At 46.9% G+C, this 241,203-nt stretch overlaps 1 protein-coding gene across 1 annotated transcript; it reads left to right on the forward strand.

Annotated features, from left to right (window-relative positions):
• The first annotated feature begins 26,440 nt into the window (after positions 1–26,440).
• On the forward strand, positions 26,441–175,823 carry LOC144606567 (hepatocyte nuclear factor 1-beta-like). Its single transcript, XM_078422826.1, has 10 exons — positions 26,441–26,452; positions 35,190–35,539; positions 40,241–40,440; positions 50,688–50,955; positions 58,716–58,945; positions 129,808–129,968; positions 132,617–132,758; positions 135,959–136,153; positions 144,185–144,303; positions 174,514–175,823. Exons 1-10 carry the CDS (start codon positions 26,441–26,443, stop codon positions 174,532–174,534), a joined length of 1,698 nt encoding a protein of 565 aa, XP_078278952.1. The 3' UTR covers positions 174,535–175,823.
• The last annotated feature ends 65,380 nt before the right edge of the window (positions 175,824–241,203 follow it).

Genomic DNA, 241,203 nt, shown 5'->3' on the forward strand with positions numbered 1-241,203 from the left:
TGAAATCTTCCCCCCCCCCCCCTCACCTTAAACCTTTGTCCCCTGGCTCTCGATTCTCCTACTCTGGGCAAAACAGTGTCTGTGTTTATCCGATCTATTCCTCTCATGATTTTTTACACATCTGTAAGATCACCCCTCATCCTTCTGTGCTCCAAGGAGTAGAGTCCCAGCCTACCCAACCTCTCCCTGTAGCTCAGGCCCTTGAGTCCTGGCAACATCCTTGTAAATCTTCTCTGCACCCTTTCCAGCTTGACAACATCGTTCCATGAACATGATGACCAAAACTGAACACAGTACTGTATATGTGGCCTTGCCAACGTCTATTACAACTGTCACATGACCTCCCAACCTCTACTCTCATAGTGCTATATTTTGGAACTTGTTTCTTTGCCTTGTTCAGTCTGATCATAAGGTCATAAGGTCATGAAGAATAGGAGTAAAATTAGGCCATTCGGCCCATCATCTACTCCGCCATTCAATCATGGCTGATCTATCTTTCCCTCTCACCCCATTCTCCTGCCTTCTCCCCATAACCTCTGACACCCATATTAATCAAGAATCTATTTATCTCTGCCTTAAAAATATCCACTGACTTGGCCTCCACAGCTGTCTGTGGCAAAGAATTCCACAGATTCACCACCCTCTGACAAAAGAAGTTTCTCCTCATCTCCTTCCTGTTTTCTTGTTGTATCCTTATTGTTTTGATGTGGTTATGCGTTATTCTTAATTGTTAACTGTATGTTTGTGTTGTCATTTGTGAGCGGAGCACCAAGGCACATTCCTTGTATATGCACATACTTGGCCAATAAACTTATTCATTCATTCATTCATTACAGTCTGGACACGTGGCTTTTGAGTCCAGAGCCGATGTCTCAATGAAAAACGAATGTGGTTCCAATACACTCGACCCTCCCCAGCACTCCCTCTCCCCTGTGTCCCACCTGCACTCGCCCCTGTTCCTCCCAGTCCCTCCCACCTACATTCCTTCCTCTAGCTTCACCATTTGCAACTCTTCGATCCCTTTGTCTCACACCTTTTGTATTTGCATAGGTTCATAGGTCAGTAAGTTATAGGAGCAGAATTAAGCAGTTTGGCCCATCGAGTCTACTCTGCCATTCAATCATGGCTGATCTATCTTTCCCTCTCAACCCCATTCTCCTGCCTTCTCCCCATAAACCCTGACACTTGTACTAATCAAGAATCTGAATCTCTCCATTGACGGCCTCCAGAGCCTTCTGTGGCAACGAATTGCACAGAATCACCACCCTCTGCCTCAAGAAATTCCTCCTCATATCCAAATAAATGTTACGTCCTTTTATTCTGAGGCTATGACTCTCTCAATAATGGAAACATCCTCTCCACATCCACTGTATCCAAGCCTTTCATTATTCTGTACGTTTCAACGAGGTCCCCCCTCATTTTTCTAAACTCCAGCGAGTACAGGCCCAGTGCCGACAAACGCTCATCATAGGTTAACCTACTCACTCCTGGGATCATTCTCGTAAACCTCCTCTGGACCCTCTCCAGAGCCAGCACATCCTTCCTCAGAAATGGTGCCCAAAATTGCTCACAATATTCCAAATGCGGCCTGACCAGCGCCTTATAGAGCCTCAGCATTACATCCCTGTTTTTGTATACAAGCACTCTTGAAATAACTGTGTTGCCTTCCTCACGACCGAACGACTTGCAAACGAACGTTTTGGGAATCCTGCACCCACACTCCCAAGTCCCTTCGCTCCTCCCATTTCTGAATTCTCTCCCCATTTAGAAAATAGTCTCCAGCGTTATTCCTACTGTGTGTACTGGGCCGTTCTCTGACAGTGTTGTCAGTGTGTTTTCACTTGATATTCACGTACATATCTGAACAGCACTGAGCGTTCCTGTACATTAAACCACATGCCTGTTCTGCTGGCAGTTCAACAGTTTGCTGAACTTCATGCCCAATGTTGATGCCTCTCTCCATCCTCCCTCTCCCCCCCTGTCCTCATCTCAAACCGCCCACAAGCCATCCAGCGCAAGGTGGCGCAGCGGTAGAGTTGCTGCCTCACAGCACCAGAGTCCCAGGTTCGATCGTGACTACGAGCGCTGCCTGTACAGAGTTTGCACGTTGTCCCTGCGACCCACGTGGGTTTTCTCCGATTTCCTCCCGCGCTCCAAAGAATTACTGGTTTGTCGGCTAATTGGCTTCGGTAAAATTGTAAATTAGTTTATTGTAAAATTGTAAAATTGTCCCGGGATAGTGTTAGTGCAGGAATCGCTGGTTGGCACGGACTCGGTGGGCGGAAGGGCCTGCTTTCCTGCTTTATCTCTAAACTAAACTAAATGATACTAAAATTGCAAGTTAATAGTAGACTGCACTGAGACAGTATACAAAGAGACGCCATGTTCCTGGCACCAATAAAGTTCCAAAGTTCTTAAGAATGCAGTGTACAAATTCATGAGAGGAATAGATCGGGTAGACGCCCAGAGCCGCTTGCCCAGAGTAGGGGAATCGAGAACCCAAGGACATAGGTTTAAGGGTGAGGGGGAAAACATTCAATAGGAACCTGAAGGGTAACTTCCCATACAGAGGGTGGTGGGTGTATGGAATGAGCTGCCGGAGGAGGTAGTTGAGGCAGGTATTGTCACGATGTCTAAGAAACATTTAGACAGGCACATGGATAGGACAGGTTTAGATGGATATGGGTCAAATGCAGGCAGGTGGGACTAGTGTAGACGGGGGATCTAGGTCGGCATGTTTGGGATGGGCCGAAGGGCCTGTTTCCGTGCTGTATGACTCTGTGACTATATGAATACACACAAACATCAGACACAAACACATTTAACGGCAGAACAAACTGCTCTTGACTCCCTCACTGAAGTTACAGGAGGGAAAAGGCCGGCACGTTGGAGAGAGGGGCGGCACGGTGGCGCAGCGGTAGAGTTGCTGCTAACAGCGCTAGAGACCCAGGTTCCATCCTGACTACGGGTGCTGTCTCTACGACGTTTGTACATTTTACCCGTTACCTGCATGGGTTTTCTCCAGGTGCTCCGGTTTCCTCCTACGCTCTAAAGATGTGCAGGTTTGTAGGCTAATTGGCTTCGGTGAAATTGTAAATTGCCCCTGGTGATGTAGGCTAGTGTTAGTGTATGGGGATCGCTGGTCGGAACGGACTCGGTGGACCGAAGGGCCTGTTTCCGTGCTGTATCTCTAAACTAAACTAAACTAAACAATGGCATTCTAGCAACCTGCACCTGCTGTACGTTAATTCCCAGCTGTTACCAGGCAACTGAACCATCGTATCAACAACTGGAGAGTGGTCTTGAGCTACCATCTACCTCATTGGAGACCCTCGGACTATCTTTAATCGAACTTTACTGGACTTTATCTTGCGCTAAGCGTTATTCCCTTTATCCTGTGTCTGTGTACTGTGGACATGATTGTAATCACGGATAGTCTTTCCGCTGTCTGGATAGCATGCAACAAAACATTGTGCATCCTCTTTCTCCGCAGATACTGCCTGACACGCTGAGTTACTCCAGCACTTTGTGTCTATCTTTGGGACTGATGTGCTAAACGTTGTTCCCTTTATCCTGTATCTGTACACTGTGGACGGCTCGATTGCAATCATGCATAATCTTTCCGCTGTCTGGATAGTATGCAACAGAAAAACCTTCCACTGCACCTCAGTGCACGTGACAATAAACTAAGCTAAATATCATCTGTGCAGTTTAAGCTGCTTCGAGAATCGCAAGATGCCATTGTCTATTATGAGGACTTTAGTATTCACCGAAGAAGGGTCTCGGCCCGAAACGTCACCCATTCCTTCTCTCCAGAGATGTTGCCTGACCCGCTGAGTTACTCCAGCATTTTGTGATACTTTCGATTTGTACCAGCATCTGCAGTTATTTTCCTACACAACTTTAGTATTCACTCTCTCTAAGGTTAGTGTTTGTCACCTGCAGCTCACAATAGGCATTAACTACTGTTCATTATAGCAAGGGTGGGGGTGGGGGTGGGGGGGGGGGGGGGGGGGGGGGAAGCTGTTTAAGATTCCTCAATGTCTTTTCAAGCCGTTGGACTATTTTACTCACTGCCACATTTTTTAATGGGTGTTTCATCCATTGTGTATTTTGTAGTCATAGCTTTAGATTTCATGGTTTTTTTTGCTTTAGATTTTTAGACTTCAGACTTTAGAGATACAGCGTGGAAACAGGCCCTTCGGCCCACCGAGTCCCTGCTGACCATTGATCACCCTGTACACTAGCACTATCCTACACACTAGGGACAAGTTACAAATTTACCGAAGCCAATTAACCCACAAAACTGTAGGAAACATAAACTGCACATGCCGGTTTAAATCGAAGGAAGACACAAAATGCTGGAGTAACTTAACTGATCAGTCTGAAGAAGGGTCTCGACCCGAAATGTCACCCATTCTTTCTCTTCAGAGATGCTGCCTGACCTGCTAAGTTACTCCAGCACTTTGTGTCTACCTGTATGTCTTTGGAGTGTGGGAGGAAAGAAGTCATAGAACTCAGAATTAAAGGACGTTCCTTTAGGAAGATGAGCAGAAATTTCTTTATTCAGAGGGTGGTGAATCTGTGGAATTCTTTGCCACAGAAGGCTGTGGAGGCCAAGTCAATAGATATTTTTAAGGCAGAGATTGATAGATTCTTGATCAGTACAGGTGTCAGGGGTTATGGAGAGACAACAGGAGAATGGGGCTAGGAGGGAAAGATAGATCAGCCATGAGTGAATGGTGGAGTAGACTTGATGTGCCGAATGGCCTTATTCTGCTCAGATCACTTATGACCTTATGACCTTAAACCAGATTACCTGGAGGAAAGCCGCAACACGCTCTGTTGGGTATATCAAGCAACTATCAGGCCCCACTCCACCGATGGAGAGCAGGGCAGGGCCCAGCATGTCACAGGTACCGTTGCACCCTTCCTCTCTGCTAGGGTTGCCACTTTCTCACTCCCAAATAAGGGACAAAAGGTGACATCACCGCCCTGTGACCCACGTGACCTCACCCAGCCAGCGGCCACGTGCTCCCCCTCCACCAATGGTGGCCACCCGGGCCGGGAGGCGGGTTCCCACACAACCTCTGTTAGGCGGCGCCTGGGCCTCTGGGCCTACACAGTCCGGGCCTACACTGTCTGGGCCTACACCGGCCCCCGGCCTACAGTGTCCGGGCCTACTGTGTCTGGGCCTACAGTGTCCGGGCCCATAGTGTCCGGGCCTTCAGTGTTCGGGCCTACAGTGTCGGGGCCTACAGTGTCCGGGCCTACAGTGTCGGAGCCTGCAGTGTCCGGGCCCACAGTGTTGGGGCCTACAGTGTCCGGGCCCACAGTGTTGGGGCCTACAGAGTCTGGGCCCACAGTGTCCGGACCTACAGTGTCGGGGCCTACAGCGCCCCCCGGGCCTAATACGGGACAAGGGCGGTCCCGTAAGGGACAAACAAATTTAGCCCAATATACAGGATGCCCCGGCTAATATGGGACAGTTGGCAACTCTACTCTCTGCTAACATAGCACAGCACATACAGAATTGGAACAGGCTCTTCGGCCCACACTGTCTGTGCTGAACACGATGCCAATACCAAACGTTATCTGCCTGCACATAATCCATATCCCTCCATTCCCTGCATATCCATGTGCCTTTCTAAAAAGACTCTTAAAATGCCATTATCAAATCTTCCTCCACCACCCCCGGCAGCACTTTCCATGCACTGACCACCCTCTGTGTAGAAAAACTTGCCCGCACATCTCCTTTAAACGTTGCCTCTCTCATCTTCAAGCTATGCCCCTTAGTATTTGATTTTTCCATCCTGGGAGAAAGGTTCTGACTGTTTACCTTATCGATGCCTCTCATCATTTTATGTACTTCTATCAGGTCACTCTGCAAACTCTGACGTTCCAGAGAAAACAATGCAGGTCTGTCCCTGTAACTGATACCCGCTAATCCAGGCAGCATTCTGGTAAACCTCCTCCTTACCGTCTCCAAAGCCTCCACACCCTTCCTGTAATGGGGGCAAACAGAACTGCACGCAATACTCCAAATGCAGCCTGACCAAAGTCCCAGAAAAGCTGCATCCTGATTTCCTGACTCTTTAGTGTTATTTCGTTTTAGTTTCAGAGAGACAGCACGGAAACAGGCCCTTCGGCCCACCGAGTCCGCACTAACCAGCGATCCCCGCACATTAACATCATCCTACACACACTAGGAACAATTTGCACATTTACCAAGCCAATTAAGCTAAAACATGTACGTCTTGTACATGTACATGTGTGAAGAAACCGTAGATCTCGGAGAAAACCCACGCAGGTCACGGGGAGAACGTACAAACTCCGTACAGACAGCACCCGTAGTCAGGATCGAACCCGGGTCTCCGGCGCATCTAGCGCAGTAAGGCAGCAACTCTACTGCGGACCAACATGACGCCCTTATATTCTATGCCCCAACCTGTGAAGTCAAGTATGCTGCATGCTTGGAATGATAGACACAGTGTGCTGGAGTAACTCAGCGGGTCAGGCAGCATCTTTGGGGATCATGGATGGGTGACGTTTCGTGTTGGAACCCTTCTTCAGACCATATGCTTGTTCATCCTGATAAAGTTAAATAACTGCTAGTCAAGAAGCCAGAAGAGACATGTTTAGATTAGTTTTGTTTAGTTCAGTTTAGTTTCATTTAGATTAAGTTAGTTGTTAGTTGTTAATTAAGTTTAGCTAGTTTAGATTAGTTTAGTTTGGTTTAGTTTAGTTTAGTTTAGTTGAGATTAGTTTAGTTTAGTTTAGTTTAGATTAGATTGGATAAGTTTAGTTTAATTTAGTTTAGTTTAGTTTAATTTAATTTAGTTTAGTTTCGTTTCACTGGGTTGTCTAAATTTATACTAATTAGCTAATTAATTTATTGCATCGTATGGGAGGCGCATTCCCAATCTCACTGTACCCCTGTACAATGACAATAAAGATATATTGTATTGTATAGTTTAGTTTAGTTTAGTTTAGTTTAGTTTAGTTTAGTTTAGTTTAGTTTAGTTTAGTTTAGTTTAGTTTAGTTTAGTTTAGTTTAGTGTACCACAATCCTACCCCACTAAGGACAATTTAAGTTTTTTTTATACCAAGCCAATTAACCTACAAACCTGCATGTCTTTGGAGTGTGGGAAAAAAACAAAGATCTCGAAGAAAACCCACTCAGTCACGGGGAGAACGTGCAAACTCCGTACAGACAGCCCCCGTAGTCGGGATCGAACCCGGGTCTCCGACGCTGTAAGGCATTAGTTCTACCACTGCGCTGCCCCAAACTATGGTCAGGGAAAGGCGATACAAAGTTTCCTATCAAACTACTGTAAATGCTTATTGCTTACGTTTATACATGAAGATGCATTTATCCATGATACAGATTCTTGTGCATTAAGATTGCACCGGATTGTGCAGGACCTGTAGTCTGTGTGCACTAGGGTTGCCAACTTCCTCACTCCCAAATAAGGGACAAAGGGTGACGTCACCGCCCGGGCAGCCGCCATTGGTGGAGTGGGAGCACGTAGCCGCTAGCTGGGTGAGGCCACGTGGGGCGTGGGGCGGTGAACTAATCTAAACAGCACTAGTTGCCTTTGTCCCTTATTTGGGAGTGAGGAAGTTGGCAATCCTACTAATTCGGGACAAGGGCGTTCCCGTACGGGATAAACTAATTTAGCCCAAAATACGGGATGTCCCGGCTAATACGGGACAGTTGGCAACCCTAGTGGGCACCCACGTTAACCAACCTGTCCACCTGTATAGGCTCCATTACAGCCTCCTTTATTTCTTCATTTATCAATGTAAACTTTTATTTCCTTTCCTCTTTTATGCTTCTACAGACTCACCTTAAATGCACCTTCACTCTTTGCTTCTACCCCACCAAGTGGGAGCAAGTTACACATTCTTACAAAAACCCCCCACAGTTTTCTTAGTTTAGTTTAGTTTAGTTTAGAGTAACTCAGCGGGTCAGGTAACATCTCTGGAGAACATGGATAGATGTGTGGGCGGTCACGGTGGCGCAGCGGTAGAGTTGCTGCCTTACAGCGCTTGTAGCGCCAGAGACCCGGGTTCCATCCCGACTACGGGTGCTGTCTGTATGGGGGTTTGTACGTTCTCCCCGTGACCTGCGTGGGTTTTCTCCAGGTGCTCCGGTTTCCTCCCACACTCCAAATACATACTCCATTCTCCAGGTTGATTGGCATAAATGTAAATTGTCCCTCGTGTGTGTAGGATAGTGTTGGGATCGCTGGTCGGTGTGGACCCGACGGGTCGAAGGGCCTGTTTCTGTGCTGTATCTCTAAACTAAACTAAAAGTGACATTTTGGGTCTCCTCACCGTTTCTTGCAAGTGACCAAGATAATATCACCACAGCCAAATCTGTGATTAGTTGCCAATTATTATTAGTCAACAGTGGTTAATGATGGACTCACTTATTTGTTCTGACTTGAAAATTATAAATTTGCGAATTTGTGTGAGTGTGAAACAAAATTATACTTTACTGCCATTAAATAGAAAAAGTATGCAATACCAGAAATTCCACAAGACAGAACAAAATGGCAGCATGCAAGGTTTCTTAATCACGGTGGCACAGCGGTAGAGTTGTTGCCTCACAGCGCCAGAGACCCGGGTTCAATCTGACTTTGGGCACTGTGTGTACGGAGCTGGAACGTTCTCCCCAGGGCTGCGTGGGTTTTCTCCGGGTGCCCTGGTTTCTTCCCACACTCCAAAAACATGCAGGTTTGCAGGCTGAAGATGGAAACAAAATGTTGGAGTAACTCAGCGGGCCAGGCAGCATCTCTGGAGAGATGGAATGGGTGATGTTTTGGATCGAGACCCTTCTTCGAACTTAGGTTCAGGGGAGAGGGAAACAAAGAGATATGGAAGGGTAAGGTGGGGAAACGAGACATCATAGGGGGCAATGATCAAGGAAAATGTGGAATGGAACATTGTTGGCTGAGAGGAAGTTGACAACGAGGCATACAATCATTAAAATTGAATCAGGGAGACAGTGAAACTAGTCGGAGAGCTGGGATGGAGGAGGGATGGAGAGAGAGGGAACGCAAGGGTAACTTGAAGTTGGAGAAATCAATATTCATACCGCTGGGGTGTAAGCTGCCCAAGCGAAATATGAGGTGCTGTTCCTCCAATTTGCGCTGGGCCTCACCCTGACAATGGAGGAGGCCCAGGACAGAAAGGTCAGAGAGATCAGTATGGGAATGGGAGGGGGAATTAAAATGTTTGTGGGCTAATTGGCTTCGGTAAAGATAGTAAGTTGTCCCTCCCGGATAGTGATAGTGTCTACAGGCATCGCTGGTCGGCGTGGATTCAGTGGGTTTTCCACTCTGCATCTCTAAACTAAACTAAACTAAACTAAACTAAACTAAACTAAACTAAACTAAACTAAACTAAACTAAACTAAACTAAACTAAACTAAACTCGGTCTCCTCGGCAGAAGTCGAACTATCTGTCCGTGGGAGACGCTTGGGGGAAGAGAGAAGAAATGTTCTTGCCTTCCATCACAGTGAAGGGGGTGTCTGGAGGAGTCACTGTGATGGATGTTTGTGTTACAATTGTGTGTCTTGTGTCTTTTACTCTGTACTGTTGTGGCTGCGTGGCAAATAATTCTCGTTCAATTCATTTTGAATGACAATAAAGGTAATTCAGATTCAGATTCAGAACTAAACTAAACTAAGAGGACCTTGGATCAGTGCATGCACTTGAAGGAAAGGCGTCTACTAGACCAGGAAGTGGCGCTTGGTTTGTGGAGTCATAAAATCAAAAAAAGTATTTTTGTGGCTGGAACTATCAGGAGTGGGTAATAAAGACTTTTTATACGAGAACATTGTGAAGACTTATTTGATGTGTTTGGCTACAAGACAGTTTGGGTAATGCCAGGAAAAGGTTAATTTTCACTCTCCGCAGACTCCTCTTTGGGTAAGTGAGACTGTCTTTGAGGTGGTGAGGTTAATTTTTAGTGAACTGTTCTGGACAACCGCCTAGCCTGTCTCCATTTCCAGCAAGGGCAAGACCCGACGATGTACTTCAGCTCATCTTGGTTGCAAGCCAAATCGGCTGGGTGGTAGAGTGATGAGAACGAGCAGCAGGGGTTCGAGAGATTCAGCATGGAACAGCACCTTCGGCCCATCGAGCCCGTGCCAGCCATTTGCACTAATCCTGCACTGATCTAATTACCACCTGTGCCACGGTGTTGTGGACAGGGGGGATGTAATGCTGAGACTCTGTAAGGCGCTGGTCAGGCCGCATTTGGAGAACTGTGGGCAAATTTGGGCCCCATATCTGAGGAAGGATGTGCTGGCTCTGGAGAGGGTCTCGAGGAGGTTTACAAGAATGAGTGGGTTAGCATATGATGAGCGTTTGACAGCACTGGGCCTGTACTCACTGGAGTTGAGGGGGGACCTCATTGAAACTTACAGAATAATGAAAGGCATAGATAGAGTGGATGTGGAGAGCATGTTCCCACTGATGGGAGAGTCTAGGACCAGAGGGCACAGCCTCAGAATTAAAGGGCGCTCTTTTAGAAAGGAGGTGAGGAGGAACTTCATTAGTCAGAGTGTAGTTAATCCGTGGAACTCATTGCCACAGAGGGCTGTGGAGGCCAAGTCAGTGGATAGTTTTAAGGCAGAGACAGACAAATTCTTGATTAGAACGGGTGTCAAGGGTTATGGGGCAAAGGCAGGAAAATGGGATTAGAAGGCAGAGATCAGGCATGATTGAATGGCGGAGTGGACTCGATGGGCCAAATGGCCTAATTCTATTCCTATAACTTGTGAAATTGTGAACTTGTGATAAATTGAGATGAGAGGGAGGGTTTTGACCTGAAATGTCACCTATTCCTTTTCTCCAGAGATGCTGTTGGACCCGCTAAGTTACTCCAGCTTTATGTGTCTATGTTCTATAATCTGAGATGATCTTGACTGCATCAGACTGTCTGATTGGTTGAGCGGAGACCTGAAAGACGTTTATACAATTATGAGAGGTAGATTTTTTAAAGGTTTTTTTTCCCAAAAATACAGCATGGAAGTAGGCCATTCAGCCCACCGTGTCCATACCGACCATCCATCCCACCCACACTGGTTCTATCCTACACACTAGCCAGAACTTCTAGAAGCCAATTAGCTTACAAACCTGCACGTCTTTGGAGTGTGGGAGGAAACCGGAGCACCCGGAGGAAACCCACGCTGCCTCGGGGAGAACGTGCAAACCCCCGGTGGATGGCACCCATAGTCAGGATCGAACCCGGGCCTCGGGCACTGTGAGGCAGCAACACTACCGCTGCGCCACCGTGCCACCACCCTTTAGAGATGCATTGTGGAAACAGGTCCTAGGGCTCGCCGAATCTGCACTGACCACTACACTAATCTGGTGCTAATCTAATCGAATTGTATTTTCTCCACATTACACCCCCCTACCGATAAGGGGCAATTTACTGAATTAACATGCACGTCTTTGAGATGTGGGAAGAAACCAGAGCACTGGGAGGAAACCCACACGGTCACAGCGAGAACGTGCAAACTCCACAAAGACAGCACCTGTGGTCAGAATTGAACTTGGTTCCCTGGCGCTGGGAGTCAGTGGCTCTACCAATGGGCCACTGTGCTGCTATAACTCGAGATGATCTCGACTGCATCAGTCTGCTCCATCCAAGACTGCAAGAAATTGCAGAGAATTGTAGACGCAGCCCAGACCATCACACAAACCAACCTCCCTTCCATTGACTCCATCTACACCTCACGCTGCCTCGGCAAGGCCAGCAGCATCATCAAGGACCAGTCTCACCCCGGTCACTCCCTCTTCTCCCCTCTCCCATCAGGCAAGAGGTACAGAAGTGTGAAAACGCACACCTCCAGATTCAGGGACAGTTTCTTCCCGGTCATTATCAGGCAACTGACACACCATATCATCAACTACAGAGCGGCCCTGAGCTACCATCTACCTTCACTGGAGATCCCTGGACTACCTTTAAGTGGACTTTACTGGACATTATCTTGCACTAAACGTTATTCCCTTTATCATGTACCTGTACACTGTGGACGGCTTGATTGTTATCATGTATTGTCTTTCTGCTGACTGGTTAGCACGCAACAAAAGCTTTTTGCTGTACCTCGCTCGGTACATATGACAATAAACTAAATTAAACTAAACTAAATTACACTAAACATCCAGTTCGACGCAAAATGCTGGAGTAACTCAGCGGGACAGGCAACATCTCTGGAGGGAAGGAATGGGTGACGTTTCGGGTTGGGACCGATCTTCATTCTCGACGAGAAACGTAATTCTCGACCTTCTCTCCAGAGATGCTGCCTGTCCCGCTGAGTTACTCCAGCATTTTGTGTCTATCTTCAGTTTAAACCAGCATCTGCAGTTCCTTCCTACACAAAACGCCCAGTTAATCGTAGTGTAGGAAAAAAAACTGCAGATGCTGGTCCAAATTGAAGGTAGGCACAAAATGCTGGAGTAACTCAGCGGGTCAGGCAGCATCTCGGGAGAGAAGGGATGGGTGGCGTTTCGTGTCGAGACCCGCTGAGTTACTCCAGCATTTTGTGTCTACGACCAGCTAATCATATTGGGTTATTTGCACAATGTCCACTTATAGCTCAGGCCCTGGCAACATCTTGGTGAATCTCCTCTGTACCCTCTCCAACACTATCGCACCTGTAGTGTGGTGACCTGAAATGCACGCACTGCTCCAGCTAGGATCTGGTCAATGTTTTATAAATGTGTAGGTAAAAAAACTGCAGATGCTGGTTTAAATCGAAGGTAGACACAAAATGCTGGAGTAACTCAGCGGGTCAGGCAGCATCTCTGGAGAGAAGGTATGGGTGACGTTTCGGGGTGGGACGTGGGTCCCACCCTCTTCCCTGACATCAGTCTGAAGAAGGGTCTCGACCCAAAACGTCACCCATTCCTTCTCTCCCGAGATGCTGCCTGACCTGCTGAGTTACTCCAGCATTTTGTGTCTACCAATGTTTTATAAAGTTGGAGCACAGACTCCTTGCACTTGTGCTAATTGCTGCAAATAATGAAGACCAATATCCCACACGCCTTCTTAACCATATCAATCATAAGCTAGAGAGAGCACACAGAGATTTACGATGATATTGTCAGGGCTGAAGGACTTGTGTAGGAAGGAACGGCAGATGCTGCTTTATAACAAAGATCGACACAAAATGCTGGAGTAACTCAGTGGGACTCGGAAGAAGGTCTGAAGAAGGGTCTCAACCCGAAACTTCGCCCATTCCTTCTATCCAGAGATGTTGCCTGTCCCACTGAGTTACTCCAGCTTTTTGTGCCTATCAAGGGTGTGAGCTACAGGCAAGGACTTTTTTATTCCTTGGAGCAGGAGGTTGAGGGGTGATCTGATAGAGGTGTACGTATCATGAGGGGAATAGATCGGGTGAATGCATGGAGTCTTTTACCTAGAGTAGGGGAATCAAGAACCAGAGGACACAGGTTTAAGGTGAGAGGGGAATGATTTAATAGGAATCTGCGGGACACCTTTTTCCACTTAGAGGGTGGTGGGTACATGGAGCGAGCTGCCGGATGAGGTAGTTGAGGCTGGAATTATAACAAAATTTAAAGGACCGTTCGAGGGATATGATTCAAACATGGACAAGTGGGACTAGCATAGATTTTTAGGTTTAGATTTAGATTTAGATTTAGAGATACAGCGCGGAAACAGGCCCTTCGGCCCACGGAGTACGCGCTGCCCAGCGATCCCCGCACATTAACACTATCCTACACACACCAGGGCCAATTTTTTACATTTGCCTAGGTAATTAACCTACATACCTGTACGTCTTTGGAGTGTGGGAGGAAACCGAAGATCTCGGAGAAAACCCACGTAGATCACGGGGAGAACGTACAAACTCCGTACAGACGGCGCCCGTAGTCAGGATCGAATCTGAGTCTCCGGCGCTGAATTCGCTGTAAGGCAGCAACTCTACCGCTGCGCCACCGTGCCGCCTAGATGGGGCATCTTGGTCGGCGGGATAGTAAACTTTGGAGAGTTTGAAGGAGAGTCCCGACCTGAAGCGTCACCCATCCTTTTTCTCTGGAGATGCTGCCTGACCCGTTGAGTTACTCCAGCACTTTGTGGCTATCCAATGTTAGAAAGATGTGGGCCAAACACAGGCAAATGGGTCTAGCTTAGATGTTCCTTTGCCCACTGAGTTTAGGATGGTGGAAGGGGACAAAGGGGAGAGGGGAGTGGTGTCAGAGTGCGGTGAATCTATGGAATTCTTTGCCACAGAAGGCTGCGGAGGCTAAGTCAGTGGATATATTTAAGGCAGAGATAGATAGATTCTTGATTAGTACGAGTGTCAGGGGTAATGGGGAGAAGGCAGGAGAATGGGGTTAGGAGGAGAGAATGGCGGAGTGGACTTGACGGGCCGAATGGCCTAATTCTGCTCTTCTCACTTATGACCTTATGAGTGGGAGAAATAGATGTACATCCATATGGAGCACAAGGAAGAGAAGGGGAGGGAGGTGTGTAGGATGGGGTGATGTTTGTAGGTTAGTTACCTCAAATTGGAGAATTCAATGTTCATACCACTGGGTTGTTAGCTCCCCCAAGCGAAACACGAGGTGCTGTTCCTCCAGTTTGCTCATGGCCTTACTCTGGCAGTGGAGGAGGCCCAGGGCAGAAAGGTCAGTGTGGGATGGGAAGGGGAGTTAAAATGGTTAAATCAAAGTTTCTTCATCAGAACTAGGACAGAGCTGTCCCCACAGACTTGCTGCTTATCAGGCGACTGGACCACCCCACCGAACAACTAGGGAGCGCTCCCGAGCTACAATCCACCTCATTGGAGACCCTCGGACTATCTTTGATCGGACTTTACTGGACTTTATCTTGCCCTAACCGTAGACTTTTACGCAGAGTAGTGGAATGAAGAGCCAGAGGACATAGGTTTAAAGTGAGAGGGGAAAGATTTAATGGAAACCTGAGGGGCAACTTTTTCACACTGAAGGTGATGGGTGTATAGAACAAGCTGCCAGAGGAGGTGGTTGAGGTAGGGACCACACATAACAACATTTAAAAGACATTTGGACAGGTGCATGGATAGGAAGGATTTAGAGAGATGTGGACAATGCAGGCCAGTGGGTCTAGTGTAGATGGGCATTTTGGTTGGCATGGGTCAATAGGCAGTCAGGGGTTATTGGGAGAAGACAGGGGAATGGGATCTGTAGACTGTGGGGGGCTCGATTGTAATCATGTATTGTCTTTCCCCTGCCCAGTTAGCAGGCAACAAAAGCTTTTCACTGTACCTCGATACACGTGACAATAAACTAAACTGAAACTAAACTCAAACTCAAGACTGCTCGAACTGCTGAATGATATTTCACTTTGCCAGAACCAGCAGTGGTATTTTTTAAATTTTCTATTGAATGCTCATCAGACCTATGTCCACCCACAATCCTCCTTCGAAGATTTTTTGACTTCACAGCGCAGAAACAGTCCCTTGGTTCACCGAGTCCGCGCCGATCAGCGATCCCCCACGCCCTAACACACGAGGGACAATTTACAATTTTACCCTAGCCTATTTATAAGAAATATTATTTTGAATTAAATTATATTTACAGGAAATTTATATTTACAGGAGTCGCTGCCTCAAAATAGTAGAATGGTCAGAGACCCGCACCACCCTGACCCACACCACCCTGACCCACACACTCACTGACCCACACTTTCACTGACCCACACCACCCTGACCCACACCACCCTGACCCACACCACCCTGACCCACACCACCCTGGCCACACTCTCACTGTAACAAGAGGAGTTGAGTATAGGAGCAAAGAGGTCCTTCTACAGTTGTACCGGGCCCTGGTGAGACCGCACCTGGAGTACTGTGTGCAGTTTTGGTCTCCAAATTTGAGGAAGGATATTCTTGCTATGGAGGGCGTGCAGCGTAGGTTCACTAGGTTAATTCCCGGAATGGCGGGACTGTCGTATGTTGAAAGGCTGGAGCGATTGGGCTTGTATACACTGGAATTTAGAAGGATGAGGGGGGATCTTATTGAAACATATAAGATAATTAGGGGATTGGACACATTAGAGGCAGGAAACATGTTCCCAATGTTGGGGGAGTCCAGAACAAGGGGCCACAGTTTAAGAATAAGGGGTAGGCCATTTAGAACGGAGATGAGGAAGAACTTTTTCAGTCAGAGAGTGGTGAAGGTGTGGAATTCTCTGCCTCAGAAGGCAGTGGAGGCCAGTTCGTTGGATGCTTTCAAGAGAGAGCTGGATAGAGCTCTTAAGGATAGCGGAGTGAGGGGGTATGGGGAGAAGGCAGGAACGGGGTACTGATTGAGAGTGATCAGCCATGATCGCATTGAATGGCAGTGCTGGCTCGAAGGGCTGAATGGCCTACTCCTGCACCTATTGTCTATTGTCTATTGTCTATTGACCCACACCACCCTAGCCACACTCTCACTGACCCACACCACCCTGGCCACACTCTCACTGACCCACACCACCCTGGCCACACTCTCACTGACCCGCACCACCCCGGCCACACACTCACTGACCTACACACTCACAGACCCACACTCTCACTGACCCACACCACCCTGACCCACACCACCCTGGCCACACTCTCACTGACCCACACCACCCTGACCCACACCACCATGGCCACACTCTCACTGACCCACACCACCCTGGCCACACACTCACTGACCCACACTCTCACTGACCCACACCACCCTGACCCACACCACCCCGACCACACTCTCACTGACCCACACTCTCACTGACCCACACCACCCTGACCCACACCACCCTGGCCACACACTCACTGACCCACACCACCCTGGCCACACTCTCACTGACCCACACCACCCTGACCCACACCACCCTGGCCACACTCTCACTGACCCACCCCACCCCGGCCACACGGACCCACACTCTCATTGACCCACACCACCCTGGCCACACTCTCACTGACCCACACACTCACTGACCCACACTCTCACTGACCCACACCACCCTGACCCACACCACCCTGACCCACACCACCCTGACCCACACCACCCTGGCCACACTCTCACTGACCCACACCACCCTGGCCACACACTCACTGACCCACACTACCCTGGCCACACACTCACTGACCCACACCACCCTGGCCACACTCTCATTCCACTCCTGCCATCGGGAAGAAGGTACAGGAGCCTGAAAAATAACGTCCAGGTTCAGGAACAGATTCTTCCCTACAGCCATCAGCCTATTAAACACTACAACCTCAAATAAGCTCTGAACTACATAGACTTTGGGGGCGTTGATTTTGTCTTTTTGCACTATCATTGTTTGTTTGTTTGTTTTATGTGTATGTATGTATATGTATACATACATACATATATATATAAATGTATACACACACACACATACATATATTCTGTTGTGCTGCTGCTGGTAAGAATGTCATTGTTCTGTTTGACAATATAAAACTCTCTCTCTCTCTCTCTCTCTCTCTCTCTCTCTCTCTCTCTCTCTCTCTCTCTCTCTCTCTCTCTCTCTCTCTCTCTCTCCCTCTCTCCCTCTCTCTCCCTCTCTCTCTCTCCCTCTCTCTCTCTCTCTCTCCCTCTCTACCTCTCTCTCAATTAACCTACAAACCTGGAAGTTTTTGGAGTGTGGGAGGAAACCAGAGCACCCGGAGAAAAACCCATGCCATGGGGAGAATGTGTAAACTCCGTACAGACAGCACCTGTAGTCAGGATGGAACCCGGGTCTCTGGCGCTGTGAGGCAGCAACTCTACCGCTGTGCCACCGTGCCGCCCAATTGTCAGCTGGTAGCTTGCTTTCACATCCCTCCTCGCCTGGGAATTGTTCTGGTTTGGTCATTGGTTCAAACCTCAGTCGTAAGTTCATAAGTTCATAGGTGATAAGAACAGAATTAGACCATTCGGCCCATCAGGTCAACTCCGCCATTCAATCATGGCTGATTTATCTCTCCCTCCTAACCCCATTCTCCTGCCTTCTCCCCGTAACTCCTGACACTCGTACCAATCAAGAATCTATCAATCTCTGCCTTAAAAATATCCATTGACTTGGCCTCCACAGCCGTCTGTGCCAATTAATCCACAGATTCACCAACCACTGAACCTCAGTCCCCACTCATGTTCGACTTACTCTCCATTTTAATTTCTGAGTCACTGCTGTCTGCCTCCTCTCTGCCCCTCTGTGCCACTGTCGGTCTGGGTACCAGCTATTTCCTTTCTTGCCCCATTCTTTCCCTTCCCCTCCCCCATTCTCTCCGTGCCACTTCCCTGTAAATATAATATGCATAAATGATGTGATTCCTAAAAGACAATGGCTCCACCTCTAATTATATTACTCTGCTCCTTCAAATCAGTCCCCTACTGCCATTAATCCGATCACCAAAGTGCAGGCAGCAAAATCAATCAGTTTGAAATGATGGATTACATCATTCAATTATTTGTGGACTCCTATTGTTCAACAGGTATTGAGATTGAGATTAGTTTATTGTTCTATACACCAAGGTACAATGAAAGTCCTTGTTCACATGACGCACAAAGTAGCTCCCTCACAGCGCCAGAGACCCAGGTTTGATCCTGACTACGGGCGCTGTCTGTACAGAGTTTGTACCTTCTCCCCGTGACCGCGTGGGTTTTCCCCGGGTGCTCCGGTTTCCTCCCACACTCCAAAGACGTGCAGGTTTGCAGGTTTGCAGGTTAATTGGCTTTGTTAAAATTGTAAATTGTCCCGAGTGTGTGGGATAGTGCCTCAGCTTCCTCTCTAGTCTGTCTCAGACCCACATCACATTATGTATCTCACTCAAGTCTTGCTTTCCCTCTCTCTCCCCTTCCCAGTTCTCCCACCAGTCTTACTGTCTCCGACTACATTCTATCTCTGTCTGGCCAACTCCCCTGACATCCGCCAGAAGAGGGGTCTCGACCCGAAACGCCACCCATTTCTTCTCTCCAGAGATGCTGACTGACCCGCTTTTTGTGTCTAGCTTCAATTTAAACCAGCATCTGCAGCTCTTTCGTACTCACTCAAGTCTTCCCTTGGAGGGTCTGAGTGATACTGAGCAGAAACAGCCCCTTCAGCCCAACTCGAGCACATTGACCAAGATGCCCCATCGAACGTAATCCCATTTGCCCATCTTTGGTCTACATCCCTCTGAATCTTTCCAACCCCTGTACTTGGCCAATATCTTTTAAAATGTTGTTATTTTATCCCCCTCAACTACCTCCTTGGCAGCTCGTTCAGTACACCCACCACCTTCTGTGTGAAAGGTTGCCCATCACGTTCCTGTGAGATCTTTCCCTTCTCACAAACCTATGCCTTCCAGTTCTTGATTCCTCTACCCTGGATAAAAGACTGTGCTTTCACCCTGTCAATTCCACTCATGGTTTTGTACACCTCTGTAAGATTACCCCTCATCCACCTGCGCTCCAAGGAATAAATTCCCAGCCTGCCCAACCTCACCCTGTAGCTCAGGCCCTTGAGTCCTGGCAACATCCTGGTAAATCTTCTCTGCACTCTTTCCAGCTTAATGGCATCCTTCCTATAGCAGGGTGACAAAAACTGAACACAATACTCGAAATGTGGCCTCACCAACGTCTTGTACAACTGTACAATCCCAGCTGTAAAATCCCAACTTCTACACACAATGCCCTGACCAATGAAGGCCAATGTCCTGAAATTCTTCTCGACCACCCTATCTGCCTGTGACTCCACTTTCAAGGAATGATGTACCTGCACTCCTAGATCCCTGTACTCCTCAACACTCTCCAGAGGCTGACCATTCACTGTGAAGGTCCTGCCTTGCTTATATTTTCCAGTATGCAACACCTCGCACTGATCTGCATTAAACTGATTGAGAATGATCAGCCATGATCACATTGAATGGCGGTGCTGGTTCGAAGGGCCGAATGGCCTACTCCTGCACCTATTGTCTATTGTCTATTGTCTGCAAACTCCATGAACTGTTCCTCAGCCCACTTGCCCAGCTGGTCAAGATCCTGCAGCAGTGTCAACTACAAACTTATTGCCTTCAGAATTCTCATCTAATTTGTTGATATAAACCCGGGTGGCGCCTGCAATGGCTGCCTCGCCAACAGCCAGTCTGTTCCTTCCTTCTTTTGTTGTTTGTTTGTATGTTAAATGTATGTTTTTAGTGTTCTTTAGCTTGTTTTATGTGGGGGGTGGGGGGGGGTTTGGGGGGAAAGTTTTCTAATCTCTTACCTCGACGGAGATGCGATTTATTCCGTATCGTATCTCCGTCCGCACTGCGGCCCAACATCGAGGAGTTGGCGGCCTCTGCTGTAGACCGATTTCGGGGAGCTCCACTACGGGAGCCTGTGGACCTACCATCATGGAGCCCGCGATCCCTGTCGGGATCGACTTTGGAGCTCCAACCGTGGGAGCCTGCGGACTTTAACATCGTGAAACTCATGGTCTCTGGTCAGAGACTTGACTTCGGGAACTCCAAGCCGCGGCTTTGATCGCCCCGACGCGGGAGAATAAAGAGGAAGAGGATAAGACTTTATTGCCTTCCATCACAGTGAGGAATGTGGGGAATCCACTGTGGTGGATGTTTATGTAACTTTTATGTAGTTGTGTGTCTTGTTGCTTTTTTTGTATGGCTGTAATGGAAGTTTGAATATCACTGTACCTTAATTGGTGCACGTGACAATAAACTGACCTTGAAACCTTGACCTTGAGACAGCAATGGGCCCAGCACCGATCCCTAAAATTAGACCCAACCCGTCCAATCTTGTCTCACAGACAGGATTCGTTCGACTTTAGACTTTAGTGATACAGCACGGTAACAGGCCCTTCGGCCCACCGAGTCTGTGCTGACCAGTGATCCCCGTACACTAACACTATCCTACACACTGGGACAATTTACAATTTTACCAAGCCAATTAACCTACAAACCTGTACATCTTTGGAGTGTGGGAGGAAACTGGAGCACCCGGAAAAAACCCATGCAAATCATGAGGAGAACGTACAACCTCCACACAGACAGCACCCGTAGTGAGGATTGAACCCCGGGTCTCTGGCGCTGTGAAGCAGCACCTCTACCGCTGCACCACCGAGCTGCCCACAGGGAAAACTCACAGTGCAACCAACGACACAATTTAGTTCTGTTTAGTTTAATTTAGTTTAGTTTATTATGCACCGAGGTACAGTGAAAAACTTTTTTGTTGTATGCTATCCAGTGAGTGGAAAGACTGTACATGATTACAATCAAGTACATTAGTCCCAAAGATAGACACAAAGTGCTGGAGTAACTCAGCATGTCAGGTAGCATCTCTGGAGCAAAAAGCCGGGTGACGTTTTGTTGCCTGCTAACCAGTCAGTGGAAAGATTATACATGTTTACAATAGAGCCTTCCACAGTGTACAGAACCATGATGAAGAGAATGACGTTTAGTGCAAGGTAGCGTCCAGTAAAGTCCGATTATTGATCGTGCGAGAGTCTCCAGTGAGGGAGATAGTAGCTCAGGACCACTCTCCAGTTGTTGGTCGGATGATTCAGACGCCTGATAACAGCCGGGATGAAACTGCGTCATAGTTGCTGAGGTTAGTGTTGTGTCGTGTTCAAGGGCCTATTGGTTGCTGGGAAGAAACTTTTGGTCATGGTTTTCAGGCTCCTGCACCTTCTTCCCAATGGTAGTGGTGAATCGAGAGCATGGCCAGGGTGGCATGGGTCTTTGAAGCCTCCTGTAGATCCCTTCGATGGTGGGGAGGTCAGTGCCATCAGCGATGCGGTGTCTACCAACCTCTGTCATCTCCATTGTTGCTGGGCGCTCGAGTTGCCAAACCAGGCTGTGGTGCAAACAGACTGTATACCCTCTGGCATGCAATGATTCAAGGCAACATAGAAACATAGAAAATAGGTGCAGGAGGAGCCCATTTGGCCCTTCGAGCCAGAACCACCATGCATTGTGATCATGGCTAATCATTCTCAATCAGTACCCCATACCTGCCTTCTCCCCATATCCCTTGATTCCGCTAGCCCCTAGAGCTCTATCTAACTCCCTCTTAAATTCATCCAGTGATTGGTCTGCTGTCGCATACGGCGGCAGACAGTAGATTGGACTATTCCATCTGCACCTCAAAGAACAAGACAGGCACCACATGAATCTAACTCACCCAAATTAGGTTTGAAGCCAACTTTTCTCAATGAATGCCAAGCTGTTTTAAGCCACTCAGCTATCAACTTACAGTTTATTTTAGGCTTATTCTGTTGTAATCCAACTGAAGTCACTCAGATGTGGGGAACAACTGTTGCATTTACAAAAAGAATAGGAGGTAATTGTCTCTGTAGCATGTCTTGGCACCAGAAATATTTTAATGTGAGAACAGGTGGATGGAATAACGATGCTTTAAGTCTTTGACCATATCCTCAAAGAACCGAATCATGATGATGAGGCTAACAAAGCTAAACACAGGTCCCGGCTTCCTCTGATAGACACAAAGTGCTGGAATAACGCAGCAGGTGAGGCAGCATCTTTACTTTAGTTTAGAGATACAGCACGGAAACAGGCCCTTTAGCCCACTGGGTCTGCACCGACCAGCGATCCCCACATATTAGCACCGTCCTACATACACAAGGGACAATTTACATTTATACCACGCCAAATGACCTATAATCCTGTGCGTCTTTGGAGTGTGGGAGGAAACCGGAGCACCTGGAGAAAACCCACGCGGGTCACGGGGAAAACGTACAAACTCCACATAGACAAACTCCACATCGGAGTCGGGATGGAACCCGGGTCTCTGGCGCTGTCAGGCGGCAACTCTACCGCCGTGCCACCGTGCCGCTCCAGAGAAAACGGATGGGTGGCGTTTCGGGTCGGGACCCTTCTTCAGACTCTCCGGAGAAACTATCCTTATTCTCCAGATGACCTGAAACGTCACCCATCCTTTTTCTCCAGAGATGCTGCCTGACCCATTGAGTTACTCCAGCAGTTTGTGGCTATCTTCGGTATAAACCAGCATCTGCTCCTGAGTTCCTCCCCCTGAGTATTGAGTGCAAAATTATTGATATTCTTTTAATGTGTAATAGGAAATAAGTGAGAAGTCATGTCAAGCATGTTTGCAACCCCATACTGAACTCACTATGGTTTATATGTTTATGACTCCAACACCCTGCTCTCCACTTTGATTGATTGAAAGATACAGCATGGAAACAGGCCCTTCGGCCCACTAAGTCCATGCCCACCATCGATCACCCTTTCACACTAGTTCTACGTTATCCCACTTTCTCATCCACTCCATACACACTAGGGGGCAATTTACAGAGGGACAATTAACTCACAAACCCGCAAGTCTTTGAGGGGCTGTGGGAGGAAACCGGAGCACCCGGAGGAAACCCACGCGGTCACATGGAGAACGTGCAAACTCCACACTGGCAGCACCCGAGGTCAGGATTGAACCTAAGACTCTGGCACTGTGTGGCAGTAGCTCTACCACTGCGCCACCGTGCCGCCTGGAAAGAATAACCTTACGAAATAACTCTATCATTCCAATATATAGTTTAGTTTAGAGATACAGCGTGGAAACCGGCCTTTCGGCCCACCGAGTCCACGGCGATCAGTGATCCCCGCACACTAACGACACACACTATACACACACCAGGGACAATTTACAATGTTACCAAGCCAATTAACCAACAAACCTGTACGTCTTTGGAGTGTGGGAGGAAATTGGAGCACCCGGAGAAAACCCACGTGGTCACGGGGAGAACGTACAAACTCCGTACAGACAGCACCCGTGGTCAGGATGGAACCCGGGTCTCTGGTGCTGTGAGGCAGCAACTCTACCACTGCGCCACCGTGCCATCCTTGCTGATCAGTGTCGATGACAGCCCTTAAAAGGGTCTCTCCAGAGCGTCACCACACACAGGTGGCTTGTTTGACAATGCAGCATGTACAGGATGGAGACTAAATACAGGGATTAGGCCTCAGATGCCCCTGAGATGGGGGTGGAAGTCCTGGTGCAAGCCGCTGAAGAAGGAAGGGTCCTGGCTTGTGTAAGATTGCCTGACCTGCCGCTCACCTCAGGAAACCTGCGTAGTCACAGGAAGAACCAGTCTCACCCCAGTCACTCCCTCTTCTCTCCTCTCCCATCAGCCAACTGTTCAGTGCAGTTCAGTTCAGTTCAGTCCAGTTTAGTTTAGTTTAGTTTATTGCCACGTGTACCGAGTGCAATTTGCACATTCTCCCTGGGACCGTGTGGGTTTCCTCCAGGTGCTCCAGTTTCCTCCCTTATCCCAAAGGGATTTGTAGGTTAAACTGCCTGTAAATTGCCCTTTGTGTGTTGGGAATGGATGAGAAAGTGGGCTAACATCTAGTTTAGTTTGCTATTGTCACGTGTACCAAGGTTCAGTGAGAAGCTTTTGTTGCGTGCTAACCGGTCAGCGGAAAGACTGTACATGATTACAATCAAGTCGTCCACAGTGTACAGATACAGGAAAAGGGAATAAAGTTTAGCACAAGATAAAGGCCAGTAAAGTCCGATTAAAGATAGTCCGAGGGTCTCCACTGAGGTAGATAGTAGCTCAGGACCATTCTCTAGTTGGTGAGAGGATGGTTCAGTTGCCTGATAACAGCTGGGAAAAAACTGTCCCTGAATCTGGAGGTGTATGATTTCACACTCCTGTACCTCTTGTCTGGTGGGAGAGGGGAGAAGAGGGAGTGACTGGGGTGAGACTGGTCCTTGATGATACTGCTGGCCTTGCCGAGGCAACGTGAGGTGTAGATGGAGTCAATGGAAGGTACAGAGGTACAACGCACACCTCCCGATTCAGGGACAGTTTCTTCACAGCTGTTATCAGGCAACTGAACCATCCTATCACCAGTTAGAGTGCAGCCCTAACCACCCATCTACCTGATTGGCGACATTTGAACTATCTTTAATTGGACTTTATCTTGCAGTAACTTATGTACTGTTTATCCTATATCTGTACACTGTGGCAGCTTGATTGTAATCATGTGAAGTCTTTTTGTTGAATTGATAACATGCAACAAAATGAGAGGATTTTCACAGTATGGTACATGTGACAACACTAAACTAAACTAAAGTACCAGACCCGGGAATTACAGAAGGACTAGTCGATGCAGACAGAGGGTGGGGCAGGGGGAGGTGGAAGATGTGACTAGTGGTGGGATCACTTTGGTGAATGTAGAACAGGCCCTTCGGCCCACAACGTCTGTGCTGAACATGATACCAAGACCAACTCTGATCTACACGGTGCATACCCCATATCCCTCCATTCCCTGCATATGTAAAGGCCTGTTCAAAAGTCCCTTAAACGCCACTATCGTATCTGCCTCCACCACCACCCCCGGCAGCACGATCCAGGCACCCACCAGCCTCTGTGTAAATAACTTGACCCCCACATCCCCGTTAAACTTTGCCCCTCTCACCATAAAGCTCTGCCCTCTAGTATGTGATATTCTCACCGTGGGATAAAGGTTCTGACTGTCTACCCTATCTACACCGCTCAAACGTTTCAGCCACTTCTGTCGGGTCTCCCGCAACCTCCGGCATTCTAGAGAAAACATTCCAAGTCTGTCCAACCTCTCCCTGAAACTGATACCCATTAATCCAGGCAGCATCCTGCTAAACCACCTCTTCACCCTCTCCAAAGCCTTGCGTTTGGAGATTGTAATGGCGCTCTTTAGATGTGCTGGGCAAATTGGTTTTATCTGCAGTTAGCAGAGTGAACAGTATTGAGCATCTTTACCAGCTGAAATCTTATAGAGGTGGACAAAATCATGAGAGGAATAGATCAGGTGGATGCACAGTCTCGTGCCCCAAGTAGGGGAATGAAGGACCCGAGGACTATTGCAACTTCTAAGAAATGTTTCTAAGAAACATTTGGGTACATGGATACGACAGGTTTAGAGGGATGTGGGACAAATGCAGGCAGGTGGGACTACTGTAGCTGGAACATGTTGGCCAGATGTGTAGGAAAGTATTACAGATGTCGGTTTAAATCTAAGCTAGACACAAAATGCTGGAGTCACTCAGTGGGACAAGCAGCATCTCTGGAAAGAAGGAATGCGTGATGTTTCGGGTGGACACCCCTCTTCAGACTGATGTCAGGGGAGTGGGCGGTACAGAGATAAAATGTAGTCGGAGACAGTAAGACTGGTGGGAGAACTGGGATGGGGAGGGGATGGAGAGAGAGGGAAAGCAAGGGTTACTTGAAGTTAGAGAAGTCAATGTTCATACAGCTGGGGTGTAAACTGCAAAAGCGAAATATGAGGTGCTGTTCCTCCAATTTGCGCTGGGCCTCACTCTGACAATGGAGGATGCCCAGGACAGAAAGGTCAGATTGGGAATGGGAGGGGAGTTGAAGTGCTGAGCCACCGGGAGATCAGGAAGGTTAAGGCGTTGCTGGGCCTCACACCCACGGGATCCCGACTACATGTTTGCCAGTGTCGGCGTTGGGCCGAAGGGCCTGTTTCCACGTTGCATGACTCTATGACTCTAAATGTTTAGACTATCCAGAGCTTTCTCACGCCGACTCCAGCGGGTTGAGCGGGCTAGAAGACGGGTCGGCAACCGTGTCCTTCCTTCTTGGGGTTTACCTTCATTGCCCTGAGACCACAAACCGTGCTCTACATTTTAGCGTGTGTATTCTCCTGAACTTAGTGGCAATGTCCTGATTCCAACCCCGTGGGAATTTCAGGAAATTTGGATTTTTGTACGCTCTCCCCGTGACCGCGTGGGTCTTCTCCGGGTGCTCCGGGCGTGCAGGTTTGCGGGTTAATTGGCTTCGGTAAAATTTGTAAATTGTTCCAAGTGTGCAGGATAGTGTTCGTGTGGGTGCAGATTCGGTGGATCCATTTCCGCACTGCATCTCTAAACTAAACTAAACTAAACTAGTCAGTGTGTAGGAAGGAACTGCAGGTGCTGATTTACACCGAAGATAGACACAAAATGCTGGAGTAACTCAGCGGATCAGGCAGCATCTCTGGAGAGAAGGAATAGGTGACGTTTCGGGTCGGGACTCTTGTGAAGTTTGAGTGAGTTTATTCCTAAACTTATCTTAGTCATAGTGCCAAATAACACGGAAAGAGGCCCTTCGGCCCAACATGCCCATGCTGACCCAAGGCCCCGTCTACACTAGTCCCACCTGCCCGCGTTTGACCCACATCCCTCTCAACCTTTCGTTTGAAGCGAGTCCTCGTTAATTCACGTCGATTTCAACGGTCTTTGAAAATTGGGACTTTAAATGTACTGTCAAAGTACTCAGGGGGATGTTGGTGGAGATTTTTCCCCGTGATGTGCGAAAACAGTATGAAACCGGTGAGAATTATCAAAGTTAAGAAATCAGCTCAACAAAGCTCAACAGACGGGATGTGGGGGCCTTCTTACGTCGAATTTCAATCTTTAGGAATAGCCGTGCCAATGTGGGCGAATCGATGTGTTTCCTCGTCTCTCGCCGGCACCAGGAGGTAGAGACAGATTTAACAAAACGATTGGAAGCACAGCCTTGAACTCTTTGTTGCAATTACGAGACTAACTTCCCTTTCGAATGGAGTTCTTTGTAATATACTGAGTTCCTTTATAAGACACAGTATGCTTTTATAAGTATTGAGCCCTACAACAAAAGTTTAACAAATTTAATGTAGAATTATCATTCGAAGTTGAAATGTGTATATGGTCTGAAGAAGGGTCTCGACCTGAAACGTCACCCATTCCTTCTCTCCTGAGATGCTGCCTGACCTGCTGAGTTACTCCAGCATTTTGTGCCTACCTTCGGTTTAAAGCAACATCTGGAGTTCCTTCCTACACATATTTGTATGTCATGTCTACTGTTCCCATATAACTTCACATCTCCACATGACCAGGTTATATACCTGGACGAATTAATTACGTTCTGGCCTCCCCATCTGCTCTGTGTTCATCGTCATCCCTTGCAAAGCCGGGGAGACAGTGAGAGAGGCCCTTTTAATGGGGACGACCCTTCAATAAACTCACCCGAGATCAGTCAGTAATTATGAGGCTAAAGCGGCCGTAAAAGCGAAATCCCAGCGTCTATTTGCAAAACCTAATCTATCAACTCCTCCCAAATTCAACGCCTGTTTCATTTTGTGACAACATATATATATATATATATATATATAGTCACAAAATATATAAAAGTCTTTAAACTGTTCTACTTCATAAACTAATTGGTTTCGTGATTTAGCCCCTTGATGAAATGCATTCGGATGAATTGCCGCGACATTTAGACAAATGTAAATTCACATTTTTCATCAATAAATTTCAGACTTTTAATTTTTTTTATAACTTAACACGCAGTTATTTTTGTCATTCACTATTATCGGTTGTTTATTTACACACAGACACACACACGTATTTACTGATTCAGTATATATTCATTAATTATTCAGTAAATATTATTTATATTCAGACCATTTATTCAGTAGATATAGTCTGAATATAAAAAATGTACTTTACTGAATAGATAGTCTGATATATATATACACACACTAAAAAAATATATGGAGTAACTCAGCGGGTCAGGCAGCATCTTAGGAGAAAAGGAATAGTGGACGCATTGGTGATCATTTTCCAATGTTCTATAGATTCAGGATCAGTTCCTGTCGATTGGAGGGTAGCTAATGTTATCCCACTTTTTAAGAAAGGAGGGAGAGAGAAAACGGGAAATTATAGACCAGTTAGTCTGACATCGGTGGTGGGGAAGATGCTGGAGTCAATTATAAAAGACGAAATTGCGGAGCATTTGGATAGCAGTAACAGGATCGTTCCGAGTCAGCATGGATTTACGAAGGGGAAATCATGCTTGACTAATCTTCTGGAATTTTTTGAGGATGTAACTAGGAAAATTGTCAGGGGAGAGCCGGTGGATGTGGTGTACCTTGACTTTCAGAAAGCCTTCGACAAGGTCCCACATAGGAGATTAGTGGGCAAAATTAGAGCACATGGTATTGGGGGTAGGGTACTGACATGGATAGAAAATTGGTTGAAAGACAGAAAGCAAAGAGTGGGGATAAATGGGTCCCTTTCAGAATGGCAGGCAGTGACTAGTGGGGTACCGTAAGGCTCGGTGCTGGGACCGCAGCTATTTACAATATACATTAATGACTTGGATGGAGGGATTAAAAGTACCATTAGCAAATTTGCAGATGATACAAAGCTGGGTGGTAGTGTGAACTGTGAGGAAGATGCTATGAGGTTGCAGGGTGACTTGGACAGGTTGTGTGAGTGGGCGGATGTATGGCAGATGCAGTTTAATGTGGATAAGTGTGAGGTTATCCACTTTGGTGGTAAGAATAAGAAGGCAGATTATTATCTGAATGGTGCCAAGTTAGGAAAAGGGGACGTACAACGAGATATGGGTGTCCGAGTGCATCAGTCACTGAAAGGAAGCATGCAGGTACAGCAGGCAGTGAAGAAAGCCAATGGAATGTTGGCCTTCATAACAAGAGGAGTTGAGTATAGGAGCAAAGAGGTCCTTCTGCAGTTGTACAGGGCCCTAGTGAGACCGCACCTGGAGTACTGTGTGCAGTTTTGGTCTCCAAATTTGAGGAAGGATATTCTTGCTATTGAGGGAGTGCAGCGTAGGTTTACTAGGTTAATTCCCGGAATGGCGGGACTGTCATATGTTGAAAGACTGGAGCGACTAGGTTTGTATAGACTGGAATTTAGAAGGATGAGAGGGGATCTTATCGAAACATGTAAGATTATTAAGGGGTTGGACACGTTAGAGGCAGGAAAAATGTTCCCAATGTTGGGGGAGTCCAGAACCAGGGGCCACAGTTTAAGAATAAGGGGTAGGCTATTTAGAACGGAGATGAGGAAAAACTTTTTCAGTCAGAGAGTTGTAAATCTGTGGAATTCTCTGCCTCAGAAGGTAGTGGAGGCCAGTTCTCTGAATGCTTTCAAGAGAGGGTTAGATATAGCTCTTAAGGATAGCGGAGTCCGGGGGTATGGGGAGAATGCAGGAACGGGGTACGGATTGAGACTGATCAGCCATGATCACATTGAATGGCGGTGCTGGCTCGAAGGGCCGAATGGCCTCCTCCTGCACCTATTGTCTATTGTCTATTGTGACGTTTGGGGTCGGGACCTTTCTTGGACTGAGTGTCAGGGGAGAGGGAAACGAAAGGATGTGGTAAGGTACAAAGAACAAATGAATGAAAGGCGTGCAAAAGGAGAAATCCTATTGATCTTTTGGTAGACACACAATGCTGGAGTAACTCAGCGGGTCAGGCAGCATCTCTGGAGAGAAGGAATGGGTGACGTTTCGGGACGGGACGTCCCTTCCCCTGACATCAGTCTGAAGAAGGGTCTCGACCCGAAACGAAATGCTGCCTGACCCACTGAGTTACTCCAGCATTTTGTGTCTACCTATGATTTCAACCAGCATCTGCAGGTTTCTTTCCCTACTGATGTTTTGTTGTTGTTTAACACGGTGTTTACAGGGTATCACGTTTACGTATCTGTTGTGTATACGACTGTGATTGTTCCGTTTCGGGACCTATGACAATAACACACTCTTGTTATTCCAACCCGCCGCGGGGCTTGGAAAATGTTGGTAAACTTTCGTTCATTCCGCTTACTTCCAGATGCGAAAATAAAGGGCTACTTAATACAAGAAAAAGCATTGGAAGGGTAATTGGTATCGATGAGATAATCGGCTGGAATGACCTCTGTTGTTCTGCGCATGTAGCAGGGCTATCTTGGAAAGTTACAAGATTGTCGAAAGCGATAACTATTGCCGTGACAATGGGCCCCAGTCAGAATCCCCCCTCTCTCCCGAGATGGATCACATATGTTGTAACTGAATTATTCATCAGGGGAGGGGGCGGGGGGGGGGGGGGGGGGCAAAAACTTCGTTTAAAGGCAAAGTCTCGACATTGCTCGGCTGAGTTATCAAAAAGGCTAGTTCTGTGGAAAATTGGTTTACTGCGACAGGCACGGATCAGTGCCTGCGAGAAACATTGATGTCATTTATTTTCGTTGAGTTCTTTCCTCTGCTGTCACTTTCCCCGTCCCTGCTCTGGCAAGGTGCTGGTGAATTGTTGGTGAAGTTTACACAAGGTTTGTAACCTTAGCTGAACAGGGGGGGAAAACTAACGTAGGGTATTTATAGTGGCAACCCTTTCCTCGAAATCCACTTGGCTTATCATCCAATGTTTTTAAATTTAAGGATATCAACTTATTTCAATCGAGTGCAGTAATGGTGTCAGCTGAACTATAATCCGGCGTAATGGTCGCATTAGGTTTGTATTTCTATTTAATGATAGTCACACAATCTAAACAGAAATACACAAGTGACTAATCCTGTTTGATGTACTTCGCGCTTTTAACAGGCATGTGCAGGAAGATCTGAAGAAGGGTCTCGACTCGAAACGAAGAATAAATAGGAATCTTCAGATAAGAATAGACATATACACTTAAACGTCAGACTCAAAATGCTGGAGTAACTCAGCGGGACAGGCAGCATCTCTGGAGAGAGGGAATGGGTGACGTTTCTGGTCGAGTCACTTCTTCACACCTGGTCCGTTTCTTCAGAGATGCTTCCTGATCCGCTGAGTTACTCCAACGTTTTGTGTCTATCTTCGGTGTAAATTAGCATCTGCAGTTCCTTCCGTTTGGAAGGTTGAAACGGACCCGAAATGTCCCAGTGTGGGGGTGGTTTCTGCACCCCAAAACTAAAGCAAACTACAAGCTTGACTTCTGTAGGGTGACAGAATACACATTGGGAGGAAGGAACTCTTCTCCTCTCAGGACCCATGAAGAAGACACGCTCCAACTCTAGAGTGTCAGAGTTCGGTCGTTCTAGTGGGACAGAATGGGCCTCTTACATATCACAACCATCTAGGAGTGTCGAGTTAGCACGTTAAGACCAGGGGATAAATACGAATCTTCAGATCAGAATAGACAACGTTAGACACAAAATGCTGGAGTAACTCAACGGCTCAGGCAGCATCTCTGGAGAAAATGAATAAACGACGTTTCGGGTCGAGACCCTTCTTCGCACCTGGTCCTCCTCTCCAGAGATGGTGGCTGCCCGCTAAATTACTCCAGCGTGTTGTGTCTATCTTGTGTCTAAACCAGCATCTGCAGTTCCACCCCACACATTAATCCGCCTGTCCTCTCATCAAAGAACGTCCTTTTATCAATAAAAAAATCACAAGGCAGTTTATTTTGTCTGTAATGTATGTTTATTCCTTCGTGTGCCGAGGACTTTCCCCATGTCTTTGTACAACGTTGCTACAGAAGGGGCCATTTTAGTGTCAATAAAAGGCGAGGTTCCACCTGTGCCGGGGAGGATTGTGTACACAAAAATATTGATTTATCCGCAAATGTCAGTGATCTGTTTCCACCCATTGATTTCTTCCTGTGTTGTATTGTATTTTTTTAAATATTGCAGAGGATTTTCTTGTGTGGAATTCCTAAAAAAAAAATAACGTTCAGAACTTTATATAAAAGTTCCATTCTTTCATGTATCCCTATTGCGTTGAGCAACCGACTCAAAATATATTATCCAATTGTTAATTTCTGAAACGACTGTTCATTGTTTCAATTTCAGATCCGACAAAATTAAATAAACAACACATATTTAATTTTCTTTTTTAAAAAAAATTGACCGCCGGCCGCTTGTTCGAATCTATTACGAATTGGCACCGATCTTCCAATGTTAACAGTCCAGAAAGTTATTCGAAAATGCTTGTAGAACCAATTTCAAGAAAGAGAATCTGATAATTGTTACCAATTCATATATGTTTTTTTAAAAGCTTGTGGGAAATTAAAGAGGCCGCGTTCAAACGATGCGTTTCAGGCGAAACTGAAGTTCTGAACGCGCTGGTTTTCATTGAAACCCGTGCTTTGTATATAATAATGGGCTCTCGACAGATACGGGGGTGAAGTAACGGAGAGAGACAAAATCATTAACTGAAAACAAACAGGGCTCCTGAATAACTTCAGTGTAGCTCAACGGTTAAGGGAAATACGAGGCATTGTGATTTGCATCATTCGGGGTCGCTTGTTCAATCTGGAGAGAGAGAAAAGGCCAGTATATTTATTTCCCCTCAGTAATTAGTTGCAGAGGTCTGTGTCCGTTCCCAACAGAGGTTTCCAAATATCCACTCATGTGTAAACCATCTACCGTTTTATTTTTGTTTTTCAATAACCCCCGATGAAAGATGTATTTTAACCAGCTAGATCTTGATTGTATTTATAATTTATAAGCCCAGCATCAAAGATTATTGATAAGTAAGGAAAGTCTACTGCAGCGCCTATATCCAGCTGTATACTTGGACAGCGGCCTATCTATCTCTCTGTGTTTTCAGGTGAGCGAGTATGTCAGAGTTGGGACTGTAAAAAGTGAAACGTAACATTGCTTCGGTTTTTAAAGCGCCCGCGAATGAATTGATGCTGTGATTAAAGTTGCGCACCTTTTCTACTAAGAAGGCAATGCTGTCCTCAACAAGGGGGCACGGCGTCCGCGGGGTGGGGTGGGGGTCCGGTTGTCTTACAGTCTCTGCGAGCATTGTTTGGACCTGGAAAGGGGAACGCGAATGGGGCCGGCGAAAAGTGGCGCTCCTAATAAAAAAAACCCACACACAGCCCTTTTCCATCGAAACGAATTATAAGGCGGCTGTCTGAAGGAGCAATAAAACTGGAGTAAAAGTCTCACACAAACCGCCGCGGCCCACCGGGACATCAGAGCCCTCCTGAAGGGGTATTGTTTCAGGGTATCATTACTCCGAAAAAAAAAGAGCGAACACGAAATCCAGGACACAATATATTGTAGTGCAGGTTATTAAAGCGAGGGAGCATTCTGCCTTCGATTCGTAGTTTGATTTCTGTATCTTCTATAGACTCAACGTGGACTGATACAAACGGAGTTAATGCAAACGAAATTTAACGCGTTTCCAATTTGTTGCGTTCACTCGTCTTAGTCTGGTTCACCAGCGCGAATGTTGTTTGGGTATCTAGTTCATCAACCTTTCAGTCTCATGGTGGCTGTACGTGTTTTAACCAACGCTGAGATTTGCGAGTTCACATTGCTTGAAATGTTCCTTCATTTCATGATTTCGGTGCCAATTTCTGTCACGTTTTGGGAGCTGAGGCGACCAGAACAGAACACGACGTTCCCCCCTTTGTCTCCAGTCGCACTTTAAACCCAGCCCTGTATATTTTGCCTGGATTTATTGTAACGAGCCCGGGGAGTGAGTTGGACGGATTCATTATTTTGTTCGGAAACGAGGAAATTCCTTTTTTGGAAAAAAAACCCCCAACTCTGCTCAAAACACCATAAATTAAATTCGCCTAACTCCAATATTACTGGGTCCAATCGTAATAAATACACTGAATAATTCAATGTCTCTTTCCCTTAAGAACCCAGCACTAAAAAGGCCAGTTCCCAGTCTCAACCCTGTTGCACTGAAGTGCTTATTTTAAATTCACACATTCAGAGTTACAATTACCAGTCTCCTGTAATTGCAATGTACATTGAACGCTGGGCAGTTTTAAATCAATACTGCGCTATAAGCGTTTATTTTCCTTTAAATTCATACTTGATTTCTGTCTCCTAGCTAAGTCCTGCTTTAGTTTAAGTGTAAACTCCACTGAAAACGCTCGGTATCAATAGATTTTTTTCCAACGACTTCTCTTTCAATATCACGGCTCTGTCTTTTTGTTTTACGCTTAGAAAATGACCAGAGTAATTTGTTCGCCTCCTGCGTTGGCGGACTCTGGACTTTATTCTGACTCGGTCCAAAGTTCAGAGTTTTGTAGGTACTAATCGATAAATAGCGGCCAATAAAATGCGCCTGTGTGAAATGTAAACAGTACGAGCCGGGCTGACATCGGCGCCGCTCTTGTCCTTGCCTTGCCCAGCCCAGCCCAGTCCAGCCCAGCCCAGCCTCCTCGTCAGCCTCGCTGTATTTGCATACTGCTAAGCCTTTTTTTCCCTCACTAAGACTTCCCGCCGATTTGCATATTCTTATATTCTCTCCCCAAAGAATGATGATGGCAGTTTGGAGCTAAACACTCCTCCACGCAGCGGCCTCTCTGGATTTTTCTCTTTTTCTCCAAAAATATTTGTTGATGTTCGGGGAACAAGAGGTCGCAAAGGATCCCATTGGTCTGCGCGCAAATATCTCTTCTAAAAAGTCTGATTTATTTAAAAGATGGTGTCGAAATTGACATCTCTCCAGCAGGAGCTTTTGAGCGCTTTGCTCAGCTCCGGTGTCTCCAAAGATGTTCTGATCCAGGCGCTGGAAGACCTAGAGCCCTCGCCAAGTTTCGAGGTGAAGTTGGAGAACTTGCCCGCGTCCCCTCTCAAGATCAACGGGCCGGGCTCGGAGACGAAAGCCGTGTTCCACACGCTGACCAACGGCCACGGCAAAGGCAAGCTGTCCGGCGACGAGGGCTCGGAAGACGGCGAGGAGTACGACACACCTCAGATCCTCAAAGAGCTGGAGTCGCTGAACACGGAGGAAGCGGCGGAACAGAGAGCCGAGGTGGACAGAATGCTAAGGTAACAACAACTCGCCTCACAAACTCTTTGGGGGGTTTTCCCCCTTTCAAATAATATAATTTACCACAAACGCACTATCTGAGCGCTCATTTAAAAATCAATGCCAGTTTCTCCACAGTTGTCTAAATAGGGTTATTTAGTTTCAAAGCAAAAGAATAAGCTGAGGGGAATCAGGGAAGAGTTGTGTAAATATTAACGACACGTCCTATTGGGCTTAAATCAGGCACAACTGTAAACGTGTACCTCAACTGTAAACGTGTACCTCAACTGTAAAGGCGTACTCCAGCACTTTGTGCCCTTTCCCCTGTTTCTAAGGCCGGGGTAAGGGCCATTTCTGCCATCCCTTTACAGGGCCGAGTATCCGGCGTTGTTACAGCAGGTTGTCAGTTTCACGCTGTTGTTTTGTTAGTTTCATGCGGTCGAACCGAGTTCAATTTGTCCAGAGTTGTCAGGATCACTGGCGCGAAGCAAGTCTGCAAACGGGGTCGAAAGTCTAAAATAATGACAATTTTAAACATACCGAGGGACCGTTTTCCTACCACGAAAAAAACAAGAAACAAACAAAAATGTCCCCCTTACAGAGCACGAATAATAAACTAAACCCTTCGCCCCAAAACAATTGTTGGTGACCCGCTCCACTGTTACTGTCAATAGACCATTACTGCCCATGTGAACGTGAAGTAATATTTAATAAAATATACACGTACGCTGTGACATTCAGCAAAATTAATTCACGCAGAAATTCAGGGCTGGACGCGACTAATTTTTTTAACATCTAAAAAAAAACGGAGCAGTTAAACCAGAGTAAAGGAAATATCGACCATATGAAAAATTGTTCCTCTGTGTGTGAAACACGCCGAGTTGTTGCGAGTATCGCATTATCAGCAAAACGATTTCATCCCCAGCCGCTCGTTCGCGTCACTTGGGGCTATTTCCCCCATGGTTTCGCCGTAGGTTTCGACTTAGATTTTTAAGGATAGAGGAGGGGGACCCCCGTCAGAACCGGCCGAGTGTTAAACCCGTGAAAGGCGACTAAATAACATCAAACTATCCGCAGCACCGCTCCGGCTGTCAGCCGCCAGCCGCGACTATGTACTCTTTCGTTAAAACCCACCGTGCGCCCCAATGTACAGGGAATTAATAATTGGCCATTAGAAATCATTGTTGATGTTGTGCTTGTAGTAATTTAAATAAAATATTTCGATTTTCATGGAGCATCGAGTAAAAAATATATATAGATGGATAAAAATACTATATATCATATGTGTATGTATGTGCATATATGTATATGTTTATATATACGTGCGCGCGTGTATACATGTGTTTATATATATGGTGTATATGTGTGTGTGTTTATATATATATATGTGTGTGTGTGTGCATGTGTTAATACGTACATTGTGTATCTCCACTGTTACTCCAGCGTTTTGTATCTTTTGTGTATAAATGATATTTATATATGTGCGTGTGGGCGTATATATATATATATATATATATATTCATATGTATGTGTAACTGTGTCTGTGTGTGTTTGCATATTTGTTGTGCATGTAGAAAATACGTCAAAGTCACATAGATGCATTGAAACGTCCTTTTGTAAACGATCCCTTTCTGTTTGGGCGAGAGACGAGAAAGGGCTGTAGGGCTTTTAATCGTCTGGTCGCAGTTTGTAAATATAAATATGGTCCAAGATTGTCGGACACGTGCAGCTGACGTTTCTGCCGAGCGCTATTAATTTAGTATAAATCATCAACCCCGAATGTACAGAAAAGTGGAACACACTTTGATTAGGTGAATGGGTAACCTGGTTACTCATTGCCGAGGCGAGTTGTAAAGAGAGTTGAACATAGACGCGCGTATTATCCTGAACAAACACATCTTGTTTGGGTTTGCAGCCCTTGAGAACTTACAAAATATCATTTGAACATTGTCATGGTCGACCAGCCTTGAATGTAATATTTTAATCTGTGTAAACCTGGATTAAGCCACATGGGTATCGGGAGATATTCAGCGTTGGTGACAGGACACATTGCAGCCCACTGATAATTGAGATCCCAACACAACTTTCCACAGTGCCAGTTCCCTGTTAATTTACACAGCATTTCTAATCGGAAATACGGGCGTGTCCTCATTTCATAACCGTATTTTCCACCTGAACCAAATATTTTGTCTTTGTCCCGCTGATTGATAATATATTTAATACCCATATTATTTGTGTTCGTTTTTTTAGCGGCTCCACGTCTGGGCTAAAACAAAAACCTGTTGCAAAACACGCGAACCCAGTCGCCTACATTTTATGTCGCTTTTAACGACGAGGATGATTTTTCTAATCCACCTTTTAACACGCGCTTTGGAAGTTTTTTTCTAAAACATCAAAGCAAACGTTGACTTCCCCGCGGTTCGATTTGGTTAATTTAAGGAAAAATAAATTCAACGAACGACATAGTCTAAATAAGCAGGAAAATCGTTTATAAATATAGACGACACGCCGTGTATTTATATATGTGTGTGTATATGTGAATACACAGAGAGAGAGAGCGAGAGAGAGAGAGAGAGAGAGAGAGAGAGAACGAAAGTTATAGAAAAAGATTATCGAGAAAGAGGGATGTATATATATATTTATAAATATATGTGAGTGTGTGTGAGAGAGTGAGATAGTGTGTGGGTGTGCGAGTGTGTGTGCGGGTGTGTGAGTGTGTGAGGGAGAGTGAGATAGTGTGTGTGTGTATGGGTGTGTGTGTGTCCGGGGTGTGTGTTTGTGTGTATATGTGTGTTACGCGTGCTGAAAATGCATGTCAAAGCCGCATAGAAACATTGAAACGCATTTTTTTAAACTGTCCCTTGCGATAGATTAACTAATCCCTTTTAAACAAGTTGTGACCGCTTGATTCGAAATCCGGAGATTTCCGTTTGAGATTTTACTAATTTCAGCCCGGCAACGCAACTCTTTTCATCGTTTAATTTTTTTCCAATGGCTTTCCATTAGAGATATCTTAGACGGTGGAGAGACAGACGGTGGTCATTTTAATAGCGCAGTCCCAGCCGAGTGGAGGGTGAAGGGGAGGGGGGGGGGGGGGGGGTGTAGATAGATACTTGCCTCCAGAGGGTATTCCACAGTGTTCCCCTTGAACGGGGGGCTACTGGAGTTGTGGGCGGAGATGATTAAATAAATGCATCACATTGTTAAAGGTTTGGTCGTGTGCAGTTTACCTGGGGCCGCCGAGCTGGGCGTGGAATGGCGGGCTGTTGAGATGCAGCGGGATCTTGGCTTGAACCGGAACCCCTTGGGTAGACACCAACAAACTAAAGCCACACACAAATTGCAACAATGGGCACTAACCCGCTCTTGGATAAACCACAACCTACAGCAAATAACTGGCCACGATTTCATCGAACCCTATCCCCCAATCTGTGCTAAAGGAATATTATTAAACAGTGCAGAGACGACTAATTTGGATGTGGATGGCCTGCGCTATAGGGGAGGTTGGGCAGACAAGGGCTTTATTCCTGGGAGCGCAGGAGGTGATCTTACGGAGGTGTACAAAATCACGAGGTGGCAGATAGAGCGACGCACAAAGTCTTTTACTCAGAGCAGGGCAGTCAAGAACCAGGGGACATAGGTTTAAGGTGAGAGGGGACATGTTTGAGAGGAATCTGAGGGGCAACTTTTTCACACAGAGGGTGGTGGGTGGATGGAACGAGCTGCTAGAGAAGGTAGTTGAGACGGGGACTATGACACCATTTAAAAGACACTTGGACATGTACATGGGTAGGAAAGGTTTAGAGCGATGTGGGGCAAACGCGCTTAGATGGGGCATCTTGGGCGAGTTGGGCCGAAGGACCTGTATCCGTGCTGTGTGATTCCATGAGTTCATATCCCCAGCCCCTTAAATGCCAAAGTTATTGAGGTGAAGATATTTCCAGAATGTGCGAGACTGTACATTTTGACTGTCTGAAGAAGGGTCTCGACCCGAAACGTCACCTGTTGCTTTTCTCCACAGATGCTGCCCGACTCGCTGGGTTACTCCAGCCTTTAGTGTCTGTCTGCGGTTTAAACCAGCATCTGCAGTTCCATCTTACACTGTACATTTTTAATACCGTGTTGGATGAAAAATTCATCGAAATCGATCGCCTGATTTCCCTTCTGTATCAACCTATAACTGGAGACCAGGCTAACAGGGGGAGTCGTCAAACGCCTTGCATCCTAACGGCAGTAATGTCGGCGAACCCCGTCCTGTCCATATCAAGCACAGCTCTCAGGCGGGAATCTCCATCACGAAAGAAGTTTGTTTCTGTGCTTGGTAGACACTAAATGCTGGAGTAACTCAGCGGGACAGGCAGCATCTCTGGAGAGAAGGAACAGGTAGACGTTTGGGGTCGAGACCCTTCTTCAGATTAGCATGTGTAGGAAGGAACTGCAGGTGCTGGATTAAACCCAAGATAGGCACAAAATGCTGGAGTAACTCAGCGGGTCTGGAGAGAAGGAATGGGTGGCGTCTCGGGTCGAGACCCTTCTTGGTATTCGGTGGATGCGAGTGAGTTGGTGCAAAGCCGGCTCGTTAAGACTCAGTGATGTGCAACTTTGGCGTGCGGTCAGTCTGTTTGTTGATGGGGTCTGTTTGTTGATGGAGGTGTTGATGGAGTCTGTTTGTTGATGGAGGTGCTGGTGTAGTAATGTAACGGCTTGTGGGATCTCTGCAGGGAAGACCCGTGGCGGGCAGCGAAGATGATAAAAGGTTACATGCAGCAACACAACATCCCGCAGCGGGAAGTGGTGGACGTGACCGGCCTCAATCAGAGCCATCTCTCGCAGCACCTCAACAAGGGAACCCCGATGAAGAACCAGAAGCGGGCGGCCCTGTACACCTGGTACATCAGGAAACAGCAGGAGATCCAGAGACGTAAGTGTCCTCATGCCCTCTCTATCTAACATCACACCCTGTGTGAGTTTATACATCCCCCGCTTCATTATAAGAGTTGAAAGATTTGCATTTTTTCCCCATGTTCATGTCAGAAGTGATAGAAGCAGAATTAGGCCATTCGGCCCATCGGGTCCACTCCGCCATTCAATCATGGCTGATCTATCTCTCTCCCTCCTAACCCCATTCTCCCGCCCCCGCCCCCCCCATAACCCCTGACACCCGTTTTTAAGCGCCTTTAAACAAAATTGAATTGAAAGATACAGAATGGACATAGGCCCTTCGGCCCGCCCAAAGCAGGATAGCAGCGGAAACAGAAGCGAGGTTGAGCCGAAATGTAATTTAGACTGGGATTTGGAATTACATTAGAAGTACAGCGCGGAAACAGGCCCTTCGGCCCACCCAGAGTAGGATAGCAGCGGAACTAGAAGCGGGGTTGAGTGGAGATATGGTTTAAATAAGGATTTTGAATTAAATTGAAAGTGCGGCAGAGAAGCAGAGCCCGAGTCCACGCCGACCATCGATCACACTGGCTATGTGTTAAACCCACTCTCTCATCCATTCCCTGCACACGAAGGGCAATTAAAAACCTACAAACCCTTTGGGGATGAGGGAGGAAACCGGAGCACCCGGAGAAAACCCTGTCGGGTCACAGGGAGAGTGTACAAACACGCACCGACAGGACCCGAGGTCAGGATCGAACCCGGGTCTCTGGCGCTGCAAAGCAGCAACTCCACCGCTGCGCCGTCCCTGAAAGAAATGTTCACGCAATGCAGTAGTTTAGCTGGATGCGGGCAAGACCATGGCGCACATTGCATGGGCAAGTATTGGCTCAGATAATAGTTGCCATCGGTCTCCCGACGTTCGTTGGGCGATATTTGGCATCTTTCATCACTGCCCCAGCCAGGCGGGACTGAGTTTCCCGTTTTGTCTGACAAGGCGTCCCCTTTAAAGTGCCAGGAGAACAACATTACATACACGGTGGCCAGCGGCAGAGTTGCTGCCTCGCAGCGCCACAGACCCGGGTTCCATCCGGACTGTCTGTCCGGAGTTGGTACGTTCTCCCCGTGACCCGCGTGGGGTTTTCTCCGGATGTTCCGGTTTCCTCACATATCCTAAAGACCTACAAGTTTGTAGGTTAATTGGCTTTGGTAAAAATTGTATTCTGAAGGACAGTGCTAGTGTACTGGGTGACTTGTGACCGCGTGGGGTTTCTCCGGGTGCTCCGGGTTCCACGCACACCCCAAAGACATCTTGGCTTGTAGGTTAATTGTGTCTGTAAATCGTCCGGAGTGTGTAGGAAAGAACTTCTTGGTTGTCAGAGGTTACGGGGAGAAGGCAGGAGAATGGGGTTAGGAGGGAGAGATAGATCAGCCATGATTGAATGGCGGAGTAGACGATGGGCTGAATGGCCTAATTCTGCTCCTATCACTTATGAACTGGTAGTGATTGCTGTTCGAGGTGGATTCGGTGGGCTGAAGGGCCTGTTTCCATGCTGTGTCTTTTAATTTAGTTCAAAATAAAGGTTTGATTTCCTGAATACAGAAATACATTGCTCCATTCATTCAAAAACAATTATTCTTATTGCCCCGAAGATAGACACAAAATGCTGGCGTAACTCAGCGGGTCAGACTGCATCTCAGACTCAGCATCTGCAGAAGGGATCCCACTGGAAAAGTCAACTATTCCTCTTCTCCACAGATGCTGCCTGACCCACTGAGTTACTCCAGCATTTATCATATCATATATATACAGCCGGAAACAGGCCTTTTTCGGCCCACCAAGTCCGTGCCGCCCAGCGATCCCCGTACATTAACACTATCCTACACCCACTAGGGACAATTTTTTACATTTACCCAGCCAATTAACCTACATACCTGTACGTCTTTGGATTTGTGTCTATCTCTGGAATAAATAAGCACCTGCGGTTCTTTTTTACTAAAGGTTGTTGCAACGTCTGATCATTGCACCCACCATTTCCTCTTTCCACCACCCCACCCCACCTGCCCACGGTGGTGCAGCGGTAGAGTTGCTGCCTTACAGTGCTTGCAGCACTGGAGACCCGGGTTCGATCCCGACTACAGGTGCAGTCTGTATGGAGTTTCTACATTCTCCCCGTGACCTGTGTGCTTTTCTCCCGCGATCTTCGGTTTCCCCCCACACTCCAAAGATGTACATTTTTTGTAGGTAAATTGGCTTGGTGTCAATGTAAATTGTCCCTAGTTTGTGTATGGTAGTGTTAAAAGTGTGCGGGGATCGCTGGTCGGTGCGGACTCGGTGGGCCGAAGGGGCTGTTTTCTGCACTGTATCTCTAAACTGCACTAAAAAAAGAAACACACTGCAATGCACAGGTTAATGGTCGTTAGACATTAAAAAAGCTCACCCCTTTCCCAATGAAATACTGTAAGGGCGATTCTTTGGTGTAAACCAGCATCTGCAGTTCCTTGCTACACACCTTCTCATTTACCCCTGTTTGTTTTCGAGATGGGTGGAATGCCCCGTTTTGGCTGATGCCAGTAAACATGCGCATTTGCCATGTTGAATTGTTGCCTTGTATGAAAGAACATGCATAGAAACATAGAAACATAGAATATAGGTGCAGGAGTAGGCCATTCGGCCCTTCGAGTCTGCACCGCCATTCAATATGATCATCGCTGATCATCCAGCTCAGTAACCTGTACCTGCCTTCTCTCCATACCCCCGATCCCTTTAGCCACAAGGGCCACATCTAACTCCCTCTTAAATATAGCCAATGAACTGGCTTCAACTACCTTCTGTGGCAGAGAATTCCACAGACTCACCACTCTCTGTGTGAAGAAATGTTTTCTCATCTCGGTCCTAAAAGACTTCCCCCTTATCCGTAAGTTGTGACCCCTGGTTCTGGACTTCCCCAACATCGGGAACAATCTTCCCGCATCTAGCCTCTCCAACCCCTTAAGAATTTTATATGTTTCTATAAGATCCCCCCTCAGTCTTCTAAATTCCAGCGAGTATAAGCCTAGTCTATATGCAGCACATGGTCAACCAAGTCTTCCGCCCAACAATCCTACCCCTCCCTCCCAGATTACAGAGATGTCCCTCCTTCCACCACACTCTTCAAACTCCCAACTTCAGAAACACCTCCAGTTTCCTATCCATGTTCCCCAGAGATGCAGCCTGACCCGCTGAGTTGCTACAGTACTTTGTGTTGGTTTGCTCAAGTTTCCAGCACCAACAGTTTTTTGTGTCTCCAGTTTTCATACATACATATGTGAATACACTGGTCATAGAGTCATACAGTGATGTGGCACAGAAACAGGCCCTTCAGGCCAACGTGCCTCAGCCAACCAAGATGCCCCATCTACACTAATCCCGCCAACCCACGTTCATAAGTTCATAAGTCATAGGAGCAGGAGTGGGCCATTTGGCCCATCAAGTATACCCCGCTATTCAATCATGGCTTTCCTCTCAACCCCATTCTCTTGCCTTCTCCCCATAACCCTTGACGCCCTTACTAATGAAGTATCTGTCAATCTCTGCCTTAAAAATGCCCAATAACTTGGCCTCCACAGCCGTCTGTGGCAATTAATTCCTCTGACTCACCACCCTCTGACTAGAATTCCTCCTCATCTCCTAGAACATAGAATACAGAAGAGTCGAGCACAAGGCCAGGCTCTCCCGCCCACAATGAACATGATGCCAAGACCAGCTACCTGTGCATAACCCATATCCCTCCATTCATTGCATATCCATGTGCTTATCCACAAGCTTCTTAAACACCACCACCATAGCTGCCTCCACCACCATCCCTGGCAGCACATTCCAGGTACTCACCACCCCTGTGTAAAAGTGGAGTCCCACGCATTTCCTTTAAAAGGAGTTTCCTCTCACACAGTGGCACAGCGGTAGAGTTGCTGCCTCACAGCGCCGGAGATCCGGGTTCGATCCTGACTACGGGCGCTGTCTGTACGGAGATTGTACTTTCTTCCCATGACCTGCGTGGGTTTATTCTTGGAGCTCCGGTTTCATCCCTCACTCCAAAGACATACAGGTTTGTAGGCCGATTGGCTTGGCAAAATTGTAAATTGCCCCTAGTGTGCGTAGGATAGTGTTAGTGTGCGGGGATCGTTGGTCGGCGCAGACTCGTTGGGCCGCAGGGCCAGTTTCCGCGCTGTATCTCTAAAGTAACCCATTGCCCGGATGGGGGAAAGGGACATTAGTTTCATAAAAAGCTGCGGATATCCGAGATCTGGGTGTTCCGGGAGTGTTTAGCAATGCAGAGTGTGATTGACTGGGGAATTGATCCTAGATTGAGTCATAAAGCAAGAAACCCTGAATCATTTAGGAGCCAAATTGCAATGGGGAGGGAATGTTGAGTAGCTTTACGGCCTTGCTCATTTGTAATTGTCCGGCAAACTATTCCGCACCATACTCTTTCCATACTCCGGCTTCCAAATAATAACACAGGGAATATTACAAAGACCATTTGAAAGTCCATAAAGCTGGGAGAAAGAGATAGATAGTAGTTCAGCACTTCTCTCTGGTTGTGGTAGGATGGTTCAAAGCTGTAATCTATAGTGGGCTTGATAGAGATGCACTGTGGCGATACAATAGATTCACTGATAATCTATCATGTGGAAAATGGAACAGCCTCTCACAAACATTCTGGGTCTGCGATGCACATTGGAATAAACAAAATAGCTCCAATATCACAGAACAAATTGATCATTGATCCACATAATTGGTTTACCACGACGCTAATTTAGATGAGTTTAGTTTAGTTTAGAGATACAGCGCGGAAACAGGCCCTTTGGCCCACCGAGTCCGCGCCGACCAGCGATCCCCGCACACTAACACTATCAAACACACAGTCTGAAGAAGGGTCTCGACCCGAAACGTCACCCATTCCTTCTCTCCCGAGATGCTGCCTGACCTGCTGAGTTACTCCAGCATTTTGTGAATAAATCGATTTGTACCAGCATCTGCAGTTATTTTCTTATACTATCAAACACACGCTGGGGACAGTTTACAAATTTACCAAAGCCAAATAACCTACAAACCTGCACGTCTTTGGAGAGTGGGAGGAAACCGGAGCACCCGGAGAAAACCCACGCAGGTCACAGAGAGAATGTACAAACTCCATACATTCAGCACCTTATCAGGATCGAACCCGGGTCCCTTGCGCTGTGCACTATTTATTGAATAGTGCCCTATCATTTGCCCTACAAATGCCCTATCATTTATTGATATGATATCACAGCTAGTCTGTGTAGGAAGGAACTGTGTAGGAAGGCACTGCAGATGCTGGTTTACACTGAAGATAGGCACAAAATGTTGGAGTAACTCAGCAGGTGAGGCAGCATCTCTGAAGGAAAAGAATAGTTGATGTTTCAGGTCATAACCCTTCTTCCAACACAAAGTGCTGGAATAACTCAGCGGGTCAGGCAGCATCTCTGAAGAAAAAGAATAGGTGATGTTTTGGGTCAGAACCTGGAACTTGGGTCTTCCTGTTTCCTCATTTGAACGTACGTCACAGTTTGTGTTAACGAGGTACAGAGCAGAAACAGCACATCACAATACTTCACTGTTTTCACCTCTATAAATGCTGAGAATAAAACAAAGTGTTTTTCAAACAAAGTTCAGTTTAGGTACAGTGAAAAGCATTTGTTGCGTGCTAACCAGTCAGCAGAAAGACAATACATGATTACAATTGAGCCATTTACTGTGTATCGATACATGATAAGGGAATAATGTTTAATACAAGTTAAAGTCCAATCAAGGATAGTTCGAGTCACCAAAGAGATAGATAGTAGTTCAGCACTGCTCTCTGGTTGTGCTAGGATGATTCAAAGGGTTCAAACGTCTTTTATTGTCACGCGTACCAATTAAGGTACAGTGATATGTGAATTACCATACAACCATACAAAAAAAAAGCACCAAGACACACAACTACATAAAGGTTAACATAAACATGCACCACAGCGGATTCCCCCGATTCAAAGCAATAATCTGGAGTGGACTTGATAGAGACACACTGTGGCGATACAATAGACTCACTACTAATCTATTATGTGGAAAATGGAATAGCCTATAAGAAAAACTCTGGGTCTGTAATGCACATTGGAATAAACAAAATAGCTCCAATATCACAGAACAAAAACATTTAGATGCATACCCTTTAACGGTAGAACACCCGATAAATGCCCTACCATTTATTGAAATGATATCACAGACAGTCTGTGCAGGAAGGAACTGCAGATGTTGGTTTACACTGAAGATTGATACAAAATGTTGGGTGTAACTCAGCAGGTCAGGCAGCATCTCTGAAGAAAAGGTATAGGTGACGTTTTGGGTTCAGTTTAGTTTATTGTCTTCTAATACCTTCTAATCCTATGCTGAGAGAAAGGACAATACGTATAGAAGGGAATATAAAATGTGGCATAAAATGTGACCTTACTTCCAGCATGTGGAATATCGTAGATAGGAGGTTTAGTGAGACAGGGGCAGCAGAGATTGCCTGTTCCTCCTCCTAATAAGGATTAATAAACCAAGCTTAATGTTACAGAATATTAGAGAGGCACACACCATAGATAGACACAAAAAGCTGGAGTAACACAACAGGTCAGGCAGAATCTCTGGAGAAAAGTAATAGGTGACATTTTGGGTCGAGGCCAGACCTCCTTTCCCCTGACTCTCTGTCTGAAGAAGAGTCTCGACCCGAAACGTCACCTATTCCTTTTCACCAGAGATGCTGCCTGACCCGCTGAGTTACACCAGCTTTTTGTGTCTATCTTCGGTGTAAACCAGCATCTGCAGTTCCTTCCGACACATATCACCTGGATGTTAGGATGATGCAATAGAAAAGAGGTAGTTACATTGGAACAAGATGATTATCGATATCACCTCATTTTCCAGAGTCATCCTTCTGTATAAAACACATGCCCTTCTTGACCGATTCATCCTTGTGTTCCAAGTGCATCTTAAACAATTTGGGCGGCACGGTGGCACAGCGGTAGAGTCCTGACTACGGGTGCTGTCTGTACGGAGTTTGTACCTTCTCCCCGTGACCTGCGTGGGTTTTCCCCAGGTGCTCCGGTTTCTACCACACACCAAAGACGTGTAGGCTTGTAGGTTAATTGGCTTGGGTAAAATTGTAAATTGTCCCTCGTGTGTGTAGGATAGTGTTAGTGTGCGGGGATCACTGGTTGGTGTGGACTGGGTGGGCCGAAGGGCCTGTTTCTGTATCTGCAAACTAAACTACACTAATCTAAGCATAAGCATTATACAATATTATTGTATCCAACATTGAGAACGTTATTGTCACTTCTCACCCCAGAGCTGAATGTTTACTGCGAGGTGTATCTTCTTCCAAACATAAACTAAATTGGCAAACCTTTACAAGAATAAATAAATACCAGGTCAACATTCACTATTATCCTTAATTGGTTTTGTAAATTTTAAGCATTCACATGCAGCACAGCATTTTCTTGGTTATCATTAACAATAGATTTTTTTTAAAAAAAGCCAAAGATTAATTCAGGGTAATATCCCAATATTAGATCTTTTCAAGGATTCCAGGTAAAATATGATTAATAGCAGTTGAATAAATAAGCTACTTGTTCATTTCTGCAAGCTGTCAGCTTCCCATTTGAAGAGTAAAGTTGTTGTAATTCAAATACTGAATAAAATACTGAAACAGAGATGACATTTTGAAATGTGTTGTTCTGTGTACAGTATATTCAATGACCTATGAACAGACTGTTATCCAAAGAGTCAACTGTTTTGGGTTTACCAGTAATCTTTAGGTTTATGCCAATCCTATAATTAAACATTCACAATACATCAGCAAATAATAATATATTTAAACAGCAAAATTAGAATAAATCCATGTATAGTCTTTCCGCTGACTGGATAGCATGCAACAAATAGCTTTTAACTGTACCTCGGTACACATGACAACAAACTAAACAAAAACTTTAACTAAAATTAATGAATTATTCTACTATCTTAATTACTCCATTAGATTGACCTTTTTCTCCTCAAAACATGCATGTACATTTTTAAAATTCTAGAACATTTTCATCAAAGTTTAGTTTCTGGTAACAGTTAGCCATCAGGGCCACATCGTTGCATTGACAGGCAATTCTAGGAGTAAAGGTCCTGATCTATGTTGTTACCTGATGCACCGTTCCATTTACCTTACTTCATATTTTCCATTCCGATTGATCTCCGGGAGTCGATAAATGATGATGCGCCATTTCCTTGTTTTACAATAAAATAGATTTGACATTAGTTGCCATTACCGAGATCCATATTCGTAATGGTCGCATGGCACAAGGAAACTGATGGGACTTTAACCCATTAAGCAGAGAAATGTTATCTTCCAGCTTTTGAAAATACACGCGACCTTTAGGTGGTAAATAATGTGAAGAGGAACGAGCTATCTGCCAAACAAATCCTTTTCTAAATAGATTTGAGAAACGTTCTCCGATTTTTGAAATGGCAGAGTCAAGAGTGTTTTATTGCCATATGTCCCAAAATGGAACAATGAATTTTTTACTCTGACTTTACATCATTTGCTTGTGAAATATTATTCAAACAATGTGCTGAAAACTAATTGAAGTGTTCTTCTGAGCGAGGTTTAGACAAAGTCCGATTAAAATCATCTCCTCTCGCACTGATAACGCATAGTTTACTGTGCACAAAGAAAACTCCTTTCTGCCCACTATTTTAAGGACTTTATTTTTGTAAATAAACCTTGAGATAAAGAGGGCGGGCCTTGTAGATTTATTAACTTATTCTTGAATAAGATCAATTTAAAGGCTCGTTGGCCAACAGTTGTATGCCTCCGCTTGGTATTCACAACAGAATCCAAACATTTATCACTTACAAATGATCACTTCATTAATATTTTACTGCAGATGACTTCCTGTCACAACACCATTGATTCCTGTTGGATTTTGTAGAATTACATCCATTCAATGTATCGATAGTGGATAAAATGTTTCCATCTGTGGGGGAGTTGAGAATTAATGGTCATTAATCAGTCATTGGGGTAATCACGAAGGCGAGAGTAACTGAATTACTTGGTGGTTTGAATGTGGAGATTTAAGACATGGAGTAGTTGTGACAATAGATGCCCATAGAGTCAGAGTCATAGAGACATACAGCATGGAAACAGGTCCTTCGGCCCAACTTGTTCATGCCGACCAACATGCCTCATATACGCTAGTCCCACCTGCCCGTGTTTGGCCCATACCCCTCTAAACCTTTCCTATCTATGTTCCTGTCCTGAGTGTCTTTTAAATGCTGTTATAGGACCTGGCTCAACTACCTCCTCTGGCAGCTCGTTCCATACATCCACAATCCTCTGATTTCAAGAAGTATAGATGGGGCAATTAAATAAGGGAGGGAGGAATAGGAGGGTGTACAAATGATTATATTGTGGGACAGGGCCCATGTGGAGTTGCAGCCATTACCACATTTTCTGTGCTGCAGATTCTTGGTATTTTAAGGAATCTTTATTCAGCCGAAAAACATATCAACTCTTAGCAATAGAAAATATGCAAGTACTCATATGTCATTGAGTTCAATGTTTCCTTTGCTTCCCCTTCACAGAAGCTGCCTGACCTGCTGGATATTTGAACCATTTTAGTTTAGTTTCGTTTAGTTTAGTTAAGTTAAGTTAATTTTAGTTAGGTTTAGCTTAATTTATTTTAATCACATACACTGAGGTACAGTGAAAAGCTTTTGTTGCGTGCTATCCAGTCAGCAGAAAGACTGTATATGATTACAGTCAATCCGTCCATAGTATCGATACAGGGTAAAGGGAATAACGCTTAGTGCAAGATAAAGTCCAGCAAAGTCTGATTAAAGATAGTCCGAGGGTCCCCAACAAGATACTTGATAGTTCAAGACCGCTCTCTAGCTGTTGATAGGACGGTTCAGTTGCCTGATAACATTTTTCCATCACTGACAGAATATACTTTTGTCTGACAGTGTTTGAAATGATACTTTTTTCCACGCTACATTTGAAGTCTCGCAATATTCGATTAACAAACTCCTTAGCAATAGAAACCAAATGCCATGTTATCAGATTGAAAATTTCATTCCGTTGGTTTTGTGAATAAGATTTAATTGTGACTACTTTTGTGAGCGTGTTGTGATTTTTTTTTGCTTGTTGAAGAAAATTGTAAATCCGATCTTTTTGTTATGTATAGGCTGGGTCAAGTCTACCATTTCTCTTTCAGAATTCAACCAGACTATCCAGAATACTGGAAACAATATGACAGACAAAAGCAGGCCAGATCAGCTGCTGTTTCTCTTTCCAGAGTTCAATCAGCAAGACCAGGCCTCGGGGCAGGCTGAGGAGGTTGGAACTGAACCTGCCAACAAGAAGATGCGTCGCAACAGGTTTAAATGGGGACCAGCATCCCAACAAATTTTATACCAGGCTTATGAAAGGCAGAAGAATCCCAGCAAGGAGGAGCGTGAGGCCTTAGTGGAGGAGTGCAACAGGTAAGATGGCGACTGGGCAGCACAGTGGCGCAGCGGTAGAGTTACTGCCTTACAGCGCCAGGGTTTCATTCTGACTACGGGTTTCCGACCCGAAAAGTCACCTATTCTCTTTCCTCACACATGCTGACTGACCCGCCTAGTTACTCCAGCATTTTGTGTTGAAGAAGGGTTCCATAGGTTCATAAGCGATAGGAGCAGAATTAGGCCATTCAGCCCAAAGGGGTCTACTCTGCCATTCGATCATGGCTGATCTATCTCTCCCTCCTAACCCCATTCTCCTGCCTTTTCCCCATAACCTCTGACACCCGTTCTCAACACAAATCATCACCTATTCTTTTTCTTCAGAGATGCTGCCTGAGCCGCTGAGTTGCTCCAGCATTTTGTGTCCATCTTCAGTATTCGCCAGCATCTGCAGTTCCTTCCTACATAGACTGGCTGTGATATAATTTCATTAAATGATAGGGCATTTTAGGGCAAATGATATGGCCCTATTCAATAAATGGTAGGTCGGAACAGTGGTGCAGTGGTAGAGTTGCTGCCTTACAGTGCCAGAGACCCAGGTTCAATCCTGACTATGGGTGCTGCACGGAGTTTGTACGTTCTACCTGTGACCTGATGTGTTTTCTCTGGGAGCTCTGGTTTCCTCCCACATCCCAAAGACGTGCAGCATTGCAGATTAATTTGGCTTCAGTAAATTGTCCCTAATGTGTGAGGATACATCTAGTATATGGGGTTTGGTGGTCAGTGCGGACTTGGTGGGCCGAAGGGTCTATTTCCACTATTTTAAACTAAATTGAACTGCAAAACATAAATGGAGAGTGCTCCTTAGGAGGTAAATGTAGAGCCTAATGTGGCAGGATCAGAGTTTGAAACCTTGATTATTATTAGTATAGATATATAGTCATACAGTGTGGAAACAAGCCCCATGGCCCAACTCCTGCATGCTGATCCAGATGCCCCATCTACGCTAGTCCCACCTTGTTCTATACCTGGTTGTCCTAATCCTTTCCTATCTTTTAACCTGTCCAAACATCTTTTCACTGTTGTCATAGTCCCTGCCTCAGCTACCTCCGCAGGCAGCTCGTTCCATATACCCACCACCCTCTGAGTGAAAATGTTGCCACTCAGGTTCCTGTTAAATCTTTCCCTTCTCATCTTAAACCTACGCCCTCTGGTTCTTGATTCTCCTAATCTGGATAAAAGACTTTGTGTATTCACCTACAGTATCTATTCCCCTCATGAATTTATACATCTCCATAAGATTACCCCTAAGCCTCTTGCGCTCCAAGGAATGAAGTCCTAGCTTGCTTTAACATATACGATGAAACCAACATTCTTATTGAACTTAATGTGTTGTTTGTATCATTCAATTCTCCAGAGACAATGTACCTTTAGATTTTAGACTTTAGAGATACAGCTTGGAAACAGGCCCTTCGGCCCACCGAGTCTGTGCCAACCAGCGATCACCCCGTACACTAACACTATCCCACATGCTGGGGACAATTTACAATTTGCTGAATCCAATGAATTTACAAACCTGTACGTATTTGGAGTATGGGAGGAAACCAGAGCACCCAGAGGAAACTCACGCGGTCACGGGGAGAACGTGTAAACACCGTACAGACAGCACCTGTAGTCAGGATGGAACCCGGGTCTCTGGCGCTGTAAGGCAGCAACTCTACCGCTGCGCCACTGTGCCAACTGATGTTGTCCTCTAGTCTCCACTTTGACCAGCCCTGAGCCTGTTTAGCTGGGTTCCCACAGGGTGCAAAGTCAGGAAATTTGATTCAACGCCTGAATGTCAGGTAGATGTTAACCTGAGCAAGTGTGATCTGTTGCACTTTGGGAACTTGAATGCAAGGGGATAATAAACAGTTAATGGCAATGCCCTTAACAGCATTAATATACGGAGGGATCTTGAGGTCCATGTCCATAACTACCTGATAGTGGCACCACAAGTAGATAGACTGTAAAAGGGCATATGGTATGATTGCTTTCATAGGTGGGGCATCGAGTATACGAGTTTAAGGTTAAGGTTTATTATTGTCACGTGTACAGAGGTACAGTGAAAAGCTATCTTTTGCAATCCGACCAGACGATATTCTGCATAAATACAATCAAGTCAAACCTAAGTACAAAAGGTAGAGCAAAGGGGAAGATGCAGAGTGCAGAATTTAGTTCTCAGCATCAGTTCCATAGACAGAGTCCAATGTCCGCAATGGGGTGGAGGTGAATGGTATAGTATTCTAGCTTATGGAAGTCTGAGAACAGGGGGGAAGAAGCTATTCCTCAGTCTGGTGGTGCGCGCTTTCAAGATTCTGTCAGGAAGTCATGATGCAGCTTGATTGGACTTTGGTTCGGCCGCTTATTCTGGTCACCCCAAAACAGGAAGGATGTGGAGGCTTTGGAAAGGGTGCAGAGGAGGTTTATCAGGACGATGTCTGGATTAGAGGGTCTTATTATAAGGAGAGGTTGCATAGACTTGGATTGTTTCCACTGGAACGTCGGAGTTTAAGAGAAGACCTAGAGTCATAAAGTCATAGTGATAGGGTGTGGAAACAGGCCCTTCGACCCAACTTGCCCACACCGGCCAACATGTCCCAGCTGCACGAGTCCCACCTGCCACCATTTGGCCCATATCCCTCCAAACCTGTCCTATCTATGTACATGCCTAGAACCTGTCTGATAGAAATATATAAATTATAAGAGGTATAGATAGGGTAGATTATCGGAACCCCTTTCCAAGAGTGGGAATGTCAAATAGAGTCCACAGAAAGCTGTGGAGGCCGTCAATGGATATATTTAAGGCAGAGATAGATAGATTCTTGATTATGATCTATCTCTCCCTTCCTAACCCCATTCTCCTGCCTTCTCCCCATAACCTCTGACACCCGTACTAATCAAGAATCTGTCTATCTCTGCCTTGTATATATCAATTGACGTTGCCTCCACAGCCTTGTGTGGTCTCTAATCTTTGACATTCCCACCCTGGGAAAGGGGTTCTGGCAGTCTACCCTACCTAATGCTAATGTTAAAGCAACATTAGAGCACAGGTCCACCACTGATTTTCCGGCACCCTTGGTTCCAGAGCCTTGCCAGATTATCCATTCCGCCGGACCAATGGAGGCCACATAATAATGAGACACCAAGACACCTCTGAACCATGAATTACAACCCTCCCGTGTCTCTAAAGCACCATGGACTGCCGGAAACCAAAAAAGCAAATATTAAATGTAAACTAAATGTGCTCATGCATGATGCATGGTTTGGGAACAGCTCCATCCAAGACCACAAGAAATTGCAGCGAATTGTGGATGCAGCCCAGACCATCACACAACACAAACCAACCTCCTCCCTTCTATTGACTCCATTTATACCTCGCGCTGCCTCGGCAGGACCAGCAGCATCATCAAGGACGACTCGCACCCTGGCCACTCCCTCTTCTCCCCTCGCCCATCAGGCAAAAGGCATAGAAGGATGAAAACACACACCTCCAGATTCTGGGACAGTTTCTTCCCAGCTGTTATCAGGCAACTGAACCATCCCACCACAACCAGAGAGCAATCCTGAACTACTGTCTACCTCTTTGGTGACCCTCAGACTCTTTGATTGGACTTTGCTGGCTTTACCTTGCACAACATTTTTCCCTTATAATGAAAGAAACAAAATGCTGGAGTTACTCAGCGGGACAGGCAGCCTTTCTGGAGAAAAGGAATGGGTGACGTTCTTCAGGTGATAGGGTCTCGACCCGAAACGTCATGCATTCCTTCTCTCCAGAGATGCTGCCTGCCCCGCTGAGTTACTCCAGCATTTTGTGTCTATCTTTGGTTTAAACCAGCATCTGCAGTTCCTTGCTACACATTCCCTTATCATGTATCTGTACACTGTAAGTGGCTCGATTGAATGAATGAATGAATAAGTTTATTGGCCAAGTATGCATATACAAGAAATGTGCCTTGGTCACGTGACAATAAACTAAACTAAACCAACTGACACCACAACTGTCACCTGGACCTTGCTCAGACGTCATAGCTCGGGTTAAATCTAAGCAAAATGAGCAAAGAATTGCATAAAACCGAGGGATCACCACCAACAACTGCAGATGTAAACCAATAACTATTTTGGGATGGAGGGACTGACCCGAAAGAGTTTGCACCAAATGCAACGCCATCTGTGGCCGCCCCCTGAATTTCAGGTGCCCTCTCGTAATTCTGTCCGGATTAAAGGAGGTGCCAGAAAATCGGTGGAGGACCTGTATTTAGTTCCAATCGTTTGGATTACTTTCAAAGTCAACAATGACAATATTGGGAAAATAGGGAGAAACATTCAATGAAGATAGACACAAAATGCTGGAGTAACTCAGTGGGTCAGGCAACATCTCTGGAGAGAGGGAATGGGTGTCGTTTCTGGTCGAGACCCTTCTTCAGACTGAGGTCAGGGAGACTAGAGGTATGGAAGGGTAAGGTGTGAAAACGACAGATCAGTGCAGGCGATGATGAGGAAATGTAGAATGGTTCATTGTTAGCCGAGGGGAAGATGACAAGGAGGCATACAATTAGCATGATTAATCACCCCAAGATTCAATGTCGTGATAAATCATTCAGTATCTGCTTGTTGGTTTTCCTGACCAGACCAGCTGACAAATGTATTAACAGCGAGCATGTTATTGTTTTCAACAGAATTGCCTCAAATGGAAAATGTGCCCTTTGTTTGCTTATTTTTCAATAGAGTCAATCAGCTTGGATACAGGCCATTCGGCCTAACTTGCCCATGCTGACCAACATATCCCCTCTACACTAGTCCCACCTGCCTGCGTTTGGCTTATATCCCGCCAAACCCATCCTATCCATGTACCTGTCCAAATGTTTTTTAAACTCTGTGACAGTACCCGGCTCAACTACTTCCTCCAGCAGCTCATTCTGTACACATGTCACTTTTTGAGAATGGGGTTTAGAGGGAAATATAGATCAGCCGTGATTGAATACCGGAGTGGACTTGATGGGCTGAATGGCTTAATTCTGCTCCTAGAACTTGTGAACATGAACTTTGTGTAAAAAATGGTGCCCCTCAGGTTCTTACTAAATCGTCCCCCCTCTCTGCAAACCTATTTCAAGCTTGGAAATTTGTAACAGGTATAGGTAAATGTCGTTAAACCTTGAGAAAGGAAATCCCAATGAGTTTCTTTTGAATACTTACAAATACCAAGTATTCTTATTGTCCTTTCCAAACATGATCACTTCTAGTGTGTCTGTGACTTCACCCCTCTCTTGTGGCACTGTCTGGTGAAGTTACGATTCAAGGCCTTTGCCTTCTGGAGTGCTAACTATGGCCGCACAGTGGCGCAGTGGATAGAGCTGTTACCTCACAGCGTCAGAGACCCGGCTTCAATCCTGACCTCGGGTGCTGTCTGCTCAGAGCTTGCATGTTCTCCCAGTGACCTGCGTGGGTTTCCTCCGGGTGCTTAGATTTCCTCCCACACTCCAAAGATGTGCGGGTTTGCAGGTTAATTGGCCTCTGTGAAGTTGCCCCTCCTGTGTAGGGAGTGGATGAGAAAGTGGGATAACATAGAATTATTGTGAATGGGTGGTCGATGGTCGGCGTGGACTCAGTGGGGCATAGTGCCTATTTTCTATGCTGTGACTTTAGACTTTAGAGATACAATGTGGAAACAGGCCCTTCGGCCCACCGAGTCCGCGCCAACCATCAATCACCCCGTACACTAGCCCTATCCTACACACGAGAGGAACTTTAGAAGCCAATTAACCTACAAACCTCTTTGTCTTTGGAGTGTGGTAGGAAACCGGAGCATCCAGAGAAACTCCACGCAGTCACAGGGAGAACGAACAAACTCTGTACAGGCAGCACCCGTAATCAGGATCGAACCTGGATCTCTAGTGCTCTACTGCTGCACCACCGTGTCACCTCACTAAACTAAACTAAACCAAACCAAACCAACCCAAACCAAACCAAACCAAACCAAACCAAACCAAACCAAACCAAACTTAACTTAACTTAACTAATCTAATCTAAACTAAACTAAACTAAACTAAAATAAACTGCTCCCGATGTGGACAAACAAGACTGTGTTTACCTCTCCTGCAATCCCAGCCTTCACTTGTCCACCCGTTCACTTTAAAGGATTAGCAACCAGTTGTGGAAAATCACTGTCAATCTTACTGGCCCATGTCCCTCAAAATCTTTCCTATCCATGTACCTGTCCAAGTGCCTGTCAAAGTGCGTTATAGTACCTGCCTCAACTCCTCTGGCAACCCGTTCCATATACCCACCACCCTTTGTGTGATAAAGTTGACCCTCAGGTTCTTGATGAATCTTGGCCGTCTTTGAAGAGTTTGCAATGCAGCAAAATACAAATGGGTATCAAGTGGCAAAAGAAATGGGCATTTGATAAGCCTTTAGGATAGGCACACGGATACGCAGGGAATGGAGGGATGTGGATCATGTGCAAGAAGGGTCCTGAGCTTAAAACGTCACCCCATCAGAGATGCAGCCTGACCCACTGAGTTACTCCAGCACATTGTGTCCATCTTTGGTATAAACCAGCATCTGCACTTCTATGTATCACTGGAGTTTAGAAGGATGAGAGGGGATCTTATAGAGATGTATAAAATTCTGAAAGGACTGGGCGAGCTAGATGCAGGAAAAATGTTCCCAATGTTGGGGAGTCCAGAACCAGGTGCCACAGTCTAAGAATAAAGGGGAGGCCATTTAAAACTGATGTGAGAAAAAACTTTTTCACGCAGAGAGTTGTGAATTTGTGGAATTCTCTGCCACAGAAGGCAGTGGAGGCCAATTCACTGGATGAATTTAAAAGAAAGTTAGATAGAGCTCTAGGGGCTAGTGGAATCAAGAGATAGGGGGAGAAGGCAGGCACATTTTGTGGATGATCAGCCATGATCACAATGAATGGCGGTGCTGGCTTGAAGGGTCAAATAGCCTCCTCGTGCACCTATTTTCTATGTTTCTATGTTTAGATAATTGATTGACTTTGCATCATGTTCGGCACAGACATTGTGGGCCGAAGGGCCTGTTCTTGTGCCGTACTGTTCAATATAGTCCTTCTTTCTCAGTTTCATATTATAGATTTCAAAAATATCTTGTTTGCATAATCAGTGATCACAATTTTTTTGGATAGAGTAAAAGTCTTATAAGTCTTATATCCAAAAACTGGCAAAGCCCTCTTGTGGTTTTATCCATATTTAAGTATCATTTTATACATAAGTAATCAGACAAAATTTTACATGAATAAAATAGAATAAATGACATTAAAAGAAAACATTAATTTTAATATAAAATTGCATTCACATACACGAGGTTATATTATACAATATTAAGAACAAATATATTAATATACAATATTAATTGTATATTATGGGTGGCACGGTGGTGCAGCGGTAGAGTTGCTGCCTTACAGCACCGGAGATCCGGGTTCGATCCTGGCAATGGGTGCTGTGTGTACGGAGTTTGTACGTTCTCCCCGTGACCTGCGTGGGTTTTCTCAGGGAGCTCCGGTTTCCTCCCACACTCCAAAGACGTACAGGTTGGTAGGTTAATTGGCTTCACTAAAAATTATAAATTGTCCCTAGTGTGCGTAGGATAGTGCCAGTGTGCGGGGATTGCTGGTTAGCGCAGACCAGGTGGGCATGCTTCCCTACTGTATTTCTAAACTATACTAAACTGATATATAGCACAATATTACTGCATACAACATTAAGAGCGTTCGTGTGACTTCTCACCCCCAGAGCTGAATGTATACAGCGTGGCGTATCTCCTTCCAAAGCGCAGGGACTGGGATCCAATCTGGTTACGGAAGTGAGAGTGTACAACTGGTTTGCCAACCGAAGAAAGGAGGAAGCGTTCCGGCAGAAGCTGGCGATGGACGCGTACAGTGTTCAGACGCACAGCATGAACCCGCTGCTCTCCCACAGCTCTCCACATCACCCGCCCAACTCCTCTCCCTCAAGTAAGCACGGTAAGACAATGCTCCTTCTTCCATTCCGGTCTGCTTAGTAATCCCGGGAAGATCTTAACAATGGGTCGTCAGAGTTGACCAGCGGATTTTTTTAGTTTAGAAATACAACGCAGAAACAGGCCCTTCGGCCCACCGAGTCCGCCCCGACCAGCGATCCCCACATATTAACACTACCCGACATACCACTAGGGACAATTTACATACCGAGCCAATGAACCTACAAACCTGTACGTCTTTGGAGTGTGGGAGGAAACCGAAGATCTCGGAGAAAACCCACGCCGTCACGGGGGGAATGTACAAACTCCGTACAGGCAGTACCTGTAGTCGGGATCGAACCCGGGTCTCTGGCGCTGTAAGCGCTGTAAGGCAGCAACTCTACCGCTGTGCCACCGTGCCGCCCACAAATGCAGGTGTGGTCACTTGACAAGATGGGTTTACAGAGAACCCTCAATGGGGAAGGAAGGATGGAGAGGCAGAGAGGTTTAGTGTGGTAATGTCAAAGCTTACAGCCTTGGCACGGCTATCGATGGTGGAACAATGTGCACCCGGGTAGCGTGGGCAGGTGCAGGAGAAGAGGTGTAAGGCTGGCAGAAAATGAATAGGAAGATTGTTTACTTTAGTTTAGTTTAGAGATACATGGAAACAGGCCCTTCGGCCCACTGAGTCCACACGGACCAACGATCACCCGTTCACACTAGCTCTATGTTATCCCACTGCGCATCCACTCCCTCCACACTTGGGACAATTTACAGAGGGCCGATTAACCCACAAACCCGCACCTCTTTGGGATGTGGGAGGAAACCGGAGCATCCGGAGGAAACCCACTCAGTCACAAGGAGAAGGTAGAATGTGCTGCAGGGGGTGGTGGTGGAGACAGATACAAAGGTGGCATATAAGGGACGTTTGAATAGGCACATGGATATGTAGGGAGTTGAAGGATATGGGTTATGTGCAGGTGGATAAATGATGGCCTTGGCATCGTGTGGGCACAGACATTGTGGACCAATGGGCTGTACTGTTCTACCTTCTACGTTCGAATGGCATTTATACAAGGAAGGCTTTGTGGAGTTCTGCTTATTTTTGATTACTTTGCAGCAAAATTAGTCACAAATTCAACCGATGAAATGAAGTGCTTTGACAATGTACATTGTGCAGGAAGATTTGAGGTGACAGGGGCCAAAGCTACAGGAGATGTGGGGGGCAAGTTTTTTACACTGCGGGTGGTGGGTGCCTGGGACGAGCTGCCGGGGGTGGTGGTGGAGGCAGATACGATAGTGGTGTTTAAGTGACTTTTGGATGGGCACATGGATATGCAGGGAATGGAGGGATATGGATCACATGCAGGCAGGTAAGAGTTGGTCTCGGCATCGTGTTTGACACAGACATTGTGGGCCGAAGGACCTGATCTTGTGCTGTACTGTTCTACTTCTACGAGGAGTCAGTGTATCTTTAAAGCTATAATCACATGATTGTGCAATTAAAAATGCTATGAAGATTGGGTCTCTGATTCTTAAATGGATTCTTAAATAGAATATACCTTAAAATAATAATATTCCACAATGTCTATTAACCCACTAACCTTGGAGATAGCACCGAAAGCAATGCAATGTCAAATCCAAATCCATCAATGGAACTCTGGATATAGGCGCAAGATGCTGGAGTAACTCAGCAGGACAAGCAGCATCTCTGGAGAGAAGGAATGGGCGACGTTTCAGGTCGAGACTCTTCTTTTAACTCTGGCCTCGAGTTTAGTTTAGTTTAGTTTAGTTTAGTTTAGTTTAGTTTAGAGTTACAGTGTGGAAACAGGTCCGTCGGCCCACCGAGTCACCCCGTTCACTAGCACTATTCTACACGCGAGGGACAATTTTTACAATTTTACGGAAGGCAATTAACCTACAAACCTTTACATCTTTGGAGTGTGGGAGCAAACCGGATGGAGCACCTGGGGAAACCCCACACGGTCACGGGGAGAACGTACAAACTCCGTACAGACAGCACCCATAGTCAGGATCGAACCCGGGTCTCTGGCGATGTAAGGCAGCAACTCTACCGCTGCATCACTGTGCTGCCCTATTCTATTACCAGGGGGATGTTAGCTCTCATGTTCAATTCCTCCTAACCTTTATTGCTTCTAGACGGATAGAAAATACTTCTATTTCTCTCAAGTCACTCACAATCACACCATTCCCCAAGTCCCGTTAAACCGTTGAGGGGAAACTCAGCAGCTAACTTGTTAAACTTCTTAAACGTTGCAACATTTCACAGTCACATTTGATCAGAAAATCTATTTTCTTTTAGTTTGTTTTCGAGATTCAACATGGAAACAGGCTCTTTGGCCCACCGAGTCCATGTACTCCATTGAGCACCTGTTCACACTAACAAAAGTGGTAAAAAACACTAATAAAAATAAAAATAAAGTACCATACCATACCACACTAGTTCTATGTTATCCCACTTTCTCATCTACTCCCTACACACAATTTACAGAGGCCAACCATCCTCAGTGGGACAGGCAGCATCTCTGGACAGAAGGAATGGGTGACATTTCAGGTCGAGACCCTTCTTTTAACTCTGGACTCGAGTTTAGTTTAGTTTTTGGGATGTGGGAGGAAAACGGAGCACCCGGAGGAAATCCCCCCTTGCGGTCACAGGGAGAACGTGCAAACTCCACTCAGACAGCATCCGTGGTCAGGATCGAACTCGGGTGCCTGGCGCTATGAGGCAGCAGCTCTACCAGCTGCCCCACTGTGCCGCCCCACACATTTCTTTATGAATATTGTTATGTACAAAACAAATAGTAGAGACGAAGAAATGAAATGTACACATAATCCTCCGAAGTTTTTGCCACCTCCAACGGGATCCCAACACTAGTGACATCTTCCCATCTCCACTCCTTTCCGCCTTCCGCAAAGACCGTTCCCTCCGCAACTCCCTGGTTAACTCATCCGTTCCCACTCAAACCACCCCCTCCCCAGGTACCTTCCCCTGTAACCTACACCTGTCCCTACACCTCCTCCCTCGACTCGGTCCAGGGACCCTGACAGTCCTTTCAGATTAGGCAGAGATTCACTTGCTCCTCCTCCAACCTCATTCACCGTATCTGTTGTTGGAGATGTGAACTCTTATAAATCGGCGAGTCCAAACGCAGATTGGGCGATCATTTCGCTGAACACCTTCGCTCAGTCCGCCTGAACCTACCTGATCTCCCTTCCCATTCCCATACAGACCTTTCTGTCCTCGGTCTCCTCCATTGTCAGAGTGAGGCTAAACGCAAATTGGAGGAACAGCACCTCAGATTTCGCTCGGGCAGCTTACAGCCCAGTGGTATGAATATTGATTTCTCTAACTTCAGGTAGCCCCGGCATTCCCTCTCTCTCTATCCCTCCCCCACCCAAGTCACACTGGCTTCTCATTTTCACCCAACAAACAGCAAACAATGGCCTGTTTCTTTTATCATCGTAACGTTTTTGCATATCCTTCATTCATTGTTCTTTATCTCTCCACATCATCGTCCATATCTCTCGTTTCCCGAACTAGTCTGAAGAAGGGTTTCGACCCAAAATGTCACTCATTCCATCTCTCCAGAGATGCTGCCTGTCCTGCTGAGTTACTCCAGCTTTTTGTGTCTATCTTCAAATGAAACATACTGATGTCTTTCAAAGTACAAAACGGATTGAAGTGTTAATGTTTGAGATGTCAATGTGAAATGTGTGGCAATGGGAGACGGGACTCAAGGTTGTTCCAGTCTCCAACACAAGGAACTTCAGGTGCTAGTTTATTAAAAGAAACGCACAAAATGCTGGAGTAATTCAGTGGGTCAGGCAGCACCTGTGGAGAACATGTATCAGTGATGTTTCGAGTCTGAACCCTTCTTCAGACTAATTGTGGTTGGGAAGAAAGCTGGAAGAGAAACCAACCTTTAGTCTTACGGTAAGGAGATAGTTAGAAACAAGGAACTGCAGATGCTGGTTTTCACAAAGTGCTGGGGTAACTTAGTGCCTCAGGCAGCATCTCTGGTGTACATGTTAGAGTCATGGGGTCATACAGCATGGAAACAGGCACTTCGGCCCAACTTGCCCACACCGCCCAACATGCTTCATCTACACTGGTCCCACCTGGATGCGTTTGGCCCATATCACTTCATAACCTGTCCAATCCATGTAACTGTCTAAATGTTTCTTAAACGTTGTGATAGTCTCTGCCTCGACTACCTCCTCAACAGCTCGTTCGAGACGCCCACCGCCGTTTTTATGTAAAAAAAGTTACCCCTCAGTTTTCTATCAAATCTTTTCCCCCTCATCTTAACCTATGTACCCGGTTCTCAATTCCCCTACTCTGGGCAATAGACTGTGCATCTACCCAATGTATTCTTTGTTTGTATTTTTATTGATTCTATAAAAAGAAAATTATACCCTCAATGTTTGGTGCAGTGGTAGAGTTGCTGCCTTGCAGCAGTTATAGCCAGAGACCCAGGTTCGATCCTGACTATGGGCGTTGTCCGTACGGAGTTTGTACGTTCTCCCCGAGACCTGCATGGGTTTTCTCCGAGATCTCCGGTTTCCTCCCACACTCCAAAGACATGCAGGTTTGTAGGTTGATTGGCTTGGTATCGATGTAAATTGTCACTAGTGTGTGTAGGATAGCGTTAATGTATGGGGATTGCTGGTCAGCGCGACTCGATGGGCCGAAGGGACTGTTTCCGTGCTGTATCTCTAAACTAAACTAAATATACAGGTGCTTCGCTTTGTTTTGCACTTTGACTCAATATTTCCAGCCATTGAAATATAAACTGAACAGTTAAGGAGGAAGGGAAATGACTTATTGTTAAACTAGAAGGCTTTTGGTACATTGGCCTTCATCAGTCTGGGTATTGAGTATAGAAGTGACATTGTGTTACAGTTGTACAAGATGTTAGTGAGGCCACATTTGGTGTTTAGTTTTCGTCACGCTGCTAGAGGACGAATGTTGTTAAGATGGAAAGAGTGCAGAGAAGATTTAAGGGGACATTGCCACGACTTGAGGGTCTGAACGATAGGGGGAGATTGGGCAGGCTATGACTTTATTCCGTGGAGCACAGGAGGATGAGTGGTGATCTTATCGAGGTGTATAATATCATGAGGGGAATAGATAAAGTGAATGCACAGTCCTTTACCAAGGGTAGGAGAATCAAGAACCAGAGGACATATTTTTGAGTGAGAGGGGCAAGATTTAATGAATGAATTAATTCATGAATAAGTTTATTGGCCAAGTAGCATATACAAGGAATGTGCCTTGGTGCTCCGCTCACAAATGACAACACAAACATACAGTTAACAATTAAGAATAAAGCATAAACACATCAAAACAATAAGGATACAACATTACGGTCTAAACATGCGGGTGAAAATAAACCAGAGCAAAAAAGAGACTACAGACTTTGGTTATTGAGTGTAGAACCATCACACGTGGAAAAAAAGCTGTTTTTATGTCTGGCTGTGGCTGCTTTGACAGTCTGGAGTTGCCGACTCCAGTCTGTCAAATATGAACGCAGGAGGCTCAGGGGTGATCTTATAGAGGTGTATAAAAAGATGAGGAGAATAGATGGGGTGAATTTATATTATTGTGCATTTGTCTATGTGCCTGCAATGCTGTTGCAAGCAAGATAAGATTGGGAATCAAAAATAAGAGGACATAGGGGCAAGATTTAGTGGGAACCTGAGGGGCAACCTTTTCACTCAGACGGTGCTGGGTGTATGGAACATGCTGCCAGTTAGTTGAGGCTGGGACTATAACATTTGGACATGTACATGGATAGGAAGTGTATAGAAAGATATGGGGCAAACATGGGAAAATGGGACTAGTGTAGATAGGGCACCTTGGTCGGTATGGACGTGTTGGGCATGTTTCCATGCTGTACAATATGGCTCCAGCTTCTTAGAATTGAAGAGAGCGCTCTGAATTGAGGAATGCTCCCTGGATGAATGAGACAGTAAATGATGTGGTATTGTTACATCGATATTGTTGAATGGTTTTAATGGTGCCAAGGTCCGAGCTGAGCAATTAGTTCCAACAAGGCTGCAGCTGGAGGATGCTGCAAGTGATGCCATGCTTCCTGGGGTTGAATTTGCTCCTGAGTGTGTCGGAATCTATTGGGTAGTTAACCAGTGGAACTCATTGCCACAGGGCTGTGGAGTAGGATCACCAACTGTCCCATATTAGCCGGGACAAAATTGGTTTGTCCCGTACGGGAACGCCCTTGTCTCGTATTAGGCCCGGGGGACGTTGTAGGCCTGGACGCTGTAGGCCCTGGCACTGTAGGCCCCGACTTTGTAGGTCCCGACAGTTTAGGTCCCGAGGCCTGGGCGTTGCCTAATGGAGGTTACGTAGCAACCCGCCTCCCGGGCCGGGCGGCCGCCATTGGTGGAGCGGGAGCACGTGGCCGCTGGCTGGGTGAGGTCAGGTGTGGCACGGGGCAGTGACATCACCTTGTCCCGTATTTGGGAGTGAGGAAGTTGGCAACCCTACTGTGGAGGCCAAGTCAGTGGATATTTTTAAGGCAGAGCTAGACAAACTCTTGATTGGAATGGGTGTCAAGGGTTATGGGGAGAAGGCAGGAAAATGGGATTATGGGGCAGAGATCAGCCATGATTGAATGGCAGAGTGGACTCGATGGGCCGAATGGCCCAATTCTACTTCTATAACGTGAACATAGAACGTAGAACAGTACAACATAGGGACAGGCCCTTTGGTCCACAATGTCTGTGGCGAACACGATGCCAAGACCATTATTTATCTACCTGCACATAACCCATATCCTTCAACTCCCTACATATCCATGTGCCTATCTCTTATATGCCACCATTGTATCTGTCTCCACCACCACCCCCTGCAGCACATTCCACCTTCTCCCTGTGATTGAGTGGGTTTCATCCGGATGCTCCGGTTTCCTGCCACATCCCAAGGCGGTGCCGGTTTGTAGGTTAATTGGCTTATGTTAAAGGGTTATGGGGAGAAGGCAGGAAAAGGAGGCAGAGGTCAGCCATGATTAGGAGGCAGAGGTCAGCCATGATTGAATGGCGTAGTAGACTCGATGGGCTGAATGGCCTAATTCTAATCCTATCACATGATCAGAGAACATGGATAGATGACGTTTCAAGACCTTCACTTATGACAAGGTGGAGACATTAACCAGGCTATCAGCTTGGTGAGAGCAGAGAAAATGCCTGAACAAGCAAACATTTTAGGGCGGCATGGTGGCACAGCGGTAGAGTGGCTGCCTTACAGCACCAGACACCAGGGTCCGATCCTGGCCACGGGTGCTGTTTGGTTTATATTAGTTTAGTTTAGAGATACAGTGCGGCAAAAGGCCCTTCGGCCCACCGAGTACGCGCCGATCAGCTTTCACCCTATACATGAGCACTATCCTACACACAAGGGACAATTTATAATTTTTACTGAAGCCAATTAACCTACAAACCTGTATGTCTTTGGAGTGTAGGTAGAAACCGGAGCACCCGGGGAAAACCCACACAGTCACTGAGACACAGACCGCACCCGTGGTCTCTGGCGCTGTAAGGCAACAAATCTACCGCTGCGCCACTGTGCCGTCTGTTGGGAGTTTGTACATTCTCCCCGTGACCGTGTGGGCTTTCTCCAAGTGCTCTGATTTCCTCCCACACTCCAAAGACGTACAGGTTTGTAGGTTAATTGGCTTCAGTAAAAATTATAAATTGTCCCTAGTGCATAGGATAGTGCTACTGTACAGGGTGATCACCGGTCGGCGTGGACTCAGTGGGCCAAAGGGCCTGTTTCCGTAATGTGCCTCTAAAGTCTAAAGCAAACTATGAGCTAAGGCCAGGGAGCTGGAGGTAGTGGGTGCTGTGGCCCAGAGCTCAAATGTGATTAATGGCCTTCAGAACAGAGCACCAAATGTCTGCTGGTGCCCACCGTATGGTAACTCAGCATGAATGGCCATTTCTGAAAGAATGGATTAGTTTGGTTCAGTTTAGTTTAGTTTATTGTCACGTGTACCGAATTACAGTGAAAAGCTTTGTTGCATGCTAACCAGTCAGTGGAAAGACTATACATCATTACAATTGAGCTGTCCACCGTACAGATACATGATAGCGAGAATAATGTTTAGTACAAGAAAAAGTCCAGTTAAAGATAGTCCGAGGGCCTCCAAAGAGGTAGATAGTAGCTCAGGACTGCTCTCTAGTTGTTGATAGGTTGGTTTAGTTGCCTGATAACAGCCGGGATGATACTGTTCCTGAATCTGGAGGTGTGCGTCTTCACCCTTCTTGCCTAATGGGAGAGGGAAGAAGAGGGAGTAACTGGGATGCGACTCGTCCTTGATTATGCTGGTGGCCTTGCCGAGGCAGCGTGAAGTGTAGATGGAATCAATGGAAGGTAGTAGGAAGGAACTGCAGATGCTGGTTTACACCGAAGATAGACTCAAAATGCTAGAGTAACGCAGTGAGTCAGGCAGTATCTCTGGAAAAAAGGAATAGGTGATGTTTCGGGTCGTAGAGTTTCAATCACCTATTCCTTCTCTCCAGAGATGCTGCCTGATCCACTGAGTTACTCCAGCATTTTGTATCTATCTGCAATGGAAGGGAGGATGGTTTGTGTGATGGTCTGGGTTACATCCCACAATTCTCTGCCCATTTCTTGCGGGGAGTAAAGGGAGGTTGGGCGGGGGGGGAGGGTTAAACTCAATTGCAAAACTAGATTAGAAAAGAGAAATAGAATGTAAAATGAAGACAGCATTGACAAACCAGCGTGGTGTCGAAGCTAATCGAGTGATAATGGCAGGTATCATTGTGAAGCTGGAGTGATTGGAGGACAATGCCATATTGTTCTTGTACCTGCAATCTGCAAACTAAAAGCCAGCAAGTCACTGATCCACACAAAGGAACCTGGCCAGCAGTGGGGTCATGGGGAGGTCGCTGTCCTGAGTATGAAGGAGGGTGGGGAGAAGAGGAGGCGGGGTTAGGGCGAGGAGGAGGTGGGTGGGGGGAGGGGGAGGAGGTGGGTGGGGGGAGGAGGTGGGTGGGGGGAGGAGGTGGGTGGGGAGAGGAGGTGGGTGGGGAGAGGAGGTGGGTGGGGAAGAAGAGGAGGTGGGTGGGGAGAGGGGGGGTGGGGAGAAGAGGAGGTGGGTGGGGGTGAGGTAGGGTTGCCCACTTCCTCACTCCCAAATAAGGGACAAAGGGTGATGTCACCGCCTCGAGCCCCAGGTGACCTCACCCAGCCAGCGGCCACGTGCCCCCGCTCCACCAATGGCGGCCGCCCGGGCCCGGGAAGAGGCGGGTTGCTACGCAACCTCCGTTAGGCGAGCACACACTCCGTTAGCCTTACACTGTCCCGGCCGGCTCTGAGTCTGTCCACACCAGGTCCCATCTCAGCTCCTGCCAGAGACAGACCCAGTGGTTCTGATCCTGTCCGAACAAGGTCACATCCAAGCAAAGCTCAACCCAAGTGTAGGGTTGCCAACTTCCTCACTCCCAAATAAGGGACAAAGGGTGTTGTCACTGCCCCACGTGACCTCACCCAGCCGCGGCCATGTGCTCCCGCTCCACCAATGGCGGCCGCCCGGACCGGGAGGTGGGTTGCTAAGCAACCTCCGTCAGGCGGTGCCCGGGTCTACACTGTCCGGGACTACAGCGGCCCCTGGGCTACAGTGTCCCAGCCTACAATGTCCGGGTCTACACTGTCTAGGCATATAAAAACTAATCGTGTTGATGCAAGTGTTGATGCACGGTAGCGCAGCGGTAGAGTTGCTGCTTTAGAGCGAATGCAGCACCGGAGACTCAGGTTCGATCCTGACTACGGGTGCTGCACTGTAAGGAGTTTGTACGTTCTCCCCGTGACCTGCGTGGGTTTTCTCCGAGATCTTCGGTTTCCTCCCACACTCCAAAGACGTACAGGTATGTAGGTTAATTGGCTGGGTAAAATGTAAAAATTGTCCCTAGTGGGTGTAGGATAGTGTTAATGTACGGGGATCGTTGGGCGGCACGGACTTGGTGGGCCGAAAAGGCCTGTTTCCGGCTGTATATATATGATGATGATGATGATGATGATGATATCATTGGGGTTATCAAATGGGCACCTCCTTTCACTGGTGTTTTGTTGAGTTAGGCTCAGGACACCTCAGGATAGGGTTGTCAACTGTTCTGTATTAGCCGGGACATCCTGTATTTTGGGCTAAATTTGTTTATCCCGTATTAGGCCCGGGCCCGACCCTTGTCCAGTATTAGGCCCGGGCGGCGCTGTAGGCCTGGACACAGTAGGCCCGGACATTTTAGGCGGACAGTGTAGACCGGGACAATATAGGCCCGGACACTATAGGCCGGACAGTGTAGGCCCGGACAGTGCAGGCCCGGACACTGTAGGTGGACAGTGTAGGCCCGGACAGTGTAGGCCGGGACACTGTAGGCCCACAGGCCGCCTAACGGAGGTTGCGTAGCAACCCACCTCCCTGGGCGGCCGCCATTGGTGGGGAGCGGGAGCACGTGGCCGCTGGGTGAGGTCATGCGGGGCGCGGGGCGGCGACGTCACCCGTTACCCCTCATTTGGGAGTGAGGACGTTGGCACCCCGGGACACGGGCGGTCAAACTAAGGTTGGCTTGTCCCCACCCACCCATTTCCCTACCCCCCACCACCCCACCCTCCTCCCCACCACCCCACCCTCCTCACCCGACAGCGTCCCGCCGCCCGTTGACGAGACGCGCCATTGCCGGCGGCGCCCACACTCGCGGCCCAGGCCCATCCACGCAGCAGCGTGCGGCCGCCGTCGCCACGGCGACCCGGCCATTAGTGCACGCTTTAATTGAAAATGAAGCCAAGCTCTTTGAATGAGCTGCCATGCCCTTTGAAGTCGCCCACCCCACCAGTGTGTACTCAAGTCACTGCGTGGCGTCCTTTGTTTTTTAAATATTTTTATATATATATATATATATAGTAGGGACGGCACTTGTGGAACCGAGGGCCCTGTCCATTCATCTTCATTCCGCCAGGCGGTTTAGGGCTCCCCTTTACATCCCATCCCGCGCCCCAGACTCAGTCAGCGGGGGCTGTGGGCTCAGACTATGGGTCTCGGCGACAGCCCCCGCCCGCTCTCTCTGTCTCTGTGGTCTCCCCACGCCGGCCACGAATCACGGTGCTTCCTTGATGTGGGCTGTGAATTGGGACAGGGGTCTTGAAAGGTCAGACGTGTCGGTGGCGAAATTTGCCGGGGTGGGGGGGAGCTGCTGCTGATATTGATTAGGTCTCGGAAAAGGAGGAAATTAGCTGAGGAAATGAATAATGCAGGACCAGGGGAGTGCATGCAGAAGTCAGTGAACTCTCCTCGACTTAACCTTTCCCTGGTGCACAGGTACAGGGCATCTTCACGTTCTCAAGCTTCAGTGACTTCACACTAACGAACTAACCGTCGAAATTCGCAAACTCTGCACATCGGCAGAGTAAGAAATGATCCCTCATCTTTCTTACATCCTGGCAGATCAGAGATTTTCTTTGGCAATTAGCAATAGGCTTTGGATCATTTAACTTACACACAGGTTGTCTGGTGGAAGTGGTTAATAGTCGCTGGTGGGAGAGGTTTTGAATCAGTTAGCACACGACTGTTCCTCAGCTTTGAGAATGTAGTAATACTCGCAGACTAATCTACGCATGGTAAGTCAAGAGTCGAGTGCTTCATTGTCATTGTGTCCAAGATAGAACAATGAAATTCTTACTTGCAGCAACACAACAGAATATGTAAACATAGTACACTATAAACAATATAATGAACAAGAAAAAAGTTCAGTGTGTGTATATACATATATATATATATATATATTTACACATACCCACATATACACATATGTACAGATCATATATGTGTCGGAAAAAAACTGCAGATGCTGGTTTAACCCGCTGAGTTACTCCAGCATTTTGGGTATACCTATAGATATATATATATATATATATGTACAAACATATGTACACAAAAACAAACAAACAATAGTGCAATAATAACAATAATAATAGTCTAAGTAGTTCAGAGCTCATTTGAGGTTGGAGTGTTTAATAGGCAGTTGTAGGGGGCCCTAAATTGTCCCCAGTGTGTAGGATAGTGTTAGTGTATGGGGATCGCTGGTAGGCGCAGACTCGGTGGGCCGGAGGGCCTGTTTCCATGCTGTATTTCTAAAGTAAAGTTTTTTAAAAATCCTCAGATTAAAGTTCTAGCCTGCCCAACCTCACCCTTTAGCTCAGCCCTTCGAGTCTTGGCAAAACCTTGTAAATTATGTCTGCGCTCTTTCCAGCTTAATGGTATGGATATACGGAATGGTACCAGGACCGCGTGTGTTGTGTTCCAGGCTAGGTCTAGCCACTAGCAACTTTTCTCACATGAGGATCGCAGATGAGAACATGCACTCGTGTTTTGTACACCAGTTAAAGTAACAATTTAAATTTCATAAATTACAAATTAGTAATTACTCTTGGTATTCAAATGATGAGAAGAAATTTCACCACAATTTAGTTTAGTTTAGTGATACAGCCCAGAAGCAGGCCCTTTGTGCCCATAGAATCCGTGCCAACCAGCGATCCCCGCACATTAACACTATCCTATGCACACTGGGGACAATTTCCAATTTTACCAAGCCAGTTAGCCTACAAACCTGTATGTATTTGGAGTGTGGGAGGAAACCGGAGCACCCGGTGAAAACCCAGGCAGGTCACGGGGAGAACGAACAAACTCTGTACAGGAAGCACCCTTGGTAAGGATCTAACCCGGGTATCTGGTGCTGTAAGGCAGCAACTCTAGCGCTGCGCCAGTGTGTCACACTTGTCTTAACACTTCAAAATACTTTTGCAGCATGAGCCCACAAAGTGTAGAGTGAAAACATTCAGAGTGTACCTCAGCATGGAAAGGTTCATTGATCAAACGGTCCAAGTTGAGCAGAGATTGCTGCTGCAGAAAGGAGATGCAAGTTTAACCACTTGCCTCAGAATAAAGATTAAACGAGAACAGTCTTCACCGTTGACTATTTTTTATGGCTGTGAGGTCAATCAATTAATGCAAAAAAGCAAGATGGTAGCACGGTGGCGCAGTGGTAGAGTTGCTGCCTTACAGCACCAGAGACCTGGATTCGATCTTGACTACGGGTCTGTCTGTACAGAGTTTGCACGTTCTCCCCGTGACCGCGTGGGTTTTCTCCGATATCTGGTTTCCTCCGCCAATCCAAAGACGTACAGGTTTATAGGCTAATTGGCTTAGTATAAATGTAAATTGTCCCTAGTGTGTGCAGGATAGTGTTAGTGTGCAGGGATTGCTGGTCTGCGCGGATTGGGTGGGCCAAAGGACCTGTTTCTGCGCTGTATCTCTGAAACAGATTCCTGTGATGGGCACTTTTCTAAAGCGCAAAAACTGTAAGGTTTAGTTTAGTTAAGAGATACAGTGCGGAAACGGGCCCTTCGGCCCACCGAGTCCACGCCAACCAGCAATATCCGTACACTAACACTAGGGACAATTTACAATTTTTACCAAAGCCAATTAACCTACAAACTTCTATATCTTTGGAATGTGTGAGGTAACTGGAGCACCCAGAGAAAACCCACATCCCAAAGGCGTACAGATTGGTAGGTTAATCAACCTCTGTAAATTGCTCCTAATGTTTAGGGAGTGGATGAGAAAGAGCTATAACATAGAACTAGTGTGAACGGATGATTGATGGTCGGCGTCGACTCGGTGGGCCGAAGGGCCTGTTTCCACGCTCCATGCGGTCATAGGGAGAACGCACAAATCCATATAGACGGCACCCGTAGTCAGGATCGAACCCAAGTTTCTGGTGCTGTAAGGCAGCAGTCCTACCGCGGAGTCATTGTCCCGCCTTTAAATGAGAGAGGAGAGGAAATTAATGCAGGAGTTGTGATTAGTGACACCGAGGGCTGGATATAACCCTAAGGAAATGAGCTCACTGGGCATACACTGCCCTTATTTCATTAACCCCCTTCCCCCCGGCATTTTAATTTGTCCGTGAGTGACCCAGGGTTTCAGTGTCGGATCATTCTCGTGACTTCCCAGCTCCTCATCACGTAAAAACCACGGGTTATCTCAAATCACTCAGTCACCTTACATCCCAGAACTTGTACCAGTGGCTCCACAAATCCATGGAGATCCTATTTCCCAGTAAACTGCCCTCAAAACTCAGGAACTGCACTCCCAATCCCGCCACTATTTCTTATTTGTGGGTTTATTCTGTTTAAATTTAAATCGCTGGTTTGGAGTGGCCTATTTTAATCTCTTGTTATTCGAGAGTCAAGAGTGTTTTATTGCCGTATGTCCCAAACAGAACAATGGTATTCTTACTTGCAGCAGCACAACAGAATATGTAAACATAGTGCTCTGTAAACAATACAACAAACAAATAAAAAAGTTCAGTATATTTATAAATATATATGAATGCACACACATATTATGTATATATAACACACACAGACGCACATACATATATTTATATATATATATATTTATATATATATATATATATATATATATATACATATGCACACGCACATACAAACAAACAAACAATATTTGTCTTAAACTAATGTCATTAAATTGATGTCGAGAAATTAAAGTGTGCCAAGATGAATATGCATCTAAAGTTTAAGAGGGGTAGCTCTGAGAAAATGAGAGGATTGATTGATTGAAAGGTGCAGCATGGAAAAAGGCCCTTCAGCCCACTGAGTCCACACTGACCATCGATCACCTGTTTACGCTAGTTCTATGTTGTCCCACTTTCTCGTCCACTCCCTACACACTTGAAGCAATTTACAGAGGTCTATTAACCTACAAACCCACACGTCTTTGGGATGTTGGAGGAAACCAGAGCACCCAGAGGAAACCCATGCGGTCACAGGTAGAACGTGCAAACTCCACACAGACCAACTGCCGTCATGATCGAACCCGGGTCTCTGGTGCTGTAAGGCAGCAGGTCTGGCGCTGCGCCACTGTGCCCCAGAAATACTTTGCAGTTTGGTGAAACTTATCATTCATTCCTTGGTTTAGTTAGTATTTTGATGATGCATTAAAGGATTTGTTTTTAAAATGGCTAATTTTCCTCCCTGAGATGACTAGTTTATTTTAGTTTATTGTCACGTGTACCAAGGTACAGTGAAATATTCTTGCTCTGGGCTAACCAGTCAGCGGAATGACAATACATAATTACAATCGAGCCATCCACAGTGTACATGATGAAGGGAATAATGTTTAGTGCAAGATAAAGTCCTGTAAAGTCTGGTTAAAGATAGTCCAAGACTATCTCACGGATCTGCCAATGTATGGAGGAGACATGTCTCAAGCTGTACAAATGATGTAACTTATCCCATCCTGTCTGAATAATGGTCCTGAGCTGAAACGTCGCCCATCCATGTTCTCCAGAGATGCTGCCTGACCTGCTGAGTTACTCCAGCACTTTGCGTCTTTTTCAGTTCAACCTGTTGGGGCTTTTAGCTGAAGTTCTATAGCTCCCAATAGATCTAGAGATTGATTATCAAAGGGATTTATATTTTAGTTTAGTTTAGTTTAGAGATAACAGACCCTTCGGCCCACCGAGCCCATGCCAACCAAAGATCACCTGTACACTATTCTAAAACGTACAAGGTTGGTGGACACTTTAATTCTCCTCCCAGTCCCATACAGACCTTTCTGTCCTCGGACTCCTCCATTGTCAGAGTGAGGCTAAACGCAAATTGGAGGAACAGCATCTCATATTTCGCTTGGGCAGCTTACAGCCCAGTGGTATGAATATTGATTTCTCTCACTTCAGATAGCCCCGGCATTCCCTCTTTCCCAATCCCTCCCCCACCCAAGTTAAACTAGCTTCTCGTTTTCACCCAACAAACAGCTAACAATGGCCTGTTGCCTTTATCATCGTTACTTTTTTGCATATCTTTTATTCATTGTTCTTTATCTCTACATCATCGTCTATATCTCTCTTTTCCCTTATCCCCAACTAGTCTGAAGAAGGGCCTCGACCCGTGCTTTCAGCATGTCCAGAGATGCTGCCTGTCCCGCTGAGTTACTACAGCTTTTTGTGTCTACCTGTACACTATTTCTATATTGCCCCAGTTTCTCATGCTACACACTGGGGGGCAATTTACAGAAGGCAATTAGCCTATAAACCTGTAGGTCTTTGGAATGTGGGAAGAAATCGAGCACCCAGAGAAAACCCACGGGGAGAACGTGCAAATTCCACACAGACAGCACCCGTGGTCAGGATGGAACCCGTGTTTCTGGCGCTGTGAGACAGCAACTCTACCTCTGCCCCACTAGTCCTTTCGTCATTAATAATCATTCTTTTGACTTTAACATTTTGAACAGAATCTCACTGCACTTAACTTGGTGATGCATTGGTAGGCAGTCTGAAGAAGGGTCTTGACCCGAAATGTCACCTATTCCTCTTCTCCAGAGATGCTGCCCGTCCCGCTGAGTTACTCCAGCTTTTTGTGTCTCTCTTTAGCGATGCATGCAATGGGCATCCAGTTGAACAAAGTCTGACCATTTGTTCAGAGCAAGTTAATCGGTATATTTCTTCCTCTGCTGCTTTTTATTTTGTGAATTGCTTAAGGTTGGGTACTTGATTTAATTTGTTCCCAGCTCTAGTCCTTCATTCCTATCACAAAGCCGACTAATCAGTGTTATTTGTGCACAGGGACACATTCTCAGAGCCTTCGTTGACACAGGCCTGTTTTATCTCTCTTTAAATAGCTGCCTCTCATGCATGGAGCCAGCAGATCCCAGCCCTAAAACAAAACCCAATGCATTTCTCTTGCATGTTTGGGGCGGCACAGCTGCGCAGCTGGTAGAGCTGCTATCTCTCAGCATCAGAGACCTGGGTTCGATCCTGACCTCGGGTGCTGTCTGTGCAGACTTTGCACATTCCCCTGAGACCTCGTGGGTTTTCTCCGGGTACTCTGGTTTTCATGTTCATAAGTGAAGCAGAATTAGGCCACTTGGCCCATCGGATCACTGCCATTCATTCATGGCTGATCTATCTCTCCTTCCTAACTCCATTCTCCTGCCTTCTCCCCATAACCCCTGACACCCGTACTAATCAAGAATCTATCTCTGGGTTAAAAGTATCCATTAACGGCCTCCACAGCCTTCTGTGGCAATGAATTCACGACCCTCTGACTAAAGAAATTCCTCCTCATCTTCCTAAAGGAACGTCCTTTCATCCCACATCCCAAAGATGTGTGGGTTTGAAGGTTAATTGACCTCTGTAAATTGCCCCTAGTTTGTAGGGAGTGGATGAGAGAGAACTCGTGTGAATTGGTGATCGATGGTCGGCGTGGACTCGGTGGGCCGCAAGGGCCTGTTTCCATGCTGTATCTCTAAACTAAACTAAATTGTGGGGAAATGTTGCTCATCGTCTGAATTCCAAGATTAATTACCAATTTGTCATTCGCGAAATTTAGATTGTTACTGTAACTGGTTATTATCAATGTATAAGAAGGAACTGCAGATGCTGGTTTACACCGAAGATAGACACTGAGTGCTGGAGTAACGCAGTGGGTCAGGCAGCATCTGTTATAGAAAAGGGACAGGTGAAGTTCCAGGTCTTGACCTAAAATGTCATTATTATTATTATTATTCAATTGCTCCAGAGATGCTGCCTGACCCGCTGAGTTACTCCAGCATTTTGGGTCTATCTTTGGTCATTATCAATCATGGAATTTGATGGTTGGTTAGAAACGGTTGTTGGTTTGTTTGCACCAATGTTACTCGGTTTTAGGTCACTCTATAGTGACGAGTACAAAAATCTCAGCAAGTATCGTGATCGATAGTCGATGGTCGGTGTGGACTTGATGGGCTGAAGTGCCTGTTTCAGTGCTGGACATCTAAACTAAACAAAACTGCAATTCCTTGCATTTACAGACAGTGCTACCTCAGGTTGGCAGTAAGCGTGAACTCCACTAGTGAGTTCATCTTTCAAATTGTCAATGATTCAATGCAAGACATTTGAACATGTCTGCTTAGTTTGATTTAGTTTAGAGATAAACATGGAAACAGGCCTTTCTACCCACACATTCCATGCTGTCCATCAATCACCTGTTCACACTAGTTCTCCAACTTTCTCATCCACTCCCTACATACTGGGGGCAATTAGCCTATAAACCTGCATGTCTTTGGGATGTGGGAGGGAACCCGAGCACCCGGAGGAAACCCATGTGTACATGCACTCCTAGATCCGTCTGCTTTACAACTATCCCCAGAGCCATACCATTCACTGTGTATTTATGGCTGGGGATTGTTGTAAAACCAATGGATCTAGGAGTGCAGGTACACAGTTCCTTGAAAGTGGCATCACAGATAGATAGGGTGGTCAATACATCACTGGTAGATAGGGTGGCAGCACAGTGGCACTGTGATAGGGTTGCTGCCACACAGTGCCAAAGACACGTTGGTTAGATCCTGACTATGGGTGCTGTCTGTACAGAGTTTGTACGTTCTCCCTGTAGGTTTTCCCCGGGTGCTCCGATTTCCTCCCACACTCCAACGACGTACAGGTTTGAGGTTTAATTGGCCTCTGTAAAATGGAAATTGCTAGTGTACTGGGTGATCGCTGGTCGGTGCGAACACGGTAGGCCGAAGGGCAGGGTATCATTGTATCTCTAAAATCTAAAGCAAAGTCTAAAATGGCTTTCGGCACATTAACCTTCATCAGTCAGAATATTGAGAATAGCAGTTGAGAGGTCATGTTACAGGTGTATAAGACATTGGTGAGGCCACATTTAGAGGATTATGTTCAATTTTGGTCACCATGTTACAGGAGAGATGTTAATCAGGATAGGGTGCAGAGAAGATTGACAAGGATGTGACGTTTAGTTTAGCAGGGCTCGAGGGCCTGTGCTATAGGGAGAGGTTGAGCTGGCTAGGTCTTTATTCCTTGGAGCTCACGAGGATGAGAGGTGATCTTATAGAGGTCATGTACCATGTACCAATTTAGTTCGGGTGTCAGGGTTATGGGGAAAAGGCAGGAGAATTGGGGTTAGGAGGGAGAGATAGATCAACCATGATTGGATGACGGAGTAGACTTGACGGAGTAGAAAGGCCTAATTCTGCTCCTATCACTTATGAACTTTTGAACGTATGGGAGGAATAGATTGGGTAAATGCTCGCAAGTATTTTGCCCAGAGCAGGGGAATTGAGAACCTGAGGATATAGGTTTGAGGTGAGGGGGGAAAAGATTTAATAGGAACCTGAGAGGTAACTTTTTTACACAAAGGATGGTGGGTGTATGGAACGAGCTGCCGGAGGAGGTAGTTGAGGCAGGGACTATCATAACATTTCGGAAACATTTGGACAGGTACATGGATAGGATAGGTTTTGAGGGCTTTGGGCCAAGTGCAGACAAGCGCAGACTCGTGCAGATGGGGCATGCTGGTTGTTGTGGGCGTTGGGCCGAAGGGCCTGTTTCTATGCTGTATGACTCTGATCCCATGACCTTGCACCTGATAAACCCTCTCCCACTGTAACTACGATGGATTTAATCGATGTTATTGTCCAACAATCATTTACATTGCAAATTTACAATTTGACAAGAAGTGGAAGTTTCAAATGACATGCAAATAACACAGCAAATTGGAAAGTTAAAGCTAATCAGAGAGAAAAAAGAATGATATGTATTTAGTTTAACTGATGTGGCTAATGTGGAACATAAAACTGTACAACTGGGCAAGCTCGTTTGTCCACAATATCTGTGCCAAACATCATGCCAAGATAAGAAATCTCATCTTCCTGCAGATGATTAATATCCCTCCCAGCATCTCCCTTCTTCAGGCTATTAAACACTACAACCTCAAATAAGCTCTGAACTACATAGGCTATTATTGCTATTATTGTACTATTATTGGTTTTTTTTGTGTGTACGTATGTGTGTGGGTGTATGTGTGTGTATATATATATATATATATATATATATATATGATCTATAACTATGTGTATTTGTGAGTATATGTATATATACACATACTGAACTTTTTTTCTCTCATATTGTTTAGAGTGTACTGTGTTTACATATTCTGTTGTGCTTCTACAAGTAAGAATTTCATTGTTCTATCCGGGAATGAATAAGTTTATTGGCCAAGTATGTGCATATACAAGGAATGTGCCTTGGTGCTCCGCTCACAAATGACAATATAAACACACAGTTAACAATTAAGAATAAAGCATAAACACATCAAAACAATAAGGATACACCATTACAGTCTAAATAAGTGGGTGAAAATAAACCAGAGCAAAAAAGAGACTACAGACTTTGGTTATTGAGTAGAACTATCACTCGTGGAAAATAGCTGTTTTTATGTCTGGCTGTGGCTGCTTTGACAGTCTGGAGTCGCCTTCCAGAGGGTAGTGCTTCAAAGAGTTTGTGGCCAGGGTGAGAGATGATCTTGCCCGCTCGCTTCCTGGCCCTTGCAGTGTACAGTTCGTCAATGGGGGGAAGGTTGCAGCCAACAACCTTCTCAGCTGTGCGAACGATCCGTTGCAGCCTCTGGATGTCGTGCTTAGTGGCTGAGCCAAACCAGACTGTGATGGAGAAGGTGAGGACGGACTCAATGATAGCAGTATAAAATTTTACCATCATTGCCTGTGGCAGATTGTGTTTCTTCATTTGCCACAGGAAGTACATCCTCTGTTGGGCCTTTTTGACTGTGGAGTCGATGGAGACCATTTAAGGTCTCTGGAGATGATGGTTCCAAGGAACTTAAATGACTCCACAGATGTGACTATGGTGTTGATGGTGACTGAGGGGGAGGGGAGGGGGATCTCTTCAAAAGTCTACAATTAGTTCCACTGTCTTGAGGGATTTGGGCTCCAGGTTGTTACGATGGCACCAGGACGCCAGCTATGTCACTTCCCATCTGTAGGCAGATTCCTCCCCATCCTGGATCAGTCCAATCAGGGTTGTGTCATCCACAAACTTGAGGAGCTTGACAGAGGAGTCTGTGGAGGTGCAGTAGTTGGTGTAGAGAGAGTAAAGGAGATGGGAGAGTACGCAGCCTTGCGGTGCTCCTATGCTGAGGGTCTGCGGCTCCGAGATGTGCTTTCCCAGCCTCACATGCTGCTTCCTGTCCGTTATGACTATCCATGTGCCTTTCTAAAAGCCTCTTAAATGCCACTATTGTACCTGCCTCTAACACCACCCTGGCAGCATGTTCCAGGCACTTGCCACCCCCTGTGGGATACTTTTGCCCCACGCATCCTTCAACTTTGCCTCCTCACCTTGTCACCCCACCTCTAGTCTGTGACATTTCCACCCTGGGAAAAAGGTTCTGACCGTCTACGCTCTCTGTGCTTCTCATAATTTTATATATTTCTGATTTTTTAAATAATAATCAGAAGTGAAAAATAGTACAATATTATCTGTGGAATTCTCTGCCACAGAAGGCAGTGGAACCAGTTCACTGGATGTGTTCAAGAGAGAGTTGGATACAGCTCTTCGGGCTAACGGAATCACGGGATATGGGGAGAAAGCAGGAACTGGGTGCCAATTCTGGATGATCAGCCATGATCATATTGAATGGCGGTGCTGGCTTGAAGGGCAGAATGGCCTACTCCTGCACCTATTTTCTATGTTTCTGGCCCTTGAGGTCTCCCCTCAACCTCCGGCGTTCCAGAACCTCTAACACCCCCTAATCCAGGCATTATTCTGGTAAACATCTTCTGCACCCTTTCCAAAGCCTTCACCTCCTTCCTGTTATAGGGGCGACCAGAACTGCACACAATACTCCAAATGCGGCCTGAACAAAGTTCTATAAAGCTGCATCATGACTTCCTGACTCTTATACTCGACGTCCTGACCAATGACAGCAGGTATACCATACTTCTTTACCACTCTATCTACTTGTGTTGCCACTTTCAAGAAAATATTGCCTTGGACGGAATCAGAACCTGAGGGGCAACTTTTTCGCACAGAAAGTGGTGGGTATGTGGAATGAGGTAGTTGAGGCAGGTACTATAACAACATTTAAAAGATGGTTTTGCAAAAGGGGCGCTTCTGATGTGAGTATTAAGAAGTACAGGTAACATGTTAGTACAGATTGTGGAGAAAGCTTACGCTCCAAGACGATGTTGTTGATTTACCGGATGAAGTGGTGCTGCCACTGTCAGGGAGTAGGATTTGGGTGGCACGGTGGCACAGCGGTAGAGTTGCTGCCTCACAGCGTCAGACACCCGGGTTCAAGCCTGACCACAGGTGCTGTCTGTACAGAGTTTGTACGTTCTCCCTGTGACCACATTGGTTTTCTCCCAGTGCTCCAGTTGGCTTCAGTAAAGATTGTATATTGTCCCTAGTGTGTAGGATGGATAGAGTACAGGGATCGCTGGTCGTGTGGACTAGGTGGATCGAAGGGCTGGTTCCCGCCCTGTATCTAAACTAAACTAAACTAAATAAATCTTATCTTACTCAATTATTTTTCCTCAAATGCGTATCCAAGTCCTTTTTATTAACAGTAAGTAGGTTGCTTCTTCCATAATGATGGTGATAAGATATTTTGATACCTCCTCATATTCCCACAGAGACATCCTATTCTTTCCAACATATTTCTAGTGTTTGTAACTCCACAAACTTCACTGGGGGTTCATTCTTCAATCCATGTGAGAATAAGAATTACCTGATGTTTGTTCTAAAATGACCATTTATGAATTTGAAGCTGATGCTCACAGTACCAGAGACTCATTTTCCATCCTGACCTCGGGTATTCTCCCTGTGGCCAAGTGGAGTTTCTACGGGTGCTCCGGTTTCCTCCCACATCCCAAAGACCTGTGGGTTTGTAGTTTATTTAGTTTAGTTTAGTTCAGCGTTACAGCGCAGAAACAGGTCCTTCGGCCCACTGCGTCCGTGCTGACCAGCGATCCCCGCATATTAACACTATCCTACACCCACTAAGGACAATTTTTACATTTACCAAGCCAATTAGCCTACATATGTACCTCTTTGGAGTGTGAGAGGAAACCGAAAATCTCGGAGAAAACCCACGCAGGTCATGGGGAGAACGTACAGGCAGCACCCTTGGTCGGGATTGAACCCGGGTCTCCGGAGCTGTATTCACTGTAAGGCAGCAACTCTACCGCTGCGCCACCGTGGCCGCCCAATATTTGGTCCTCTGTATATTGTCTCTAATGTGTAGGATAGAACTAGGGGTTGGGTGATCGCTGGTCGACGTGGACTCGGCGGGCCATAGGGCCTGTCTCCACACTGTATCTCTATACTGAACTAAACTAAACTAAACTGAACTTTCTGCAATACCTCAGCATTATATTACTTTTATTTTACACATTTTTGTGCAAGCAGAGGGAAAACTGTTGTGGAAAATGGTGGATGGGGTACAGGTACCTTCGATCCTGGTTAGGCTTGATCTGGGTGGCCTGGAAATCGAGCTGGTATTTCTTGACACCTATTAACCAGTTCATTTTTTCTCTCAAGTATTGGTAAGAGCGGCATGGTGGCGCAGCGGTAGAGTTGTTGCCTTACAGTGCTTACAGCGCCAGAGACCCGGGATCCATCCCGACTGTGGGCACTGTCTACGGACTTTGTACGTTCTCCCCGTGACCTGCGTGGGTTTTCTCTGAGATCTCCGGATTCCTCCCACACTCCAATGACGTTCAGGTTTGGAGGTTAATTGGCTTGTAATAAATGTAAAATTATCCCTAGTGTGTGTGTAGGATAGTGTTAATGTGCAGGGATCACTGGGCTGTGCGGACTTGGTGACTGAATATAACCTGTTTCTATGCTGCATCTCTAAGCTAATCTAAACTAAACTAAACTATCTTAACAGCAACGTGTAAGTATTGTTGACAACGATAAGACACAGTATTTGGTAGGGAATATTGCATCTCTGCCTTGTTGCTGTTTTGGAAAGTTAATTGGTCTCTGCTAACTTTGTTCAGTTCCTTCACTTTAAGCTGCTAAAATGGCAGTCAGTGGGTGAAGAAGTCACTCCATTTGCACGGTATCATACATTTCACCTCTCTCTAATCTACTTGGGTTGGAGGCACCAGTCCAGTTCAGTTTAGTTTATTATCACATGTGTCGAGTGGGAGCCGGGTGGGAGCCGGGTTCGCCAGAGACCCGGGTTCGATCCTGATTACGGGTGCTGTCTGTACGGAGTTTGTACATTCTCCCTGTGACCTGCATTGGTTTCCTCCCACATCCCAAAGACGTACAGGTTTGTAGGTTGGTCGGCCCTCTTGTAAGTTGCCCTAATATGTAGGGAGCGAATGAGGAAGTGGGATAACATGGAACGAGTATGATTGTATGGTCGGTGGCTCTATAAATTGTCCCTTGTGTGTACAGGTGATCGCTAGTCAGCGTGGACCCAGTGGGCCGAAGGGCCTGTTTCCACATTGTATCTAAATTCAACTAAACTAAATTAAATTTGTCCATCCACCAAGAGAAATTTCAGGAAAGCACGGATAGCATTCCTGCAGTGATGTCCCACAAAGTTGGGTCTGTGGAACGAGCTGCCAGAGGGGGTAGATGAGGCAGCTACACACGAGTGGAGTACAGCAAACAAGCAGAAGGGCAGGACAAAGTTATCCTCTTCCCATCTACAGCAACCTCCCACCCCAACTCCTCAGGACCCTGGCCTTCTAAATCTCTCAGTGTGAGGTAGTCGGTGTGGGCATGTTGGGCCGGAGGGCCTGTTTCCACGCTGTATGACTATAACTCTATGACAGCCTAATGAAGGAAGACTTTCTCAGTTCTTCTCAGATTTCTCTCCAGAGGATGGTGTTTTGTGGCAGAGTAGACGTTTGCCTTTGAGCAACTGATGGAGCATGAATGAGGAGAAGGCATTGATGGTCAGTGTGGACTCGCTGTATCTCTGAACTCTGTCATTAGGAATTATTGTAAGACGAACTGCAGATGCTGGTTCACACCAAAGGTAGACATAAAATGTTGGAGTAACTCAGCGGGTCGGGCAGCATCTCTGGAGAAAAGGAATAGGTGACGTTTTGGGTCGAGACCCTTTGTCAGACAGTCTGATGACCCGAAATGTCACCTATTCACTTTCTCCAGAGATGCTGCCTGGTTTGTTAGGAATTAGCAACGAAATGGGATTTTTCATTAAAACGAATAATGTTTGGAATGTAAAAAATATTTGATAATTAAACATTTAAAATCATTGAAAAAATGTTTGGGAACTTTTGCTGAATATTGCATATTGCATATTGCTGGTTCACCACTAACCTTCCTCTGCAATAGCTTATTAAACCATTCAGTTCAAGAGCAATTAGAGGTAAATAGATTGGGTAGACACACAGAGTCTCGTGCCGAGAGTAGGGGGATTGGGAACCAGAGGACATAGGTATAAGGTGAGGGGGGAATGATTTAGTAGTTACTCCAGCATTTTGTGTCTATCTTCCATGTTAACCAGCACCTGCAGTTCATTCCTACACACTGTACACGGTCAAAATAGACAGCTATCAAAGCAAGGAGCGAGAGTGGGATACAGGTGTTGTGGTAAATTCTGAGCGTACTTCCTCAAAGTCATGGAAGATTTACCTGTAAAATTAGAAGTTAAGATATGTAAAATTCAAAGTTCAGTTGGTCAATCCCAGCTTTTGTTTTGTTATCTACACCCGTGAGCCAGAAATTTGAATAGATCAGTTTAACAGTGGAGTGGATGTGCATTACTGTAAGAGGAAACTGGTTAGAAACAATGCATTATAAAATGGTGCAAAGCCACAGCATTTACAACTTGAAAGAAAACCAAAGGGTTATGTAAACTATCTCAAAGTTGAGCCTGATGTTTATATTTTATTTACATATTTTTTCCAATTGGATCAAGTTTGTAAATGGAAGGTTTAATCTTAGACAAGAGTTTCATGTTAGGCAGAATGTAAATTTCTCAGACTTCATGCCAGGAGACTTGTCAACTGTTGTTACAGGGAGGTTGTCACATGCCAGTTATTTTAGTTTTAGAGAAACAGCGCAGAAACAGGCCCTTCGGCCCACCGAGTCCGCTCCGACCAGCGATCCCTGCACACTAGCACAATCCCACACACCAGGGACAATTTACAATTTTACCTCAACCAATTGACCTCCAAACCTGTATGTCTTTGGAATGTGTGCAGAAAACCCACGCAGGTCATGGGGAGAACGTACAAACTCCGTACAGGCAAGCACCCGTGGTCAAAATTGAACCTGGGTCTCTGGCGCTGTGAGGCAGCAATTCTACCGCTATGCCACCGTACAGTTGGCTGTCATGTTTCCTACTGTGATCATATTTCACAGGTAGGCAGGCTGGTCAAGAAGGTGTTCGATACTCTAGCCTTCATCGGTCAAGGTATTGAATGTAGAAGTTGGGACATTATTTTACAGCTGTATAACACGTTGGTGAGGCCGCATTTGGACTCTCGTGTGCCTCGTCCCCAGCCAACAATGGACCATTGTGGGCTCTACCGTTCCTGAGTCATTGATGCAGGCTGTGCTTTGTTCTGTACCTTCCCATACCTCTAGTTTTCCCCTCCCTGACTCTCAGTCTGATGAAAGATTTCGACCACCGATTCCTTTTCTCTATTGTGTTCAGTTCTGGCCACCCTGTTATAGGAAAGATGCCGTTAAGCTGGAAAGAGGGCAGAGAAGATTTATGAGCATGTTGCCAGGACTGGATAACCTGAGCTATAGGGAGAGGTAAGGGCAGGCTAGGACTTTATTCCTTGGAGCGCAGGAGGCTGAGAGGTGATCTCATAGAGGTGTGTAAAGGGGGGATAGATGGGGTGAAATTGTCTTTTACAATTTGAAATCAGGACCAGAGGACATAGATTTGAGGTGTGAGGGGCAAGATTTAATAGGAACCTGAGGGGCAACCTTTTTACACAAAGGGCTGTAGGTCTATGGAATGAGCTGCCGGGGGAGGAAGTTGAGGCAGGTACGATCACAACGTTTAAAAAACATTTGGACAGGTACATGAATAGGATAGGTTTGGAAGGATATGGGCCAAGCGCAGGCAGTGTGGATGAGGCATGTTGGTCAGCATGGGCAAGTTGGGCTGAAGGGCCCGTTTCCATGCTGTATGACTCTATGGCTCTATGACTATGATATGGGCCAAACGAGGACATGTGGGACTAGTGTGGATGGGGCACGTTGGACAGCACGGGCAAGTTGGGCCAAAGGGCCTGTTTCCCTGCTGTATGACTGTATGAAGCACAGACTTGCACATCCCTGAGTAATCAGCAGTCATTCAATTTATCGTTGCTTCTGCCACCTCTTTGGATTTGCTGTTCGCCCTGTTCATCTTGGTCTTTCCCTGGAATTTTGGAAATGTTTCCCTTTCAAGGCCCTTGGGTGCAATTTATCTCGGCTACATTGACTGCGACTTACAATTGCACACTCCAAATTCATCCGTGCTTCCTCTGTTTTGTAACATATTTATCGGCATTTTTACGCTGTTATGGGTTCAGTGTCTGAAAGGTACTGAGGGATTTGAGACCCTCATAGGCATGTGTGGTGCAGCGGTATAGTTGCTGTTTTACAGCACCAGAGATCCGGATTTGATTCTGACTATAGGTGCTGTATGTACGGAATTTGTACATTCTCCCCGTGGCCTGCGAGGGTTTTCATATAACAACTACAGCATGGAAACAGGCCTGTCCGGCCCTACCAGTCCACGCCGACCATTCTCCCTGACCTAGTCTCATCTACCTGCACTCAGACCATAACCCTCTAATCCCCTCTTATCCATATACCTATCCAATTTACTCTTAAATAATAAAATCGAGCCAGCCTCCACCACTTCCACCGGAAGCCCATTCCATACAGCCACAACCCTCTGAGTAAAGAAGTTCCCCCTCATGTTACCCCTAAACCTTTGTCCCTCAATTCTGAAGCTATGTCCCCTTGTTGGAATCTTCCCCACTCTCAAAGGGAAAAGCCTACCCACGTCAACTCTGTCCGTCCCTCTCAAAATTTTAAAAACCTCTATCAAGTCCCCCCTCAACCTTCTACGCTCCAAAGAATAAAGACCCAACCTGTTCAACCTCTCTCTGTAGCCTAAGTGCTGAAACCCAGGCAACATTCTAGTAAATCTCCTCTGTACCCTCTCCATTTTGTCGACATCCTTCCTATAATTTGGCGACCAGAACTGCACACCATACTCCAGATTCGGCCTCACCAATGCCCTGTACAATTTTAACATTACATCCCAACTTCTATACTCGATGCTCTGATTTATAAAGGCAAGCATACCAAACGCCTTCTTCACCACCCTATCCACATGAGATTCCACCTTCAGGGAACAATGCACAGTTATTCCCAGATCCCTCTGTTCCACTGCATTCCTCAATTCCCTACCATTTACCCTGAACGTCCTATTTTGATTTGTCCTACCAAAATGCAGCACCTCACACTTATCAGCATTAAACTCCATCTGCCATCTTTCAGCCCACCCTTCCAAAAGGCCCAAGTCTCTCTGTAGACTTTGAAAATCTACCTCACTATCAACTGCTCCACCTATCTTAGTATCATCTGCATATTTACTAATCCAATTTGCCACACCATCATCCAGATCATTAATGTAAATGACAAACAACAGTGGACCCAACACAGATCCTTGGGGTATTCCACTAGACACTGGCCTCCAACCTGACATACAATTGTCAACCGTTACCCTCTGGTATCTCCCATTCAGCCATTGTTGAATCCATCTTGCAACCTCACTATTAATACCCAACGATTTAACCTTCTTAATCAACCTTCCATGTGGAACCTTGTCTCTGAGATTCTCTGAGATCTACGGTTTCCTCCCACACTAAAAGGTTTGTAAGCTAATTGGCTTGGTACAAATGTAAATTGTCCCTAGTGTGTGTGAATGTGCGGGGATCGCTGGTCGGTGCGGACACGGTGAGCCGAAGGTCATAAAGGTCATGTATTAGAAGCAGAATTCGTCCATTCGGCCCATCAAGTCTACTCCGCCATTCAATCAGGGCTGATCTATCTCCCTCCTAACCCCATTCTCCTGCCTTCTCCCCATAACCTCTGACACCTGTACTGATCAAGAATCTATCTATCTATGCCCTAAATATCCATTGACTTGGCCTCCACAGCCTTCTGTGGAAAAGAATTCCACAGGAAACATCCTCTCCACATCCACTCTATCCAAGCTTTTCACTATTGTGGGCTCCACGTTTCAGTGAGGTCCCCCCTCATTCTTCTAACTAAAGCGAGTACAGGCCCAGTGCCATCAAACACTCATCACAAGTTAACCCACTCAGGGGCTTTTTCCACGCCGTATCACTAAATTAAACTAAATTCTAGATGACATTAATAATTCCATTTGGTGTTGAAAAACCTCCAAGCACCAGGTTTTTCAGTGCGCTGGTTAAAACAGACGTTAATTTTCCCCACCCTGTCTTCAAAGCAGCGATCAAATGCTTTAATATGTAGACACACGGAACTTCAAAGGTTGGTTTACAAAAAAAGACACACAGTGCTGGAGTAACTCAGTGGGTTAAGCAGCATCTCTGGAGAACAAGGGTCGGACTGAATAGATTGAACCAACCCGAATCATCGCCTATCCATTTCCTCCAGAGATGCTGTCTGACCCGCTGAGTTTTTAGTTTTTAGTTTTGGAGATACAGCGCGGAAACAGACCCTCCAGCCCACCGAGTACGCACCGACCTGCGATCCCCGCACATTAACACTACCCTACACACACGCGGGACAATTTACATTTATACCAAGCCAATTAACCTACAAGCCTGTACGTCTTTGGAGTGTGGGATTAAACCGGAGATCTTGCAGAAAACCCACGCAGGTCACAGGGAGAACGTACAAACTGCTCACAGACAGCACCCGTAGTCAGGATCCAACCCGGGTCTCTGGCACTGCAAGGCATTAACTCTACCGCTAACCCGTAAAATTGCACCAGAATTTTAGTTTAGTTCGGGGTTTGAATAACGTTTTATCGTATCGTATTGTGTTACGATCAGGCTGGCGCTTCCAATGGCGATTCAATTCGGAACTTTTCTACCCTCGAGTGTCACAATTTGCAAGCCTTATAATATTTTGTTATTTTTGGGGTTCATACCTATCTTTTCATCCCTGGCCTTTGTCCACTCTGGCAGTGGAGGAAGCCCAGAACAGAAAGGTCAGCATGGGAATGTGAAGGGGAGTTAAAATGGTGAGCAACCAGTAGATTCAGCAGGCCTTGGCGGACCGAGCGCAAGTGTTCGGCAAATCGCTCGCCGAATCTACGCTTGGTCTCACCAATGTACAGGCCACATTGGAAATACCGGAGATAGACACAAACTATTGGTCAGGCAGCATCTCTGGAGAAAAGGAATATGTGACGTTTTGAATCGAGACCCTTCTTCAGACGGAGAGTCAGGGGAGAGGTATGAAAATGTTCAGGACAAATCAGAGCCGGCACCGATGACTCAGGAAAGGTGGAGCCCACAATGGTCCATTGTTGCCTGTGGAAGAGGTGATAATGAAGGGATGTATGGATGTGAACAGTGGAACTGGCAGGACGACTAGGGTGGTGGAGAGGTGGAGAGAGAGGGAATGCAAGGGTCACTTGAAATTAGAGAAATCAATATTCATACTGCTGGAAATATTGGATGCAGTAGATGAGGTTAGAAAAGGTGCACGTGAACCTCGGTCTCACCTGGAAGGAACGCTGAGGTCCCTGGATGGAGTCGAGGGAGAAGGTGTAGGGACAGGTGTTGCATCTCCTGTGGTTGCAGGGGAAAGTACATGTGGTGGGGGTGGTTTGGGTGTAGGGTTGCCAACTGTCCCTTATTGACCGGGACATCCCGTATATTGGGCTAAATTGGTTTGTCCCATACGGGACCGCCCTTGTCCCGTATCAGGCCCGGGGGCCCTGTAGGCCCGTACACTGTGGGCCCGGACACTAGGCCCGGACAGCGTAGATCCAGTGGCCTGGGCGCCACCTTACCGTAGCGGGGGCCCGGGCGGTCGCCATTGGTGGAGCGGGAGCACGTGGCCGCTGGCTGGGTGAGGTCACGTGGGGCGTGGGGCGGTGCCGTCACCTTGTCCCTTATTTGGGAGTGAGATAGTCGGCACCCCTATTTGGCTGGGTAGGGATGAGTGAACCAAGGATTAGTAGAGGGAGCATCTCTGTAGAGGTGGGGATGGTGTGATGTAACTGGTGTTGGGATCACGCTGGAGGTGGCGGAAATGTCGGAGGATGATGTGTTGGATGCGGAGGCTGGTGGGGTGAAAGACAGGGGAACTCTGTCCTTGTTGTGTCTAAGTGGTAGGAGAGCGACAGCAGAACTATGAGACAAAGAGGAGATGTGGGCGAGTGATACATCTATTACAGCAGGGTGAGGGTGGGGGGGGGGGTTAAACCGCGTTCACTAAAAAATTAGGACATCTCGGATGTTCTCAAATGGAAAGCCACCATCTTGGGAGCAGATGAGGCGGAGACGGAGAAATTGATGGTGGGGAATAGTATATTTGCAAAAGACAGGGTGGACGGAAGTGTAGTCCAGGTTACTGTGGGTGTCAACCTGCATATCAAAAAAAAAACCTTGCCTGTTTTCATCTAATACCGGCCATGCTCTGTTCTGGCCCTCTTATCTCCCAGTTTTCTTTCCCCCCCCCCCTCTAAAATCAGTCTGAAGAAGGGTTCCAACCTGAAACATTGCCCATCCATGTTTTCCAGCTGCCTGAACTGCTCAGTTACTCCAACATTTTAGTTTAGTTTAGTTCAGAGATACAGCACGGAAACAGGCCCCTTTGGCCCACCGGGTCCGCGCCGACCAGCGATCCCCGCACATTAACACTGTCCTATACCCACTAGGGACAATTTTTACATTTACCAAGCCAATTAACCTACATACTTGTATGTCTTTGGAGTGTGGGAGGAAACCGAAGATCTCAGAGAAAACCCACGCAGGTCACGGGGAGAACGTACAAACTCCGTACAGACAGCACCAATAGTCGAGATCGAACCCGGGTCTCCGGCGCTGTATTTGCTGTAAGGCAGCAACTCTACCGCTGCGCCACCGTGCCGCCCAACTGGGAGTCGGTGAGATTGTAGTAGACGTCAGTTGATAGTCTGTCCACTGTGATGGAGACAGAGAGATCAAGAAAAGGTAGAGGGGTGTTAGAGAGTCTAGATGAATTAGAGCACAGGTTGAAACTTTGTGGTGAAGGTAATGAAGTCCATGCATTCTGCACGGGTGCAGGAGGCAGCCCCGATGCAGTCTTCGATGTAGCAGAGATAGAGTTGTGGAATGGGGCCGGTGTACGCCTGGAACAAAGACTGTTCAACCCAACCAGCAAAATGACAGGCATAGATGGGGTCCATGTGTGTGCCCATGGCTACACCTTTAACTTGGAGAAAGTGAGAGGAGTCAAAAGAGAAGTTGTTGAGAGTGAGGACAAGTTCTGCCAGGCGGAGGAGAGTGTTAGTGGAGGGAAGTGACTTGATCTCTGATCGAGGAAGAAATGAAGGACCTTGAGATCTTCCAGGTCTGGAGATGTAGGAGATGTAGAGGGATTGGATGCCCATGGCAAAGATGAGCGAATGGGAGCCTAGAAATTGAACATTATTAACGAGTTGAAAGGAATGTGAGGTGTCTCGGATGTAGGTTGGAAGGAACTGGACATTGGAAAGAACTGGGCAGAGGATAGAATAAAGGTAAATGCAGATTTACATTTAATTGCAGATGCTGGTTTATACCAAAGATAGACACAAAGTGTCAAAGGAAAGGAATAGACGACGTTTCAGGTCGGAACTGGTCTGAAGTTCTGACCCAAAATCTTGGCTATTTCTTCCTTTAGAGATGCTGCCTGGCTCGCTGAGTTACTCCAGCGCTCTGCGTCTATAAAGCTATGTGGAAATGTGGGGCAAGTAGAAACAGTGTGTGTGTCAGAGCTGGCAGTGGTGGAGAGGCCCCCCTGATAGAGTATATAAAAGTGTGCGAGGCATGGATAGGGCAGACAGTCAGAACCTTTTTCCCAGGCTGTCAGGGGTGGTGGTGGAGGCAGATAAGGCAGTGGCGTTTATGAGCCATTTGGGTAGGAACAGGGGCATGCATGGAATATGGAGGGAGAAAGATTACATGCAGGCAATATCAGTTGTCCCTAGGGTTGTAAACCGTCCCGTATTAGCCGGGACATTGCAAACTTTGGGCTAAAATGGTTTGTCCCGCTCTTGTCCCATATTAGAGCCGAGGGCAGCTGTTGGCCAGGACAGAGTAGGCTAATGGAGTGTGTTCGCCTAACGGAAGTTGTGTAGCAACCCGCCTACCGGCCCGGGCGGCTGCCATTGGTGGAGCGGGAGCACGTGGCCACTGGCTGGGCGAGGTCACGTGGGAGGCGGGGCGGTGACGTCACCTTGTCCCGCATTTGGGAGTGAGATAGTTGGCACCCCTAGTGGCCCCACCTGCTTTCCTCCCCTCTTCCCCGATAGCCAGTTGCTGAGATGAGCAGCTTCTGGCATTCTCAGGTAAATAAGGTGAGAGGAGCACCGTTTAAAGGCGAGGTGGGGGGCACGTTTTTTACACAGAGGGTGGTGAGTGCGTGGAACACGCTGCCGGGGATGGTGCTGGAGGCAGATACGACAGTGGCATTTTAGAGAATCTTATCTGCCTGCACGTAACCCTCATCCCTCCATTCCCTGCATATCCGGGTGCATTTAAGAGACTTTTAGATTTAAGGCACATGGATATGCAGGGAATGGATGATGTGCAGGCAGATAAGATGGTCTTTGCATCAGGTTCGGCACAGACATTCTGGGCCGAAGGGCCTGTTCTTATGCTGTACTGTTCTGTAGAAACACACCCATTAGCGCACTGAGTCCTCCCTGTCCATCCATCACATATTCTATTTTATCTCACTTTTACTCCCACTTTTGCCTGTTCCTATACTGTACCGTTCTATGTTCCATTTTGATTTTAAGGTAGTTCACACGAAAGTGATGATTCCTTGCAGGGTATTGCGATCAATGCCGTGGGGAGAGCGATGTCTTTCAGATGAACCATCTTAGGTCGTGCAGAATTAGAGCTACTGCCTTACAGCGCCAGAGACCCGGGTTCGATCCTGACTACGGGTGCAGCCTGTACGGAGTTTGTACATTCTCCCTATGACCTGTGTGGGTTTTCTCCGGGTGCTCCAGTTTCTTCCCATAACTCCAAAGACATACAGGTTTGTATGTGGTGCGTGTTAAATGTGCGGGGATCGCTGGTCAGCGCGGACTCGGTGGGCCGAAGGGCCTGTTTCCGCGCTGTATCTCTGAACTAAACTAAACTCAATACGGACACAAAAGTGCTGGAGTAACTCAGCGAGACAGGCAGGATCTCTGGAGAGAAGGAATGGGTGACGTTTCCGGTCGAGGGTCTCGACCCAAAACATCACCCATTCCTTCTTTCCAGAGATGCTGCCTGTCCTGCTGAGTTACTCCAGCACTTTCTCCCGCACTTTGTTTCTGTCTTCGGTTTAAACCAGCATCTGCAGTTACTTCCTAAACAAAACTCAGACGCCGTTGCTGGCAATATAAACATGAGACCAATTGTCCGAGCTTTGACAATGCCACTATCTGTGAGCACACTGACCCTCGCATGGATATCTCTGCTAATGCAATGGAGTGCTGATTGTAAGTGAAGTGAAGCATGGAGGGGAATGTATTATCTGCTTGTTGCAAGCCTCGGTGGCATGGGTATCCCACCACTCCCAGGGGATGTCACAACACTGCCTTGTTTGCGTCGTCCTTTACATCAGGCAGATTTAAAAAAAATACTGATGAACTTATTTTTAAACAAATTGAATTATCATCTCGAGTCCCTGATAAGTGGAGCCGGTCTTCAGCTCACACTGCCCTTTGAGCCACTTCTGATCAAGAAGCCTGTTTGCACCATTCCCGCAGATCTTTTGCCCACTTTGACCCTTCCCCCATCAGACTTGTCCTGAGTCTTGCATAGACACTGGGCCAGTGGTCGCTGGAGTTTGGAAGGATGGGGGGGGGGGGGGTACCTCATTGAAACTCACCGAATAGTGCCAGGTCTAGATAGATAGGGTGGATGTGGAGAAGATGTTTCCACTCATAGAAACATAGAAAATAGGTGCAGGAGTAGGCCATTCTGCCCTCGAGCCAGCACCGATAGGTTATCCACTTTGGTGGTAAGAATAGGAAGACAGAGTATTATCTGAATAGTGTCAAGTTAGGAACAGGGGACGTACAACGAGATCTGGGTGTCCTAGTGCATCAGTCACTGAAAGGAAGCATGCAGGTACAGCAGGCAGTGAAGAAAGCCAATGGAATGTTGGCCTTCATAACAAGAGGAGTTGAGTATTGGAGCAAAGAGGTCCTTCTGCAGTTGTACAGGGCCCTAGTGAGACCGCACCTAGAATACTGTGTGCAGTTTTGGTCTCCAAATTTGAGGAAGGATATTCTTGTTATTAAGGGCGTGCAGCGTAGGTTTACTAGGTTCATTCCCGGAATGGCGGGACTTTCATATGTTGAAAGACTGGAGCGACTGGAATTTATACACTGGAATTTAGAAGGATGAGAGGAGATCTTATCGAAGACCAGTTAGTCTGACATCAGTGGTGGGGAAGATTATAGACCAGTTAGTCTGACATCAGTGGTGGGGAAGATGCTGGAGTCAATTATAAAAGACGAAATTGCGGAGCATTTGGATCGCAGTAACAGGTTCGTTCCGAGTCAGCATGGATTTACGAAGGGGAAATCGTGCTTGACTAATCTACTGGAATTTTTTGAGGATGTAACTAGGAAAATTGACGGGAGAGCCGGTGGATGTGGTGTACCTCGACTTTCAGAAAGCCTTCGACAAGGTCCCACATAGGAGATTGGTGGGCAAAATTAGAGCACATGGTATTGGAGGTAGGGTACTGACATGGATAGAAAGTTGGTTGACAGACAGAAAGCAAAGAGTGGGGATAAATGGGTCCCTTTCAGAATGGCAGGCAGTGACTAGTGGGGTACCGCAAGGCTCGGTGTTGGGACCGCAGCTATTTACAATAGGTGGCAGTGTGAACTGTGAGGAAGGTGCTATGAGGTTGCAGGGTGACTTGGACAGGTTGTGTGAGTGGGCGGATGCATGGCAGATGCACTTTAATGTGGATAAGTGTGAGGTGATCCACTTTGGTGGTAAGAATAGGAAGGCAGATTATTATTTGAATGGTGTCAAGTTAGGAAAAGGGGACGTACAACGTGATCTGGGTGTCTTAGTGCATCAGTCACTGAAAGGAAGCATGCAGGTACAGCAGGCAGTGAAGAAAGCCAATGGAATGTTGGCCTTCATAACAAGAGGAGTTGAGTATAGGAGCAAAGAGGTCCTTCTGTAGTTGTACAGGGCCCTAGTGAGACCGCACCTGGAGTACTGTGTGCAGTTTTGTTCTCCAAATTTGAGGAAGGATATTCTTGCCATTGAGGGCGTGCAGCGTAGGTTTACTACGTTAATTCCCGGAATGGCGGGACTGTCATATGTTGAAAGACTGGAGCGACTAGGTTTGTATACACTGGAATTTAGAAGGATGAGAGGGATCTTATCGAAACGTATAAGATTATTAAGGGGTTGGACATGTTAGAGGCAGGAAACATGTTCCCAATGTTGGGGGAGTCCAGAACCAGGGGCCACAGTTTAAGAATAAGGGGTAGGCCATTTAGAACAGGGATGAGAAAAAACTTTTTTAGTCAGAGAGTTGTGAATCTGTGGAATTCTCTGCCTCAGAGGGCAGTGGAGGCCAATTCTCTGAATACATTCAAGAGAGAGCTAGATAGAGCTCTTAAAGATAGCGGAGTCAGGGGGTATGGGGAGAAAGCAGGAACGGGGTACTGATTGAGAATGATCAGCCATGATCACATTGAATGGCGCGGTGCTGGCTCGAAGGGCCGAATGGCCTACTCCTGCACCTATTGTCTATTGTCTATTGAAACGGATAAGATTATTAAGGGGTTGGACAAGTTAGAGGCAGGAAACATGTTCCCAATGTTCGGGGAGTCCAGAACAAGGGGCCACAGTTTAAGAATAAGGGGTAGGCCATTTAGAACTGAGATGAGGAAAAACTTTTTCAGTCAGAGAGTTGTGAATCTGTGGAATTCTCTGCCTCAGAAGGCAGTGGAGGCCAATTCTCTGAATGCATTCAAGAGAGAGCTGGATAGAGCTCTTAAGGATAGCGGAGTCAGGGGGTATAGGGAGAAGGCAGGAACGGGGTGCTGATTGAGAATGATCAGCCATGATCACATTGAATGGCGGTGCTGGCTGGAAGGGCCGAATGGCCTCCTCCTGCACCTATTGTCTATTGTCTAATATGATCATGGCTGATCATCCAAAATAAGTACCCCGTTCCTGCTTTCTCCACATATCCCTTGATTCCCTTAGCCCTAAGAGTTAAATCTAACTTGAAAACTTTTGAAAACTATCTTGAGAGCACCAGTAAATGGGAAATTAGGGGAGGGCACCAGTAAAGGGGAATTAGGGGAGGGCACCAGCAAATGGGGAATTAGGGGAGGGCACCAGTAAATGGGGAATTAGGGGAGAGCACCTGGAGATACAACCAGGTCAAACAAGTATTATAGTTAGAGCAAGGGGAAGATCGAAATATAGAAAATTTCGGCCCTTCGGCCGTTCGGCCCTTCAAGCCACTTTACTGTTTTAAATGTTTCTGATTGGAGACATTTAAACCTCAAGAATTTTAAAACCTTGAAGCCTGTGATTGCCATGAAGCTGGCAGTGAGGGGCTTGTTGATTATCACAGGCTTTTTGTGGGCAGGGCTTGTTCTGGCTCATCTACTTCCGTCCATTATGTCACAAGGCTCTTGGTGGAAATATAGCATGTAAATTTAGCAATGCTGGTTTACCAATAGAGAATGCGGGTTGAACAACTATTGTTCTCTATTCATTATAGACAATAGACAATAGGTGCAGGAGGAGGCCATAACGTGTCCAACCCCTTAATAATCTTATACGTTTCGATAAGATCTCTCATCCTTCTAAATTCCAGTGTATACAAGCCTAGTCGCTCCAGTCTTTCAACATACGACAGTCCCGCCATTCCGGGATTTAACCTAGTAAACCTACGCTGCACGCACTCTCTGCATTCTCTGCATTCATTTTGAGTGAGCCCTGCTGATGACATTGGAACTGTCCAAGATGGCAAATGGGGGTGAGTCTGGGACCAGAGGGCACAGGCTCAGAATAAAAGGACGTACCTTTAGAAAGGAGATGAGGAGGAATTTCCTTAGTCAGAGGGTGGTGAATCTGTGGAATTCATTGCCACAGGCGGCTGTGGAGGCCAAGTCAATGGATATTGTTAAGGCAGAGGTTGACAGATTCTTGAGTAGTACGGATGTCAGGGGTTACAGGGAGAAGGCAGGAGAATAGGGTTAAGAGGGAGAGATAGATCAGCCATGATTGAATGGCAAAGTGGATTAGATGGGCCAAATTGCCTGCTCCTAGAATTTATGAACATGACACAAAATGCTGGAGTAACTCAGCTGTTCAGGCAGCATCTCGGGAGAAAATGAACAGGTGGCGTTTGGCGTTGAGACCATCCTTCTCGGGTCTTGCTCTTCTCTGTCACAGAGTCATGCAGCCTGTCAACAAGGCCTTCGGCCCAACTAGTCCATGCCGACCAAGATGCCCCATCTACACCAGTCCGCCCGCCTGCGTTTGGCCCAGACCCCTCTAAAGTCCCTTTCCATGTTCCTGCCCAGTCTGAAGAAACGTCACCTATTCCTTTTCTCCAGAGATGCTGCCTGAGTTACTCCAGCACTTTGTGTCTATCTTCGGTATAAGCCAGCACCTGCGGTTCCTTTCTACACCATTGTTGCACTGTCTGATTCCTGCACTGGATGTGGTGAACCTGCAGCCTATATTGGGCCTGGCATTTGCTGTGTCTTGGATAAACATGGAATTATGTCCACAAACCTAATTGAATGGGTGGTTGTGGAGGCAAAGTCAGTGGTCATATTATGGCAGAGATAGATAGATTCTTGATTAGTACGGGTGTCAGAGGTTATGGGGAGAAGGCAGGAGAATGGGGTTAGGAAGGGGAGATAGATCAGCCATGGTTGAATGGCGGAGTAGACTTGATGGGCCGAATGGCCTAATTCTACTCTTTTCACTTATGACCTTAGGATAAATCGCCTCTCGGCCTCCAGTGCTCCAAGGAATAAAGCCCCAGCCTGCCCAACCTCAGGTCCTGGCAACATCCTTGCAAATCATCTGTGCACTCTTTGCAGTTTAATAACAATAGCATGGAAACATTCCCAGCTCCACCTGCCTGGAGGAGTGGCATTCCCAGCTCCAGCAACCCTACTGAGCTCAGTGCCATCCAAGACACAGTTCCCCTTGACTGGCTTCACATTTGCCATCCTTAATTCCCCCACTACCATTGCACATTGTACCATCTATGGCGTGCAAGCACACCAACGCCTCAACTTCCTATGAAGGCTTAGGAAGTTCGGCATGACCCCAACAACTCTCGCCAACGTCTACAGATGCGCCATGGAAATCATTTTATCGGGATGCATCACATCATGGTTTGGGAACAGCTCCAACAACACCCAAAGAAATTGCAGCGAATTGTGGACGCAGTCCAGACCATCACACAAACCAATCTCCCTTCCATTGACTCCATCTACACCACGATACCTCGACAAGGCCAGCAGCATCATCAAGGACCAGTCTCACCCTGGTCACTCCCTCTTCTCCCCTCCTCCATCAGGCAAGAGGTACAGAAGTGTGAAAACGCACACCTCCAGATTTAGGGACAGTTTCTTCCAAACTTATCAGGCAACTGAACCATTCTATCAACAACTAGAGAGCAGTCCTGACTTCCCAACTACCTCATTAGAGACCCTCGGATAATCTTTAATTGGACTTTACTGAACTTTACATTTGCACTAAACGTTATTCCCTTTATCACGTATCTGGACATTGTGGATTGTTCGATTGTAATCATGTATAATCTTTCTGCTGACTGGTTAGCATGCAACAAAAGCTTTTCACTGTACCTCAGTATACGTGATACTACGCTGAGCGAGACTAAACTGAAGTGCGCACGGTTCCTGACTGATGCTCTCTAAAAGCACCATCACAGCGGCACGGTGGCACAGCGGTAGAGTTGCTGCTTTACAGCGAATGCAGCGCTGGTGACCCGGGTTCAATCCCGACTACGGGTGCTGTCTGGACGGAGTTTAAACGTTCCTCCCGTGTCCTGAGTGGGTTTTCTCCGAGATCTTCGGTTTTCTCCCACACTCCAAAGACGTACATGTTTGTAGGTTAATTGGCTTGGTAAATGTAAAAATTATCCCTAGTGGGTATAGGATAGTGTTAATGTGCGGGGATCGCTGGTCGATGCGGACCCTGTGGGCTGAAAGGGCCTGTTTCTGCACTGTATCTCTAAACTAAACTAAACTAAACTAAACTAAACTAAACTAAAGCCTAGAAAGACAAGACCAATTGGGAACACCAGATCCTGTATGTTCCATTCTAACTTGCACAAATTCCTGACTTGGAATCATATCGCTGTTCCTTCCCCAGCATGGGATGTGAATTCTGGAATTCCCTCCCCACCACTGGGAATACCTTTACCACAGACTTTACCAGAAAGATGTTGGCAGGACTCGAGGGTGTGAGCTATAGGGAGAGGTTGAGCAGGCTGGGACTTTATTCCTTGGAGCGCAGGAGGATGAGGGGTGATCTTATAGAGGTGTACAAGATCATGAGAGGAATAGATACTGTAGGGATAGATAGGGGGTCTCTTACCCAGAGTGGAGAAATCGAGATCAGAGGACATGGATTTAAGGTGAGCAGGGGAGGAAAGATTGAATAGGAAACCTGAGTGGCAACGTTTTTACACAAAGGGTGGTGGGTATATGGAAGGAACTGCTGGAGGAGGCAGTTGAGGCAGGTACTATCACAATGTTTAAAAAACATTTGGATAGGTACATGAATAGGACAGGTTTAGAGGGGTATGGGCTAATCACAGGCAGGTGGGACCAGTGTAGATGGGGCAAGTTGGTTGGCATGGGCAAGTTGGGCCGAAAGGCCTATTTCCTCACCTTGTGACTATGACAAAGGACTGGAACGACTCAAGTTAGTGGCTTATCCCCCAAAGGACATATAGTACTGGGTGATAAATGCAGGCTGTGCTCACACCAACCAACATGCCCAAGCAAGGACGAGTCGCACCCTGGCCACTCCCTCTTCCCCCTCTCCCACTGGGAAAAAGGTACAGAAATGTGAAAACGCACACCTCCAGATTCAGGGACAGTTTCTTCCCAGCTGTTATCAGGCAACCACAACCAGACAGCAGCAGCGCTGAACTGCTAGCTGCCTCGTTGGCAATCTTCGAACTATCTTAGATCAGACTTTGCTGGCTTTACTTTGCACTAAACGTTATTCCCTCATCATGTATCTATACACTGTAAATAGTTTGATTGTAATCGTGTACTGTATAGTATTTCCGCTGACTGGTTGGCATGCAACAAAAGCTCCTCACTGCACCTTGGGACACGTGTCAGTAAACTCAATTAAACTAAATGCCAACCAACATACCCGTCTGCACTGGTCCCACCTGCCTGTGTTTGGCCGATATCTCTCTAAACTTAATGTGTAGGAAGTAACTGCAGATGCTGGTTTAAACCGAAGGTAGACACAAAAAGCTGGAGTAACTCAGCGGGTCAGGCAGCATCTCTGGAGAGAGGGACTGGGTGACCTTCCGAAACATCACCCATTCCTTCTCTCCAGAGATGCTGCCTGACCCGCTGAGTTACTCCAACTTTTTGTGTCTCGCTGAACTAGGGATGCCAACTTCCTCACTCCCAAATACGGGACAAAGGGTGGCATCACCGCCCCGAGCCCCACGTGACCTCGCCCAGCCAGCGGCCACGTGCTCCCTGGCTGGTTGAGGTCAAGTGGGGTGCGGGGCGGTAATGTCACCCTTTGTCCCATATTTGGGAGTGAGGAAGTTGGTAACTCTACTAATACTGGACAAGGGTGGTCCCGTACGGGACAAACTAATACAGGATGTCCTGGCTAATATGGGACAGTTGGCAACCCGACTAAACTTAAACAGCAATGGGCGCAGCCTGAAATAAAAGAAAAGCAGGGGAGCAGACAGCAGGCGTTGGATGTGAGTATTTTTTAGAGCCCGTGAGTCAGCCTTGGTATTTGTCCCCTGTGGATCAGGGTATTTGCAGGCAGCAGATCCAGCCAGCCTTGCTTTTATCGGCTGTGCCCATCGACGGAGCAAAATAAATTGCCTCTGGTGCATTCTGAGCTGACAGGCATTCATCCTGTTGCCCCACCTCCAAGGCGCACAATGGCCGGGCAACGCATTGTCCCAGTGTAGTGTGGACATTCCAGAGAGAAAGGGGAGTGCCAAGCTGCTTGGCATGAAGATCCTTGGCCAGGCTGTGGCAGGCAACAAGGGAACCATTATAAATGAGAGAAAGAGCAAGCTTGCCTTGTGAACCAGGGCTTGTATTCACTGGAGTTGAAAAGGATGAGAGGGGATCTTATAGAGACGTATAAAATTATGAAAGGACTGGACAAGCTAGATGCAGGAAAAATGTCCCAATGTTGGGGGAGTTGAGAACCAGGGGCCACAGTCTAAGAATGGCCTCCTCCTGCACCTATTTTCTATGTTAATGGTGTTCCCGATGGAGTCATAGATATGCAGCACAGAAATAGGCCAATCTGTCCAACTGGTCCATGCCGATCAAGGGCCCTGTCTAAGCTAGGCCCATTTGCCTACATTTGGCCCATGTCCCTCGGTACCTTTCCTATCCATGTACCTGTCCAAGTGCTTTTTAAATGCTGTGTAGTATCTGCCTCAACTACCTCCTCTAGTAGCTCATTCCACATACCCATCGCACTCTGAATGAACAGGTTACCTCTCAGGTACTTGCCCCTCTCATCTAAAACCTATGTCCTCTGGTTCTTGATTCCACTACTCTGGGTAAAAGTACCTGCCGCAACTACCTCCTCTGGAAGTTCGTTCCATATACCCACCACCTATTGAGACCAGTCCTCGACAACATCCATCTGAAACAGGAAGAGAAAGGGTCATAAGGTCATAAGTCATAGGAACAGAATTAGGACATTCAGACCATCGAGTCTACTCCGCCATTCCCTCTCAAGCCCATTCTCCTGGCTTCCCCCCACAACCTTTAGCACCCTTACTAATCATGAACTAGTCAATCTCCTCCTTAAAAATACCCAATGATTTGGCCTTGACAGCCAGGTCCACCGACATGCACTTGAACAGAGAGGTAGGGTTGCCAACTTCCTCACTCCCAAAAAAGGTGACGTCACTGCCCCGCGCCCCACTTGACCTCACCCAGCTAGCGGCCACGTGCTCTCGCTCCACCAATGGCGGCCCCCCGAGCTGGGCGGGAGGCGGGTTGCTAAGCAACCTCCGTTAGGCAGCGCCCGGGCCTCCGCTGTCCGGGCCTACAGCGGGCCTACAGCGTCTTGGCCAAAAGTGTCCGGGCCTACAGTGTCCAGGCCTACAGTGTCCGGGCCTACAGCGGCCCCCCAGGCCTAATACAAGGGCGGTCCCGTATGGAACAAACCAATTTAGCCCAATTTGCGGGATACGGCTAGTACGGGACAGTTGGCAACCCTAAACAGAGGTGATTGTCAGCAGAAATGCGGAGTCTCGAATGTAATTTAGTGCGGTCGCACCCAATGGTCCAGTTAGATGGAGGCACCTGAAGCCACTGGTCTTGGTCATGTACGTCCATGGTAGCAAACACTTTTGGTTGAGACTAATGGTAGGAGTTAAAATGGTCTCCTACCAATAGCAAGCACACATTACTCCCTCTGCTGCAGGAGGAATGGCATTGCAGACAGTGAAGGTGGGTGGGTGGCATTGTAGATGGTTGTCAAAAATTGCAGCAGGATCTTGATCGGTTGGGCAGGTGGCCTGAGAAATGTTGATGGAATTTAATACACAGAAATGTGAGGTGGTGTATTTTGGGAAGTTTAACAAGGGCAGGACCTACTCAGTGAATGGCAGGGCTCTGGGGAGTGTTGTAGAGCAAAGTGATTCTGGAGTGCAGGTAGATTTGGTGGCACATTGACCTTCATCAGTCAGAGCATTAAGTATAGAATGCGTAGAAAGGAACTGCAGATGCTGGTTTATATCGAAGCTAGACACAAAGTGCTGGAGTAACTTAGCGAGTCAGGCAGCATCTCTGGAGCAAAAGGATGGGTGACTTTTCGGGTCGGGACCCTTCTTCAATCTGACGTTCAATCTGAAGAAGGGTCCCAACCCAAATGTCACAGCATTTCTCCAGAGATGCTGCCTGACTCGCTGAGTTACTCCAGTACTTTGTGTCTATCTATTGAGTATGGAAGTTGGAAGATCATGTTGCAGTTATATAAGACATTGGTGAAGCCACATTTAGAGTATTGTGTTCAGTTTTGGTCACCATATTATGGAAAAAATATTGTTAAGCTGGAAAGTGTGCAGAGAAGATTTACAAGGATGTTGCCAGGACTTGAGGGCCTGAGCTGTAGAGAGAGGTTGAGCAGGCTAGGATGTTATTGCTTGGAGCACAGGAGGATGAGGGGTGATCTTATAGTCAAAATCTCGAGAGGAATAGTTTTTTTTCCAGGGTAGGGAAATCAAAAACCAGAGGACATAGGTTTAAGTTGAGGGGTGAAAGATGTAATAGGAACCTAAGCGGTAACTTTTTTATACAATGAGTGGTGGGTGTATGGAACGAGCTGCCAGAGGAGGTAGTTGAGGCTGGAACTATTGCAACGTTTAAGAAATATGTAGACAGGTACATGGTAGGACAGGTTTAGAGAGATATGGGCCAAATGCAGGCAGGTGGGAATAGTGTAGATGGGGCATGTTGGTCAGTGTGGGCAAATTGTGCTGAAGGGCTTGTATCCACACTGGGTGACTATGAGTGTTTGGGGAAGATATATTCTGGTTACAGCACAGGACAACACCCCTCTCCTTTAAACCATGCTCAAGCACAGTAATGTTCAGGCAGTACATAGAGCTGGAAAAGTGAAAGGTGAAAAAAGACTGTGAGGCCAGGGGTGGGGCAGTGGGTTGAAATGTGTCGGTAATTGTTCAAGCAAAGCCATTTGCTGAGCGGCAGGTTATAGTTCAACTCTGAAACCCAGCTCCTATGAAGTCAATGGAATTCCACTGCCCAAATGTCATATTCAAAATTCAATTCTATTGACTTCAGCGGAGCTGGATTTTGGAAACAAGTACAATGTGTGTCCACTATTGTACTCCCACAGTTAATGTCCGTGACTGGAACTATTTTATAACCGCAAGCCACCCACTGAGGACTAACTGCCATTGAAAGTCCCACAACCAAACTTGTCATAGAGTCGTACACCACAGAAACAGGCCCTTCGGCCCAATTGTCCATGCAAACCACGATGCCCCATCTACGCTAGCCCCATTTTCCTGCATTTGCCCCATATCCCTCTAAACCTTTCCTATCCATGTACCTGTCCAAGTGTCTATTAGATGTTGTTACAGTACCTGCCTCAACGACCTCCTTCCACAGCTCGTTCCATGCACCCACCACCTTCTGAACGGAGATGGTCTCTCAGTATCTGTTGGTCCATTTTTAATAAGCAAAGGTTCTTGACAGCCTGACTGTATTAATATGTCTGATTAGCTACAGAAACAGCAGAAGGCCATTTGGCTCATGCCAGGTTAAATCTTCCATTGTTAATGTGTTCCAATATTGGAAACAAGAACAATTCTAACTCAATTCTCTTGTATCTCAAGCCCAATCTATAGCAAAACCAAATCCCTTGTGTGTTATTTACTCAAATTGTCATGCTGAGGCTTTATAAGACGCTCGTCAGACCGCATTTGGGAGTATTGTGAGCAGTTTTGGGCCCTTTATCTGAGGAAGGATGTGCTGGCGGTGGAGAGGGTCCAGAGAATAATGCCAGGGATGATTGGGCTAACATATGATCAGTGTTTGATGGCACCTGGCCTTAACTTGCTGGAGTTTAGAAGCATGAGGAGGAACCTCATTGGAACTTATCAAATAGTGAAAAGCCTGGATAGAGTGAATGTGGAAAGGATGTTTCCCATAGTGGGAGAGTCTATGAGCAGAGGCCATTGCATCAGAATTAAAGATGTACCTTTAGAAAGGACATTAAGTGGAATTTGTTTAGTCAGAGGGTGGTGAGTCTGTAGAATTCATTGCCATAGACGGCTAATGTGGCCAAGTCAAAGGATATTTTTAAGGTGGAGATTGACCGATTCTCAATTAGTATGGGTGTCAGGGGTTATGGGGAGAAGGCAGGAGAATGGGATTGAGAGGGAAAGATAGATCAGCCATGATCCTAGACTCTCCCACTAGTGGAAACATCCTCTCCACATCCACTCAAGCCAAGCCTTTCACTATTCTGTAAGTGTCAATGAGGTCCCCCCTCATTGTTCTAAACTCCAGCGAGTACAGGCCCAGTACCGACAAACACTCATCATAGGTTAACCTACTCATTCCTGGGATCATTCTTGTAAACCCAGAGCATGTAGGGCAGGGCAGGGAAGCACCTGGTCACAGAGTGGCAGAGTTGGGAGCGCGGTGGCACAGTGGCGCATTGGCATAGTTGCTGTCATACAGCGTCAGAGACTTAACTATCGGTGCTGTCTGCATGGAGTTTGTACGCTCTGCCTATGACCTTCCACCTGTGAACTTTGCATAAGTCATATCAAAGGGACAGTGTTGCTCATTGGACACCAGTGTCCTGCATGCACATCCACTGGGATCTAACTTGCTACATGGACACGTACATGGATAGGAAAGATTTAGAAGGATATTTAGGTTTAGAAGGATGAGGGAATACCTCATTGAAACTTGTGTAGGAAGGAACTGCAGATGCTGGTTTAAACCAAAGATAGGCTCAAAATGCTGGAATAACTCAGCGGGACAGGCCTCATTAAAACTTACCGAATAGGGAAAGGCTTGGATAGAGTGGATGTAGTGAGGATGTTTCCAATAGTGGGAGAGTCTTGGACCAGAGGCCATAGCCTCAGAATAAAAGGACATACCGTTAGAAAGGGGATGAGGAGGAATTTCTTTGGTCAGAGGGTGATGAATCTGTGGAATTCATTGCCATAGAAGGCTGTGGAGGCCGTCAGTGGATATATTTAAGTCAGAGATAGATAGATTCTTGATTGGTACGGGTGTCAGGGGTTATGGGGAGAAGGCAGGAGAATGAGGTTGAGAGGGAAAGATAGATCAGCCATGATTGAATGGCGGAGTAGACCTAATGGGCTGAATAGCTTAATTCTGCTCCTAGGACTTACAAACTTATGAACTTACATGGGCGAAATGCAAATAGTTGGGCCTGGTGTCGATGGAGAATTTTGGTTGGCATGGGCACATCGGGCTGACGGGCCTGTTTCTGTGCTGTATGACTAAACCTATGGTCAAAGTGCTAGCAACAGTTTAGTTTCACAGTCTGACAGGAAATCCACCTCCCAAAGACCTCCCTACCCCCTCAGAGATAGACAGATTCTTGATTAGTGCGAGTGCCTGAGGGTATGTGGAGATGGCAGGAGAGTGGGGCCTACCGCTCTGCACGCCCCCCCTTTGTTTTTAGCACCCCCCCCCCCCCCCCCCCGGCTGGGTCCCCCCATTGTTCTCAACGCTCCACCTCGCTCCTTCCTATCTACCTTGTAATGAGGAAACGACCAACCCTGCCTGGACGGTAAAGTACTTTTCCGTTGCCATGGAGAGGCAGAGCACACCTGGGCACCTGCAGACCGTGTTCCTGCGGGTGACTCGTTTTGTCATTTGAGCTGTGGACGCAGCCCAGACCATCTGAAGTAATATTGCTTACAGTCAGACCCACTGAGTGTGGAACAAATTCCAGTGCCGCGCCGTGCCAGGGGATTTCAGTGGGTCATGAGTCCACTGAGGGAACGGCAGGACCAATGCCAAGAGAACACATTTATCTCCATTAGCCTCGCTGACAACTGTTAGCCGTGACTTTCCCAGGCTCGGGTTTACACCCCCCCACCCGTGCCAGGACTCGTCTGTTCGCTGACTCACCGCTGAAAGTGGCCTTGGTTTTGTCATGGAAATAAACTGCAGATACTGGTTAAAATCGAAGGTAGACACAAAATGCTGGAGTAACTCAGCGGTTCAGGCAGCATCTCGGGAGAGAAGGAATGGGTGACGTTTCGGGGAGGGTCCCGCCCCCTCCCCTGACATCAATCGAAGAAGGGTCTCGACCCGAGACGTCACCCATTCCGTCTCTCCCGAGATGCTGCCTGACCCGCTGAGTTACTCCAGCATTTTGTGTCCACCTTGGTTTTGTCATGTTCACCTGTGGCCTTCCACACCCCTCCCCACCCCAGCCTTCTCCCAAACCTAAAACGCCTCCAGAAGTAAAATTGGAGAACGGTGTGATGGGCAAAAGCATTTTTCTTGCTGGGAGGGTTATCGCTTTGTGTCTTTTAATTCGTCTGCTCCCATTTCTGGGATCCTGTACATGTTCATTCTTTTACTTTAGACTTTGGTGGAACATCGATTCCTGCCTCACAGCGCCAAAGAGTTGCTGCCTCACAGCGCCACAGACCCGGATTCGATCCTGACTACGGGTCCTGTCTGTACGGAGTTTGTACGTTCTTCCCGTGACCTGCCTGGATTTTCCTCTGGGTGCTCCGGTTTCCTCCCACACTCCAAAGACGTGCAGGTTTGTGGGTTAATTGGCTCCGGTTATATTGTAAATTGTCCCTGGTGTGTGTGTAGGATAGTGTTATTGTGTGGGGATCGCTGGTCAGCGTGGACTCGGTAGGCCGAAGGGCCTGCTTCCATGCTGTTTCTATAAACTAAACTAAACTTCAGAGATACAGTGCGGAAACAGGCCCTTCGTACCACCATATCCGCACTGACCAGCGATCGCCCCGTACACTAGCACTCTCCTACACAATAGGGACGATTTTTACAATTTTATGGAAGCCAATTAACCTACAAACCTGCACATCTTTGGAGTGTGAGTGGAAACCGGTGCACCCGGAGAAAACCCAGGCGGTCACAGTGAGAATGTACAAACTCCGCACACACTGCACCCTTGTTTAGAATCGAACCATGGACTCTGGTGCTGTGAGGCAGCAACTCTACCGCTACGCCACCGTATTGGTCAAAAGCTGTTGGGAAGGTCTTATTTCCCTGGAGAGTTTCTGTGTATTAAAACACAATCAATGTCTGTCTAACCTGAGCCCAAGGACATTTCGTTTCTGATGACTGTGTAATCAAGCTTTGCAGAACATAGCTCCGATGGTCACATCTGGATTTCAGCACCACCGTTGCGGTAGCAATGGCTCTGTTGTTTATATTCATTGATGGGACATGGGTTTCTCATGTGTGGGAGAGAAAACTGCAGATGCTGGTTTAAATCGAAGATAGACACAAAATGCTGGAGTAACTCAGCGGGTTAGGCAGCTTCTCTGGAAAGAAGGAATGGGTGATGTTTCGGGTTGAGATCCTTCTTCAGACGGACGTCAGACATCAATCTGAAGAAGGGTATCGACCCGAAACGTCACCCATTCCTTCTCTCCAGAGATGCTGTCTGACCCGCTGAGTTACTCCAGCATTACGCCATGGGTTTCTCATGCTCGGCCTGCATCTAGTTGTACATCCTTCATCGCCCTTCAGAAGGTGGTGATGAGCTTCCTTCTTGAACCACTGCAGTGGGTATGCCCATAGTATGCCCACAGTATGCCCACAGTGGGTATACCCACAGTTCTATCACAGAGGGAGTAGGAAAGGAACTGCAGATCCTGGTTTGCAACGTAGACGCACAATGCTGGAGCAACTCAGCGGGACATGCAGCATCTGTGGAGGGAAGGGATGGATGACGTTACGCAGCGAGACCCTGCTTCAGTCTCCGGAATTTTGATGCAGCAATGGTGAAGAAATGAGTGATAAAGCACACCAAAGTCTCTACTTCCTCAGGGGGCTGAGGAGGTTCGGCATGTCCCTACAACTCTCGCCAACTTCTACAGATGCGCTGCAGAAATAATTTTATCAGGACGCATCACAGCCTGGTCTGGGATCAGCTCCATCCAAGACCACGAGAAATTGCAGAGAATTGTGAACGCAGCCCAGACTATCACACAAACCAACCTCCCTTCCATTGACTCCATTTAGACTTTGCTGCCTTGGCAAGGCCAGCAGCATTATCAAGGACCAGTCTCACCCTGGTCACTCCCTCTTCTCCCCTCTCCCATCAAGCTAGAGGTACAGAAGTGTGAAAACGCACACCTCCAGATTCACAGACTATTTCTTCACGTCCGTTATCAGTCAACTGAACCATCTTATCAACAACTACAGAGCGGTCCTGAGCTACTATCTACCTCATTGGAGACCCACGGACTACCTTCAATCGGACTTTACTGGACTTTATCTTACACTAAACGTAGTCTTTTACGCAGAATAGAGGAATCAAGAAACAGAGGACATAGGTTTAACATGAGAGGGGAAAGATTTAATAGGAACCTGAGGGTTCACACAGAGTGGTGGGTATATAGAATGAGCTGCCAGAGGAGGTAGTTGAGGCAGGTACTATAACAATATTTAGAAGACATTTGGACTGGTACATGGTTAGGAAAGATTTGGTGGGATGTGGGCCAAATACAGGCGGGTGGGACCAGTGTAGATGCAGCATTTTGATCGACATGTGCCAATCGGTGTCTGGGGTTATGGGAAGAAGGCAGGAAAATGGGATGGAGAGGGAAAGATAGATCAGCCATGATTGAATGGCAGAGTGGACATGATGGGCCGAATGGCATAATTCTGCTCCAATAACCTATGAAATGAACTTATGAAGGGCCTGTTTCAATTCTGTATGGGTCTGTGACTAAGTTGGGTGAGAAGGGTCAGTAGGATTGGGGGTAGCCTGAGGTTTTATGAAGTGCAGCATGCTGGAGTATAGGGAGCTGTTCACTTAGAAAAGTCAAAAGACAGTAACATTAATTAGTGAGGAAGTCCCTATGGTGACCTCAGAAAGCCAGAGGTTTTGAACATTGGGCACAGAGTGTATAGCTTTGAGCCACTTTTCAATGTTACTTTTTATTAACAATTGTCCACATATCGTTACTCGTGTGCAGTTTAGATTCAGGAATTGGAAAAGCTCCGAGCTGGATTTCTAGTGTTGGTGTCTGCACTAACCTGGGAACCCGGTGAAAGGCCAAACCGAGCACTCCAGGGTCAAGGATATTTTACACTGTGCTTGGCAGTCTGTCAGCTATGTGAGGTTTAACACATATTGACTTAACCCAGTTCACCCTTGTCACCTTAGTCAAGAAACTCGCTGTCAAACATGACTTGGAATTGGTCTCCATTCAAAGGCAATCAGGTCTCAGGGAAAGCGCTGTATTTTGGATTAATGAGTGACCACGCAGACACTATCGAAAGGACTTGCATTCCTTTTCATTTAACTCTGTCAGTGACACATTACTGCTGTGGCAAACTTACCACAAACAATAATGGGCAGAGGTCTTCTTAGTTACAATCTTTGCCCTCTCCTCAACAAAATCATGAAAGGAATAGAACGGGTAGATGCACGGAGTCTCTTGCCCAGAGTAGGGGAATCGAGGACCACAGGACATAGGTTCAAGGTGAGGGGGGAAAGATTAAATAGGAACTCGAGGGGTAACTTTTTCATACAAAGGGTGGTGGGTGTATGGAATGAGCTGCCGGAGGAGGTAGTTGAGGCAGGGACTATCGCAACGTTTAAGAAACAGGCACATGGATCGGAGAGGTTTATAGAGATATGGGTCAAATGCAGGCAACTGGGATGAGCATAGATGGGACATATTGGCCGGTGGTGGGTACTTTGGGCTGAAGGGCCTGTTTCTGTGCTGTAAGACTCTATGACTCTAAATACTGGAACAGTCCATGACTGAATTTAGAACAAAGTAGTCTGTAGACTCTTTGTGCTGTGTCGAAGGTATCACAAAATGCTGGAGTAACTCAGCGGGTCAGGCAGCATCTTTGGAGAGAAGGAATGGGTGACATTTCGGGTCGAGACCCTTCATCAGTCTGAAGAAGGGTCTCAACCCAAAACGTCACCCATTCCTTCTCTCCAGAAATGCTGCCTGACCCGCTGAGTTACTCCAGCATTTTGTGATACCTTCGATTTGTACCAGCATCTGCAGTTATTTTCCTACACAACTTTGTGCTGTGTCTGTCCGCTGTGGACAGCATGATTGTAATCATGTATAGCCTTTTCGCTGACTGGATAGCATGCAACAAAAAAGCTTTTCACTGTACCTTCACAAACCTCCAAGGCGGGTTTGTCTTGTGCGACTATGTGCGTGCTAGCCAGAGAAGCAGGTCTGCAATCACATATTACAGACATGTCCAAAGTCCGGCCCGGGGGCCAATCGCGGCCCGAGGTCAGATTTTATACGGCCTGCAGCTTCCGTCTTAAAAATTATTATTTATGGCCCGCCGGCACTGTCTAACAGAATGAAGGTAGGTGGAGGGGAGGGGAGGGGGCGAGGGCGACCACACCTCCCGGCGGTCAGCGCTGCCTGACTCCCCCCCCCCGAGCGGGAGAGGCGACGGCGACTACACTTCCCGGCGGCGGGGTTGAGGGCGTGCGGGGGGACGGGAGAGCAGCAGCTGAGCTCTCCTCACCCCGCATGCTCATTGGCAGGCGCTCCCGTCAGTCAGACGAGTGCCGCATCCCCCCCCCCAGCGGGAGAGGCGACGGCGACTACACCTTCCCGGGGAGCGCATTAGTTAAAGGTCCGGTGGGGGGGGAGTGCATTAGTTAAAGGTCCGTGGGGGGGGGGGGAGCGCATTAGTTAAAGGTCCGGTGGGGGGGGGGGGGAGCGCATTAGTTAAAGGTCCGGTGGCGGGGGAGTGCATTAGTTAAAGGTCCGTGGGGGGGGGGGGGGAGCGCATTAGTTAAAGGTCCGGTGGGGGGGGGGGAGTGCATTAGTTAAAGGTCCGGTGGGGGGGGAGCGCATTAGTTAAAGGTCCGGGGGGGGGGGGGGGGGAGCGCATTAGTTAAAGGTCCGTGGGGGGGGAACGCATTAGTTAAAGGTCCATGGGGGGGGAGTGCATTAGTTAAAGGTCCGGTGGGGGGGCGAGCGCATTAGTTAAAGGTCCGGGGGAGGGGGGGAGCGCATTAGTTAAAGGTCCGTGGGGGGGGAACGCATTAGTTAAAGGTCCATGGGGGGGGAGCGCATTAGTTAAAGGTCCGTGGGGGGGGGGGAGCGCGTTAGTTAAAGGTCGGGGGGGGGGGGGGGGGGGGAGCGCATTAGTTAAAGGTCGGGGGGGGGGGGGAGCGCATTAGTTAAAGGTGGGGGGGGGGGGAGCGCATTAGTTAAAGGTCCGGGGGGGGGGGGGGAGCGCATTAGTTAAAGGTCCAGGGGGGGGAGCGCATTAGTTAAAGGTCCAGGGGGGGGAGCGCATTAGTTAAAGGTCCGGGGGGGGGGGAGCGCATTAGTTAAAGGTCCGGGGGGGGGGGGGCATTGGCCCTTGGATATTTTCACATTATCAAATCTGGCCCTCTTTGAAAAAAGTTTGGACACCACTGACATATTACAATCGCTCCACACTCTTAAATCTCTACTGCAACAGCAACATTTCTTACTTCTCTTATCATGTATCTACACACTGTAAATGGCTCAATTGTAATATGTATTGTCTTTCCGCTGATTGGTTAGCACGCAACAAAAGCTTTTCACTGTATCACGGTACACGTGACAATAAACTAAACTAAACTAAACAAAACGACTTGTGACAATAATAAAGTAAAGTAAACTAAACTAAACTAAAGTATTGTAGTAGAATTCATATTACTGTGGGTTTGGTGACACCCATTGTCATGTACAGAATTCTCATCTCTTTACCCTTTATAAAACAACATGACCGCGTGACTTTTCTCCGGGTGTTTCGGTTTCCCCCCACACTCCAAAGACGTGCAGCTTTGTAGGTTAATTGGCTTCTGTAAATCGTCCCTCGTGTGTAGGATAGAATTAGTGTACGGGTGATTGCTGGGCCACGCGGATTCAGTTTCCTCACACATCCCAAAGACGTTTGTAGTTTGTAGGTTTGCAGTTTAATTTAGATCAGTGATGCAGAGTTTAGATTAGATTAGAGGAAATAGACCCTTCGGCTCACCCAGTTGATCACCCGTATACTAATTCTATCCTCCACACTAGAGGCAATTTACAGAAGCCAACTAACCGACAAACCTGCATGTCTTTGCTAGGTTATTTGGCTTCTGTCAGGTGCCCCTAGTGTGTAGGATGCGAAAGTGGGATAACATAGAACATTGATGGTCGGCATGCACTCAGTGGGTCGTAGGGCTTGTTTTCACACTCTATCTCCAAACTAAACTAAACTAAAACTTACTTCACTTGAAATGACCTTAACGTCACCCAAATTAAAGGGAAAACCGATGCCACATTCCTGTGCAGTGTCCAGGCTCCTGTTCCGTCTGCATTTAATCCTGGGAATCTCTGCGCACGCTAACAAACTTCCCAAGAGTTTGGAGTCCTCTTCCAATTGTTTGTGGCTCGCACAATCACACCGAGTCGACGCCAACCTATGAACCCCACACACTAACACTATCCTACACACGAGGGACAATTTACAATTTTACTGAAGTACAAACTTGTACTTCTTTAGAGCTTGTGAAAAAAACGGAGCACCCGGAGAAAACCCTCGCAGGTCACGATGGAGAACGTACAAACTCCGTACTGACAGCGCCCGCAGTCAGGATGGAACCCGGGTCTCTGGTGCTGTAAGGCAGCAACTCTACCGCTACGCCACCGTGCTGCATTTATTAGCTTTACTGCAGGGCTGAACAGGAGGTTTGATTTTGGCTGGGCATAGTGTAAATTACAAGATTAATTCACTGCACACGGGTAAAAGTTCATCCCAACGCACACGCTACATAATGAAGTGCCTTCGTGTGGTATTCAGATCTGTCCTGTAAAGCCCTTTCAAATGTTAGAAGTGCTGTCATATTTTCCTGGAGTGTAGTGACTGAAATTGGCCATATGACTAGCATTGGGACAAATCACGTGCTACTGGCATGGTCTTTCAAGAGAGTCAAGCCAAAAGTCAAGAGCGTTTTATTGTCATGTGTCCCAGATAGAACAATGAAATTCTTACTTGCAGCAGCACAACAGAATATGTGAACATAGTACACTGTAAACAACATAATAAACGAGAGAAAAAAGTTCAATGTGTGTATATACACACGCATCCACACACATACACATATAATATGTGTGTGGGTGTATGTGTGTTGTGTGCGTGTATGTGTGCATGTATATATATATATAAATACGCATAAAAAACAAACAATAATAGTGCAATAATAACAATAATAGTCTGGTTCTGAGCTTGTTTGGAGGTTGTAGTGTTTAACAGCCTGATGGCTGTAGGGAAGAAGCTGTTCCTGAACCTGGACGTTTTCAGGTTCCTGTATCTTCTTCGCGATGGCAGGGGTGGAATGAGAGTGTGGCCGGCCGCCCTGGTTTTCCATGCATCAGTGTATGAAGGCAGATATGTCACGTGGCGTTATCACCAGGTTATCACGTTGCCTTGCTATCTTCATGTCCGGAGCATGGATCGGCACTTCACCACCAATTAACTTCTGAATCCATTGTGCCGCGTTACTTGGATTCCATGGGCTCCTTCTTTCCCGTCAGCCATTGGAAGATGCCTGGGTGAAATCCATGCATGTCATATGCGGTGGTCTATTGCCATTAACATCCCATATGTTATCTTACTAAGAAATTGAACCTGCCCAGCCAGACAGATGCAAGTTTCTCCATTGATCCATATGGGCAGTGCTCTATTAACACATGTGCGTTGATTTATATTGAACCTGTAGTTCACCGTTATCAGTCTTAAACTGACTGGCCCATCAGAACTCGCCACTTACTCCCATTTTAACAATGTAACGGCTGGGCACCACAGTGGAGCAGTGGTAGAGTTGCTGCCTTCCAATGCCAGGGACACAGGTTCAATCCCGACCACAGGCACTGTCTGTACGGAGTTTGTATGTTCTCCCCGTGACCTGCGTGGGCTTTCTCTGGGAGCTCCGCTTTCGTCCTACACTCCAAAGACGTGCAGGTCGATAGGTTAATTGGCTTGGTATAATTACAAATTGTCCCTAGTGTGTGTAGGATAGTGTTAGTGTGCGGGGATCGCTGGTCGGTGTAGACTCGGTGGGCCGAAGGGCCTGTTTCTATGCTGTATCTCTAAACTAAACTAAACAAAACGAAAGATAGAGACAAAAAACTGCAGTAACTCAGCGGGTCAGGCAGCATCTCTGGGGAGAAGTTTCCCCAGGTGACGTTTCGGGTCGAAGCCCTTCTTCCGACTGACCACACTAGGAGTCTTCCATTTGTCCACAGTGGTGCCTAAAACTACAGCGAGTTGGAAAAGGATGTCATAGTATTCCCTATTCCACAACCCCCTCCCACATGCCAGGTAAAAGCCTGGGCTACAAGACTCTGGGCTTGACCATTTGTCCACATTTAGATGCGTTACACCTTTTAATATTTCCTCCCTATGATTATCATAACCAGTGTTTAGTATTCCTCCTCATAACTATCCATCTTTGTTTCATCCCACTGTTCGAGGGAGACAGGAGTTATTCATTCAGATATATTACGCATCAGGGACGGTACAGTGGGTAGCGGCGCTGCCTCGTGGTGCCAGAGACCCGCGTTCCATCCTGACCTCAGGTGCTGTCTGTGTGGAGTTTGCACATTCTCTCTGTGACTGTGGGTTTCCTCCCCATCCCAAAGACGTGCAGGTTTGTTGGTTAATTGGCTTCTGTAAATTGCCCCCAATGCGTAGGAAGTGGATGAGAAAGTGAGATAACATAGAATTAGTGTGAATGGGTGATGGATGGCCGGCGTGGACTCAATGGGCTGAAGGGCCTGTTTCTATGCTGTATCTTCTGCCTTGCAGTCAGATTTGTTCACTAAAAGACTGTACTCTTTCCTTTAGTCTCTTCTTTAACTTTAGTGTTTATAAAGGATTTTTCTTGATTTTAGCTGCCAATGCAAACTTATTATCTTTAAAATTTCAACCTTATACCACAATACTCATAAGAGAGACACAAAATGCTGGAGTAACTCAACGGGTCAGGCAGCATCTCTGGAGAAAAGGAATAGGTGACGTTAAGGGTCGAGACCCCTCTTCAGACTGAGAGTCAGGCGAGAGGGAAACTAGAGATATGAAAAGGTTCAGAACAAATCAGAGCCGGTAAACATGGCCAAGGAGCCCACAATGGTCCATTGTTGGCTGTGGAAGATGTGATGACAAAGGGATGTGAACAGTGAAACTAGTACAACAACTAGGGTGGGGGAGGGATAGAGAGAGAGGGAATGCAAGGGTTACTTGAAATCAGAGAAATTAATCTTCCTATTGCTGGACAATCTATGTAGGAAGGAACTGCGGATCCTGGTTTGAACCGAAGATAGACACAAAATGCTGGAGTAACTCAGTGGGACTGGTAGCATCTCTGGAGAGAAGGAAAAGAGTGACCTTTTGGGTCGAGACTCTTCTTAAGACTGAAAGACAGGTGAGAGGGAGACATAGAGATATAGGTTTTGGAAAAGGTGCAGATTAGCTTTACCCACAATGATTATGGGGTATTAGCTGTAAGGAGAGGTTGGACAGACTTGGATTGTTTTAGAGACACCGCATGGAAACAGGCCCTTTGGCCCATTGATTTTTTCATTATATATCTTGCTCAGGTACTTTTATGAAAATAGTGGTGTCTCACACCTTCAACAAGGACAAAACTCAAGAAAAGGTTTATCACGTTGTGTTATAAGTATAGCAAATTCAAAACTGGTTCTAGAAAAGGGATCTGCATGTTAAATATTGGTGATGCATCAACATGGACCATAGGTAACGAGCAGTTTGTTATGTTCTCTCATATTACGAGGATGTCACAGAATCATACATGCTGACCAAGATGCCCCATCTAAGCTAGTCCCATTCATCTGCATTTGGCCCATGTCCCTCTCAACCTTTCCTATCCGTATGCCTATCCAAGTGTCTTTTAAATTTTTCTTTCAGTTAGGGCGGCACAGTGGCGCAGCGGTAGAGTTGCTGCCTTACAGCGCCAGAGACCTGGGTTCCATCCTGACTACGGGTGCTTTCTGTATGGAGTTTGTATCTTCCCCCTGTGACCATGTGGGTTTTCTCCGGGTGCTCCGGTTTCCTCCCACACACCAAAGACATACAGGTTTGTTAGTTAATTGGCTTGGCATAATTGTAAATTGTCCCTAGTGTGCATAGGATAGTGTTAGTGTGCGGGGATCGCTGGTCGGTGTTGACTCGGTGGGCCAAACAGCCTGTTTCCACACTGTACCTCGAAACTAAACTAAACGGCAATTTAAATTTGGTAAAACTCAGTGCCTTCATGAAGAGTAGCAAGGTGGTGCAGCGGTAGCGTTGCTGCCTTACAGCGAATGCAGCGCTGGAGACCCGGATTCGATCCCGACTACAGGTGCTGTCTGTAGGGAGTTTGTACGTTCTCCCCGTGACCTGCGTGGGTTTTCCCTGAGATTTTCGGTTTCCTCCCACAGTCCAAAGACGTACAGGTGTGTAGGTTAATTGGCTTGGTAAATGTAAAAATTGTCCCTAGTGTTAATGTGCGGGGATCGCTGGTCGGCAGGGACCCGGTGGGCCGCAGGGCCTGTTTCTGCGCTGTACCTCTAAACTAAACTAAAAAGTACTCTGGCATTTACATAAAGAGTGACAGATAGTGTATAAAATCATGAGAAAAATAGATCGAGTAGACGCACAGAGTCTCGCCCAGAGTTGGGGAATCGAGAACCATAAGGCATAGGTTTAAGGTGAAGGGGGAAAGATTTAACAGGAATCTGAGGGGTAACATTTTCATACAAAGGGTGGTGGGTGTGTGGAATGAGCTACCGGAAGAGGTTGTTGAGGCAGGGACTATCGCAAGGTTTAAGCAGCAATTAGAAGGTACATGGATAGACACAAATAGCTGGAGTAACTCAGCGGATCAGGCAGCATTTGGGTCGACCCGAAATGTCACCTTTCCCTTTTCTCCAGAGATGCTGCCTGGCCCGCTGAGTTACTCCAGCGTTTTGTGTCTATCTTTGGTATTGACCAGCATCTGCAGTTCCTTCCAACAGGTACATTTATAGGACAGGTTAAGAGGGATATGGGCCAAATGCGGGCAAGTGGGACTAGTGGAAGGGTTGGAAGGAACTGCAAATGCTGGTTTACACTGAAGATAGACACAAAATGCTGGAGTAACTCAGTGGGACAGGCGGCATCTCTGGAGAGAAGGAATTGATGATGTTTCGGGTCAGGACCCTTCTTCAGACTCAGGGAGGAGGAAAACATGGAAGGGTAAGGTGAGAAAATGAGACATCAGAGGGGAGCCCTTGTTGGTCGGTGTGTGCAGCCTGAGGACCTGTTTCCACCCTGTATGATAATCTTCTTCTTGCGTATGGCGTGCACAGCCTAAAGTTGTAGGCCAAGGGTAGACATCCAGGCCAGGGCAGGTGCTGGGTGGATGGGCCTTGATGCCACCAGGAAAAAGCCTCAGTGAGCCGTCATTCACGATGTGTGGGATGGTCTGGTCTGGATATCCACAGTCGCGAGCAGGGCTGTCTGTCTGTCATCCCCCACTTGTGCAGGTGACGGGCTGTTCTTACATGGAGGGTGCGGATCCTGTTCAGGGTTAGCCATTGCTTGCGATGGAGGTCAAATCCCGGTGGTTTCACTGTGGGGCCAGTGATGACCTCTCCGTTGTTGGTGGTGGCATCTTTCCTGGCTCTGCTCCACTCAGTCTAGGGGTCAAAGTCTTCCAGGGATTTGGCTGAAGACCAGAAAGGTTTGCGGGACTTCAGGTGCATGTTGGGCAGATTGTTCAAGTCAGCATGGATGGGAAGGTCAGGGTTAGTCTCGATGGTGCACCGATCTTTCAACATCCTCTCCCTTGTGCGTTTGCAGGGAGGGACGATGTGAGAGAGGACAGGGAGCCACTGCAGAGGTGTTGACTTAAGCGTGCCTGTGATGACCCACACTGCAGAGTTAAGGACAGTGTCGACTCGTTTGGTGTGGCAGCTATTAGCCCAAGCAAAACTCGGCTGTTGAGTAGACTAGGGCTAAGCTTGTGGTACAGAGGGTGTGTGCATAGGATCCCCCGCTGTTGCCTGCAAGCTTCCTGATGATGTTGACCCTTGCTTTCAGTTTATCAGCCACCCTCTTCAGGTGTTCACGGTAGGTGAGAGTGCAGTCCAGGGTGAGTTCGAGGTACTTGGGGAATTCCTCATTCTTCACCGGTATGATGATGTCCAGATACTGTTAATGCACTGGGCTCGACTACATTTGACAGTTTTTTAGGAGACGAGAGTTATAAAATACAGCTTTTTTTTATTGGTCTCGGGACATTGTTTAGCAGGTTGAGCAACAGAACTAATTAAGTGGTTTATTATCCTGCTTATATTTACAAGGCCACCCATTCCATTACAGGCAAGGAAAGGGCCTACCACTGTGTTTATATGGAAGAGTGACAAACCTTCACAAAAGCTTTATTAAAATTGAATTTTAGTCATTGACATGTCATAGAAATGGACTCAGTAACTCTGTCCCATTTAGTTTAGTTTAGTTTACGGTGCGGAAACAGGCTCTTCGGTACACCGAGTCCGCACCGACCAGCAATTACATTAATGCTAAGCTACACACACTAGGAACAATTTACAGTTACACCAAGCCAATTAACCTACAAACCTATACATCTTTGGAGTGTGGGAGGAAACTGAAGATCTCAGAGAAAACCCATGCAGGTCACGGCGAGAACGTACAAACTCCGTACAGACAGCGCCCCATAGTCGGGATTAAACATAATTCTAATACTAAATTGGTGACTAACCCTCAATCAGAAAGCTAATAGGGAGGCACTGTAGCACAGCTGGTAGAGCTGCTGCCTCACAGCACTAGAGAACCAGGTTTGATCCTGAGCACGTGGGTTTCTGTGTGGAGTTTGCACGTTCTCCCTGTGACCGTGTGGGTTTCCTCCGGGTGCTCCGGTTTCCTCCTACATCCCTGCGACATGCAGGTTTGGTTTATTGGCCCTCTGGAAATTGCCCCAAGTGTGTAGGGGGTGGATGAGAAAGTATTATGGGTAGTATCGTTGGTAGTGAAGATGCTTATCAAAAATTACAGCAGGATCTTGATCAGCTGGACAAGTGGGCTGAGGAGTGGTTAATGGAGTGAAGAAGGGTCTCGACCCGAAACGTAACATATTCCTTTTCTCCAGAGATGCTGTCTGACCCGCTGAGTTACTCCAGCTTCTTGTGTCTATCTACGGTTTAAACCAGCATCTGCAGTTCCTTCCGGCACATTAATGGGGTTTAATGCAGGTTACGTATGGTGAGTGTTTGATGGCTCTGGGCCTGTACTTGCTGGCGTTTAGAAAGATGAGGGAAGACTTCATTAAAGCTTACTGAATAGTGAAAGTCCTGAATAGAGTGGATGTGGAGAGGATGTTTCCACCTGTGGGAGAGTCTAGGACCAGAGGCCAGAGCTTCAGAATAAAAGGACATACCTTTAGAAAAGAAATGAGGAGGAACTTCTTTAGTCAGAGAATGGAGAATCTGTGGAATTCATTGCCACAGAGGGCTGTGGAGGCCGTGAATGGATTTTTCTAAGGCAGAGATTCAGATTCATGATTAGTGCGGGTGTCAGGGGTTCTGGGGAGAAGTTCAGGAGAATGGGGTTGAGAGGGAAGGATAGATCAGCCATGATTGAATGGCGGAGGAGACTTGATGGGCCGAATGGACTAATTCTGCTCCCACGTATGAACAGATAAGTGTGAGCTGTTGCATTTTGGGAAGTCAAACCAAGGCATGACCTTCACGGTGAATGGTAGAGGCCTGGGGAGTGTTGTAGGACAGAGGGATCTCGGAGTGCAGGTTCATAGTTCCCTGAAAGTTGCGTCGCAGTTAGATAGAATGGCCAAGAAACCTTTCAATACATTGATCTTCATCCGTCAGGGTATTGAGTACAAAAGGTAGACACAAATTGCTGGAGTAACTCAGAGGGTCAGGCAGCATCTCGGGAGAGAAGGAATGAGTGGCGTTTCGGGTCTCAACCTGAAACGTCATCCATTCCTTCTCTCCAGAGATGCTGCCTGACCCGCTGAGTTACTCCAGCATTTTGTGTCTACCTTCGATTTTAACCAGCATCTGCAGTTTTTTTCCTACATATTGAGTACAGAAGTTGGGACGTTAGATGCATGGCTGTACAAGACATTAGTGAGGCCATATGGCATTTAGTTTGTAGTGACCCAGGTCACCCTGCTATAGGATGGATGTCACTAAGCTGGAAAAGTGCAGAGAAGATTTAAAAGGATATTGCCCGGACTTGATGGGCTGGGCACTCGGGAGAGTTTGGGCAGTCTAGGTTTTTATTCCTTGAAGGGTAGGAGGCTGAGGGGTGATCTTATAAAGGTGCATGATATCACGAGGGGAATAGATTGGGGTGAATTGATATTTTTGTGTGTTGGTCTGAGTCTATGTGCCTGCAATGCTGTTGCAAGCAAGATAGGGTAGGGAAACCAAAAATAAGAGGACAATAGGTTTAAGGTGAGAGGGGCAAGACTTAATACGAACGTAATGGGCAACTTTATCACTCAGAAGGTGGTGGGTATGTGGAAGAGCTGCCAGAGGAGGTCGTTGAGGCAGGACTTGGTCTGGTTACTGGATACTAGAATTTAGAGATACATCGTGGAAATAGGCCCTTCGGCCCACCGACCTGTACCCACCCTGTACACTCGCACCATCCCATACACTAGGGACAATTTACAATTTTTACCAAAGCCAATTAACCTACAAACCTGTAGGTCTTTGGAGTGTGGGAGGAAACCGGAGAAAACCCACACGAGCACAGGAAAAATGTACAAACTGCCCAGACAGCACCCTTGGTAAGGATCGAGCCTGGGTCTCTGGCGCTGTGAGGCAGCAGCTCTACTGCTGGCCCACATGGGTCCAATTAAGGGCAAATGGGACTAATGTGTAGACAGCGCACGAGCGAGCTGGGCCGAAGGGTCTGTTACGGTGCTGTACAACTCTGTGGGTCGATGAATAATTAATCACTTCCAAGCTGTCTGAGTGTCTGAACAGAGAGGAGTTACTCAAAGAGCAAGCAAGTATCACAGTGTGATAAATATGAAGGAAGTAGTCGTCAGTGAAATGGGTGACAGCAAATACAGAGCAACATTGAGAGATGGCATTGCACAATGTTTGTATTGGGCATGACTGTGCTGCTCCTGTCGGCACCTTTCCAGCTGAAGATAACCCTGCTTGCTTTGTTACTGCAAGAGGAATGCGTTTGAATGATGAGCAAGAGGTTTGTTAATCACAAACAACAAAGATTACAATAACTGAATAACGACAGAATGGAAATGGTTTGTAATTCCAATTGTTCCATCCTTGGAATGGAATAATTCAATTCTTCTATTTATCTCAAGTCCCCGCCTAGTAAGTCAGCTAAGTTTATTATCATTTAGAGACACAGGGTGGGAACAGGCCCTTCGGCCCACCAAGTCCATGCCGACCATCGACCACCTGTTTACACACTAGTTCTGTGTCATCCCACTTTCTCATCCACTCCCGACATGCCAGTGGCAGTTTACACCGGGCCAATTAACCCATAAACCTGCACATCTTTGGGATGTAGGAGGAAACCGGAGCACCTGGAGGAAGGGAGAAGGTGCAAACTTCACACAGACAGCACCCGAGGCCAGGTTTGATCCTGGCTCTGTGGCGCTGTGAGGCAGCAGCTCTACCCGCTGCGCCACTGGGCCGCACTTCTTCATTAACTTCTCCCCTGCCTTTGCAAATCCATGATGGGACTGCATCTTTGCTGCACATTTGCTGATGTTTCCCCTCCTGCTGTGAGATTACAGTTTAGTTCATTCAGAACCGTATTCCCTAAATGTGGGGCTTGCCGTGGTGGGTAGGCTGTCCGTGGATTAAGCCTATTATGGTTGATTGAGTTAAGTGTCAGTTTATTGCCACGTGTACTGAGGTACAGTGAGAAGCTTTTATTCCGTGCTATCCAGTCAGCGGAAAGACTACATGATTACAATCGAGCCTCCCACAGTGTACAGATACATGATAAGAGGAAATAACATGAATAACATTTAGAGTCATAGGAGTCACAGAGTGATAAACAGGCCCTTCGGCCCAATTTGCCCACACCAGCCAACATGTCCCAGCTACACTCGTCCCAACATGTTTGGTCCATATCCCTCCAAACCTGTCCCATCCATATATCAGTCTAACTGTTTCTTAAATATTGGGATAGACCCTGCCTCAACTAAGTTCCCTTTGTGATGAAAAAATTACTCCTCAGATTCCTATTAAATCTTTTCCCCTTCACCTTGAACCTGTGTCCTCTGGTCCTCGATTCACCTACTCTGGGCAAGGGACTCTGTGCATCTACCCGATCTATTCTTTTCACGATCTCATACACCTCTATAAGATCACCTCTCATCCTCCTGCGCTCCAAGGAATAGTGTCCCAGCCTCTCTGTACCCTTTCCAGCTTGACAACATCTTTCCTATAACTTGGTGCTCAGAACGAAATACAAATGCAAGGTAAAGACCGATTAAAGATAGTCCAAGGGTCTCCAAGTAGGTAGGTAGTAGGTCAGGCCAGCTCACTAGTTGATGGTAGGGTGGTTCAGTTGCCTGATAACAGCTGGGAAGAAACTGTCCCTGAATCTGGAGGTGTGCGTTTTCACACTTCTGTACCCCTTGCCCGATGGGAGAAGAGAGAATGACGGAGTCTCATTTGTAGACTTGAACACCACAATATCAGCTGGTCAGCTTGTAGTCTGGTCACACGTTATTGATATGTTAAATGAGGACCCATCTTGCCACATAAGGCTGTGGAGGCCAAGTCAATGGATATGTTTAAAGCAGAGATAGATAGATTGTTGATTAGTACGGGTGTCAGAGGTTATGGGGAGAAGGCAGGAGAAGAGGGGGGACCTCATTAAAACTTACTGAATAGTGAAAGGCCTGGGTAGAGTGGATGTGGAGAGGATGTTTCCACTAGTGGGAGAGTCTAGGATTAGAGGTCATAGCCTCAGAATTAAAGGAGGTTCCATTAGGAAGATGAGGACTAATTTCTTTAGTCCGAGGTTGGTGAATCTTTGGAATTCATTGCCCCATTAGGCTGTGGAGGCCAAGTCAATGAATATCTTTAAGGCAGAGATAGATGGATTCTTGATTAGTACTGGTGTTAGGGGTTTTGGGGTGAAGGCAAGAAAATGGGGTTAGGAGGGAGAGATAGATCAGCCATGAATGAGTGAAGGAGTAGACCTGATGGGCCGAATGTCCTAATTCTGCTCCTGTCACTTCTGAACGTTTGAAGTTATGAACTTCTCTCATGGGCACGTGTCATTTGCCGTTGCCTGAAGAAGTCGTGGTACGTTCCTCTCAGTTCCGGCTAATATTTACCCCTGAAGTCTAAACCAAAATGTCCAGTCATGAGTGGTATTGCCGTTTGTGGGATCTTGCTGTGCAATGGCAGCCGGACTTCAGTGCTAACTCCACGAGCAGCACTCACACTTGCCCCGAGGACGGGGAGCGTTTTGTGGCAATGCACGCTCTTTCATCCCCGCACATGGGAATGGTGCAAGGGAAATGCAGTTTTTGTTGATGCCCGTCCATGTTTTTTTGTTACATTTATTTCTCTATTTTTGTTTGTCTTTCTTTTCTTCCTCCCCCATTTCTTCCTCCCCTTTCTTCCCTCCTAGGCCACCCGCTGCCCGGCATCTTCCTTCATGAAGGAAGTCAAGGTGCTCTTGGCTATGATCACCTCCACAACCATCAGTGCCCCACCATGGCCAGCTGGCAGGAGATGCTGTTCAGTCAGGGTGAGCCAGGAGCTAGTGCTTTTATCTTCTCACGCCTCACTAACAAAACTCGCCCAGCCAGCCCGAGGCATCTCCGGGGGCCAATTATCAGCGACTGTCCCACTGGGGTGCATCTCACCCTACCCCCTCTCCCCATCCTCAGTGTCAACTGAGAGACTCCCCATCTTCTCACACAAGCCACAAAAGACCCGGATAGAGTGGATGTGCCGAGGATGTTTCCACTAGTGGGAGAGTCTAGGACTAGAGGTCACAGCCTCAGAATTAAAGAACGTTCCTTTAGGAAGGAAATGAGGAGGAATTTCTTTAGTCAGAGGGTGGTGCATCTGTGGAATTCATTGCCACAGAAGATGAGGAGGAATTTCATTAGTCAGAGAGTGGCGAATCTGTGGAATTCATTGCCACTGAAGGCCTTGTTGGCCAAGTCAATGGATTGACCAAGTCAATGTTGGCCAAGTCTAAGGCAGATATTCTTGATTAGTACGAGTGTCAGGGGTTATGGGGAGAAGGCAGGAGAATGGGGTTAGGAGGGAGTGATAGATCAGCCATGATTGAATGGCGGTGGACTAGATGGGCCAAATGGCCTCATTCTGCTCCTATCACTTATGAAAGAGCAGTCCTGGCTTTAACTGTTCAGGAACGCAGGGCTTAAAGCAACTCACTGAACAGGCAGAATCATGTTCTTGCGACAATTCTGCACATTACATTAAATTACTATTAAAACACAAAGAACTAGTTTAGTTTAGTTTACCTTAGTTTAGAGATACAGCATGGAACAGGCCCTTCAACCCACTGAAACCACGCCAACCAGCGATCCCCGCACATTAACACTGTCCTACACACACTAGGGACAATTTAAAATTTTACCAATGCCAATTAACTTATAAACCTGTACGTCTTTGGAGTGTGGGAGGAAACCGAAGATCCCCTAGAAAACCCATGCAGGTCACGGGGAGAACGTACAAACCCCGTACAGACAGCACCCGTAGTTGGGATCGAACCCGGGTCCCTGACGCCGTGAGGCGGCAACTCTACCGCTGCGCTATTGTGCCGCCCACGCCTATAACACCAGGATAAGCGCTCAACCAAGAAAACCAAGCCCAAAGCTAAAGTAGTATCTGAACTGCGTCTACACACATGCTGCAGGATAATAACTAACTCCATGTGCAATAATAAGCTATCCACATGTTAACAAGCACATACAAACTAATCGTGTAGATACAAGTATATCATTGGGGCTATCAAATGGGAACCTCCCTTCACTGGTGTTTTGTTGAGTTTGGCCCACGACACCTCAGGAAAGGTCAACAGTCCCAGAACCACCCCCTCAATACCGGCTCTCACCACCTACGCTAATAATATCTACTAAACAAAGGAAACTACAGACGATTAATTCACTCAAGCAAATGCTAAACGCTCATATCCTGTCTTATACTTATCCTAACCTTAGAGTTGCCAACTGTTCCGTATTAGCTGGGACATCCCATATTTTGGGCTAAATTGGTTTGTCCCTTACGGGACCGTCCTTGTCCTGTATTAGGCCCGGGGGCCGCTGTAGGCCCGGACAGTATAGGTTAACGGAGTGTGTTCGGGGAGCGGGGCCGAGTGTGTTCGCCTAACGGAGTGAGGGAGTTGGCAACCCTATTTGAGGAAGAGCCTTTGCATCTTCTCTAGCCACAGGTGAGGTCGGGAGCACTGGAGAGCAAGCAGCTGATGTGGTTCCATTATTTAAGACGGGAAGTCGAGGGAATCCAGGGAATTATAGGCCGGTGAGCCTCACGTCAGTGGCAGGGAAGCTACTGGAGAGGATTCTTCGAGATAGGATTTACTCCCATTTGGAAGAGAATGGGCTAATTAGGGACAGTCACCATGGCTTTGTGCACGGCAGGTTGTCTCTTACTAACTGGATTTGAGGTTTGTGAGGAGATGACGAAGGTGATCGATGAGGGTAGGGCGGTGGGTGTTGTCCACATGGATTTCAGTAAGTGATAAAGTCCCTGATGGTAGGCTGCTCCAGAAGATTAAGATGCACGACATTAATGGTACTTGGTCTTATGGATTCAGAACTGGCTTACTGACAGAAGACACAGGGTTGGCGTGGAAGCACAAGATTCAGACTGGAGGTCTGTGACCAGTGGAGTTCCGCAGGGATCTGTGCTGGGACCACTGCCACTTATGATATATATATAATTGATATTAATGTAAACTTAGACGTGTTGGTTAGTGAGGTTGCAGATGATTCTCAGATCCCTGCGATTGTACAGGGTGAGGAATGCTGTCAAATATACAGCCGGGATACAGATCAGCTACAGAAATGGACGGAGAAATGGCCGATGGGCTTTAATCTGAGCAAGTGTAAGGTGTTGCACTTTGGGAGATCAACTGTAAGGGGGAAATATACAATTAATGACATGACCTTAACAGTATTGATGAGCAGAGGGATCTTGGGCAAAGTCTCAAGGAGATGTGTGGGGCAGGTTTTTACACAGAGGGCGGCTGGGGTTGATGGTTGAAGCAGGTACGTTTGTGGTATTTACGTTTGGATAGGCACATGGATATGTGGGTAATGGAGGGAAATGGGTTAGGTGCAGTAGATAAGTGATGATCTTAGCTATGTTCAGCACAGACATTGTAGGCCAAATGACCTGTTCTTGTGCTGTACTGTTCCATGGCAGACACATAATGCTGTAGTAGCTCAACGGGTCAGGCAGCATCTCGGGAGAGAGAGAATGGGTGACGTTTTGGGTCGAGACCCTTCTTCAGACTGAGTCAGGGGAGGGGGCAGGACAATGAAAGAATGTAGTTGGAGAGAAAAGGAGAACTTCTTCAAAGTTGACATTCGCAGTGTGAATTCTCCTCAAGGAATGTCAACTTTGAAGAAGTTCTCCTCTTCTCTCCAACTACATTCTTTCTTTGTCCCGCCCCGTCCCCTGACGACCCGAAACGTCACCCATTCCTTCTCTCCTGAGACGCTGCCTGACCCGCTGAGTTACTCCAGCATTTTGTGTTTACCTTCTATTTAAACCAGCATCTGCAGTTCTTTCCCGTACTGCTCCATGTTCTATGCAATACAAAGAGGAGCATGAGGAGGTACATTCGCACAGAAAATCTGCAAGGATGTTGTCAGGACTCGAGGGCCTGAAATATTGGGAGTGACTGGGCAAGCTGGGACTTTATTCCATGGACTGCAGGAGGCAAAGGAGTGATCTGACAGAGCTGTGTAATATAATGAGGGGAATTGATAAGGTGAATGCACAGTCTTTTACCAAGGGTAGGGGAATCAAGAACCAGACATGGGTTATATGAGAGGGGCAAGATTTAATATGAACCTGAGGGGCAACTTTTTCATTCAGAGGGTAGTGGATGTATGGAATGAGCTGCCAGGTAGTTGAGGCAGGTACTGTAGCAGTATTTTTAGAGATACAGTGAGGAAACAGGCCCTTCGGTCCGCTGAGTCCGCGCCGACCAGCGATCCCCGCACATTAATACTATCCTACACACACACTGGGGACAATTTACACTTATACCAAGCCAATTAACCTACAAACCTGCATGTCTTTGGAGTGTGGGAGGAAAGCGAAGATCTCGGAGAAAACCCACGCAGGTCATGGGGAGAATGTACAAACTCCGTACAGACAGCACCCGTGAAAGATACTTGGACAGTTGCATGGATAGGAAAGGTGTAGGAAAGGTGGATATGGGCCAAATGCTGGCAAATGGGACCAGCTTGGATGGGGCACTCTGGTCGATGTGGGCGAGTTGAATCAAAGGGCCTGTTTCTGTGCTGCATGACTACTAACTGTATGGCGTGACACAGAGTGCTTAAACTGACCTTGAAACCTCCTGCTGCTTGGCCATTAGAACGATCCATCCAATGAAGCCTGAATCTCCAGGATTATCTGAGGATGAACGGTAGAGGTTCCAGGATTCTGCCCCTGTGTTGATGATGAACCAAGGAGGTCAACCATCTTCGATAGATCAGTTAGATCAACCTGCCAGAATCCCTTTTGCAACATCTGACTGAACAGCTCACAGTTAATGGGATGTGTAAGAAGGAACTGCAGATGCTGGTTTACACTGAAGATAGACACAAAATGCTGGAGTAACTCAGCGGGACAGGTAGCATCTCTGTAGAAAAGGAATAGGTGACGTTTGGGGTCGAGTCCTTTAATCAGAGCCTGATGAAGAATCTCGACCTAAAACGTCACCCATTCCTTTTCTCCAGAGATACAGGCATGGTGGAGAGTGTGGACTGGAAATCAAAGGACCGAGTTGGACATTCTTGAGTCATCTTTTGTTGTGCAGAGCAGCTTTAATGATTAAACATTAGAAAAAAATGAAACCCTTAATTTTGCTATGTTTGATTGTCCTTGGTTTTTCTTTTACATTTATAATGTTAAATGCCTCTTTGGGACAACATGGAATAGTTTATGTAGGAAGGAACTGCAGGTGCTGGTTTACACCGAAGATAGACACAAAATGCTGGAGTAACTCAGCGGCACAGGCAGCATCTCCGGAGAGAAAGGAATGGGTGACGTCTCGGGTCTAATGAAGTTTGAAGAAAGGTCTCGACCCGAAACGTCACCCATTCCTGTCCTCCAGAGATGCTGCCTGTCCCGCTGAGTTACTCCAGCACTTTGTGTCTACCTGTGCGATAGTTTAATGTTCTTACCACATGTTCTTTGCGGTGTGTACCGTTAGTCATCTCATCCTGTCACATGACGGGGAAGCATCGACTGACATGCTCAAACACGCCAGTGACCTCTCACCTTTGCCCCCGTCACCTTGTCAACATTTATCTCCTGTGTGTGTGTGTGTGTGTGTGTGTTTTTAAAAATAAAATGTTTGCTCTCAATTGGGCCTTGCCAACTCAAAGATGACGTGACTATTTGGCTTATTTCTGGGGGGGGGGCATTGATTTTCGCTAATCGATTGTGTTCTCTTTTCCTCCCACTTGGCAGGAGTTCGATACGGCCCGCAAGGTGCCAACGAGGCCCCCTCTTCTACGGCAATCAGTCACCACGGTAACAACGCCATGGTGACCAGCCAAACTGTACTGCAGCAGGTCTCGCCGGCGAACCTGGACCAGGGCCACAGTCTGCTATCGCCCGACGGTAAGATGGTGAGTACACCTGCCCATTGTAACTGCGCAGCTGATAAGATAAGAGACCGAGAAGGGAAAAACAAACGGGGGCTTGTTCCACAGGCAGTCCAAGGGCTCTCACTCAAAACAATGGGAGCTCTGTCGGAGAGGCAAGCCTGGAATCCCAGCGTGAGCTCGGATTGAAAGGTTTTGCAGTCTCCCCTGGCCTGTGGAGCACTGAAGGTGCAAATCCAGAGATCGAGCAATAAAACTGACAAAGAAAGCACTTTAGTTTATTGATTGGAATACATTGTAAAGTTCCAATCCAGGCACGGCACCACTCACCAGCACTAGCAACTTGCAGGCTGATAATAAGGTCAATTAATTCATCACTTTGTTATATCGCCTCGATAACTCTGGAACAGTTAGAACACAGAACATTGAACACAGAATAGTATTGCACAGGCCCTTCAGCCCACAATATCTGTGCTGGACATCATGCCAAGATCAACTCCTATCTGCATGCACATAATCCACACCCCTGCATATCCATGTGCCTATCCAAAAGCCTCTTATCTATCGTATCTGCCTCCACCACCACCCCCAGCAGTGCGTTCCAGGCACTAAACACCCCCTGTGCAAAAAACTTGCCCGCACATCTCCTTTAAACTTTGCCCCCTTCACCTTACAGCTATGCCCTTTAGTATTTGATATTTCCAACCTGGGAGAAAGGTTCTGACTGTCTACCCTACCTATGCCTCTCATGATTTTATACACTTCTATCAGGTCTCTCCATGACCTCCAGCGTTACAGAGAAAATAAACGAAGTCTGTCCGACCTCATCCTTCAGCTAATACCCCTAATACAGACATCATTCTGATAAACTTCCCTGCATCCTTTCCAAAACCTCCTCATCTTGTATTGGGGCAGTAGTTTTAGTTTTAGTGCGGAACAGGCCCTTTCGGCCCACCGGGTCTGCGCCGACCAGCGATCCCCGCACATTAACACTATCCTACACACACTAGGGACAGTTTTTACATTTACTAAGCCAATTAACCTACAAACCTGTACGTCTTTGGAGAGAGGGCGGAAACCAAAGATCTCGGAGAAAACCCACGCAGGCCCGGGGAGAACGTACAAACTCCGTACAGACAGCACCCGTAGTCGGGATGGAACCCGGGTCTCCGACGCTACATTCGCTGTAAGGCAGCAACTCTACCGCTGCGCCACCGTGCCGCCCATAGTTGTGTGCAATGGGCAAGAGACTGTAAGACTATATTGTAAGGGATTTTTTTTTTTCATTTACCTTTCCACTTTTCTGCCTTTCGTTCTTTGAAAATATGGTGGCATTGTGGTTTTGTTAGTGGACATTTCTGGGGTACTTTTAGACTCGAGAATTAGTTAGTGATTTTCATTATGAATAAATGACAGTAAATGTTAAGGTAGACACCAAATGCTGGAATAACTCAGCGGGTCAGGCAGCATCTCGGGAGAGAAGGAATGGGTGACGTTTCGGGGCGGTCCCCACCCCCTCCCCTGACATCAGTCTGAAGAAGGGTCTCTATCCGAAACGTCACTCATTCCTTCTCTCCCAAGATGCTGCCTGTCCCGCTGAGTTACTCCAGCATTTTGTGTCTACCTTCGATTTAAACCAGCATCTGCAGTTTTTTTCCTGCACAGTAAATGTTAATCAATTTCACTTCTATTCGTTTAATTTAGTTTAGAGATACAGCGTGGAAACAAGCATTTCGGCCACTGATTCTGCGCTGACCAGCGATCACCTCGTACAGTAGTACTATCCTACACACTAGGGACAGTTTACATTTTCACTGATGCCACGGTGGCGCAGCGGTAGAGTTGCTGCCTTACAGCGCTTGTAGCGCCGGAGACCCGGGTTCCACCCCGACTACGGGTGCTGTCTGTACGGAGTTTGTACGTTCTCCCCGTGACTGCATGGGGGTTCTCCGAGATCTTTGGTTTCCGCCCACACTCCAAAGACGTATAAGTATGCAGGTTAGTTGGCTTGGTGTATGTGTAAAAATTGTCCCTTAACATTGTGCCTGGAGTCACCCCTGTGGTCCAGGGGGGAGAGAGTAGAATATAGAACTTGGAATACAAGGATGTTGCCAGGACTAGAGGGTGTGAGCTATAGGGAGAGGTTGAGTAGGCTGGGACTCTATTCCTTGAAGCGCAGGAGGATGAGGGGTGATCTTATAGAGGTGTATAAGATCATGAGAGGAATAGATCGAGTAGATGCCCAGAGTAGGGGAATCGAGGACCTGAGGACATAGGTTTAAGGGGAAGGGGAAAAGATTTCATAAGGACCCAAGGGGTAACATTTTCACACAAAGGGTGGTGGGTCAGAGGAGGTAGTTGAGGATGGGACTATCCCGTTGTTTAAGAAACAGTTAGACAGGTACATGGATAGGACAGGTTTGACCAAGCGCCGGCAGGTGGGACTAGTGTAGCTGTGACATGTTGGCCGGTGTGGGCAAGTTGGGCTGAAGGGTCTGTGTCCACGCTGTATCACTGTGACTCGACACGTCTTTTTGTCTTTTGCTGTTTGCAGATGCTGGGCCGCTCGGTGCAGCAGAGCTAACTTCAGCGGTAATGTTTGGAGGCAGGACGGTGCATTTGCTTTTGTGGGGGTTTGACCCCTGTGTTTACTTTGCCTCTCTCTGCCATAGATAACGGCCGTGGGTGGACCCCTGCCTCCCGTCAGCACCTTGACGAACATCCACAGCCTGTCCCAGACGCAACATCACAACCACCAACAAACGCAAAACCTCATCATCAACCCGCTCTCTGGGGTCATGGCCATCGCACAAAGTAAGGACGCTTGTTTAGAGACACAAACACTTGACCAGTACAGGTGTCAGAGGACACAGGGACAAGGCAGCACAATGGGGTTAGGAGGGAGAGATAATGCAACCATGATTGAATGGCAAAGTTAACTTGATGGGCCAAATGGCCTAATTCTGCTCCTGTCACTTCTGAACGTATGAGGTTATGAACTTCTCTCATGGGCACGTGTCATTTGCCCTTTCCTGAAGAAGACCTGGTACATTCCTCTCAGTTCTGGCTAATGTTTACCCCTGAAGTCTAAAACAAATCCGAGGCGTAGCTATGGGCCCTAGCTATGCCTGTCTCTTTGTTGGGTACGTCGAACAATCCCTGTCCCAGACGTACACTGGCCCCATCCTTCGCTACATTGATGACTGCATTGGTGCAGTCTTGTACCCTCTTGTACCCATGCAGAACTCACTGACTTCATACATTTCACCACTAATTTCCATCCTGCTCTTAAATATAATTGGACTATCTCCGACATCTCCCTACCGTTTCTGGATTTCACCATCTCCATCACAGGAGATAGACTAGTGACTGACATCTAATACAAACCTACTGACTCGCACAGCTATCTGGACTACACTTCTTCCCACCCTGTCTCCTGTAAAAAAGTCTATCCCCTACTCCCAATTCCTCCGTCTACGCCGCATCTGCGCCCGAGATGAGGTGTTTCACACTAGGGCATCAGAGATGTCCTCATTCTTCAGGAAACGGGACTTCCCCTCTCCCATTATAGATGAGGCTCTCACTAGGGTCTCTTCTACATCCCGCAGCTCCGCTCTTGCCCCCCCTCTCCCCATTCGTAACAAGGATAGAGTCCTCCTTGTCCTCACCTTCCACCTCACCAGCCAGCGTATCCAACAAATCATTCTCCAACATTTCCGTCACCTACAACGGGACCCCACCACTGGCCACATCTTCCCATATCTTCCCCTTTCTGCGTTCCGCAGAGACCGTTCCCTCCATAACTCCCTGGTCCACTCGTTCCTTCCCACCCAAACCACCCCTTCCCCGGGTCCAACACCTGTCCCTTTACCTCCCCCCTCAACTCCATCCAAGGACCCAAACAGTCTTTCCAGGGAGGCAGTTATTTTCCTACAAAACAAAATGTTTAGTCATTAGTCGTATTGCTGTTTGTGGGACTCCATTCAAAGTCTGTCTAGAGCTCTGGTCAATGTCACCTAGAAGTGATCACCTGAGGGTGGCACAGTGGTGCAGCTGGTAGAGCTGCTGTTCCATAGTGTCAGAGACCCGGCTTTGATCCTGACTACGGGTGCTGTCTGTGTGGATTTGCATGTTCTCCCTGCGGCCGCGTGGGTTTTCACCGGGTGCTCTGGTTTTCACCCACATCCCGAAGACATTCAGGTTGTAGGGTAGTTAGCCCACTGTAAATTGCCCCTAGTGTGTAGGGAGTGGATGAGTAAGTGGGATAACGTTGAACTAGTGTGAACCGCTGATCGCTGGTCGGCGTGGACTCGGTGGGCCGGTGGGCCTGTTTCCATGCTGCATCTCTAAACTAAACTAAACTACACTAAACTAAGTTAAACTAAATTGAACTGAATTATACTAAACTAAACTAAACTAAATTAACTTAAGCTAAACTAAACTAAACTATGGTACAGTGTTTAAAAAAAGAATGGAATAAAAGTGAGACACAGAGTGCTGGAGTAACTCAGTGGGTCAGGCAGCATCTCTGGAGAGCATGGACACAGAGTGCTGGAGTAACTCAGCGGGTCAGGCTGGACAGCATGGACACAGAGTGCTGGAGTAACTCAGTGGGTCAGGCAGCATCTCTGGAGAGCATGGACACAGAGTGCTGGAGTAACTCAGCGGGTCAGGCAGCATCTCTGGAGAGCATGGACACAGAGTGCTGGAGTAACTCAGCGGGTCAGGCAGCATCTCTGGAGAACATGGACAGGTGACGTTTCGGGTCAGGATCTTTCTTGAGAATGAATCAGTCTTTCAGTCTGTCCCACACCCACCTCTCTTCCAGCTTCCTCCCCCCTACTACAATCTGACCGAAAAAGGGTCCCGACCTGAAACGTCATCTGTCAATGTTCTCCAGAGATGCTGCCTGACCAGCTGTGTTACTCCAGCACTTTGTGGTTATCTTTGGTGTAAACCAGCACCTGCAGTTCTTTGTTTCTACACATCGTTCCATGGGGCGTCTGCTGGTGAATAACCTGTTGGGCCAGTGCCGAGTGTGCCTCACTCTCACCTTCAGTTGCATCCTTTGGCAGTGGACTGGTTAGTACGCAACAAAAGCTTTTCACTGTACCTCGATACACGTGATAATAAACTAAACTGAACTGGACTGGTGCCTCCAACCCAAGTAGATTAGAGAGAGGTGAAATGTATGATACCATGCAAATGGAGTGACTTCTTCACCCACTGACTGCCATTTTAGCAGCCCATAATGAAGGAACTCATTTCTTCATTCTTTGAAGAAAGTTTAGTTTAATTTAGTTTAGTTTAGAGTTACAGCGCTGAAACAGGCCCTTCAGCCCACCAAGTCCACACCAACCAGCGATGCCCGCACACTAAACTATCCTACACACGCTAGGGACAATTACACTTATACCAAGCCAATTAACCAACAAACCTGTACACCTTTGGAGTGTGGGAGGAAACCGAAGATCTCGGAGAAAACCCCATTGCAGGACACAGGGAGAAGATACAAACTCCGTACGACAAGCACCTGTAGTCAGGATGGAACCTGAGTCTCTGGTGCTGTGAGGCAACAACTCTACCGCTGCACCACCGTGCCGCCCTTAACAGGGACCAATTAACTTTCCAAAGTAGCCACGAGGCAAAGATGGAATATTGCCAACAAAACACTGCATCATCACTGTCATCTGCAGTTCCTTTTTATTACATTAAATTAAAAGAATTTTGGGTGTTAATAGGAGTAATATTTAACAGTTCAGGAAATTGGCCTAGTCCCAAGTCCCAACTTATCTGACTTTTACTGTAATGCTTTAAAGTTGGTTTGCGTGGGCTTGGTGGGTCGAGGGGCCTGTTTCCACACTGTTTGTCTGAACCGAGTTGTAAATGTGCTGGCTTATCTGACTTTCACTGTGATTGTTTGAGGCAAAGTTCACTGACTTCCTCACCAAAAGGTTTTCTCGTTGCCTATTGCTGGGATACCAAGATTGTTTTCTTGGCTTTTGCTCTTGCAGGTATAAGCACATCGCAAGGGCAGAGCGTGCCTGTGATCAACAACGTGACGGCGGGTAGCTTGGCAGCGTTGCAGCCGGTACAGTTCTCCCAGCAGCTGCACAGTCCGCACCAGCAGCCCATCATGCAGCAAGCGCAGAGCCATCTCTCCCAGCAACCCTTCATGGCCACCGTCACCCAGCTACAAAACTCACACAGTAAGACCCTCGCCTCGCGCGGCTCCACAACACCCTCTCTCCGAGGGAGATAATAATAATAATAATAATACATTTAATTTATATAGCGCTTTTCAGGAAACTCAAAGACGCTTTACAGAGCAAACAAAACATAAAAACAAACAAACAACAAAAGATTTATCCAGACGTTTATGACGTTCAGAAGCTCACAAGTGATCGCAGCAGAATTAGGCCATTCGGCCCATCAGTTCTACTCCGACATTCAATCATGGCCGATCTATCTCTCCCTCTCAACCCTGTTAGAGTCATAGAGTGATACAATATGGAAACAGGCCCTTCAGCCCAACTTGCCCACACCGGCCAACATGTCCCATCTACACTAGTTCCACCTGCCTGCGTTTGACCCATACCCTTCCAAACCTGTCCTATCCATGTACCTGTCCAACTGTTTCTTAAATGCTGGGATAGTCCCTGCCTCAACTACCTCCTCTGGCAGCTTGTTCCATACACCCACCACCCTTTGTGTCAAAAAGTTACCCCTCAGATTCGTGTTAAATCTTTCCCCTTCACCTTGAACCTACGACCTCTGGTATTTGATTCCCCTACTCTGGGCAAGATACGCTGTGCATCTACACGATCTATTCCACTCATGATTTTATACATTCCATTGATTTATACATATATTGATTTATACGTATAATTTTTACCCATTCCGCTGCCTTCTCCCCATAACCCCTGACACCCGTCCTAATCAAGAATCTATCAATGTCCGCCATAAAAATATCCATTGACTTGACCTCTCCAGCCTTCTGTGGCAATGAATTCCACAGATTCACCACCCTCTGACTAAAGACATTCCTCCTCATCTCCTTTCTAAAGGTACGTCCTTTAATTCTGAGGCTATGACCTCTGGTCCTGGAGATTTATGTTCCCTCCATAAGCCCTCCAAAGTGGGTCTACGGCCTTACCCTGTAATGAAACCAGCATGTCCGACGCTCACAAGAGATGTCGGTTTACAAATAAAAAGGCACCTAGTGCTGGAGTAACTCAGCGGGTCAGGCAGCCCAGTCCTTTCAGGTGAGGCAGAGGTTCACTTGCACCTCCTCCAACCTCATCTACTGTATCCGCTGTTCCAGGTGTGAACTCCTGTATATCGACGAGACCAAGCGCAGGCTCGGCGATCGCTTCTCTGAACATCTCCGCTCAGTCCGCCTGGGCCTAATCGATCTACCAGTTGCCAAACACTTTACCTCACCTTCCCATTCCCACACTGACCTTTCTATCCAGAGCCTCCTCCACTGTCAGAGGCCGGCCAAACTGGAGGAACAGCACCTCATATTTTGCTTAGGCAGCTTACAACCCAGAGATATTAAATTTGATTTCTCTAACTTTAAGTAACCCTTGCAACCCCTCTCCCTCCATCCCACCTCCATCCAAGTCATCGTACATTGTCCTGCTGTTTCATTGTGAGTATAACTCGTTATCACCTTCCCCACAGCCAACAATGGACCATTGTGGGATCCACCTTTCCTTGATCATCCTTGCTGGCTTTGATTTGTCCTTTTGCATACCTTTCATTCACGTGTTCTATGCATCTTTTCATCTGTCTCGTTTCCCTCTCCCCTAACTCTCAGTCTGAAGAAGAGTCTCGACCCAAAACGTCACCTATTCCTTTTCTCCGGAGATGCTGCCTGACCCGCTGAGTTACTCCAGCTTTTTGTCTCTACCTCTGGAGAGTATGAATAAATGACTTTTCAGGTTGGGACCCTTCTTCAGACTGATTGTGGTGGATGGGAGAACAATGGAAGAGAGGTGGGGGCAGGGCAAAGCCTCCCTCTTCTCCCCTTCCATCTCTATTCCTTCCTCTAGCTTCACAAGTCTCACCTCTTCTCTCCTTATCTCCGTCCCTGGCCGTTGTCCAATCATTCACCAATTAAACCCCCCTTCCCCCTCTCACCCGTATCCACCTATCACTCGGCGGGCTTTGCCCCACCCCACCCCCACCACTCTTCCAGCTTTCTCCCCCCGTCTGAAGAAGGGTCCCGAAACTTTGATGTCACCTATCCATGTTGGATATCACCACCCAACGTGTCCCACTGAGTTACTCCAGCTTTTTGTGTCTATCTTCAAGAAAGTCCAAATCTGAAGAAGGGTCTCGACCCGAAACGTTGCCCATTCCTTCTCTCCAGAGATGCTGCCTGACCCGCTGAGTTACTCCAGCACTTTTGTGTCCATTGCCTATTTGCTCACTGAAACCACATAGATAGTTTTTAATTCTTCTTTGATTGTATTTTTTCTTGCGTGCCAGGGTCTTTTATTTCCTTTTCTAGGGTACAGGTTCTAGGTTTGCATAAAGATAGACACAAAAAGCTGGAGTAACTCAGCGGGACAGGCAGCATCTCTGAAGGGAAGGAATGAGAGACGTTCCGAGTCGAGACCCTTCTTTAGACTGACGTGTTTCCTCGCCCGTAGTATTGCGAGTCTGATGTGCACGGAGTCACAGACAGGTCCAGGGAAGATTGGTCCTGCTGATGGTCTTTGGGTCTTTGTGGGAGGGGGAGGGCGAGGGGAAGAGCGAGAGGGCGAGGAGTGTGGTAGTGTGTGTGATAATGGGCCTTTGAGGCAAACATGATGCTGGCTGGTAGGTTTAGGTTTATTGTTGTCACGTGTACCGAGGTACAGTGAAAAACGTTGTTTTGCATGCTATCGAAACAGAGCAGATAATAGGGTGGCACGGTGGCGCAGCGGTAGAACTGCTGCCTTACAGCGCCAGAGACTTACATTCAATCCTGACTACGGATGCTGTCTGTACGGAGTTTGTACGTTCTCCCTGTGACCACGTGGGTTTCCTCTGGGTGCTCCGTTTTCCTCCCACATTCCAAAGTCATGCATGTTTGTAGGTTAATTGGCTTTGGTAAAATTGTATGTTGTCCCAAGTGAGTAAGATAGTGCTAGTGTGCGGGGATCGCTGGGCGGTGTGGATGCAGCGGGCCTGTTCGATCCTGACCTTGGGTGCTGTTTATGTGGAGTTTGCGCGTTCTTCTTGGAACTTCACGGGTTTCCTCCGGGCGCTCCGGTTTCTTCCCATATACCCCAAAAACATTCGGGTCTGTACGTTAATCGCCCCGAGTTGTAGGGAGTGGATGCGAAAGTGGGATCGCCACCCCGGGTGCTATCTGTGTGGAGTTTGTATGTTCTTCTTGTGACCGTGTGGGGTTTCCTCCAGGTGCTCCAGTTTCCTCCCACACTCCATAGACGTGCAGGTTTGTAGGTCAATTGACCCTCTTTAAATTGTCCCCAGCGTTTCGGATGTAGAAGGAACTAATGTGAACGGGTGATCAACGGTCGGTGTGGACTTAATGGGCCAAAGGTAGACACAACATGCTGGAGTAACTCAGCGCAGTGGAGTCAGGCAGCATCTCTGGAGAAAAAGAATAGGTGACGTTTTGGGTCGAGGCCCTGTGTCCATGCTGCATCTGTATACGAAACTAAATGTTATACTTAGGTAGACACAAAATGCTGGAGTGACTCAGCAGGACAGGCAGCATCTCTGGAGAGAAGGAATGGGTGACGTTTCAGGTCGAGACCCTTCCTCAGACCCGACCTAAAACGTCACCCATTCCTTCTCTCCAGAGATGCTGCCTGTCCCGCTAGGTTACTCCAACATTTTGTGTCTACCTTCGATTGAAACCAGCATCTGCAGTTCTTTCCGAAACTTTATACTTGTTGCCCTGTTTAATTAACGGGAATTTAAATCACCCGTCTGCCATGGTAGCATATGAAATTCTTGCCTCAGATTAATAGTTCAGGTTAAAAATAAAAGCAGAACATGCTGGAACAACTCAGCAGGTCAGGCAGCATCTGTGGGAAGGGAAATGGTTATAATATTTCAGATTTGAAGTATTCCTTTAGAACTGGGAAGAAGACAAGCAGTGAGAGGGTGTGTGTGTCATGATAGTTAATCGTTCTTCCTGTGATTATCACTTCAGTATTGGTACACTATCTTATACAAAAACGGTGGTTTTCCAGAAGTTGCAAGGCCTGGATAGAGTGGATGTGGAGAGGATGTTTCCACTAGAGAGGCCTCAGAATTAAAGGACATTCCTTTAGGAAGGAGACGAGGAGGAATTTCTTTAGTCAGAGGGTGGTGAATCTGTGGAATTCATTGCCACAGAAGGCTGTAGAAGCTAAGTGAATGGATATTTTTAAGGCGGAGATAAATAGATTCTTAATTAGCACGGGTGTCAGGGGTTATGGGGAGAAGGCAGGAGAATGGGGTTAGGAGGGAGAGATAGATCAGCCACGATTGAATGTCGGAGTAGACTTGATGGGCCAAATGGCCTAATTCTGCTCCTATCACTTATGAACAGTCGCTGTTTTGGCAGAACAAAATCAATGTGGTCAAAGATCCTTCGGAACCAAGCCCTTCCAGATAATGTTACAGATTGCTCACCCACTAACTAATAAAACTAGTCAAACTAAAGTAGTCAAGCTAAGTTGAATAGTCAAGCTGCTGAGCAGCACAGTGGCGCAGCGGTAAAGTTGCTGCCTTACAGCGCCGTAGGACCCGGGTTCGATCCTGACTACGGGTGCTGTCTGTACGGAGTTTGCACGTTCTCCCCGTGACCGCGGATTTTCTCCGGGTGCTCCGGTTTCCTCCCACACGGCACAGACGTGCAGGTTTACAGGCTAATTGGCCTCTGCATCTACAGTATATAGCTAGATTCAAACCATGTGTTGTCTTTCTGCTGACTGGTTAGCACGCAACGAAAGCCTTTCACTGTACCTCGGTACACGCGACAATAAACTAAACTGCAAGCTGTGATCACCCCTCGTGTGCAGGATGTGAAACTGGGATAACAGAACCAGTGTACGGGTGATTGTTGGTCGGCACGGACTCGGTGGGCAGAAGGGCCTGTTTGCAGGCTGTATCTCTAAGTTAAACTAAACTAAATCACAAAGGGGCAGACCACCCTAAGCTGGCTGAGAGTCGTGGGAGATATTTATTTTACTGCAGGAGGTCTTAGGTGCAATGACGCAAGTTTAAAAATAAAATGAACAATGTCGTTAATTTTACAATAACAATGTCGTTATGGTGACTATTAGTCAGAGGGTGGTGAATCTGTGGAATTCATTGCCCCAGAAGGCTGTGGAGGCCAAGTCAGTAGATACATTTAAGGCAGAGATAGATAAATTCTTGATTAGTTGAGGCTGGGAGTATCGCAACATTTAAGAAACATTTAGACAGGTACATGGATAGCACAGGTTTAGAGGGATATGGGCCAAACACCAGTAGATGGGACTAGTGTAAATGGGACATGTTGGCTGGTGTGGGCTAGTTGGGCCAAAGGCCTGTTTCCACACTGTATGACTCCATGACTATAATAACATGGCTTTGTTCAAAAGTCATGTTCTTAAAATACTGAAGGGCTAGTTTCTGTTTTGTTTTAAATTCTTGTGTCAGACACACACCCGTCTCCATTCTTCATTCTTGTTATGATAGTTTGAGGGGGTCATCTGTCAAGAGTCAAGGGAGTCAGGAGTGTTTAGGTGTCATATGTACCCAAAACGGAACAATGTAATTCTTATTTGCAGCAGTACAGCAGGTCAGTAAATGCAGTACCCACAGATAGCACAACAAACAAAAGAAAACAATAAATCACAAAAAAAACACAATATCTGTCTCTCATAATTGCCAACGATAAATCACTATGTCGAGAAGAAGTCAGATGGTACTGGGATTACCAACTGTCCCGTATTAGCCGGGACATCCCATATATTGGTTTGTTCCGTACGGGAACGCCCTTGTCCCGTGTTAGGCCTGGGGGGCGCTGAAGGCCCGGACACTGTAGGCCAGGACGCTGTAGGCCCGGACACTGTAGGCCTGAACACCGTAGGCCCGGACACTGTAGGCCCGGCCACTGTGGGCCCGGACAGTGTAGGCCCGGAGGCCCGGGCGCCGCCTAACGGAGGTTGCATAGCAACCCGCCTCCCGGACCGGGCGGCCACCAGTGGTGGAGTGGGAGCACGTGGCCGCTGGCTGGGTGAGGTCACGTGGGGCGCGGAGCGGTGACGTCACCTTTTGTCCCTTATTTGGGAGTGAGAAAGTTGGCAACCCAATATGGTACATTTGTCTTTATTGGTCAGGGCATTTGTGTTTAAGAGTCAGAAAGTCATTAGGCAGCTTTCCAGGACTTTGGTCGGGCCGCATTTGGAGTATCGCTTGCAGTTCTGGTCGCCCCCATTACAGGAAGGATGTGGAGGCTTTGGAAAGGGTGCAGAGGAGGTTTAACAGAATGATGCCTGGATTAGAGGGTGTTAGCTACAAGAAGAGGTTGGACAGAGTTGGAGTGTCTTCTCTGGAACGCTGGAGGTTGAGGGGAGACCTGATAGAAGCATTTAAAATGATGAAAGGCAGAGACAGTCAAAGCCTTCCGTCCTAGGTAGACACAAAAAGATATTGTCTAGCTCTTTGGAGGAGTTTTTCCAATGTCCTTGGACTTTCTGATCCTGTAACTGCCAGAATAAAAGGAGAATTTTGGGAAGTTGGCGTAGGAGGGGGGAATGAAAACTGACCTAAGCTACATCTGCAGAGGTCATAAAGTCATACAGCATGGAAACAGGCCCTTTGGCCCAACTTGCCCACGCAGCCCTACATGCCCCACCTACACTAGTTCCACTTGCCTGCGTTTGGCCCATATTCCTGCAACCCTTTCCTATCCATGTTCCTGTCCAAAATGTTGTGATAGTATCTGCCTGAACTACTTCCCATGGCAGCTCGTTCCATACACCCAACACCCTTTGTTAAAAAAGTTGCCCCTCAGGTTCCTATAAAATCTCCCCCCCCCCCTGCTCCCCCAACCCCCCCCCCCCACCCCCCTCATCTTAAACCTATGTCCTCTGGTTCTCCCAAATCATTGGGCAAACCCAATGTTAACCTGCTATTTTGACTGAGTGTAGGAAGGAACTGCCGATGCTGGTTTGCACAGAAGATAGACACAAAAGGCTGGATCAGGCAGCATCTCTGGAGGAAAGGAATATGTGATGTTTCGGGTCGAGACCGTTCTTCAGAAAGAGAAACTTTCTCAATTTTGACTGTGAGATTAATCAGTGAGGCTCTGTCACCTTGATGGCAACAATAGTTGGTTGTTGGATTACACTAACATCCCACAGACGTGCGCGGCCTCTGTGAATTGCCCCTTGTGTGTAGGGAGCGAGTGAGAAAGTGGGATAATGTAGAACTAGTGTGAATGAGTTATCGATGGTCAGTGTGGACTCGTGGGTCAAAGGGCCTGTTTCCATGCTGCATCTCTGAACGAAACTAAACATTGCTGATTGTTTGATGCCATTTCTAAACTTGCCTTTGTCTGCAACCTTGATCACTATGGTCTTTGCCTAACTTGCCCAATCAATAAAGTCTTTTGGACACGTATAAAATATTTTAAAATTGCTTCAACTTAAACATAGGGTAAATACACAAAGTATTTTCCCTAGGATAGGGGAATCGAGAACCAAAAGACATAGTTTTAAGGTGAGGGAAGCAAGATTTAATAGGACACTGAGGGACAACTTAATCACATAGAGAGTGGTGGGTAATTATGATGAGCTGCCAGAGGGGGTAGTTGAGGCAGATACTACAACATTTAGAAGGTATTTGGACAGGTACATGGATAGGAAAGGTTAGAGGGAAGATAAACACAAAAAGCTGGAGTAATTCAGCGGGTCAGGCAGCATCTCTGGAGATGTTTCGGATCAAGTCCCTTCTTCAGACGGGCCATTCATGGGCAGGTGGGACTAGTGTGGATGGGGCATGTTGGGCAGCATGAGCAAGTTGGGCCGAAGGGCCTGTTTCCATGCTCCATGACTCCATGACTCTGCTTCATTGCTTGAATAAGTGCAGCGATACAGTTTGCTATTCCGTTTACTGTGAAAGAGTGTTTGAGTTCTTAATGAGTTCTCCATTGAATGGTGAACATTTCCAAGGTTTGAAGATTGAGGTCCATGAAGCAGTGCTCCCGCCTCACTTGTGTTTTGTTTCTGCTTTCCTTCCAGTGTATGCACATAAGCCAGACCCTCCTCAGTATTCCCACACTGCACGATTCCCATCAGCGATGGTGGTGTCAGACACAGGAAGCATCAGTGCGCTAGCGAGCATGTCCTCCAGCAAACAGGTAACAAAGTGCACCACTCCAACACCTTCCCCATTGTTGCAGACCGCCGGCATTTAAAGACTGTCAGCAAATGTGGCCCCGTATCTGAGGAAGGATGTATTGTCTCTGGAGAGGGTTCAGAGGAGGTTTACAAGAATGATCCCAGGAATGAGTAGGTTAACCTATGATGAGTGTTTGTCGGCACTGGGCCTGTACTCGCTGGAGTTTAGAAGGTTGAGGGGGGACCTCATTGAAACTTATAGAATAATAAAAGGCACAGATAGAGTGGATGTGGAGAGGATGTTTCCACTGGTGGGAGAGTCTAGGACCAGAGGTCACAGCCTCAGAATTAAAGGGCGCTCTTTTAGAAATAAGGTGAGGAGGAAATTCTTCAGTCGGAGGGTAGTTAATCTGTGGAACTCATTGCCACAGAGGGCTGTGGAGGCCAACTCAGTGGATATTTTTAAGGCAAAGATAGACAAATTCTTGATTAGAACGGGTGTCCAGGGTTATGGGGAGAAGGCAGGAAAATGGGATTAGGAGGCAGAGATCAGCCATGATTGACCGGCGGAGTGGACTCGATGGGCCAAATGGCCTATTTCTACTATAACTTGTGAACTTTACCCTGGGGTGAAAGGCAGTGTGTGGCAGATATAGATTGACTGAGAACGACACAAGGTTGACGATCTAGAAAGGGGTACACAGAAGATTTATGAGGATGTTGCCAGACTTGAGGGCCTGAGCTACAGGGAGAGGTTAAGCAGGCTGGGACTATTCCTTGGAGCGCAGGAGGCTGAGGGGTGATCTTATAGAGATGTATAAAATCATGACAGGAATAGATCAGGCACAAAGTCTCTTGCCCAGAGTAGAATAGGGGAATCGAGGGCCAGAGGACATAGGTTTAAGGTGAAGGGGAAAAGATTTAATCTGAGGGGTAACTTTTTCACACAAAGGGTGGTGGGTGTATGGAATAAGCTGCCAGGGGTGGTAGTTGAGGCAGGGACCATCCCAACGTTTAAGAAACAGTTAAACAGCTACATGGATAGGACAGGTTGGGAGGGATATGGACCAAATGCAGGCAGGTGGGATAAGTGTAGATGGGGCATGTTGGTCGGTGTGGGCAAGTTGGGCTGAAGGGCCTGTTTCCACGCTGTATGACTCGGTCTCTATGACTTTATCTAACTGAAGTGTATAACAAATCAATATATTAAATTGGGTGCGGGTGAATTTTTCAAGCACTTTGTTTCATTACTTTGGAGGGTGTGATTTGGCCGGGACTTTCCCTTCACTTTTGGTTTTGAAGTTCTCGTTCTTCTTTTCATGTCCCTCAATCGGCACGGTGATGCAGCGGGTAGAGCTGCTGCCACACAGCACCTGAGACCCAGGTTCCATCCTGACCTCGGGCGGTGTGTGTGTGGAGTTTGCACGTTCTCCCGTGACCACGTGGGTTTCCTCATGGTCCTCCGATTTCCTCCCACATCCCAAAGACGTGTGAGTTTGAAGGTTAATCGGCCTCTGTAAATTGCCCTCTCGTGTGTAGGGAGTGGATGAGAAAATGGGATATCATAGAATGGGCAATCAATAGTCGGCGTGGCCTCTGTGGGCCAAAAGGCCTGTTTCCATGCTGTATCTCTAAACTAAACTAAACTCTAAACTAAACAATCTTTCTATCCCTCGTCCTCCAGCTTTACACCTCTCCTCCTACACCTGCCTGCACTGTCCTGCTGTACACTGTTCCACCATCGATAGCCGGGCCGCTATAAGCTTTGACATTACCGCACTAAACCACTCCACACCACCATCCTTCCCTCCCCACTGAGGGTTATCTAGGCATCCATTTTTCTATATTACTTTTTCAACTTAGGAGTTGGCCATATCAGCCAACAGAATCCATATCGGCTCCCTAAGCAATCCCATTCCCCCCACTATTTCCTTTCACCTTTAACCTACTTTCTCCAACAGTCCCTCTGGAGTCTACCATTCATAGAGTCACTGTGTCATAGAGTCTTACAGCATGGAAACAAGCCCTTCGGCAAAGACTATACATGATTACAATTAAGCCGTCCACAGTGCACAGATACATGTAAAAGGGAATAACTGGAATGACTTTTCAGCGAGGTAAAGCCAGTAAAGTCTGATCAAGGATAGTCCAAGGGTCTCCAATGAGGTAGATAGTAGTTCAGGACTGCTCTCTGGTTGTAGGTAGGATGGTTCAGTTGCCTGATAACAGCTGGGAAGAAACTGTCCTTGAATCTGGAGGTGTGCGTTTTCACACTGCTGTACCTTTTGCCTGATGGGAGAGGGGAGAAGAGGGAGTGGCCAGGGTGCGACTCGTCCTTGATTATGCTGCTGGCCTTGCCTTGCAGGTGTAAATGGCGTCAATGGAAGGGAGGTTGGTTTGTGTGATGGTCTGGGCTGCGTCCACAATTCTCTGCAATTTCTTACGGCCTTGGATGGAGCTGTTCCCAAACCAAGCTGTGATGCTTCCCGATAAAATGCTTTCCGCGGTGCATCTGTAGAAGAATTGTAGGAACATTATCCCCATCGTTGTGTGGCTTCATGTCGAGTTAAACTGAGATATTCTACTGTGTAAGAGGGACCAAACAAATGAAAGTTGATGTCAAATTTCAAAAATATTGAGAATGTGGAAGAGTTCCAGCAAATCCATGTGTAGGAAGGGACTGCAGATGCTGGTTTATACCAAAGATAGACACAAAGTGCTGGAGTAACTCAGCGTATCAGGCAATATCTCTGGAGAAAAAGGATGCGTGACGTTTCGAGTCGGAACTCATCATCAGATTCAGAAGGGTTTCGATCCGAAACGTAACCCATCCCCTTTTCTCCCAAGGTGCTGCCTGACCCGCTGTGTCTCTGTGTCTATCTTCAACCTAATTCATGTTGGGCGTCACTGAGCATGCTTGGAACATTTCCTTTGTTAGATGTCTTACGCACAGAAGATAGAGAAATAAGATCAAGGGTCTTCTGATTCTTGTAGTCAATGCTTCCCTTTGCACTGGTCTCTTTTGGAGCATGAAACACGAAACGTAGAACAGTACAACACAGGAACAGGCCTGTAGGGAAGATTGAAGAAGTCTGAAGAAGGGTCTCAACCCGAAACATCTCCTTTTCCTTTTCTCCAGAGATGCTGTCTGTCCCGTTGAGTTACTCCAGCTTTTTGTGTCCATCTCCTTGCATTTTGTAGGACTTGCTGTGTGCAAATTGGATATTGTATCCCCTAGTTTATAACAAAACCACACTTCAAAATCGGTATTGAGTGCTTTTGGACTTTCTGAAGTTGTAAAAGGTACATAGAACAGTGCCCCACAAGAACAGGCCCTTCAGCCCACAATGTCTGTGTGATCCATGATGCCAAAACAAGCTCTTATCTACCTGCACATAAAGCATAAATCTATGTACGAAAGGAACTGCAGATGCTGGTTTAAACCAAAGATATATACTAAAAGCTAGAGTAACAAAACCTGGAGCCTGAAGAAGGGTCTCGACCTGAAACGTCACCTATTAATTTTCTCCAGAGATGCTGTCTGACCCGCTGAGTTACTCCAGCTTTTTGTGGCTATCTTAAGAATCAATCTATATTTGCAAAAATGGATAGGCATATGGATATGCAGGCATATAGATATTCTCTGCATAGTCAGTAGCTTATCCTAAAGCCGCATAAACGCCACTATCGTATCCACCTCCACAACCACACTTGGCAGCACATTGCAGCGCCCAACTCTCTCTGTATAAAACACTTGCCCCACACGTCTCCTTTAGACTTTGCCCCTCTGAACTTAAAGTTAATATCTCTAATATTTGATATTTCTACCTACCTCTGCCTCTCAGTTCTACCCTATCTCTTTGTCTCTCAAAAGCTCTACCCTATCTATGCCTCTCATCATTTTATACAATATTAGTTTTAGTCTAGAGACACAGTGCGGAAGCAGGCCCTTCGGCCTACCGGGTCCGTGTTGACCAGCGATCCCCGCACATTAACACTATCCTACACACGCTAGGGACAATTTTTACATTTACCAAGCCTATTTACCTACATACCTGTGCGTCTTTGGAGTGTGGGAGGAAACCGAAGATAGACAATAGGTGCAGGAGGAGGCCATTCGGCCCTTCGAGCCAGCACCGCCATTCACCGTGATCATGGCTGATCATCCACACTCAGTACCCCATTCCTGCCTTCTCTCCATATCCCTTGACTCCGCTATCTTTAAGGTCTCGGAGAAAAACCACATGGTAAGGGGGAGAAAGTACAAGCTCCGTACAGACAGCACCCGTAGTCGAGATCGAGCCCGGGTCTCTGGCGCTGCAAGCGCTGCAAGGCAGCAACTCTACCGCTGCGACACCGTGACGACTTTTATCAGGTCTCATCTCAACCTCCAGTGTTCCAGAACAAACAATCCAAGTCTGTCCAATCTCTCCCTGCAGCTACGATACGATGTGATAGAACTGTATTTATCCCATAAGAGAAATTGGTCTGCCAACAGTCATAAAACACAAGATACATGAAACATGAAATTGAAGTGACGAGTGGAAAGGATTGGGGATGTGCAAAGATTGGGGGGGTGGGGGGTGGCGGGAGTCAGTCTACCCTATGACAGAAGAGGGAGGAGTTTTACAGTATGATAGCCACAGGGAAGAAGGTCTGAAGAAGGGTCTCAATCCAAAACATCACCCATTTTTTCTCTCCAGAGATGCTGCCTCCAGGTGAGACAGGTGAGTTACTCCAGCTTTTTGTGTCTCTCTTCGGGAAGAAGGATCTCCTGTGGCGTTCTGTGCTGCATCTTGGTGGAACCAGTCTGTTGCTGAAGGTGCTCCTCAGGTTGACCAGTGTGTCATGGAGGGGGTGAGCTGTATTGTCCAGGATGCTCCGCAGTTTGAGGAGCATCCTCCCCTCCAAGACCACCCCCCCCCCCCCCCTCCCATGAATCCAACTCCACCCCCAGGACGGAGCCAGCCTTCCTGATGAGTTTGTTACCTCTAATACCTCTAATCCAGACTTCATTCTGGTAAACCTCCTCTGCATCCTTTCTAAATCCTCCACTTCCTTCCTGTAATGGGGCGACCAGAACTCATGACATTATTTTGAAACACAGCAAAGAGATTCTCCCAGTGTTGCAGCCAACCTATGTCCCCACCCAACCAACAACACAAAATGCATTCCTGTAAAGAACACAAAGTGCTGGAGTAACTCAGCGGGTCAGGGAGCATCTCTGGAGAACATGGACAGGTGATGTTTTGCTCTGCAGAGATGCTGCCTGACCCGCTGAGTTACTCCAGCACTCTGTGTCCATGTTCTCCAGAGATGCTGCCTGACCCGCTGAGTTACTCCAGCACTTTGTGTCCATGTTCTCCAGAGATGCTGCCTGACCCGCTGAGTTACTCCAGCACTCTGTGTCCATGTTCTTCAGAGATGCTGCCTGACCCGCTGAGTTACTCCAGCACTTTGTGTCCATGTTCTCCAGAGATGCTGCCTGACCCGCTGAGTTACTCCAGCACTTTGTGTCCTTTTGCGTAAACCGTTATCTGCAGTTCTATATTTCTACAAATGCACTCCTGTCTTGCTTTTTGTACGAAGAAGGGTCTCGACCCGAAACGTCACCCATTCTTTCTCTCCAGAGATGCTGCCTGGCCCGCTGAGTTACGCCAGCATTTAATTTCTATCTTTGCCTTTTACAGTATTTGCTGTGTGAAAATTGGCTATTGTGTTCCCTAGTTCAATGATTTAATGGTATTTTATAGTCACGTGAACCCAAGTGCAGTGAAAGTCTTTTTTTGCATATGGTTCAATGACAATCCTGCTGCAAAATTAGGCACAATTATAGTTGAATTTAGTTTATTATTATTGTCTCGTGTACCAAGGTAAAGTGAAAAGCTTTTTTGTTGCGTGCTATCCAGTCAGCGAAAAGACTATACATGATTACAATCAAGCTGCTCACAGTGTACAGGTACAGGATAAAGGGAATAACATTCAGTGTAAGATACAGTTCAGTAAAGTCCGATTAAGGATAGTCCGAAGATCTCTCATGAGGTAGATTGGAGGTCAGGACCGGTCTCTAGTTGGTGGTAGGACCTTTCAGTTGCCTGATAACAGCTGGGAAGAAACTGTCTCTGAATCTAGAGGTGTGCGTATTCACATTTTTGTACCTATTGCCTAATGGGAGAGGGGGGAAGAGGGAGTGACCGACCGAATGCAGCACCGGAGACCCGGGTTCGATCCTGACTACGGGTGCTGTCTGTACGGATTTGTACGTTCTCCACGTGACCTGCGTGGATTTTCTCCAAGATCTTCAGTTTCCTCCCACACTCCAAAGACATACATGTAAGTAGGTTAATTGGCTTGGTAAATGTAAAAATTGTCCCTAGTGGGTATAGGATAGTGTTAATGTGATCGGCGCGGACCCGGTGGGCCGAAAGGGCCTGTTTCTGCGCTGTATCTCTAAACTAAACTAAAAGTATTGCACAGGTGTGGGGTGCATGTGAACATTGTGAAAGCTGCAACAAGGAGTGAGGCTGACTTGAGTATTGCAGTGACGGTGACGTTGAATTGCAAAGTGTTAAGTGTAAATGAGTGTGAAAGAGTTGAGTGTAAATTAGTTCATTGTCACGTTTACCTAGGTACAGTTTGTTGCGTGCTAACCAGACCGGAAAGACTATCCATGATTACAGTCGAGCCGTCCACAGTGTACAGATACATGATAAAGGAAATAACGTTTAGTGCAAGGTAAAGTCCAGTAAAGTCCGATTACAGATAGTCTAAGGGTCTCCAATGAGTAGCTCAGGATAGGATGGTTCAGTTGCCGAATCAGAGATCAATAGTTTCGAAGGAAGTGGCACGTGTGGCACAGTGGCGCAGCGGTAGAGTTGCTGCCTCACAGCGCAGAGACCCAATGATCCATGTGAGGGGCGGCACGGTGGCGCAGCGGTAGAGTTGCTGCCTTACAGCGCCAGAGACCTAGGTTCCATCCTGACTACGGGTGCTGTCTGTATGCAGTTTGTACATTCTCCCCGTGACCTGCATGGGTTTCTCCGACACTGCAAAGTCGTACAGGTTTGTTGGTGAATTGGTTTGGTATAAATGTTAATTGTTCCTAGTGCATGCAGGATAGTGTTAGTGTGCGGGGATCGCTGGTTGGCACAGACTCGGTGGGCCGAATGGCCTGTTTCTGCACTGTATCTCCAAACTAAACTAAACTAAAGCCCAGAGGCAGGGCAAAGAAGATGATGAAAGAGCAGGGGGTCTGAAGAGAACCAGGAGCAATGTATGGACGAGCAAGTGAGGGAGAGTGGATTGGAAGGATCTGCTAATGGGTGATGACTGGAAGGAGGAAACTTCAGTGTAGCATAAACACCAGCTTGGAGCAGATGGGCCGAATGTGGTGCTGTATCTCCCACGTAATCCTACGCAAGGGGAGAAGTTATTATGTGCCAAACGGGTGAAGAGGTAAGAGTGAGGTAAGCAATCAAGGCACAAAGCTACATGGCAGGTAGCGGGTTGGTTAATAGAAAAGCAAATGAACACGAGATTGCAAAAGCTGCCATAAATTACAGCACTGACAGTTACCGGCTGCACTCTGAGCAATACTAGCAACAAACAAGGCAGCCCTGTGTTTTATGACAGGTGGGTGCGGCTCCATTAATGGTGGACTGAGAAGTGACGCTTGCTCGCTGCTCCCAGTACAATCTCTTTCCACATGGGTTAACTTTATTGCATCCTTTCTGCTGGGTGAAACCGTGTCGTTGATGCATGTATTAATATATTGCTTCTTATGAGCAGTAGAGTCTTATTGCAGGGACCTGATCACGCTGATTTTATGATGCTTTCAATCCCATGACCAGGGAGTCATAGTGATTCGCTTGCACATAACGTACTTGCCTCCTTTTAGTTTAGTTTAGTTTAGTTTAGTTTAGTTTAGTTTAGAGAGATACAGTGCAGAAACAGGCTCTTCGGCACCTGAGTCCACACCGACTAGTGATCCCCGCACATTGGCATATCCTACACACACCAGGGACAATTTACAATTATACCTAGCCAATTAACCTACAATTAACCTGTACGTCTTTGGAGTGTGGGAGGAAACGGGAGATTCCGGAGAAAACCCATGCAGGTCACGGGGAGAACATACAAACTCCGTACAGACAGCACCCATAGTCAGGATTGAACCCAGATCTCTGGTGCTGTAAGGCAGCAACTCTACTGCTGCGCCACCGTGCTGCCCATTAATCTAAAACCATAAGCATCAACATTAAAAGACATTTAGACAGGTACATGGATGGGAGGGGTTTAGAGGGATACGGGCCAAACTCAGACAGGTCGGATGTGTAGATGGGACATCTTAGTCAGCGTGGTCTGGGTGGGCAGAAGGGCCTGTTTCCATGCTGTATGACTCTAATAAAAAGTTCCATGCTGTATGACTCTAACAAAATGTTGGAATAACTCAACGGATCGGGCATCATCTCTAGAGAACATGGACAGGTTTTGGGCCAGGACCCTTTGTCAGGTCCTCCCGAGATGTTGCCTGGTGCAGCAGTAGAGTCGCTGCCTCACAGCACCAGACACCAGGGTTTGATACTGACTGTGGGTGCTGTCTGTATGGAGTTTGTACATTCTCCTGGTGACCATGTGGGTTTTCTTTGGGTGCTCCAGTTTCCTCCCACATGCCAGATATTGTCAATTGTACCTAGTGTGGATGATAGTGCTAGTGTACGGGGTGATTGTTGGTCAGAGCGGACTTAGTGGGCCGAAGGGCCTGTTTCCGCACTGTATCTCTATAGTCTAAAGATGGCCAAATAGTAGTTGGAATCGTAAAATTAACTGCAGTCTCTAAGAAGAAAACCTAGTACAGATAATCATGACAATGTTTTATTCTCAACTCTTCACATACTGATGAGAATTTAGTAGGATCACTGTTGCAAGTTACAAAATGATTGGGCTGGAGCTGGCTGGGAACTCTTGCCCTATGGATGGTCTCATCACCTGTTTAAAAATACATTGCGGAAACAGGCCCTTCAGCCCACCATGTCTGTGCCGACCTGCGATCACCTCATACACTAACACTATCCCACACAAACTAGGGACGATTTGCAATATTTACCAAAGCCGATTAACCTACAAACCTTCACGTCTTTGGAGTATGGGAGGAAGCCGGTGCACCCGGAGAAAACCCACGTGGTCACGGGGAGAACGTACTAACTCAATACAGACAGCACCCGCAATCAGGATCAAACCCGGGTCTCTGGCGCTGTGAGGCAGCAACTCTATCACTCTGCAAGGGCAGTGGAATCAGCAAAACAAACGTCCTGAATTTGGCAGTCAGGATCCACCTGCACCTTCCCATCTTACAAAGTCACCTGAGTTTTTTGAGGAGGTTATGCAGGTGATGGATGAGGGGAGGGCATTGGCCCATTGTCTACGTGGCATTTGAAAAAGTCTCTGTTAGGCTGATCCAGCAGATTCAGATGCACGGCATCCACAGTGACTTGGTCGTTTAGATTCAGGGCCGGCTTCCTCATGAAAGGCAGAGGGTTGTGGTGTGAGGAACGTGGGTGTCATTCTGGCTGGAGGTCCCGTGACCAGTGGACTTCTGCAGCGGGTCAGGTATCATCTATGTAGGACTTTGGTGAGGCTGTGCATGGAGTATTCTGTGCAGTTCCGGTTGTCCCATTACTGGAGAGGGTGCTCAGAGGTTTAACCAGAATGAAGCCTGGATTAGAGGGTATTATCTACAATACCATATCTTGCACTAAAACTTACCGAATAGTGAAAGGCCTGGGTAGAGTGAACGTGGAGAGGATGTCTCCACTAGTGGGAGAGTCTAGGACCAGAGGTTATAGCCTCAGAAAAGAAGGACTTGCCTTTAGAAAGGAGATGAGGAGGAATTTCTTTAGCCAGAGGGTGGTGAATCTGTGGAATTCATTGCCACAGGCGGCTGTGGAGGCCAAATCAATGGATATTTTTAAGGTAGAGATTGACAGGTTCTTGATTAGTACGGGTGTCAGAGGTTATGGGGAGAAGGCAGGAGAATGGGGTTGAGAGGGAGAAATAGATCAGTCATGATTGAATGACGGAGTAGACTTGATGGGCCGAATGGCATTATTCTGCTCCTAGAACATATGAACTTGTAAATGTTGCGCACTTTCTCCATTATCTGTGCACTGTGGATGGTTTGACTGTATTCATGTATAGTCTTTTCTTTGGCTAAATAAATAAAAGCTTCCTCTGTACCTCGGTACACGTGACAATAATACCAAATTAAACAAAATTAAACCAAACTGAACTAAAAGAGATGATAGCTACAAAATGCTGGAGTAACTCAGCGGGACAGGCAGCATCTCTGGAGAGAAGGAATGGGTGACGTTTCGGGTCGAGACCCTTCTTCAGACACCAGAAGCGGTTGGACACACTTGGATTGTTTTCTCTGGAGCGTCAGAAATTGAGTGGAGACCTGACGGAAGTAAATAAAATTATGAGAGGCATAGGTAGGGGAGACAGTCGGAACTTTTATCCCAGGGACAAATACTGGAGGGCATTGCTGTACGGTGAGAGGGGCAAAGTTTAAAGGAGATATGTAGGACAAGTTTTGTTTTACACAGAGGGTGGTGGATGCTTGGATCGTGCTGCCTGGGGTGGTGGTGGAGGCAGATAAGATAGCGGTGTTTAAGAGACATTTGGACAGGCACATGGATATGCAGAGAATGGAGGGACATGGATCACGTGCAGACAGAGGAGACTGATTTAACTTGGCTTCATGTTCGGGACAGAGATTGTGGGAGGGAGGGCCTGTTCCTGTGCTGCTCTGGTCTATGTTCTCCACTCCGGGATGGCGCAGCAGTAAGAGTTGGGTTCCATCCCGACTACGGGTGCTTGTCTGTACGGAGTTTGTACGTTCTCCCCGTGACCTGCGTGGGTTTTCTCCGAGATCTTCAGTTTCCTCCCGCACTCCAAAGACGTACAGGTACCAAGGTAAATTGGCTTGGTGAGTGTAAAAATTGAACCTAGTGTGTGTAGGATAGTGTTAGTGTGTGGGGATCGCTGGTCGGCGCGGACCCAGTGGGCCGAAGGGCCTGTTTCGGCGCTGCACTTCTAAACTAAACTAAACTAAACTCCGATGTTAGATACCCCCATGGAGTACAGAGGTAAAGCTTTAACCTGCTGAATTTCCGCGTACTTTTGCTGGGGTACCTGTCATTGATCCGAACCCAGTGGAGACTTGGCACAAGAACAGCGAGCTTATTCATTGGAATGAACAGGAAAGGCAGTAGGTCAAGGACAAGTAGAAGAGAGGTGATATATTTTTAAAGTTATGTTTGCTTTAATGATTTGAGTTATTTAAATATTTTCATTCTGATCAATTTTTAATTTTTTTAAATATGTCTTATTGATTGTAAAATGTTTCTGAATGTCAGACTCTGTGACGTGCTAACAGTAGCCAAGACTTGAAGGCTATGGTTTAACTTGTTGTTAGATCTCCAACAAAAAAAACAAAAGTGCTGGAAGAACTCAGCGGGTCAGGCATCATCTGTGGAACGAATGGACAGACAATGTTTCGGGTCGGGCCTGTTGGGGGAGGGGGTGGGGAGAAAGCTGGAAAGGAGTGGTGAGGGTGGGGCAAAGCCTGGTACGTGATAGGCTAAAGAAGGGTCTCGACTCGGAACGCACCTATTCCACTTCTCTAGAGATGACCCGCTGAGTTACCTGTTCCTTCTCTCCAGAGATGCTGCCTGTCCCGCTGAGTTATTCCAGCTTTTTTGCCCACTCCAGCTTTTTGTGACTATCTTAAGTGATATGTGGATACAGCAGATGGGTGGAATAAGTGGCAAAGGCCAAAGAAGACAAAATGGTGACATATAAGGAACGGAGGAGGTAGTTGAGGCAGGGACTATCACAATGTTTAAGATGCAATTAGACAAGTACGTGGATAGGACAGGTTTAGAGGGAAATGGGCCAAATGCAGGCAGGTGGGACTAGTAGAGGGGACATGTTGTGGGCAAATTGGACTGAAGGGCCTGTTTCCACACTGTGTGACTCGATGACTCTGACTCTAAGTGGGGGAGTGAAATGTAAAACCAGAGGAAGGGATATGGTAGAAGTGGATAGGGGGAAGGTGGAAGAGGGAGGGATAAAACAGTTATGGGACTTGGGGATGATAAATGAGCAGAGGAGGAGGGGAAGGGAACTGGGTGACCAGGGTGGTGTGAGATGGTGCGATAAATGTCAGGTTTGGGCTGGGGTAAGGGGGAGAAGGAGGTTGTAACTAGAAATTGGAGAATTCAACGTTCTTACCGTTGGGTTGTGAGCTACTCAAGCGGAATATGTGGTGCTGTTCCTCCAGTTTGCCTGTGGCCTCACTCTGGCAAAGGAGAAAGGTCAGTGTGGGATGGGAAGGGGAGTTAAAATGGTGAGCAACCGGGAAATCTAGCAGGCCTTGGCGGAGAGCAAGTCTTCGGCAAAACGAACATCCAGTCTACACTAGGTCTTCCTGATGTAAGGGGGGCCACATTAGGAGTGCTGTTTAGTTTTAGCTTAGAGATACAGAGCGGAAACAGACCCTTCGGTCCACCGAGTCTGCACTGACCGGCGATCCCCGCACATTACTATTACCCTATGCACACCCGGGACAAATTTACTTTTCTGCATCCATAACAAGCCAATTAACCTACAAACCTGCACGTCTTTGGAGTGTGGGAGGAAACTGAAGATTTCGGAGAAAACCCACGCAGATCACGGGGAGAACATTCAAACTCAGTACAGACGGCACCCATAGTCAGGACCGAACCCAGGTCTCTGGCGCTGTAAGGCTGTAGCTCTACAGCTACGCCACTGTGCCACCCTGAAGATAGGGTGCGCTTCTTCCAACCTTGTACATTACATTCAGTGCTTCCAATGTGGCCTCTTTGTTCAGCATCGACATTGGATCCTCTGCCTGCATGTGATCCATATCCCTCTAAACCCTGCATATGCATGTGCCCATTCAAAAGCCACTTAAATGCCACTATCTATCTTCCACCACCACCCCTGGCAGCGGGTTCCTGTGCTGCACAATACTATGGAAGATAGACACAAAGTGCTGGAGTAACTCATCGGGTCAGGCAGCATCTCTGGAGAAAAAGGTTGGGTGACGTTTCAGATACTATTCTATGTTCTATGTTTATGTGTTTTTCATTTGTGATGCAAACTAATTTGTAAAACAACAGCACATCTCTGAAACCTTCCAAGATCTCTCACCCAAACATAAATAGGCAAAAGTTGAGACAAGAAAGGAATATTGGGATCACTTTGTCAAAGAAATGAACAAGAGAGGGAGAGGTTTACAGTGGCCATTCCAAGATGGTGTGAGACACGGTGGCACATCGGTGGAGCTACTACCTTAAAGCACCATAAACCTGGGTTTGATCCTGACTACAGGTGCTGCCTGTACTGAGTTTACACGTTCTCCCCGTGACCTGCGGGGTTTTCTCCGAGATCTTCAGATTCCGCCCACACTCCAAAGACGTACGGGTTTGTAGGTTAATTAGCTTTGGTAAAATTATAAATCGTCCCTAGTGTGAGTATTGTTGATGTACTAGATACTGTTGATGTACGGGGATCACTGGTCGGCGCGGACTCAGCGGGCCGAAAGGCCTGTTTCCTCGCTATATCTCTAAACTAAATTTAAGGCATAGACAATTGAAGAAACCAAAGGCAGTAATGAAAGAATTTAGGTGAGAAGGAATGGGAAAGTTTAGGCTCCTGAACCAAAACGTTATTTGTCTACAATAAAGATGGACACAAAATCCTGGAGTAACTCAACGGGACAGGCAGCATCTCTGGAGAGAAGGAATGGGTGACTGAAGAAGGGTCTCAACCCGAAACGTCACCCATTCCTTCTCTCCAGTGATGCTGCCTGACCCGCTGAGTTACTCCAGCATGTTGTGTCTATCTTCGGTTTAAATGTTCTGGACTCCCCCAAATGTTCCCAATGTTGGGAGAGTCCAGAACTAGGGGCCACAGTCTACGAATAAAGGGGAGGCCATTAAAAACTGTGAGAAAAAACTTTTTCACCCAGAGAGTTGTGAATTTATGGAATTCTCTGCCACAGAAGGCAGTGGAGGCCAATTCACGGGATGAATTTAAGAGAGAGTTAGATAGAGCTTTGGGGGCTAGTGGAATCAAGGGATATGGGGAGAAGGCAGGCACAGGTTACTGATTGTGGATGATCAGCCATGATCACAATGAATGGCGGTGCTGGCTCGAAGGGCCAAATGGCCTCCTCCTGCACCTATTTTCTATGTTTCTAAACCTGCATCTGCAGTTCCTACACGTTGCTTGTCTATGTTCTCCAGAGATGCTGCCTGACCCGCTGAATTACTCTATCACTTGTAAACCAGCATCTACACTTCCTTGTTTCTACTGGGGAAGTTAGCATATTACTATTAATCCTGCAACAGTGAACATACTCTTTGTTCTCTACGCTCGTCTTACATTTGTTTGTTCTTGCTACCGCTTAATGTTGTGAACTACTTTCACAGCTTTCCCTCTTGAATTTTTCTGTCACCAACTAAAATGGTGTTGCAGGCTCTGGCCACGATGCTTCCCTGGAGAATGAACTCCCCCCTCCCTTCCCCCCTCCCCCCCAGCTACCCTCCACCCCCTGCCCACCTCCCCCCCCCACCCACAAACAACCCCTTCCCCTCCCTGTCCAAGACTATGGCCAACCTATTTGCACAGGGTATAGAAAACATAATTCATCAATTGGCTTTGGATTAAAAAAATGTAATAAACAATAGATTTATTTGTTTATAACAATACCATTTACAATACTAAACAATACAAACAAACCCACCACCATAATACAAGTAAAACAAATATTCTTAAATAACTATTTCACAATCCTTGTCAAGGATGTATTCCACCCTCCGCGGTGCCCAGCGGTCCCGGAAATCCCCCAGGATGCCCGTGGACAGCGCGTAGTCCCTCTCTAGTACCACCCGGGCGCGGATGTAACCCTGAAAATTGGCTTTGGGTAATGGCAGGGACTACTTCATCTCTAATAATTGCCTGTGCATTGACATTTTCCCTAGCTTCAACTATTGCGATTGGGACTCTATGGCTGTTCATGAGTTAGAACATTGGACATAGAACAGTACAGCACAGGAACAGGCCCTTCGGCCCACCATGTCCGTGCCCAACATGGTGCCAAGACCAACTCTTATCTGCCTGCACATCATCCATATCCCTCCATTCTCTGCATATCCATGTGCCTATCCAAAGGTCTCTTCAACGCCACTATGATATCATCTGGTGAAAACCAACATGGTCACAGGGAGAACGTACAAACTCCATACAGACAGCGCCCGTGGTCAGGATGGAACCCGGGTCTCTGGCACTGTGAGGCAGCAACTCTACCGCTGCGCCACCGTGCCGCAACCCATTACACTCATTGCAGAAATGTTGTGTTCTTTTCACAATGATTCCTGAGGCATTTCTGCAGCTGGCAGGCCTTCCATTCAGAGAGTGATACAGCATGGAAACAGGCCCTTCAGTCCAACCTGCCCACACTGGCCAACATGTCCCATCTACACTAGTCCCACCTGCCTGCACTTGGTCCATATCTCTCCAAACCTGTCCTATCCATTGACCTGTCTAAAGGCTTCTTAAACGTTGGGATTAACACATTAACACCATCCTGTACCTACTAGGGACAATTTTTACATTTACCCAGTCAATTAACCTACAAACCTGTACGTCTTTGGAGTGTGGGAGGAAACCGAAGATCTCGGAGAAAACCCACGCAGGTCACGGGGAGAACATACAAACTCCGTACAGACAGCACCCATAGTCGGGATCGAACCTGGGTCCCTGGCGCTGCATTCGCTGTAAGGCAGCAACTCTACCGCTGCGCCATCATGGCATGTTTTGTTGAATACTCTAATTTTAGGTAACTAACCAACAAACATCACTCCTCCCAACTTTTTCCCCTCTCTCCCCAGTGCTCCACCTGGATACGCAAACATTTCTCCCATTATACCTCCCCATAAGGTCATAATGCAATTTGATAGGAGCAGATTTAGGCCATTCGGCCCATCAAGTCTACTCTGCCCTTCAATCATGGCTGATCTATCTCTCCCTCCTAACCCCACTCTCCTGCCTTCTCCCCGTAACCTCTGACACCCGCTCCCCTTTCCCCTTTCACCACCTCCTTCTACCCATAGCTCTTGCAATTACTTCACGTTTCACGCTATTTAGTTTAGTTTAGTTTAAAATAACTTAAAATCGTTAACCCAAAAACTTAGTCACACCTGAATCGCTCAAAAGAAAGATGATGAATTCTTCATAACGGGGCGGCAGAGTGGTGCATCTGGTAGAGCCACTGCCTCACTGTGCCAGAGACTTGGGTTGGATCCTGTCCGGTTACCTTGCATTTGGAGTATTGGTCGCCCCAATGTGGGAAGGACGTGAAGACTTTGGAGAGAGTGCAGAGGAGGTTTAACAGAATGATGCCCGGATCAGACGGTATTACCTGCAAGGAAGCGTTGCAGAGACTTGGATGTTTTCCCTGAAATGCTGGAGGTTGAGGGGAGACCTGAGTGAAGCATTTAAAACGATGGTCGGCAGAGGCAGTGAGAATATTTATCCGAGGATTGAAATATTAAATATTAAGCAGTGTGCAGCTGGTAGAGTTGCAGCCTCACAGTGGTGCAGCTGGTAGAGTTGCTGCCTCACAGTGGTGCAGCTGCTGGAGTTGCTGCCTCACAGTGGTGCAGCTGGTGGAGTTGCTGCCTCACAGTGGTGCAGCTGCTGGAGTTGCTGCCTCACAGTGGTGCAGCTGCTGGAGTTGCTGCCTCACAGTGGTGCAGCTGGTGAAGTTGCTGCCTCACAGTGGTGCAGCTGCTGGAGTTGCTGTCTCACAGTGGTGCAGCTGCTGGAGTTGCTGCCTCACAGTGGTGCAGCTGCTGGAGTTGCTGCCTCAGTGGTGCAGCTGCTGGAGTTGCCTCACAGTGGTGCAGCTGCTGGAGTTGCTGTCTCACAGTGGTGCAGCTGCTGGAGTTGCTGCCTCACAGTGGTGCAGCTGCTGGAGTTGCTGCCTCACAGTGGTGCAGCTGCTGGAGTTGCTGCCTCACAGTGGTGCAGCTGGTGGAGTTGCTGCCTCACAGTGGTGCAGCTGGTGGAGTTGCTGCCTCACAGTGGTGCAGGTGGTAGAGTTGCTGCCTCACAGTGGTGCAGGTGGTAGAGTTGCTGCCTCACAGTGGTGCAGGTGGTAGAGTTGCTGCCTCACAGCGCCAGGGACCAAGGATCGATTCTGACCTCGCACGCTCCCTGTGACCGCGTGGGTTTCCTCCCGGTGCTCCGGTTTCCTCTCACATCCCAAAGACGTGCAGGTTTGTCGGCTAATTGGGCCTCTATAAATTTCCCCGAGTGTGTAGAGAATGGATGCGAAAGTGGAATAATATAGAACTAGTGTGAACGGGTGATCGATGGTCAATGTGGACCCGGTGAGCCAAAGGGTCTTGTTTCCATGCTGTATCACTAAACTAAACTAAACTAAACGATCACAGTGAAAGTGTCCTCTTATAGAGTGGTTTTAAGCCACAGTGTCAAACCATTATTATTTAAAAGAGATGAAGCACAAGAGGATCAAGTAGTTATAGACACAGAGTCATGGAAACAGCATGGAACTCAGTCTGAACGGGCGATCGATGGTTAGCGTGGGCTCAGTGGGCCAAAAGGCCTTTTTCTGTGGTGCATTTCTAAACTAAACTAAGCTCTTATAGAAACCCCCTGTCGTTTTACTCCTTTAATGTAGATCGGTAACTCGGTTGATAAGGTCGGATGAGGGGGGATCTCATTGAAACTTACCGAATAGTGAAAGACCTGGATGGAGTGGGTGTGGAGAGGATGATTCCACTGGTGGGAGAGTCTAGGACCAGAGGTCACAGCCTCAGAATTAAAAGATGTACCTTTATAAAGGAGATGAGGAGGAATTTCTTTAGTCAGAGGGTGGTAAATCTGTGGAATTCATCGCCACAGACGCTGTGGAGGACAAGTCAGTGGATATTTTTAAGGCAGAGATTGACAGATTCTTGATTAGTGCGGGTGTCAGGGGTTATGGGGAGAAGGCAGGAGAATGGGATTGAGAGGGGGAGATAGATCAGCCATGATTGAATGGCGGAGTGGACTTGATGGGCTGAATGGCCTAATTCTTCTCCTAGTACTTATAAACTTATCCCAATAAACAGAGGCACAGCAGATATAACAGTCATGACTGCCCAATGCTGAGGGCCAGAGTGAAGCACAGTGACACGATGGCACAGCTGCCCAACAGCTCCAGAGACATGGGTCCAAAACTGAGTGCAGGTGCTAGTTTGTACAAAGTTTGTAAGTTTTTCCCGTGACCTGCATGGGTTTTTGTTTTTGTGACCTCTGGCTTTGATAAAATTGTAAATTGTCCCGAGTGTGTAAGATAGTGTTAATGCGCAGGGATCACTGGTCAGCATGGAGTCGGTGGGCCGAAGGGCCTGTTTTCGCACTGTATGTCTAAACTAAACTAAACAGCTGCCCCCCTCACCTCAGTCCAGACAGGAGGAGACCATGGACCCCAGTGCTACTGTTACTTCCTTGCTGGAATACAGAGGCATGGAGTTCAGTGACGTGTTGACCTGCAAGAAGGCCACAGCTGGCACTTCCCATATCTTTTGCTGGTAAATGAAAGGGAACAATCTGCCCCTATTTGTTACAATTCACACCAAAGTGCTGAGTTTAGTTTTAGTTCAGAGATACATCGCGGAAACACCTTCAGCCCACCGAGTCTGCGCCGACCAGCGTTCCCCCACACTAACACTATCCTACACACACACGGGACAATTTACAATGGTTACCAAAGCCAATTAACCTACAAACCTGTACGTCTTTGGAGTGTGGGAGGAAACCGGAGCACCCGGGAAAAACCCACACAGGTCACGGGGAGAAGGTACAAACTCCGTACAGACAGCACCCATAGGCAGGATTGAACCCGGGTCTCTGGCGCTGTGAGGCAGCAACTCTGCCGCTGCGCCACCGTGCCACCCTGAGTCTATGCCAGCAAACAAACATATAGTTTGTCCAAAGTGCATTAAGACTGTTCGAAGCAAGTCAAGCTTTCATTTCTAGATGTCTACGTTATTTACCATTGTATTTCAGGTATTACAATGCTCCCATCTATCCCATACTTCACAAGCCCATTGAAATCACACAATGAAATGTGACTTGCTGCAGCTTAAGTGAATTGGAACCAAGTCCCCTGCTTATTTCAAAGCATGTCTAAAGTACAACACGAGGCTCTGCCTTCTTTCCTTCCATTTCTTCTGTGTTAAGAAAACAAATTGACCACCTCCTCACCAGGCAGACACTTAAATCTAGTTAAACAACTCATTTATTTTTATTGCCCTAAGGTGAAAAGGGTTAGTATACATCAAAATAGAAATTGAATTTTAATGCTCGCTGAGGTTCTGATAAACAAATCTCCATCAGAAGATCAGTGGAGCGGAGCAGTACTCCTGAGCAAACGTGATTTCCTTTGAAAATCACAATCAATCATATGCCAACAGTTCGGCCTTAAACTGACTTGATTAATCATGCCTTTATACTCCAATAGCCTCCGATCAGCTGCTTGTTGGAGCCAGCCTTCAGAGTCCAGGAAATGTCCTTGATGAAAATATTACTTGATCCTGCCTGTTGGTTTAATGCACATCCTGATAATTACCTGCCCTTCCATTCGGGATTGTCGCCACTCTTTGGTGAATGATAGCTAACTGGAACTCGTGCCTGTGTTCTAGGCATGGGGTGGCACATAAGTAAACAAAATTTTCAGATCAAATGGATCTCACTCACTGCCTCTTGTGTTTAGAGGAGCAGAATTAGGCCATTTGGCCCATCAAGTCTGCTCCGGCCATTCAATCATAGCTGATCGATCTCTCCCTCCTAACCCCATTCTACTTCCACAGAGGGCAGTGGAGGCCAATTCACTGGATGAATTTAAAAGAGAGTTAGATAGAGCTCTAGGGGCCAGTGGAATCAAAGGATATGGGGAGAAGAAGGCAGGCACAGGTTTCTGATTGTGGATGATCAGCCATAATCACAATGAATGGCGGTGCTGGCTCGAAGGGCCAAATGGCCTCCTCCTGCACCTATTCTCTGTGTTTCCATAACGCTGTCTATCTCCGTCTTAAAAATATCCATTGACTTGGCCTCTACAGCCCTCTGTGGCAATGAATTCCACAGATTCACCACCCTCTGACTAAAGAAATTCCTCCTCATCTCCTTTCTAAAGGTACGTTCTTTTATTCTGCGACAGTGCCCTCTGGTCCTAGACTCTCCCCCTAATGGAAACATCCTCTCCATATCCACTCTATCCAGGCCTTTCACTATTCGGTAAGTTTCAGTGATGTCCCCCCTCACCCAGCGAGTACAGACGCAGCGCCATTGAACACCCATCACATGCTGACCCACTCATTCCTGAGATCATGCTCGTAAATCTCCCCTGGACCTTCTCCAAAGCCAGCCCATCTTTCCTCAGATGCAGAAACATAGAAGCATAGAAAATAGGTGCAGGAGTAGGTCATTCGGCCCCTCGAGCTAGCGCCACAATTCAATATGATCATGGCTGATCATCCACAATCAGTTTCCTTTTGCTGCTTTCTCCCCATATCACGTTAGGCAAAATGGGGCCCAAAACTGCTTACAATACTCCAAAGGCAGTCTGACCAATATTTTACAAAGCCTCAGCATGACAGCATGTTTTTATATTCTGGTTCTCTGTAAATAAATGCTAGCGTTGCATTTGCCTTGGAGTTAGGCAAACAACAGCGCTCTCCTTGCTTTCCCAGCCAGATGCTTCCAATACTATGGCTCTAGTCAAGGTTCAAATACCATAGACCTGCAGCTGCACACTTGAAAGGCCCACACACAACATCCATCAAACCAGTGCGGCACAGAGTTGCTGCCTTACAGCAAATGCAGCGCTGGAGACCCGGGTTCCATCCCGACTACGGGTGCTGTCTGCACGTGATCCATGTCCCTCCATTCCCTGCATATCCATGTGCCTGTCCAAAAGTCTCTTAAACGCCACTATCGTATCTGCCTCCACCATCACCCCCGGCAGCACGTTCCAGGCCCCCACCACCCTCTGCGTAAATAACTTGCCCCCCACATCTCCTTTAAACATTGCCCCTCTCACCTTAAAGCTGTGCCCTCCAGTGTTTGATTTTTCCAGCCTGGGAAAAAGGTCCTGACTGTCCACCCTATCTGTGCCTCTCATGATTTTATATACCTATCATATATAAACATATATCCGCTGCAAATGCTAGTTTCTACTGAGATAGACACAATCTTCGTGTTGAACCGAAGAGAGACACAGTCTGAAGAAGGGTTTATTGCAAAATGGATCGGAACCCTTCTGAGTCTGAAGAAGGGTTCCAACGTGAAACGTCACCCATCCTTCTTCTCCTGAGATGCTGCCTGACCCACTGAGTTACTCCATCTTCGGTCTGAAGCAGTCTAATCCGCAGTTCCTTCCTACACATTCATGGCCACTATTTTATGGAGGCTTGGCTTTTGAACAATATGGAAACATGTGAGCGGAGATCTTATAGAAACATATAGAATTCTTCAGGGATTGGACAGGCTAGATGCCTGGAAAAATGTTCCCGATGTTGGGGGAGTCCAGAACCAGGAGTCACAGTTTAAGAATAAGGGGTAGGACATTTAGGACTGAGATGAGGAAAAACATTTTCACCCAGAGAGTTGTGAATCTGTGGAATTCTCTGCCACAGAAGGCAGTGGAGGCCAATTCACTGGATGTTTTCAAGAAAGAGTTAGATTTAGCTCTTAGGACTAACGGAATCAAGGGATATGGGGAGAAAGCAGGAACAGGGTACTGATTTTGGACGATCAGCCATGATCATATTGAATGGCAGTGCTGGCTCGAAGGGCTGAATGGCCTCCTCTTGCAAATATTGTCTCTGTTTCTATGTTTATCAAGTAGAGGAGGATGTGGGGAAGGGTGAGGGCTTTCTGGAGTGAAGGCAAGAACAAGCAAGCCGCTCCCTAACTTAGTTTAGCTTAGTTTAGCAATGGAAATGGCTGCAGGTCATTCCTCATTTAAAAAGAAATCATCATTGATGAGAATTAAATCAGAAATAGAAACACAATGTAAAGGCTTAAGTGTCTAACACTGACAGTGACTTGGAAGGGGGGTGGGTGTCAGAAACATCATAGAACAGTACAGCACAGGATCAGGCCCTTCGGCCCACAATGTCTCTGCTGAATATGATGCCTAGACCAACTCTTATGGGCGGCACGGTGGCGCAGCGGGAAAGAGTTGCTGCCTTACAGCTCCAGAGACCCTTTGTCCAGAGAGTCCCTTCGAGACCGGGTTCGATCCTGACTACGGGTGCTGTCTGTATGAAGTCTGTACATTCTCCCCGTGACCTGCGGGTTTTCTCCAGTATCTCAGGTTTCCTCCCACACTCCAAAGACGTACAGGTTTGTAGGTTAATTGGCTTTGGTAAAATTGTAATTTGTCCCTGGTACATGTAGGACAGTGATAGTGTGCGGTGATTGCTGATTGAAGCGGACTCGGTGGGCCGAAGGGCCTGTTTCAATGCTTTATCTCTAAACTATAACTAAATTTCCGTATCTGGGGGATTTGAAGGAGATTGTGGGCATGGTGTCAGCAGCTGCCCTGGGGCACACTAAATGTGTAGGAGTGAACTGCAGACGCTGGTTTACACCGAAGATAGACACATAGACTCAGCTGGACAGGCAGCATCTCGGGAGAGAAGGAATGGGTGATGTTTCGGGTCGAGACCCTTCTTCAGTCTGAAGAAGGGTCTCGACCCAAAATGTCATCTTTTCCTTTTTCCCCAGAGATGCTGCCTGACCCGCTGAGTCTATTTATGGGGTAATACCTGGACTATACCCCTGAACTATACCCCACTATGTACAGGGTAGACCCCCTGGACTATACCCTACTACGTACAGGGTAGACCCCCTGGACTACACCCCACCATGTACAGGGTAGACCCCCTGGACTACACCCCACCATGTACAGGGTAGACCCCCTGGACTACACCCCACTATGTACAGGGTAGACCCCCTGGACTACACCCCACTATGTACAGGGTAGTCCCCCTGGACTACACCCCTGGACTACACCCCACTATGTACAGGGTAGACCCCCTGGACTACACCCCACTATGTACAGGGTAGACCCCCTGGACCACACCCCACTATGTACAGGGTAGACCCCCTGGACTACACCCCTGGACTACACCCCACTATGTACAGGGTAGACCCCCTGGACTACACCCCACTATGTACAGGGTAGACCCCCTGGACTACACCCCACTATGTACAGGGTAGACCCCCTGGACTATACCCCACCTTACAGGGTAGACCCCCTGGACTACACCCCACCATGTACAGGGTAGACCCCCTGGACTACACCCCACTATGTACAGGGTAGACCCCCTGGACTATACCCCACCTTACAGGGTAGACCCCCTGGACTACACCCCACCATGTACAGGGTAGACCCCCTGGACTATACCCTACTACGTACAGGGTAGACCCCCTGGACTACACCCCACCATGTACAGGGTAGACCCCCTGGACTATACCCCACTATGTACAGGGTAGACCCCCTGGACTATACCCCACTATGTACAGGGTAGACCCCCTGGACTATACCCCACCTTACAGGGTAGACCCCCTGGACTACACCCCACTATGTACAGGGTAGACCCCCTGGACTACACCCCACTATGTACAGGGTAGACCCCCTGGACTATACCCCACCTTACAGGGTAGACCCCCTGGACTATACCCCACTATGTACAGGGTAGACCCCCTGGACTACACTCCTGGAGCTGCCCGTAGGTTGCATGAGTCATTCTACAGTCCATGTGACTCAGGACCGTGATATGAATCTTCATTTCACATAGTGTAACTGAAGAAAGGCTGGTGTTGAAAGCTAACAGCACACCCTGTGTACACTAGAGAGAAATTGCAGGGAATGTCTACATTTTATGCAGAGAAAGACAAGCTTGCAGATGTGTAGAATGCCATGCCTTCCGTTCATTACTCATCACAATGCAGAAAGAGGCCTTTTGGCCCATCATGTCCCTGCCAACTCATAGAAACATAGAAAATAGGTGCAGGAGGAGACCATTTGGCCCTTCGAGCCAGCACCGCCATTCATTGTGATCATGACTGATCATTCAAAATCAGTACCCTGTTCCTGCTTTTTCCCCATATCCCTTGATTCCTTTAGCCCTAAGAACTAAATCTAACTCTCTCTTGAAAACATCCAGTGAATTGGCCACTGCCTTCTGTGGCAGAGAATTCCACAGATTCACAACTCTCTGGGTAAAAATGTTTTTCCTCATCTCAGTCCTAAATGTCCTTCCCCTTATTCTTAAACTGTGGCCCCTTGGTTCTGGACTCTCACAACATTGGGAACATTTTTCCTGCATCTGGCCTGTCCAGTCCTTTAAGAATTTTATATGTTTCTCTCAGATCCTTATATGTTTCTATCAGGATTTTGTGTGAGAATGAGAACGTTTTGATGTAAGGAAGAGGCAATGCATTTGTTTTGGTGTCAGGGAAGATCATACCTTATATACTCTACCGGAGAAAGAGGACCCTGAGTGTGTGTGAGGGTGTAGATCATGGTTATCACTGGGGAACTTCACACTCTGAGCGTACATTAAAGCTATTCACAAAATGCTGCAGTAACTCAGCAGGTCAGGCAGCATCTCAGGAGAGAAGGAATGGGTGACGTTTCGGGTCGAGACCCTTCATCAGTCTGAAGAAGGGTCTCGACCCGAAACGTCACCCATTCCTTCTCTCCTTAGATGCTGCCTGACCTGCTGAGTTACTCCAGCATTTTGTGAATTATTACCTTCGATTTGTACCAGCATCTGCAGTTATTTTCATACATTAAAGCTATAACACAATCTCAGGTGATTTTGGAAATCTCGCATGCCCTGAAGGCCTTGTTAACTTTTCAACACTCTCCTGTGCTTTTAAAAAGCCACAAATCGCAATATTTAAGAATCAGTTGGACAGGTACGTGGATAGGGTAGGTTTGGAGGGATATGGACGAGAGTGGGACGAGTGTAGCTGGGACATGTTGGTCGGTGTGGGCAAGTTGGGCGGAAGGGCCTGTTTCCACGCTGTATCACTCTGACTTTATAAAATGCAGATAGATCCTGTCAGCTATATTCAGGGCTGCTGTTCTCCCCCCCTCCCTCTGCATGTGGCTGTTCAGCCGTGTAGAGTGCTATGCTACCGACCTGGCTAATTATAGCATGGGTATTTGGGATTCATTATTTTGGAGTCACCCCAGGTATATATATATATGAATACACTGGTCGTAGAGTCATGCAGTCATACAGCACAGAAACAGGCCTTTCAGGCCAACTTGCCCATGCTGACCAAGATGCCCCATCTACACTAATCCAAGGAGCAGAATTAGGTCATTCGGCCCTTCGAGTCTACTCCGCCATTCAATCATGGCTGATCAATCTCGACTTCTCAACTCCATTCTCCTGCCTTCTCCCCATAACCCCTGACACCCTTAATAATTAATCTCCACTTACAATATTCCCAATGACTTGGCCTCCACTGCCATCTGTAGTATTTGCCCCATATCCCTCTAAACCTTTCCTCTCCAAGTACCTGTCCAAATGTCGTTTAAACATTGTTATAATACCTGCCTCAACTCTGGCAGCTCGTTCCATACACCCACCACCTTCTAAATGAAAAAGTTGGCCCCCAGGTTCCTATTAAATCTTTCCCCTCTCACCTTACAATAAATCTCACCTTACAATAAATCTTTTATTTCAATGTTTCTAACCATACACTCTCAGATAGGACAAATTTACCCAGGTAAGCTAACTGATAGGACTTAGTTGAAGGACTATTGGTGCCACTTTAAAGGATCAGTGATGTTTGTATTGCCAATGCCTGTGTTACAGGGGTCTGGTCTTAATGACATCTCTTGGCGTCTCCTTATCTTTGAGTTATTATGTTTGCTGATCCAATAAATTATTCCGGTCCCTAAAAGCTATCTTTGGTACCAACCTTCCCAGCTGAAAAAAGATCAACCAACACATATTTTTATCATTCCCTCATACTGGACACCACACACCAATTTGTTGTCATGAAGTCGATAAATAAAAGAGGCTATTATTAATTATAAGTGATTCTGCTACGAAGCAAAGATATTTCATATTTTTTCATATTTCAGATACAGTGCGGAAACAGGCCTTTCGGCCCACCAAGTCCGCGCCGCCCAGCGATCCCCGCACATTAACACTATCCTATACCCACACTAGGGACAATTTTTACATTTACCCAGCCAATTAACCTACATACCTGCACGTCTTTGGAGTATTATTATTGCCTCTCTTCTTTAATGACCATTTTGCGGGGTGGGGTCAGGAGTATGGTTGAGGAGGGAAAGAAAATATTTATTTCAAGAACTTTATTTTTAATACCTTCGCTCAGTCTGCCTAAACCTACCTGATCTCTCAGTTCTTAAACACTTTAACTCCCCCTCCAATTTCCACACTGACCTTTCTGTCCTGGGCCTCCTCCATTGTCAGAGTGAGGCCCAGCACAAATTGGAGGAACAGTACCTCATATTTCGCTTGGGCAGCTTACACCCGAGCGGTATGAACATTGACTTCTCTAACTTCAAGTAACCCTTGCTTTACCTCACTGTCCATCCCTCTCCCTTTCCAGTTCTCCCACCAGTCTGACTGGCCCCTGTTTACATTTTAATGTCTGTTTGCTTTGTTGTCATCTTCTCCTAGCTACATTTTTCTTGATCTACATCCCTTTTGATCTCTTACATTTCCTTATCTCTGTGACTCCCTCTCCACTGACTCTCAGTCTGAAGAAGGGTCTCAAGCTGAAACGTCAACCATTCCTTCTCTTCAGAGATGCTGCCTGTCCCGCTGAGTTACTCCAGCATTTTGTGTCTATCTTCGGTGTAAACCAGCATCTGCAGTTCCTTCCTACACAAACTATATTTTTCTATTTTGTATTCTGCTGTGTAATCAGTCTCCTTGAAGATCACTCTGTTTCCCTGATGATATAATGGTCAGCATTGAACACTTGAATTTGCCTAGTAATTTATAATGAGTACCAGATCTAAGGCTTGGTAATATTGCTAAATAATTGACTTCTCACATTCCTGTCTGATTTCCCCCCAAAATTTATGAAGATGGTTTTGAATAGACAAACAGTGAAAAGTTGTTCACATTAGTTGGTGAATTGCTAACCAGAAGCTCAAGATTATTGTTGAAAGAATGCAAATTGAAAAGATGTTCAGGTTTGTAGGCTACATGGCTTGGTATAATTGTAAATTGTCGCTAGTATGCGCAGGATAGTGTTGCTGCACTGGGATCACTGGTCGGCGTGGACTCAGTGGGTCAAAGGGCCTGTTTCCTCACTGTAACTATAAACTAAACTAAAATAAAATAAAATAAACAACAAGGGCAGTAGGGTGGCACATTGCACAGCAGTAGAGTTGCTGCCTTACAGCACCAGAGACCCGGGCTTTGATCCTGACTATCGGTGCTGTCTGTATGGAGTTTGTACCTTCTCCCTGTGACCACGTGTGTTTTCTTTAGGTGCTCTGTTTTTCTCCAGCATCCAGCAGGTTTGTAGGTTAATTGGCTTCTGAAGAAAAATGTCCTGAGTGTGTAAGATAGAACTAGTGTGAAGGGGTGTTCATTGGTTGGCGCGGACTCAGTGGGCCGAAGGGCCTGTTTCCACGCTGTATCTCTAACCTGAACTAAACTAATTTTTGTCATGCTGAAGATTTTTTAATATTGAATATTTTACCGCAATTTGGAAGAGCGACTGTATTGACAGGGGTGTGGGATAAGTATTTAAAGAAAGAATCAAGTGAAGCATGAATATGGGCTTATTGTAGTTGAAAAACTGAAGTTAATGCAGTTTTTGTGAGCTGTCTTTATATTTTTACTGTCTCCACCTTCAATTCATTTAGTTGAGTTTATTGTCACGTGTACCGAGGTACAGTGAAAAGCTTTTGTAGCATGTTAACCAGTCAGCAGAAAGACTATGCATGATTACAGTTGAGCCGTCCACAGTGTACATATGCAGGATAAAAGGAATAACATTTAGTGCAAGATAAAGTCCAGCAAAGTCCAATTAAAGATAGTCCAAGAGTTTACAATGAGGTAGATCAATGAGGTAGCTCAGGATCGCTCTCTAGTTGGAGGTAGGATGGTTCAGTTGCCTGATAACAGCTGGGAAGAAACTGTCCCTGAATCTGGAGGTGTGCGTTTTCATACTTCTACACCTTTATTGGTTGAGGTGCTATACTGGGAAACAAACCGAATGTTCAAATCCAGAACAAACAGGCAAAATGTATACAGTTAATGGAAAGACCCTTAACAGCATAGATGTAAAGAGAGGGATACATACTTTAAGCTTGCCTTCATGGGTGTAGATAATGAGTGTAAGAGTCGGAAAGTCATGATGCAGCTTCATGGGACTTTGGTTAGGCCACGTTTGGATTATTGCGTGCAGTTCTGGTCACCCCATTACAGGAAGGTTGTGCAGGCTTTGGAGCGGGTGCAGAAGAGGCTTACCAGAATGCTGCCTGGATTAGAGCCTATTGACTTTAAGAAGAGGTTAGACAAACTTTGGAGTTTTCTCTAGAATGCTGGAGACTATGGGGAGAGCCGATAGAAGAGTACTTTGACTTCCCAAACTTGCGCTTTTCAGATGGGATTTGCAGACGTGATAGAGGTTAATTTGCACAGCTACAAGTGCCACTCAGAGCCATCTTAGGCCCAATGGGCCAAATGACCATTGTCAACTCTGTAGCGAGACACAAAGTGCTGGAGTAACTCAGCGGGACAGGCTGTCCTAGAAGGTACTTTAAACTCCTGTGACTAATCCCTCCACACACTGACAGAGGACAAGGTGACACAAGCTAGAGTTTAAAGCACCTCCTAGGACAGCCTTGTCCCGTTGACCAAAAGCACCCTGTTTCAGATCACAACACGGTTTGCACAGGTCTACCATGAGAACAAAAGTAACAAAAGTTTTTTTGAATTGATTTTCTCTTTCGGAGAGAAGGAATGGGTGATGTTTTGGGTCAAGACCCTTCTTCAGACTGAGTCAGGGGAGAGGGAGATACAGAGATAAGGAAATGTAAGGTGTGAAAATGAGACATAGAAACATAGAAAATAGGTGCAGGAGGAGGCCATTTGGCCTTTCGAGCCAGCATTGTGATCATGGCTGATCATCCACAATCAGTAACTTGTGCCCAACCTCTCCCCATATCCCTTGATTCCGCTAGCCCCCAGAGCTCTATCTAACTCTCTCTTAAATTCATCCAGTGATTTGGCCTCCACTGCCTGCTGTGGCAGAGAATTCCACAAATTCACAAAGGGGATGGAGATCAAGGAACATGTAGAATGGATCATTGTTAGTTAGGAGAAGGTAACAATAAAGCAAACAGAGATAAAATGTAAACAAGGACAGTCAGACTAGTCGGAGAACTGGGAAGGGGGGAGGGATGGAAAGAGAGGGAAGGCAAAGGTTACTTGAAGTTAGAGAAATCAGTATCTCTGAAGAAAAAGGATGGGTGGCGTTTCAGGTCGGGGCCCTTCAGACTGAAAGTAGTGGCTGGGGGAGGGGGGAGTGGAGGTATAAAGTTGGAGGTGAGGAATGACCTCAGGCAGGACATTGCCTAGTAGGGCCACTGTTGGCCAGGGAGGGGTGATCTCAAGAGAAACAATGTGGAGAACAGTGGAACTGGTAAAACCACTGGGATGGAGGAAGGAGGGAGGGAGGGGAGGGGAGGGGAGGGGAGTATGAGATGAAGTGACTTAAAATTAGAGAATTCAGTGTTCGTACTGTTGGGCTGTAAGCTGCCCAAGCAAAATATGAGGTGCTGTTCCTCCAATTTGCGTGCGCCCTCACTCTGACAATGGAGGAGGCCCAGGACAGAAAGGTTAATGTGGGAATAGGAGGGGGAGTTAAAACAGTCAGCAACTGGGAGATGCGGGAAGATTTAGTGTTATAAGTGTTCGGCAAAACGGACGCCGAGCCTCCACTGCAGTGGTTCGGTGACGATATGATTCCTGCTGTCAATAGCCGCTGTTTTAGCGAGTGATTTATTTTGATGTCCCTGTTTCTCCTTTGTGTCCCCTCAGTGCCCTCTACAAGCCTGGTGATTCTCCGCTCCCTCCCAGTCTGCTGATCGGGAGGAAAAACAACAACGTTCACAAAAAACAAAACGGTTTTTCACAACAGCTCTCTGGAATCCGCAGTGACCAGAGAGAACTCACTGAGCCAGCCAGTAGACGGTCTGATTTGACGGAGTACAGCAAGCCCAGCCTCCGCAGTGACTAACCCCTCCGCACACTGACAGAGGACAAGGAGACACAAGCTAGAGTTTAACGCACCTTCTCGGGCAGCCTTGTCCCGTGGACCAAAGCACCCTGTTTCAGATCACCACGCGGTCTGCACAGGTCTACCATGAGAACAAAAGTAACAAAAGTTTCAACAACAAAAAAAAAAAGATTTTCTCTTTTGTCAAATGCAAGAAACAAATTTGCCGAGAAACACTCTTTATCTGTTACTGGAAGCTTGTTGGACGCTTGTTCGGTTAAATCAAAACTGTGAACTTTAAATGAAGACGGATCACAGTAAAATGCTGAAGATGGATATCCAGGGAGGTGTGAGGAGGAATCCTGATTGTTCTGATCAACTGGAGTTCCCGAGATTGCCCATGAGAAAAACAGAATCGACCACCTGGATCTCAAATGTGTGGACTGTACAGACCCCTTCCGAAGTTTTGAAGAGACAGACTGATGTTCCTGGGACCACAGTTCAATGTAAAACCTGCGTCTCAATTTGGTCGCAATGAATTGACCCAAAGAGGAATCCATTTGATCAGGGACTTGGTGGCATCGAGCTTCACCATTTGAAATCTTCAGAGCGATGCAATGCTGTTGAGGATTTGCAATGAAACCAATCAATTAGAGAGTGTAGCTTCATCCTGAAGCCCCTAATGACTTGATTATTCCAGATTACGTTTCATCATAAATGGCGACTGTTTCCAATTTTAATATATGTGAAATCCGGATGGGGAGGTGGAAAGTGTTCAGGGCAGTACAGTGTTGGAAAGTGTGGACTTCCACACCTGGAGGTCAGTCCCTGTCTGTGTGATATGTAGTGTCCAACCCTCTACTCCAATGCATTTTCATTCACCTATGGTCGAGAATACAATCAGTTGCTTGTGCTCAACATTTCATTCCCATGGTTATATTCCAAGTGTACTTGCATTCCCTTGCCTTGACTCCCAACATCAGCCAGCATGAAGTCCATCCCAGTAGGTTGGAACGAGTCACCTCTCTTGCCTCAATGTGCTTCCAAAGCCATTTAAAAGCATTTTAATCTGCCATTTGCCAGGTCATAGACACAAAATGCCGGAGCAACACAGCAGGACAGGCAGCTTATCTGGAGAGAAGGAACGGGTGACGATTCGGGTCGAGACCCTTCTTCAGACTCCCCTTCAGACTCTGAAGAAGGGTCTCAACCCGAAACATCACCCATTCATTCTATCCAGAGATGCTGCCTGTCCCGCTGAGTTACTCCAGCTTTTTGTGTCTCTCTTCGGTGTGAACCAGCATCTGCAGTTCCTTCCCAGGGCCATACATTGATGGGAATTGGTGTGACTTTTTCTTTCTGCACGGTGGCGCAGCGGTAGAGTCGCTGCCTTTCCACGCCAGAGACCCGGGTTTGATCCTAACTACGGGTGCTGTCTGTATGGAGTTTGTACGTTCTCCCTGTGACCGCGTGGGTTTTCTACGGGTGCTCCGGTTTCCTTCCACACGCTTAAGACGTTTCGGTTTATAAGTTAATTGGCTTCGGTACAAATTGTAGAACTGTCCCTGTCACACCGTTCTATACTCTACCACTTTCTGACGCACTCCCTGCACATCCGTCGCATTGCCTTGCAGTTACACAGAGTTACTGGATCAAGATATATCAAAAATAGACTTGGGGGAGGAAGAATTAATAGTTTAAAGATAACTCTAAGAGACATTAAAGCTCATGTGATACTTTCCTAAGAAGGTCATAAATTGGCCCCAATTTGCCACTGAGGGATCCTGTCTGATTAGGTATATGTAGCCAAAATTGACAGAAAGTCATAGTCTTTCAGCATGGAAAACAGCCCTTCGGCCCAACTTGCCCATGCCGACTAATATGTCCCATCTACATGAGTCCCACCTGCCTGCGTTTGGCCCATATCCTTCGAAACCAGAACTATCCATGTACCTGTCTAAATGTTTCCAAATGTTGTGATAGTCCCTGCCTCAACTACCTCCTCCGCCAGCTCGTTCCATACACCCACCACTCTTTGTGTGAATAAGTTACCCCTCAAATTCCTATTAAATCTTTCTCCCCTCACCTTAAACCTATGTCCTCTGGTTCTCGATTCCTTGACTCTGAGCAAAAATCTACTGATCTATTCCCCTCATCCTCCTGCGCTCCAAGGAATAGAGTCCTAACCTGCTCAACCTCTCCCTGTAGCTCAGATCCTTACGATGTTCCTGGCTTTGTGGAAATGTTGCAGTTTAAATGTGAATCCTTAAGAATCAGAAGCCAGGCACGTTACAACTTGACTGGTTTGTTGAATACAGATTACAACACACTGTTAATTAGCTTCTCACTGGAAGATACGTTGTTAGAAGACCAGAACATTTCACAATCAGCCCATCCCCCCAATAGTGAAATTATTGAAGGCAACAAGGGATAAAGATTTGTTGCATAACAAAACCTTTAATCATTCTGTTTGAAAAGGCACACTCTCTCAATCTGTATCTTGCCCTCAATACTCATTAATTTCTGAAAACTATTGAGTGATATCATTTCCACTGAGATTAAGCTTTCACTGCAAGAGTTGTAGCAGTTTGGGGCAGTGAAGTGCTATGTGTTTCAAGTTTAGAGATAGCATGGAAACGAGCCCTTCAGCCCACCAGATCCATGCCGACCATCGATCACCCGTTCATACTGGTTCTATCTTATCCCTCTTTTTCGTACACTCCTTACACACATGGGGCAATTTTACAGAGGCCAATTAACCTACAAACCTGCACGTCTTTGGGAGGTGGGAAGAAACCGGAGCACCCGGAGAAAACCCATGTGAACTCCACACAGACAATCCCGAGGTCAGGATGGAACCTGGATCTCTGGCGCAGCGAGGCAGCAGCTCTAACAGATTGAGGCACCTATGGGGCACAAGCATGAGGCAATTATACAGACCATTGATGATATATATAGTTACATTAGATACTGCCTGACCCGTTGAGTTACTCCAGCATTTTGTGTCTATCGTTGGTATAAACCAGTATCTGCAGTTCCTTTATATTACATTGATGGTGATAGAATGTTTATAGGATATAAGCTTCCGATTACCAAGTAACTGATCGTCTAATTCTACTCCAGTTACTGGGATTATTGGGTCTATTGGATTTTGCATCTTGAATAAATCAGATTCTATTTTAAATGCAAAAAGTTGATTCTGCATAATTTTAACTGTCTTTTTGTGATCATATATTGTGCATATTTTCCATAAAGATCAGTTGCATGAACATCTCAAACAATAATGGAGTTACTGGACCACAGTTTAAATAATATGACTGGAAAGATCAGCTTCTTCAGACTGGAACTGAAGAGATAACATTGCCCAGTGACTAGTTAGATTAAATATAACTAGTTAACCAAATCTAATGTTAATGTTATTTGCAGAAAGGAAGCAAATGTCCTTTACCCTGTCTTCATCTTCATTCCTGTACTCACTACATTCCAAGAACACTCTGTCCACCATCTCAGAGTGCTTTAAATGCTTTATAAACGTGCACATAGTATTCATCTTCTCTCCGAGGTGTATTGACCTCGGAGAGAAGATGAATACTATGTGCACGTTTATAAAGCATTGGCGATGGTTGGAGTTTAGTTTTAATTTAGTTTAGAGATACAGCACGAAAACAGGCCCTTCAGCCCACCGAGTCCGCACCAACCAGTGATCCCCGAACATTAACGCTATCCTACACACACTAGGGACAATTGCTTACATTTATACCAAGCCAATTTAACCTACAAACCTGTACGTCTTTGGAATGTGGGAGGGAACTGAAGATCTTGGAGAAAACCCACACAGGTCACGGGGGAACGTACAAACTCCGTACAGACAGCACCCGTAGTCAGGATGGAACCCGGGTCTCTGGCGCTGTGAGGCAGCAGGTCTACCGCTGCGCCACCGTGCCACCCTCTTGATATTACCAAGTTCATTGGAGATATCTCTCTACATCACCGTCTATATCTCTCGTTTCCCTTTCCCCTGACTCTCGTCTGAAGAATGGTCTCAACCCGAAATGGTCTCAACCCGAAATGTCACTCATTCCTTCTCTCCAGAGATGCTGCCTGACCCGCTGAGTTACTCCAGCACTTTGTGTCTATCTTCGGTGTAGACCAGCATCTGCGGTTCCTTCCTGCACATTTCACTGTCATCTTGATTGAGAAGTTGTACTGTGCCAGATGGGAAACAAAAACGATAATTGCACTTCCTACAGTTATCGGAGTATTTACCTTTGATTATCCAATATTCTAGAATCCATAATGAGTTCCTGTTGACAATCTATTGCTCTCAATGATGCACCAGATTGTTCGGCAGTTCATTGGGTTTATCTTTGTTATGAGGACCCTGCATTTCTATAACACCTTTCTCATCCTTAGGACATCCCAAAATGCTTCACCGCCAATGAGGTACCTTGGGATCCAATTTGCATCCAGTTTTCAGATTAATCACCTGTTTCAAGCACAGCACGATCCCAGAATAAACTGGCACCGTGACTTGTTCAGTTGGACACTGCGTTGATGAAAATGTCACCGCTGGTCATGTTTTACCCTGTGGCCCAAGATGTCCAACAAATTACTCCACTAATTCGATCCAGTCACACTTTGACATTTGTTATTAGTTTAGTTCAGTTTGGATTAGAGATACAGTGCGGTAAACAGGCCCCAAGGCCCACCGAGACCGCGCCCACCAGCGATCCCCGCACACTAACACCATCCAATGCACACTTGGGGCGATTTTACATTTACACCAAGCCAGTTCACCTACAAACCTGCACGTTTTTGGAGTGTGGGAGGAAACTGAAGATCTCGGAGAAAACCCACGCAGGTCAGCGCATACAAACTCCGTACAGACAGCACCCGTACAGGGGAGAGCGTACAAACTCCGTACAGACAGCACCCGTAGTCAGGATCGAACCCAGGTCCCTGGCACTGTGAGGCAGTAGCTCTACTACTGTACCACTACCTGGCTTCATTTCTCCGCAGTGAGCAAATGGCCTCCCAAATATTACAAATAGCTTGATCTCCAATTAGTTTAACAATTTACATTATTATCCCAAGACATTTGGACATTGTTACACCACCTCTACATCACATGACCAAATATGTATGCTGATAACTGAAATGAATTGCATAGATTTACATGAGATACCATTTGTAGATTGCTTGTTTAAATTGCAAACAATTGTGTCTGTAGATGACCAGAAACAAAAGGATGAGAAAATGTAGGGACAAAACTTGCAGGTTTTATTTCAGAGGAATAATTAAAGTAGAACGTAGAACAGTGCAGCGGGAACAGGCCCTTCGGCCCACTATGTCTGTGCTCAACATGATGCCAAGACCAACTCTTATCTGTCCGCACATAATCCAATAGATTTACAGTTATTCTTTATTCACAAAATGCTGGAGTAACTCAGCAGGTCAGGCAGCATCTCGGGAGAGAAGGAATGGGTGACGTTTCGGGTCGAGACCCTTCTTCAGACTACAGTTATTCTTTAGTTGTCCTGACCATTATCATATCTGTTCAATTATGATACCAAATATTGATTTAGACTATAAACCTTAGACGTTAGTGAGGCACGGTGGTGCAGCGGTAGAATTGCTGCTTGCAACGCCAGAGACCAGGGTTCAATCCTGACTATGGGTGCCGTAGAAAGTTTGTTCGTTCACAATGTGACCTCGTGGGTTTTCCCCGGGTACTCCGGTTTCCTCCCGCATCCCAAAGACGCGCAGGTTTGAAGGTTAATAATTGCCTTCGGTAAAAATTTGTAAGCGGTCCCCAGTGTGTAGGGTAGTGTTGGTGGTAGAGTCATGGACACTTGGAGTTGTACAGAGTGGAAACAGGCCCAACGTCCCAATGTGCCCACACCAGCCAACATGCCCCAGCTACACTTGTCCCACCTGCCTGCGTTTGGCCCAGATCCCTCTAAACCTGGCCTAACGATGTGCCGAGCTAAGCGTATGGGATGATCGCTGGTTGGCGCGGACTCGGTTGGGCCAAAGGACCTATTTCCCCGCTGTATCCCTAAAGTCTGTTGATGTGGCTTAATTAACAGCAACAATACATCACCCTTTTTCATGTACTTTCCTTTTCTCTCAATCTCTCTCTTCCGCCTCAATTCTCCTTATTTTCTCTTCATTTCCCCAGTCTTGTTTTCCTTCTCCTTCATATTTTCTGCTTTGATCTTCCCTTCGTTCACCTCTTTCAGCTCTCTTCCTTTTGTCCGGCCACTCTCCGAGATCTGAATTTCTGCCTCTTCACTTCACTCCATCTAGGGGTTGCCAACTGTCCCGTATTAGCCAGGACATCCTGTATTTTGGGCTAAATTAGTTTTTCCCTACGGGACCGCCCTTGTCCCGTATTATTAGGGTTGCCAACTTCCTCACTCCCAAATAAGGGACAAAGGGTGACATGACCCCCCCGCGCCCCACGTGACCTCACCCAGCCAGCGGCCACGGACTCCCGCTCCACCAATGGCGGCCGCCCGGCATGGGCAGCTGGGTGAGGTCACGTGGGACGTGGGGCGGTGACGTCACCCTTTGTCCCGTATTTTGGGAGTGAGGAAGTTGGCAACCTTAACTGCATCTGATCTAACAGTGTTACTTAAACTTTCCAGATATTTAGATTCAAAAATGTGTATAACTATTTTTTCAAAAAAGATGAAATTCATCTCACAGACGGATGTATTTTAGTGCTTTGTAGCTTTTCTATTGTCCAATATACAGCAGTATTAATTTCCATTTTTAGCTGGAGATATTCACGGTCAAAACAATTTTTCAAAAGAAAATGTACTAATTGTTTTTTGCAATGTGCAGAAATTGTTCCCTCAAGCCTTTTAGCAATCTCAGTTTCAGCTAACTTTCTACACCGATCAGCCAAAACATTATGACCACTGACAGGTGAAGTGAATAACATTGATTATCTTGTTACATTGGCACCTGTCAAGGGGTGGGATATATTGGGCAGTCAGTTCTTGAAGTTGATGTGTTGGATGCAGGAGAAATGGGCAAGAGTAAAGACCTGAGCGACTTTGTCAAGGGCCAAATTGTTGTGGCCAGACGACTGGGTCAGAGCATCTCTGAAACGGCAAGGCTTGTGGGGTGCTCCCGGTCAGCAGTGGTGAGTACCTACCGACAGTGGTCCGAGGAGAGACAAACCACAAACCGGCGACAGACAGGGTGTTGGGCGCCCAAGGCTCATCGATGCGCGAGGGCAACGAAGGCTATCCCGTCTGGTCCGAACCGACCGAAGGTCGACTGTGGCACAAGTCACAGAAAATGTGTTAATGGTGGTCACGGGAGGAATGTGTCACAATACACAGTGCATCGCACCCTGCTGCGTATGGGGCTGCACACGGAGGACCAACAGCATGGTCATAATGTTTTGGATCATCAGGTCATAATGTTTTGGCTGATCGGTGTATAGTCCTTATTATTTTATGTATATTGCAAGTAACAGCTCAGAAACAAACCCAGTGGTGCATATGGTGTGGACTTGAGTATTTTAGTCTGACAACATTTGGCAATTTTGTTACTGCCCGGGATTTGGAGGGATTCTGACCTTTTTAACTAGAGGGGAATATGCCATTAGAGTTGATTCGTTTCAATGTATTATTTTTGTAAAAATGCAAATCCAGTCTTTAAAAAAATCATATTTATACTTAATGTGTAAAGTGAGTATTGGGGAGTAAAAAATGTTGATGAATGCTGTCGTCTGTGGGAGTCTTTTTATTCAAGGCTAGACCAATTCACAAGGTGGTTTGGAGCCAACAGCTGAAAGATGACTTGATGCACGGTGGCGCAGCGGTAAAGTTGCAGCCTCGCAGCGCCAGCGACCCGGGTTCCATCCTGACTACGGGTGCTGTCTGTGCAGAGTTTGTACGTTCCCCCGTGGGTTTTCTCCGGGTGCTCCGGTTTCCTCCCACACTCCAAAGACGTACAGGTTTGTAGGTTCATTGGCTTCTGTAAAAATTGTAAATTGTCCCCACTATGTAGGATAGTGCTAGTGTGTGGGGATCGTTGGTCGGCATGGACTTGATGTGCTGAAGTGCCTGTTTGCATGCTGTATTTCTAGAGTCTAAAGACCAACTACTTGCAGTTATATAGCACCACTAAAGTCAAAAAGTCACTTTAGGTACGAATAGGGTTGCCAACTGTCCCGTATTAGCCGGGACTTCCTGTATTTTGGGCTAAATTAGATTGTCCCGCCCTTGTCCCTTATTAGTAGGGTTGCCAAGTTCCTCATTCCCAAATAAGGGACAAAGGTTCACGTCACCGCCCCGCGCCCCACGTGACCTCACCCAGCCAGTGGCCACGTGCTCCCGTTCCACCAATTGGCGGCCGCCCGGGCGGGGCGGTGATGTCACCTTGTCCCATATTTGTGAGTGAGGAAGCTGGCACCTCTATCTATATGTCACATATGCAACTGCACAGTGACATTCATTTTGCATGTGTTACACATGCGAGCTCCGCCATGTTTGGCACCATTATTCAAAGTCCGGTCGGCCTGCGTGCTAGATGTACTGGAGCAGTTCCCATGAACCCACGCCCCCTCTCCTCTCCTCCCCTCCCCTCCCCTCTCCCGGCCATCTCTGTGTGCCGGGGCTCCTCCTGCAGCCGACCTTGATGGCGCTGGAGCCATTACCCCGGTTCACCCTCTTGCCGGCCGACCAGCCGACCGATGAGTCAAAGTGCTGCCGACCAGCGCAGGAACGCACCTCGGGATTGGTCTAATCAATTGTAGAAATGGATAAGAGGTACCGGCAACATGACAAATTTCCTGAGTCTTCTGAGAAAGTAGAGGCATTGGGCTGTTTTCTTGACCGTAGTGCCAGTGTGGTTGGAGTGGGGCAAGTTGCTGGTGATATTTATGCCAAAGGGCCATGTCTTGGAGGGGAGGACGCTCCTCAAACTGCGGAGCATCCTGGACAATACAGCTCACCCCCTCCATGACACACAGGTCAACCTGAGGAGCACCTTCAGCAACAGACTGGTCCCACCAAGATGCAGCACAGAACGCCACAGGAGATCCTTCTTCCCTGTGGCTATCAAACTGTACAACTCCTCCCCCTTCTGTCGTGGGGTAGACTGAACCCCCCATCCCAAATCTTTGCCCATCCCCCAATCCTTTCCACTCATCACTTTAATTTCATGTTTCATGTACCTTGTGTTTTATGACAGTTGGCAGACCAATTTCCCTCCTGGGATAAATAAAGTTCTATGGCATCGTATCTATCCTCTCCGGTGAAGGTTAAACATTTGGCAGGGGTGTTGGAGTGGGGATAAACTCATTGTGTCCTGGAGAATATTCATTTCATCGCCATGCATCCCATGTCTGGCTGGCTTGTCACCAGTGAACCTCCCGGATGCCGTGAGCCAGTCAGTCAGTCCACACATTTGAAGGTCGTTGGAGGGGAGGCAGGAGATGGGGGAGGCAGGCAGTCGGCAACCAGTCACGGTGTTGCTCCAGTCAGCATCCGTATCAGACAAAGAAATATCACCATCAGTGCAGCGCAGTGGGGCAGGGGACTGGTGCAGTGGCATCAGTGCAGGGGACTGGCGCAGTGGCATCGCAGTGGGGCAGGGGACTGGCGCAGTGGCAGCACAGTGGGGCAGGGGACTGGTGCAGTGGCATCAGTGCAGGGGACTGGCGCAATGGCATCGCAGTGGGGCAGGGGACTGGTGCAGTGGCATCACAGTGGGGCAGGGGACTGGTGCAGTGGCATCAGCGCAGTGGCATCGCAGTGGTGCAGGGGGACTGGCGCAGTGGCATCTGCAGCGCAGTGGGGCAGGGGACTGGTGCAGTGGGGCAGGGGACTGGTGCAGTGGGGCAGGGGACTGGCGCAGTGGGGCAGGGGACTGGCGCAGTGGGGCAGGGGACTGGCGCAGTGGCATCGCAGTGGCACAGGGGAGGAGTTGCTGCCTTCCCAGACACCCGGGTTAAAACTAAACAAGACAGCCAATGTTAGTGTACAGAAGGTGATTGTGTCTTTAGTGTAGAAATACAGCACAGAAACAGGTCCTTTGGCCCATCGAGTCCACGCCGACCATCGATCACCCGTTCACACTAGTTAGAAACATGGAAACAGACAATCGGCCCTTTGAGCCAGCACCGCCATTCACTGTGATCCTGGCTGATCATCCACAATCAGTACCCCGTTCCTGCTTTCTCCCCATATCCCTTGATTCCCTTAGCCCTAAGAGCTAAACCTAACTCCCTCTTGAAAATAAGTTCTAAGTATTCAGGGGCAATTTTACAGCGGGCCAATTAACCTATAAACATGTACGACTTTGGGATGTAGGAGGAAACCCAACGCGGTCACAGCGAGAACTTGCAAACTCCACGGAGGCAGCACCCGAGGTCTCTCTGTGACCTCTCTGTGAGCTTTACCAGCTGCACCACTATGTCATCCACAGGTGTTTAGTTTAGTTTAGTTTAGAGATACAGCGCGCACCGACCAGCGATCCCCACACATTATCCTACACCCACTAGGGACAATTTACATTCATACTAATCCGATTAAACTACAAGCCTGTACGTCTTTGGAGTGTGGAAGAAAACTGAAGACCTCGGAGAAAGCCCACGCAGGTCATGGGGCGAACGTACAAACTCCGTACAGACAGCGCCCGTAGTCCCGGATCTCTGGCGCTGTGCGCAAATCTCCACCGCTGCGCCACCGTGCCGCCACGCTGCCGTTTGTTCCTGTAAGCAGCAGAGGCTCTAACGCCTTCCTGCCGTGGTCATGTGGATCAGTAACGGATATCACAGCGATGTGATGGGCTGAAGGGCCCACATTTGTGCCACGTGCAACCAAAGAGGAGAGGATCATGGGGAGAGGTAGGATGAGCAATAAATACCCAGTGAACCTAAAGAGAAGGACAAGAGATGGATACCTTGGTTCAAGTAGAGTGTGGGTGATAAGGCACCACTGAGTCTTAGTGAAGTGTGGGACAGACCCCCTGAATTGGGGACAGGCTATCGCTTTCAAATATCCACGCATTTGTTTACAGGACCTGGGAAACATGATGAAGCAGATTTATCCGCTCTGCTATGTTTCTACGCTGTATGTTCAATTTAAGGGCGGCACTGTGGCACAGCAGTAGAGTTAATGCCTCCCAGCGCAGAGACCCGGGTTCGATCCTGGCTCCGGGTCTTGTCTGTACGAAGTTTGTGAGTTCTCACTGTGACCTCGTGGGGTTTCTCCGGGTGCTTCGGTTTCCTCCCACACTAGAAGGACGTACAGGTTTGTAGGTTAATTGGCTTTGGTAAGTTGTAAAATTGTCCCTAGTGTGTGTAGGATAAGTGTTAGTGTATGGGGGTGGATCAGTGGACAACGCGGACTCGGTGGGCTGAAGGGCCTGTTTCCATGCTGTATCTCTAAAGTCTAAAGTCTTATAGTTTATCCTGGTGGACATTGCGGTCCCAATCCTTGGATTGGAATCAAACATGATGCAGGATGCAAGGTTGCCTTCTGAAAAAAGAAGGATGCTGGAAATGGTGATGTTATGAACAAAGGTTCACTTCAGACTGTGCTTGTGAGCCCCAGCATCAACAGCTTCTGACATATTTTTCATTGGCAGTAATAAAATTGAATATTACTTGCTATTGAGGGAGTGCAGCGTAGGTTCACCAGGTTAATTCCCGGGATAGCGGGACTGACATATCATGAAAGAATGGGTCAACTGGGCTTGCATTCACTGGAATTGAGAAGGATGAGAGGGGACCTTATAGAAACATATAACATTATTAAGGGATTGGACAGGTTAGATGCAGGAAAAATGTTCCCGATGTAGGGGGAGTCCAGAACTAGGGGTCACAGTTTAAGAATAAGGGGTCGGCCTGCCACTTAGGACAAAGATGAGGAAAAACTTTTCACCCAGAGAGTTGCGAATCTGTGGAATTCTCTACCACAAAAGGCAGTGGAGGCCAATTCACTGGATGCATTCAAGAGAGAGTTAGATTTAACTCTTAGGGCTAATGGAAATAGGGGTATGGGGTGGAGGCAGGAACGGGTACTGATTGTGGATGATCAGCCATGATCATATTGAATGGCGGTGCTGGCTCGAAGGGCCGAATGGCCCACTTTTTATGTTTCCATGTTTCTATTTCTAATATCAAAGATGGAATTGCACCTCGCACTCCTCTTAGTGTTTTCTGGAAATTTTCTGTCACCTTAGAGTCAGATTCATCCGGCACAGAAATAGGCACAGCCATCTTGCCCATGTTGACCAACATGCCCCTTGACATGCATTTGGCCCATGTTTCTCCAAGCTTTCCTATCCATGTACCTGTCCATGTCTTTTAAATGCTGTTATAGTACCTAAGTTCATAAATGATAGGTGCAGAATTAGGCCATTCTGCCCATCAAGTCTGCTTCCCCATTCAATCATGGCTAATCTATCTTTCCCTCTTAACCCCATGCTCCTGCCTTCTATAAGTTCATAAGTGATAGGAGCAGAATTCAGCCATTCGAACCATTGTCTACTCTGGCCCACGTGCCTCAACTACCTCCTCTGGCAGCTTGTTCCATATACCCACTGTCCTCTGTGTGAAAAGGTTGGCCCTTAGGTTCCTATTAAATCTGTCCTCCTCACCTAAAACCCCTGTCTTCTGGTTCGTTGTTCCCCTACCCGGGGTAACAGAGTGTGCGTTCACCCTATCTATCCCCCTCATGATTTTATACATCATTAGTTTAGTTTAGAGATACAGCACGGAAACAGGCCATTTGGCCCACAGGGTCCGCACCAACCAGTGATCCCCACACACTAACACCATCCTACACCCACTAGGGACAATTTTTACATTCACCAAGCCAATTAACCTACGTCTTTGGAGTGTGGGAAGAAACCGAAGATCTTGGAGAAAACCCACGCAGGTCACGGGGAGAACGTACAAACTACAGACAGCACCTGTAGTCGAGATTGAACCCGGGTCTCCGGCGCTGCATTCACTGTAAGGCAGCAACTCTACCACTGCGCCACCGTGCTGCCCCTGTGAGATCACCCCTGAGTCTGTTCCAAATCGGACAACAATGGGTCTCGTAACCAGAGGCACTCAACCACACTCTGACTTTGTTCCTGATTCCGTGGTGGGATTTTTCCAAACTATTTGACTTGAGCAGAGATACAGATTGGGAACTAATTTAGCCTCCTTAAAATAAACATTGCTGCCCACCGGAGTCTTTATTAAAGATTCTTCCTTGGCTAACCATGGCTTTTTTATTGCTTTGTGGCTGGATCTTTGCCACAGCAGTTCGTGCCCGACCCCAACGCTGGCGATCCCAGGTCTGATAAAATTCAAGTCAAGGTTTGTTCACAGCTCATTTACAGCCCAGCGAACGTTTTAAACAGACTTAGAAACGTAGAAACATAGAGGAGGAGGCCATTCAGCCCTTCGAGCCAGTGTGATCATGGCTGGTCATCCAAAATCAGTACCCCGTTCCTGCTTTCCCCCCATATCCCTTGATTCAGTTAGCCCTAAGAGCTCTATCCAACTCTTTTCTATATCTAATTCGGTTATATCTCTAACTCTATATCTAACTATTTTCTGGCCCCATTCATTGCAAGGGACAGCTAGATTCTGGACAAATGATGTATGAATTAGAAGGGCCGAATGGCCTCCTCCTGCACCTATTTTCTATGTTTCTAAAACAGGAGTCCTGAAATTAGCAGCGGGCATTAGAGAATTGTGAGGTGCTGTCACAGAAGACGAAGTTTAGTTTAGTTTAGTTTAGAGATACAGTGCGGAAACCCACCGGTTCTGCGCCGACCAGCGATCCCCGCACATTAACACTACCCTACACACACGAGGGATATATAGGGCAGCACAATGGCATGGTGGTAGAGCTACTGCTTGACAGCACCAGAGACCCAGGTTCGATCCCGACTACGGGTGCTGTCTGTACGGAGTTTGTACGTTCTCCCCGTGACCTGCGTGGGGTTTCTCCGAGATCTTCGGTTTTCTCCCGCACTCCAAAGATGGAGTAGGTCAATTGGCTTGGTATAAATGTCAATTGTCCCTAGTGTGTGTAGGATAGCGTTAATGAGTGGGGATCGCCGGTCGGCAGGGACTCAGTGGGCTGAAGGGAATGTTTCCACGCTGTATCTCTAAACTAATCTGAACTAAACGAAAATAACCTACAAACCTGTACATCTTTGGAGTGTGGGAGGAAACCGGAGCACCCGGACAAAACCCACAGTCATGGGGAGAACGTACAAACTCCATACAGACAGCACCCCGTGGTCAGGATCAAACCCGGGTGTAGAGTTGCTGCCTCACAGCGCCAGAGACCCAGGTTCAATCCTGACTACGGGTGCCGTCTGTACTGAGTTTGTACGTTCTCCCCGTGACTTGCGTGGGTTTTCTCCGAGATCTTCGGTTTCCTACCACACTCCAAAGACGTACAGGTTTGTAGGTTAATTGGCTTGGTAAATGTAAAATTGTCCCTTGTGCGTGTAGGTTAGTGTTAATGTGTGGGGATCGCTGGTCGGTGCAGACTTGGTGGGCCGAAGGGCCTGTTTCTGTGCTGTATATCTAAACTAAACTAAACTAAACTAAACTAAAAATTTACAATTTTACCAAAGCCAATTACCCTCCAACCTTCATGCCTTTGGAGTGTGGGAGGAGAAAACCCACGCAGGTCACGGGGAGAACATACAAACTCCTGAGGTGAGTAATTGCAGGACATTTTGCAGGTGATCCATATTGAAGCCACTGTATATCCTAGACTGCAGGAATAAATGTTTCAGGTGGTGAACGAGGTATTGAAAGATACAAAAGATAGACACAAAGTGCTGGAGTAACTCAGCAGATCAGGCAGCATCTTTCATTTAGTTTAGATTAGTTTAGCAATACAGCTCGGAAACAGGCCCTTTCGGCCCACCGGGTCCGCGCCGACCAGCGATCCCCGCACACTAACACTAGCCTATACCCACTAGGGACAATCTTCAGGCTGAAGATTCAAGCCTGAAGAAAGGTCCCCACCCAAAATGTCACCAGTACTTTTACTCCAGAGGTGCTGCCCGACCTGCTGAGTTACTCCAGCACTTTGTGTCTGTCTTTGGTATAAACTAGCATTGGCAGTTCTTTCTTTCTACATTGAATGATCCAGCATGGACAGAGACTCGTCAGTCACCGAGTCCACACTGACCATCGATCACCTGTTCATGCTAGTTCTATGTTATCCCGCGTTCTCATCCACTCCCTGCACACTAGGGGCAACTTACAGAGGGCCAATGAACCGACAAACCAGCACGTCTTCGGGATGTGGGAGGAAACCGGAGCACCCGGAGGAAGCCCGTGTGGTCACAGGGAGAACGTGCAAACTCCACACACACACAGACAACACCCGAGGTCAGGATTAAACTGTGTCTGTGGCGCTGTGAGGCAGCAGCTGTGAAGGTTGGTGGTGGGGGCATTGGCAATGGCAATGCAGTAAACCCTATCCCTCTTGCTGGAAACAGTCAATGCCAGCCATTTGTGTGGAGCCAATGTTACCAGTTGATGGGCTGCAGTATGGAACCAGGAGCTGAGGCCCACTGTTGGGTTGGGTTGGCCTGGACTAGTTGGGCCAAAGGGTCTGTTCCATGCTGTATGACTGTGTGATATTATAATCACCCCCAGCTTGGTTCACATGGTGGAATTCCAAACATTTGTGTTTGAATAGTGGTAGGTTGACTGCACACTCTAAACTCCAGCATTCCATCTGCACTGGCATTTTGAAACTCCACGCCGGTCTGTTTCATTTTTATGATTCATTGCAGAGTAGCTGAAGCCTTTCACGAGGCTGTAAAGGAGAAATGAGGTCAGTTTAAGTTTGTTCCCATGTCACCCAAATATAGTGCGTTGGAGATCGCTACTGAAGTGAAGTCATCACTCTTGTTGCACACCACCTTCCAAGAAACCATGCCTCCATTGCGCTAAATATGTTCGACTCAGCAGAGAGGGATCTAGGAGTGCAGGTACGCAGTTCCTTGAAAGGTGTGTCGCAGGTAGATTGGGTGGTGAAGAAGGCTTTTGGCAGGTTACCCTTCATCAGTCAAAGTACTGAGTATGGATGTTGGAAGCTCATGCTGAAGTTGTACAAGACATTGGTGAGGCCACACTTAGACGATTGTGTTCGATTTTGGTCGCCCTGTTATAGGAATGATATTGTTGAGCTGGAACGGGTGCAGAGAAAATTTACGAGAATGTTGCCAGGACTCGAGGGCTTGAGGTATACAGGAGATCAGGTTGGGACTCTATTCCTTGAGGCGCAGGAGGATGAGGGTGATCTTATAGAGGCGTACAAGATCATGAGAGGAATAGATCGGAAACGAGAGGAAAATAATTTTCCCCAAAGTCTTTTACCCAGAGTAGGAGAAATCAAGAACCAGAGGACATATGTTTAAGGTGAGGAGGGAAAGATTTAATAGGAACCTGAGGGGCAAATTGTTAACGTAAAGGGTGGTGGGTGCATGGAACGAGCTACCGGAGGAGACGGTTGAGACCGGTACTATCACAACATTTAAAAAATATTTGGACAGGTACAAGGATGGGAAACGTTTAGGGGGATATGAGCCAAATGCAGGCAGGTGGGACTTGATGAGCTGGGGCATGGGCTGGATGGGCCAAAGGGCCTGTTTCCACTCTGTCTGACTCTCTGACTCTATGATCAGCCCCCTCGGCTTGGTTCATTTGGTGGAATTCCAAACATCTGAGGTCAAATAGTCGTGGGTTCATTGCACACACTCAACCTCAGCATTCCACCTGGACTAGAATTCTGAAAATGCCAGTCTAACAACGATCGACTCACAACCAATCGCGCAGTTCAAAGGTCGCATCCATAAATCACCATGGAGCAAAACCAAGATGGCGCCCAGGCCATCGCCAGGCGCCCTGATCCCTGCAGTGGATCTGCAATCACACACTACAATCGCTCCACTCTTTAAAAACCTCAACTCCAACAGCAGCATTTCCTACTTTAACTGTGCTAATATCATGTATCTCTACACTGTGGATAGCTCGATTGTAATCACATATTGTCTTTCCGCTGACCGGTTAGCATGCTACAAAAGCTTTTCACTGTTCCTCGGTACACATGGCAATATACTGGACGAAACTGAATATCAGCAGCCACAGGTCCAGGGGTTTGGGGGAAGAGTAGGAATAAAACATTGAGATGGAAGTTCAACCATGATCATGTTGAGTGGTGGAGCAGGGTCAAGGTGCCAAATAATCTACGCCAGCTCCAATTCAGTTTAATTCATATGTGATAGGATCAGAATTGGACCATTCGGCCCATCAAGTCTACTCTGCCATTCAATCATGGCTGGTCAATCTTTCCCTCCTAACCATTCTCCTGCCTTCTCCCCATAACCCCTGACACCCACATTAATCAAGAATCTATCTATCTCTGCTTTAAAAATATCCACTGACTGCCTCCACGGCCCACTGTGGCAATGAATTCCACAGATTCACCACTTTCAGACTAAAGAAATTCCTCCTCATCACCTTCCTGAGTGAAAGTCATTTAATTCTGAGGCTGTGCCCTCTGGTCCTACACTCTCCTATTCTGTATGAGGTCCCCCCTCATCCTTCTAAACTCCATTGAGTACAGGCCCAGTGCTGTCAAATGCTCATCATATGTTAAAGAACTCAGGCTTGTAGGTTAATTTAGTTTAGTTTAGATTAGTTTAGAGATACTGCATAGAAACAGGCCCTTCGGCCCACCGAGTCTGTGCCAACCAGCGATCCCTGCACATTAACGCTATCCTACACACACTAGGGACAATTGACATTTATACCAAGCCAGTTGACCTACTCCGTCTTTGGAGTGTGGGAGGAAACCGAAGATCTCGGAGAAAAGTCACGCGGTCACGGGGAGAACGTACAAACTCCACACAGACAGCAGCTGTAGTCAGGATGGAACCCAGGTCTCTGGTGCTGAGAGCGCTGTAAGGCAGCAACTCTGCCGCTGCGCCACCGCTGTGCCACCCATTGGCTTTGGGGAAATTGTCAATTGTCACCAGTGTGCTGGACAGTGTTAGTGTGTGGGGAGCACTGGTTGGCACAGACTCGGACGGCTGACAGACCTGTTTCTGCGCTGTATCTCTAAAACCTAAAGTTTGAAATTTACCATTAAATCTTTCCCCAATCATCTTGTGACTGTAAATGAAATGCATAGTTCACGTTTACCCCCAACGGACTTGAAATAAGAGTCCTCCCAAAACTAGCCGGAATATTCCAAGAGCAAAACCCTCCCGCCAGGTCCACATGCTAAAATATAGCCCGTCACACTGTTCCTGCTCCCAGACCCCATTCACTCCATTACATGCTGCCAACGTTAGACCTTTCCTGCGATAAATTCACCCTCGTTATTTTCATTTTGTCTTTGTCCTTGTTCCCCTAACATGGCAAGTTTGAGGAACACCCAGCTGTAAAAAGCAACAGGCCATGAAAACCAACCTGGCAAAAAGGTTCCAGTGAATAGTCCGCAGACTCCAGCATTCAAAAATCCTGATGTAAACATCTTCTTAACAGAGAGGCCAGCGTGTAAATAAAACTACCAGGATGGGAATATCCATTAATAAAAGGGAAAACTTGGAGGTGAGAGGGGCAAAATTTAAAGGAGAGTCCAGGATCAGAGACCACAGTCTCAAAATAAAAGGACGTACATTTAGAAAGGAGATGAGGAGGAATTTCTTTGGATTTTTTTTTTAGATTTAGAGATACAGCGCGGAAACAGGCCCTTCGGCCCACCGAGTCCGTGCCGCCCAGCGATCCCCGCACATTAACACTATCGTACACATACTAAGGACAATTTTTACATTTACCCACTCAATTAACCTACAAACCTGCACGTCTTTGGAGTGTGGGAGGAAACCGAAGATCTTAGAGAAAACCCACGCAGGTCACGGGGAGAACGTACAAACTCCGTACAGACGGCGCCCGTAGTCAGGATCGAACCTGAGTCTCTGGTGCTGCATTTGCTGTAAGGCAGCAACTCTACCGCTGCGCCACAGAGTGGGTCAGAGGGTGGTGAATCTGTGGAATTCATTGCCACAGATGGCTGTGGAGGCCAAGTCTATGAATATTTTAAGACGCAGATTGACAGATTCTTGACTAGTACGGGTGTCAGGGGTTACGGGGAGAAGGCAGAAAAATGGGGTTGGATGGGAGAGATAGATTAGCCATGAATGAATGGCAGAGTAGACTTGATGGGCCGAATGGGCTAATTCCGCTCCTAGAACTTACAAATTTATGAAATGTGCGGGGCATGGTTTTCACTGAGGGTGGAGAGTGGCTGGTGTGAGCTGCCGGGGGTGGTGGTAGAGGCTGTAACGATAGTTTAGTTTAGTTTAGTTTTGTGGCGTGCTAACCAGCCAGCAGAAAGGCAACACATGATTACAATCAATGCGTTTACAGTGTTTATATACATGATACGGGGAAAACATTTAGCGCAAGGTAAAGCCAGCAAAGTCCGATCAAGGATAGTCCGAGGGTCACCAATGAGGTAGATAGTAGTTCAGCACCGCTCTCTGGTTGTGGTGGGATGGTTCACTTGCCTGGAGTATTGTGATAACAGCTGTGATGCATCCTGATAAAACGCTTTCTACGGTGCATCTGTGGAAGTTGGTGAGAGTTAGAAACATAGAAACATAGAAAATAGGTGCAGGAGGAGGCCATTCGGCCCTTCGAGCCAGCACCGCCATTCATTGTGATCATGGCTGATCGTCCACAATCAGTAACCCGTGCCTGCCTTCTCCCCATATCCCTTGATTCCACTAGCCCCTAGAGCTCTACCTAACTCTCTTAAATCCATCCAGTGATTTGGCCTCCACTGCCCTCTGTGGCAGAGAATTCCACAAATTCACAACTCTCTGGGTGAAAACGTTTCTTCTCATCTCAGTTTTAAATGGCCTCCCCTTTATTCTAAGACTGTGTCCCCTGGTTCTGGACTCCCCCAACATTGGGAACATTTTTCCTGCATCTAGCTTGTCCAGGATCTCCTCTCATTCTTCTAAACTCCAGTGAATACAAGCCTAGTCTTTTCAATCTTTCCTCATATGACAGTCCTGCCATCCCAGGGATCAATCTCGTGAACCTACCCTGCACTGCCTCAATTACAAGGATGTCCTTCCTCAAATTAGGAGACCAAAACTGTACACAATACTCCAGATGTGGTCTTACCAGGGCCCTATACAATTGCAGAAGAACCTCTTTACTCCTGTACTAAAATCTTCTCGTTATGAAGGCCAACATGCCATTAGCTTTCTTCACTGCCTGCTGTACCTGCACGCCAACTTTCAGTGACTGGTGTACAAGGACACCCAGGCCTCCCCCTTACCTAACCTGACACCATTGAGATAATAATCCGCCTCCTTGTTTTTGCCGCCAAAGTGGATATCCTCACATTTATCTATATTATACTGCATCTGCCGTGCATCTGCCCACTCACTCAACCTGTCCAGGTCACCCTGCAACCTCCTAACATCCTGTTGTAGGGGACATGCTGAACTTCCTCAGCCTTCTAAGGTAGTAGAAGCGTTGGTGTGCTTCCTTGGTCGTTGCTTCAATATGGGTGGTCCAGGAGAAGTTGTTGGTGATATTGTCTCCTCGGAATTTGAAGTTTACAACCATCTCGACTTTAGCATCGTAATGCAAAAGATTAGGGATAGTCCGAGGGTCTCCAATGAAATGGTGTTTAAGAGGCTTTGGGATGGACGCATGGGTTTGCAGGGAATGGGGGAATATGGATTATACGCTGGCAGATAAGAGTTGTTCTTGGCATCATGTTCAGCACAGACATTGTGGGCCGAAGGGCCTGTTCCTATGCTCTATTGTTCTATGACTCTGCTCAAAGCTTCTTCTCAAACCTATAATCTCAGCAACTATAATCTGCAAAAGCTGTCATCTGCACCAATTATTAGATCAATTGTCCTTTTCTTCCACTGTCGTGAGATTCCCTGTGTGCGGGTGACCTGCTCCCTAACAGGTGGTAAAACCAATTGTTGTTGGGCGATACTCAAAAACAGTGGGGCGGCACGGTGGCGCAGCGGTAGAGTTGCTGCCTCACAGCGCCAGAGACCCGGGTTCCATCCTGACCACGGGTGCTGCCTGTACAGAGTTTGTACGTTCACCCCGTGACCACGAGGGGTTTTCTCCAGGTGCTCCGGTTTCCTTCCACACTCCAAAGGTGTACAGGTTTGCAGGTTAATTGGCTTTTGATAAAAGGGTAAATTGTCCCTCGTGTGTTGGATAGTGTTTGTGATCAAAGGTCGACGGACTTAGAGGGCAGAAAGGTCTGTCTCCACACTGCATCTCTAAAGTCTAACAAGGATGAATGCATTACACATACCATTCCTCAATTTACTTTTACTTAATCGCTGATTATAAATTATCCTGGATTAGTTTGACCTTTGAAGATACCGTGTGGAAAATCTAGCAGCCAATATACACACTTCAAAGTGCCACACATTGAAGATTCATGACCCAGTCTGAAGAAGGGTCTCGACCCGAAACATCACCCATTCCTTCTCTCCAGAGATGCTGCCTGACCCACTGAGTTACTCCAGCTTTTTATGTCTATCTTCGGTTTAAACCAGCATCTGCAGTTCCTTCCTACACAGAGAAGATTCATGTATTGCAAGCTAATCCATTTTGGTGATAACATCATTCAGCACAGAAACAGGCCCTTCAGCCCAACTTGGAAGAGGTCTAGGACTAGAGGTCCTAGCCTCAGAATTAAAGGATGTTCTTTTAGGAAGGAGATGAGGAGGAATTTCTTTAGTCAGAGGGTGATGAATCTGTGGAATTCTTTGCCACAGAAGGCTGAGGCAAAGTCAGTGGGTATATTTAAGGCAGAGATAGATAGATTCTTGATTAGTACAGGTGTCAGAGGTTATGGGAAGAAGGCAGGAGAATGGGGTTAGGAGGGAGAGATCGATCAGCTATCTAATGGTGGAGTAGACTTGATGGGCCAAATGGCCAATTCTACTCCTATCACTTCTGAACTTGTCTGTATCGACCAAGATGCCCCATCAACATTAGTCACAATTGAATGCCTTTTTCAGTTTAGTTTAGTTTAGTTTAGAGATGCAGCGTGGAAACAGGCCCTTCGGCCCACTGAGTCCGCACTGACTAGCGATCCCCGCACACTAACACTATCCTACACACATTAGGGACAATTTACACATACACCAAGCCAATTAACCTACAAACCTGTACGTCTTTGGAGCGTTGGAGGGAAGCGAAGATCTCAGGAGAAAACCCACGCGGTCACGGGGAGAACGTACAAACTCCATACAGACAGCACCCGTAGTCGGGATCGAACCCGGGTCTTCGGCGCTGCGTGTGCTGTAAGGCAGCAACTCTACCGCTGCGCCACCATGGCCGCCTTTGGCCAATACCATCACACACACCAACCTCCCCTCCAATGACTCCATCACACCTCACGCTGCCTCGGCAAGGCCAGCAGCAGCATCAACGACCAGTCTCACTCCAGACAGTCCCTCTTCTCCCCTCTCCCATCAGGCAAGAGGTACAGAAGTGTGAAGACGCACACCTCCAGATTCAGGGACAATTTCTTCCCGGCTGTTATCAGGCAACTGAACCATCCTCTCACCAACTAGAGAGTAGTCCTGACCCATCATCTACCACATTGGAGACCATCAGACTTGTTCTGGACTTTACTGGACTTTATATTGTGCCAAACATTATTCCCTTTATCCTGCATATGTACACTGTGGACAACATGATTGTAATCGTGTATAGCACATAACAAACAAAATGTTCACTGTACCTCAGTACAGGTGCCAATAATCTAAACTAAGCTAAACTAAATGATATCCCTGGAAACCTTTCCTATCTGTGTTCGCTGAAAGAGAAACAGTGGCCGTGGAAATATCTTGTGTCAGAAACAGCTTTAGTATTGATCTCAGTAAAATTATATAGCCTTGGTGTAGGGCTCTCCAATTAATCTCTACCGGCACGGTGATTGCTGCCTTACAGCGAATGCAGCGCCAGAGACCCGGGTTCCATCCCGACTACTGTCTGTACGGAGTTTGTACGTTCTCCCCGTGACCTACGTGAGTTTTCTCCAAGATCTTCGGTTTCCTCCCACACTCCAAAGACGTGCAGGTTTGTAGGTTAATTGGCTTGGTAAATGTAATAATTTTCCCTCGTGTGTGTAGGATAGTGTTAATAGGCGGGGATCGCCGGTCAGCGCGGGCCCAGTGGGCAGAAGGGCCTGCTTCTGTGCTGTATCTCTAAACTAAACTACCTCATTGCAGACATTGGACTTTGCCTCTGGAACTGATGCTGAACTACAATGCTGAGAACTATATTCTGCACTCTATATCTCCCCCTTTGCTTTACCTATTGTACTTGAGTTTGACTTGGTAGTTTTTATGTATAGTATTATCTGATCTGTTTGGATAGCAGGCAAAACAAAGCTTTTCACTGTACCTCAGTACACGTGACAATAATAAACCTAAACATTAACACAAACCTATAATTTCTAATCAATTAACAGTGTCACGGTCTCTCAGTGCTGTACTGATGTGAGTGGTGAAAAGACATATTTAATTCTGCAAGGGAGCTTCAGAACATAAGAAATAGAAGCAGGACCTGGCCATTCGGCCCATTGCACCTGCTCTAACATTCAGTAAGATCCTGGTTTATCTTTCTCCGTATTCCTGCATTAACCCCAATGCCTCTAGCTTCACTTTTTAGTGTTTAGACTTTGGAGATACAGCATGGAAACATGCCTCTGCTGTCCACCGAGTCCACACTAACCAGCGATCGCCCAGCACACTAACACTATCCTACACACAAGGGACAAATTGCAATTTACAGAAGGCAATTAACCTATAAATCTGCACGTCTTTGGAGTGTGGGAGAAAACCAGAGCGCCCGGAGAAAACGGTCACAGGGAGAACGTACAAACTCCGTACAGACAGCACCCATAGTCAGGATGGAACCCGGGTCTCTGGCGCTGTGAGGCAGCAACTCTACCGCTGCGCCACCGTGCCGCCTCTTAATAACTAAAATCTGTTAATCCCTCTTGCACAAGGTTGATGGAAGTAGGGTGAGTGGAAGCTAGCATAGAGACGAACCATGCTGGGACATGATGGGCTGAATGTTCCAGTCTGTGCAGGGTGGCACACCAGTTAAGTTGCTGCCTCACAGCACCAGAGACCCAGGTTCGATCCTGACCGTGGGTGCCGTCTGTACGGAGTTTGTACGTTCTCCCTGTGACTGTGTGGGTTTTTGTCCAGGTGCTCTGGTTTCCTCCCACACTCTGAAGACATACAGGTTTGTAGGTTAATTGGCTTTGGTAAAAAGGTAAATTGGCCCTAATATGTAAGGTAGTGTATGGGGATCGCTGGTTGGCGTAGACTCGGCGGGCCGAAGGGCCTGTTAGCGTGCTGTATCTCTAAAGTAGTGACGTAGTAGAAATCTAAAATTCTACAAAATATTCCTAAGATATCTTTGAGAGATGTTGTTGCTGGCAAGACATTTGTTGCCTAGTCTATCACACAGACTGAACTCCCTTCCTTTGACTCTATCCATACTTCACAAAGCCTCAGAAAAGCAGCCAACACAATCCAAGATTTGTCCCAATCCAGTCATTCCTCCCCGTTCCCACTATACAGAAGCTTGAAGCCAGGCACCACCAGAATCAGGAACAGCTTCTTCCCCTCTGTTATCAGGCTTCTGAACAGGTCCTTCGGCCCACCATGTCCACACCGACCAGTGTTCACCCATACACTAGTTCTATCCTACACACTAGGACAATTTACAGAAACCAATTAACCTTCAAACATGCACACCTTTGGAATGTGGGAGGAAACCGGAGCACCCGGAGCAAACCCACAGGGTTTGTTCCGACAGCACCAAGGTCAGAATCGAATCTGGGTCTCTGACGCTGTAAGCAGCAACTCGACCGACATGCCACTGTGCCGCCCTGAGAGAGAACCCTGTCCGATTCACCTCTACCCCATTGCGGACATTGGACATTGTCTCTGGAACTGGTGCGCTACAATGCTGAGAACTACACTGATCAGCCAAAACATTATGACTACTGACAGGTGAAGTGAATAACGTTGATTATCTTGTTACAATGGCACCTGTCAAGGGGTGGGATATATTAGGCAGCAAGTGAACAGTCAGTTCTTGAAGTTGATGTGTTGGATGCAGGAGAAATGGGCAGGAGTAAAGACCTGAGCGACTTTGACAAGGGCCAAATTGTTATGGCCAGACGACTGGGTCAGAGCATCTCTGAAACGGCAAGGCTTGTGGGGTGCTCCCGGTCAGCAGTGGTGAGTACCTACCGACAGTGGTCCGAGGAGAGACAAACCACAAACCGGCGACAGACAGGGTGTTGGGCGCCCAAGGCTCATCGATGCACGAGGGCAACGAAGGCTATCCCGTCTGGTCCGAACCGACAGAAGGTCGACTGTGGCACAAGTCACAGAAAATGTTAATGGTGGTCATGGGAGGAATGTGTCACAATACACAGTGCATCGCACCCTGCTGCGTATGGGGCTGCACACGGAGGACCAACAGCATATTAGGCAGGCAGTCGTAATGTTTTGGCTGATCGGTGTATACTCTGCACCTCCCCCTTTGCTCTACCTATTGTACCTGAGTTTGACTTGATTGTATTTATGTATAGTATTATCTGATCTGCTTGGATAGCACGCAAAACAAAGCTTTTCACTGTACCTCGGTACAGGTTACAATAATAAACAAACCTTCTCTACCTATTGTACCTGCGCTTGACTTGATTTCATTTACATGTCCTGTTACCTGATCGGAATGGATAACATGGGCTGAAACAAAGATTTTCACTGTGTCTCGATACAGGTGACAATAATAAACCTAAACACAAATATGCATCTGACCACAAGTCACATTCAGTGACTTTTAAAACAAAACATCTCTTCTTGAGAGTTATTTTTGTGATTGTTACTTGCCATCGCTGGAGCGTGGCATCGTGTTGAGATGTTCAGATCAAAGTGGCTTCTCTCTGTGCAAAGGATTCCAAGACAGTCATTCCAAATATTTATTGACCTGGGCATAACCCCATTATATTGAATGGAGCCAGTTGAAGTTGCTGTTTAAAAACAGGCCAGAATAGTTTAATGGGCCAGTAAACGTCACGGCTCACGACAGATATTTCATCTTTTTTTCAAGAAGTGATTTTTTTTTAACCTTCTAGCAGGCTTTTTGTCCCTGCGAATCCTCCTTTCATTTATGGGCTCGGGTTGGTGAGTGATCTGCAGTCTCCTCCTTGGCTGGCTTTTCGAAAGCAGAGTTGCCAAGTTGCACAAACATAACAATGATCACGAAGCGTGGTGAACCGAGCGGGTTTGGCAATGCTGGTCACCAAAGAGGACTGGAGCCCAATTAAAGTAATTAAAGCCCAATTCTTTGGAGCGTAGAAGGTTGAGGGGGGACTTGATAGAGGTTTTTTAAATTTTGAGAGGGACGGACAGAGTTGACGTGGGTAAGCTTTTCCCTTTGAGAGTGGGGAAGATTCCAACACGGGGACATAGCTTCAGAATTGAGGGACAAAGGTTTAGGGGTAACATGAGGGGGAACTTCTTTACTCAGAGGGTTGTGGCTGTATGGAATGGGCTTCCGGTGGAAGTGGTGGAGGCAGGCTCGATTTTATTATTTAAGAGTAAATTGGATAGGTATATGGATAGGAGGGGATTGGAGGGTTATGGTCTGAGTGCAGGTAGATGAGACTAGGTCAGGGAGAATGGTCGGCGTGGACTGGTAGGGCCGGACAGGCCTGTTTCCATGCTGTAGTTGTTATATATTGTTATATATATATATATATTATAAAGTGATATCGCAGAAAGACAAATAAAAACAAAATGCTGGAGTAACTCAGCGGGTCAGGCAGCATCTCCGGAGAGAAGGAATGGGTGACGTTTCGGGTCGAGACCCTTCTCCAGGGTCTGAAGAAGGGTCTCCACCTAAGACTTACATTCACTGGAATTTAGAAGGATGAGAGGGGATCTTACAGGAACATATTTGCACTAGTGGGAGAGTCTAGGACTAGAAGTCATAGCCTCAGATTTAAAGGACGTTCTTTTAGGAAGGAGATAAGGAGAAATTTCTTTAGTCAGAGGCTGGTGAATCTGTGGAATCATTTGCCACAGCAGGCTGTGGAGGCCAAGTCAGTGGATATTTTTAAGGCAGAGATAGATAGATTCCTGATTAGTACAGGTGTCAGAGGTTATGGGGAGAAGGCAGGAGAATGGGGTTAGGAGGGACAGATAGATCAGGCATGATTGAATGGCGGAGTAGACTTGATGGGCCGAATGGCCTAATTCTGCTCATAGAAACATAGAAAATAGGTGTAGGAGGAGGCCATTTGGCCCTTTCATTGTGATCATGGCTGATCATCCACAATCAGTAACCTGTGCCTGTCTTCTCCCCATTTACCTTGATTTCACTAGCCCTTAGAGCTCTATCTAACTCTCTTTTAAATTCACCCAGTGAATTGGCCTCCACTGCCTTCTGGGTGAAAAAGTTTTTTCTCATCCCATTTTTAAATGGCCTCCCTTTATTCTTAGACTGTGGCCCCTGGTTCTGGACTCCCCCAACATTGGGAACATTTTTTTTGCATCTAGCTTGTCCAGTCCTTTTATAATTGTATACGTTTCTATAAGATTCCCTCTCATCCTTCTAAATTCCAGTGAATACAAGCCCAGTCTTTCCAATCTTTCCTCATATGACAGTCCCGCCATCCCGGGGATTAACCTCGTGAACCTACGCTGCACTGCCTCAATAGCAAGGATATCCTTCCTCAAATTGGGAGACCAAAACTGCGCACAATGCTCCAGATGTGGTCTCACCAGGGCCCTATACAACTGCAAAAGGACCTCTTTACTCCTAAACTCAAATCCTCGCGTTATGAAGGCCAGCATGCCATTAACTTTCTTCACTGCCTGCTGTACCTGCATGTTTACTTTCCTATTCCCTAAGACCTTATGACCTTATGATATAAAATTCTTAAGGGATTGGACAGGCTAGATGCAGAAAAAATGTTTCCGATGTTGGGGGAGTCCAGAACCAGGGATCACAGTTTAAGAATAAGGGGTAGGCCATTTAGGACTGAGATGAGAAAAAACGTTTTCACCCAGAGAGTTGTGAATCTGTGGAATTCTCTGCCACAGAAGGCAGTGGAGGCCAATTCACTGGATGTTTTCAAGAAAGAGTTAGATATAGTTCTTAGGGTTAATGGAATTAAGGGATATGGGTAGAAAGCAGGAACGGGGTACTGATTTTGGATGATCTGCCATGATCACGGTGAATGGCGGTGCTGGCTCAAAGGGCCGAATGGCCTACTCCTACACCAATTTTCTATGTTTCTATAAAACGTCACCCATTCCTTCTACCCAAGAGATGCTGCCTGTCCCACTTAGTTACTCCAGCATTTTGTGCCTTTCTTCGGTGTAAACCAGCATCTGCAGTTCCTTCGTGCACATAAAGAGATATCGCTGCATTGAATAAGAAGCATAATTTGGTGCCGAGTACCCCTTGCTACGCCCTGAACAGTGACGGAAATATACCCTGTGATCATTTAACCATGTGTTGTCTTTCCGCTGACTGGTTAGCACGCTACAAAAGCTTTTCACTGTACCTCGGTACACGTGACAATAAACTCAACTAAACTAAACTAAACTAAACTAAACTTACAGAATTCACAAAGCATTGTCCATTAATGTGAGATACAGAATAATGTTGCATTTATGGTATTTATTGGTTAATTGAAAGATCCAGCATACCATAGCGTACAGCTCCTCTTGAGCTAAATCTGATTGAAATAATAATGGCTTGGCACTGTGGTTAAAGCCCACCCTAGTATCAGAGTACATTTCAGTCTGATCTTTTAGTTTAGTTTAGTTTAGAGATATAACGTGGAAACAGGCCCTTCGGCCCACCTAGTCCACGCCGACCGGCGATCGCCAGTTCACACTAGTTCTATGTTATTCCACTTTCTCATCCACTCCCTGCACACTGGGACACTTTGCAGAGGCCGACGAATCTACACACACGCAAGCCTTTGGGATTTGTGAGGAAACCGGAGATGACTCACCTGGTCACAGGGCAATCGTGCAAACTCCACACAGACAGCGCCCAAGGTCAGGATCCAACCCGGGTTTCTCATGCCCTGAGGCAGTCGCACTTCGCAGCATGGTAATGTAGTGGGAGAGTTGCTGCCTCACAGCACCAGAGACCTGGGTTCGATCCTAACTATGGGTGCGGTCTGTACGGAGTTTGTACGTTCTCCCACTTGACCTGCGTGGGTTTTCTCCGGGCGCTCAGGTTTCCTCCCACACTCCAAGGACGTGCAGGTTAATTGGCTTGGTACAATTGTAAATTGTCCCTAGTGTGTCGGATAGTGTTAGTGTGCGGGGATTGTTGGTCGGCACTGACTCGGTGGGCCGAAGGGCCTGTTTCTGCGCTGTATCTCCAAACTAAACTAATTCACCATGGATTTTCCTTTCTTTTGATTTGTGATATTTCCTGCAGGGGTTAGCCACGGTTGACATGGGCAATGCACAAGGTACCGGTAAAGCCGATCAGCAGTGCAGGAGGGAGAAACCAAGCCAACGTTTCAAGTCAATTACCTTCTACGGGTTCTATTGGGAGACCGCGGTTGGAATATTGAGTTGAGTCAAGCCGTGCCACAGACTGTTCATAAGTTCATAAGTTCTAGGAGCAGAATTAGGCCATTCGGCTTATCACGTCTACTCTGCCATTCAATCATGGCCCTCTCAACCCCATTCTCCTGCCTTCGCCCCATAACCGCTGACACCCGTACTAATCAAGAATCTATCTATCTCTTTTTATTTTTTTATTTTTTTAAAAAATATTTTTATTTTTGAAAAGCATATGTACAAATAGAAATAAAAGACAAATTTGTTACAAAGTTCTTACATAGCTTCAATTTTTAATTTTTTAAAGAGAGAAAATAAAAAATAAAGAAGAAAGAGAAAAAAAACCTATAAACTATTGGAAAGAGAGAATAAGAAAATATTTTAAAAATGTATAACTATAAAAATTAAAGGGGGTAGATCCGGGAGACAATAACCACAGTTGTACATCCAACCCTCAACTCAAGTTTCAACTTTTAATTTAAAATTTTTATTTTAGTCCTGTGCCAAACCCATTTACTTTTCTAAAAATTCAATAAATGGAGACCATATTTTAAAAAATAACTCAGGTTTGTCAATTAAGGCAAATCTTATTTTTTCCAAATGCAGGGTCTCTGTCATTTCCGTAGTCCACATTTTAATTGTGGGGTTATTGTTTTTTTCCAAAATTTAAGTATTAATTTTTTCGCAGTTATTAAACTGTAATCAAGAAAATGTACCTGACTTGTTGTATGTTCTGATAATCCTAATATAATTAATTTTGGATCCATATCCAATTACCTGTTGATAACTTTAGAAACTATTTTAAAAATCTCCAACCAGAAATTTTGCATTTTTATGCAAGTTACGAAAATATGAGTTAAATTAGCTTCTTGAAATTGACATTTATCACAAATAGGAGAGATACTCGGAAAAATCCTATTTAATTTCGTCTTTGAATAATGTAATCTATGTATTATTTTAAATTGTATTAAGGAATGTCTAGTATTTAATGAACATTGGTGTATATGTTGTAAACTTTCATCCCATATATCTTGCATTATGATTTGATTCAATTCGTCCTCCCATGCTCGTCTATAAGATTCTGATGACGGAATGTCAGTATCTAGGAGAGTATTATAAATAAAGGATATTAATTTATTTGAATTATAATGTCGATTCAGGCATACATCAAGAGTTTCTGGACCTCTAAACTTATATTCTTGCATGTGTACTTTTACATAATCTCTAAGTTGTAAATATCTAAAATAATTATTAACATGTAATCCGTACTTCTGCTGTAAATCCTGAAAAGAAAGAAAAGTTCCCTTATGATAAAGATCTCCCACCCTTTTAATTCCATAACTTTTCCATTGATCAAATCCTCTATCTAAGACAGACGGTTTAAAAGAAGGGTTATTCGCAATAGGGAGGAAAGCAGATAATTTACTCCGTTTTAAAGTAAGATTTAATTGTTTCCAGGTACGGATAACACTGTGTATAAGGGGATTACCTCCATATGTTTTTTTATTTTAATTTATTGGAGCTAAGAGGATCGCACCAATATCAAATGGTAAACAATCCTCTTTCTCCATCTTTAACCAATCCGGTTGTTGATCAGAATCATCCAACCAGCAGGTTATATTTTTAATATTAACCGCCCAATAATAAAATAAGAAGTTAGGTAAGGCAATTCCTCCATTAGTTTTAGACTTACATAGATGTCTTTTATTTATTCTATGAGTCTTGTAGTCCCAAATAAAATTAGTAATAATTGAATCAATATAAAAAAAAAACTTTTTTGGAAGATAGATCAGAATTGCTTGAAATAAGTATAGTAGCTGTGGGAGAAAGATCATCTTTATAGCATTACTAAGACCAACTAATGATATAGGAAGTGTTTTCCAAAATTGGATATTTCTGTGTAATTTAGTGAGTAAAGGAGGAAAATTTAATTTAAATAAAGAAGTATATTTCCTAGTCACGTAAATTCCAAGATATTTAAACTTTTCATAGGCAATTTTAAAAGGAAATTGTTGAAGTATGGCCGGATTGTGCTCAATTATTGGCATAATTTCACTTTTGTACCAGTTAATTCTATAACCTGAAAATGAACCAAATTGAGTTATGAGATTTAATAAATTCGGAATGCTAATTTCTGGCTTTGTAATGTATATTAATACATCATCCGCGTATAAAAATTTTTTATTGGTTGTATGTTTAGTGTTATAGCCGTGAATATCTGAATTTGATCTAATACTCTCAGCAAGTGGTTCTATAATAAGGGCAAATAGAAGCGGGGATAGTGGACATCCTTGTCTACAACCCCTAGATAAATGAAATTTGGATGACAGCATTTGATTAGTTAATATTCTAGCTGTTGGGGATGTATATAAAAGTTTCACCCATGAACAAAAATTTTCACCTAATTGAAAATTTTCCATCACTGAGAAAAGATAGGGCCATTCTACTTGATCAAATGCTTTTTCATCATCTAGCGAAATGATTGCTAAATCTTCGTTTAATAGTCTATTTGAATATATTATATTGAACAAGCGTCTCAAATTGAAAAATGAATATCGTTTAGCTATAAAGCCTGATTGATCGGGGTGTATCAATTTATCTATAACTAAACTTAATCTATGAGCTAAGATTTTCGCTAATATCTTCTGATCAGTATTTAAAAGAGCTATCGCTCTATACGAACCAGGGTCTTCAGAATCCTTATCTTTTTTAGGAATAAGTATTATTGTTGATTCAGTCAGAGTTTGTGGCAATCTCTGTTGTTTAAAGGCGTGACTATATACAGTTTGCAAACGTGGAGAGATCAAATCACTAAATATTTTATAAAATTCATTATTTAAGCCGTCAGGGCCAGGAGTTTTCCCATTTTTCATGGATTTAATGGTCTCTTCAACGTCTTTCATAGTTATTTCTGCGCCCAGTGAATTTCTGTCACTCACATTCAAACCAGGAAGGTTACATTCCTGCAAAAAGTTTTGCATCTGCGCAGAGCTATCTGTTATTTTTGATGAATATAATGATTGATAAAATTGCAAAAATCTCTGATTAATATCCTTGGGTAGTTTAAGCAAATCTCCGTTTTCTGATTTAATTTTATGAATTGTAGGATCATCTTCTAATTTACGGAGTTGACGTGCTAGCAATTTCTGTGGTTTATCTCCAAATTCAAAATGTTTTTGTTTAGTATATCTATCTATCTATCTCGACCTTACAAATATCCATTGACGGCTTCCACAGCCTCCTACAGCAATGAATTCCAGAGATTCACCATCTTCTGACTAAAGAAATTCCTCCTCATCTCCTCCCGAAAGGAAAGTCCTTTCACTGAGGCTGTGACCGCTGGTCCTGGACTCTCCCACTAGTGGAAACATCCTCTCCACATCCACTTGTCCCAAGGAGCATGTCTGAAATGCACTGGCATCTCACCCCCCACAGTACTGTTGCTTCCCAGCACAGAGAATGGTGTACGAGTCGCAATCCTGTGATAAACGTATGTGCTGATCAGTACTTGAATTATGTTTCAATGACGTTTAACATTATTTATTATCATATGCTTTGTTACATTAGAACATAGCGGTAGAGTTGCTGCTTTACAGCGAATGCAGCGCCGGAGACTCAGGTTCGATCCTGACTACGGGTGCTGCACTGTAAGGAGTTTGTACGTTCTCCCCGTGACCTGCGTGGGTTTTCTCCGAGATCTTCGGTTTCCTCCCACACTCCAAAGACGTACAGGTATGTAGGTTAATTGGCTGGGTAAATGTAAATGTAAAAATTGTCCCTAGTGGGTGTAGGATAGTGTTAATGTACGGGGATCACTGGGCGGCACGGACTTGGAGGGCCGAAAAGGCCTGTTTCCGGCTGTATATATATGATATGATGATATGATATGATAGAAGTGTACAGCACAGGAAGGAGAGGGGATGCACGGTGGCGCTGCGGTAGAGTTGCTGCTTCTCGCACCAGAGACCCGGGTTCGATCCTGATTACGGATGCTGTCTGTGTGGAGTTTGCACGTTCTCCCCGTGACCACGTGGTTTTCTCCGGGTGCTCCGGTTTCCTCCCACATCCCAAAGACTTGCGGGTTTGTAGGTTAATTGGCTTCCGTAAATTGCCAATAGTGTGTAGGACAGAACTAGTGTTGGGGGGGATCACTGGCCGGTGCAGACTCGGTGGGCCGAAGGGCCTGTTTCCACGCTGTATCTCTTTAACAAAAACAGGCGCTTTGGTCTGCAATGTTTGTGCCAAACAAGATGCCAAGACCAACTCTTACCTGCCTGCACATAATCCATTTAGTATTTATGTTTTTATTTGTTTATATGTTTATTATAAATATTTCCTTTATCATCGTTACTTTTTTTTGCATGTCTTTCTCTACATCATTGTCTATATCTCTTGTTTTCCTTTCCCCTGACATCAGTCTGAAGAAGGGTCTCGACCTGAAACGTCACCCATTCCTTCTCTCCTGAGATGTTGCCTGACCAGCTGAGTTACTCCAGCATTTTGTCTCTATTTTTAGTATTTAGAATATTTGGTCATTTTGATATTTAGTGGTGGGGGTGTTGGTACTGTTCGCTTTGTAAATTTTATTGTTGTAAATAATAGAATAGATTTATTTTTGGGTGAAAAAAAATGCTGAGTCCAGCTTGAACTGGCTTGGTATTGTTGTTTCACTCTCCCCAGATATACACACCAGTGATCCAAAACATTATACCCACTGACAGGTGAAGTGAATAACATTGATTATCTTGTTACAATGGCACCTGTTAAGGGGTGGGATATATTAGGCAGCAAGTGAACAGTCAGTTCTTGAAGTTGATGTGTTGGATGCAGGAGAAATGGGCAGGAGTAAAGACCTGAGCGACTTTGACAAGGGCCAAATTGTTATGGCCAGACGACTGGGTCAGAGCATCTCTGAAACGGCAAGGCTTGTGGGGTGTTCCCGGTCAGCAGTGGTGAGTACCTACCGACAGTGGTCCGAGGAGAGACAAACCACAAACCGGCGACAGACAGGGTGTTGGGCGCCCAAGGCTCATCGATGCGCGAGGGCAACGAAGGCTATCCCGTCTGGTCTGAACCGACAGAAGGTCGACTGTGGCACAAGCCACAGAAGATTTTGATGGTGGTCACGGGAGGAATGTGTCACAATACACAGTGCATCGCACCCTGCTGCATATGGGGCTGCACACGGAGGACCAACAGCATATTAGGCAGGCAGTTGTAATGTTTTGGCTCATCAGGACATAATGTTTTGGCTGATCGGTGTATTTCTCAGCTCTTCCCTCTCACTGATACTGGGTCTCAACCTGAAATGTTGCCTGTGCCTTTGCCAACATGTCTCAGCTGCCCTAATCCCACCTGCCTGCGTTTGGCCCATATTCCTCCAAACCAGTCCTATCCATGTACCTGTCTAACTGTTTCTTAAATGTTGGGATAGTCCCAGCCTCAACTACCTCCTCCGGCAGCTCGTTCCATGCACCCACCACCCTTTATGTGAAAAGTTACCTCTCAGGTTCCTATTCAATCTTTTCCCCTTCACCTTAAACCAATGTCCTGTGGTTCTCGATTCCTCTACTCTGGGCAAGAGACTCTGTGCATGAACCCAATCTATTCCTCTCATGATTTTGTACACATGTGTAAGATCACCCCTCATCCTCCTGTGTTCAAACTCTCCCTATAGCTCAGGCCGCCGAGTCCTGGGAACACTTAAAAATCTTCTTTGCACCCTTGCCAGCTTGACGACATCTTTCCTATAACAGAACTTAACACAGTACTCTAAATGTGGCCTCACCAACATCTTATATTACACTTAAATGATCTCCCAACTTCTATACTCATTAAAAATAAATCATAATTATCATCCATAGGTTAACTATATAGAAACATAGAAAATAGGTGCACGAGTAGGCCATTCAGCCCTTCGAGCCTGCACCACCATTCAATATGATCATGGCTGATCATCCAGCTCAGTAGCCTGTACCTGCCTTCTCTCCATACCCCCTGATCCATTTAGCCACAAGGGCCACATCTAACTCCCTCTTAAATATAGCCAATGAACTGGCCTCAACTACCTTCTGTGGCAGAGAATTCCACAGATTCACCACTCTCTGTGTGAAAAAAACCTTTCTCATCTCGGTCCTAAAAGACTTCCCCCTTATCCTTAAACTGTGACCCCTTGTTCTGGACTTCCCAACATCGGGAACAATCTTCCTGCATCTAGCCTGTCCAACCCCTTAAGAATTTTGTAAGTTTCTATATACACGATTACAATCAAGTCGTTCGTAGTGTATTGATAAATGGTAAAGGGAATAACATTTAGTACAAGATAAAGTCCAAAAGGTCTGGTTAAAGACAGTTTAAAGGTCTCCCATGAGGTAGATGGGAGGTCAGGACCGTTCTCTAGCTGGTGAGGAGACAGTTCAGTTGCCTGATAACAGCTGGGAACACACTGACCCTGAATCTGAAAGTGTGCGTTTCCACACTTCTGTACCTCTTGCCTGATGGGAGAGGGGAGAAGAGGGAGTGAGACTGGTCCTTGATGATGCTGCTGGCCTTGCCGAGGCAGCGTGAGGTGTAGATGAAGTCAATGGAAGGGAGGCTGGTTTGTGCGATGGTCTGGGCTGCGTCCACATTTCTCTGCAATTTCTTGCCGTCTTGGGTGGAACTGTTCTCAAATCATGCTGTAATACTTTCTGATAAAATGCATTTAGAGAATGCTACTTGCAATCCCCAGTGCTAGATAAGGTGCTGAAAATTTGTTTTATTCAAAGATAGGATGTGTGCTGAACAGAACGTGTAAAGCACACAAATATAATTTGTGTATTGTCACATTTTGACTGCTTGAATATGTCTGGGTTGAGGAAATCATAATCACACAGCACGGAAACAGGCCCTTCGGCCCAACTTGTCCAAGCTGGCCAAGATGCCCCATCTACACGAGTCCCATTTGCACGCGTTTGGCCCATATCCCTCTAAACATTTCCTGACCGTGTTCCTGTCCAAGTGTCTTTTAAATGTCGTTATAGTACCAGCCTCAGCGACTTTCTCTGGCAGCTCGTTCCATACACCTGCCACCCTCTGCGTGAAAAAGTTCTCAGGTTCTTATTAAGGCAGCAACTCTACCACGGGCGGTCACGGTGGCGCAGCGGTAGAGTTGCTGCCTTACAGCGAATGCAGCACCGGAGACCCGGGTTCAATCCCTACTACGGGTACTGTCTGTACAGAGTTTGTACGTTCTCCCCGTGACCGCGTGGGTTTTCTCCAAGATCTTCGGTTTCCTCCCACACTCCAAAGACGTGCAGGTATGTAGGTTAATTGGCTTGGTAAATGTGCAAATTGTCCCTGGTGGGTGTAGAATAGTGTTAATGTGCGGGCATCGCTGGTTGGTGCGGACTCGGTGGGCCAAAGGGCCTTTTTCCGCGCTGTATCTCTAAAACGAAACTAAACAAAAACTAAAACTAAAAATTCCGCTGCGCCACCGTGCCACCCCTCATACCTATTGTACTTGAATTTGACTTGATTGCATTTCTGTGTGGAATATTGGATCTGATTAGATAGCATTCAATACAAAGCTTTTCACTGTACCTCAGTACACGTGATAATAATAAATCTGAAGCTCAGGTTCAAGTTCCTATTAAATCTTTCCCCCCTCACTTTAAACCTGTGTCCTCTAGTTCTTGATTCACCTACTCTGGGCAAAAGACTCTGTGCATCTACCCGATCTATTCCTCTCATGATTCTGTTCACCTGTATAAGCTTCTCAGCCTGGTGAGTGGACCTGCTGATTGGGGTTAGATAGTAAAACTGGTTCAGTCTAAAGAAGGGTTCCAACCGCAAAAACGTAGCCTATTCGTTTTCTCTAGAGGTGCTGCCAGATCCGCTGAGTTTAGTTTTTAGTTTAGTTTAGAGATACAGCGCGGAAACAGGCCCTTCGGCCCACCAAGTCCGCGCCGACCAGAGATCCCCCCACACTAACACTATCCTACACACAATAGGGACAGTTTTACATTTACACCAAGCCAATTTACCTACAAACCTGTACGTCCTTGAAGTGTGGGAGGAAACCAAAGATCCCGGAGAAAATCCATGCAGGTCACGGGGAGAACGTACAAACTCCGCACAGACAGCACCTGCAGTTAGGATCGAGCCAGGGTCTCTGCCTTAGAGTTGTAAGGCAGCAACTCTACCGCTGTGCCATCCTGCTGCCTAACCCAGCGTTTTGTGTCTATCTTCGGTATAAACCAGCATCTGCAGTTCCTTCTTGCCCAAAGCGGACTGTGCAGTACAGTGTGTTGTTGAGAGATTTCTCTGTGTGTATTGTGCTCAGCAAGTGTGAAGAAGCACCATGTCCTCAGCATTTGTACCATGTGTGCTCCCGCATAGTTGTGTGAAGATTGCCAGGAACGGGATTGAACGATGCTTTCAGCACATGAGTGGGGAACACAATGCTTCTGCGCCCTGACCGATCAGAGTGACCTCTCTCCCACACTCTCCCATGGAGTACAGCCATCATACAGCGCCAAACATCCATGCAGGGTGAGACTGCCACGGATCCACAGAATGGGGGGAAGAACAATGGAGGCCCCGGCATGGGGGGACTGCCGATGCGGGGGGGGGGGGGGGCTTGGTGAGAGGGTGCTTTGGAATTTTGACAGCGCCCTTTATGGGCGACTATTTGCATACCTTGGCTCTGCAAGCCACGAACTTCACTGTGACTTGTCACATGACAATAAAGTATTCATTCATTCATTCATTCATTCATTCATTCATTCATTCATTTGTTCACAATACATTTAGCTTCAGTTTTATGATTATCACATGTACTGAGGTACAGTGAAAAGCTTTGTATTACATGCTATCTAATCAAATCTGATATACCACACATAAATATAATCAAGTCAAATTCAAGTACAATAGGCATGGCGACAGAGCGGTAGAGTTGCTGCTTTACCGCCTTACAGCGCCAGAGACCCGGGTTCGATCCCGACTACGGGTGCTGACTGTACGGACTTTGTACGTTCTCCCCGTGACCGCGTGGGTTTTCTCCGGGATCTTCGGTTTCCTCCCACACGCCAAAGATCTAGAGGTTTGTTGGTTAATTGGCTTGTTGTAAATGTAAAAACTGTGGGCCAAAGGCCTTGTTTCCGCGCTGTATCTCCAAACTAAACTAAATAATACCATACATACGGTGTATTCACACTCCTTCACTTTTTCCACATTTTGTTCAGTTACAGCCTTATTTTAAAATGGTTTAAATTCACTTTTTTAATCATCAATCTACACACAATACCCCAGAATGAAGAAGCTAAAACAGGTGTTTAGAAATTTTTGTAAAGTAATCGAAAAGAAATAACTGAAATCTCACATTTACATAAGTATTCAGACCCTTTGCAATGACACTCAAAATTGAGCTTGTGTTCATCCTGTTTCCATTAATTATCCTTGAGATGTTTCTACAACTTGATTGGAGTCCACCAGTGGTAAATTAAATTGATTGGACATGATTTGGAAAGGCACACACCTGTCTATATAAGGTCCCACAGTTGACAGTGCACGTCAGAGCAAAAACAAAGCCATGAAGACGAAGGAATTGTCCGTAGACCTCCGAGACAAGATTGTGTCGAGACACAGATCTGGGGAAGGGTATAAAACAATTTCTGCAGCATTGCAGGTCCCAGGGATGCTTTGACCCAGTCGTCTGGCTATAACAATTTGGTCCTTGTGAAAGTTCGTCAGGTCTTTACTCCTGCCCATTTCTCCTGCATCCAACACATCAACTTCAAGAACTGACTGTTCACTTGCTGCCTAATATATCCCACCCCTTGACAGGTGCTATTGTAACAAGATAATCAATGTTATTCTCTTCGTCTGTCAGTGGTCTTAATGTTTTGGCTGATCGGTGTGTATATATATAAATCTATATATATAAACATAGCACAAAAAGTAAGGAAATTTGTGTTTGGTAGATTATTTCTTTGTTGTAACAATGCTTCTTGGCAATAAATCTTATACCATTGGAAAGCCTGTTTATTTCCCTTTTAAATGGTGCCACATTTGTAAGGAACATGCATTTGTGGGATGAGCAGCAGAGCTGAGTATATGGGTTGCGCCCATGAAAAATTTGCCAAATCTTCTCTGCCAATGCCAAACAGCTTATTCTGCTGTTGCTATTGACTCTTGTTTTGAGCTTCTGGTACCCCCAGGTGCAGACAACCAGTGGCAATCCCATATCTCCACAGTCTGGGACCGAACTCTATCCTCCAAGATGACAAAGCTCGCCCCCACAGAGCAGGGTTTCTCAGAGACTACCTCCAGAATTTGGGAGTGGAGAGGATGGAATGGCCTGCCAGCAGTCCTGACCTCGACCCCATTGAACACTTGTGGGATCAGCTTGGGTGTGCTGTTCGTGCCAGAGTGACCAACACAACCACGTTGGCTGACTTGCGACAAATGCTGGTTGAAGAATGGGATGCCATCCCACAACAGTGTTGTGACCAGGCTGGTGACCAGCATGAGGAGGAGGTGCCAGGCTGTTGTGGCTGTGTATGGTTCTTCCACACGCTGCTGAGGCTCCTGTTTATTAAATGAATAAATTGTTAAATTGCCAATATGTCTTGTTTCTTCAGACTTCAATCATCCAATCCACCAAACAGCACCGAACAAGAGTCTATGGCAGAATAAGCTGTCATTGGCAGAGAAGATTTGGAAGATTTGGCAGATTTTTCATGGGCGCAACCCACATACTCGGCTCTGCTGCTCATCCCACAAATGCATGTTCCTTACAAATGTGGCACCATTTAAAAGGGAAATAAACAGGCTTTCCAATGGTATAAGATTTATTGCCAAGAAGCATTGTTACAACAAAGAAATAATCTACCAAACACAAATTTCCTTACTTTTTGTGCTATGTTTATATACCGATCAGCCAAAACATTAAGACAACTGACAGACGAAGTGAATAACATTGATATATATATATGTATGTATGTATATATAGGAAAGAACTGTAGATGTTGGTTTAAATCGAAGATAGACACAAAATGTCGGAGTAAATCAGTGGAAAAAGGAGCATCTGTGGAGAGAAGGAATGGGTGAAGTTGCGTCACCTACAGAGATGCTGCCTGGCCACTGAGCTACTCCAGAATTTTGTATCTATCTTATATATATATATATATATATATATAGAGTGTGAATATGTGTATATAAACACACACTGAACTTTCCCCTTGTTTATCATATTGTTTACAGTGCACTATGTTCACATATTCTGTCGTGCTGCTGCAAATAAGAATTTCATTGTTCTATCTGGAACACATGACGCTAAAAGACGTTTGACTCTTGAGAGGGGTCTCGGCCCGAAACGTCACCCATTCCTTCTCTCCAGAGATGCTGCCTGACCCGCAGAGTTACTCCGGCACTTTGTGTCCACCTTCGGTTTAAACCGGCATCTGCTGTTGATGTGGGTAAGTGAGGCTGTTTGTTGGAGAGGGCGTAATCTGATCCAGTTCAGTCAGCACCCCTCCAGGGCCAGCAAGTCTCTGCTGCCGCCACCACACTGAGTCAACAGAGCTCTCTGGGGATTAGCACCTGCTAAATTAACATCACTTTCATCTAGGAGTCAAAGGCAGGTCACAGCCTCTTCTCATTGTTTCCTGGGGAGTCAACTATCATGTACCAGTGACAGCACTGTTTGGTAAACAGCAAGAGCTACTTGCATAAGGCACACACCTACCCGACACGGGGATTAGGCACCGTGACACTCCCCCAGCTCCTTGAAGGCTGAGGCAAGTAAATGCCTCGAACTAAAGCAAACCCAACACGATAGTTTGATGTTCTGTCTTGTTTGGTTTGGAGGAGGGATGGATTTACATGTGCAGCTCCCCTGCAGCACGTTAGTTTGTTTGACTTATCGAAGGTATCACAAAATGCTGGAGTAACTCAGCGGGTCAGGCAGCATCTAGGAGAGAGGGAATGGGTGATGTTTCGGGTCGAGACCCTTCTTCAGACTGAAGTTTGTTTGACTTTATTATTGTCACGTGTGCCGAGGTACAGCGGAAAGCTTTAGGCCGCGGGCAGGGTTTGGTGGGGACACCCAGGGAAGGGGCGTCACTCCAGGGAGCCACATGAGTGCCAAAGAATGCCTCTCCAGCGTGTTTAAATGACTACCGACCGGTGGCCCTCACCTCGGTTGTCATGAAATGCTTTGAGAGGCTAGTCAAGAAGCACATCTGCGCCCTCCTTCCTCGCAACATGGACCCACTACAGTTCGCATACCGTCCGAACAGGTCCACGGATGATGCGGTCTCCCAGGTTCTACACACCGCTCTCTCTCATCTGGACAGCCAGGGGGGCTATGTGAGGATGCTGTTCATTGACTTTAGTTCAGCATTCAACACAATAGTCCCCAGCAGACTGGTTGAGAAGCTGCTGGAACTGGGGCTTAGCACCCCTCTGTGTGCCTGGGTCCTGGACTTTCTCACTGCCAGGCCCCAAGTGGTCAGGATGGGGGAACACACATCTAGCTCCCTCACCCTGAACATAGGATCCCCCCAGGGCTGCGTCCTTAGCCCCCTACTGTACTCCCTGTACACACATGACTGTGGGGCCAGGTTCAGCTCAAACTCCATCATCAAGTTTGCTGATGACACTGTGGTGGTGGGCCGGATCTCCAACAACGATGAGAAGGCCTACCGGGAGGAGGTGGCTGATCTGGCACTCTGGTGTCAGGACAATAGCCTCCTCTTGAATGTCACTAAAACAAAGGAGCTGATTGTGGACTTCAGAAGGGCTAAACATCCAAAGACGTACACGCCACTGGAGATAAATGGGTCTATTGTGGATAGGGTGAGCAGTTTTAAATACTTGGGAGTCCGCATCGCAGAGGATCTGACGTGGACAACGCACATTGCCGCACTGGTGGGTAAGGCTAAGCAGCGCCTTTACCACCTTAGACAACTGAGGAAATTCAGAGTGTCTCTGAAGATCCTTCATTGCTTCTACTCTGGGGCTGTAGAGAGCATCCTGTCCGGCAACATTACAGTCTGGTTTGGGAACAGCTCTGCCCAGGACAGGATGGCTCTGCGGAGAGTAGTGCGTTCGGCAGAACGCACCATGGGAACTACACTCGTCCCCCTGCAGGACCTATACATCAGGAGGTGCAGATCCAGAGCAAGTAAGATCATGAGGGACCCCTGCCACCCTAGTAACGGACTGTTCCAGATGCTACGATCAGGCAAACGCCTCCGCTGTCACGCTGTGAAAACGGAGAGGATGAGACGGAGTTTCTTCCCACAGGCCATCAGGACTGTCAACTGTTATAACCCCAGAGACTAAATTTTTGTCGACACTAATAGTAACTTATTTATATGCTGTAACTGTAATTCTTTTTGTGCACAACCTGCAGGCATTGCCACTTTCATTTCACTGCACATCGTTAAAACTTGACTTGACTTGAGTGGCAAGGGTGCCGTGTACAATGTGCAGAATGAAACGGCAGATGCTGGTTAAAATCAAAGTGCTGGAGTAACTCAGCGGGTCAGGCAGCATCTCTGGAGAGAAGGAATGGGTGACGTTTCGGGTCGAGACCCTTCTTCAGATTGATGTCAGGGTGCACGACAAAGTCTGAAGGAGGGTCTTGACCTGAAACGTCACCCATTGCTTCTCTCCAGAGATGCTGTCTGACCCATTGAGTTACTCCAGCATTTTGTGTCTACCTGCCGGGTATAATGATATTTCTGTGAACACCACCAAATACTACGCTAATAAATTATGTAGAACTTGTTCATGTCGACCAAGATGCCCAATCAAAGTTAGTCACAATTGACTGCCTTTTTTAGTTTAGTTTAGCGCGGAAACAGGCCCTGCGGCTCACCAAGTTCGTACCGACCAGCGATCCCCGCACACTAACACTATCCTATTTTCTATGTTTCTAATTTACACATACACCAAGCCAATTAACCTACAAACCTGTACGTCTTTGGAGTGTGGGAGGAAACCGAAGATCTCGGAGAAAACCCATGCAGTCACGGAGAGAACGTGCAAACTCCGTACAGACAGCACCCGTAGTCGGGATCGAACCTGAACAGCATTTTGTGTCTATCTTCGATGCAAACCTGCAACTGCAGTTCTTCATATATATCTTGTTTTGTTTATATATTTTTCTGAATAAAGTTTATTTTGATTTTTTAAAATATTTAAATAATAATAATAATAAAATAATATTTTAATATTTTGCTTATCCAGTCAGCAAAAAGACAGTAAATGATTACAATCAAGCCATCCACAGTTTACAGATACAGGATAAAGGGAATAACATTTAGTGCAAGATAAAGTCCAGTAAAGTTCAATTAAAGATAATTCGAAGGTCCCTGAATCTGGAGATATTTTAGATAAGTAATCCTCCCTTATATCTGTCGGAATACGTCATGCTAGTTTAGTTTAGTTTAGTTTATTGTCACGTGTACCGAGGTACAGTGAAAAGCTTTTTGATGTGTGCAATCCAGTCAGTGGGAAGACTATACGTGATTACAGTCAAGTTGTCCACTGTATAGATACTGGATAAAGGGAATAGCGTTTTGTGCAAAATAAAGTTCAGTAAAGTCTGATTACAGATAGTCCGAGGGTCTCCAATGAGGTAGATGGGAGGTCAGAACCGCTCTCTAGTTGGTGAGACGATGGTTCAGTTGCCTGATAACAGCTGGAAGAAGCCGTGCTTGAACCTGGAGGTGTATGTTTTCAAACTTTTGTACGTCTGCAGTGGGTTGGGCAGAATCTACCATTGTCCTGGGGATGTATGAACTCTACCGCCACACCACTGCTCTACTTATTGTACTAGAGTGTGACTTGGTTGTATTTATGTTTATATCTGATCTGTATGGACAACATACAAAACTATCTTTTCACCATACCTCGGTGTACAAGTGACAGTAATAAACCTAAACCTGAGGTTGTGTGATGAGCTAACTGCTTAAACAATCTCAAACTGTTGTGTTTCGATGCAAAAGCAAATGAAGACTCCCACCTGTTCCAAAGTCTCCCTGCCCGGACTGACCCCGGCCCCATCCTGCAGTGGATGTGACTCTGATGCAATTTAGTCAGCATCAGACGAAATTGAGACATTTCGTCTTGACCCGAAACGTCACCTTCTCTCCAGAGATGCTGCCTGTCCCGCTGAGTTACTTCAGCATTTTGTGTCGACCTTCGATTAGAACCAGTATCTGCAGTTAACTTCCTACACAGTAAACAATGACCTATTGATTTAAAAATTGACATCTGATGCCATGTTAGTGAAGTCCAGTGTTTGGCTGCTAACATGCAAACTCTGTCTGAGGCTGCACTGTCAGACTGTTGGGAAATCCATCACCACCCTCTGTACATATATTTTACCATTGTTTCACCCCGCTGAGTTATTTGTGCGGCCTGCCCAAGCTGGCTATCCGTGAGTCACAGCGCCAGGCAGAAGGGGCTCTGCCCGAGCCAGATGCTGCCCCTTTTCCAGGGTCACGTCCATGCCCAGGTGGTGTTAGAGTGGAACATAGTTGTTTCGTAGTTAGTTAGTATATTTGTAAGGATTGTAACGTAGTTGTCTGAAAATTAGAGTCCAGATAATTTGGTGATGTTGTACTCTGGTGGTGGGTGTGTTACCACAGTTTTGTTTTGTGTCGTGATCATAATTAAATAAATTATTTTTGTTTTAAAAAAACGGAGTTATTTGTGAGCATTTATGTGAAGTGATACTTTGCAGAGATGTTCCTTAAGTCCATTGTACTTTTGAGATGGCTTATCGAGAGTCGTAGAGTCATAGACGCACAGCGCGTGATATTTTGTTTTAGCTTTTTTGAGATACAGAATGGAAATAGGTTCTTCGGCCCACCGAGTCCGAGCCGACCAGCGATCCCCCTCGTGAACTAGCACTACCCTACACACACTGGGGACAATTACAACATTTTACCAAACCCATTTAACCTACAAACCTGCATGTCTTTAGAGTGTGGAAGGAAAGTGGAGCATCCGGAGAAAACCCACGTGATCAAAGGGGGAACATGCAAACTCCGTACAGACAGCACCCGTAGTCAGCATTGAACCTGGGTCTCTGACGCTGTGAGGCAGCAACTCTACCGCTGTGCCACCCTAAAGTGTCAAGACTAATACTATGATTAACAGCTTGCATTTATACAGCATCTTACATTGTGATTAAACTTCCCCTGAGACTTATTTTACAGGAAGAAAATATTGAGAGGTCAATGCATAGAACATAGATCAGTACAGCACAGGAACAGGCCCTTTGGCCCACAACGTCTGTGCTGAACATGATGCCAACATAAACTGATCACATCTGCCTGTACATGATCCATATCCCTCTGTTACCTGCACTTCCATGTGCCTGTGAGAAAACCTCTGAATTGCCACTATTGTACCTGCCTCCACCACCACCCCTGGCAGTGCGTTCCAGGCACCCACCACCCTCCGTGTAAACAAACCCTGCCTGCACCTCTCTAAGCTTTCCCCCCTCACTTTAAAGCTACGGCCTTGGACATGTCTACCCTGCGAACAAAGTTCTCACTGTACCTCGATCTGTGCCTCTCATTATTTTATATACTCAACCTCTCCCCTCAACCTCCAACATTCCAGAGAAAACAACCCAAGTCTATCCGACCTCTCCCTGTAGCTGAAACCCTCTAAACCAGGCAGCGTTCTGGCAAACCTCCTCTGCACCATCTCCAAAGTCACCACATCCCTCCTGTAATGGGGGTGGCCAGAACTGCACGCATGTACACGCCCCACAGTGGGACATCAGCACTTTGAAGAAGAGTCCTGAGCTGAAATATCACCTACCCGTGCTTTCCAAGGATGCTGCCTGACCCGCTGAGTCACTCCAGCATTTTGTATCTTTTTTTATAAACGAGCATCTGCAGTTCCCTGTTCCTGCTGCTTCGACATTAGGGCCGCACAGTGGTGCAGGGGTAGAGTTGCTGCCTCACAGCGCCAGAGACCCGGGTTCCATCCTGACCACACTCTCCCCGTGACCGCATGGGTTTTACATAGAAACATAGAAACATAGAAAATAAGTGCAGGAGGAGGCCATTTGGCCCTTCGAGCCAGCACCACCATTCATTGTGATCATGGCTGATCATCCACAATCAGTAACCCGTGCCTGCCTTCTCCCCATATCCCTTGATTCCACTAGCCCCTAGAGCTCTATCTAACTCTCTCTTAAATCCATCCAGTGATTTGGCCTCCACTGCCTTCTGTGGCAGAGAATTCCACAAATTCACAACTCTCTGGGTGAAGAAGTTTCTTCTCACCTCAGTTTTAAATGTCCTCCCCTTTATTCTTTATCCCCTGGAGTGATCCTTTCCCTTGTTTGAGGGGTGTCCCCACCACATCCTGCCCCCCAAAGCCCCAGTGAGGGGGCCCAGTGGTGCAGTGGTAGAGTTGCTGCCTTACAACGAAAGCAGTGCCGGAGACCCAGGTTCGATCCCGACTACGGGTGCTGTCTGTACGGAGTTTGTACGTTCTCCCCGTGACCTGCGTGGGTTTTCTCCGAGATCTTTGGCTTCCTCCCGCATTCCAAAAACATACAGGTTTGTAGATTAATTGGCTTGGTAAATGTAAACATTGTCCCTAGTTGGTGTAGGATAGTATTAATATGCGGGGATTGCAGGTCGGTGTGGACCCTGTGGGCCGAAGGGCCAGTTTCTGCGCTGTATCTCTAAACTAAGTTGCTGCCTCAGAGCGCCAGAGACCCGGGTTCCATCCTGACTATGGGTGCTGTCTGCACGGAATTTGTACGTTATCCATGTGACCTCGTGGGTTTTCTTCAGGTGCTCCAGTTTCCACCCACATTCTAAACACTACAGGTTTGTAGGTTAATTGGCTTTGGTCAGATTGTAAATTGTCCCTGGTGTGCAGGATAGTGCTAGAGTACGGGTGATCGCCGGTCATCGTGGACTCGGTGGGCCGAAGGGCCTGGTTCTGCGCTGTGTCTCTAAAATCGGAAGTACAACAGCGGAAGTACCCTAGACTGTGGCCCTCCCCCACAGGGCCTTGGCGTTGGCTGCACCGAGCTTCAGTGGGTCCCTCAGCACGTACTCCTGCAGGCTGCAGCGGGCCAGTCGGCAACATTCCCCCACGGACAGCTCGCTCCGCTGGGAGGCCAACAACGCTCGGGCAGACCAAAGAGCGTCTTTCACCGAGTTGATGACCTTCCAGCAGCACTCGATGTCAGTCTCTGAATGTGTCCCTGGGAACAGTCTGAAGATCACAGAGTCCTCTGTGATGGAGCTGTTCGGGATGAACTGTGATGAGGACCCTTGCGTCATTCTCCAGAATGTTGCTTTGCACAAACTCTGTGACGAAGTGGGCAACCATCTCCTCTCCATAGCAGCTGTCTCGAGGGCAGAGTGCACCGGTAGTGTGATCCCACCCTCAGTGCAACCTTCCTCTGGAACCATTCCACTGGTCCAATGGTTCAGTGGATCTTTATTGTCACGTATACACAGCACAGTGACATTTTATTTGTGCAGCCCACAGATGTACAATCGCCATATTTTGGCGCCGTTTACAAAGAGAAAGAAAAAAATCTAAAGCCCTAAGTGCCAAGTCCAAAGTCCACCAGCTGGAAGCCCATATTAGCCCCATGCTCCTGCAGGCACGCCAAGCTGTGCTTTATATAAAACTGTGTAGTATATCACCATTCATATCTCTCGTTCCCTCTCCTCTGACTCTCAGTCTGAGGAAGGGTCTCGACTAGGGTGGCCAACCTGCCTCCCGGCCCGGGCGGCCGCCATTGGTGGAGCGGGAGCACATGGCCGCTGGCTGGGTGAGGTCACATGGGGCGCGGGGCGGTGATATCACGTTGTCCCTTATTTGTGAGTGAGATAGTTGGCACCCCTCGATTCGACCCAAAACCTCACCCATTCCTTCTCTCCAAAGATGCTGCCTGTCCCGCTGAGTTACTCCATCTACTTCATATGAAGCTGCTGGGGTTAACAGCTTTCCGATCTCGGATTCAAAGGGTAGACCAGTCCAGAGGAGGCCCAGCCATTGTACTGAAGCATTGTATGTTAAACGGCCCAGGTGCCTGGAAGCAGGCGTCCAGCAACAAAAACAAACTTTCTGATGAATCGGCTTGGAAGGGAAAGCATTGTTGTGCGGAGAGCTGGCAACAAATATGCATGGCCTTTGAACTGACTGAGGAGATTAGGCCAAGCTGATGTCAAGACCAGGCTGATACAAGAATAGAGATAAATAGTCTGCAGAGACTGATAAGCATTCTCACCAGTTTGTTGATCCCGAAAGAGAGGCATTTACCTTGTGTACAAGAAGCTTGAATGTGTACAACCATTTGTTGCTGTTAAGGATGAGAGGGGATCTTATCGAAACGTATAAGATTATTAAGGGGTTGGACACATTAGAGGCAGGAAACATGTTCCCAATGTTGGGGGAGTCCAGAACCAGGGGCCACAGTTTGAGAATAAGGGGTAGGCCATTTAGAACAGAGATGAGGAAAAACGTTTTCAGTCAGAGAGTTGTGAATCTGTGGAATTCTCTGCCTCAGAGGGCAGTGGAGGCCAATTCTCTGAATACATTCAAGAGAGAGCTAGATAGAGCTCTTAAGGATAGCGGAGTCAGGGGGTATGGGGAGAAGGCAGGAATGGGGTACTGATTGAGAATGATCAGCCATGATCACATTGAATGGCGGTGCTGGCTCGAAGGGCCGAATGGCCTACTCCTGCACCTATTATTCAATTGTCCATTGTCTATCACTCCATAGAATATATTCCATTGACACTGGTCGGTGAGGTGCAGTACAGAGCCGGTTGTGATTAGCATTACCCCAGTTTAGCTTTGGTTTAGTTTAGTTTGGTTTGGTTTGGTCTGGTTCAGTTCAGTTTAGTTGATTTAATTTTAGTTTATTTTAGTTTAGTTTAACATCATTTAGTTTAGAGATGCAGTGCAGAAACAGGCTCTTCGGCCCACCGAGTCCGTCCCGACCGGCGATCCCTGCACACTAACGCCATCCTACACACACTAAGGACGATTTACAATTTTTATCAAAGTCAATTAACCTACTAACCTGTACGTCATTGGAGTGTTGGAGGAAACGGGACCACCTGGAGAATACTCTCACGGTCATGGGGAGAACGTACAAACTCCGTACAGACAGCACCCGTAGTCAGGATGGAACCCGGGTCTCTGGCGCTGTAAGGCAGCAACTCTACCGCTGCACTACAGTGATGTCTACCACAGTGAACTCTCCCGCTGCACTACCATGCCATCTTTAAACATCATTTTCTGACCCATCTCAGTCCAGTTGTCATGAAGACAGTGTACTTGGAAACTATGTTCCTTGTGCAGGCGATAAATGTTAGTGCAGGTTACACCTGAACAAAGAGGAAGGGTCCCGACCCGTAACATCACCAATCCAATGGTTCAATGGTGCTTTTATAGTTCTTGCCTTACATACAGTCCAGTAAGGTAAGGTCCCCGATTAGTAACGTGTACAGAGATAGTTCACTGATCCCACATGCAAGAGGCACCCTGCATTAGGTGCCATCTTCGAAGTCCAGTCCAAAGACCGAAAAAGGGTCTCGACACAAAACGTCACCTATTCCTTTTCTCCAGAGGTGCAGAGATGACCCACTGAGCCACTCCAGCTTTGAGTCTATCTTCACTCTGTTGTGCCGCTGCTAGTCAGAAATTCATTGTTCTTTTTCGGAACATATGACAATAAAATGCTCTTGACTCTTAACTGTTGCTCTTTTTAATTTTTTTATCAAAAATAATTTATTTAATTACGATTACGATCACGACACAAAACAACACTGTGGTAACACACCCACCACCACAGTACAAAATCACCAAATTATCTTGACACTCATTTTCAAACAACTGCGTTACAATCCTTACAAATATACTAAATGACTACCATACAACTATGTCCCTCTCCAACACCACCCGGGCGCGGACGTAACCCTGGAAAAGGGGCAGGCAACTGGCTCGGGCAGAGCCCTCTTCCGCCTGGCGCCGTGACTCACGGATGGCCAGCTTGGCCAGGCCCAGGAGCAACCCAACCCAACCAGGACGTCTTCAGCCCCACCCTCTCCCCACAGCACAGGGTGTCCACCGATGAGGGTGGTGGGTGTGAAGTGCAGCCAGAAGGCAAGGAGCAGCCCCTTTAGATACTGGAACAGGGGCTGCAACCTCACACACTCCATGTACACGTGGTACACAGACTCACACACTCCATGTACACGTGGTACACAGACTCACACACTCCATGTACACGTGGTACACAGACTCACACACTCCATGTACACGTGGTACACAGACTCACACACTCCATGTACACGTGGTACACACGGGACTCGTCCAGCCCGCAATAGTGGTGGGCGTCTGGCGAGTCTGTGAACCGCGCGGGAGGAACAGGTTGCAGGTTGCAGCGAGGAGGGGCCCTTGCAACCGGTGGCAACACTGACCGCCACTCTTGCCCCTCTTGGGAAGACACTTGCCACCCTGGCCTGACTTGACCTTTTGTGGGATTGGAATCAAATAATGTAGTTCATATTTAGCAGTCTTTTGAGTTCAGGGACAGCGATGCAATGCAAGGAACGCTGGCTTTACCAGTGACGTCCTGGCTCGTTGTCCAAGTAAACAAATAAATCACATCCCGGATGTCAGTGTTAGTTGGAGATTGGATGGAACGCAAGTATGACATGTAGGATCTAACATTATCTGACAGCTCAGTCTGAACAGACTAGTTTCTTTATCTTATTTATTTAAATCGAAGGTAGACACAAAATGCTGGAGAAACTCTGTGGATCAGGCATTGGGTTGCCAACTGTCCCGTATTAGCTGGGGTACGCTGTATATTGGGCTAAATTGGTTTGTACCCTAGGGGACCGCCCATGTCCCGTATTAGGCCCAGGGAGCGCTGTAGGCCCGAGCACTGTGACTCCGGACACTGTAGACCCGGGGGCCGCTGTAGGCCCGGATAGTGCAGGCCCGGAGGCCCGGTCGCTGCCTAATGGAGGTTGCATAGCAACCTGCCTCCCGACCCGGGCAGCCGCCATTGGTGAAGCAGACATCAGTCTGAAGAAGGGTCTCAGCCCGAAACGTCATCCATTCCTTCTCTCCCGATATGCTGCCTGCCCCGCTGAGTTACTCCAGCTTTTTGTGTCTACCTTTCTTTATCGTATGTTAGAACAGAACACAGAACATAGAAAATAAGTGCAGGAGGAGGCCATTCAGCTCTTCGAGCCAGCACAGCCATTCATTGTGATCATGGCTGATCGTCCCCAATCAATAACCCGTGCCTGCCTTCTACCAAATCCCTTGATTCCACTAGTCCCTAGAGCTCTATCTAACTCTCTCTTAAATCCATCCAGTGATTTGGCCTCCACTGCCCTCTGTAGCAGAGAATTCCACAAATTCACAACTCTCTGGGTGAAAAAGTTTCTTCTCACCTCAGTTTTAAATGGCCTCGCCTTTATTCTAAGACTGTGGCCCCTGGTTCTGGACTCCCCCAACATTGGGAACATTTTTCCTGCATCTAGCTTGTCCACTCCTTTTATAATTTTATATGTTTCTATAAGATCCCCTCTCATCCTTCTAAATTCCAGTGAATACAAGCCTAGTCTTTTCAATTTTTCCTCATATAACAGTCCTGCCATCCCAGGGATCAATCTCGTGAACCTACGCTGCACTGCCTCAATTACAAGGATGTCTTTCCTCAAATTAGGAGACCAAAACTGTACACAATACTCCAGATCTGGTCTTTCCAGGGCCCTATACAACTGCAGAAGAACCTCTTTACTCCTATACTGAAATCCTCTTGTTATGAAGGCCAACATGCCATTAGCTTTCTTCACTGCCTGCTGTTCTGTTGCTGTCAGGTGAACTTTGCTTTGGAGCCTAAGGAATAGGGCAACTTTAAAAAATAAATGATAGCTTGACTCATAAGGGTCATATACAGCCTGAAAACAGGCCCTTCAGCCCAACTTGCCCACACCGACCAACATGTCCCATCTACAATAGTCCCACCTGCCTGCGTTTGGCCCATATCCCTCTAAACCTGTCCTATCCATGTACCTGTCTAAAACTTTCTTAAAAGTTGCTATAGTACCTGCCTCAACTACCACCTCCAACAGCTTGTTCCATACACCCACTAGTCTTTGTCTGATAAAGTTACCACTCGGGTTCCTGTTAAATCCTTCCCCCCTCATATTAAACCTATGTCCTCTAGTTTTCAATTCCCATACTCTGGGCGTCTACCCGATCTATTCTTCTCATGATTTTTTGTACCTCTATAAGATCACCCCCCCCCTCCCCAACCTCCTGCTCTCAAAGGAATAGAGTCCCAGCCTGCTCAACCTCTCCCTATAGCTCAGGCCCTCGAGACTTGGCAACATCCTCGCAAACTCTGTACCCCTTACAACTTGAGATGTGAGCATTTTGTATGGGTGCCAACTCACTCCCAAATACAGGACAAGATGGCATCACCGCTCCGCGCCCCACGTGACCTCACCCAGCCAGCGGCCCTGTGCTCCCGCTCCACCAATGGCGGCCACCCGGGCCGGGAGGCGGGCTGCTATAAGACCTCCGTTAGGCGGTGCCAGAGCCTCTGGGCCTGCCCTGTCCAGGCCTACAGTGGCCCCCGGGCCTACAGTGACTGGGCCCAAAGTGTCTGGGCCTACAGCGCTCCCCGGGCCTAATAAGCAACCTCCGTTAGGCGAACACACTCCGTTGGCCTACAGTGTCCCGGCCTACAGCGGCCCGCGGGCCTAATACGGGACAAGGGCAGTCCCGTACGGGACAAACCAATTTAGCCCAAAATACGGGATGTCCCGGCTAATACAGGACAGTTGGCAACTCTCAGGTTTTGGGAAGAGACCAGCATCTGCGGAGCTTCCATTGTTGTAATGTCTATCATGGCTTTAGGAGCTTCACAGCTACTGAGATCAGTGGAAAAATGACTTGCCCAACACCGTGTACACAGTGGAGATCCCAGAAACAACATAAATCAACATGCCATCCTTCTGGCAATGTTGGTTTAGGATTAAACTTTGGCCAGGACACCAAGAGAACTACTTACATGATTTCACGTAAAGACATTCGACCTTTAATACTTGAGTGAGATTGCAAAACACATCTCAGTTTGCAGGTATATTTTAGTTTAGTTTAGAGATACAGCACGTAAACAGGCCCTTCGGCCCACCGAGTCCGCACCGACCAGCGATCCCCGCACATTAACACTGCCCTACACACTAGGGACAATGTACATTTATACATTTATAACAAGCCAATTAACCTACAAACCTGCACGTCTTTGGAGGGTGGGCGGATACCAGAGATCTCGGAGAAAACCCACGCAGGTCACGGGGAGAACGTACAAACTCCGTACAGACAGCACATCTGAAGGACAGAGTATTGACTGAACCACTCCTCAGTGTTCACAGCAGCAGCACTGTAGCGTTACGCTCAACTCCCTGAAGCTGAAGTTATTGTAGTTATGGCAGCGGTAGAGTTGCTGCCTCACAGCGCCAGGGACCCAGGGTCCATCCTGACCACGGGTGCTGTCTGTGTGTGTCTGTGTACCAGCACGGTGGCACAGCGGTAGAGTTGCTGCCTCACAGCGCCAGAGACCCGGGGTCCATCCTGACCACGGGTGCTGTCTGTACGGAGTTTGTACCTTCTCCCCGCGTTCCAGTTTCCTCCCACATGAACCCAACGCTGCCCGATTCAAATGGCGACAAATGGTGCAGTGGGTCGAGGGCTGCCTCACGGCGCTACAGACCTGGGTTTGATCCTCGCCTCGGCTGCTGTCTGTGTGGAGTTTGCATGATCCTGTGACCGCGTGGGTTTCCTGTGAGTACTGCACCCCAACACACGGGACACTGCACCCCAACACACGGGGCACTGCACCCCAACACACGGGACACTGCACCCCAACACACGGGACACTGCACCCCAACACACGGGACACTGCACCCCAACACACGGGACACTGCACCCCAACACACGGGACACTGCACACCAACACACGGGACACTGCACCCCAACACACGGGACACTGCACCCCAACACACGGGACACTGCACCCCAACACACGGGACACTGCACCCCAACACACGGGACACTGCACCCCAACACACGGGACACTGCACCCCAACACACGGGACACTGCACCCCAACACGGACAAGACACTGCACCCCAACACACGGGACACTGCACCCCAACACACGGGACACTGCACCCCAACACACGGGACACTGCACCCCAACACACAGGACACTGGTCCCCAACACACGGGACACTGCACCCCAACACACGGGACACTGCACCCCAACACACGGGACACTGCACCCCAACACACGGGACACTGCACCCCAACACACGGGGCACTGCACCCCAACACACGGACAGGACACTGCACCCCAACACAGAGTTGGACCTTCTTCACACGGGACACTGCACCCCAACACACGGATAGGACACTGCACCCCAACACACGGGACACTGGTCTCCAACACACGGACACCGCACCCCAACACACGGGACACTGCACCCCAACACACGGGACACTGCACCCCAACACACGGACAGGACACTGCACCCCAACACACGGACAGGACACTGCACCCCAACACAGAGTTGGACCTTCTTCTCATTATTGTCCATCATTGGAAATAAACCATGGTGTGTTGTGGTGCCTTCACGCCCACGTCAGCTCTGCGTACAGCTTACCACGCCAGCGTCTCGCCAGCAGCCTGACGAGATGGTCCAGCCACAAGAGCCCAATAACAACTCCAAGGTCAGACGCACTAATTGGCCTTATCTGCACACGGGTTATGATTGGGGAGAATGTGGGTAAAAGGGGCTTCTGGAATAAACGGGACACAAGGTTTCTGGCTCGGCTAAGTGTCGTTTGATCTTGGCTTTCTGTTGTTGTCCTTACAATGTCACCTCACCCTGCCATGGATGTCAGTGTTGACCTGGCGTGAATATTGATCTCTCTAACTTCAAGTAACCCCTGCATTCCCTCTCCTACCATCCCTCCCCCACCCAAGTTGCACCAGCTTCTTGTTCTCACCTAGCAACAGCTAACAATGGCCTGTTTCCTTTATCGTTGTTACTCTTTTGCATATCATTCATTCATTTGTTCAATATCTCTCTACATCACCGTCTAGATCTCTCGTTTCCCCCTCCCTTGACTCTCAGTCTGAAGAAGGGTCTTGACCCGAAACATCACCCAATCCTTCTCTCCAGAGATGCTGCCTGTCCCGCTGAGTTACTCCAGCATTTTGTGTCTATCCCTTGTAGATTCTATGTCTGATGCTCTTGAGAGGTGATACCAGAAGACCAGGACATAGTGGGATCTGCTCTGGAGCTGACTGTGGTTCAGAAGCCTGAGGGCACGCACAACTAGATGTGATTGCACGAACTGGATGCTTTATTTTTGTCATAGAATCATAGAGTCATAGAATCATACAGCGTGGAAATGGGCCATTCGGCCCAAATTGCCCACACCGGCCAACACGTCCCATGTACACTAGTCACACCTGCATGCGCTTGGCCCAGATCCCTCTTAACCTGCCCTATCCATGTACCTGTCTAACTTTTCTTAACCGTAGTGACAATACCGGCCTCAACTACCTCCTCTGACAGCTCGTTCCATACACCCAGCTCCCAGGGCAGGGCATTAGAAAACCTAGATGGACACAAAGACATTAGAGTAATTCAGCGGGTCAGACAGCATCTTAGGAGAAAAACAAGGGACCCGACCTGAAACGACACCTATTATTTTTCTCCACAGATGCTGCTTGACCCTCTGAGTTACTCCAGCATCTATCTCCAGTGAAAACTAGCACCTCCTCCATTGCCAGGGTGAGACCCAATGCAAATTGGAGGAACAGCACCTCATATTTTGTTTGGGTAGCTTACACCCCAGTGGTATGAATATTGATATCTCTAACTTCAATGAACCCTTGCATGCCCTCTCTCTCAGTTCCTCCCCCATCCTGTCTGTATGAATCGTTATCACTGTCCCAATGCACCATTGTGGGCTCCACCTTTCCTTTGGGCATATCTTTCATTCATCTGTTCTGTGTACCTTCTATATTTCTTGTTTCCTGTCCCCTGCCACTCAGTCTGAAGAAGGGTCGACTCTCGACACACTAATACTATCCTACACACACTAGGGACAATTTACAATTTTTACCGAACCCAATTAGCCCACAAACGTCTACGCCATTGGAGTGGGCAGGAAACCAGAGCACCCGGAGAAAACCCACGCAGGTCACGGGGAGAACGTACAAACTCCGTACAGGCAGCGCCCGTAGTCAGGATCGAACCCGGGTCTCTGGCGATGTAAGGCAGCAACTCTACCGCTGCGCCACCGTGCCGCCCTTCTAGTGTACGGAGACCACTGTTCAGCGCGAACTCAGTGGGCCGAAGGGCCTGTTTTCACTCTGCATTGAAGATAGACACAAATTACTGGAGTAACTCAGAGGGACAGGCAGCATCTTTAGACAGAAGGGATGGGTGACGTTTCGGGTCGAGACACTTCCTCAGAACCAGCGTTTGCAGTTCCTTCCCACACATTTGGTCCACTCTGTATCTCTGAACTAAACTAACAGAGTCTGAATGTTGATGTGGCCCAGCATAAATACACAGCACAGTCAAGTGGCCTGCCTTTGAAGTTCAGGCCTGGTCTGCTTAAGTTCAGGGCTGGCCTTTATTGGGGGTTTCCTTTGTCCTCAGAAATTGATACATTGATTTAGCCGATGGCCAGAACAATGAAGTTACCTCACAACCACCGAGCGAGCCACAAATCACCATCAGCATTGTTCCAAGCAGAACACTTGCCGACTGAAATACATCACGTCACACATGATGTTGTAAGAACACGGCACATAGCCCACACTGCTAATGAGATGGCAAAGCATCTGGATATTAATTATGTTATATCTACTAGGATTTCATTCATCATTATCATTATTATTATTATTATTGTCGCTGCTCACGGTTTTCTTGCACTTATCATCAATTCAAAGAGAACACAGAGACATAATGGGCGGCGCGGTGGCACAGCGGTAGAGTTGCTGCCTAACAGCGTCAGAGACCCGGGTTCCATCCTGACCTCGGGCCAAGAGTCAAGAGTATTTTTTTCTCATTATGTCCCAGATAGAACAATGAAATCCTTAAGGGCCTGTCCCACTGAGGCGATTTTAAGGCGACTGCCGGCGACTAGGCTGTCGCTGAACGTTTGCCGGGGTGTCGCGGGCATGATCGTGAGGAGTCTTCAATGAATCATAGCGGATATCGGTGCGTCACGGAAAAAAATTCCAGATAGAAATTTCTCGGCGACAGCTGGCTTGTCGCCAGGTATCGTAGCTTATTGCGGGCGCTGTCTGTCGCACGCTGTCCCCAGGTTTGCTAGGTTGTCGCAGATGCATTTAGAAGCACGTAATATTAAATTAAGAAAAGGCATTTGAAGATACCATAAAATACTTGTGTTTAACCAATTTATTTACCGTCAGGACATTTGACAGGTAGATTGGAGGCGACAGTTTGACGGTCAGGTAAGCGTTGGAATTTCGCGATGTTTCCAAAGACGGTGTAATCACTTAGCCAGGTGCTAGTTCCACAAAAAAAGTAACTTGTGTCGACCTGACTCAGCATTGTCGTGGTCGTTGTCGTCGGGCAAAAGAAAATGTTATCGATCTGCTACGACTTTAACAGTCGCCGGCAGTCGCCTTAAAAATCGCGCAACTATGACAGGCCCTTTACTTGCAGCAGCACAACAGATATGTAAACATGTGTAAGAAGGAACTGCAAACACTGGTTTAAACCGAAGATAGGCGCAAAATGCAGAGTAACTCAGCGGGACAGGCAGCATCTCTGGAGAGAAGGAATGGGTGACGTTTCGGGTCGAGGCCCTTCTTCAGACTAGTCAGGATAAGGAAAACGAGAGATATTTGCTACATCCTCAAAAATTCCAGAAGATACACATACACGCACACACACACAAACACACATGCACGCACACACACACACGCACACGCACACACAAACACACACACACACACGCACGGGGGGGGGTGGGGGGTGGGGGGGGGAACGGGAACTGTAAAATTCTCTCTCCCGAACGGAGACGCGACCTTTGTTTCTGTGTCGTGTCCCCGTTCCCGCTGCGGCCTACCAGCGGCCATGCACCTGGGACCACCTGGGGCTCTGGTTCGCAGAGCCCGCGACCCGGACTCACCACCTGCGGCGCTGGCGGCCTGCGGATGCTGCGGGAGCGGCTGCGACTCGTCTCCGGAGGCTCCGGCGCGGACCGCGTGGACGTCGGAAGCCCGCAGGCCCCTGGGTGGGGGCCGACATCGGGAGCACCGGCAGCGGCAGAGGCAGCGTGTTCGCCTGCCCCGAATCGCGGGGCTTGGGTCTGCCCGCCGCGGACCTTTCACCGTCCGGCGCGGCCTGGAATAGGCCGTGGACCTTTCACCGTCCGGCGCGGCGCTCCAATGTCGGGAGCCCCGACCGCCCCGACGTGGCAACGACAACAGCCTGACCGCGGGACAAGACGGCAGGGAAGAGAAAAAGATATTGTGGCCTTCCATCACAGTGAGGAGGGACTGGAGGAGACTCACTGTGTTGGATGTTTCTTTTGTTTGGTGTTAGTTTGTGATTGTATGTGTTATTGCATTTTTATTGATTATTCTTATTGGTCTTATTGTTGAACTGCAGGTAATGTTTCATTTCACTACACATTTATGTGTATGTGACAAATAAACCACTATTGACTATTGACTATTGAGGTCTCGACCCGAAACGTCACCCATTCCTTCTCTCCAGAGATGCTGGCTGTCCCGCTGAGTTACTCCAGCATTTTGCGTCTCTGGCCAATATTGCTTGGGCAACTGCAAGGCTAATAGCGCTGTCATAGTAGGGGGTTTAAACTTTCCCATTACAGACTGGAACTGTCAGGGTGGCGTTTGTTAAATGTGTACGGGGAAATGTCCTCAGGCAAGCCTTACACAGGAGAGGGCAAAGCTTGGCCTAACTCTTGGCAAATTGGGAAGAGCAAGCGATCCATGGGCAAACCCTGTGGGATCATAGAAACATAGAAACATAGGAAAATAGGTGCAGGAGAAAGTCATTTGGCCCTTTGAGCCGCCATTCAATATGATCATGGCTGATCAGTACCCCATTCCTGCATTTTCCCCATATCCCTTGTTTCCGTTAGCCCTAAGAGCAGTGGATCACGGTGGCGCAGCGGTAGAGTTGCTGCCTTGCAGCGAATGCAGCGCCGGAGACCCGGGTTCAATCCTGACTACGGGTGCTGTCTGTACAGAGTTTGTACGTTCTCCCCGTGACCTGCGTGGGTTATCTCCGAGATCATCGGTTTCCTCCCACACTCCAAAGACCTACAGATTTGTCAGTTAATTGACTAGGTAAATGTAAAAATTGTCCTTAGTGTGTGTAGGATAGTGTTAATGTGCGGGGATCGCTGGTCGGCGCGGACCCGGTGGGCCGAAGGGCCTGTTTCCACGCTGTATCTCTAAACTAAACTAAGCTAAATCTAACTCTGTCTTGAAAAGATAGTTATCTTTATAATAAGTGCATCTATTAGCTTTAAAGTACGTGTAGATGAGGATAGGGTGGGCCCACAAGTTAAAGTTCTGAGTTGGGGCAAGACCAACTTTGAAGGTATTAGACAGGAACTTGCTAAAGTTGATCGGAGTAGAATGTTTGTGGGCAAAGGGACTTGGCAAAGTGGGATACAAGGAACAGGCTGGGAACTCGGTGAATTTAACATCTGTGGAATGTAGGTAGTTGGTGGAGATTATTCAGAGGGATAAGATAAATATGCATTTAGATAGACAATGTCTGATTAGGAATAGTCAGCATGGTTATGTCTGTGAAGATCATGTCTTATGAATTTAATTAAGATTTTTGAAAGAGTAGCCTAAAGGATTGACTGAGGGGTAACTTTTTCCACACAAAGGGTGGTGGGTGTATGGAACAAGCTCCCAGTTGAGGCTGGGACTATCCCAGTGTTTAAGAAGCAGTTAGACAGGTACATGGATAGGACAGGTTTGGAGGGATATGGGCCAAATGCAGGCAGGTGAGACTAGTGTAGCTGGGACATTGTTGGCCGGTGTGGGCAAGTTGGGCCGAAAGGCCTGGTTTCACACTGTATCACTCTATGACTCTGTGACTAAATGATAGCAAGGCCAAAGAGGTTATCAATGTGGAAATCATCAAGACTTTTAATATGGTTTTGCATGGTAGGCTGCTCAGGATAGTTAGATTGCATAGCATTTAAAAGGCACTTCTATCCATGTACAGTACCTGTCTAAGTGCCTTTTAAATCCCCTAAATGAAAGGTTTTAAGGGATATGGTCTGAATGTGGGCAAAAGGAACTAGTTTAGATGATGCATCTTAGGGGTTGGCATGGATGAGTTGGGCTGAAACCGGAGCACCCGGAGAAAACCCACGCAGTCACAGGGCAAATGTGCCAACTCCTTAGTCAGGTTCCAACCCGGGTCTCTGGCACTGAAAGGCAGCAACTCTACCACTGCGCCACCGTGCCGCCCCAGAGAAGCATTTCATTCGCCACCCTCCAGTCTTCTGTCACCTCACCCATGCCTGATGTTGACTCACAAGTTCCTTGTGTCCACTTTTTAATCATTGGCATATGTCAGTGTGTTTGAGTTTCCAGCGCCTGAGTTTCCACTCAGCAGATTGTGTGTTCAAACCGTACTTGCTGAGGTTTGAGTTTCCAGGCTGCAGTAGCAGTAAAGCATGAAGTTAACAAAGTGCTGGAGTAACTCAGCGGGTCAGGCAGCATCTCTGGAGAGCATGGACACAGAGTGCTGGAGTAACTCAGCGGGTCAGGCAGCATCTCTGGAGGGAAAGGAAGGTGATGTTTTGGGTCGGTACCCTTCTTCAGTCTGACGCAAAACGTCACCCGTCCTTTTTCTCCGCAGATGCTGCCTGACCCGCTGAGTTACTCCAGCACTCTGTGAAACGTCATCTATCCATGTTCTCCGCAGATGCTGCCTGACCCGCTGAGTTACTCCAGCACTTTGTGTCTATCTTCCGTATAAACCAACATCTGCAGTCCTTTCCTCCACACTTTATCCTTTACTCTTCATACAAGTTTTTCGTATTGGGCACTGTTACATTGACACAAGGAACTGCAGATACTGGTTCACAAAAAAAGACACACTGCGGGAGTAACTCAGCGGGTCAGGCAGCATCTCTGGAGGACATGGACACAGTGCTGGAGTAACTCAGAGGGTCAGGCAGCATCTCTGGAGGACATGGATGGATGATGTTTTGGTTCAGTCCCTTCTTCTGTTCAGTTACCCGATGTTGGTGTAAGTACTTTTAAAGGTCTCGACCCGAAACGTCACCCATTTCTTCTCTCCAGAGATGCTGCCTGTCCCAATGAGTTCCTCCAGCATTTTGTGTCTACCTTCGGATTAAACCAGCATCTGCAGTTCCTTCCTACACATTTATTATCATGTTTAGTTTAGTTTAGTTTAGTTTAGTTTAGTTTAGTTTAGTTTCGAGATACTGTGTGGAAACAGGCCCCTTGGCCCACCGAGTGCAGGCCGACCTGTTCACACACTAATTCTATGTCATCCCATTTCCCTGCACACAACAGGGGCAATTTACCGAGGGCCAGTTAACCAACAAACTCACACATCTTTGGGATGTCGTTGAAAACCGGAGCACCAGGAGAAGACGCATGTTGTCATCGGGAGAATGTGCAAACTCCACACAGATAGCACCCGGGCTCAGCATCAACCCGGCTCTCCGGTGCTGTGAGGCAGCAGCTCCACCCGCTGCCCCATGGTGACACATGTCTTGTCTCACGCAACTTTGATTAACCTTCATCACAGTTGCATGTTTCGGAAGTTGCAAAGTTTCATAAGCACTTTATGGGGTGAAAGCTGTTTGAGGCACCTTACTAAGGAATGTGAAGGGTGCTGCATTAATGGGAGACTTTCTTTCCCATTTTATCTAATGGGCTTATCGTGGCCTCATGACCCTGACTTTATTAGTCTGCTTATGGTTCTGTTTCCCTGGCAACCTTGGATAAACGGGCCCATTACCTTTATCACACCTGCGTCAGCTCATATTCCTGTCAGTGTCCAGACACAATTTATGAAATGTATGAAAGTAACCTGATTAATATGAATATGTCGACCAAGTTTAGTTTAGTTTAGTTTAGTTTTGAGATACAGATAGGGGTGCCAACTATCTCACTCCCAAATACGGGACAAAGGGTGATGTCACCGCCCCGCGCCCCACGTGACCTCACCCAGCCAGCGGCCATGTGCTCCCGCTCCACCAATGGCGGCCGCCCAGGCTGGGTGGCGGGTTGCTACGCGGGCTGCTGTCGGCCGGGACAGTGTAGGCTAACGGAATGTGTTCGCCTAATGAAGGTTGCATAGCAACCCGCCTCCCGGCCCGCAGGCCGCTGTCAGGCCACGGGCCTAATACGGGACAAGGGCGGTCCCGTACGGGACAAACTTACGGGACGGTGGCGCAGCAGTAGAGTTGCTGCTATACAGCGACTGCAGCGTCGGAGACTCAGGTTCGATCCTGACTACGGGCGCCGTCTGTACGGAGTTTGTACGTTCACCCCGTGACCTGCGTGGGTTTTCTCCGAGATCTTCGGTTTCCTCCCACACTCCAAAGACGTACAGGTTTGTAGGTTAATTGGCTGGGTAAATGTAAAAATTGTCCTTAGTGTGTGTAGGATAGTGTTACTGTGCGGGGATCGCTGGGCAGCGTGGACCTGGTGGGCCGAAGGGCCTGTTTCTGCGCTGTATCTCTAAATCTAAAAAAAAATCTAAACTAATTTAGCCCAAAATACGGGATGTCCCGGCATATACGGGACAGTTGGCAACCCCAGACACAGGTTGGAAACAGGCCCTTCAGCCCATTGAGTCCGCGCTGACCAGCGATCACCCCATACACTAGCATTACCCTACACACTAGGGACAATTTACAATTGTACAGAAACCAATCAACTGACACACCTGCACACGTTTGGGGTGTGGGCGGAAACCGGAGCATCCAGAGAAAGCCCACTCGGTCACAAGGAGAACGTGCAAACTCCGCACAGACAGCCCCCGTAGACAGGATCGTACCGGGTCTCTGGCACTGTAAGGCAGCAATTCTACCACTGCGCTACCGTGCCACCCTGCTTTGTAGCCAGACTTGGCAAATATATTTCATGATATGTGCAAACATAAACCAGCATTTTGAGAACTTAATGTTTCTTAAGAAGTATTTAGACAGGTACATGGATAGGACAGGTTTAGAGGGATATGGGCCAAATGCAGGCAGGTGGGACCAGTGTAGCTGGGACATGTTGGCCGGTGGGAAGTTGGGTCTTACGCAGTAAGACTCTAAGACTCTACAACTCTCTAATTGTACCTTAAACAAAATGAGTCAGTGGTAAGTTCTCCTTCCCTTGTGCCAGAAAGAGATTTTTTCCCGGCCTGCATTCTCTACAGATTTCCATTCTTGACATCAAGAGAAAGAAAGTGGCACCTGCATTTATATGGCACCCATCATATATCATATATATATACAGCCGGAAACAGGCCTTTTCGGCCCTCCAAGTCCGTGCCGCCCAGTGATCCCCGCACATTAACACTATCCTAGGGACAATTTTTACATTTACCCAGCCAATTAACCTACATACCTGTACGTCTTTGGAGTGTGGGAGGAAACCGAAGATCTCGGAGAAAACCCACGCAGGTCACGGGGAGAACGTACAAACTCCTTACAGTGCAGCACCCGTAGTCAGGATCGAACCTGAGTCTCCGGCGCTGCATTCGCTGTAAAGCAGCAACTCTACCGCTGCGCCATCGTGACCCGGAATCTTTAATGTTCACCTACAACAAGGCTTTACGAGAATTGCTTAGAAGATGCAATGAACTAAGAGTGTGCAGCTGCAGTAGCCTTTAAAACTCTTTATGTGAAGTTCTCCCAAGGAATTTGGAAGGGAAAAGAATGGCGTCATGTCAAGATGCAGAGGAAGATTTATGTTTCATTTTATTTTACTGGCGCACGAAATGTGGGTCTAGATGACAAGGTCAGCATTTAATGGCCAGATGTAATCGCCCTTGAGAAGCTGATGGGAGTCATTGTAGACTCAGAGTGATACACTGTGGAAATAGGCCCTTCAGCCCAGCTTGCCCACACCGGCCAACATGTCCCAGCTACACTAGTCCCACCTGCCCGCGTTTGGACCATATCCTTCCAAACCTGTCCTATCCATATACTTGTCTAACTGTTTCTTAAACATTATGATGGTCACAGCCTCAACTACCTCCTCCGGCAGCTCGTTCCAGATATCCACCACTCTTTGTGTGAAAAAGTTACCCCTCAGGTTCCCATTAAACCTTTCCCCTCTCACCTTACACCTGGGTTCTCTGGTTCTTGTTACCCCTACTCTGGGCAAGAGACTGTGCGTTTAACCGATATATTCCTCTCAAGATTATGTACACGTCTATAAGGTCACCCCTCATCCTCCTGCACTCCAAGCAATAGAGTCCAAGCCGCTCAACCTCTTCCTGTAGCTCACACCCTCGAGTCCTGGCAACATCCTCGTAAATCTTCACTGCACACTTTCCAGCTTGACAACATCCTTCCTATAACACAATGCCCAAAACTGAACACAGTACTCCAAATGCGGGCTCACCAGTGCCTTATACAACTGGAGAATGACCTCCCAACTTCTATACTCAATCTTCAGAGGGTCAGAGAGCAAGGAGGCAAACCCTTTGGCCCAACTGGTCCATGCCGACCAAGATGTCCTATTTAAGCTTGTTCCATTTGCCCGCGTTTGGCCCATGTCCCTTCAAACCTTTCCAAATCATGTCTTCCTCCATGTTCCATCACACTCCTGCCTTGTGTCTTCTCAGCGGCACGGGCCTTAACATTTTACATGTTAAAATGTACTTTGTGTGTTTTGTTGCTTTTTATTGATATGATGGTATGGCAAATCAAATTCCTCGTATGTTGCAAAACATACTTGGCTAATAAAGTACTGTTATGATGATTATGATTATGACCTTCGCTTTTACTTCCAAACCCGGTGAAATAGCTGAGGGAGACGGAACCCGCCTGGAGAGGCAAGGCTGAACGTGCAAACTCCACACCGACAGCGGCCCGAGGTCAGGATCAAACCTGGGTCTCTGGCGCTGTGAGGCAGCAGCTCCACCCGCTGCACTGCCATATGTTCTGTGCACGCATCAAGGTTTAAGCAAAGGCAGCCGAAGTAAAATACCACACGCAGGTTTGAATGAATGCCAAGATGCTCAGAAGGCTGTGTGATCTCTCAGTTGAAATATATTTAACATGAGACTTGCCCAACCCTAGGTTCGACAAAGTGGAAATATTGATCAGGTGATAAGAGTCTGCATATTAGTGCAAATCAAAGTGGCCTTGAGGCGATATTTTAAAAAGAGTTTTCTGAGAAAGATGGAGTGAGTTATTCACTCACACTTTGAGTTTTCTGTGTGAGAGGGAAGTCCTTGTTTCCTGACTTCTCCAGTGGTATTTGAATAAAGAGATTATTTGAGGTTATTTTATTTTCTGTACCAGCCATGACATGGTGGCTGCCTCACAGCGCCAGGGGTCTGGGTTCAATCCTGACTACGGGCGCTGTCTGTACGGAGTTTGTACGTTCTCCCCGTGACCTGCGTGGGTTTTCTCCGGGTGCTCCGGTTTCCTCCCGCACTCCAAAGGCATACAGGTTTGCAGGCTAATTGGCTTGGTGTC

Source organism: Rhinoraja longicauda, chromosome 26 (genome assembly GCF_053455715.1).
Source record: "Rhinoraja longicauda isolate Sanriku21f chromosome 26, sRhiLon1.1, whole genome shotgun sequence".
NCBI classification, from domain to species: domain Eukaryota; kingdom Metazoa; phylum Chordata; class Chondrichthyes; order Rajiformes; family Arhynchobatidae; genus Rhinoraja; species Rhinoraja longicauda.

Coding starts and splice junctions, on each gene's coding strand:
- LOC144606567 (XM_078422826.1), top strand. Junction 40,441..50,687: donor ACAGCAGGAGATCCAGAGAC/GTAAGTGTCCTC, acceptor TTTCTCTTTCAG/AATTCAACCAGACTATCCAG. Junction 58,946..129,807: donor CTCTCCCTCAAGTAAGCACG/GTAAGACAATGC, acceptor CCCACTTGGCAG/GAGTTCGATACGGCCCGCAA.